This window comes from Eurosta solidaginis, chromosome 5, assembly GCF_040869045.1.
Source record: "Eurosta solidaginis isolate ZX-2024a chromosome 5, ASM4086904v1, whole genome shotgun sequence".
NCBI classification, from domain to species: domain Eukaryota; kingdom Metazoa; phylum Arthropoda; class Insecta; order Diptera; family Tephritidae; genus Eurosta; species Eurosta solidaginis.
This window is the reverse complement of record NC_090323.1, coordinates 148,862,692-149,104,664: the sequence shown is the minus strand read 5'-3', so window position 1 is coordinate 149,104,664 and position 241,973 is coordinate 148,862,692. Positions and strand designations below refer to the sequence as shown.

The following is a 241,973-nucleotide window of genomic DNA, read 5'->3' as shown; positions in this document are numbered from 1 at the left end:
TCCCAAAAATCATATTTACTATCGCACAATACTACGCCCAGGGCGTTCGGCTGTTTATCTCATCGATCTCATCGCTTCATAGCCTGTCAACACATTACGCGGAAAAGACGAATGAAAATTATTTTTCAAAATTTAGAGAAAAAATAAAGTTCGGGTGCGCCAACGTCGTGATTGTCGTTTTGAGACTGAAACCCATATTTTGGCTAGATGTGACTGTCTATTGTATGGTCAGTAGTCTCGAGCCAGATTTAGGTTATTATAAACAATTTGTTAATGTCTCTTGAAGTCAATAGGGAATCTAAAATGAGCAGTACCTTAAATTTTCTTAATAGCTAAGCATATAGTTTTCTCGATTAGGGTGATACATCTAGGATATCCTTTGTAATGTTTCCTTCAAACTGGTGGGACGGGGTCAACACTTTCTATGCTGACTCCTAACAACAGCTACAGTTGCTGATGTATGCGAATGAATTTGTGTTAAATTGATTAATGATTTCGTTGGAAACCTAATTGGCTAGGTTTAGTTGAACATCAACGACTGTGTGCAAGAAGCTCACTTAGACCACATGTACGTTCGTTGTAATACTAGACATTTTCGGTCAACCTTTTCAAATCGAATGTGTGGACGAACCGGTTTCGGCGTCAGTGCCATTTTTCGAAAGAAAAGAAAATAATGCCACAATGAAGAAACCGTGTCACTTCCAACCAAGTTGGAGAAGAGATGGCAGGAAATCGCCAAGATACACCAATTATCCACCTAGTCGGAAAGTCAACATATCAAAATGAGTCTTAAGTTATTTAGCGAATCGCTGCGAGCACGAATATTATTGACACTGGAGTAAACCGAAGCTGCAATACTTGTTCTATCAAAACCTCACAGAAACATGAAGGGAGTCGATTATTCTACCCCATCATCCTCCATGTATGTGGAGCATAATGTGTTTCCAGTATATTGATAAGTACAATAAGGGATCCCATTTAATAGTGAACATCAGAATAACAGTTACCAATTATAAATTAGACTTAGTGAACTCAATTATTTTGCGAAGCTGCCTACCATACTCTTCCAATCAGGAGGATCTCGCTATTCTAGAAGAGCAGGCGTTTCCTCTGCATTTGCTTAGCTAGCTTAAGACCCATTTGTACAAAAGTATACTCAGTGGAACTTTGAATACCATCCTTGATCACAGCTGAGGTTGTTGTTGTTGTTGTTGTAGCAATGCTCGCCCCACCTAATAGCCGCGACCGATCAACAGGGGTGGACCATAAGGAAAGGGGTGTTAGAGGCGTTGGTTCCACATTACAATTGAAGAGATGGTTGGTGTCATGTGGGGACACATTGCAAGCGGGGCGTACATTTTGTATGTCGGGGTTGATTCTGGATAGGTAAGAGTTTAACCTGTTACAGTATCCAGAACGAAGTTGAGCAAGAGTGACACGCGTTTCCCTGGGGAGTATGCATTCCTCTTACGCAAGTTTTGGATAATTTTCGTTAAGTACTGGATTCACCGGGCAATTCCCGGCATAAACGTCCGACGCCTGTTTATGGAGTTCACCAAGGACCTACTTGTGTTTTTTCACTTTATACGGCTGGGTTCTCAGGTGCATTAATCAGATGTCTGTTGGGATGCCCAGGTTTCTGGGTATTCAACAGGAACTGTTTGGTCAGCATCTCATTTCTCTCCCTGATGGGGAGTATTCTCGCCTCATTATGCAGATGGTGTTCTGGGGACATAAGAAGACAGCCCGTGGCGATTCTGAGAGCAGTATTTTGGCAGGCCTGTAGTTTCTTCCAGTGGGTGATTTTTAGGCTTGGCGACCATATGGGTGACGCGTAGCACGTAATCGGCTGGCTAATTGCTTTGTATGTAGTCATGAGCGTTTCTTTACCTTTTCCCCAAGTACTGCCAGCGAGGGATTTGAGGATTTTGTTACGGCTCTGAATTCTCGGAACAATTGCGGCTGTGTGCTCACCAAAATGTAGATCCTGATCAAACGTCACACCCAAGATTTTGGGGTGTCGGACAGTCGGTAGCGTAGTGCCATCGACGTGGATGTTCAAAATGGTCGACATTTGGGGCGTCCATGTTGTAAATAAGGTCGCGGAAGATTTAGTCGGTGATAATGCCAGGTTTCGCGAGGCGAAACAACTGGAGAGATCAGGGAGGTAGCCGTTTATTTTATTGCATAGCGCATCGATCTTTGGGCCTGGGCCTGTGACCATTATTGTGCAGGCATCGGCGTAGGAAACGATTGTGACTCCTTCCGGTGGTGAAGGTAGCTTAGATATGTAGAAATTAAACAAAAGTGGGGATAGTACACCACCCTGTGGCACCCCCTGTTTAATTCTCCTTGGTTTTGATGCTTGGTTTCTAAATTGCACCGATGCCTGCCGACCACCCAGATAATTTGCGGTCCACCTTTTAAGACATGGGGGAAGGGTAGACCCTTCCAGGTCCTGCAGTAACGAGCCATGGTTGACCGTATCGAAAGCTTTTGATAGGTCTAGCGCTACGAGTACTGTTCTATGGTGGGGGTATTGATTTAAACCGCAATTTATCTGGGTGCTAATGGCATTCAGCGCGGTGGTAGTGCTATGGAGTTTTCTGAAGCCATGCTGATGAGGGGCTCGCTGCAAATTTGCTTGGAAATAAGGGAGCAGAATGGCTTCAAGCGTCTTTGCCACTGGCGATAGGAGAGATATCGGACGATACGACTCACCTATGTTAGCTGGTTTCCCAGGCTTTAGTAGCGGGACCACCTTGGCATTTTCCATTTCTCAGGTATGACAAAGGTGGAAAGAGACAGATTGAAGACATGTGCTAAATATTTGAACCCCTCTTTCCCTAGGTTTTTAAGCATCGGCATGGCTATGCCGTCTGGGCCCACTGCTTTGGATGGTTTAGCACGACCAATGGCGTCCTCAACCTGTTTAGCGGTGATGGTGATTGGTGACGCGCTGAATTTGTGTTTATGTGCGCGTCTATTGGCTCTCCGTCTATCTTTGTCGACCGTAGGATGCATTATATATTGTCGGCAGAAAGCGCTCGCGCATTTTTTCGCGTCCGACAGCACTTTGTCGCCAAAGGCGATGGAAACTTTGTGTTTGTGCTTAGTCGGATTCGATAGGGACTTTACGGTGGACCAAAGTTTACCCACACCGGTAGAGAGGTTACAACCTCTTAGGTGCTCCTCCCATTTCGCCCGCTTGTGTTCATCTACAAGCAATCTGATGCGTTGTTTTATATCCCTTATTTGGGGGTTGCCTGGGTCAAGCTGTCTTATAAGGTCACGTTCTCTCGCTAAGTTTGCGGCCTCCGCCGAGAAGTGGGGCCGGATTTCGGGAATTCTCCCGGCGGGAATGAAATGTGCGGAGGCGGATTTAATGACCTTACGGAAGGCACGCTCCCCTTGGCGGGCATCAGTCGGGATAGGGAGGGCAGCTAGGCGGATGTCTGTAAAGGATTTATATTCTTCCCACTTTCCTTTTTTGAAGTTTATGAAAGTGCGTTTTTCAGTGACGATGAAGTTGGCGTTACGCTCAAGCGAAATAAGTATGGGCAGGTGGTCGGATGCCAATGTTACCATCGGCTGCCAGTTGACGCAGTTTACGAGTTCTGCGCTCACGATTGAGATATCTGGCGAGCTGTGACAGCTTCCTACCATACGTGTGGGGGCGTCTCCGTTTATTGTGCAGAACGTCGTTTCTTCTATTTGATCCGCCAACATCTCACCCCTACTGTCCGCCCGCAAGTTTGAATGCCATAGATCATGATGGGCATTGAAATCGCCTAAGATAATGCGATTGTTGCCAGTGAGTAAGGCCCTGATATTAGGGCGGTATCCACTGGGGCAACAGGTGGCAGGAGGGATGTAGATGTTGATGATTTCTAGGTTTGCATCGCCTGACCGGACAGATAGGCCTTGACGTTCTAAGACATTGTCCCTGCGGTCGATGCCAGGATCAAATATACAATATTGCACAGAGTGGTGTATGATAAACGCGAGACCGCCTCCATTTCCGCTCTCGCGGTCTTTCCTGTGGACGTTATACCCAGAGCAGGTCTGCACTGCAGATCTTGCTGTGAGTTTAGTCTCTTGAATCGCAGCAATGCGGATGTTGTGCCGCTTCATGAAATCGACTATCTCCGTAATCTTCCCAGTTAGTCCATTACAGTTTAACTTCAGAATTCTGAAGTGCATAAGGGTAGACGTCGCCACTCTGGGGGTAAGTGACGGGTGACTACGCCTGGGTCTGTGTACTTACTGTCTCTTGGATGCCATTGTAGATGTGAATTGCCCTATCGCACCGTAATCGTGGCGGCTTTCGCTCGAAAGACACTATAGTGATACGGCAGCTGCCTACACATGAAGTAACTGTAGGAACACAATAGTCTGCAGAGCCCAACGCCAGAGACCCCATTGCCCATATAAAGAAGCCAGGTGCTGCCCCTTACGCCAAATATACATACAAATGATGTATGTCCAGCATTACAATGAAGGCCAAAGTAGTTACTAAGCGCGTGTGGCTTGCTGTACGTACTCCAACAATTTGGTAGTGCAAGACATGTACAGTGAGCTCTACAAACCCCATAGAGGAGTATCGGCACGACTTTTGGCAGAAGGACGGCAGTAAAGGAAAATTGACTTAAACTAATAGCTTATCCATACCAAATTCCCCCATTGTCTTATGGTATATGCTATCACCGAACATTTTTTGACTTAGCACAGTCCTTAGTGATAGCACTTCAAACAGTTCTTCCTTCAGATTCACTCAGTTTCATATAACGATCTGGACTCATATGCCATGGACATGCCATTTTTTCCAAGTAAAAATACCTACCTTAATGTGCCATCATACATATGTTATCATACATTTATTTGTGGTCCAACATATTCTTATCCATACGTAGACACCGTGTAGGCGTAAGACACGTCTAATTAAATTATTTGTGCGACTAATTAAGTTTATGTGATAAAAAATGTTCAGTGTAGAGTATGTAGACCTATTAAATAATTGTAAAAGATTTCCTATTAAACAAATTTTAAAGTAATGTAACTGGAATTGTGGTGGTCTTAGACAGTGACCTATTTGAGGTCCATAACATCAGGAAGTCAAAGCTGTTAATTAGAAATATTAAGAGAAAATGAGAATTTGCGTCGATATTTTTTAAGGCCATGAATGAGTTTCAATAATATATGAATGTCTGTGCAACATTGAACCAAAGTATCCGTTGTATCCTCCAAGGTACAAAAAACTATTATTGCCAATATATAAAGCCTGCCACGAAGAAATATTGTGCCTTATAAGCAAATTGGAGTGAGTCGTCAAATTATTTAGCTAAACGGAAATAGGAAATTGTAACAGACGCAGCTTACATCGCCATATTGTGTTAAGCCTGGTATCAACAACTAAAGCAACCGCTCAGGGAAAAATGTTGTAGCCAAGGGCTTTTCGCCTATATCTCCCTACAAGACACAAATATCAGAGAACAGCTTTGGATTCAACACCTCTAAAGCAACTTCATTGTGCTCCACCCCTGTAGAGATTGCCACTTTTCTTGGATCTACGTTAAAGGACACGCTTATACGACGTTACGCTAACGTTAATACGCACTAAATAGGGTATTGTAGCATTATGCGTCATACCCACCTATGTACTACACTTGCGGCATTACGCATCATGAACTTCTATGCAAAATACATTTTAGTAATAATCATATTAGAATATTATACAACATAAATTAATGAACTAACCCAGCGGTTAGCTAACATCAATGGAATGCCGAATATGAAACCCTTGTCCGTTCACAGCTAATAAATTCTGCTTATTATTTACATACAACCAATAATGGGAATTAACCAAATACTCACATTGCTCTGCTGACTTTACAAGCATGCATACAAACCTACATGTATTAACCAAATTACTCGCATTGATCTGCTGACGTTGCAAGCAGGCATACATATCTACATGTATGCAAGCAGGCATACAAATCTACATGTATGCAAGCATGCATACAAATCTACATGTATACAAAGCATGTATGCATACCCCATTACCAATGAACATATTTTTAGTTTATTAATATTAAGATAATTATGAATGTATAGGTTAAGTAAATAACTATAAAAGGGAAAGAATTTATTTAATAAAGAGAATTAATGTTTTAATACCAAACCTTTCACATTTTTTATTCCAAATCAAACATTTCATGGCGATCCTGCCAGCCTGATCTTTGATTAGCTGAAAAATTTGCTATTAAGCAAAATTAGCTAGATCTTGCTGGAGGAAGAATCCTGCCAGTTCAGATCAAAAATTAGCACAACTGCTAAAAAGGATCTGACTGCCCAGGATTCTGACCATTTGTAAAACAAGTAAAAAGTTTTTATTTAAAGAAAGGAAAAATGAGAAAAAAGGATATTTAAACAAAGCGGCCTTTAATGTTATTATGGCAGCACCCAAAAATCTAATATTGGCACCGTTGCAGTACAATTAAACTCTTGGTTGTAAACAAAAGGTACTACTATATAGCATCAATTAAGATATTATCAAGGAAAGCCGTTTTTCGTCAAGGATTTGGCAAACTAAGTTGAAAAATATTTGGTGGTAACACAACGGGATCGAAGGACTCCTTTCAATTGGCACAGGTTAACAACAAAACGAAACCAGAAACATTTCATGGCGATCCTGACAGCTTGGTCAAGAATTAGCAAAACTGCTGAAGACCTTGCTGGAGGAAAATCCTGGATATAAACTAAGCAGGATTCGCCTTCAAACAAGGCACGGCAAGAAATTTCATAAGTAACGAGAATACAATAGCACAAATAAAACTAAGATTAAAAACTGCAATCAAAGGCGAATCAGTAGAAGTTTTGACAGCAAAACTCCTGAATATCCAACAGCATAGCAAAAATCAAATCAGCAAATCAATACACTGAAGAGATAGAAAAGATAACTAGGTCATTGGAGGGAGCCTATATCTCGGACGGATTAAACCCAGAGATGGCAACGAGATATGCTACCCAAGCAGCAGTCAAAGCTATGTGCAAGAACTGCTCCAATGATAAAGTGAAAATGATTATGCGAGCGGGAACGTTCACAACAATGAACGACGCAATTTCAAAATTCACAAACCGCTGCACGGAAGTCACAGGCAGCTCGAACACAATTCTAAATGTACGCAACAAAATCTATATCGAAGTAATTTCCGTGGAGGTTACCGAAGTAACAACTATGGGAATTACCGAGGCAGAAGATTTAGACCACAGCCGAGATACAATAATAATTCAAGAACAAATAATAATGCCCAAAAAGGAGCACAAACCCAAAATGACAACAGACAGTACAATCAGACCCGTAACGTTCGAAATTGTACCCAGCCGGAAAACCAAGAAACTCCACTTCAAAATCAGTAGATAGAAAAATATGTGTACTAAATCTACACTTAAATAGTTAGGTATCTACAAAAACATCATTAAACAACTCAATTTCAAATTTTTTAGTAGATACAGGAGCAGATATATCCATAATTAAAAAAAATCAAGTACTTAATCATACAAAAATAAATACAGAACAAATAACAGACCTAAAGGGCATTGGCCAGGGTATAACCAGTACATTGGGCACAATTAAAGCTGATTTAAAAGGCGATGACCTTCTAATTTATCATAAATTTCACGTCGTAGAAGACGACTTTCCAATACCGTGTGATGGAATAATAGGTTTGGACTTTATAAAGAAATATAATTGTATTCTAGATTATGGAAAAAAGGAAGATAAACTTATCCTAAGACCATATGATTTTCCCCAAACAATCACAATGTACCTAACAAATTATCTGTCTGCCAACACAATTACGATCCCTGCTAGATCTGAAGTCATTAGACAAGTAACAGTAAACACTGATAATAAAACCATCTTCATACCCCATCAACAATTATCTGAAGGAATTTTCATTGCGAACACAATTACAAATAAAGAACAAACTTTTGTCAGAATTATAAACAGCACACATAAAATCACAACTATTCAAAATTACAAAATACATACTGAAAATTTAGATGACTACAATTTAATTAAAACAAGCACACACAATAAACAGAGTAATGATACAGAAAAGTTAAAAAGATTAACTAAAAATTTCCCAAAATTTGTGAATTCAGAATTGACCTCATTATGCACAGAATTCATAGACATATTTGCACTAGAAACAGAACCAATTTCCTCTAATAATTTTTATAAGCAAAAATTACACATGAAAGATGACACTCCAGTATACATAAAAAATTATAGATTGCCCGAAACACAAAAAGGAGAAATAAGCAAACAGGTTAATAAATTGATCGAAGATGACATTATAGAACCTTCAATATCAGAGTACAACAGCCCAATTTTACTGGTGCCTAAAAAATCGCTACCAGGTAATACTGAAAAAAGATGGAGACTGGTAGTTGACTACAGACAAGTAAACAAAAAACTAGCAGCGGATAAATTCCCACTTCCAAGAATTGATGATATTTTAGACCACCTTGGAAGACCAAAATATTTTTCATGCCTTGACCTTATGTCAGGTTTCCACCAAATAGAATTACACAAATGTTCTAGAGATATAACCTCACTCACAGCAGAAAATGGTACATATAGATTTAAAAGACTACCCTATGGATTAAAAGTAGCACCAAACTCATTCCAAAGGATGATGACACTGGCATTTGCAGGCCTCAAACCATCACAAGCATTTCTATATATGGATGATTTAGTTGTACTAGGGTGTTCAGAAAAACACATGCTGAAAAACTTAAGAGATGTTTTCTCTACCTGTAGGAAATACAACTTAAAATTACATCCAGATAAATGCCTATTCTTCAGCGAAGAGGTAACTTATTTAGGACATAAATGGAAAAGCGAGGGAATACTACCCGACCCAAGCAAATTTGAAACAGTTCAAAATTACCCAAGACCAAAAACCGCAGATGAAGTTAAAAGATTCGTAGCATTCTGCAATTATTACAGAAGATTTGTACCGAATTTCGCAGAATACTCAAGAAAATTAACTAGGCTTTGCAAAAAGAATGTTTCCTTCGACTGGACAGAAGAATGTCAAAAAGCTTTTGTCTATTTAAAAGAAGCATTAATCAGTCGAAAACTTTTGCAATACCCCGACTTCAATAAAGAATTCTGCATAACAACAGCCGCTAGTGGGTATGCTTGCGGAGCAGTCCTCAGCCAAGAACATGACGGCAAACAGTTACCAATTGCTTACGCTTCTAGATCCTTCACAAAAGGCGAAACAAATAAAGCTACAATAAAAAAAGAACTACCAGCAATCCATTGGGCCATAAGCTTCTTCAAACCATACGTTTATGGCAGAAAATTCAAAATTAAAACCGACCATCGCCCTTTAACATACCTTTTTTCGATTAAGAGTCCTTCATCTAAGTTAACACGAGTAAGACTCGATTTAGAAGAGTACGATTTCGAAGTGGAGTACATAGCTGGAAAAGAAAATCACGTCGCGGACGCATTGTCTCGCATTAACATAACAAATTTAAAAGAAATGTCAGTGGAAGCATGCAAAATAATGAAAGTCACAACTAGATCAACAGCTAAAAATATAAAAAATAATGCTAAAATACAAGAAAGTCACACTGAGAACCCAAAAATATATGAAGCGCTAAATAAATTTGAAGTAAAAAGACATGTCAGGCTCGTTTTCAATCCCCCGAAATTATATTTCAAAAAGGGAAAGAAAATTTGTAGCACTATAAATACAAGCAACCTAATTGTAGATGATAAAATTGACTTAGGACAATTCTTTATCAGGCTCGAAAAAGAAGCCGCCAATTTAGGACTTGAAAAGATACAGTTGTCCTTAGGGGACAAATTGTTTAAAAGTAATTATACTCGGGTAGGCAAATTTATTGAATTGGGAAATAGGGTTCTCAAAAAATTAACAATTGCACTAACCCCGGAGATTGTGTATGTGACTAGTCCCCGGGAAAATTAGAGAAATTCTGCAGAAATATCATGACGATCCTATTAGTGGTGGCCACCCAGGAATAAATCGCAGGATAAAGAAAATCAAACAAAACTATTGCTGGAAAAATATGCGAGGTGACATTAAGAAATACGTAAATAACTGCATCCACTGCAAGAAGAATAAAACAAATAAGCATATAAAAGAGCCAATGACAATAACGGAGACATCTCCGAGAGCTTTCGATATAGTACAGATAGATACGGTCGGCCCATTGCCAAGGTCAATAAACGGAAACGAATACGCAGTTACCATTATATGCGATCTCACAAAATACTTGGTAACAATCCCAGTCCCGAGCAAACATGCGTTAACGGTTGCTGAAGCTATATTCGAGCATTTCATTTTGATTTATGGTCCCATGAAAACAATCCTAACAGATATGGGATCCGAATACAAAAATAAATTATTCGAAGAGCTGTGCAAATTGCTAAAAGTTGAGCACAAAAACTCAACACCATACCATCATCAAACTTTGGGCACTGTAGAGCGTAGTCATAGAACGTTAAATGAATATGTACGTTCATACATATCCAGTGACAAAGATGATTGGCATGAATACCTAAAATATTTCGCGTACTGTTACAACACGACCGCATCGACCGTACACAACTATTGCCCTTACGAGCTTATATTTGCGAAAAATCCCCCCATGTACGAATTCCTAAACGAGAATAAAATAAGCCCAGTATATAATCACGAGTCATATGATAAGGAAATTAAATATAGACTTCAAATAGCACAACAGAGAGCTAGAAAATTAGTGAAAGAAGCTAAGGAAAAACAAAAAGTCACTTACGACAAAAGTAGCACCAGTAAGGAAATAAAATTAGGAGATTTAGTATTAGTAAGAGAAGAAGCTAGCCTAAAGCTGGAGACATTGGTGCTTTATCGGTAACCGTATCGGTAATCTTTTAACAGCTGATTCGACCAACCTTATGAGAATCAATGCAATCGATTATTGGTGCCGCTAAAGTCGTAACCGTATCGTAGCCAACCAATTGGGTTTTGGTTTACCGTCGTAACGATAAACAGCTCATTACGGTAGGGATACGGATACAGCGATACGACATACGGCACCAATGAATCCAGCTATAAGCTAGATAATAAGTACAAAGGAAGCTATAAAGTAAAAAGTATAGACAAAAATAATAATTATACGTTAATACCTAATAGTATAGGAAATAGAGATAGTACAAACAAAATAAAAGAAACAATAGTCCATAAGAATAGACTTAAACCCATTTAAAATATTTTTTAAAACAAATAATCATTCCAATTTACCCGATTAATTAATAAAAGCAATTGAAAACAAATCTTTTTTTCTGCTTCATATTTCCATATAAATATTAGAAAATAATTTTAAAAAAAGCAGATTTTAGATGGGTCGACACATTTAAAATCCGGCTATAAAATATACACAATAAATACAATAAGTAAAATAAGTAAAATAATCATTAAACTTAAAATTTTGAAAAAAAGGGATATGCATAAAATGTAAACAATAAAAATATCAAGGTCAGCAAATCAGAAGCAAAGCAAACAATATCTTTCACGACAATATCAAGTTACAGTAAATTCAATATCTTATACAATTGTTCACAAAACAATTATATAACCCTCTTTTTCTAAGGCGGATGGTGTAGCATTATGCGTCATACCCACCTATGTAATACACTTGCGGCATTACGCATCATGAACTTCTATGCCAAATACATTTTAGTAATAATCATACTACAATATTATACAACATAAATTATTGAACTAACCCAGCGGTTAGCTAACATCAATGGAATGCCGAATATGAAACCCTTGTCCGTTCACAGCTAATAAATTCTGCTTATTATTTACATACAACCAATAATGGGAATTAACCGAATACTCATATTGATCTGCTGACTTTGCAAGCATGCATACAAACCTACATGTATGCATAGCATTAACCAAATTACTCGCATTGATCTGCTGACGTCGCAAGCAGGCATACAAATCTACATGTATGCAAGCAGGCATACAAATCTACATGTATGCAAGCATGCATACAAATCTACATGTATACAAAGCATGTATACAAACCTACATGTATGCATACCCCATTACCAATGTACATATTTTTAGTTTATTAGTATTAAGATAATTATGAATGTATAGGTTAAGTAAATAACTATAAAAGGGAAAGATTTTTTTTTATAAAGAGAATTAATGTTTGTCTACCAAACCTTTCACATCTTTTATTCCAAATCAAACATTTCAGTATTACGCTTTTATACTTCAACGCTTGATATGTTCAAATAAAAAATAAAACTCTTGAAACTTGAGCGCATTTGTGTAAACCGTACCAGCAGCGTTTAACAATTCTATAAGCCTTGTAGTTTCTGGAAACCAGAACCTGCATTTCTATGAGGCCTTGCACAATATATTCTTCGGCTCATCGTATTTATGAAGAGTCTTCCAAATTTTATATAAATTGCAAAATACAGAGGCGCATAGTCAAAACAAAATAGGTTTTTAATTTAGTTATAGCTTTTTGACATAATTTCCTGTGAGACACCCAATTAACATTGCGATGTCCTAAGACTGGACCATATACTCCATCTCCGCATTACATCAGAGTAATCCATGGAGTACCCACAGTCCAATAAACATCGTGTAGTGATTACAATCGTTAAAAACGAGCAATGATCGGCTTACAATATGTTCGTGTAGAAACATGAGTTGGTCCATTGCTGCATTACTGTGGAGTATAAATGTAAATACTCAAGTGGACCACATGATCCAACGATTTTTGCAGGGCATATTTTTTGTATGAATTGTGGTTAATTTTGGAGCACTCGCTTGGTCCATAGCGAGTACTCCATACATGCATGCATGGAGTACTCGCAATTTTTGCAGGGAAGCGATGCTGAATTGATTGGAAGAATGTGTACATCAATAATACATCTCGAAATGAAATCTTCATATATCTTTGGATATGTAAAACATATGTTGCAATTAGGAAGGATTTACAAGAACGTTACAGAATGCTTGCAACTTAACTCGTTTGTTTTTTAAACGGTTTTATTTCTGATTAAATTTTTTGCAGGCTCTGCAGCGCATAAATCAATGATGACATGATACGAAACATTCATTCTCTCTCAATTCGTTTCCAGGAATGGGTCTTAAAGTTCATTCAATTGTAAACATTGGTTCATTCGATTGTAAACAAACTTCATTCGTTTCCAAGAATGGGTCTTGAAGATCAGAGTTGCGTAAACCGCGCAAAAAAAATTCCAAGAAAATCGGTGCGTTTTCATTATTTTTCATTTCAAGTGTATTCAACTACATAAGCGGATCAAAAATTTGTAAAAAAGGTACAAGAAATAACAAAATTAAATGAGCTGTTATATTAACGCACGAAAAGAGATAAGTACATTTTATCTTAGCTATCAAAAAATTAAATTTCACGTGTTGTCACGGAAAAAATTTTAACGGGTAAAATAAGCTTTTTTTTGTATTTGTGATCCTGAAAAAATTCGAGTTTTTTGATATCCCATTTGACAATCTTGAGTAAGTTTTCGGTGAAAATCATAAATTAAACCTTTACCATGTAAAATACCCCAAAGTTATTCCGAAATGCCCAAATTTGATTTTGAGGATGATGGCATCTATGGTCAATGTTATAAAAAATGCACATTTTCACGCGCTCTCAGAGAGCGAGAAGTTTCATATCATGTCATCATTGGCAAAAAACGCGAAACAAATTAGAGAGCAAAGATGCACACTACTGTATATTCGTCGACTAGCTTTTTCCTTGCATGCATGCCGCCACCTTTTACCGAAGATTCAATACGACACCGCTGTTGAAATACTCGATGCCAAAAAGTAGCGACATAAAAGTATTGATTTTGAAGTATCGGTATCGAATGTCAAAAGTATCGATATGATAAAGTATCATATCGAAATTCATATCCCTAGATGCTAAATAATAAATAATAAAATTTATCGATATTTGATTAAAAAAAAAATATATGGACTTAGGAATGAATCGCCAAAAAATCGATCTTACTAGATCTATTCATGGCGTTCATGGAGCCATATATCCCAAGTGTACACCCACAGTTTTTATACTCAGTTGAGCAGAGCTCACAGAGTATATTAAGTTTGATTGGATAACGGTTGGTTGTACATATATAAAGGAATCGAGATAGATATAGACTTCCATATATCAAAATAATCAGGATCGAAAAAAAATTTGATTGAGCCATGTCCGTCCGTCCGTCCGTCCGTCCGTCCGTTAACACGATAACTTGAGTAAATTTTGAGGTATCTTGATGAAATTTGGTATGTAGGTTCCTGAGCACTCATCTCAGATCGCTATTTAAAATGAACGATATCGGACTATAACCACGCCCACTTTTTCGATATCGAAAATTTCGAAAAACCGAAAAAGTGCGATAATTCATTACAAAAGACCGATAAAGCGACGAAACTTGGTAGATGAGTTGAACTTATGACGCAGAATAGAAAATTAGTAAAATTTTGGATAATGGGCGTGGCACCGCCCACTTTTAAAAGAAGGTAATTTAAAACTTCTGCAAGGTGTAATTTGGCAGTCGTTGAAGATATCATGATGAAATTTGTCAGGAACGTTACTACTATTACTATATGTACGCTTAATAAAAATTAGCAAAATCGGGGAAGGACCACGCCCACTTTTAAAAAAATTTTTTTTTTAAAGTAAAATTTTTACAAAAAATTTAATATCTTTACAGTATATAAGTAAATTCTGTCAACATTCAACTCCAGTAATGATATGGTGCAACAAAATACAAAAATAAAAGAAAATTTCAAAATGGGCGTGGCTCCGCCCTTTTTCATTTAATTTGTCTAGGATACTTTTAACGCCATAAGTCGAACAAAAATTAACCGATCCTTTTGAAATTTGGTAGGGGAGTAGATTTTACGACGTTAACTGTTTTCTGTGAAAATAGGCGAAATCGGTTGATGCCACGCCCAGTTTTTATACACAGTCGTCCGTCCGTCCGTCCGTCTGCCCGTTAACACGATAACTTGAGTAAATTTTGAGGTATCTTCATGAAATTTGGTATATATGTTCCCGGGCACTCATCACAGATCGCTATTTAAAATGAACGATATCGGACAATAACCACGCCCAATTTTTCGATATCGAAAATTTCGAAAAATCAAAAAAGTGCGATAATTCATTACCAAATACGCATTGAGCGATGAAACTTGGTAGGTGAGTTGAGCTTATGACGCAAAATAGAAAACTAGTAAAATTTTGGCCATTGGGCGTGGCACCGCCCACTTTTAAATGAAGGTAATTTAGAAGTTTTGCAAGCTGTAATCTGGCAGTCGTTAAAGATATCATGATGGAATTTGGCAGGAACATTACCCTTATTACTTTATGTCTGCTTAATAAAAATTAGCAAAATCGGAGAACGACCACGCCCACTTTTTAAAAAAAAAATTTTTTAAATTAAAATTTTAAAAGAAGAGTTAATATCTTTACAGCATATAAGTAAATTATGCCAACATTCAACTCCAGTAATGATGTGGTGCAACAAATTACAAAAATAAAAGAAAATTTCAAAATGGGCGTGGCTCCGCCCTTTTTCATTTAATTTGTCTAGGATGCTTTTAATGCCATAAGTCGAACAAAAATTAACCAATCCTTGTGAAATTTGGTAGAGGCTTGGCTCCTAGGACGATAACTGTTTTCTGTGAAAAAGGGCGAAATCGGTTGAAGCCACGCCCAGTTTTTATACACAGTCCACCGTCTGTCCTTCCGCTCGGCCGTTAACACAATAACTTGAGCAAAAATCGATATATCTTTACTAAACTTAGCACACGTACTTATCTGAACTCACTTTATCTCGATATAAAAAATGGCCGAAATCCGACCATAACCACGCCCACTTTATCGATATCGAAAATTACGAAAAATAAAAAAATGCCATAATTCTATACCAAATACGAAAAAAGGGATGAAACATTGTAACTGGATTGGTTTATTGACGCAAAATATAACTTTGGAAAAAACTTTGTAAAATGGGTGTGACACCTACCATATTAAGTAGAAGAAAATGAAAAAGTTCTACAAGGCGAAATCAACAGCCCTTGGAATCTTGGCAGGAATACTGTTAGTGGTATTCCATATATAAATAAATTAGCAGTACCCGACAGATGATTTTCTGGATCACCTGGTCCACATTTTGGTCGATATTCCGAGAACGCCTTCACATATACATCTAAGGGCCACTCGCTTTTAAACCCCTCATTAATACCTTTAATTGGATATCCATATCGTACAAACACATTCTAGAGTCACCCCTGGCCCACCCTAATGGCGATATCTCGAATAGGCGTCCACCTATAGACCTAATGCCCACTCCCTATTAAAATGCTCAGTAACACCTTTCGTTTGATACCCATATCGTACAAACATTCTAGAGTCACCCCTGGCCCACCCTAATAGCGATATCTCGAAAAGGCGTCCACCTATAGACCTAATGCCCACTCCCTATTAAAATGCTCAGTAACACCTTTCGTTTAATACCCATATCGTACAAGCATTCTAGAGTCACCCCTGGCCCACCCTAATGGCGGTATCTCGAAAAGGCGTCCACCTATAGACCTAATGTCCACTCCCTCTTAAAATGCTCAGAAACACCTTTCGTTTGATACCCATATCGTACAAACATTCTAGAGTCACCCCTGGCCCACCCTAATGGCGATATCTCGAAAAGGCGTCCACCTATAGACCTAATGTCCACTCCCTCTTAAAATGCTCAGTAACACCTTTCGTTTCATACCCATATCGTACAAACATTCTAGAGTCACCCCTGGCCCACCCTAATGGCGATATCTCGAAAAGGCGTCCACCTATAGACCTAATGCCCACTCTCTCTTGAAATGCTCAGTAACACCTTTCGTTTGATACCCATATCGTACAAACACATTCTAGAGTCACCCCTAGTCCACCTTAATGGCGATATCTCGAAAAGGCGTCCACCGATAGACCTAAGGCCCACTCCCTCTTAAAATGCTCAGTAACTCCTTTCATTTGATACCCATATCGTACAAACAAATTCTAGAGTCAGCCCTGGTCCACCTTTATGGCGATATCCCTAAATGGCGTCCATCAATAGAACTATGGCCTACTCTCTCTTAAAATACTCTTTAATACCTTCCATTTGATACACATGTCATACAACCACATTCCAGGGTTACCCTAGGTCCATTTTCCTACATGGTGATTTCCCTTATTTTGTCTCCATAGCTCTCAACTGAGTATGTAATGTTCGGTTACACCCGAACTTAGCCTTCCTTACTTGTTGATATTTGTCTTTGGACTTCTTATTATATGCCAAAAAGCAAGAATTAATTTCAACGTGTTGCCAAATTACAGGAACTTCTTTTTATGACGCTTTCGATTCAAGGTTTCCACCTTGAGGTCAAAATTTGCCAGGAATGCGATAACCTGTCGAATTTTTCGTACCAATATACAGATAGAAATAAAAAATCGAGACGTAAAAAGAAAGAACCCGATTTATCGAACGTCTATTTAATCGATTTTAAAATGACATCTCAAAAACACACTCACACATGTGAACTTGACTTACTTTTTAAGATAAGTTGTTTGCTTTTTAAATATTCCACGGAAGTTTAGTTTTGCGATCAAAGTTCAAGTGCAAGATAAAATGGTTTTAAAGCACGAATATATGTAAATATGTGTGTGGCAGCTGTTATCAACGGGACCAAATGATGGAATTTTTCATTAGGATTACGTTTACTTACTTGCTTTACTTAATTGGCGCTTAACCGTTTAAACGGTTATGGCCGTCCCACAAGGCGCGCCAGTTGCTCCTTCTCTCTGCCAACCGGCGCCAATTGGTCACACCAAGGGAGTTTAAATCGTTTTCAACCTGGCCCTTCCAACGGAGTGGGGGCCGCCCTCTAACTCTGCTTCCATAGACGGGTTCCGATAGAAACACTTTCTTGGCCGGAGCGTCATCTTTCATTCGCATAACATGGCCTAGCCAGCGCAGCCGCTGCGTTTTAATTCGCTGGACTATGTTGATGTCTGCCTATAGATCGTACAGCTCCTTGTTAAATCTTCTTCGGTACTGGCCATCGCCAACGCGTAGAGGTCCATAAATCTTTCCAAGAACTTTTCTCTCGAACACTCCCAGAGCCGCTTCATCTGCTGTTGTCATGGTCCATGCTTCTGCAGCATATAGCAGGACGCGTACGATAAGTAACTTGTAAAGTATGATTTTCGTTTGCCGAGAGAGGAATTTACTTTTTTACAATTGCCTACCAAGAAATAAGTCAGCCGCACAGAAACCATAAACGGAAGTCCTGGTGCCCATTTAACAATATAGTCAGTGATAGGCTCCATAGAAGTAGGACGCCTATTCAATCTACAGACAGTCTTGACGACCGAGTCCGGTCTCTGGAGAAAAGTTTTCAGGTGGCCTTTAAAGTCGCCTGTCCAATTTCGAGGAGCAAAAGCACCTTCGCACCGTGGTGGGACAAAAGTCTCAGCGACCTGAGGTCAAAGCTGAGGAGGGTCTCCAACGACTGTCACTTCAGGAACGATTTCCAGGAGTACATGACGGCTCTGAGGGAGTATAAGAAAGTCATATGGACAGCAAAATCAAGCTCCTGGCGAGAACACTCCGAGTCGATTGAGTCCACGAAGGACTCAGCCAGGCTGGGAAAGATTCTTGCCAAAGTCATTCAAACAAGACATTTGTCAAGCGCGCCGATGAAACATGGGCAGGAGACTTTAAACATCCTTGTAGATGTTCACTTCCCGGATTGATCGGGGAGGGAGTACGCGATATAGAGACGGCACATAAGGAAGTACCTGTTGGCCTCATAGAGAACCTTTTAGCGGAGAAGAAAATTGCCTGGGCAATAGATAGCTTCTCTCCATATAAATCACCAGGCGTGGATGGTATTCTACCTATTATGCTGCAGAAGACTCAGAAACCTTTGGTTAAGGAACTAAAGGAGATCTTCGAGGCATGCATTTGTCTCAACCACATTCCGATCTCGTGGACGAAAACAATGGTGGTTTTCATCCCTAAGGCCGGCAGAAGGGGGCATGAAGTAGCCAAAGACTTTCGGCCAATAAGTCTCACGTCCTTTGTTCTGAAAACGTTCGAAAGGCTACTAGATATACATATACGAGAACTTCTAGGCGAGGCTCCACTTTTCACGGCACAGCACGCGTACCTGAGAGGGAAATCCACAGAAACCGCGCTACATAAGGTAGTTCGAACGGTGGAAAAGTGCCTTCATCACAAGCAGTTCAATCTGGCTGCGTTTGTTGATGCGGAAGGCGCGTTGAACAATGTAAGAGCCGAAGCGATTGAGGCTGCCCTCGGTAGGGCAGGGGTTGAAGAGCCACTACGGCTTTGGATTTCAACCCTGCTTCGCAACCGCGAAATAACAGCAGAGCTAGGCGGAGCTAGTGTTGGCAAGCAGGTATGCAGATGCACACCACAGTGGGGTGGTGCTTTCACCTCCGCTTTGGTTGATAACCATAATTGAAATCCTAGGAAAACCTAACGCAGGGGGATTAAGATCGTGGCGTATGCTGACGACGTGGCGATCTTGGTCTCTGGTCTTTTCCCCTCCGTAATGAGCGAAATCATGGAAAGGGCCTTGGCTAACCTCAGCAGGTGGGCACAGGAATGTGGCCTTAGGCTAAATCCCGACAAGACGGACCTGCTTCTCTTCACGAGGAAGTGCAAGCCACCTGCCTTCAGACTACCATTCTTAAATGGCCAGCAACTAACCCTGTTACTGAGTACCAAGTATCTGGGACTAACAATTGACTGCAAGTTGAATTGGAAAGTATGCATCGAAGAGCGGATACGGAAGGCCTGCATCGCATTTTATGCCTGCAAATCAATGTTTGGTAAGAAATGGGGACTCAAGCCAAGCATGGTACTTTGGATGTACAAGGCGGTGGTGCAACCGGTGCTTACCTATGGTTCCATAGTCTGGTGGGAAGCTCTTAGTAAGAGCTACAATCTCACCAGCTTGCAAAAAGTCCAGCGCACTGCGTGTGTTGGTGTCATATGGACCGGACGCACTAGCCCCACAGCTGCTTTAAACCCCATTTTGCACCTGCTTCCGATCGACTTGCATATACTTTGTACATCGTCACAAACCGCACTGAGACTCAGGGAGTCTGGGTGTTGGAAGGATACTCAGCAAGGGCATATTAGTATCTTAAAGAAACTTCCGGATGATACATGTAGTACCGAGACCTCGCAAACTGAAGTTTGAATACGGTTGTAATACCGCTATTCCAAGCAGGAACGAGTGGAAGAGAAACCCGGGCATAATGGTCGACGACATCCAAATCTACATTGACGGCTCCAAGATGGAATCGGGAGTGGGGGCCGGAGTCTACTCTGAGTCCCTAGATTTGTCGGCATTATTCAGACTCCCATCGCACTGTAGCGTTTTTCAAGCAAAAATCCTCGCGATTTGGCAAGCCTGCAAACCACTGGAGGGCTTGAATATAGCTGGTAAAGGTTGCATCCTGTCGTATGGCCAAGCAGCGATAAAAGCGCTTTCCTCGCCACACATTAACTCAAAATTTGTGTGGGCTTGTAAGCGACTCATATCCCAGTTATCCACCAATCTAGAACTATGCGTTATCTTGGTCCCAGGTCATAGGGAGATAGAGGGTAACGAGAAGGCCGACGAGCTGGCACGTAGGGGCTTATCGGAGATGAATGAGATAACCAGTGTCGAAGTAGGCATACCCTTAGCAGTAGCCAAGGGGAATATCCAAAGCTTCTACTTGAAGAAAGCACAAACAAAGTGGAATAACATCACCACCTATGCAATATCAAAATCCATTTGGCCAAAATATAATGGAAAGAGGGCGAGAAGTCTTTTGAACAGATCCAGGGCCAACACACGCAAACTGATAGCAGTGTGCACCGGTCATTGGGCAGTAGGTACGCATGCGGAAAATGGGTATTCCGTATAATGACTACTGTAGAAGCTGCAAAGATCGAAATGCCAGGGAGACAATAGAACAATTTATGTGTAAATGCCCGGCTCTAGCTAGAGCCCGACTAAGGTTCCTTGGAACCCCGTTTCTAGAAGACCTCAGAGGTTTATCTGTGATAGCAATCTCGAATATTCTTAACTTTATCAACAACTCTGGCTGGTTGTAATACATTGACCGTAACATTCCGTAGATTTTTAGACGAGTTACATGACATCCAAACGGCGTGAAATAGCTACTTGGGCGACCAGGGTCGCAGCCATTTCACCTAACTACCTACCTAGTCCAAAGTAGCAGTTATTGGCAAGAGTGATTCTTCGCTGAAATTCAGAGCTGATGTCGTTGATGGTGGTTCCCAAAAAACGAAGTCTTTCCCTATTTCGAAATTATGGCTGCCAATAGTAGCGTGGTTGCCAAGACGCATATGCGCTAACTCTTTGCTCGATGACAGCAGGTACTTCTTAGTTAAGTTCTGCAGCTAGTATAATTTTCTCCAGCATCAAGTTAAAGAAATCGCACGATAGGTGGTCACCCTGTCTGAAACCTCGTTTAGTTTCGAACGGCTCGGAGAGGCCCTTTCCCAATTCCGATTGAGCTGATGGTGTTGCTCAACGTCATTTTGCACAGCCGAATAAGTTTTGCGGGGAAAAAAATTCAGACATAGCGGCATATAGGGAGCTCCTTTTCGTGCTGTCGAAGGCGGCTTTAAAATCGACGAAGAGGTGATGTGTGTCGATTCTTTTTTCGCGGGTTTTTCCAAGATTTGGCGCATTGTGAATATCTGGTCGATGGTAGATTAACCAGATCTAAAGCCACACTGTAAGGTCCAATCAGTTGATTCGCGATGGGCTTCAATCTTTCGCAATACACTTGACATGACTTTATATGCGATATTAAGAAGGCTGATTCCGCGATAGTTGGCGCAGTTGGCAGTATCCCCTTGTTGTGTACTGGGCAAAGAACACTTAGATTCCAATCGTCGGGCATGCACTCGTCCGCCCATATTTTGCGAAGAAGCTGATGCATGCGCCTTACCAACTCCTCGCCGCCGTATTTGAATAGCTCCGCAGGCAATCCATTAGCGCCCGCGGCCTTGTTGTTTTCCAATCGGTTATTGCTATTCTGACTTCGTCATAATCAGGTGGAGGGACATTTATTCCATCATCATCGATTGCGGGATCGGGTTCGTCATCTCTGTGCGCTAAATCGTTGTCTACATTTAGGAAAGCAGAGAAGTGTTCCCTCCATAATCTAAGTACTCCCTGGACCTCAGTTACAAGGTCCGGGACGGTCGTGGCCGTCTTCGTTCTTACAGGAGTTTGCCCCGGTCTTAAAACCTTCCGTCTGTCGCCGAACTTTTTGTATAAAATTTTCGGGCGTTATTCCTGGTGGCTAGCAGCTCAAGCTCCTCGCACTCACGCCTTTCTGTCTCATAGGTCATCGGAGCGTGCGCACATCTAAAACACTAGAGGCATGCCGTCCGTCTATTACAACGTGATCGATCTGATGGCGAGTATTTCGATCAGGGGAAATCCATGTAGCTTGATCTATCTTTTTATGCATGAACCTTGCGCTAGGTATGACCATGTTTCGAGCACCTCATCGTCTTTCTCCTCTGTCGGCGCATGGGCGAAGATGAATGATATATTAAAAAATATTTCTTTTATTCGAATAGCGGCGAGACGTTTGCAGACGTTTTGCCCACTTGAAACCACATCTAATGGTGAACAGACGCTGCCGATGAGAGATCCCCGGGTAGCCCTTAAACCGATTATGTCAGAGTGGCCTAGCCAGGTTGTCGCCTTCTCACATTAGCTCACCACTAAACGTTTAGTGGCTACACAGAATATACTTGGCCGCAAGCAACGGGAAGTAGTGAGCTGCTTGAACCGCATGCAAAAAAATCGCTCTGGCCATTCCCAGGTGAATGCCGGTCAGAAGATTTCCCCACTTTCGTGGACTTCGACACACGGCTCCACCCGATTACGTTTACGAGAGGGATATACAAAAGCAGTTATTAGATGGAATCTAACACATGGGACAATGGTGTGCAGTTGACCTGAACTGCGTAAATATCAGGTAAGGGCATGTTAGATAATTAATTATTATATCATCACTAATCTACGAACGATTCCCAATCAGAATCGGAAATCGTGATAGGAAGTGGAAGTAGGATACAAGAGCCACATATATAGTACATTGAAAAGGATGCTAAATAAAATAATGTTAAACATTTCTTTTATCAGTGATTAAGGTTTGCAATACAAACATTAGCCTAGGAAATGAGTAGGCGGAACACACTTGTGCTAGCCTGATATGTTTCCCCTTAAGCCCCTTCTACTGACCGACTTTCGTGTTTCAGAGTTGTGTTGCGCTTCTTCATTACCAGAGGTATCGTGGGAACATTAATTCCACATACTAATAAAATCGTTACTTTTATTGTAATTACTAAGTTACATAAGAATATAAGTTCTCGATAATTTATGTGCTCAAAAAAATTATAAGTCTTGCCGCTTTTACTTCCCAGAATCGTCTGCCTTCGGCTACGGAAGAAATGCAAGATTTGAGTTGCAACGGCAGGGAAAATAAAAATAAATGTCAATGTGGAAAGGAATTGAAAAGTCCCATCTAGAATTCGTGCTGCCAGATGTGACAGCTGCATGCCAATTCCCCACAATACTCCCCCCTAAATGAGGGTTTGAGGGTTATTGAAAACGTTGAATTTAGATGATTTAGGTTGGCAGGCTCGTTGAAGTATACGGACCTTGCGCTGAGCCCGGTCTGCTGAGCGCTCTCCTTTGTGGGTTGCTTTCGAACACGTCGTCGCTGGCCAAGTGAGCTGGTTTCAGACGTTCCACGTTCACGTTCACCGCTTTCCCGTTAACTTCGATGGTGTATACATGTTCGTCAATTCTGGTGATGATTCTGTGTGGTCCTGAGTAGGGATGTGCTAGTGGTCGTTTGGCCGCATCGATTCGAAGAAAGACATGAGTACAAGTCGCTAAGTCTTTGTAGCAGAAGGTTTTCTGGCGGCAATGATGTGTGGTTGGAGCCGGTCTGATTTTTTGTATGTGTGTGCGGAATTCTTCCAAAAAATAGAGTGGGTCTGCTGGTGAGCTTTCATGCATGAAAAATTCGCCAGGGATTCGCAACGTTGTTCCGTAGAGGTATTCTGCGGGCGATGCTTTTAAGTCCTCTTTGTAGCAAGTTCTCAGTCCAAGTAAAACTGACGGTAGCACCTGCGTCCATTGGGGAATTTGATGGCACATGATTACTGCTTTTAAAGTGCGATGCCACCTTTCTACAAGTCCATTTGCTGCTGGGTGGTATGCCGTCGTTCGAATGCGTTTACCACCAACTAAACGTGAGAGTGATGTGAATAGAGCACTTTCAAACTGGGTTCCTTGGTCGGGTGTCAGTAACTTAGGGCAACCGAAGCGCGCGATCCAGTGAGAGTAAAAAGTATAGGCGACTGTGCTTGCTGTTATGTCTTTGATCGGTAATGCCTCCGGCCATTTGGTAAATCTATCTATCATAGTCATGCAGTATTTGAAACCTTCAGATTCCGGCAGGGGTCCAACCAGATCCAAGTGAATATGGTCGAATCTTCCATCTGGGAGCGGGAATCCAACGGGGGCTGCGTGAATGTGTCGTCAAGTTTTTGATCGTTGACATGCAATACAATCCCGTGCCCATCGGGTTATGTCCTTATTCATTGATGTCCATACATATCTTTGCGCTATCATTTTTACGGTGGCTCGACCGCTAGGGTGGGCGAGGTTGTGTATACTGTCGCATACTCTGCGACGTAATGCTAGTGGTATGAACGGTCGCAGGTTGTTGGTAGAAACGTCGCACGTAATTTGCTTGCCGTTAGGTCCATAGTTGAGCGCCTGAAGCTTAAGGGAAGTATCGTTGTTCGATATCAAGTTTCGGAGCTCTTCATCAGTCGCTTGGGCGTTTGACAGCTCGTCGTGGTCGATGCACATTGGCAGATGCATGGTGTAAATGCGAGAGAATGAATCGGCTACATTATTGTCTGATCCAGTAATGTACTGAATATCCGTGGTGAACTGGCTGATAAATCCTAGCTGTCTGATTTGCCGGGCGATGCTTTGTCTAATTGTTTTCGGAAAGCAAAAACCAACGGCTTGTGATCTGTGCGGATTGTGAATTCCCGACCCTCGACCCAGTGTCGAAAGTTTTTTATGGCTTCATACACTGCAGTTAATTCTCTGTCGTAGGTGATGTAGTTTTTTGTGCTGGTGATAGTTTTTTGGAGAAGAATCCCAGTGGTTGCCATATGTTGTTTTTCTAATACGGCTCCTAAAGCCGTACTTGATGCATCGCATGTGATACGAAGTTCGGAACCTGGTACAGGATGTGCGAGAAGCGTTGCGGAAGCAAGTTGTTCTTTGATAGTTTCAAACGCTCGTTTTGCCTCATCTGTCCATGGAACAGGTCTTTTATCATTTTTCTTCGAGTCTTTCAGAAAATCGTTAAGCGGTGCCTGTGTTGTAGCCGCGTGTTTGAGATGTCGTCTGTAGAAATTTACAGCCCCGATGAATCGCCTGAGTTCAACAATAGTCTGGGGCTCGGGGAAATCTCGCAGGGCCTGAACTCGGTCAGGCAGAGGTGCCGATCCTTGCGCTGTTATTCTATAACCCAAAAAGTCCACTGTTGTAACGCCTAAGCTACACTTGACTGCGTTGATGCACAACCCATATTCGCTAAGTCGTTGTAAAACCAAATTCAGATGTTGTTTGTGTTGCTCTTTGTTGCTTGAAGCTATGAGAAGGTCGTCGATGTATGCGTAGACGAAATCAAGGCCGGAGAGAACTTCGTTGATGAAACGTTGAAACGATTGTGCTGCATTGCGGAGTCCGAACGGCATGCTGATAAACTCATAAAGGCCGAACGGGGTTATGACAGCTGTTTTAGGGATGTCTTCCTCGGCTACAGGGATGTGGTGAAAAGCACGGCGAAGGTCAATTGTTGAAAAGATGTGTTTATCAGCTAACACTGTTGTGTAGTCCTGAAGGAGTGATATAGGGTAGCAATCTGGGGTGGTTTGCTCGTTGAGTCTTCGGTAGTCCCCGCATGGCCTCCAGTCTCCGTTTTTCTTCTTGGCCATGTGTAATGGACTGGCCCAAGGGCTTTTGGAGGGTCTGGCGTGTCCCAAATCGACCATTAGTTGAAACTCATCTCTCGCTATCCGTAGGCGCTCCGGGTCAAGTTGACGTACTCTTTGGACGCACGGTGATCCTGTAGTTGGAATATAGTGTTTCACTGAATGTTTGGCTGACGTACGATTTGAAGGATTACCCAATAATTCAGGGAACTGCTTAAGAATGAAGCTGAACTCGGTTGTTTCGCTGAGTGTGGTAACGGACGTGATGGGAGCTGAGGTGTATGTACATAAAGTGCTGCACCCGAGGTTCGGATCTGAAATGCATCCCTGTTTGAGATCCACCACGCGTCCATGTTGATGTAGTAGATCAGCGCCTATGATTGGATATGGTACGTTTGCCACGCAAAAGACCCAACTGATTTGCCGGCGAAGTCCAATATTTAAAGTTACAGATTTTTCGCCATACGTTTCTATTTTACCGCCGTTTGCGGCATGTAATAAAAATTGTGTTGGCGCTCGTTTCTTGTCACGAGATGGTGGTATGACTGAAATGTCCGCGCCGGTATCGACGAGGTATTTCGTTCCGGTGACACGGTCGTAGACGAACAGTCGGCGAGGGTTGAGCTTGCCACCAGTAGTCGCCGAGTCTACTGGTGTGTGCTGCGGTTTTCCTGGTTCGAAGCCCAGGAGCATGGCTGTGTACACTTGTTCGCTCGCGCACCAAACCTGCGGTGGTAGAAACAGATAGAGGGAGATGTAGGAACTGCATTGCTTGCGCAGCCCCAGTGGGTACTTAACGAATCGGACGCTCATTATTTGAAATTATTGTGCTTAGCTTGCCTGCCAAGTTATTTACTTGTTTTTCTAGTTCGTCGAGTTGTTTCTGCATTGTTGTTTTAGTGGTGTCCACCGGCATTACGCACCGGGGCTCGGGATCGCGTTGATTTTCCACCAACTTGTTGGCTAGTAGCGCGAGTTTGTCTATATCGAGTTCACCCGAGGCGATTAGTGCTATTTGGACATACTGCGGGAGTCGATCTAACCAGATGGTCCGAGTGAATGTTGAATCGAGTCGACCGCCCCCAATCGTTTGATTTCTGCCAACAGTTCGTACGGTCGTCGATCCCCTAATTCAACACCCGATAGAAGCTTCTTGAAGCGCCGTTCCTGGGAAATAGCAAAGTGGTTTACCAGAACCTCTTTAACTGTAGTATAATTATCGGTTTCGGGAGGGTTAAATATGACGTGCTCTATGATAATGAGGGTATCTTGGTCCAATCGGGCCACGACTGCTTGGTATTTGGTTAAGTCGGATGAAATTCGCCGTAACTGGAACTGCGCCTCAAATGCAGCAAACCATAACTGTACGAGGTTGGTCCAAAATGGTGGTAGCTCTAAACGTTCCACCCTGTCGACGTGCGCAGCTGCTGGCTGTGAATTTGTGAAAGAGTCGAAGAATTCCTCTTGAGGTGTGTTATTTGGCGTGCCGGAGCCTGCTTCGTTTGCTTCCACAGAATCTGCTTGGTTTTCTGGCATTGTGGCTTAGTGCACGGCAATCCGCTTCTTTTTACATGAAAAACGTTGTTCAATAGTTGTAGGGGTCACCAGTTTATGTGGGAACATTAATTCCACATACTAATAAAATCGTTACTTTTATTGTAATTACTAAGTTACATAAGAATATAAGTTCTCGATAATTTATGTGCTCAAAAAAATTATAAGTCTTGCCGCTTTTACTTCCCAGAATCGTCTGCCTTCGGCTAGGGAAGAAATCCAAGATTTGAGTTGCAACGGCAGGGAAAATAAAAAGAATGTCAATGAAAGGAATTGAAAAGTCCCATCTAGAATTCGTGCTGCCAGATGTGACAGCTGCATGCCAATTGCCCACAGTATTCTATCCTCTATTTTTGCATGCTTTAATATCATCATATGTGATATGTATATAAATTAGAGAGGATAAATATTGTTACGAATATTAGCAAAACTAAGCCGATGCTAAGCAGTGACGTGAATTCACATCAATAATTCAATCATTAGCCGTGTTTTTTAACACGCGTATATCCGTTTACGCTTAAACTTTATATTGACTGCTAAGCGACAAACTATAAATACACCTCTGAAATTGCTGCGCATAAATTTTGTCCTAAATTTCAATACGCATTATACCAAAGAGCATAAATACAATAAGAGCCGTCACTCGTTATTTTGGGGCGAGTATCTCGCTGGAAATTGAAAAAATTGATGCCGAATGTTTTCTGAGAGGGACATTTTTAATTGTCTCGCATTTATCCATGCCGTGTAGGCCCCTTGTGCAACTGTGATTTTTGGAAAGAGAATTAAAAAAATTAATTAAATACAGTCGAAAAATAAACACAAATACCCCACGAAAATGTATAGAAGACATTTATAAACATCTCGCCCAAAAAAAAAAGTAGCGACTACCTCTCAGTATACATCGAGTAAATGCCAAAAAAATAACGAGTGACGGCTCTTATTGTATTTATCCTCTTTGATTATAGTCAGATGTAACTGAAATATGTGTCTTTGTTTCACCCTCTACACTAATTCTATGTATTATATGTGTGTCCACAATTAATCGCAACTGATTCAGCTATATGTTATACCCTATGGCTATCAGAGCGTTGCGTCTCCGCTTTTTGGTACACCCTGTTGCTGTAGCTAGTTATTTAGCCACAGCCGCTAGATGGGTCTCCTAAGCATTATCTAAGCGAAGATAGGCATTTTTTTACACGCGCAAACGAAACGTATACGCGCGTGTTAAAAAACACGGCTATTATGTATCTACACATGGTTCAATTATGTACAGGTTGGCTCATCTCATCAGCTGATTTTACTTATGTCATTGCATGGTCGAAGGGATTGTCAAAAGGAGATGGCAAACTCAAAATGAAACTAACACATTGGCAACATTTTACTTACCCATACAAAAACTGCTAAGTTTTATGTTTCCATTCCATACCATTCGCACTAACACCAATACACAGATTTTGACAATTTGAACAGACATATTTTGTTTCTTTACAGATGAGCCAACCTGTATATAGTTGAACCATGGTATCTACATAAACGAAACAATAATTGGCGTCTACACATATGTACCATGTATGTATACGAGCAGCGGAGAGTCAATGCACAAACACATGCATATATCTTCTCTGAGTTGTCACAAGAGAGGGCAATAATTTGTGTAAGTATTACTCAAATGAGAGATTATACATCTGTAGTTGTAGCTGAGAAATGTATAACTAAGTAAAATTCTGGAAGCGCCTAGAAGATGCCACGAAGAAATCACAGAGTATAAAAGCATCAGCGGTAGAGGCGTTATGGCAAGTTTCGATTCAGGCGCTATCTAGCGAGCAATAGCAGTATTATTTTGATAGTAGAGTTTCATTTGAGCTATCAATTAGCTTGGTTATTAAGCAAGCTATTCGTTGCAAAGTATAAGTGTTATTGTGAAGTACTTTAATAAAGGCCATTTTTCCATTATTCAATATTGGAGTTATTTATTCAACAGTTTAGCGATACGAACGTTGGCAGAAGACTGCAAATAAGGGGATTTGCAAGTAAATTCAATTGGTGTCAGAAGAGGAATTGTTGAATAAATTCCGAAGGACAACAAGGACATGGCAAAGGTCAATGAATTGAAGATCCAGCAACTGAAGAAGGAGTTGGAGAGCCGTGGATTGAATACAAGCGGCGTTAAACTCGAACTTCAGGCATGGCTACGAGAGGCAATGGAAGCAGAAGGAATTGATGTGGACGAGTATGTCTTTTATCCTGATGGGGACGAGACAACAACAAAAATTGAAGAGAAAAAGGAAACATCGCAGACAGTTACGAGCACAGACTTGAACATGATATTGGCTGCAATAGCTGCTCAAACATCGACAGTAACATCAATGTCGTCGCAAATATCATCCCAACTAGAATCACAGGAGGTACGCATGTCAGAAATGTCGTCACAAACGTCATCACAACTGGAAGAGCAGGAGACATATATGGCATCACAACTAGAATCGCAGGAGAACCATATAACATCAAAGATTGAAGCACAAGAAACGCGTATTTCGGAAATGTCAGCACAAATTTCAGCACAGATATCATCTCAGATCTCCACACAACTAGAAGAGCAGGAAGTCCGTATATCATCTAAACTGGAAGCGCATATGGAAGAAAAACTAACCCAGTTTCATGAAGTCTTCAGTGGTCGACAGGATAAAATGGAGGCCGAGGTGGATGCTTTGAGAGGACGTATTGAGCAGTTACAACTAAATCGTCCAGCAGTTTCAGCGAGTAATCCAAAGGTAAAAACACCATCCTTTGACGGTTCTGTTTTAAGCTACAATTTGAGAAGAACTCAACAGTGAACAACTGGAATGCTGAAGATAAAGTTGCTGCACTCTTCGTAGCATTGAAAGGACCAGCTACCGAAATCTTACAGACGATTCCAGAGTACGAACGGAACAGTTATGAGGCATTGATGGCTGCTTTAGAACGACGTTATGGAAGCGAGCATAGAAAACAGATATTCCAAATTGAGTTGCAAAACCGCTACCAAAAAGCAAATGAGACATTGCAGGAGTTTGCTGCAGATATTGAAAGGTTGGCTCATCTCGCAAATGCGGACGCACCCGTGGAGAGGGTAAAAATCCAGAGTTTTATAAATGGCATACGGGACGTAGAAACAAAGCGAGCTACATACGCAAACCCAAAGCCAACATTCGCAGAAACGGTGTCACAAGCTCTGATTCAGGAAACAGCGTCGCTTCAGTGTAAGCCAGTTTTCAAAGCACGCCGTGTGGAAGTAGAAAGGCCAGAGTGGGTAGACGCAATATTGGAGGCGCTGAAAAGATCGCAAAAGCGGAGTGAAAAAGTTATCAAATGCTTTAAATGCGGGAAGTCCGGTCACATTGCACGTCATTGCGATCTTGGTCCTAATAGTTCCAACAATGTGGGTGGCCGTAAACGCAAAGCTGACGGAAATGAGCAAGAGCGTGTCGAATGTAAAGAACGAAAACTTGCCCTGGCCATTGAATGTCCTGTGATATCTGTGTCTCAAATTTGAAGGCAATCAAGCAGTCTTACCGTCAGAGGGAATGTGGATGGTAAAGAACGTGTACTGACTGTAGATACGGGCGCATCTCATTCCTTGATCCGATCTGACTTGGTCAACAGGAGAATAAAACCGTTACCTTTGAGCAAAGTTGCGTACGGTCACTGGCGAGTATAACCTAGTTCAGGGAGAAGTGGTATGTGAAGTCTTGATTGGAAAGGTCACGGTTCTACACAAATTCGTTGTGGCGGAGATTGTTGATGAAGTTATATTGGGAGTGGATTTCTTGGTTGACCATGACATCAAGATCGATATGCAGAGAAGGGTGATGCGTTAGGAGAACCAGGATATACCACTTAACTTCAGTTTGGGGAAAGGATTCAGTAGTAATCGAGTACTGGTGAAGAAGACTCGACAAAAACCACGGAAGTCAAAGGCAAAGGTTAATAGGTCGAATAGGCCAAATAAAGCAAAATCAAAAGTACCTGCGAAAGAAACACTGGCATTGACAAAACCTAAAAGACGCAGGAAAACGAAGCAACGAATTTCCGAGAAAGAATGCGAGGGTAGTTTCAAGCCGGAGCGCACTACTGTTGTGAAACGTGGGAACGATACTGATTATGCGAAGCCAATCCGTCAAGCGCAAGCTCTATGAAGTAGTTCATTGGCCAAGCAATAGAGTGCGAGCGACCGATCCTGGATAATGAGTAGTAATATGAAACACAGATACGACAAGGAAAGTAATTTGGAAGGTTTCCGGGAGGGAGATTTGGTACTGCTATACAACCCTCGCCGGCGGAAAGGTGTTCCATCCAAAAATCGGTGCAGTTGGGAAGGCCCGTACAGAGTTGTGAAGACGATCAGTGATGCCATCTACCGCATACAAGCAATTGGGAAATCACGAAATAGAAGAGTGGTACATTTGGCGATGCTAGCAGCGTTTAGATCGAGAGATTTGTCTGATCGGGACGATCAGACTTAGGTGGAGGGCAGTGTTACGAATATTAGCAAAACTAAGGGGTGCTGCTATCTCTAAGCCGATGCTAAGCAGTGACGTGAATTCGCATCAATAATTCAATCATTATGTATCTACATAAACGAAACAATAATTGCGTCTACACATATGTACCATGTATGTATACGAGCAGCGGAGAGTCAATGCACAAACCCATGCATATATCTTATCTGAGTTGTCACAAGAGAGGTCAATAATTTGTGCAAGTATTACTCAAATGAGAAATTATACATCTGTAGTTGTAGCTGAGAAATTTATAACCAAGTAAAATTCTGGAAGCGCCTAGAAGATGCCACGAAGAAATCACAGAGTATAAAAGCATCAGCGGTAGAGGCGCTATGGCAAATTTTGATTCAGACGCTATCTAGCGATCAATAGCAGTATTATTTTGATAGTAGAGTTTCATTTGAGCTATCAATCAGTTTGGTTATTAAGCAAGCTATTCGTTGCAAAGTATAAGTGTTATTGTGAAGTACTTTAATAAAGGCCATTTTTCCATTATTCAATATTGGAGTTATTTATTCAACAGTTTAGCGATACGAACGTTGGCAGAAGATTGCAAATAAAGGGATTTGCAAGTAAATTCGTTACAATATAATAACAGCCACCAGTCTGCTAGGAGTGGCGAGTAACTCGCTGGAAATCAAAACATTTATGCTGAGTGTTTTCTATAAGGGACATTTTTGAATTATCTCCCATTTATACACGCGGTGTAGGCACCTTATGAAAATGTAATTTTTGGAAAGAGAATTAATTAAACACAGTCGGAAAAATAAGCACAAATGCCCCACGAAAATGTATAGAAGACAGTTTATGCACATCTCGCCGAAAAAAAACAGCGACTACCTCATAGAAAACACCGCGCAAAAGGCTACAAGTAACGAGTGACGTCTCTTATTATATTTATCCTCTCTGTATGAATCAGCTGATAACAGCCATTCATATGCACTTAAGTACTTTGAATTAGATTAGACTAGACATGACTAGACGCTACAAAGGAAAAAAACATCCATTGAAGTCGGTAATGTCCAAGCAAACAATAATAACAAATACAAGTTCAAACACAGAAATAATATTAAAATATGCACATACATTCCCTTTAGGGAAATTAGGTAACCCATCAATATCATAATACATAATATGGCGCTTATCAGCCTAGATGATTTTGGCCGTGGCATAATAAGTCACGCCAGGTAATCTTGTTTCGCTAAAGCTGCTCCCAATAGGGAACCCCAAGTGAAATCCCTTGTCTTCCTCTTCTGTCACTCCAACTTCAAAGATGACCTCCTCCTTCCTCTGCCTAAAAATATTAGTGCCGATAAGAATACTTTTTGAACCGGACTCATAACACGACCTAGGCAGTAACTGCTGACCAAAATGTTTGCTTCAGATCTCACTGCAGAAGCGAGTTCATTCAGATTTTTCCAACAGGCCATGTATAACGACATTTATACATACTTACTGGTGTCTGTAAGAGCTGCAAGGTGTGCTCCCAATAGTGTAATCTAATTAATAATAGCATGATAAGTGCTTGACTCAAAGTTCCAGCCGTCCATTGATAAGCATGCAAAATGGGCATGTTAGTACAAAAACAAGTAAGGAAGGCTAAGTTCGGGTGTAACCGAACATTACATACTCAGTTGAGAGCTGTGGAGACAAAGTAAGGGATAATCACCATGTTGTAAAAAGAACCTAGGGTAACCCTGGAATGTGTTTGTATGACATGTGTATCAAATGGAAGGTATTAAAGAGTATTTTAAGGGGAAGTGGGCCATAGTTCTATAGATGGACGCCATTTAGGGATATCGCCATAAAGGTGGACCAGGCCTGACTCTAGAATTTGTTTGTAGGATATGGGTATCAAATGAAAGGTGTTAATGAGTATTTTAAAAGGGCGTGGGCCTTAGTTCTATAGGTGGACGCCTTTTCGAGATATCTCCATAAAGGTGGACCAGGGTGATCCAGAACATCATCTGTCGGGTACCGCTAATTTATTTATATATGTAATACCACGAACAGTATTCCTTCCAAGATTCCAAGTGCTTTTGATTTCGCCCTGCTAAACTTTTTCATTTTCTTCTACTTAATATGGTAGGTGTCACACCCATTTACCAAGTTTTTTTCTAAAGTTATATTTTGCGTCAATAGACCAATACAATTACCATGTTTCATCCCTTTTTTCGTATTTGGCATATAATTATGGCATTTTTTTCATTTTTCGTAATTTTCGATATCCAAAAAGTGAGCGTGGTCATAGTCGGATTTCGCCCATTTTTTACACCAATACAAAGTGAGTTCAAATAAGTACGTGAACTGAGTTTAGTAAAGATATATCGATTTTTGCTCAAGTTATCGTGTTAACGGCAGAGCGGAAGGACAGACGGTCGACTGTGTATAAAAACTGGGCGTGGCTTCAACCGATTTCGCCCTTTTTCACAGAAAACAGTTACCGTCCTAGATTCTAAGCCTCCACCAAATTTGACAAGGATTGGTAAATTTTTGTTCGACTTATGGCATTAAAAGTATCCTAGACAAATTAAATGAAAAAGGGCGGAGCCACGCCCATTTTGAAATTTTCTTTTATTTTTGTATTTTGTTGCACCATATCATTACTGGAGTTGAATGTTGACATAATTTACTTATATACTATAAAGATATTAACTTTTCTTTTAAAATTTGATTTAAAAAAAAAATTTTTTTTTAAAAGTGGACGTGGTCCTTTTCCGATTTTGCTAATTTTTATTAAGCGTACATATAGTAATAGGAGTAACGTTCCTGCCAAATTTCATCATGATATCTTCAACGACTGCCAAATTACAGCGTGTAAAAGTTTTAAATTACCTTCTTTTAAAAGTGGGCGGTGCCACGCCCATTGTCCAAAATTTTACTAGTTTTCTATTCTGTGTCATAAGTTCAACTCACCTACCGAGTTTCATCGCTTAATCCGTATTTGGTAATGAATTATCGCACTTTTTCGATTTTTCGAAATTTTCGATATCGAAAAAGTGGGCGTGGTTATTGTCCGATATCGTTCATTTTAAATAGCGATCTGAGATGAGTGCCCAGGAACCAACATACCAAATTTCATCAAGATACCTCAAAATTTACTCAAGTTATCGTGTTAACGGACAGACGGACGGACGGACGGAAATGGCTCAATCGAATTTTTTTTCGATACTGATGATTTTGATATATGGAAGTCTATATCTATCTCGATTCCTTTATACCTGTACAACCAACCGTTATCCAATCAAAGTTAATATACTCTGTGAGCTCTGCTCAACTGAGTATAACAACACCCTTGAACTTGATATTATTATTTGTTTACGTTAACTTACTTGAGCATATGCGCAACTTTTTTTTATATGATTCTTGCACGATATTTGTTATTGTTTTCCTTTTGTTTTCTTACAAAATTATGCCAACGAAAACAATAACATTACTATATAATATTGAACAATAAATTTAACTTCGTTTCTAATCTTTGAAGTAGGTTATAAACTACTTATTTATGTGTATATAACTATTTCCTAATGGTTATTAGTTAATTTGACAAAAAAAAAACTTAGTCATTAGATCTCTACGGAACAAGAGTAGGAAGGATCTAAATAATATTTTAAAGACATACTCTTGGAAATAATCCACTTGATATATGTGGCGATGTCCCTGTCGCTTCTTGCTCGTTGCACTATTCCCGAAAACTTACTACACCAAGGCTCTCTCTAGAGAACAAATTCTAAAACAGATACCCAAAGAGGCCCGAATGGGACGATATCTGTACTTTAGAGTTCAGTCCGTGGACGTCTTCACAGATGGCTTCAAGCTTAATGGAAATTTGTGAAGAGGTATCTACTCAGCGGATCTTTCTGTGTCCTGATAGTCCTTTGTTCCGGTAACAATCACCATTAAGCTACTATCCCGATCATCTCGGGAACGATTTGGTATGACCACATGAAATCTTCTAGGCCATCTTGCCCTCCCATCCCCTATTTCCATAAGGAATTTGTGATCGCCAGAGCCTCGGCTGTTAAAGAAACAGCTTGTATTGCGCTGGCAACCCTTTGAATTAAAATTATATTTTAGTCGCCTCACAGGCATACCTACCGCGGGTATATTCTAAGCCCCCTAACACACTGCAAATCTCTCTCTTCCTTTACTGCCAACTTTTGGAGTCGACACCGCTGGCTTTAGGAGAAATGAAATACCCTAAATCTTCCGGAGTACTAATCACTCGAATACTAGAATGGCCATCTCCTATTCTCTAGAAACATATTTTGAGAACCATATTTCGAGCCGAGGCAAAGTCAATTAACCTCAACGTGTTGTCGTCAAGAATAATTTTGATGTCATGGAGAAGTCAGTAATCGTATACCTTTTCCAATTTCTCATAGAAAGACCTCGCGGCGAAATCTCTTCCCAACTTGCGTTTCTCTATTACAGGTCACAATACTCTATTGCCTTCTTACCTTGCTATGTTGCAGTTGTTTTTGTAGCACACCCAAGGCATGGTGTTTGGTATGCCTGTCTCCTCTAAAGTAAAATCCCCTACCATTTCTCTGTAATCCCCCACCTTGTAGCTAAACAATTCCGCCAAAAGTTGAAAGCGTGATGTGTGCGTGTTCTTTGGTGGAACATTTTGTATTCTTATTATTTATTTCTTCGAACGCATTGATGACGCCTGCTTTAATTGACAAGACGAGCATTGACATTTGTATCTTTCCGTTCCGTATTAATTGAGACAATCAGGAGACTTCTGCAAAAAAAAAAAAAAAAACAGTTCACAGTTCACGTAAATTGGCTTGATAAGAATGACAGCTGAAATTTAAAGAAAATAAACCAAAATTTCTTTGTTATTCTGTCTGGTAATAGCGAGTTCAAAGAAAGAGCAATATATCGATATAAAAGTATTGATGTGGTAATTACTTTTAGCATCTCTTGTTGTTGTAGCGATAAGGACACTCCCTAAAGATTTTGGGGAGTATTATCGATGCCGATGGTCCTTAGTCGGATGCAGTTCCGGTACGTCCCGGTAACAAGCACTATTAAGGTACTAGCCGGACCATCACTTTCTAGCCCATACCGCCCTCCCACCCCTAAGATCCATGAGGAACTTGGGTTCGCCAGAGCCTCGGCTGCTTATGAAACGAGATTCGCCACGTGTAGGTGAGGTTGACAATTGGGTTGGAGAAGCTACAAATTGCGCTGGAAACCACTTGAAAGGGTTGCGCCACACAGCAGCTCAATCAATATTTTAGTCGCCTCTTACGACAGGCATACCTGAGGCTGGTATTTTCTAAGCCTCCTAACACGCCCTAGTTGAAAAAGTTGACCGCATCCCTTAATTGTGGCAACATAAGTTTGGAATTACAGAAGGGTTTGAGCGATTTTATAAAAAAATTACCAGCTCTTCGCCGCCGTATTTGAATAGCTCCGCCGGAAAACCATCAGCGTCCGCAGGCTTATGTTTTTAACACGCTTTTATTAGCTTGGCCTGTATGTAACGGAATCTTTGAGCTTAATTTTCACCGGTTTCTAGACGTCTGATTAATTTGAAACTTTGCATACGTATCAAGGACCGATGACAATGCATTAATGTGATGGTGTGCTGACATAAGGTCAACGGCTATAAGGTCAATTGGCCTTATTACCACTTTGAATGGCCATAAGTTTGATTGAGACTTTGCACACGTATCAAGGGTCGATGACAATGCATTAATGTGATGGTGTGGTGAAATAACGTCCGCCGTGAATTGCCATAAGTTTGATTGAAACTTTGCACACATATCAAGGCTCGATGACAATGCATTAATGTGATGGTGTGGTGACATAAGGTCAACGGCCATAAGGTCAATTGGCCTTATTACCACTTTGAGTGGCCATAAGTTTGATTGAAACTTTGCACACGTATCAAGGGTCGATGACAATGCACTAATGTCATGGTGTGGTGACATAAGGTCAACGGCCATAAGGTCAATTGGCCTTATTACCACTTTAAATGGCCATAAGTTTGATTGAAACTTTGCACACCTATCAAGGCTCGATGGCAATGCATTAATGTGATGGTGTGGTGACATAAGGTCAACGGCCATAAGGTCAATGGGCCTTATTATCACTTTGAGTGGCCACAAGTTTGATTGAAACTTTGCACACATATCAAGGGTCGATGACAATGCATTAATGTGATGGTGTGGTGACATAAGGTCGACGGCCATAAGGTCAATTGGCCTTATTACCACTTTGAATGGCAACAAGTTTGATTGAAACTTTGCACACGTATCAGGGATCGATGACAATGGATTATTGTGTTGGTGTGGTGACATAACGTCAGCGGCCATAAGGTCAATTGGCCTTATTACCACTTTGAATGGTCATAAGTTTGATTGAAACTTTGCACACGTATCAAGGTTCGATGACAATGCAATAATGTGATGGTGGGGTGACATAAGGTTAACGGACATAAGGTCAATTGAACTTATGACCACCCCAAATGGCCATAGATTTGAAACCTTGCACATAATGCTAAAAACGCATTCCTTTATTCATGATAGAAGTGAATGCATGGCACATCTACGAAAGAGCATACTGGAGCCCTTTTTTAACACGCTTTTATTAGCTTGGCCTGTATCTATGTAACGGAATCTTTGAGCTTAATTTTCACCGTCTTATAGAAGTCTGATTAATTTGTAGCTTTGCATACGTATCAAGGACCGATGGCAATGCATTAATGTGATGGTGTGGTGACATAAGGTCAACGGCCACAAGGTCAATTGGCCTTATTACCACTTTGAATGACCATAAGTTTGATTGAAACTTTGCACACATATCAAGGCTCGATGACAATGCATTAATATTATGGTGTGGTGACATAAGGTCCATAAGATCAATTGGCCTTATTACCACTTTGAATGCACCGTAGCGAGCGCGGCCTCGATCCACTTGCACTGTTGTTTCGGGATCCTGCCATCTTCGCTGCTCTCGTCTATAATGCCAATGATCTGCCGACCCTTGGCAATTTCGGCGGAATACCGCGTCCAGCCTCCCTGCTTCTTGGCCCTTTTCTGTGCCGTGGGGTTGGATTCATCCATGGACCGCTGGCGTTTCGAGGTTTCATCACTCTCGACTAAAACTTTTAAAATTACTTGAACTAAAAAATTAAAAATAAATAATAGTTTAAAAGAACTAAAAAACACGCTTTTATAGCAAACCGAACTAAAAAATAGAAAATAATTTTCAATTAAAAAGAGTTTATATAACAGTAGTAGAAGGTCAAACAATCGTTAATAGTTAATCACCTCAAAATAAAATTATAATAAAATTTAAGTTATTAACAGATTATTTTAATTCACAGTAATAAGCGTGGGGTGCTTGATATTGAATGTTGCAATCATTCTATTGGCAACTATCTGAGAAGAAAAATATGAAATGTAGTCAAATGCACCCCATGCTTTTTACTCTGAATTAAATTATTCTGTTAATAACTTCAAATTTATTATAATTTTATTTTGAGGTGATTAACTATAAACGATTGTTTGACCTTCTACTACTGTTATATAAACTCTTTTTAATTGAAAATTATTTTAATCTGGTTATCGCTATTCTTACTTCGTCCAAGTCGGGTGGAGGAACATTTATCCATTCATAATCGGTTTCGGGCTAGAGTTGATCATCTTCCCTACGCGTTTAATCGCTTTCATCATTTAGGAACTATTAACAACCTCTGATAGCAGGAAACTAAATAAACGCTAATGATTTTCCATGAAAACCTTTATTGTGTTCTTTATTGTGAGTTTCCTAATTTTAGAGGGTTGTCTTGAGGGCGTTTTTTTTTACTCTTATATAATCTCGAATTAATTGAAGTTTAACATCTTAAGCGCCGCGCTGCTAAAAAGATCATCAACATGTATTTTCTTACATACATATGTAATCCATTATCATTGTTTTTGTTTTATAGGTTTGCATTTAATTATTCTGCTAATTAAGTAAATGCGCTTCTACGGACCATGTGACGTAATTATTTGAGAGAAAATGGACTTTTAATGTGAGAATGAAATCACAATTTAATGCGTTGGTACTTAATCGATTACAGACTGTTTTTTTTTTGTTTAAATGTAGTTTTTTCTTAAAATTAATAATGCACTTTGTACTACAATTTTTGTATTACAATGTAATTTTTCTGTATATGGAGCATTCCATGGAAAATTACTACTTTTAGCCAATTTAATAGTTGTAGTTCTGACAAAGAAAGATTTACGGACCTCTACGCGTTGTTGCCGGCGAGTACCGAAGAAGATTTAATGATGACCTGCACGAATCATGGATACGAATTAAAACGCAGCGTCTACGTTGGCAATGTCATGTTATGCGAATAAAAGATAATGCACCGGATTAGAAAGTATTTTTATAGAAGCCCGTCCGTCTATGGAAGCAGAGGAAGAGGGCGGCATCTACTTCACTGGAAAGACCAGGTGGGAAAGCATCTTAATTCCCTTGGTGTGTCCAATTGACGCCAGTTAACTTAAAGAAGCAGCGACTAACGCGCCCTCTTGCACGGCCATAACCGTTTAAACGGTTGAGCGCCGATAAAGAAAGTAAGTAAGTTCTCACAAATTTTTAGCGGCAATATATCCAAAATATATAACACATCAATGTACGAGGAAGGAGCTTTCGCATTATAAGCAAACATTTTACAGAAGAGAAAAACTGGAAAAGAACATAAGCAGCCAACTTAGTTCCAACCTAAGTAGTTTTTTCTTCAAGAAAGACGTACGTACCTGGAAAACGACTAAGGGTAATTTTCATCATCTCCGGTTAATATTAAATGGCACTTATTTGTACGATCGGAGAACAATTTCTGTCAAATAACGTTACCGTAAACAGCAGATGGTAAAAACGTCTCTATCCAGAATATTTAAAATTCAAATTGTCAACTTCACCCCCAGTTTTTAAATTATTAACGCTTTTGCCCTTTGGAGCTGTTTACCTTTCTTGAACCGATTGATTTTCTGGAACTGGTTACTTTCTTAAACTGATGTACCAGGGAAGCTGAACCAGATCAATTAATGGTGATGGAATTAATGTCCCTCCACCCGATTATGATGAAGAATAGCAATAACCAGATTTAAAATAAAGCCGCGAGCGCTGATTGATTGCTTGCGGACCTATTCAAATACGGCGGATAAGAGTTGGTAAGACGCATGCACCAGGTTCTTTGCAAAGTATGGTCGGACAAGTGCATGCCTGACTATTGGATTCTAAGTGTTCAGTTCACAAGAAGGGGGAAGCTACAAACTGCTCCAACTATAGAATAATCGGCCTTTTTAATATCTCATATAAGGTTCTGTCAAGCGTATTGATTGGACCTTATCAGTGCAGCTTCAGACCTTGTAAATCTACCATCGACCAGATTTTAACAATCTGCCGAATCTTGGAAAAAAAACACGAAAAAAGAATTAACACACATCACCTCCTCCTCAATTTTACAGCCGGTTTCGCCAGCACGAAGGGAGCTGCTTTATATACCGCTACGCTTGAACTTGGTTTACCTTTAAAACTAATAAATAAATAAAATTAAATATAAGGCGCGATAAACTCCGAAGAGATTTGAGGCCGAGCTTCAATTCCAATTTGCGTCAATCTTCTTTTTATACTCAGCTGAGCAGATCTCACAAAGTATATTAATTATAAAATAAAAAAATAAATGTAAGGCGCAATAACCTCCGAAGAGATCTAAGGCCGAGCTTCTCTTCCAATTTGCGTCGTGCTCCTCTTGATTTTCCCTACAAATTGGCCGGACGGGACCTATATGTTTTATGCCGACTCCGAACGGCATCTGGAAGACAGATGAGTTTTCACTGAGAGCTTTTCATGGCAGAAATACACCCAGAGCGCTTGCCAAACACTGCCGAGGGGCGACCCCGCTTAGAAAAATTTTCTTATAATTGAAAAACATTATTTCTAAAATTTTGATGTTGCTTTGCCCGGGAGTTGAACCCAGGGCATACGGTGTGATAGGCGGAGCACGCTACCATCACACCACGGTGGCCGCGGGTATATTAATTATGTTCGCATAATGGTACCCCGTAACGGCATAAACTAATCGAGATAGATATAGACTTCTATATATCAAAATGATCTGGGCGGAAAAAGAAATTCATTGAGTCATGTCCGTCCGTCCGGCTGTCCGTTAACACGATAAGTTGAGTAAATTTTGAGGTATATTAATGAAATTTGGTATGTAAGTTCCTGGGCACCCATCTCAGATCGCTATTTAAAATGGACGTTATCGGAATATAACCAAGCCCTCTTTTTCGATATCGAAAATTAAAAAAAAAACCGAAAAAGTGCGATAATTCAAAGAGTAGAGAAGGTAATTTAAAAGTTTTGCAAGCAGTAATTTGGCAGCTGGGTATGTAATGTTCGGTTACACCCAAACTTAGCCTTCCTTACTTGGTTTTTTTTTTTATAAATTGGCTTGACGGGACCTACATATTTTATGCCGATTACAAACGTCATCTGCAAGGCAGATGAGTATTTACTGAGAAGATTTTCATGGCAGAAAAACAGCCGGAATGCTTGCCATATCACTGCCGAGGGTATCCTCGCTTAGAAAACTTTCTTCTAATTGAAAAAACTTGTTTCTAAAATTGTGATAATGATTTGCCCAGGGCTTGAACCCAGGATCTTCGGTGTGGTAGGCGGAGCACGTTGCCACCACACCATGGCGGCCGTAAAATGTATACGGCTGTAAAAAATTACGTTGTGCACCACCACCAGAACTTGGAAGGACCTCTACGAGCCGTTCCAAACTAAACGAGGTTTCAGACATGATCCACCCCTGTAGAACTATTTCTTCTATTTGATGCTGTAGAAAGTGTACTTGCTAGGCATAAGTAAGCAATTGAAAAGTTAAGTCCTCTCTCGGCAAACGAAGAGCATGTTATACAAGTCACTTGTCATATTTGCTTACTATATGGTGCAGAAACACGGACCATGGCAACATCAGATGAGACGGGCTTTGGGAGTGTTCGAGAGAAATATGTATCGAATGATTGACGGATATCTACGCGTTGGCGACGGCGAGTACCGAGGAAGATTTAATGATGAGCTGTATGAGCTTTACGCAGACATCAACGTGGTCCAGCAAATTATAACACAGCGGCTACGCTGGCTAGGCCCTGTTAAGAGAATGAAAGAGGATGCTCCGGACCAGGTGGAAAACGATTTAAATTTCCTTGGTGTAACCAATTGGCATCAGTTAGCTTAGCGGAGATGCGATTGGCGCGCCTTGTTGAACGGCCGAAACCGTTTAAACAGTTTAGCGTCCATTAAGTAAGAAAGTAATGTTGCTTGTACGTTAGCTACGTACGTAAAAAATTTTTAAATAGGAAAATTTGTTGACCAGGACATTTTAGGTGCAAAAAACAGAAATAACTTTATAGAATGACTAGCAGACCCGGCAGACGTTGTTCTGCCCTAAATTTGGCCTATCTGCATACATTTTAATAAGCTTTTTCCGTCTAACTCTGCCCTACCCCTCTACACTTTTTCCTAATCTTTTTATTCACTCCTCCCTCCGTCATCTCCATCTTCGTCTCATTCTATCTCTTTCTCAGTCTCCTTCTCTCTTTTCTCTTCTCTCAAATTTTTCTCCTTCTTCCTCATCTCTTATTGCCAGTCCCAGAGGGTGGTATGTATTTTGTTCCAGTACCATTCCGAGTCTCAGTCCCAGTCCCAGCCCGAGTCTCAGTCTCAGTTCCAGTCCTAGTCCTAATCCCAGTCCCAGTCCGTCCCTGGTATACTTCCCGGAAAAAAGCATCGTAAATACTAATATAGGCAAATTTATATACGAAATTTCAGGCAAATCGAATGGGACGTATGTAAATAGATATGTGGGTATTATTAATTCTTGTCTTTATTTCGGCTTCGCATGCATATTTATCAGTTTTGCCTGGCTGACGCGACTAAATCGAATATCACAATGAACTTTAGAGCTCTCAGCAACATCTTTCATTTGATATCCATAATACACACACATTCTAGGGGTATTTGATATCCATATTGTTTTGGCCTATATCTCGAGACCCTAGTCACTCAGCGGCGTAAAACTTACTCTGTACTAAAGCATACATCAACAGCTTCAATTTGATACCCATAATGTAAAAACACATTCTAGGTGTATCCGTGTCCACGTTTTGGGCTATATCTCGAGACCCAAGCCGCCCTCCCTCGCCCAGCGGCGTAAAACTTACTCTGTACTAAAGCATACATCAACAGCTTCAATTTGATATCCATATTGTATAAACACATTCTAGGGGCACCCGGGTCCACGTTTTGGGCTATATCTCGAGAGCTTAGCCTCCTAGTTGTATGAAAATTATCCTGTAATATAGCACTCATCAACAGCTTTCATTCGATAACCATATTGTATAAACACATTCTAGGGGTACCCTTTTCCACGTTTTGGGCTATATCTCGAGACCCTAGCCTCCCAGTTGTATGAAAATTATCCTTTACTATAGCACTAATCAACAGATTTCACTTGATATCCATATTGTATAAACACATTCTAGGGGTACCCGGGTCCACGTTTTGGGCTATATCTCGAGACCCTAGCCTCCCAGTTGTATGAAAATTATCCTGTACTATAGCACTAATCAACAGCTTTCACTTGATATCCATATTGTGTAAACACATTATAGGGGTACCCGGGTCCACGTTTTGGGCTATATCTCGAGACCCTAGCCTCCCAGTTGTATGAAAATTATCCTCTACTATAGCACTCATCAACAGTTTTCATTTGATATCCATATTGTATAAACACATTCTAGGGCACCCGGGTCCACGTTTTGGGCTATATCTCGAGAGCTTAGCCTCTCAGTTGTATGAAAATTATCCTGTACTATAGCACTCATCAACAGCTTTCATTCGATAACCATATTGTATAAACACATTCTAGGGGTACCCTTTTCCACGTTTTGGGCTATATCTCGAGACCCTAGCCTCCCAGTTGTATGAAAATTATCCTGTACTATAGCACTCATCAACAGTTTTCATTTGATATTCATATTGTATAAACACATTCTAGGGCACCCGGGTCCACGTTTTGGGCTATATCTCGAGAGCTTAGCCTCTCAGTTGTATGGAAATTATCCTGTACTATAGCACTCATCAACAGCTTTCATTTGATATCCATATTGTATAAACACATTCTAGGGGTACTCGGGTCCACGTTTTGGCCTATATCTCGAGACCCTAGCCTCCCGGTTGTATGGAAATTATCCTGTACTATAGCACTCATCAACAGCTTTCATTTGATATCCATATTGTATAAACACATTCTAGGGGTACCCTGGTCCACGTTTTGGCCTATATCTCGAGACCCTAGTCACCCAGGGGTATGGAAATTATCCTGTACTATAGCACTAATCAACAGCTTTCACTTGATATCCATATTGAATAAACACATTCTAGGGGTGCCCGGGTCCACGTTTTGGGCTATATCTCGAGACCCTAACCTCCCACTTGTATGAAAATTATCCTGTACTATAGCACTCATCAACAGCTTTCATTTGATATCCATATTGTATAAACACATTCTAGGGGTACACGGGTCCACGTTTTGGGCTATATCTCGAGACCCTAGCCTCCCAGTTGTATGGAAATTATCCTGTACTATAGCACTCATGAACAGCTTTCATTCGATATCCATATTGTATAAACAGATTCTAGGGGTACCCGGGTACACGTTTTGGGCTATATCTCGCGACCCTAGCTTCCCAGTTGTATGGAAATTATCCTGTACTGTAGCACTCATCAACAGCTTTCATTTGATATCCATATTGTATAAACACATTCTAGTGGTACCCGGGTCCACGTTTTGGCCTATATCTCGAAACCCTAGTCACCCAGGGGTATGGAAATTATCCTGTACTATAGCACTCATCAACAGATTTCATTTGATATCCATATTGAAATTGAAATTGAAATATTGTATAAACACATTCTAGGGGTACCCGGGTCCACGTTTTGGCCTATATCTCGAGACCCTAGTCACCCAGGGGTATGGAAATTATCCTGTACTATAGCACTCATCAACAGCTTTCATTTGATATCCGTATTGTATAAACACATTCTAGGGGTACCCAGGTCACGTTTTGGCCTATATCTCGAGACCCTAGCCTCCCAGTTGTATGGAAATTATCCTGTACAATAGCACTCATCAACAGCTTTCATTTGATATCCATATTGTATAAACACATTCTAGGGGTACCCGGGTCCACGTTTTGGCCTATATCTCGAGGCCCTAGTCGCCCAGGGGTATGGAAATTATCCTGTGCTATATCACTTATCAACAGCTTTCATTCGATATCCATATTGTATAAACACATTCTAGGGGCATCCGGGTCCACGTTTTGGCCTATATCTCGAGACCCTAGCCTCCCAGTTGTATGAAAATTATCCTGTACTATAGCACTAATCAACAGCTTTCACTTGATATCCATATTGTATAAACACATTCTAGGGGTGTCCGGGTCCACGTTTTGGGCTATATCTCGAGACCCTAGCCTCCCACTTGTATGAAAATTATCCTGTACTATAGCACTCATCAACAGCTTTCATTTGATATCCATATTGTATAAACACATTCTAGGGGTACACGGGTACACGTTTCGGGCTATATCTCGAGACCCTAGCCTCCCAGTTGTATGGAAATTATTCTGTACTATAGCACTCATCAACAGCTTTCATTCGATATCCATATTGTATAAACACATTCTAGGGGTACCCGGGTCCACGTTTTGGCCTATATCTCGAGACCCTAGCCTCCCAGTTGTATGGAAATTATCCTGTACTATATCACTCATCAACAGCTTTCATTTGATATCCATATTGTATAAGCACATTCTAGGGGTACCCGGGTCCACGTTTTGATCTCAAGACCCTAGGCACGTAGCGAAAAAAAAAGGTAGACGTTGGCCGATTCTCAGACCTACCCAATATGATCACAAAATTTCATGAGAAACGGTTCAGCCGTTTCGGAGGAGTTCAGCCTCTAAAATCGTGACAGAAGAATTTTATATATTAGATTTATTGAGCAAATTATTAAATAAACAAAATATTCAACCAATTAGTACAGTTTTAAAATAATGGCAAAAACAATACTTTTTTGCACACTTTGGAAATATATTACATATATAGCACAACATATGTGCATATATGTACATTTATATGTATAAGTATGTGCGTTTATATTTAAAATTGATAAGTACCAACCAACCAATCAGCTATATTCTAAGTTCCAATCACTAAACTTATCAGCGGTTAATGTGACGTTAGAGTATAAAGGCTTCATATATATGTATGTACATACGTAACTATGTAGACTACAGACTAGCATGGATCGAGTATATAAAGATCGTTGTTTCTTGCCAAGCAACACATTCAAGTGAACATTCAAAGAAGAACTAAGCTTTCGAATAATTATTTTATAATTTCGAATAATTAAAATATTTCGAAATTTGCTTTAATTAAACGATAAAAACAAATAAAATGTCAGGAAAAAATTTTCATCCACTGGTCGGTGCCACCACCCGCTACATTGCCGGAAGAAATGCCATGCAAACGGTCTATTGGCGCACATCAGACTCATCAAATGGCCGCATGGTGAAAACACACAAATACGTTGGCTTCACCAATTCTCAGGATTTGCCAACGAAAATACGTTTGCAGTATTATAATACAAATTATATGGCAAAAGTGAGGAGTGAGCAGTGATAGCAATGCAAATGTGATGAATAATTTTAGCGAATACGACTTAAGATGATTTATATTTTAGTTAATAATGTTCTAATTAATTTATGTGATTAGTGTGTAGTAGTAAATTATTAAATTTTAGTCAACTACTGAATTTCTTTGCTACATTGTTTTTTTTTGCAAGATATTCTTGTTTTGCAATGTGATACACATATTAGGGTGTGCCAACAAAACGACAAATTTTTGTTTCGCTCTTACCCGAAAATATCAGGGAATATGTACAAACATTACACGCAAGATTCTCGAATATCGAAATGCTCGTAAATATTGCGAGCTTCGCGACATTCAATTAAGTCGCTGGATTCGCTGTATTCCCTGTATTCTGGGTTTTTTTTATTTGTGTGGATTTGTGGAAATTTTCGCTCGTGCTCCAGAAGAAATCGTAAGCTCTATTTAAAACTGCCCGTGCAGCAATTAAATTGAATGCCAAGAAGCTCCCTAGCTTGACGAGTATTTCAAGATTCGAAAATCACGCGAGACGTCAAAACTCTTGCAAAGTATGAGGAAATTTTTTTATGATAAAATGAATACATGAATCATATTCAGCACTAAATTGTATATTGAGCCAAATTTTGATCCTCGACATTGAAGTTTCTACATACATTTTTTTTGTGCAGAATTTTTCATTATCAAGCAAAAAAATTCTCCAAACTTCGCAGGACAAAATAATGTCAAGGACCCGAATTCCAGTTTTTCTTTTGACATATGTATTTTCTGATATTTTCGTGTGGGATCGAAAAAAATATCGTAATTTATGGCGCACGCTAATGCACATATAAATGTATATATGTGTGTATTAGGGTGGGTCATTTTATATGGTGGCGTTTTCTTTTATTTATTCTTAGCGGATTCCTGCAGCGATAATAATGGCGACATAGTAACTACCGCACAGAGCGTGGCTAAGTTGTGAAGGGAACACTTCTCATTGCTAGCTAGCGAAGGAGAAGACGAACCCGGTACCATAACCGCCGATGACGGAAATCACGTTCTTGCACCACCCGACTTATGACGATGTGAAATTACAATATCCCGGCTAAACAAAAAAAAAAAAAAAACAAGGCGCCAGGTAATGATGGAATACCCGCCGAGCTGTTCAAATAAGGAAGCGAAGAGTTGGTAAGAGCATGCATAAACTGCTATGCAAAATACGGTCGGATGAGCACATACCTTCAGATTGAAATTCAGGTGTGCTCTGCCCAATCCACAAGAAAGGCGATGCCGCAAATCGCGCCAATTACCGTAATCAGAATGCTTAATATTGCAAATAAGGTTCTATCTAGCATACTCAGTGAAATATTGAAGCCCATAGTCAGCGAACTGATTGGAGCCTATCAGTGCGACTTCAAACCTTGTATATCTACTATCAACTAGATTTTCACGATGAGCCAGATCCTGAAGAAGACTCACGATAAGAGAAGATGCAAAGTTAATAAAGCTCCGCTACATGACGTTGAGCAACGGCCTTAGTTCTATAGGTGGACGCCTTTTCGGAATATCGTTATAAAAGTCGACCAGGGTTGACTCTAGAATGCGTTTGTACAATATGGGTATCAAATGAAAGGTGTTAATGAGTATTTTAAAAAGGAGTGGGCCTTAGTTCTATGTGTGGACGCCTTTTCGAGATATCGCCATAAACGTGGACCAGGGGTGACTCTAGAATTTGCTTGTACTATATGGGTATCAAATGAAAGGTGTTAATGAGTATTTTAAAAGGGCGTGGGCCTTAGTTCTTTAGGTGGACGCCCGCCATTTCGAAATATCGCCATAAAGGTGGACCAGGGGTGACTCTAGAATTTGTTTGTACGATATGGGTATCAAATGAAAGGTGTTAATGAGTATTTTAAAAGGGCGTGGGCCTTAGTTCTATAGGTGGACGCCTTTTCGGAATATCGTTATAAAAGTGGACCAGGGGTGACTCTAGAATGCGTTTGTACAATATGGGTATCAAATGAAAGGTGTTAATGAGTATTTTAAAAGTGCGTGGGCCTTAGTTCTATAGGTGGACGCCTTTTCGAAATATCGCCATAAAGGTGGACCAGGGGCGACTCTAGAATTTGTTTGTACGATATGGGTATCAAATGAAAGGTGTTAATGAGTATTTTAAAAGGGCGTGGGCCTTAGTTCTATAAGTGGACGCCTTTTCAGAATATCGTTATAAAAGTGGACCAGAGGTGACTCTAGAATGCGTTTGTACAATATGGGTATCAAATGAACGGTGTTAATGAGTATTTTAAAAGGGCGTGGGCCTTAGTTCTATAGGTGGACGCCTTTTCGAAATATCGCCATAAAGGTGGACCAGGGGCGACTCTAGAATTTGTTTGTACGATATGGGTATCAAATGAAAGGTGTTAATGAGTATTTTAAAAGGGAGTGGGCCTTAGTTTTATAGGTGGATGCCTTTTCGAGATATCGCCATAAACGTGGACCAGGGGTGACTCTAGAATTTGTTTGTACGATATGGGTATCAGATGAAAGGTGTTAATGAGTATTTTAAAAGGGCGTGGGCCTTAGTTCTATGTGTGGACGCCTTTTCGAGATATCGCCATAAACGTGGACCAGGGGTGACTCTAGAATTTGTTTGTACGATATGGGTATCAAATGAAAGGTGTTAATGAGTATTTTAAACGGGCGTGGGCCTTAGCTCTATAGGTGGACGCCTTTTCGAAATATCGCCATAAAGGTGGACCATGGGTGACTCTAGAATTTGTTTGTACGATATGGGTATCAAATGAAATGTGTTAATGAGTATTTTAAAAGGGAGTGGGCCTTAGTTCTATAGGTGGATGCCTTTTCGAGATATCGCCATAAACGTGGACCAGGGGTGACTCTAGAATTTGTTTGTACGATATGGGTATCAAATGAAAGGTGTTAATGAGTATTTTAAAAGGGAGTAGGCCTTAGTTCTATAGGTGGACGCCTTTTCAGAATATCGTTATAAAAGTGGACCAGCGGTGACTCTAGAATGCGTTTGTACAATATGGGTATCAAATGAAAGGTGTTAATGAGTATTTTAAAAGGGAGTGGGCCTTAGTTTTATAGGTGGATGCCTTTTCGAGATATCGCCATAAACGTGGACCAGGGGTGACTCTAGAATTTGTTTGTACGATATGGGTTTCAGATGAAAGGTGTTAATGAGTATTTTAAAAGGGCGTGGGCCTTAGTTTTATAGGTGGACGCCTTTTCGTAATATCGCCATAAAGGTGGACCAGGGGTGACTCTAGAATTTGTTTGTACGATATGGGTATCAAATGAAAGGTGTTAATGAGTATTTTAAAAGGGAGTGGGCCTTAGTTCTATAGGTGGACGCCTTTTCAGAATATCGTTATAAAAGTGGACCAGGGGTGACTCTAGAATGCGTTTGTACAATATGGGTATCAAATGAAAGGTGTTAATAAGTATTTTAAAAGGGCGTGGGCCTTAGTTCTATAGGTGGACGCCTTTTCGAAATATCGCCTTAAAGGTGGACCAGGGGCGACTCTAGAATTAGTTTGTACGATATGGGTATCAAATGAAAGGTGCTAATGTGTATTTTAAAAAGGAGTGGGCCTTAGTTCTATATGTGGACGCCTTTTCGAGATATCGCCATAAACGGGGTGGCTCTAGAATGTGTTTGTACGATATGGGTATCAAATTAAAGGTATTAATGAGGGTTTTAAAAGGGTGGCCCTTAGTTGTATATGTGAAGGCGTTTTCGAGATATCGACCAAAATGTAGACCAGGGTGATCCAGAACATCATCTGTCGGATACCGCTAATTTATTTATATATGTAATACCACGAACAGTATTCCTTCCAAGATTCCAAGGGCTTTTGATTTCGCCCTGCAAAACTTTTTCATTTTCTTCTACTTAATATGGTAGGTGTCACACCCATTTTACCAAGTTTTTTTCTAAAGTTATATTTTGCGTCAATAGACCAATACAATTACCATGTTTCATCCCTTTTTTCATATTTGGTATATAATTACGGCATTTTTTTCATTTTTCGTAATTTTCGATATCGAAAAAGTGGGCGTGGTCATAGTCGGATTTCGGCCATTTTTACACCAATACAAATTGAGTTCAGATAAGTACGCGAACTGAGTTTAGTAAAGATATATCGATTTTTGCTCAAGTTATCGTGTTAACGGCCGAGCGGAAGGACAGACGGTCGACTGTGTATAAAAACTGGGCGTGGCTTTAACCGATTTCGCCCTTTTTTACAGAAAATAGTTGTCGTCCTAGAATCTAAGCCTCTACCAAATTTCACAAGGATTGGTAAATTTTTTTTCGACTTATGGCATTAAAAGTGTCCTAGACAAATTAAATGAAAAAGGGCGGAGCCACGCCCATTTTGAAATTTTCTTTTATTTTTGTATTTAGTTGCACCATATCATTACTGGAGTTGAATGTTGACATAATTTACTCATGTACTGTAAAGATATTAACTTTTCTTTAAAAATTTGAATTTAAAAAAAATTTTGTTTAAAAAGTGGGCGTGGTCGTTCTCCGATTTTGCTAATTTTTATTAATCAGACATATAGTAATAAGAGTAACGTTCCTGCCAAATTTCATCATGAAAGCTTCAACGACTGCCAAATTACAGCTTGCAAAACTTCTAAATTACCTTCTTTTAAAAGTGGGCGATGCCACGCCCATTGTCCAAAATTTTACTAGTTTTCTATTCTGCGTCATAAGTTCAACTCACCTACCAAGTTTCATCGCTTAATCCATATTTGGTATTGAATTTTTCGAAATTTTCGATATCGAAAAAGTGGGCGTGGTTATTGTCCGATATCGCTCATTTTAAATAGCGATCTGAGATGAGGGCCCAGGAACCTACATACCAAATTTCATCAAGATACCTCAAAATTTACTCAAGTTATCGTGTTAACGGACAGACGGACGGACGGACGGACGGACATGGCTCAATCGAATTTCTTTTCGATACTGATGATTTTGATATATGGAAGTCTATATCTATCTCGATTCCTTTATACCTGTACAATCAACCGTTATCCAATCAAAGTTAATATACTCTGTGAGTTCTGCTCAACTGAGTATAAAAATAATCCGGATGATTTTGCTTTATTTGCGGACATTATATTTTCGGAAACTCAGCTCGGAAAATAACTAATTCTGTCAAAGATGCATGCTTTCATTATTTCGGTTTCCGTGTAAAAAATCTCGATACATCTTGGACACCTCATGTTATTTGCTCCTCCTGTAGATTAACTTTAATGAGATGGGTATCAGGTAAAGGTCATAACATGAAGTTTGGTGTTCCAATGATGTGGACTGAACCCTTTAACCACGACCAGTGCTATTTTCGCGTGATATACCTTAAAGGTAAAACGAGAAAAAAGAGGAAAATAATAAGTTATCCAAATGTGGCATCAGCTAAAAACCCAAAACTACATGACCATACCTTACCCATGCCTAGGCCGCCTATAAGTTTTGAAGCCTCAAGCGAAAGTGACTCCGAAGCAGATAATTCAAACAGTGAACAAGAAGGAGAGGTCCCACATCGAGTCTCACAAGCCGAACTTAATGACTTCGCCAGAGATTTGAAATTATAGAAATTTGATAGTGAAGTTCTAGGATCTCGTTTGCAGAAATGGGGCAGCCTGGGCCCTTCGACAAGTACTTCCAAATTTCGAAATAGACACAAGACTTTCTCTTCTTTTTTTTTCTTAAAAGTGAAAATGTTTGCTACTGCTGATGTTCAAGGTTTATTTGAAGCGCTAAAATTAGAAAATAAAGTGGATGATTGGCGCTTTTTTATAGACAGTTCAAAGCACAGTTTAAAAGCAGCATTACTCCATAAAGGAAAGTCGTTACCGTCAATACCAGTGGCACATTCTGAGAACACTAAAGAAACTTATTTAAGCATATCCAATTTACTTGAGTTCATTCAATATAAACAATTTAATTGGAAAATTTGTGCGGACTTAAAGGTAAGCAGTTTCGGTGGTACAATTTAAAATAAATAGTTTATGAAATACATCCCAGGTTGTAGCTATAATTCTCAGACTTCAAGGAGGTTTCACTAAATATTGCTGTTTTCTCTGTCTTTGGGACAGCCGTGCTAGAGAAACCCATTATATTCAGGAAAACTGGCCACCAAGAGCTGAGTACGAACCAGGTGCCTTCAATATCGCAAACACGCCTTTAGTAAATCCCGAACGAGTTATTTTTCCAGCACTTCACATCAAATTAGGATTAATGAAAAATTTTGTAAAGGCGCCATCCTTCCAGTACCTAACGAAATTTTTCCCTAAAATAACTCAAGCGAAATTAAAAGAAGGTATATTTGTTGGTCCGCAAATTAAAAAGTTGCAAAAGACTAAAATTTGGCGAATCATTTATCATCAGTAGAAGCAGCTGCTTGAGACAGCTTTAAGCAAGTCGTTAGAGGATTTCTTGGCAACAACAAAGATCCCAACTATAGAGAGATGGTCAAAGACTTGTTGAAAAACTACAGTGCTATGAAATGCAACATGCCCCTCAAAATACATTTTTTGCATTCACATTTGGATAATTTTCCCGCAAACCTAGGTGCTGAAAGTGATGAACAGGGTGAAAGGTTTCACCAAGACCTCATAACTTTTGAAAAGCGTTACCAAGGTTTTTGGAACGAAGAAATGATGGGAGATTATTGCTGGACAGTAATACGGGAGACAAACCCAGAAAATTATAAACGGGTTGTTAAAAGTACCCACGTCCCTCACTATTGACCACCACGGTAAAATCGCTCAATTTCACTTTTTTTAGATGTAGATATGTATGTATTTAATGTTGTTGTCGTTGTTGTTTTTTACTGAATTTGCTGATTTATACTCATATTACTCAATTGAATACAGTTTAACGTGCAAACATATGTATATAATAAAACGTTATAAAAAAATAAAAACTTAGTTTGAATAAAAATTGTATCTATAAAAAATTGTAGGCAAGACGCTTGCAAGTTAACGGGGCTGTAGTCTCAACGGCACGTCTGATTGTTGTACTGGTATGCTTAAAATTTTTGTAGTTAAATTACGTACAACATAGGAGGGCTAACTTTTTTTCGTCCATAGAATTTTTCCGATTTTAAAGTGGTTAAATCTGAAATTTTGTAAAAAATTTCTTTTTTTCCTCAAAATTTGTTCAACGTTTTTTGGCCATACTACTGAAGATACTGAAAGGAGGTGAAGGCAAAAAATGTTTACGGGAATTAGTATAATGTATAATTTAACAGCTTAAAACGAAAAAATGGAAACTACAAATTTTTGCCCTACCTATATGAAGTAGTGTTCTGCAAAAATTGAAATTTTCATATTTTTGCCGATATCTCGTAAACTAGATCTGCCACAGGAAAATGGAAGTCATGTTCGGAATCAGGAGAAAATTTTACTTTAGGAAAGGCCAATTTTATTTTTGGAGATTTTTTTTGTCGAGTAGTGTTATTATTGAATTGACAAATTAAACACTAACTTATTTTCAAAGCAAATCAATTCATAAGCTTTTTGTTATTTGAAACTCAATCAACAAAATTTGTTCAAAAGTGAACAAAATATCACTGAAGCGTTCTGCTGGAAATAAAACTGCTTTAGTGCGGAATCGAGGATGATTGTTAATATTTAAACTTCTTTTTTAGCTTCGATCACTTTTAAATAAGGCGTCCCACCTTAATATGTACACAAACATATTGATGTGTGTGTATTTTTTATGGTATGATTTTTATTGTAGGTCAATGAATGTCGCTATGACCAAAGTACATTTAATTACCTATAACTGTACATGATAAAGTAGTGTGTGAGCTCATTTTTAGGAAATAAAAAGTGGGTTTTCCCTATAAATATCTCATTCTGTGGTATTCCCTCTGGAAAGACAGATAAGTCGATTTCGTTAAACAGCTTTGAGAAATTTTTAACTAAGAAGCGATCTGAAAAATGTAGCAAAATTTTAGTATTCGAAACAATTTTGAATTTTGGAAAGCATATTTTACGGTTCTAGAATAATGCTTAGATTAGGTCGTACCGGTCTGGAGGGACATCGGACATACTCACATAATATCCATCCCGTGGCGGCCAGCGTTGTGTTGTTGTTGTTTTTCTAAGTGGTTTAGCCCCTCCGCAGTGATTTGGCAAATACTCCGAGTGTGCTTCTGCCATGTAAAGCCTCTCAGTGAAAACTCATCTGCCTTGCAGATGACGTTCGGAGTCGGCGTAAAATATGTAGGTCCCGTCCCGCCAATTTGTATGTAAAATTATTTGGAGTACAACACAAATTGGAATAGACCCGGCCTAAATCTCTTCGGAGATGTATCGCGCCTTATTTTTTTTATTTATATCCATCCCGTTATGTTGTACTAATTATTAAATAAAAATTCCATAATACATAAAAACAAATCTACACAACACACAAATTAATAGAACAGAATGGCTCAATTGTGTTGTTAGTGTAGAAATAAGAAAAACTGAAATAATCATGAAAATAAATACCAGCAGGATAGCCTAGTGGTTAAGGCAACTGCAGTTTCACCGTGTGATTCGCGGTTCGAATCTCGGTGAAACTTTTGATAACATTACGAAATTGCTTGATGATGATTACATTGGCGGATTTCGAAATGGTACCATTGCAATATGCCCGTAAATGTTTCATTCTTTATTTTCAGTTTCTCTTAGAAAAATATAATAATATAATTGAATATTCTTAAAACTTACCGGTGTATCGGCCGTTATTTTCGAATCGATCAACTGTCGAATAAATAACTCAAATATTCAGTATGGCAAAACGTTCGTTATTTACAACTCTAGTGTGGCAGTAGTACTTCACAATTACAATACTCGCGTACTTCGTGATAAAATCAAACTGACTCCCTATTCCTCAGTTTTCTCTGGTTTTATACTCTCTGGTGCCTCGTTCGCATATTTCTCCTAAGTCTTAGACTTTTTGCGAATAGCTGATTATTTATTTCTCTTGTATGTATCTGGTATTCACGGTTCGTCTTCTAGTTATATGTGCGTGTATGCGTGAGTAACAAATTCTGCTCCTAGCTGCTGTATGTATTTGAAATATTCTCCTTGGCTACTTGCTTTGATGTTTACATCAGGGATAACCAAAATTGAAACTGTGGCTGTATTAGTGAGAGCACGATGATCGTACGAATCCCTTGATGCACGATTCATTCGCCTATTAACAAGCAACGGGGAAACATCGTATGCAAGAATTTTGTTTATTTATGAGCAAGATTACGAAATGTCTCGCATAAATAGCATAGTCGTACGCAAACAAGCGACACCAACAATCGATGTTGCTACTGTGCTTGTTGAGCGACAACTAAAAATGAAAGAGAATAACAATGCGTGTGAAGTGGTGCCAATAATTATTCAACTAAATGGTTATCCCTGGTTTACATGCTGCTTGCTTCTTTCCAGTTGTGCATTTATTTAGTAGCAGCATAGTGATGAACCGAAATGCAAATATTCGCCACAATATGAAGACACATCTTGGCCGTCTTCAATCGGGACCAAAAGTTTCAAATGATTAAAAAAATTATAATTTTGAAGCGCCATGCTTTGAGTTGAAAAAAATCGTTCATATTATGCCTTTAAGAGCCGCCCTAATAATTACCCTTACAACTGAAGCTGAAACGCTATGTAAACAAGTATAACAAATCAATAAAAACAAAGTTTGATTCAGATGATTTTACGAATATTTCTTTATTTATTTATTCAGAGTTAGTTTATTATTTTTCTTAGTAGGTATTTATTACATTAATATAGATTTTCATAAATATTTATTTAGTATAATGTATATTTTATTTATTTATTGTTTAAGATAAAGATTACTTAGGTAATTTCATTGAGTGGGTGAAATGTTTGTTTCTTTTGTTCAATATTTGTTATGCTTTTAGTTCATATTTAGTATAATTCATTGTTTTTGTTTGTTTTTCTTGTTGTTGTTCACATAATCGTTTAGCGTTGTTTTTTATTAAATTGTTAGTTTACTTAAAATTACAGCCTTTATAATTACGCTAATTATATCTAGTATATATGTATGTTAATATATATTTATTTGTATATATATGTATATAATTCAATGTTGCAATTTATTTCGTTTAACGCTTCATTAGCACAATTCTACATACTCGTACATACCAACTCATATACAGTACACATTATATACTATGTACATATATTTGCATTTACTTAGATACCTTCTACAAACATTAATACATATTTGCTTTACGTTTTAATCAAAATCATCGAATTCCTTGCGTTGGAAATTTATTCGCATTTTGTTACATACGCCTTTGTACATACATATATATGTACATATTAATGTTGATCGTTTATATCCTTATTTTTGTAATTACTATATAAATACGTACATTTCGCTTTCTAAATGTTGTATATATATTTAAGTATATTTAGTTTACTAAATCAGTGTATTTTGTATGTATTGCGATTTTGGTTTTTTTTTTTTTATTACATTTTTAAATATTTTTATAATTTTTTTAAAGGTTTTTTATTCTTTTTAGTAATTTTTTTTTATATATGCCTTTTATATTTTTTAAAAATATTAATTTTTTTTTTTTTTATTTTCATTTTATAAAATTTTTTTATAATTTTTTTTTTTGCAATAAATTGCTAGAATGTATATTTTTATTAGTATTTTAACTCTTTCGGTGAATAATTTAGTTTATTTGATATATTTTTTATTTTCAATATCTGACACATTTACTTATTTGCCTATTTTCAAATATTTGCTTGTATATATTGTATACTTCAGCTAAATAAATAATACATGTATAGATTTACATATATCTTAGATTTTCTTTATTGGTTAGATCAATTGGAGAATAGACGACTTCAGTTTTCTGCTTTCAATTTATGTACTTTTATGTACTATATACTCATATTTTCTACGCATGTATGCGTAAGTGTGTGTATTGTGTTAGTGTGTGTTTGATTGTATAAATATCGGGTTCGTTGCAAATGAAGTTTGAACACGTTGTAGCACATTATTCACATGATATGAACAAGGTGCAAAATTTTAAATTTGTTCAAGCAATGGAATGATTTGGAAACAGAATAATTTATAAAAAACAAAAACCGGAATAAATTTATCATATACTAAAGAGCCGCCTTCTCATTTTAAGCAAACGTTGAGAAAGTGGATTATATACCGGGATAGCAAACAAGTCCGTACTTTATACCGATTGACACAAGGCTATATATAAGTTTAACCTCCTTGATATCGTTGATAAACAGCAGTTCGGCGTTTCAGATGTACCCGCAAACTGATTCGTGAACCGGCAATAGTTTTGCCTGAAGTAGTTTGAACCAATGAACCAAATTGCTTTAATTTTTGATGTGGTTGATATCCCTGTTAAATACTTGTTTTGCTACTGCCTGGCAAAACACTAAATTCGGGGCATACTACGTTCTGTGGGGGTTCAGCTGCATGCGACTTCTAAGATGAAGTAAAAGACAAGTTGAAAAAATTTAATTTCTACTTAAAAAAAACAAAAAAAAAAAAAAAAAAACAAAAAAACAAGTGAGTACCAAGTACTCAATGTGTAAACATACAGGTGAACATCTAGAAACCAAAGTTTTCAAGTTAAGTAGAGCTCACCGAGGGGTTGAAGTTAAACCAGAACATAGGCAATTTTGTCAGAAAGAAATAGTTTTCGGCTTTTTGGGAAGAACATCGTTTGTTTCTTATCGGTAACAACCGATACCGACAAATTATTGCTTTATTATTGCTTTATTATTGATATCCGATTATTACCGTCGACTATTCGATTTATTATCAGCTTGTCATAGTCTTCTTATTGGTTTCTTATGCGTTTGTAATAGAAGGGTTACACATGTGTTTTTTGATTTCATTTTTGTTTTATTTTATTTTGCTTTATTATATTTTTATTTCTTTAAACAAATAAAATTAATTTTATTTCACTTCAATTTATTTTGTTTTATTTTATTTTGTTTGATCTTTTTTAATTCAATTTAACTTAATTTAGTCTTATTTTATTTTATTTAGTTTTTTTTATTTAAATCTACTTTGTTTTATTTTATTTTATTTTATTAGTTTTTGTTTTATTTTATATTGTTTTATTTTATTTATTTTTTATTTTATTTTATCTTACTTTATTTTATTTTATTTTTCTTGTTTTGTTTTATTTTTTATTTTATTTCGTCTCGTTTCTTTCAATTTTATTTTATATTGTTATTTTTTAGTTTATTTTAATTTTTTTATTTTATTTTATATTATTCTTTTTGTTTAATTTTGTTTAATTTAATTATAAATTTTGTTGTTTTCTTGTACTTTTTTATTTCATATAAGTCTAAACAAAAAATGTTCAAAGATATTGCAACCAATAAAACCCTAAAAAGAAAAAATTGCATCATAAACCTGAATATGACATGAAGTCCTTTCATTTTGTAATTACTTCGTGTATCAGCAAATAAAAGTAGCGTATTTGCTCATGTTGCCATTATATATCTGGTTCTTTACTTCGTAGCAAGCAGCAATGTGTACATCTCTTCGTGCACTTGTATGCATAAAAATTGTGAACATGCTCAGAGAATTTAATTTATATGTGATTTCGCTCATATCAACTCCACCACTTACCTAGTCTTCGACTTTCTCTTTGGTTCCCTAGAACTTCATAAAGCATGCCATTATCACACACTAGAACTGCATTTGAATTCTAAATATATCCCCCATATAGCATACCGATTGCAAAGACTACACTTTCTCTTTACACCTTACGCTTACGATCAGTATTCCCCTATAACGTGAGCAAAGATCTATCTGTAAAAAACACATATCCTTTGAAAATGGAGACGGCGAAAAAGTAGTCGAAATGGTATTTTTTAAATTTTAAAATTTTTGTTTAAATCATTTTATTTCCTTACTAACCATTTTGATATTTAGTAGCTATGTAACTTTATCGTTAAATCCGTAAAATATATTTTTTTAACAATTTAGTGTTTTTCATGTGCTTTTTGAATATGCCCTTGAAGTATGTCATGAGATTTAAATGTTATGAAGACACATTTCTCTTACTGATATACATATAGATACATTTTCTCCTTTTTTTGTGTGATATCCCTCACATTTTAACAATCATACTTAATAATGGTATATTCGTGCGTATGTATGTATGTATATTACAATATTTGGTTCACTGCTTTTTTAATTATAGTATAATAATTCTCTGATACAATTTTCATATTCACCGTTTTAATTTTAAAACTATCTCATCTCAAAAGAGAAAATATATTTCTATAGATATTTATGGCTATTTATATTTATGTATGTGTATATATATAAATTGCATTTTTATTTTAATTATACATACGTGTTTTTGTTTTACATAAACATATTTTGTTTTATTCAATAATTTAAAATTTTCGTATTTTTCTTGTCTGTTATTTTCTTGATTCAATACGTTTTAATCTGTTTTTATCCTTAATTTGATAGAACACAGTAGAGATCAGTTATTACATATTTAGTTATAATATGTACATATATAATAAAAAAAAAATTATTGTTGTTTATTATTTAATTTATTTTTTCAACAAGGTGTAATGTAGTGAGAATATGAGAGGTAATAATTAAAAAAAATTGATTGAAATGTTTTGATCATTTGTGTTAATTGGAGATGGGATTCTCGGTAGTTGAGTTTTCATCGAATTTTTTTCATGCTCAACATAAATTTCGGGCCGTATCGTGCCTTACGATTCGTTTTTGAAAGCAATTTTTAAATCACATTAGTTCCGGAATGATCCGACCGGAGAAAGCTTGAAGAAAACATCGAGGAATAAGTCTATATAGTAATTTGTCGTAGAAACTGAACGCGGAGAAGAGAGTATAGAAGGCACCGACGGCACTTTATGAATGTAAAAGAATGCTGGGATGTACGAGGGATCTATAGCCCTCTCTCTCATTGGATATTTATAGTGATTGTAAAGTTGCTCATATACTATGTAGCCCTTGTTTGGTGGACGGCCACTGAAAAAATTCACTTCCTCAGAAAATTAGAGGTACCTCGAAGGGTTATCAATGCTTAGCATAATGGGAGCCCTGAAAACAGCCCCGCCGGCTGCACTGTATGTAATTCTCCACATTCAACTGATGGCGAAGAACAAAGCATTAACAACTGAAACGATATTCAATGCCTCGGGACAGCTTGAACGCAAATCATACGGCCATACTAATATAGCGTCATCAAATATTTGACGTACAGACTATGATACAGTGCCTTAACTGGGCTTAAATGGGTCTTCTAGATCCACAATAAAGGTGAAATGTTGGCGCAAGAGCGCTCAAATGGCAGATGAGACGATGCATATGTACACCGATGGTTCCAAAATTATAGAGGTATACTGCGCTGATCCGGAAATAAACAGTTTCTACAAGCTACCATATCAGTGTAGTGTATTTCAGAATGATATAGTAGCCGTGACAAACGCAGTAGAAAATTGTAGGAAAATAGCTTAAACTGTAGCCGCGTCAATTTTTACATTGACAGCCAAGCGGCAATTAGGGCAATAATGTCTTATAGCACAACATTCAAAAGTGTGTTAAAATAATCCCTGAAAAAATTCGGAAAGAAATTTATGTTTATATTTCATCTCTGGGAATGAAAAAGAGACTGGATCTTTCCGGACAAGTTCCGGCTGAAACTTTCCGGACAGCCTTCAGCTGCTCGGAAATCGATCCACCGTTATTAACCAATACAATGATACATCAGCGCTAGCTCGCGGGGCATAGATCTCACCAACTACCTGTTGCTTGAATATCGATCAAACGAATCGTCTTCTGCGCCTCGCCAATCTTATCCCGATTAGTCATCTACGACTAGCCGAGTATGGATTCCGCCAACCACCAGTTGCTTGGGAATCGATCCACCTATTTGTCATCGCCGGTCCACCAATCTTTTCCACGGATTTGTCATCTAGAACCCACCGAGTATCGATTTCACAAACCACTGGTTGCTTGGAAATCGATCCACGGCTTCATCGGGTGAGGCCATCACACCCCCAAGTCACCTATCGTCAGTCCTACCAATGTAAACTTCTCTGCTGGTTGATACGACATCAGTCCGTTGCAAACCTAGTCACCGTTCATCGATTACATCAGCAACCGTAATATGTCCGTCAACGTTGATCATACGCCTATCACCCCTTCCATCAATAAGTGGCTGGTTACAGTTCCCATGCACAGAAGGCATCTACTTCCTTTCTAAATGAATACACGGTACTTTGTTGGTGGCATTTGGTATGGTATGGTATAATGGTATTACCATTCTCCGCTAGGGTGTGTATGTCAACGTCTGAGACAAATGCCACCAACAAAGTACCGTGTATTCATTTAGAAAGGAAGTAGATGCCTTCTCAAATCTCCCTCCTTACATATATTGTAACTGCGATTCTAAATTAATCGGTATTCCGACCTTTCAGTATCGAAGTTTCGCGCCATCCCTAATACATACATATATATAGCTAAAATATTACTCATACGCCGCGTAGCACCGTCGTGCTGCTGAATGAGTTCAAGTTCAAACGACAGTTACACGCGCTGCTATAGAATGTAGATTTCACTCGCTAATTTGTATAAATTATGCTTTTGAAAACTTTGAAACTCATAGCGTTTTACTTTTCTGAAGTAAATTGTTGCCTAAGTAAATGGTAAAGCCTTAATAGAGTTACTCCTACCCCAGAAAATGTTCAACATTTATAGCAGAGCCGACCAAAAGTTGCACATTGTGCAATTTGAGTGCGTATTTTCACACAGACACTAACGATGTGCGATCACGATCGTTTGCTTTCGCTTGTCACTCACTAAAATCAACAGTGAATGCAAAAGGAAAAGTCCATGCTACTTTTTGGGCACATAATGAAAACAATATGCTGCAAGGTTAAAGTGACTTTTAATACGTTTTAGTTAGTATTATTAAGTTCCTGTGAACATACATATTAATATTGACAATTTAAATATTAATAATTAATAATAATTAATTAATTATTAATAAATATTGACAATTTAATATAAGTAACTTTTTATACGTTCTACTTAGTTTTATTAATTTTTATACATTTTTTTTTTATTGAATAACTTTACGTTTTGAAAATATATATTTCTATGTTTACATTTATTTTGTTTAATAGTTCTTTCTTAATGAAAAAGTAAATTTTTTAAGTAAATTTTGCATTGAAGAAACACCATACCTTCTTTTATAAAAAAGTTTTATCTGGCTAGCTCGACCTCCGCGTTCTTAGTTATGTGAATATAAGTAAATATTTTTAGGATTAGCTTGAAATCAAATAACCAGAGTCCTTTTTAATTTCGAACTTCACAGTCCACATTTTCTTTTAGCACACTGTGGGGAGTTGATACTCAATTTTTACACACACTTATGCAATTGTTTTAGTATTTGTGTGGCCGGCTCTGATTTATAGTGCATACAAAGAACATTTCAACTCGCCATATTCACTCATATTAACAGAGTATATGTGGAACTTAAAGCGTAGTAATTGGTGCCGTTTGTATTATCGCTGTAGTCGTATCCCTGACGTAATCAGCTGTTTATCGTTACGACGGTAAACCAAAAACCCATTGGTTGGCTACGATACGGTTACGACCTTAGCGGCACCAATAATCGATTGCATTGATTCTTATAAGGTTGGTCGAATCAGCTGTTATAAGGTTACCGATACGGTTACCGATAAAGCACCAATGTCTGCAGCTTAAAAGCGAATTGAGAGTTTCACAGAGTTGCACTGCCATACCGCCATTTTGTACAGGGTAAAAGTGTAACGCTTTTGCGTTGCGAGCAGGCAACAATTTTCACAAAAGAACGAAATACCCCGTAAAGGCGTTGCCTGTTTTTTAGAATAGAACAAAACCCTTGCGCGGCGTACAAAAGCGTAACCCTTTAGCCAGAAAAGAAAACGCTATTAAGTATTTCAAAGATGAATAAACCTATAACCAAAATTTATTATATATGTAACCCGGCCTATGAAAAGGTGGCTTATGACTCAAAAAAGAAATTGCGAGAAACAGCTGTTAAAGATAAACAATGCATTTCTTCAGCTTCTTGGTAGTTTTTCTTTTTTTGAGTCATAAGCTACCTTTTCATAGGCCGGGTCACATATGTATATTATTACTTAATATAACAACCAAGGTTGTGTATATTACCAATTCATATATAGTAAAATACGTATAACATATATATATGTCAATATATATATTTAAGTATATATGTTATAATAGTCGACTTTTTAATACACATACATATATAATCCAATGTATAGAACTATCAATCTATATCTATATAAATAAATAAATTCATGACAACATTTTCATAATGCACTCAGCTAAATATACTCAACAATAACAGCTGAAACCATTTCACTCTATAATTTAATTTTTGAATTTATAAAAATTTTTAATAAGTGTATGTTAAATTAAATAAATATCAGGTTTAATTTTGATTTATGCTTTTGAAGAAAACGTTTATTATTAATACAGATGCACTTATGCTTTGGTATTACTAAAATACATAAGCTTTATGAAAATCGGTGGCTATATATATGTATGGCTTTGTATGAATATTTGCATCTTACATTTTTTTATGATTTAGCTACCAAAAGAAAAATAATTTCACAAAATGGGAAAATGTTTGTACATACAAACAAGCGAGGTACAGGAGAAACGGGTTTGTCAACTCTTTTTGTCCCTGAATGTTTGAGAAGAGTTGGAGACAACCTTTAAGCCCGAGTCATTGGTGCCGTATGTCGTATCGCTGTAGTCGTATCCCTAACGTAATCAGCTGTTTATCGTTACGACGGTAAACCAAAAACCAATTGGTTGGCTACGATACGGTTACGACCTTAGCGGCACCAATAATCGATTGCATTGATTCTCATAAGGCTGGTCGAATCAGCTGTTAAAAGGTTACCGATACGGTTACCGATAAAGCACCAATGCATTGTAAACTTTACCAAGTAGCGCAACTAACAGCTGATCGCTCAAAATTTGCACACACACACAAACATCACTAATGGCCATATTACGGAAATCTTAGGGAAATTGAAGTTAAATTATTAAACAGACATAAAATGTTATAATTTTGGAATATATATCATCTAGGACACCTTAATTGCAGTAATTGAAAGAAAATGTTTGCTTATACTCAAGTATTTAATTATTTTTTCTAAATTTATCTTTAATATTGATGCAATGATTGATCCAATGCAACTCTGGTCTTCCTACTGTTCTTCATTCCACTCCATTCGAGTGCCTATTTTCACGGCCTGCGAGTGCCTTCCACTCTATTCGCAACATAACCTCGAATTAAGCTGCCAAACTATATAGTAAACAATGCACCAATGTCTCCAGCTTTAGGCGCGGTATCCACATCGCAAAAAATTAAAATTTTCAAAAGCTTAGTATCCACATCAAAGAAAAGCGAAAAGTTGATACAACGCTCAAGAAAAATTTAATTTGTTAAGCAATTCACTTCTCAAGAAAACTCATACCACAGCTGCTACCACTGCACTGATTTCGAAAATAAGTACATGTGTGTCTCATTACGAATAGCAGCGACCCTGCAAGAGCACAGTCGGTCAAATACCAAGGGCAACAGTGACTGTATTTATGGATTTTTTGAATGGAAATTGCAATTCTATTTGTGCTAAAGGGTTTTTTTTTCCTGTTTTGTGTTATCTCTTTAAATTAAGTGCATTTTCAATTGGAATATGTTAATTCTAAGATTTTTCTTCAGAGGCATTGCTGAATTGCTTATGTGGATACCGCGCCTTAGTCTTTTATAACAAAAATCCCAAAACATCAAATTGACAATTTTTCCTACGTTGGAAATTTCATTTATTTGATCGTTTAGATTTTACATATCTAAGAGCAAACTATAATAATAATATTAGCAGAAATGTCCATAGGTTATATGGTATAGTGGAAGAGGTTTCACCAAAACTGAAATTATATTGTTGGTACACAGAACTCGATGTTATATTTAATTAAAATTTGTATACTTACATAATTTATTATGTGTACATACAGGCTTATAATTAAACACAATGACATTATATACATACATATTCGTTGCATATATTTATTGTATTTAGGTATTTAATATTTTAGCCTTTTTTAACCGTAGCATTTATTTTATTACATTGTATAGAAGGAGCTTACACTGATAAATAATATGTTAATGACTAGAAGCAAGAATTATTTCAAATTTTCATTTCAGAAATTATAAATGTCAGAGTTGTTTTGAGAAAAAAGCCACCAACTAAAGGATGTAATGAGATTTGTAGTTTTCGAGACAAATTTGTTGATAAACCTAGCGATCGCTTATCGAAAACCGTTGATAGTCACCACGTTCATATCGGAATGACTAGCCCGACTAAGGAGTTACGAACAGAAAAATAGCAGTAGCCACTTTTATCAAACTTCATTAATTAAATCCTTTTTTTCATTTTCGCTGTTTTAATTAAAAACTTCTATGAATTTCATAACTGGCACTATGCAAACCAATCTCTAAAACCGCTCTGGGGAGAGAAGGCTTTGAAGAGATTAACAAGATATGATCGAAACGACTGTCGCCTTGTCCGTGCTGATGTCGCGTTGTGTAGCATTTTCGGGTCAAATGAAACTTTTTTCATTTAAAATGAAACTTTTTTTAAGTCAAATGAAACCATACTACTAAGGTACATAATTGTCAATATATTTATATCGTACTTTATAACGCTGTTTATCAAATTTTTCTTTAAGACGACAACTATTTCTAATTAACCACATTCAAGGCAAAATTTTTACCCAAATTTTCTTTGTGAATTTAAGCTGCAGTTAAAGTCAGCTTAGTTTAACCTTGCCTTTTGATCATTTCAATTTTTTAATAGATAAAGTAGCAGGGTTTAACGCTAGGAAACTTATATACTACAGTTTAACCACCGACTGAAAATAATATGTATGCTTACATTGTAACTTATGCAAAACAAGTTGAGGTATTCGGAGTGAACCCAAAACGGGAAATGTCTATATATTCGCCAACAAAAAGTTATTGTCAAGTTGTGGAGTTTTCAAAAGGAATTCTCTTCTACTTTTATTGTTTAATAACTTTTATGAAAGATGTGATGGGACTCTGTTTTTCTAAATAGCGGCACTACTGGACCTGATACAGCAATACGCAACGTGGCACAAAGTGGCGACAGTGATGCCAATAATAATACTTCAGTAAAGTCAGTGTCAGAGAGAACTTTAAGACAGGTGATCCAACCAACCTTATGGAAATCAATCCTCGAGTTCCAATAAACAGTGATCCAGATACCGGTAACAATTTAACATATAAATGCAACAACATATTGATCCGTATGTATCCCATTGTTGTTGCATTTGCATGTTAAATTTCAATCCGTATTTGTAACACGCTTCATTGGAACGCAACAAATGTAATTGGTCAATGGTGCCATACCATAACGCCCTAGCCACAACCATACCACACCAACCAATTGGCTTTTGCTTTTTCGCCATATCCATAACCTATAAATATTTCAGTTGTCATTCATTTTTTGGATATTTAATTTTTTGTTTTGGGGGTGCCTTTTGACTTACATATTTGTGGAATTTGTTCGTTATTTCTTCGGTTTCTTCTTTCTTGTGAAATTGTCACACATTTTAGATTAGTACACCAATAACCGATGCCAATTAATATGGACCAGTAAAAATATGGTTATGACTTTGGCGTTATGACTTGTGTCAACTTGGCTACGCCCTTACTTACGACTTTGAGCAACACTATGAATGCTTCGCCTTTAACACGTAACGAAAACGTAGGCAGCTTTCAACTTTTCATACCTTTGACATATTTTATTTTCTTTTTTTCGACTTCGTGTATTATTTTCTCGACTTGAAGGCGCGTTTGTGGTTAACAAATTCAACTAGTTTGATTATTTTTCAAACTTCGAATTCGTAGTCCCGAACTAATTCGTTTTCACGGAATAAAAATTATATCAGGACGCATTATAAGCAAACACAAACGTTCACTTGACATTAGCACCGACCATGACGCGGTCGATATGGCATCAGCGATAAAAGATCTAACAAATATCTCTACTCACATCTACCTCTGAACACACTGAATATTTTACTTAGGCCTCGCTCCTCAATGCTAGTTTAAACTACAGTTAAAGTTTACTAGAGTTTTACCCTGCCAATGTAGCCGCTTAAACTGAAATGAGCAGTATTATTTTATCTTATCGACCAAAGTGGCAAGATTAAACTGTAGTTAACTTTAACTTTAATGTTAGTACACCCGTACACACCATTTTCAACGGGTGATACAAAGAAAGGCGAGAGAATACTAACAGGCCAAGCTAATAAAACAATGTATATTGGAAAGATTTTCCACCGTCCTTTGTCAAAATTTGATTGGGGAGAAACCGGTTCGTTCTTCTGAGAACATCAGATCAAGGTTCTTATAGAAAAAAAATACTGATGATGGCACTACGCCGAAAAAGGTTTGTCTACAAGACAAATTTGACAAGGGATGACGCAAAAAAAACGCAACTTTCCGAAAGCACCCTTGAGTATTTTTCATCTACTCAACGGTTGAAAGTTTACGTTACTTTACTGAGCAGAAATTTATTTCGCTACATTTGCTCAACGTTTTTATTCGGCTGAATAAAATGTTTCCTCTTAATACATGGCGAAGTGTAAAAAATATTTTAAGTAATTTTCCTTAAAAAATTTAAGGATCTGTATTTCATTTGACAGTTGGCTCAAATGGCTATTCAGAGAACAAATTTTCTATCACTAAACTGAGGAAAACATGTTTGCAACGCATTAACAAAAACAGTGTTCTCTGAAAGCGCCTATTGCCGCAACGCATACTTATTCAATATACAAGTATGTATGTATATATATGCTAAATCAAAAAAAGTTTCGCAATAATTTCATGTGGGATATCAGGAAACATAAACTAATTTTTAACTGTCAGAATTTCTATTAGGTTGGCCCTTAAGGCAGTAACTTTAAAAATCAAGTGATCTCAGCTCTTCTGAATTTTGCGTTCTATATTTTAGATACCACACTTGTTTTATTACAAAACTAACGACTTTCGTACTATATTTTAAGGCATGCCGTTTCAGTGAATGACTACTAATTTTCAATATTTTTAGAGGATTAAGATTGTCACTTTACTAACATTTAATAAGCTACAAAACTGCATACTCAGAAAATTCTTAGTGAAAATTGTAGCTCATCTTTACTTTGAAAGTGAACAATACGAAATGCGCAAAACTTTAAACTCCAGAGATTAATATTTAGAAAGTTTTAAAAGCTAAGCTATAGTTATGTTTAAGTAATCATTAAATAAAATAATTCTTAGTTTCGGATAATACTTCATTATTCAGTTAATTATTACAAAATAGTTCAAGAGTGATTTTAATTATTTTTTTGTGTGTTAGAAAATGGCATATATTTATTAATTTCGTTTCATAAACTCGCTTTATACTACCTACCATTGAGACAATTAGTAATCTAACCAAAACTGTTCTTGTAGGGAATATCAGCTGTTCGAAATTGTGCCTTGTGGATTGCATTCCAAAAGCAATAGATATTTAGCATTGCATTCTGCAAAATTTTTGACAGATGCATTTTCATATATTATGTTGTTGTATTGCATGTTGTATGCATTGAAAATTTGCTATGAAACCATGCAAAACCATTTGCACCTGATCGTGAACCGTGAATAATAGGGCAATCGGCCTAGCATCATTGCATTTGCAAACTGGTGTAGTATTTTCATACAAAACGCCAAAAAATTATATACGGCTATGCCTTTGCTACGTCATGGCAAATACGCAACCTCAAAAACCGTAGTTTATTTTTGTTGATGCGTTGCAAACAGTTTATTCAATATACAAGTATGTATGTATATATATGCTAAATCAAAAAAAGTTTCGCAATAATTTCATGTGGGATATCAGGAAACACAAACTAATTTTGAACTGTCAGAAGGATGTTCGAAAAAAGGTTCGCCAATGTCGATTTGCATCGTTCTGGATAATCTTTGGTCATAGTGTACAAGTACAAGTGTGTTGACTTATCTGTCAAGCATTCTGACAGGCACTCGCTGGATTCGGAATGACAGCGAATTCAAAATGGATACCATTACCGAATGCTCCGAATGATTGAAAAATTGAAAAAGTCCATACGATTGGTAGTCAAAAATGTTGTCGTTGAGACCAAACATGCGACTCTAGACCTGAGATTTCCATCAGGTGAGCGAGGCTGTTTGTAGTTTTGACGTTTATCGCTTAGTGAACACACTTGGTATAGGTACACTATGTCTTTGGTTTTCAGGATCAAGAAGTACTTGCTGCAATCTTCGTATCAAAATTGTAAAATATTGGTTGTTTCCAATTTCTACGCAACATAACGAACTGAACTTTTCGATTGAACAATTGCTTGCTATTCTTCCCGAACTTTCATTTGGTGTAATGACAAAGCATTTGTTTTCAAATGTATTACTTTAGTTGTGTACTTCCAATTCAGTTTGAACAATATCTTATATACCACAGAGCTACGTATACTTATCTGTATATGTATATTTATGTATGTACTTACAGATTTATGTTTAGTTTAGCTTTTTTTGTGATTAATTTATAATTTTATTTAGGACATTTAGAGACCACATCGAGAATTGTTTGTATAGATTTTGCTTAATGTACTTATATCACTTATTTAGAAATATATAATATATACTATATATGTATGCAAGTATATATCTTTAATACTGTATTTTTGTTTGCCATTTATAAATACTATATTTATCTACATATATTTATCTATGTTTGTACATCTACGTGTGTACCGCGTATATATTCAGTTATTATTATTTTTTATATAATTTGACACAACCGTATATGTATGTACATATGTATACTTTTGTTTTTCTAATATATTAATATACATTTTTTTTTTGGTATATTTTTTCTATTATCATCTATTAATTAGTGTTTTGTATTAGTTTAGAGTTTATTTATGGAAGAAAACAATGTTTAACAATGGTAAATACCACTTGAGCAATAATGATGGAGTTATCGATAGTATTAAAATTTCCATACTCACTGATAGTTTTTTTTTATTTTACAAAATATCGGTAGTTAAGGTACGAACATAATTAATCTCAAGTAATTATTTTAGAAAAAATAAGTGTATAACATGGTCCCTACTTACAAAATCGCGAAATATAAAACACGCCCATATGCCGACAATTTATAACTCTGACACCACCAAAACCCGATAATTCATAATCCCAACAGGATCAAATTCCGACAACATGTAAATTGGGAAATCGCTCGTGATTTCATAAAAATACATATCTTCAGTATTGTTCTGTTATTTCAGACATAATTTAATAAAGATAGAAGCTAACCTGGCTCACGCCGGTTTGAACTCAGATCATGCAAGAATTTAAAAGTCGAACAGACATCATTTAAGCAACTACACCTAAAATTATATCTTAATCCAACATCGAGGTCGCAACCTTTTTTATCAATAAGAACTCTCTAAAAAAATTACGCTGTTATCTCTAAAGACATCTCTGTACAACAACCTTTAACCAATTCCATACCAGCTACGCAATCCACAGTATTTCTGCAGAGGACAACTTTCTGCGTAGGCGTAATGTGTAATAACGAAATTTTAAGACACTTGTCTGTAATGTGTGTTGTCGCGATATTATGTTGTCTATATATTACCTTGTTGGGTTTTCGTTATGTCGGGATTTTGTTGTCTGGACTGTGTCTCGTCGGGATTTCTGAAAATTGTCGGAATTATGTATTGCCGTGATTATGAAAGTCGGCATTATGAGGTCCATATTTTTTATGAGGTACATCCGATAAAATCATAAACATTTCATATTGTGCAAATTTTATCAAAAGTAAAGTGTCGGCGACATTGCCTGGACGACTCTGACATAATCAGTTTGAGTGTAAGGCCTGATCACTGTGAGCTGTGGCTGCATGCGGGCGTCCGTCTTGGATCAAGCGGCTCGCTAGACGAACGTATAACAAATTCTTTCGCAGAGCGCGTTGTTGGATAGGTTTTGGAACCGCCATGTAAAACCAAACTTCAATGAAAATAAACCAAGAACCTAAGATAATTAGACAACCCTTTTTTTGATGCCAGTCAGTAAAAGCTTTGAACGGCCCCCGATTTGAATGCATGGAATGATAATGCCGCAGCAGGGGCGGGTGAGGTCATTGTGAAGGCAACAGATGATGCGATGGAGGAAACATGAAAAAATTTACAATTAGATAAGCACAGTTTCGATGTTGGATTCTTTATAATAGAGATACTGCACCGATAGAGGATTAGAGCAATGTGGACCATTGAAAAACGATCATTAAAAACATCTAGTATGATGAATTACCCTTGTCAAAAAATGCTACCATGGACATAGGACATAACTTAGAAGTATAGTTCTCTTTTGGCAAACGGAAGTCAAGCTCTACAAGCCACTTATCGTACCTGCTCTGCTATATACATACTTAACACCACCATGTACACTAACTATATCAGTTGAAGCCCGAAAGCACGAAAGCTTTAATGGTGACCTGTAAGAGCTTTCAACAATTCAACACCTAGCGGGTACGTTGGAAAGACTTTCTTATCCGAATGGAGGAAGATGTTCCGGATATTCTAATCGAACATGTACTTAAAAACTAATCCCACTTCAATCTAGCGGTATCTTAGGTACAACATTGAGGGGGGGGGGGGGGGGTAATTGGGGTAGCTTTAAACAAGAATAAATAAATAATTGCTTTTTATAGATTTTACTTAAGTTTGAAGTATTTTCATACATGTTTATGTCTTAAAGCAAAAGCATTTGACGAGTGCCGTGATTCCATAGGAATTCCTCTTACCAACACGGCCCATAATGTCTAGCTGCGCCTAAAACCATACAACATTTGCTGAATATGCAGCCAACAATATGCCCTGTAGGGAATCTTTGACTTAGTGCAAACTATACCCACTTGTCAATAAAACCAATTTCTACTCTCAGATTCTCATAAGCTGTTTTTTGCTTATGCTTAACTTTCACAGCACTTGATTACCCTAACTTATCACCCAAGTGAAGTTCGTACAGCTACAAGAGGCCTGGATAGTAGAATCTAGTATATGGTTTTATCTTTCGGGGCTTTAGCTCCTATATGAGGTAACTTTCTATTTAGCTGGTCAAAGCTGATTACATTTGAGTTGGTGTTCTGCTATCCAGCTGTAAAAACTAATTAGTTCACCTTTTAGTCAATTTGCTGATAAGTGTTTTATGACGACCGACGTGGAAAATTTTCACTATTATTGAGGAGTTTCGAGGTCAGGTTCAGAGATAAAAAAAATATTTGGTGTGTGTATAAAACTGGACCTTTTCTTCATATTGGGGTGTCTTACGCAAAAAGGGAACATCGACCCCTGATCCCATTTTGAATAAAAAACACTGCAATATGAAGAAAATGTCAAGTTTTATACACACACCAAATATATTTTTTTGTATATCTGAACCTGACCTCGAAACTCGTGGCATCGCAAAGTGTAAAGCTCTGTGCAAGCTTTTTGCTTTGTTTAAAAAAAAATCAAGTTACTCATACTCCCATGCCGTGTGCTTCCCCATAAAAGATTTCCCGATTTGGCTGAAATTTACATTCACCCGTTTTTACAAAGTAGGACACACAGAACATCATTGACGTACCAGTAGCTTCCATGCTATATGCAAAAGATTGGAAAGATGCTATATATTGAGCAAATGTTTCAAAATTACAAAAAAACAAATGCTACATCACTTCATATGTTTAAAATACGAAGATCTGAAACCGTAATTCCAATGAAGATCCCTTTTTGCACGCAGCTTTTCAATATTTATCTTACCTGCATTGTAGTGTTGACAAACTATCGATAGCCAATGCCGAAGTGGGGTGAAAATTTAAAAACTGTCAGAACACCGCTCTAAAAAATGCCAGGGATGGTTCTTCGAGCTAACGAGGCTGCAGTCGCATATTTAAAGACATCATTTTTTTAAACCTTGCTATAACTCACAGGAATCACTAACTTCGTTGTAACTTTACGCACAGCTTATGCATGGTAAAAGGGCCATGAGAAAGTGCTTGTTAATTTTGGTTTCTTGCCACTTCTAGAACAACGGGGTATTTTCTCACTTGGTTTCCTGTAGTTTTTTCTATCGTTGAATTGGCCAGATACTTAGAATGCTGCCAACGAATGCTTCCTCAAAAAAAGTGTAAATGTAAGTTCAGTAGTGGGTCATAAGTTCAAAAAGAATATTTCTAAACTTTTCTAATATTTAAAAACTGTTTCTCATTCAATTTTAAAAACGGCGATTTATTTCTCAATTTGTTCTGAAGGATAGCTACACCATAACAAACGCCAACAACAATATTATAAAAAAAAACAATGGCATGAAGAAAAGTAACAATAAAATAAATCAATTCGAACCCGCGATCTAATAAAATAAATCTTTTAAAGTTCCAGATATTTAGCTTTTAAATAAATAAGAGCGTCTGGTGAAAACACTTTTAAAAGCTTTCAAAGATTTCCACCTTAGACTTTGTTACTTTGAACTTTTTATAAATTTGTGACTTGTAAACTTTTTATAAATCGTGCCTATTACAATATCCGACGAATGCTTTACGAAGGGAGTGCGAAATATGTGTCTACTTTTTCGAACGCATTCGATGTTATAACGTCATTGCAAGCTTTAATGCTTCAGAGCAGAAGAACGATATCTCCCTATTTTTTTTTAGTATCTGTGAACTTTTTCCCCACGTTTATCCAAAACTAACCCAAAATCATACTCACTTAAATAACGTTAAGCCGTTTAAAAGATAATGACCGTTCAACAAGGCGCGAATGTCACTTCTTCATTGGGATAACTAGCGCCATTTGGTCACACCAAGAGAATTTAAATCGTTTTCCACCTGGTCCGTCTAGCGGATTGGGGTTCCGATAAAAATACTTTTTTGGCCGGAGCATCATCTTTCATTCGCATAACATGACTTAGCCAGCGTAGCCGATGTGTTTTAATTTGCTGGACTATGTTAGTGTCAGCGTTAAGCTCGTACAGCTCATCATTAAATCTTCTTCGGTACTCGCCGTTGCCGACGCGTCCTTTAAATCACACCCCCACGGTAAAGTAGGAACAGCAAGCTTTCTATTATTTATTGCATTTATTCATCGCTGATAACAGTTATATGTATTTTTATTTTTGTTTAGTATTTTTTATGTTTTTAAATTATTATGTATACATTTTTCGATACAGAATTGAATGACAAGAATTCAAGTATTAAAACAAATTTCATTAAATCAATACTCCTTATGGAGATTACAAAACGTACTTGTACATAATACAATTTGTTTTAAATGCATATATGTATATATAGTATTTAATGTTAGTATTTCTACTTGACCAAATTGAATTTACATACAAATTATTGGAACTAAGGAAATATTAAAATAATCAATACAAATTCAAATTACAATTGAGAAATTTTTAAGATTTGTCTTTTCACAGTTAAAAAAAAAAGTTATAATACTTCAAATGGAAATTTAAATGCAATTTTCTTGATAACACTTGTATCAATTGCCAATGGCAAGTAATAAAATTTAATAAAAAATAATAATAATATAGGGCTATGATAATGTAGGAAAAATGTTGCACGCTACGTAAAATTAGTTGTTGGTTGCAGCCAATAAAGGACTATTTGTTAGCGGACTGGTGTCTTATAATTTTTCTATATTAAAGTTTAAAATTATTATTTTTTTTTAAATTAGGTGTAGCATTTTTGATTATAACGTGATATTTTTGTAAAAAAAAAAGTGTCACTCTCTTAAAGGCTATGAAAAAAGTTTTTGGTGGCAAGGAAAAATATGCATTAGGATAGAATAATAATATATTTAATACATTTAAGTATTTGCTACTTTTTAAGCGCTCTCATGAAATACTTCTTTTGAGCTATGCAAAATTAAAATAACTGAAACAAAATTAAAACAAACAGAAAATTCAAAAAATTTCAATATTTGCGCTCTTTCCTATGCCTTCTTCTATATACTATGTACATGTCGTTTTGCAAAAGCCAATAAGTTTCTGACAACACCTTTAAGAAAACAAAATATCATTGTCTGCTTTCGGTTTCTGTTCCTTTGCACGAACATTTAAGCTTTTATTTTTATTTTCACTATTTTGCTGTGTTCATCACGTTTTTAATTGGTCAATTACACTATCCTTATATCCTTAGGCTGCTCCGCATTTGATTCGATTTGTATAGCTTGCAAGCAACAGCTGATGATATTTTTTGAGCATTTGTTTGACTCTAAATATCTAAAGAGAAAGAAATAAAGATTTTGAGTCATAGTTTAAAAAGGTTTTAAGTTTTATGTGCATACCTTTTACTATTCAACTACTACAATCAGGCTTTGTGGTGTGCATTTGTGTAGTATAATACAAAAAACATTTTTAAATGGGGAAAAAATCATTTTTTTTCTTTGAACTTATGTTTGGGAAATTATAGTTGGAAACATGCACGACAGGGCTCGTAAAACTTTTCATAAGGTCTGGTACAGAAAGTTCTGCAAATTTAGAACTCCCTATAAGTTTTTTGTATACAAGAGCCCTAGTATTTAACCAGAATACATTAGATATATATAAAGCTCTCAGCAAAACCAGTATTCTTTAAAAAATTTGTTTCCTAGATGCCTTTAATCAAATGTACTAATCCAAACACGAGTTTTTGGAAAATCGTTTTGCAGTGGCACCTGATCTAACATTCATGCCTAAAAATATGCAATACTCACATGACAATTTAGGCTAATATCAAGTTGACAATTTTAAAAGAACTTTTAGGCGAGTACTTATTAACGATTTCGCAACCAAAAGCTTATCCATAAACTTAAAATCTAACAGGGGAGGCTTCGAAAAATACACCGAGTATTCCTTAGCTGCCTCCGCTGTAAAGTTAGCTCCGCGTATATAAGCGGAAATACGACAGATATCCTAGCCAAAGCATGGCCGTAACCCTCGGATAAATCACCCCAGCAGTACCCGGCTGTTGAAGCAACATAAGCGAACCAAAAGCTTAGAGCACTTTATCACCACCGCAATCTCTTCGCTGGTGCAGGTGTGCTAATGGTAAATGTAAAGTTCATGTATAATCTGAAAAATTATAATAACCAAATATAAGGAACAAGCCATACAAGAGGTTAAGGCGGACAAAGCTGCAGATGCCGATGAAATAGCTTGGCTGATGTACCAACACCTTGACAATGAGGGTTTCAGCTACCTAAAGCATGTTTTCAACCAGTCATTCTTTATCTATGTCATTATTGGGAAATTGTAATAGGCAAGCGCTACTTGAAATAAATGAGAATGCCAAACGAGTTACTCATATACTAGTTCCTCTTCCTCGTACTCTCGCCATTAAGTTTCGAACACAAAAGTAGCATGTAACCAAGGTCTTGCTGAAATTTCTGTTTAAACCCAAACAAACTTCAAAATGTAGTATAAATAGAAATATTTGTTATTCGCTTGAATGTCTCTCTCCATTCAGGTTTTTTTTTATTGTTTTCTTCCTTTATGTTTTTAATATTTTTGTAGTTTTTTTATGAATAATATGCATTAGCGTTATTATTTTTGTATGTAGATATTCACCCTTATCGCGAAGTTCACGCGGAAAAGTGTTCGCCTTCACTTCTTTTGTTCGGGTGAACTTTTTCCGCCTATCGGCAATTTCGGGCGAACAAAAGTTCACTTCAAAACAGCTGATGCTCTATTGTGAATTAGAAGTGAACAAAAAATTTACTTGCAATTGTGTAAATTTTGTAACCAAGCATTATTTCCTTAAAATAGAGATAAAAAATTTATAAAATTATGTTTAGTATTGCACTTAGGTTGGTATTGATTGAGCGCGAGGAGAATATAAATGTGAAAGCGATTCGGAAGCCATTAAGGAACAGTTCTAACCCTTTAGAGCTAAGTGATTCACTGTAAGCCAAAAATTACTATTTTCAGCACCTTTAAATAACAAGTCAATTTTTTTTTTTCAATTAGCTTTCGTCAATATTACATGCTAAACAAGCCGGCATTCTAATATTTGCTAGATATTCTTACCAACTCCTTGCCACCATTGAAGCAAAAATTTGGAGTTCCACCAATTGTAAAATTGAGTACATGTCTTCGTTTTTTCCGCATAGGGAAAAGGCGTTGGAAAGGACCATGAAGTGGGTCTTAGCCAATCTTGTTTCAGTGAGGTGCTCAACATTTTGGAACCGTTTCTTTGTCCACAATGGATAACTTGGCCGACTGTACGTTGTCATAAAAAATAGAATTTACATACCTACTTAGCAATACAGGAATTTCACTTTTTTCCACTCAGCTTCCGATTGTGCATTATTTATTGATTTATTTCTAATAATAAAAGTATCAAATTTCAAAACAAAAAATTACTTACATTTTGTTTTCCTCTCGTTCGCCTGTAAAATATAAGTGAACAAATTTGGGTTTCCCCGCTGTTCATTTCGCCCGAACAAAGAGCTGCCAATAAGGCGAAATGTTTTTCGAACACGAAAAATTGTTTCGCCACCTTCTGCGATAGGGTGAACAACAACTGTGAATATTTTCGGGTGAAAATAAAACTCGCGATAAGGGTGATTATTGATTTTTACTAATGTGCGGCGCCTTATGTGTTTTTAATTAATTTTTTTAACTTTCTTTTATTTTGTGTTAAGTCACTTAGAAGTCTTCATTCTTAGTCGCTTTATGGTTAATTCTATTATAAATAATATATGTATGTATATTTATGTATTTATGTACGTATGTATATTACTCTATGGTATTTTTTTTTTCATAAATAAATTATCAATTTATCAACTACATAGTACACAGTAGTCTAGGTAACAGTAGATAGATAATTGCAGATTAGAGGATTACACACAAATTTAAATTTTCAATATTGTTTGTATGCATGGTTCACATGTCGAGTAGGATAATTACTTTCTTAGTTTGTTCGGTTTTTTGGTATTTTGATTGTTTATTTATGTGTATGTTTATGTTTGTTTTTGTATTCATTTATGGCTTAAGTCAATAGGAAGGATAAGATATTTGCTTTTCTGCGAAGATTTTGTATTTTGTTAAATTAATTTCACATCATGTTTATTTTTACTGCACTTTTTTTAGTATATTTCAATACCATAGATATCGAGTTGTACGCATATGTATGTAGGTTTGTTATGTATTTATGTATTCATATGTGTATGTTAATTTACACAATATATGTAATATGTCTTGTGCTATTTTAATTCAGTTTTCTTTTTAATTTTTTTTTCTTTATCCTGTTTTGATTTCAACTACTAAAAATACAAACTCATAATTTTTTGTATACCAAAATTTCCAATGCAAAACTGAGTATGTACACAGAAAAAAGTAGTATGTGGTGCTATAGTTACTGTCAGTCAAAATTTCCAAATTGTTCTCGGATTTTTTCTTAATTTTTTATGCATTTTATGCAAAAATTTCCAAAATTAAAAATTATATAAAAAAAATCAAACTTTTAAATCAAAATTTTAAGGGTAAAAAAATTAATATAAAAAAGATAAACAATGAAAAAATTGGAAATTTCTAATATGAAAAAAAAAAATTTTTTTAAGTTTAAAGCTTTGCGAAAAGTTTACCAACTGCTTACTCCAAAAGAAAAAAATGTAAGCCTCCCAATATAATAAAAACTATAAAATTTCTCACTTTCAAACAACGGTTTAATTAAAACGTTCAAAAATCCTACGAACAGGAAATTATTTTTTTTCATCCCGAATAAATACCAGCAAAACAAAAAAAAATATTTACTTTTTATATATAAGTTGTAAAAATTTCAAATTTGAACATTGTGAATAATTTAAAAACACTTTTTATTTGCACTTTAAATGCAAAAGTTGTACGAAATAAAACTTAAAAGCAAAAATTTCTCAAAAACCACAGAACATAATTATTTATTTTCAAAAATTCAAAATTTTTTCAAACTCAAAATTCGAGTCTTTTAAAAAAAAAAATTTTTATCTGAGAGCAGGAATTTCAAAACTCTTCCAAAACTTAAAATTTTAAAGTTCTTTTTTTGCAAAAACTTTAAATTTGATAGTTCCACAGAATTTATGTATGTATATGTGTACTTATTTTCAAAAATTTCTAATCAAAAACAGAAAATTTGAGTCTCAGAAAAAAAAAATAATTTTATGACAAAAATGTTTAAATTTTTTCCAAACCGCAATAGAGATCAATTTTTATATTTTCAAATATTTTCAATTGTTTTTGTTTTATCGGCCTATTGATTATTGATATTGTTATTTTCTTAAAAACTTAAAAGCAAAAATTTTGAACTTTAAATTTGAAAGTTCTACAGATCAAATTTATTTATTGTCAACATTCATAATTTTTTTACAAACTTCAAATTTGAGAGTTCTAGTGTTTGAGAAGAATTTCAAGATGCTCAAGAAAATGTCGTTTTTTGTTTATTTTTGGATGAAAAATAATTTTCTTTGATTTCGTTGCAAAAATATGAGTACACGCAAAAATTAAAAATTTTTTTATAAAGTATTTCCGAAATTGTTCTTAAACACGTTTTACTATTTTCGGAGGTGTACAAAATAAAATTTTTTTCTACCTATGCGATGCCGCAAAATTAATCTCAAAAATACTGGAAAATTTAAAAAAAGCCGTACTATTTTGACTAACAATAACTGTTGCACACAAGAGTGGAACGATGTAAAGAAAAATATACAGAATTTTAAGCTTATAAAAATTTAAATTTTAAACAGCAGATCATGAAAATTATTCATAAATGTAGTTAGAAAAAAAAATCAAGTGAAAACAAAAAAAAAAACCACTCCACTTAAATTTGCACTGAAAAAAAATAAATACAACCAATTTAAATTTTTGCGCATTTTACTACATTGCTATTTTCTTTTTAAACTACATATGCTTCTGTATGTAGTACGTACTATATATTTTTTAATATTTATCGCACAATTTGTATATGTCAGCATTTGCCTACTAATTGGCATGATTTACAAATTATTTTATGTTCCATTTAAAAAGGAAATGGCTGCACCATATATGGACATACATACTTGTGTATATACATACATACGTATTTACTTAATATTTTTAAAAAGTTCGATACATTTTTGTTCTTTAAAGATCTTGCTTTTTCTGTAATTTTTTTTTTTTTGCTTAATGATAAAATTTTGTTATGGTATTACGCAAAATATCCGCAGTTGCGACAACAATATGATTTATTTTAAACTTTATTTGCAAATACACAATAAATAGATATCGGTAATTATTTATTTTTTCAACTAAATGATTTTTTCTTTGTTATGAAATTTAATAATATTTTGTAGCTTTTAAAAATATCACGTATTTTTCTATATAATGTTCGTTTTATTTTATGGTGTTTGTTTTTTATTTTTCTTCAACTTCAATACTTTGCAAATTGTATTAAATGGATTCTTCAACGCAATGCAGTTTTTTTCTAGCGATTTGTATTTTTCGAAATTATAACTTTTCGTTGACGTAGAACTCCTAAGTCATACATCACTAGCAATCTTGTTTGTTATTGTTATGATTCTTTTTTTCCAACAATATCAAGTTTAGAGCATACATTTTTATTTTTTGTAATTCACATGTGTGTTTAAATTTAGTAGGGCGGAGCGTATTTAACAAACAATTTATTTTGCATTATAGTTTGTGGTGGAATATTTAAAAACAAAATGTGTGTTTTATTTAACATTTAGCGCTTGTACAACACACTTTGACTTCTCAAACTAATCTCTAGTAAAAAAAAAACTATATAAACTAGTTCGAAAACGTTATCGAAAAATTCGAGGATCGGAAATTTTTTTTTGTTAAAAATTTCCCGAAAGTGTAAAAATTTATATGTAAAACTTCAGTAAACGTTTCGAACATATAAACCAATTTCAAAAACAATTTTGGAAATTCAAAAATTCGAATTTTTTTTTAATCTTCACGGAAGTTTCAAAATTTACATATATTTATGACTTGCGTAAACTTCGTAAGCAAACTTCGTAAGCATACATCTTTATCCCTCAAACCTTTCGTTTTGACACTTTTTTAATTTAAACCACAAAATTGTAGCTATTAATTAATACAGTTTAATTTTGAAAGTAGGGGCCTTATTAGGCAACTAGATGCGACTGAAATTTTTTTCGGATTTGAAAAAAATTTATGTGATTTACTGCTTTTGAATCGCAGTTCCATTCGAATCGGGTTACATAATAAGGCCCCAGGCCTTTACAATGTCGAAAAAAAACTTTCTTTTCCGCTCCACCCTAATGCTTATATACATATGTATGTATGTAGCATAAATCAATACTAAATTTAATATAATAATGTCAATTTCAAAAATTTTATGCGTTTTGCATTTGCGCTATGTCGATATTTGCTTTCGTTTGCACTTTTTAACTACAACCTTTTCTGTTAAAGTGTAAACTAAGCCTAAGATTTTTCATAGTTTATTGCTTTGATTTACTTTTCGTTTATAGTTCTTTTTTGTTTTTTTTTTTTGCTTATAAGTTATATTGTTATGCATTGTGTTATTTTTTTAATATAACAATGACGATATTTTAAAATGATCACGCACATTTTCTTAAACAAAAAATTTATTTTTTCGTGTTTGCGATTTTGAAAATTAATTTTCTTCACTCTTAATTAATATGTACTAAATGTTGCACAATTTAACAATCGATACTTTTTTCAACAACCAAATTTTAAATTAAGTTTCAGCGCAAATTAACGTACACTTGCGAGTAAAAAATTAGCACCAAAAATTTACAAATTTAAATTTATTTTCTTCTTTTTTATTAATAAAAAATCTTGTATGAATTGTAAACCAACTTCTAAATCATTTTTGAAAAAAATCAAAATTTTACTTCAGAACCTTATTAAAATTTTTGAGTGTGCAGCTTTTTGTAAATCAACTAATTTCAGGCTGGCATTACAAGTTTGTAGTCTAACCGAATTCCCAATGATTTTTGATAATTACTTTCGAAACTTTAGCTTACAATTGGGAAAAATGTTTCTATACGGAATAAAATGTTAAAAGGCGTACTCGCAAAGTTTACAGATATTCTAAGTGTTTATTTAAGACTTTCCAATTCCTTGCCAAAACATTTTCGAATTTGGTTTACATAGCTTTCGATAAACATTTCTTAAACGTGTTAAAGAAGAAAATAGCTTGCAATATGTGTTAATATCTTTTGCAGCTGTGATTTTACTCGCAGGTGTACATATGTACATTAGACCGTATCAAAAAAAAAAGCAAAAGCAGCAAATTTCGGGAAAAAATGTTTGTAAAAAATAGATTTGGAGCTGTTCGTTATGCAGCTCTGCGTGGTTTGCTGTAGGTATTTTGCTGTTATAACCACATATGCAGTGAAAATGTTGTTGACTCTTCCAAGCAATAACTTTAATGATGTCAATGTTTCAATGCGATTGCTTGAAGCATTAGTGTTTGAAGTAACGTATTCTATTTTAAAGCTGTGACTCATACACCTGCGAGCCGGAAAATAAAAGCAAAATTGTTTGCAAATTTGAACAGATATACTATACATTCTTCGTATTCGACCAAAAAAATAAAAAAAATAAAAAAAAGAATGAATTGTATAACGAAAACTATGTAAAGCAATTTCGAAAAAAAAAATCCAGAATTTTGAGAAAAGTGAAACTTTGTATTTTGTCAGAATACATGAATTGTACAGCTCGACTGCATAGTTACTCAAAAACTTATAAAAAATAATTGCGTTTCAAAAGATATTCCAGAAAAACCAAAAAATGACCCAGGACCTCTCCGAAACCGGGAATGGGATCCATAATTTTTTTTTTTTGGATTTTTCGTGAAGATTTCTAAGATTTTCTTTTTCGAAAAATTGACAAAATATGTTTGAAATTAACGAGAAAAAATACTAGAATTTGCAGTATTTCATTAAGATTTTTGACAACTTCTGGAACTTTCTAAAACGTCTTCAACATTAGTTTAAATCAGGCATGCTTAACGAACGAAACGATATCATTTCGTTACGATAATCAACGTTAATAAACGAAACGAAGTCATTTCGTTTCGTTTATTAACGTTAAGAACGTCAAATTAACGTTAATTTGACGATCTTAACGTTAATTAACGTTAAAAAACGAAATGAAGTGACTTCGTTTCGTTTATTAGCGTTGATTATCGTAACGAAATGATATTGTTTCGTTCGTTAAGCATGCCTGGTTTAAATAATGAACTGTATTATTTTTCATTAATTTAACGAAACCAAAACTTGAATCAAATTGATGGAATGGTACAACAAAACTGCATACTCAAAAACTTCAATTTTTGGGATTTCTCGTGGAAATTTCTATATACGTACTTCAAATGTTTTCGAATTTTTTTCGAAAACGTTTCCGAATTGACAATTGTTTTTAAAACTAACGAAAAAAGTACAAGGATTTGAAAATTTTCCTTAAGATTTTTAAAAGTTTCTAGAATTTTTAAAAACTTTTTCAAAATTCGGTTAAATAGTTTTATTATGAAATTCAGAATTTTTTTTAGTTAATTCAAATTAAAATTTATTTCGAAGTCGGTTTACATAGTTTTCATAATGTACATTTTATTGAATAAAATTTTGCTACTATTTTTTACTCACACTTGAACTTGTTTCACATAAAAAACATCTTTTTCTTAATACATTCTAATGTACATACATTATAACAATTGTTGGTACGAATTGCAATATAACATTGGAGTGTTTTACACGCAGGTCCGTTTATTTCAATATGAACGCTGATCTCTCTATGAAGCATGATTTTGGTTGATTGATATTTGTTTTTTTTTTTTCTCTTTTATAAATTTTTAATTTTATTTTTTCAAACGCATTTCATAAATATGTTTAAGGTACGCCACAGGTATTTTGAAACCTCTTGATTTATTAATCATTAAGATTTTTTTTGATATAATAATTAGCCGCGTGTTGATCTCATTTTATCAAAATTGCACTTTGAAATATTTACCAATAGTAAATGGTTTTTTATTGATAACGTTTTTATGTGTTTAAAAAACTGACGATTCGTCGATAGCTTTAACGATTGCGACGACAAAAGGTGTCACTATAACAATAATGCACAATTGTATGTATAAATGTATGTGGGTGTGTAAATGTGTATGTATTTTTAAGTATGTAATATGTAGTATGTGGTATATTGCACAAATGGCAAATGATAATGCCTATCACACCCCAATGTAAAGTAATAAAAAAATTATAATTAATTAAACTAACACTTATTAAAGAAAAAAAAAAAATAAATAAATGAATAAATAAGTTTAAGCCTAACTGCAATTTTAGTGTAACCAACAGAAAAATAGTCGCTTTATTTGAATTTTACTCAAATTTAGTGCTCCAAATTTGTGTTTAGATGGGCATTCTAACAACGTACTTTTGAAGTTACTACATTTTTGTTGTCATTTTGATTTAAAGTAAGAACATTAAAATCTTACATTTTGTTGGTTACACCAAATTCGTATTTACGGCTCGAAACTTTAAGGGAATAATGAAAAAAAAATCTATATGTAAACAAAAATTTCAATTTAAATATTTACTTAAATTTTTAATAAATAAGTTACTTAATAATTATTAAGAAATATGTGCGTTTTTTAAAACAAATTAAACCATACAATTAAAATATGTAAATGTGTGTTCGTACCAGCACTGCAGCGTAATCAGTAAAGTGAAACACAGTTTTAGGTTTTAAAAAATTATGATTATTCACTTGTTCAATCATTAAAATCAACTAAACGATTATTCACTGGGAGATAGGGTGATTACAAAAAAAAAACATTGATTTTCACATGTTCAATTAATCAAGTAATCGATTAACAAAATTTCTATTTTTTATTCATCAAGGTTTTAATGGGATTAACTGTTTATAGAAAATTGTGTTTATTTACACGTTAAATTAGTTAATTAAACAACTTACTGAGAGATTAATTGATTACAAAAAATATTGATTAATCATATGTTCAATTAATCGAGTAATCGATTAACCAATCTGTTGATTAATCAAGGGTCTAATGCGTTTAATTGTTTACAGAAAATTTTTCGCATATTCAATTAACCAACTAATCGATTATTCCCTGGGAGATTAATTGATATAAAAAATATTGATTTATGACATCAAATTATCAAGTAAAAGATTTCCTAAATTTTTTATTCATCAAAAGCGAAATTGAGTGAAAGGGTAGCCTTTTTAGTAAATCAAATATTTAAATAAAGTTATTAGTCGCCTTCAATCGTTTGAGCTTTACCAAGAGTCAGCAATTTTGAAACTACTCAACTAATGTTCGCTGTTTATAAAAACATTTTTTTAAATTAATTGATTAAATGGGGAACTAAATTCACCTTACTCAAATAATCGCACAGGCAGCCTAATAAAAATGTATAATTTAACTGGCATTAAGCAAAGTGATATCCTTAGTGGCGACTTAAAGATAATATGTGTTGTTGATTTTTCCGACAGGGTAAGAGTTAGAATTTCCTTTCGAGATTGAAATCGAGCACTGAAGATGGCACAACACCGAAACCGGTGTGTCAACAAACCAAAATTGTTCTAACTAAAATATCTCTCACTTTCAGATAAAATAATAATAGTTCATTTACTAGTAGCCTATTTTTAGTAAGTATTCGAAACCAAGTCTTATACGATTAAGACTAGACCACAGTTCTGATATTTAATGATAAAATCATATTACATATTTTTATGAAAGCATGTTTACATTAGTTATGAAGGCTGATTGAATAAAAAAAACTAATTCATATTTAAGTTTTAAAAAATAAGTACGTCTATGACTCACTGTACTTAGCCACTAGATATATATATATTCGTATGTTTATACTTTAAAACTGGAATAAATTAAAAATAAACTGGTATAATCAAAACTTTTTTATAAGTCCATCTGATGTTGTGTTTTGTATAAGCTCTTTTATAAGCTATGAAGGGAGAAAAGTTGTAACGATAGCGATATTTTTTCGTAATCGCGTTGCAAAAAAACCACTCGGTAGAGTATTGGAAAGCATGAAACAAACATCAAGCCGTTTTCAAGCAACTCGTTCCGCTCAAGTTAGAAGAAATCTTTCGATTCTCACATAAGTGTGCTGAACCTGAAAGTCAAATAAATTTCAGCAGAAATGACTTCGAAATTTTATTTTAGTTGGTTAAAAAATCTTTAATACCGAAATCTACATATATAAAGAAATTCTGAAATTTTAGAAAAAGTTCCAAGATTCATAAAATGAATCTTTTAATGAGAATTTCCGAAAAATTGTTTAGAAGTTCAAGAAGCCTTTACAGTATGAAACCCGTTTTCGAACATGTTCTCGAAAAGTTCAAAAATTACATAAAATTTTAGATATTTTCATAACAATTTCGAAGCATTTATTTAGAATTTCGGGAAAATTTTAGTGCGCAGTGTTTTACTCCAATTGTAATTTCAATTGTATTGAAGAAAATCTAAAGCACCCCTCGGTAAAAAAATTGTCAAAAAAGTTGTTAGACCGTTAGGGTCGAAATGAATTAGACAACACAAAACCATGGAAATAATAAGGTTTTTAATAGCTTAGATAAAAATTTGGAGAATTAATGTAGTTAGAAATTTTCAGAATTTTCGATTTTTTCGAAACCATTTTCAAAATAGGTTTACATACTTATAAATTTGCAAGTCACTTATACAGTCACATAAAAAGTGTTTGTTTGCGGTTATGTGCGTTTAATTTGGCAAATTCTGCCAAGACTAAAGTAATTTATAGATTTTTGAGTGTGCAAGACCTTTGAGCGACTTTAAGAGCATGAATTAGTGTTTATTATTTCCAACATGGAATTTTGAATTCCCAAGTTTACAACAAAATAAGTAAAAACTAATAATAATCTATGCTTAACAATTAGTAAATTGTGATTTAGCACCTTTTCTCATAGCTGTGACATAAACACCCCTTTAATTTGAGTCTTTTTAGTTAGTTTGGTGTACTTTTTTTTATTTATTGTTTATGGTATATTATATATAATATGTATGTAAATATTATGCATACACTGCATGCAAGGAAGAAATCAACAATAAAACAGAAAAATGTACATAACCACTTAGTGATTTGTATATTTTTAGTAAGTTTATATTCTCTGCTTTTCAATTCCTATAATTCAAATTAGAACTAACATGGAAACTTATACAAAAGCCCTGAATATAGCTTTATATAAATTTACACTAGATTAGTATACTTTTTTAACAGCGGTATCCTAAGCATGCTCAGCTGTGACAAAATTATTTCAAAACTTAACACTCAGTTGAAAAAAATGCTTCAAAAAAATTATTTAGTTCATATGTCAAAAATGTATGTACTTATGTGTCAATTATTTTTTATTTAAGATGTGTATGACTTTTTTTTATAAATGTTTGTTTTATAAGATCGTTTTTAAACAATCAACTTTCATAAGGTCTTAATGGTAGAACAATAATTGCGTGAGTACCTGAAAACATTAAAAAAAAAAATTGTTAAAAATTTTTATCTTTGATCCAAATATTCCAAAAAAAAGATATATCAGTAATAGAAACAAATTTATTATGGAGATTTTCAAGCACCTTCTGAGTACCAATGACGATCTTGGAGTTATCCATTACTCATTTCTCAGCATTACTTGATCTTTTTATGGTAACACTTGAGTCGTTTCTTTTTAGACTTTAAGATACCATATAACATAGGTATGAACTTTCAAAGTTCGAAATTGTACATTTTATTAATTTTTATTAAAGTATTACAACAAAGTTTACTTTTTTCGCATTTTAAACCTATAATTTTTTTACAAGTTTCGGTGTTCGAAAGAAACTAAAAGTCACGTAAATGTTTTTGCACTCTTTAGCCAATAAATAAACTAAACTTCAAAGGTTTTAATTTCGAGCTTCGAACGCCACACCTGGTTGCAGGCTAGCTTTGAAAAACAAAGAAATAAATATTTTCAATTATTAACGAATAAAAAAAGGTTCCAATTTCGAACTTTGAGGCTAACTTCAAAAGCGGAGAAAATACTTTTGTACAACAAATATATCTTAATATATAAAAATCACGTGTCACTATGTTTGTTCCCGATGGACTCCTAAACTACTGAACCGATTTTGAATTTGTTTTGCACCCCGTGTGTAGTTCGATCTAACTTGAAATATAGGATAGGTTATATCTCAGTTTATAGTCGCAATATTATTTTATTGCACATTTTTTTATTTGTTTATACGTAATAATAAAATGTTACGTATACGCACCGGCACTCACATTTTCAGGTGGAGCGGATATACTTCCGTGTAATTGGTTGGTGTTTAATTAAACAACGTTCTTATCAATAAAAAATATTATAGCGAATGATATCAAGTATAGCACATCACCATGTCCATCATATAGCCCCGGGCCCGGGGTTTCTGAGTGGGCCCGCGATTTAGAGGTACTTTGACATTTTTTTTAATTCAGGAGAGTCTTTAGTTGTTCCATGTGCAATTTTTAAGCCGAATTTCAAAAGCAACGAAAATCTGCATTTCGTTTTAATATTATAGTGAAGTGTGAAAAATAACAATTTATATATATAAAAAGAAAGGCTAAAATGTGTGTTAGTTGGTCGCCGATGGTTGAAGAGATGCGTCGGTCGATTTTGTTCAAACTTTCACACAAGTTGCGTAAACCTCGCGCGGTAGTTACTACATAGGTTTGGTTGCGATCGACGTACAGGGTCTCGAGATATAGGCCGAAACGTGGACCCGAGTACCCCTAGAATGTGTTTATAGAATATGGATAGCAAATGAAAGCTGTTGATGAGTGCTTTAGTAGAGGGCAATTTTCATACCCCTGGGTGATTAGGGTCTCGAGATATAGGCCAAAACGTGGGCCAGTGAATGCCTGGACAGTGTTTATACAATATGGATATCAAATGAAAGTTGTTGATGAGTGCTTTAGTACAGAGTAATATATTATCCAGAGACGGACTGGGACTGGGATTAGGACTGGGACTGAGACTTGGAGTGGGACTGGGACTGGGACTAGAATAAAATACATACCACCCTCTGGGACAGGCAATAAGGGATGCAGAAGAATGATAAGAAATTGAGAGGCGAGAAAAGAGAGAAGGAGATTGAGGGATAGAATGAGACGAAGATGGAGATAGATGAAGCGAAAAAGACGGAGGTAGGAGTGAACAAAAGGATTAGGAAAAAGTGAAGAGGGGGGAGGGCAGAGTCAGACGGAAAAGGTTATTAAAATGTATGCAGATTGGCCAAATTTAGGGCAGAACAACGTCTGCCGGGTCTTCTAGTATACATATATAACGAAGGTTCCAATTTCGAAATTCATCAGTCTATACCTATATTCTGGAGGCTAATTTGGAAAAGCGTAGAGACATTACTTTTGCAATAATAGAAAACATATATATATCGAATGCCCGTACCTGTGTTTTAGGCAAACTTCGAAAAGAAAAAACTCCTTTTTTACAAACAAACAAAATTTTTTACGTTGGTTTCGATTTAGAGATTCGAATGTCCATACCGATCTTTTAGAGGAAGGCTTCAAAACCCCCAAAAATTACTTACATATATATACAGATGTATAATTATATCTAAAATTCTAAAAAAGTGTGGGTTTTGAAGGCTTTCTCCGAAAAACCGAAAGGCTAACTTTGTAAAACCGAAAAATTATTTTTTTCCCTTATACCTCATACATAAAAAAAATCGGTATGTTCCCCCAATAAACACCACTTATGTAGTTTTCCAAAAAAAAAAAACAAGTTTTTCAGAGGTGTGGGACATTAAACCACAACGAATTTATGAAGGATAGAGTTTTATCGTACAATATTAAGGTGGTTTCTGTTGTTGTTAGGTTTTGAAGGCTAACTTCGAAAACCCGAAAGATTACTTTCTTTCTTATATCTCAACTTAAATTCAACTACAAAGACCTTATGAAGGTTTAGTGCTCTCTCTTTCTTTAGTGCTCATTTTTTCGTTCATTATGAGCATTGAATTTTTCGTGTTTGCTTATATTGTCTTTTCCTTTTTATTTACACATAAATTCCCTTTATGTATATGAAAATTTTATTTCACTCCTATATATAATAAATTATAAGTCATAGTATTGCATTGTATAATAAGTTATTATCGTATATTTATTTAAGTATTTGTGTAGGTATGTAGAATATAAATAGATTGAACTATTCATATACAATGTATACAGATGCAGTTTACTTCACAGTGTGTGTGGTATTTGATTAACTTTGATTTGGTTTTTATGCAGTTTAGTGTTTTTTTTTTTAATTTAGTTCTTATATTAAATACAATACTTAACGATAAAATCGGATGAATTCATTGCATTTTAATTTATTTTATGACTTCAAATTGAATATATATATATGTATAGATGCTTATATTGCTTATTTTTTTGTCGTGTTTCTAGCCACGCTTATTATTAATTTTTAATATTTTTAATATTTTTTTTTTCTCTTTTTCTTTTTATAATTTTTAATTTGCAAGTATTTTTTTTGTGTACAGTCTACCTTGATGGGTTATCAGTATTTTTAATATGCGTTGTCTGTTATTTATTAGTATTTTATTTAATTGTTTATCTAATATTTATGCGCGTTTTTATTTTATTTTGTATGTATGTATTTATCTAAAATATTTATTATTAAACATACACACGTATTATTTTTATAAATTTTGTTTAATATTTTCGTGGGCATGTGTACATATTTATAGTGCTACTCAGTTTTCAATTTTTTTTTTTTTTACATCCTTATAACTATGTATGTATGTGTATACGTATGTATAAATACGATTTACTTTTTTTCCAAGTCAATTTATGATTTTCAGAAGAGCTAATACATTTTTATATATTTTTAACTTAGTTACTTTATTTATTTGTTCATTTATAGTGGTTTTTTTGTAGTTTTTTTTTAATTTTTTTAAATACTATTTTATGATTTTCTAAGTTTTCATTTGTTTTTTTTTTCACAGTTTCGAACACTGCTTTTTTATAATATATATTTTTGTTCGTTTTGCTGCTTGTAGATCTGTGTTTTCTCTCTTATTACAATAAATGTTTTTAGTAGTATATACCAATATTTATTTATTTTTTTTTTTTAATTATTTTTTTTTTCTTATTGATTTTAGTTATTTTTTTTTTATGTTTAGCTTTTGGTTTTGCCGGAGCACAGGTCCAGCCGGTGTTTTTAATTCGTCTTATCTTAGTTTTAAATTCATTGTAATAATTTGTCTAAATATATATGTATATATACTATATAGATATATATTTTTATATAAGTATATAATAGTAATAATATATATATTTTTGTCATTATCAATATCAATATACATATATATGTATTTAGAGTTGTGTATAATATTTATTATATTTAGTTATATAATTGAAATCAATAAATAAAATACACCTGTGCGTAAAAAAATAGCAAAAATGATTTCCAAATATTTTTTTTTTCGTTTCTTCACATCTGATTTGAAAAGCAAAAAATATTGAATTGTTTAGCGCCTTACTATATAAACCCCTTTAGAAACCATTTCCGATAAAAAAAAACGAAATCCCAGGAGGCATGTGAGAGTCTTCATAAAAGTTCCCTAATGTTTTTATTCGGTTTTATTCTATCGATTCAATGTTATAGGACTCAAACAAATGCATATATCTCTTTTTTTTTCAAAAGTGGTTTTCCCAATATGTGAAAAGCACATATAACAACAAAACAAAGAAATCGATCAACAGCCCCTGAAGACAATCGAATATATTGAGAAATCCATTTTCAAAACAAAAAAATTTGTTTTTTTCTTTTAATCCTGACCTTGAGCCAGTAAAATAAAATAAAAACATTAGGGAACTTTTATGAAGACTCTCACACGCCGCATGCAAAAAGCTAGCAAAAGCTACATACATATGTATTGAGTTTTCTGATTTTTTTTTTCGAGTTTTACGAAACTTTTCGAGTTTTACAGTCTCATTCACTTTTTTCTAACAAAGTAGAAGTTTCAGGTCTCTTAAATTCTTATTAATTTTTGATATTTTTTTCGAACAATGTTGGAAGATAATCTCGTTGCAAAAGAACTAAGTTTTTCACACTTTGTATAGATGAAAATCTTAAGCCACCTTCAGAAAAAAATTATCAAAAAATAAGAATACCGTCAAATAAATTGAAAATTTTCAAGTTTTTCGAAAAACCCTTTCGTAATTGATTTAGTTTCCAAATTTCCTGAAAATTGAAAATTTCGAAGTTTTTTACACAAATTTATTAGTATATTAGAAAAATGAACTAACTGATAAAATTTGCAAATATAATTGCTATTTTTTTACTCACAAGGGTATATTTCTTCTTTTTTTATAATTTAATGTTTTTTGTTGTATCTTCGCTAATTTCTATTGCTATATTCATCATCAACATCATTATGCCTTCCTTCATACACATCTCAAAAGTACAAGCTACAAAACGTGTCCAACTTCAATTTGTCTTTCTCTGCTTTCTGCTGCTTTTCTAACAAACTACGTTATCGTTTTGGTATAAGTTTTTTGTTTTCTTAAATTTTTTTCGAAGTCGAAAATAACTACATATGCGTACATTGTTTTCGAAAGCCACATAGTATTGCGCTGTTACAAATACACATCTTGTGTTAACTATACAAATATACGATTTGTAGCACACGCTGCGTAAGACTACATAATACACTGGGATTGAAAATTTAGCTTTTCTTCATTCGTTTGCCATTTTTTTGTTAAATTTTTTGTTAGTTTAGATAATTTTTAATATTTATTAGTTTTTCAAATATGTTTCTAAATATCTTAGCTGTACGTTTTCAATTCAATATACACATACATATATAAGAAGAGTATGTGTGTGGTGTTACATACATATTTATGTTATGTCCTGCTATGTTATGTATGTTTTCGTGTGTATGTGCGCGATAGTTTTTACTTATATAAATAAACATAAAAAAACGGCGGCCCCTTTTCAGTTCCTCCATGACTGAGCAGTCAGATATTCAATTGTCCCAGACCTAATCGTCGCCCGGAATCCGACTGTTCTACTACGCTCATATGAACTCTGACCGCTGCTCTTACATTTTATATCCACGTTTTGCACCAAGTTATATAAAAAAAAAACCGCGTACAATTTTATACTTTGGCGCAAATAAATTATTGTTTTATGTCGCTTTTGCTTTTTTGTTTCATTTCATTTCATTCTTTCTTTATTCGAATCCGTAGATACTGTTGTTGTAATTGTAGTTGTTTGTAAAGGAAGCTATTGTTGTAAAGTTGTGTGTTTTGGTTGTTGTTGTAACAAACATTAAATACTCATCGAGTTACAAATATTTTTGTATTCACAAAATATGCACTAGCATCAATGTTGCTATTGTTGTTCTAGTTGTTTTTATTGTTGTCGTGTGATTATAGTTGCGATTTATGGATGCTGTCGTTAGTACCCTCAAAATTAACATGGATAAATACCTAAAAGTAGATATAATAGTTGAAGGCGGTTGTTGGATCACTCAAATGCAATTCAAAAATATTTTTATTTCATATGTTGACTGAGAAAATACGCAAATCGTTTGTTTTACAATAAAAGCACATTCCAAAGCAATAAATTTTACTACTAGCACTTGCATGCGCCTATACGGATAAAACATGGATAACTCCAATAACCCTTAAACATCTTATTTTAACTTAACAATTATGCCATCTAGAGCTAACTTGCACTCATACGACTTTTATTACAACTATACGTATGCACTAGTGGTGGGATTATTTTCGAATTATATCCGAATAAACGTTATTCGAATAAACGAATAAATTTATTCGTTTCAAATAATCCGGATAATATTTATTCGGATTTTTTATTCGTTTATCCGGATAGTACTATCCGGATAATTTTTATTCGGATAGTGCTATCCGGATACTTGGAATAGTAAAATAAAAGACATTGCGTTTATGTTACGCTCATCGCTTGTGCAGATGAGCATGCATATATATTTATACGTACATATATTTATGTGTGTATAGATGCATATATGCATATATTTTTGTTTGTTTGGGGTTGCTTTGTTAATATTCATTTATTTAGTTACATATATTTACGTAACCAAAGTTGTGCTTGAGGCTTAAGCTAGAAATAGTTATCGGGGTCGTTTACAACTGTACTGATCATAGAACTTTGTTTATTAGTAAACAGGTGTGGAAATGGTAATATGGTAGGGATTTTTGTTTCCCATATACATACATATATACATATGTATGTATGTAAGTTGTATGGAAAATGTTTGTTTTGATTTCGTTTGGTTTGTATAAACATCTAATTGGTCACCATTAAAAAAATAAGTTTACATGTCATTGTCAACATTTTTTGCGAAGTCTGATGGATCAAAAGTTATTTAAGGTCAATGTTAACTTAATGAAAACTTTTGAAAAAATTTCCTAAAATAAAGTTTGAAGCAATCAATTTTAAACGTAACAAAATTCTAGTGGAATTAGTGACTAGTTTCAAAAACGGCTGTCTGTCTGTTTTTGCCGCTCCTTAAAATTTTGATTGTCCTTGAACGCGTTAAACGCTGTAATATAAATACCCAAATGTGCATATAAGCATATTCTAACATATGTACATGTTGTATTCTTGCAGATTCCTTTGAAATTAGATTCATATACAAGTGCATGTGGGTATCTCTATGTGTATGTATATGTATTCAAGAAAATTCGCAAAGGGTGATATGAAATAAGAATCCCACCTACTTTTACGGTTAGTGTGGGTATTATGTTTATTTTTTTTATTTAATTTTGTTGATGCTTGGACTAGCTGAGTATTTTTGCTTGCGAATGAAATTCTTTTCTTTTAAATCTTTTGGTTGTTGCAATACTTTTATGTGGGCATACTCGTGTATTCGACCTGCTACTGACTGACCTAACTACTGCTACTGACTGAGCACAGTCCTACAACCATAAATACATACGTGTAGGTAATTCTAAAATAAATTTGCATATACATAGATGGAAATATTCAGGCAAACTTTTCCTTCGGTTTTTAGTTGTGGATTTTTAATCGATTATGTATATGTTCTTTGTCTTTCTTTAAATGTCGCGCTTGGAAATTTCGTTAACAATAAATATTAACCAGCATTGTCCTTTTATATCCTGCATCGCATTGTTTATATGTACATAAGTATGTACGTATTTCATCGAATAGAATAGAAAACTTTAACTGCTACTGACTGACCTAACTACGAACGTTACAGCAGATCGCTTAAAAAAAAGATGCGTAAAGTAAAAGAGTTTTACACCTCAAGCAAGAACGTTCTGTTGATCCAAGCATAAATCAAGACATTTAAAAAATTACAATGCCCAGAAGCAAAGTTTGGCAACATTTTACAATCGTGGAAAACACTGGTGAAGCCGCCTGCAATTATTGTAATGCTGTGCTAAAACACATGGGATCCACTACTTGTTTGTGGAACCATTATAACTTCAAGCACAAACTCAGTTATGGAGTTGATTATCAGCAAGCAACTTCAAGCAGCAATGCTACTGATGATTTTAGAGAAATTTTGCCACCAAACCGGAAAAGGCAGTCACGAGTTAGTACATCAATCAGCAATTCCTGCAATATCAGTCAAGACCGGCAGGAACTGATAACACAGGCGTTAACGAAAATGTTGACATTGGATATGCTGCCGACGTCGTTTGTTGAAAATGAAGGATTTAGGTCCTTAATGAGTACTTTGGAGCCAAGCTACAAAGTTCCTTGTCGGAAAACTATTCGGAAACGAATTGAAGCTCTGTACTTTGACGAATTAGCCAAAGCTAAAGATGTCATTGGCAAGGTTAATGCAGATATAGCCCTAACCACAGATGGTTGGACTTCAAGGGCGTTAGATTCCTACGTCACAATAACAGGTTATTGTCTACAATATATCTATTTATGGTTGGCTTGCGGCCAGTCTTATGTAAATAATTTTTTTCATACGTGGCATTTTTTCGAGCGTTGTAAGAGTTATGCCAAAAAATAATTTCTTAAAATAAAATTTATTATATTGTAATTGAAAAACTCTTGGAAAAATAAAAATTTATGTTATATATACATTTTTTTTATAAAAATATTTGTCTGTAGCGCATTATTTTGATTCTGATTGGATCCTACATTCAATGAATTTGAAAACAGATGAATTGGGTTCAAGTCACACATCGGAAAACTTGCACAACTTTCTTCTGGACTCCATAGAGGAATGGGGAATTTCCGGAAGAATATCAGCTGTAGTGCACGATAATGCAAAAAATGTGACAAACGCGGTTCGGAATTTGCAAAGCAAGGAAATAGGCAACGTGGCTTGTGCAGCACATACGCTGCAGTTAAGCATTAAAAAAGCCATGGAGATGGAAGACTGTAGCAACCTCTTAAAAAAGGCATCAAATTTAGTAAGTGCCTTCAACCATCCATCGAAAAGAACTGCAGCACTAGAGAAACACCTTGAGCAACTTGGAAAACCCGCACTGTCTCTAATACAAAGTTGCCCCACAAGATGGAATTCCAGTTTTTATATGGTCGAGCGGTTAATAAACCTGAGACCATCATTGGAAGCAGTGCTCGCAGATAGAGAATTTTTTGATGGTCGAACGGCCCAAAAAATGGAAGTTTTTGAGGGCGAATGGCTGAAGCTAAGTGACGTCTGTAATTTGTTGCAGCCTTTAGAGAAAGCAACAACTGTGTTGTGCTCTGAAGCTATTATAACAATATCCTTAGTTCAGCCAATTATAAATAGTTCAGTATACAAACACCTCAGACCGAACTGCAATGATTCCAGTTTTGTAATGGATATCAAAAACAAAATTTCGGATGACTTGGTTCAACGGTTTGGGCTTTATACAATGTTGGAAACACGATCCGTCGAACCATGTCACATCGCATCATTCTTAGATCCGCGATATAAGAATTTACTTTTTGAAAGTTCAGAGGAGTTCAGAGCGAAGATATGTGCAACGGCAAAAGAACTATATAAATCCGGCATAAACACGCCGTCAACTTCGGTCGCTCAGGATGCACCAACAGTGATGGATATACTTCTTTGTGGCGACAACATAAACGAAATGCAGGATGAGTACGACAGATATATTTCAGAGCCTCAGATAAACCACAATTTAGAGGCAAGAATTTGGTGGAAGGATCATGAAAAGCAATATCGCTTACTTTCTATGCTGGCAAAGAAATATCTTGCCATACCAGCTACTTCAGCAAGTTCCGAGCGAGTTTTCTCAAGTGCTGGTAATATTGTTAAGCGTTCAAGAAGTAAAATTAAACCATATCTTGTATCAGCTTTAATATTTTTACACCAAAATAAAAAAAGTTAAATATTTACACAAATTTTAGAACTAAGTCATCATCTACATATATATAAATAAGAAAATCAACTTTATCTGACACTGAAATGAATAATTAAGCAAAGATTGTTTTTATTGTAAGTATGTATATAAAAGAAATAAATAAATAAAATTTTATCATGAAATTAAAAAAAATTGTTCACTTTGAAGGGCAAAGGTTAAGGTTTTTTGCTTTTTGAATGTCTTATAACTCGAAATAAGCCTCAAAATACTACTGATTATTTGTGATAAGTGATTTGTCTTCTGTTCAATATGGAGTATAGGTACCCACACCATCAACAAAAAGAAGATGGTATCCTCATTTTATACTTTCCATTGTTTCGTTTTTTATTTATGAATAAGTTACGCGATGCAGGATATAAAAGGACAATGCTGGTTAATATTTATTGTTAACGAAATTTCCAAGCGCGGCATTTAAAGAAAGACAAAGAACATATACATAATCGATTAAAAATCCACAACTAAAAACCGAAGGAAAAGTTTGCCTGAATATTTCCATCTATGTATATGCAAATTTATTTTAGAATTACCTACACGTATGTATTTATGGTTGTAGGACTGTGCTCAGTCAGTAGCAGGTAGAATACACGAGTATGCCCACATAAAAGTATTGCAACAACCAAAAGATTTAAAAGAAAAGAATTTCATTCGCAAGCAAAAATACTCAGCTAGTCCAAGCATCAACAAAATTAAATAAAAAAAATAAACATAATACCCACACTAACCGTAAAAGTAGGTGGGATTCTTATTTCATATCACCCTTTGCGCATTTTCTTGAATACATACACATACACATAGAGATACCCACATGCACTTGTATATGAATCTAATTTCAAAGGAATCTGCAAGAATACAACATGTACATATGTTAGAATATGCTTATATGCACATTTGGGTATTTATATTACAGCGTTTAACGCGTTCAAGGACAATCAAAATTTTAAGGAGCGGCAAAAACAGACAGACAGCCGTTTTTGAAACTAGTCACTAATTCCACTAGAATTTTGTTACGTTTAAAATTGATTGCTTCAAACTTTATTTTAGGAAATTTTTTCAAAAGTTTTCATTAAGTTAACATTGACCTTAAATAACTGTTGATCCATCAGACTTCGCAAAAAATGTTGACAATGACATGTAAACTTATTTTTTTAATGGTGACCAATTAGATGTTTATACAAACCAAACGATATCAAAACAAACATTTTCCATACAACTTACATACATACATATGTATATATGTATGTATATGGGAAACAAAAATCCCTACCATATTACCATTTCCACACCTGTTTACTAATAAACAAAGTTCTATGATCAGTACAGTTGTAAACGACCCCGATAACTATTTCTAGCTTAAGCCTCAAGCACAACTTTGGTTACGTAAATATATGTAACTAAATAAATGAATATTAACAAAGCAACCCCAAACAAACAAAAATATATGCATATATGCATCTATACACACATAAATATATGTACGTATAAATATATATGCATGCTCATCTGCACAAGCGATGAGCGTAACATAAACGCAATGTCTTTTGTTTTACTGTTCCAAGTATCCGGATAGTGCGCACTATCCGGATAGTACTATCCGGATAGCACTATCCGAATAAAAATTATCCGGATAGTACTATCCGGATAAACGAATAAAAAATCCGAATAAATATTATTCGGATTACGAATACCTGGCGAATAAAAGAGTTTATTATTCGGATAATTTTTATTCGGATAGTCCCACCCCTAGTATGCACGGATAGAAAATGGATAATACAGATAACCGTTAAGTTTCTCTTTTTAACTCAAAAATATTTGACTTTTACTCGTAGCACTTTTATTGCTAACATCCGCATATACGGATAAGATTGGGATAACTCGGATAACCGTTAAGCAGCTTTTCCAATACACACAAGCATTCCAGAAAGCGTGAAAGTTTTGTTTGAAGTCAATAACGCAGTTTCATCACTTGACAATTTTATCTGAGCACATCCAAATATTGTGCATACATACACATTAAATTATAGATATAAACACTAATCAAATTATAATGAAGTTTTCCGACAAATCATTTTCAGTGAGACAAAGTTCTCAAAACTTGACGGAAAGCTTCGAAACTTATATTGAACGTTGAGACAAATTTCGTTGTACATTTATATGTAATACCTCTAGATTGCTACAAAAGGCTAGGTACATTCCCAAACATCAGTGTGTTTAAAGGTTTTTGTTTTTGTATTCAATAATCGAATGTACCTAAATTAATATTTTTTCTTGTCACACTTGTGCTGCTACAATCACAAAAATTTTATAGGCTGTCTTGTTTTCATTTCGAATTCAAAACACATTGCGAGTATTTTTTATTAGCAATATAGGAGTATTACATATATGGTTGTACAGCACGCTATTGGTTATTGAACTAAACCATTTTTTTTTTTTAATTGCGTCATATGCAAAATTCATTTTTGCCTTTTTTCGAAGTTAGCCTCCAAAGCAAAGATATGGCCTTTCGAATATCGAAATATTAATATTCGTACAAAAATGTTAACGCTTAAAAACCGAAAAAAATAACTGGCATTTACCAAAAAGTAAAAAACTATACCATTCAAATGACAAAAAAAAGGCGAATCATGCCAACATTTTTACTTTTTAGCTTTTTTAATATATCAATATAAAAAATAGAATTTAAAACCTTGAAAGCTCATATCTATGTTTTGAAAACTGACTTAATTTTGTTTTTTTACTTGTTTTTTTATTTTTATTTTTTTATTTAAGCCTCTCTTTATCTTTTAAAAAGATGACTTGGGCTAAAAAAGGAGAAATAAACAGCTTTTAAATTTATTCGAGGATCTGACTCTACCGTGTAACAACAACTGTTATATGAATTTAAAAATTATATCATTGCAATGAAAAAAAAACGCGCATAAAACATGGTTGCTTTTTTTTGTTTTTTAGTACGTTAACTAAAAAACTTTTCCCCCGTTTTCAATTTCGAACTTCGAATGTCAAGTCGGACATGTAGGTTAACTTAGAAAAAGAGAGATATTACTTTTTTAATTATGGCTCAATCATTCATAGCAATTGGTTTGGAAGTTCGTAAAAGCAATGCAGGCGTTTACCGGATTTCTCTTTCGAAAAATGTGATGAAATGCAGATCATTCGATCTCATATTCAGTTCCGATCGCGATTTTGTTTGTGCAATTTTCTCAGTCATCCTTTATATATGTAGGTGTGTATGTGTTTACTTTTCTTGAAAAAAGGCATATGCGAATCAAAAGCTAGTCAGTAAATTTTAAAGTAAAAAATGAAATCTTTCCATAAATCTTAACAAAATGCACTAAAAGTCAGTTTTTTTTAAGTAAATCATGCGACCTAAATACATGAAAAATAAAAAATACTTTCAACTATAACTTATATGTATGTATGTATATTCAAGCTTCATTTTTAGTGTTTTGGCAATTTTGTATTGTTGCATTTTCTCTTATGTCCTTTCAATTACCTTGATAATTCTGTGGCCAAATGGTGGGTACATTCTATCGGTTCGTTGATTTATAAGTCAAGCAGCAACACAAAATTTGTATTGCATGAAAAGTAGGTAATTAAAAACATTTTAATAAGTTTAAGCTCGATTTATGAAAAAAATTGATTTTCACTTACCGCCGCACTGACCATTGGCACGCTATAATATTGATAAAATGGTTGATATTGCATTGAAGGTGGGTAAATTGTTGGCACACCAGCTGCTGTAAAATCAGTAACTATTTGTTAAGAAATTATGCTTATTATAACTGATCTTTATTTTAAATTAATTTTATAGAAAAAAATATAATAAATTGCGATTTACCTTGTGGATAAACCGTAGCGGCAAATTGATCAATAGGCATATTACTTATTGGAGCTGGTGGTGTTGTTGTATAATAGACAGCACCGTTCGTTGCAACGATCGACTGAAAAAGTATGCGAAAAAAATATTAAAATATTTTTGGAATTTTAATAAATAAAATATAGGTATAATTAATTTATTTATATTTGTATACAGCAGCCAAAATTAATAAAGTTTAATTTATTTTCATTAAGCAATTTCAAAAACGTTGTTGAAAAAAATCGAAATTTCGAACTTGAAAACAACAGCACAAATTTTATCAATTATTTTCTTCTTTTCGTTATTTTTGATAATTCTAGGAAGCTTTAAATGCAAATGCATCTCAAAAACATTATCGGAAAAATTTGGGAAGTAGTTTTGTGAAAATATTGAAGTTTTTATTTGGAATTTTCAGAATTTTGCGTATCCCTCTGTGGAGGACACAGTTTGCCTTTCAGTCAGGAAAATCCACGGATACGACTATTCATAGCTTCATGAAAAACATTAAAAAGGTTTTAACGTACAAAAATATAGCCCTCTGCACTTTTAACAGACATATCAGGAGCTTTCGAGAAAACGATACATCAAGCTAACGAACAAGCTTTGATTGGAAATGATAGTAGCCCAACGATTATTCGCTGCGTGCTATCCATGCTAAAGAGAAGAAAAATCAGTCTTCAGCTAGGCGAGACAACTTAGTCAATTGTGGTCACTAGGCGATGCCTTCGAGAGCGGTTGTTTTTGTTGTTGTAGCGATAAAAAAAATACTCCCCGAAGGCTTTAGGAAGTATTATCGATGTTACACCACTAAGGTTAAAGTTATACAAACGTTTTACGTATACATACGTTATACACGTCGGTGGGTGTTTGAAGCATAATACTTCAAAATATCTCTGCGCTAAAGGGCGGAAACATAACTGGGCATTTGAAAGTAATAAGAAATTTCACAAGAAATCCCGTATTGCAGCTGCATGGTGCAATGGCCACTGCGCTCAGAAGCTTACGAGATTTTGAAGTCTCCAGTGTGAAGAGACCTCTTTGGGGAACAGGGAATCCATACACTGATCCTCACTCACGAGGTCTGGTTCACGGATAGATCAAAATTTGATGACGGAAAAGCGGGAGCTGGCATCTAATGGCCGAACTTCAAGAAATCGATACCAATGGGATGCTACCCTACGTCTTTCAGGCAGAAATCCGTGCCGTATGTCTACGAAGAAGCTTATCCTGGAGGAGTATTCTCTTTATGTCAGATAGCCAGGCAGACTTACGTGCCTTGTAGTTTTACACAATTACTTCTAAGGTAGTGGATTAATGCAGGATTAACACTTCACGAATTATCGATTTTTTTCGAAAACATTTTTGAAATCGTTTTGGATAGCTTCAGTTACACAACTCATTGAAATTATTTCTAAAATTAAAGAAAAGAAGGAAACAATTTTATAAAATTTGCTTAAAAATGTCTCTGCTATTTTCGGTTTACCGATTTTCTTGTAATTCAATACATGGGCAGCTCTTCGCCGAAGTTAATATTTAGGTGTTTATTTGAACGATTTTTCGTCATCCCTTGTCAAATTTGGTTTGGAGGCGGACCGGTTTCGGCGTTGTGCTATCTTCACTCCATTTTTCGCCCTCGAAGATGGCACAACGTGAATTACAAACCGATCTTACTTTAAAAACTGCCAGATCTATATTTTTTTACAAATTTTCAGGCAAACCAAATGATGTGCAGGACGTCTGCCGGGTCTACTAGTCCATAACAAAAATAATAATAAATATATCTAATATTTTTTATAATAAAAATATCTTAAATAAACAATTATATACGTCATATACTCACTTGTTTTTTGATAGCCGGTGCTATATTCAGTTTACGATCCCTTAGCACGACGCATTCACCCTGTAGATATTGAAAACGTTGTGTAAAGTAAGCACAAAATGAAACAAAAGAGATGAAAAAAGCGAAGAAGAAAATAATTAAAATAAATTGCAATTCTAAAAACGTGATAAACAATTTTCAAGGCAGCTCAATACAAAACGTTTTAGAAAAAATGCTTTAGCTTCTTCAACAAACAAACGCTTGGAACAGTTTCAATTCTTTTTTCTTAATTTCAATGACTTTAAAACAAAAAATTAAAAAAACAAATTGCTCACTAATTTATTAACTGTTAAAAGCTTTTTATTGAAAATATAACAACTAATATTTTAATTTAAAAAATATGTATACGACTTTTTTTTAAATATAAAGGCCCAATTTTTTCAAGTAACAAACAAAATAAAACTTCAGTTGTTTTGCTGTTTACAAACTTCCAATAAATACAATATTCAATATTTTTTGCGGTGTATATATACATAATTTTGAATTAGAATCAGTAATAAACGCACAAGCACAATGGCTGCAACTTGAAACCAAACGTAACAGTAACTCAAATTAAGATTAAAAAGAAATCGAACGCACTCTTAAGAAACTCGGCAAATGTACAACATAAATTAATTTCCAAAAAAAAAACCGACAACAGTAATTTTTAATGGTTAATGGAATTGAATACAAATTTACATGTGTAGCATATAATAATAACAAAAAAATCAGAGTTGTTAAATAATGTTTATTTATTCCATTGTTTGTTCTTTGTAATAATATTTTAGGAGTACGGAGTAAGAATAATTAATCGAATTTGCTAATTAATAAATTTTGACTCTTTTTATTTTATGATAAAATAATCAGTTTCGATTAATCAAAGTGATCAAATAATCGAATATGCTAATTAATAAAAATTTGACTCTTAATTTTATCATAAAATATTAAGTTTCATTTGATCATAGTAATTAATTTTCTATTAATCACGAGCTTGTCAATACGTTAATGTAAAATTGTCTCTTTGTATTTTTTCATAAAATAATCAGTTTCGTTTAATCATAGTAATTAACTTTCCAATTCGAGTTTGTCAATATGATTAATCAATTTATCGAACATGCCAATAATAAAAACTTGAAAATTTTTATTTAATCATAAAATAGTTTCGTTTAATCATTTTAATTCACTTTCCGATTAATCAGGAGTTGGCCAATACAGTTAATTGTTAATCATGATTAGAGTGCATTAAAGACATTAATTAGTAATAATCAATAATATATACAAGTACATGTTTTTATTATTTCTGATTATTCCATAAAAAAAAAAGAAAAATAATCATGGTTAATTATTATTTCAATAAAAATTTTTTGATTACTACTTACTAATAAAAACAGCCTAATTTGTTTGTATTTGAAATTTAACAACTCTGATTAAAATAAAATAAGAAACGTAAACAATTTATGAAAACATATTAAGAAATATATTAACAACAAAAACAGCGTAAGAAACTGTAAACTGTTCAAAGGCACACTACTAGGCGGCTGAAAAAACCACAACGCTGAAGGAGACGAGACACTGCAGAACTAAAAGACAGTTCCTGCTAATTAATACATACTAGATGTGATAACAAAAAAAAAAAAACTAAACAAAACAAACACAGACACAAAAACTAAATAAAACCAGACGCCTGGTGAGTCGAATAACACGCCATATCGGCTTCGGGTTCGAAAGCACCCTATCTATATAGTTCAGACACGACCGGGACTACGGTTGAACCTCTTCCCAAAAAATCTTATTTATTTAGCGATTCGCTTAACATTTTGTGCATAGATAGCTTTTGTCTAGGTTAAGGTAGGTTAAATTTGAGGATCAATTAAGACCTCACATTAGGCCGGGTCGATTTGTGGGGAGGCAAAAAAATCATATTCTAGGGATCAAAATAAGAAACTTTGCCGAAGGAACCATACCTCTAAAACGAATTCTGATGTCCCCCCCCCCCTTTGGGTCGTAGGGGCAAATTTTGAAAAATCCCACTTTGAAATGCCTATGTTTTTTCTTTTTGGAGTTTATTTTTCTCTTTAGAAATTTATTTAGTCAGAACATATGTAAATAAAAAAATGAATTTAACTTAGTAATAGAAAAGAAATTTAAAAAAAATCATTAGAAATTAGCGTTTTTACAACCCCCTTTTAAAACCAAGGCATCACTGTAATGCATTTGCATGTCGTAAACATAGTTGTGTGGGTTTTTTATTCAACCGTTTTAAAAAATGAAGGTATCACTGTGACACAATTGCAGATCGTAAAGTTGCTTGTGTTGTTTTTCTTTTTTAAGCCACCATAAGACACAGCAGGTAGAATTGAAATTGCCCCTACCCAAAAGTTCGACCCAAAGGGGGAGGGGGGGGGGGCATCAGAGTTCGTTTTAGAGGTATGGTTCCTTCGGCAAAGTTTCTTATTTTGATCCCTAGAATACGATTTTCACAGAGCAATGAGCGATTTTTAAATCGACCCGTCCTACCTCACATAGACTGAATGTGTCTCTAGTGTTACCAGAATTTGTTTGACGACCAAACTGAAAAAGATTCCAGGATCTATATTACAGAATAACTCCGTTCTCTTTGAAAATACTAGAAGTTTTCTAGGACCTAGCTTAAGTGCTGCCTCGAGGTCTCGCAACTCTGCTGCCGCTAGAAGCTGGAGCTTTGACCTCACGAGCATAGGACACGAACACAGAACGTGCTCAACCGTTTCTTCCTGCAGCTCACATTCCTACATCCGGTGCTACTGACGAGTATTTACTTATAAGCAGGTGAAGCAAGAAGGCAGTGTCCATTTAGCGTGCCCAACTTGAGCCTTAAGTCTTCTGTGCAACTTTCTATATCTAACATCGTAGGATTTGCACATGACCTTACTAATTTTGCAGCCCCGCGCTTCTGCTTGAACGATCATATGCAACTCCTGCTTCCTTTTGGTTTTTCTCAAACGGATTAGGACTTCTACCGTGGATTCGAGTGCTACATCCTCCTTTGCCAACTCATCGGCCTTTTCGTTACCTTCTATCCCTTTTTGACCGAGACCCCGTATAGATGTATCGTCCGGCCTGAGCGGTCTCTCCAAAGCTTATTTGCATTCCAGAACACTTCTTGATGAAGTATTGTGTTAGATAATTGCCCTGAGGCCTTAAGCCTTGTTGCAGTTGCTAGCGCTATACTTTTGGCCATTAGGTCTGCAGGTGTTATGTAAAGAATGGCATGCAATACTGGTGTCAGGGTAGTTTTCAGGGCTCCGTTATGCTAATCATTGATGATCTTTCACATGGAATAGTAGAATTCCTAGATATTTTGTGCTACACGCTTCTTGTAGGATTACCCCTCTAAGCTAAGGCTTAGCTCAATTAGGGACCTTATATTTTCTAGTAAATAATACCGAAGCACCTGATCCATCAGAAAACTGAAACGTCATCTGCATTAGCCATGAGTTTGACTGGTGTTCTGTTATACCGCCTAAGCAATTGGTTGATGACCAGTTTTCACAGCATTGGTGATAACACCCAGGCGTTCCTCTGTTTACAGATTTTGTGGCCACGCATAGAACTTGCTACGGATGTACTTCAATCGAGTTGAGACTGATTGCTCGCTTCGAGACATTGCCCCGGCAATGTCCAGAAAAACACCTAAGCATATTCCAGGTCTTTCTCTATATTCATGACCACCTTATGCAATGCAGTATCAATATCCTCTACATATTAAAAAAAAAAAAAAATCAAAGCATTCTGAAATCTACTTAAAATAAAAATGTTTACTATTTTTAGCACTATGGATTCATTCAGTCTATGTGAGGTAATCACTGATCGGCCAGTTCAATCTAACTAAAAGCTAAAGCTCTCCCTATTCGTGCATAAAACCCGGCACAAAAAGATAGATTTTTTTCACTATTGCTTCTTACGGAATTTTTAATTATTTCATGCTTTTCTCAGAACCATCCCTGCTGGTTATAAAAAATTTAGAATTATCTAATAGTCACCAACTCCTACAACAACCCGTAGAAAGTAATTAACACAGCTGCATCAGACTAAGCTGTTGAAGATTCGCGCTAAACTGTCTTTATATGCCTACGTATTTGTTAAAAGCATGTATTGTAAAATTTACATAAAGTGACAGTTGAAAAAACCGAAATTTAAAGTGGGATGAATTTCATTTGGTATTATTTTTTCACCCAACACTGTATGCACATATTTGCTCTCAATACCTTATATGGAAGCCACCCCTGCTTGTGTTATTTTATATAGAGTGCATATTATAAGTTCTAAAAGTGAAATATAAAATAAATTGAAAGAAGGCTAATAAAGACATGAGTGATTCTATGTCGAACCGGCCATCGATTTTATTTTGCATCTTTCGAATCAAATGACGTTTTTCGATTTTGCCGAACAAAATACTTCTCTTTGTTTTGAAAAAAAAATTTTTTTTTTCAGTAACTATCGCATGATGGAATAAAAGTTTCAACCATGTGTGACAGAGTGCACTTCTAATTGCAACGATTTGACTGCGAATTACCCATTCTATTAAAAGAAATGTTATCAAACACAAAACAAATTTATTTAATAAAAAATTACAAATCGTTATGCATAATGCACAAAAAAGAAAACCAAAAAAATTTTACGAAATAAATGATATGCACCAACAATTGTAGGATTAATATTTAGCTGGAACTGCTTTTGCTAGAAAAGTTATAAAACCACAAACAAATTATAAAACAACGAAGCACTATCTAAACTGTTTGACGACCATATAAACAAAGTACTTTGCAAAATTGTTGACTATAGAAAAATTGCTGCTAAGGATTTGCTAAAAATTTACGCATGTAAGTAAAATCGCTTTAGGTGTATACACCGAAAGAAATAAAGCTAGTAGAATCAACAAATCGGATTTCCGTTCGTGAGTTAACGAAAATTCGGTCAAATTGATTGCATCATGGTTTATAAACCCAAGATTTTTGCCAAGAAAAGCAGAAGAGAAACTACTCAAGTTAACAATATTCTGTAAAAATTACAGATTCTCAATAAATCTAACTGATTTTTCTGTCGAAAGAACTGATTTCATTGGTGATTTCAACAGCGAGCAACTGTCAATATTATGCAAACGTATAATAAGCGCTTACGGCGCTCACTATTTTCTTCTTAAGACCATCGTGCCGTGCCACTGAAATCTCTGTCATATCAACAGCCACTGTTATTCTAATGTTTACGTGAAATTATTATTTTAAGAGTTTTCACTTGTATGATATTAATATTTGTTAGTTTATAGAGCACAGCTAACCCAATAAGTAACCCGAAATAGCCAGGATCACGATTCCAGTTGATTTAGCCAAGTACTATTCACACAATTTTTTAAATATCTTGATCAGATCAGATCACCGGGTTGAACTGCTATAGCATATATCTCCCATACAAACGATTTTTTAGAAAGGTTTTTTTCTCAATTTATCAGAAAAGGCTTCAAATTTCACCAGACGTTTTGGTATATGGCAAATATTGTTGTCTGGAAAAATCTTAGGGATCGGTCGTACATATAGCATATATCCCATTCCACCGGTTGTTCAAATAAGAAGCTTTTCGCAAATCCTGCGCCATTTTATCAGCTAGAAGCTTGAAATTTCACAAAATGCTTGCATTCATGGCATACATTGTTTTATGGAAAACTCGTAGGGATCGGACGTATATAGAGTATATATCCTATTCAACTATATGTTCGTTACATTTGTCACATTTTCACAGCTAGAAGCTTCAAATTTCACCAATTCATTGTCACAGCTATGCTATGTTGGCAAGAAGAAACGTGAAAATTTGTGTGAGGATTACCGATCTTTTATTTATTTGATATTTATCGAAAATGTCGCTTAAGTATGTACATACATATGTTCACTTTATTTTGCAAATATTATACAGCCGATTATTCGGATATTACGAATGGGATACGATTATTGCACAGCTCCATTCATGAAAGGTATGAAGTCTTCGGCACAGCTCCGTCCTTACTTATTTTTTTGTTGATTTGACTGTTGATCAATTCCGAATCAAGATTAAATTTACCCGTAATTCGGTTGATTTTACCAGCTTTTTTCTTGCTGGATTACTATGGGTGCATGTAAATTGTTTTTATAATGTGAAAATGTTGAACAAAGTTCTTCAATTTTTTTTTTTATATATTTGCAAACTATAAAGGTATAAATTGTGTTTTAAAAAAATTTTACTTTGAAAAACTATTAGATATTAATTTTTTGTTTAGTTTAAAAATAGAGAACAAATTGCTGCAGCGTTGGTGATTAATCAAATCGGGTTTAAATTTTTAAATAGCTTAACTTGAAAAACAGTCATTGAATTCTTCAATTTAAAAAAAGGCAATTTCAAAACAAAACTCAACGAACAAAATTAGCTATTTGAAATATTGGAAATTTTTCTTTCCTGAGAGCACATGGAACACCAGAGAGTAGAAGCAGTAGATTAAATAACGTTTTTAAGTAGTACGTATTTAACAGCGGTGCAAGTAGCAGAATAGTTGTCATAAATAACAGTTATTTATGTTTATCTTTTTTACTGTTACTGATATAAAAATCACGTTGAAAACGATAAGCACAATATGTGAAACATGCCTTCAAAGGCGATGCACCGTTTCTTTACGATCGCCAAAGATCGCCGCAGCAGCAACAGATCAGTCCCTTTTTTTTTTGATTTTCATATATTGAGGATATTTTTTTTTTTTGCTCACGTTGAATCTCTCTCGTTTGGGAGCATTTCGTTTTTTTATTGTAACATTCTACATCAAGTCAACGAAATATTTTCTGCATACGAAGTTGGATGCCGCATTCAAATGCAATTTAATTTTATATAGAAGATTGTATTAATACGATTATTTCATTTGTATTTGTTTTTATTTTTTTGTTTTTTTTTTTTTACCTTGCACCTATATCTGTGCACAAAATAGACACAAATGCGCTTGCACACAATTTGGGCAAATTATGGTTACCACAATCAAAATGCAAAGTTGTACCGCCTTATAAAATGTATTTTCATCATGAATATGCCTATATAAGATGAAAGTATATAATTATAAAATAAGTAAATACGGAATTAATATGTTAAATGATTTTTTATATCAATTGTTCTAACGCAAGAAGACAATAATAAGCCCTACAAAACATCCTAAATCATTTATAGTGAGTGCTTCATTATGGAATTTAACAAAAATAAAATTCAAATAAAAAACTAAATTCTGGCCTGCGCGGACTTTTTATGAAGTCGGGTGTAAAATTTTGAGACTGTAAGGTTTTTGAGTTATGAAATTCTTTAGAGATCTTTAAAATTAAGTTCAAAAAAAACCGTCGGTCAAAAAATGTTGTCGACCGTGGTATGTATGCGCAAAAAATGGCCCCATATTACGTGTTTTCCACAAATATAAGATCATTTCAAATTCGCAGATGCAGGGCTCTTACTTCGTAGTTCGAATCAAAGAATTTCAAGTAGTTAGCTTTCAACCGTTGTCTGAAGTAGATCAAAGTAACAACAATATTATTTTTTAACATAAGTTTTGCGACCGAATCATTGGTTTGGGATTTTTATATGCACACAAAAAAATGAGTGCGGTGTTAGCACTTTTGGGAGTAATATCGAAACTAATTCTGGTGTACATTCAAATTTAGAACTATTATAGTGCAATGTGAAAAAGTTTGGTGTAACTGTGCAGTATTACACCTTTCGGAGTGATACCAAAACTAATTTTGGGATCAACGCTAATTCTCGTTGTATTGAGTATTGGCAGATGAAAACAGCAAGCCCTTGTGGTGTGGTGGTAGCGTGACTCGCCTTTCACACCGAGCGTCCTGTGTTCAAGACCCTGCCGAAACAACATTCATTTTTTGTATTATGATAATTTAAGTTCTATTTCGACTAGAATATCACCCTATCAACGCCTGCCGTTTCGTAAACATACTATCTCAAAAACGCCCAATTTCAGAATTTGTCTCAAAACGCACTATCTCAGAATTCGGTTGAAGAACGCCCGTCCTCAGATTTTGTTTCAAAAACGCTCTATACCAGTTTAAATTCAATACTTTTTGACAGTAGCTGAAATGTTTATGAAAAAAAATTCTGAGATAGGGCGTTCTGAGATGGGCGTTTTTGAAACAAATTCTGAAACAGAGCGTGTAAAAAAGCAGGAAAAGTGACTTCCAAATTTTCTTTTCATTGCCTTTAGTATAAAAATAAAATTAAATCAATTCTAAACGAAAACTATGGAAACGAAAGCCGAAAATATGCGAAAGAGCAAGAAGGTATTAAAAATCTTTTCTTTTTGACACAATTTAACAAAAACGTAGTTCAATGATTTTTTATTGACTATTTATCAATATTGACAATTTGTCAAGAAAACGGAATTAGGAGTTAGTCTGACAAAGTACAATTGAAAATATTTCAATACTTGCATTGACTTATGAATATTTTTTCGATTGTTGTATCAGATTTTCTTTCAAGCTAAGTGAGAAAAATTTAATGTTTTATGCTTCCTAAAAACCTTAGTAAAAATTTAAAAATTTCTAGGAAGACTTTTAGTGACTCCGAAATTTCCAATTTTTTTGAAAAATTTTCAAAATTCGTTTACATAGTTTTTGTTTATTCAAGTCTTTTTAATAAAAAAAAATAGAAAAGAAGAAAATAACTTACAAAATTTCAAATAGTTTTCGCTGCTATTTTTTAACTCTCAGATGTACATGCTTATATAGAAACAATTTTAAAAATTTCCAACGTATTAACTTCGTTGTAAATATCTACATTAATTCTCCCGACCTTCTACTTTTCCTCTTTCCCTATATATCGACCCTATTGCTTTTTCTCCTTCTTCATGTAGCAACTGCAAATCACTCTCAATTTTGCAGTATTTATATTTCACTTCCTATTTCCTCTCCCCTTGTCCATCTTTTTCCTCCATCTCTTTCTCATATAATTATTGCGTCTCTATCTTCGTCCCGTCATACATACATTTATATGTATATATATATATTCGCATACACACATCTTCGACTTTGTCTCTCTCTTTTACGTATTTATCTCTATCCACGCTTTTCTCTCCCTCTGCATACCCTTTTGCAAGTCTACATGTCAGACTCAAGAAGATATAGTTAGCAAAAGCTTTTCTCGTCCATTGTTAAATTGGCTGAAGAGAAACGTGATTTGGTGTTGTGCCATCCTCAGGGCCATTTAACTTAGAAAATAGTACTTATTTTCCTTTTTCGCTCAGACATGCTCAAAACCAATGATTCGATTTTTTTAGGCTTAAGTATACAAAAATAGGAAATTAGTCGGTTTAATCTGATTTTTTGGAACTTATTTTTGACCAGATCTTAAAACTCTGAAACGTATAAATATCTCAAAAACTGTTATTTGACACTACTTTCCCATATACTATTACGATGGATTCAACGAAAAAATTTTACACTGAGTAAGAATTTTGCCGGTCGATCATAGTGTTATTGGCAGGATTTTTAGATTACATTTTTGAAATTTACTTTGAGTTGGAATTGTGTTTCATTTCTTTTTATCGAAATGACTAAAACAAACTAAAAAATTTAAAAGCGTCAAAATGTGTCATAAATAAATACAAATTAATTCTTATAATTACATTTTTTTACCAATAACTAAGCAAAGCCATACAAGCAAAACAAGTACTTACATCCGTTTGCAGCCTTTGAGCCTCTTGTTCTGTTTCGAAAGTGACGAAACCATAACCCTTGCTAACGCCAGCACGATCAACGATTATTTTAGTTGATTTAACATTGCCGTAAGCTGAAAATACGCGACACAAATCCGACTCCGTTGTGTCACCGCTGATATTTGTTTTTATCATTGCATTTTCACAAAATTTTAGTTAAGAAGTTATTAGTAAGCCATACAAGAAGAATAATATTGGTTAATAAGTGTATTAATTTTATTTAACTAAATATTTATCCAGTCGGAACTTTTATGCTCGAATAAAAACAGCAAAATAATTATTTTAAATAAATGGTCAAATTTAATAGTTATTTTGGAAATTTCAATACAATTCAATATAAATTAGAAAATAAGTTTGTTTTTTTTTTTGAAAATTATATATGGACACTGTCCATTTTTATTTTATTTATTTATTTATTATTTAAAGTCGACGACAAACTACGGTCGACTGCATAAGATATATAAGATATATAAATATACAACTCAAAAGATAAAATTTAAGATATATCGAGATTTCAACAATGTTATATTACAAACAAAGAAATATTAATGAACATTACTCTTTAATTTCAGAATATAATAATAATAAGAAATATGAGCAGAAATAAGAACTTATGCCGAAATCTTATACAGGCGGAATGCATCAGATTCCGCTCAGCATGATTTCGGAGTGCAGTGGATTCCAATCTTCCTGTTGGAATGCTCCAAGATTCCAATCAGCATGTCATGGGAATCCGGCAGTGCTAAGAGTAGTGTAATGAGGATACGCCATCACAAGGCATAAAAAAGTAACATGACCTGTGTTGTTGGAATGCACCGGATTCCAATCAGCTCGATGCCTGACCCATAAGATTATACTGCCGGAATGCATACGATTCCGGTCAGTGACTCATGAAAAAGCATGTTTTTACGTTGTTGGAATGCACCAGATTCCAATCAACACAGTACTGTCTTGTTCCTTCTTAATGATACATGTTGATAAATGTTCCTCCATCCTTAAGCGAGATAGTTCCTGTCTTTTATGGAAGGAATAAAATGCCGGCAAATTAAATTATATTGTATCTCTTAAATTAGATAGGCAAGTATTGCATTACGTATAGTGGCAAAAGTACATTCAAGACTGATACAACTATACAAGTCATTGTAGTGCGCGCACCAGATAAGAAGAGGATTATTTTTAGCAAAGTTTCGTCGACAAAGGGGTAAATAGAAAGGAACGTAGTGTCTGGATACTCTAGGGGGAACCGCAAAAAACAAGCGGCTGAGGAGGTCCGCAGAATCAATTTCTCCAATAATGAGCTTATGGATGAACAATACCCCCAGTAATATTCTCCGATTTTCCAGAGTGGGTAAGTTAATAAGAAGAAGTCTACTTCTGTATGGAGGAAGGTGGAGACTTGAGTCCCAATTAAGGTCGCGCAATGCAAATATCAAAAACTGCTTTTGAACTGACTCAAGACGCTTTATATATACTTTTGAGAAACAGGGGACCAAACGCATGAGCTATACTCGAGTATTGGACGAACCAGCGATGTGTAAAGAACCTTAGTGAGGTACGGATCGTCGAACTCTTTAGCCCATCTTTTAACAAATCCAAGTAAACCCAACGCTTTGTTGGCAATAGATGAAATATGCATGTTAATATTCAATTTCGGATCAAAAAGGACACCTAGATCATTTGCAATAGATATACGTTCCAAAGGCGTACCATCTATTACATAAGATTTCAATGCTGACTTCACTCGGTGAAATGTCATATGCTTACATTTAGAGCAATTTAAAGCTAGTAAATTTGTTGTGCACCAACATTGGAACGAGTCCAAGTCGGCCTGAAGAAGATCCAAGGAATTCAAATCGGTAGGACAGTAAGTGTAGCGAAGTTTTACATCATCCGCATACATTATAGTATGGGAATATAATATTGTCTGTGGCAAGTCATTAATGAAAAGGGCAAAGAGCAAAGGGCCTAGATGACTTCCCTGGGGTACGCCGGAGGAAACTCCGAACGATTCCGACAGATTGCACTTGAACAGGACTTTTTGGGTCCGGTTAGAAAGATATCTTTTCAGCCACATTAATAGGTGAAACGGAAAGCCCAGTAAATCAAGCTTATGAATAAGCAACTCATGGTTGACGGTATCAAATGCTTTGCTGAAGTCCGTGTAGATGACATCCGTTTGCTTGTTCGCTAAAAATCCTTCCATAACTATAGAGGTGAATACAAGCAAATTTGTAGTGGTTGACCTTTGACGAATAAAACCGTGTTGACATGGAGATAAAATACTAGAACACTGATATTGGAGTTGACTAGTAACAATCTGTTCAAAGACTTTAGGAATGACTGAAAGTTTAGCAATACCCCTGTAGTTTTCAACTTTTGACCTACTACCTTTTTTATTCAGGGGTATAATAAAAGACTGTTTCCAAAGTGCCGGGAATGACGCAGATCCCAGAGATAGCTCAAATAATTTTAAAATAGGCTCATACATGTTTTCGGTGCAGTACCTAAGCACGCAACTAGGAACACCGTCCGGTCCCGGAGAAAAGGTGGGCTTCAAAGATTGAAGACTCTAAAGAACAATATTACCATCAATAGCAGGATTCCTAATGTAATTCGAGCTATCTAAGCGATAGGGATATTGACCGGAATGAAAACCACTGGATGAATACGTGGACTTAAAGAACTCAGAAAATAGTTCAGCAACGTCATCAGTGCAAGCTTTTTTACCTCCAAAGGTTAATGAGGAAGGATACCCAGAAGTTTTCCGCTTTGAATTTACGAAACTGTAAAACTTTTTTGGATTGCTAAAAAAATGGGTTTTACAACAACTCAAGTAATTTTTATAACAAAGCTGATTAAGACGATGAAATTTAGAACGAGCTATTAGATATTTAGAGAGGTCTGCAGATGCTCCAGATTTCTTGAATCTCTTATAAAGCCTAGATTTAATGTTATTAAGTCCGATAAGTTGCCTTGAAAACCAAGGGGGCTTATTCGAACATAGGGTATAGCGAGTAGGAATGCAGGTATCAAAGAAGCCATCAAGCGTACTGTAAAATATAGAGATAGCCGAATCGACATCAGTGCAAGCATAGAGATCCGATCAATCATGGGAAGCCAACAGATCATTGAGCATAATGAAATTCGCTTTGTAGAAGCGTCTAGATCGGGGACGAGACTGTACTTGAATCCTACGGGGTAGGCTGATATCAAGTGATATCTCTAGGGTAGGGTGAAGAGGGTCTTCTGGAAGGGATAAAGGTGGTATTTGCGTAAGGGCAGTACCCACCGAGCCATCCACAAATACTAAATCCAGCATTTTATTTCCACTATTTGGAACATTGTTAATCTGTAAAAGAGATGAGTCTAACAAGCAATTGAGAAACTTATGTTGAGCAGTGGGAGTTAAAAAGTTTGAATCACTTATATTAACCCAACTAACTATTGGCAAGTTAAAGTCACCAACAACAATTCGATCGTTATCTCCCAACTGCGAATGCAAATCGCAGATGGCCGAGCTATGACTAGCATAAACATCATTATCCGAACGAGGTGGTATATACGAACAGCAAACAATTACGCTATAGCTACCGAATGAAAGCCTAACTGCTATGAATTCCATATGAGAGATATTGTCCAGCGAAATCAACTCAGATGATAGGTTAGATTCAACAGCAATAAGGACACCTCCCGCTCTAGAGATGCGATCACGCCGATAAACAGCATATTTATTTGAAAAAACCTCAGAATTGTAATTATCAGGCTTTAGCCAGGTGTCCGTAAAAGCTACAACTTGAGCAGAAAAGTTGAAAGAATTAAGGAAGAATGGAACAAGTTTTGATCGTAAACCATGAACATTTTGGTAATTAATGAGAAGACGGGACAGATCAGCAATTACCTTTGTGTTGTTATTACTGTGTTCGTCATTGGACAGGCTAGATGATGTTTTGCGAATTGGATAAAGCCACTCTGGCCGAGAAAGTATTATCGGCACCCGCATTTGGAAACAGAGGGTGGAGGCGACCTACACAAAGGTAGAAGAGACATGGCGGGAAATTGATCTACTTAGTGCACCCAATTGGCATCAGTTATTTCGTTCAATATTACAAATCATTTGAAGAGCGCCCTAGTATAAAATATTTCTCAAAAACGGTCTTCAAAAACGAATTACCTTTAATGTGTTTCGAAAGGGCCCTATTTCCAGGCTCTGTTGAAGAAAGCCATATCTCAAAATGTGTTTCATAAATGCTCTACAATATATCAAATTAAACCAATTCTGATATATGGCGTTTAAGGTATAAGGACATGGGGAGTTTAAAGTATAATATAAGGTATAAACAATTATACATATATGTATCGACAGGAGCAGTGCAGGCCATTTTAAAGAAGTTTGATATAGCGCTAAAATATCAATTTAAAAACGACACCACTACAAAGCCAGCAGGTCCCATGCAAACGAACTGAGTATTTACTCAGACTTGAGCAAATGAACGAAGAGTGTGTGCATTGTTGGGAGAATCAATTGAATAGAATAAAACAAAACATAATGACACAAAATTAACTTAAAATAAATCAAGTAGAATAGATTAAAAAAAATTTCGTTTCCCCTTATTTATTTTTTTTTTATACTTTATACTCAGCTGAGCAGAGCTCACAGAGTATATTAATTTTGTTCACATAACGGTACCTCGTAACGGCATAAACTAATCGAGATAGATACAGATTCTATATATTAAAATTATCTGGGCGAAAAAAGAAATTCATTTAGCCATGTCCGTCCGTCCGTCTGTCCGTAAACACGATAACTTGAGTAAATTTTGAGGTATCTTAATGAAATTTGGTATGTACATAAGTTCCTCGGCACTCGTCTCAGATCGCTTTTAAAATGAACGAAATCGGACTATAACCACGCCCAATTTCTGGATATCGAAAATTTCGAAAACCCGAAAAAGTGCGATAATTCATTACTAAAGACTGATAAAGCGATGAAACTTGGTTGGTGATTTGAACTTATGACGCAGAATAGAAAATTAGTCAAATTTTGGACAACGGGCGTGGCACCGCCCACTTTTAAAAAAAGGTAATTTAAAAGTTTTGCAAGCTGTAATTTGGCAGTCGTTGAAGATATATATATGATATATATATGATAAAATTTGGCAGGAAAGTTACTCCTATTACTATATGTGAGCCAAATAAAAGTTACTAAAATCGGAAGACGAACACACCCACTTAAAAAAAAAAATATGTCAAATTTTAACAAAATATTGAATATCTTTACAGTATATAAGTAAATTATGTCAACATAATGTTCGGTTACACCTGAACTTAGCCTTCCTTACTTGTTTTCTCGTACTTTTTCCTAAAGCTTTTACATTTTTCTTCTAAATTGATTTAAAATTTTGTTTTAACTTTTAAATTTTTTTTTTATTTTTTCTTATTTTTTTCTCTTACTTTTTCCTAAAGCTTTTACATTTTTCTTCTAAATTGATTTAAAATTTTGATTTAACTTTTTAAAAATTTTTTTTCTTATTTTTAGACATGCTCAAAACCAATGATGCGATTGTTTTAGGTTTAAGTAAACAAGAATAGGAAATTATTCGGTTTAATCTGAGTTTTTCGAACTTACTTTTGACCAGATCTTAAAACTCTGAAAGGTATACATATCTAAAAAACTGTTGTTCAACATTACTCTCCCATATACTATTACGATGCAAGATTCAACGAAAAAATTTTACACTGAGTATGATTTCTTGCCGGTCGATCATAGTGTTATTGGCAGGATTTTTAGATTCAATTTTTGAAATTTACTTTGAGTTGGAAGTGTCTTTAATTTTTATCGAAATGACTAGAATAAACTAAAAAATTTTAAAACGTCAAAATGTGTCATTTCTTTCTATAGGATTAACCATTTTTAAAACTCGGACGTTTTATGAGAAGATAAGAGACTTAATTATCTAAATATCAAGTTGACTATGAAAAAAACGAATGGATTGCAAAAGTAGTAAATTTAAAAAAAAATGCATTAAGGTCAGTTTTTTCATGCGAACTTTAAGATATACATATGTATCTGCCCTATATAGTGAAATATTGTTCGCATAAAACATTTTTGGGTTGGTGTCGAAATTCTGATGTACAAAATTCTAAAAACAAAATTCTGCTTTTTAAAATTCTGCTTTTTTAAAATTCTGCTTTCTAAAATTCTGCTTTCAAAATTCTGTATTACAAAATTCTGTATTAAAATATAATGTTAACAATGTTAAAGAGGTTATGTAATTATGTTGAAAAAGTGCGCCATGCACAGTAATTCTGCGTAGAACACCTTTCTGCGTAGGCGGCCTTCGGCCGCACTTTAAAAAAATAACCCTTAGCCGATCCAACACCGGCTACGCCAAGCCATGATTCCGGAATTTTCACTTCCAGAATTAAACATGAAGAATTTTGAAAAAGCAGAATTTTAGAAAGCAGAATTTTAAAAAAGCAGAATTTTGTTGAAGCAGAATTTTTTTGCAATTTACAGAATTTTGTAATACAGAATAATGACACGCTCCCAATATTTTTACGTCAGCTAAATTTTTAAGTTCACATGGGAAACCGACTTTTAAGCATAGCCTAGTTACCGACTGGATATTGTTTTTTATCATCTATCACACAATATATATTCTTACCTTATCCCACCAACAAAAATTCTGTTCGGTATAAGCGTACCATATTTTGGCGCGGATAGCGGTCCTTCAATTGCGGCCGTCGGCGCTGCTCCCGTCGGTGCTGCCATCTTGTGCATGGGTTGTGGTTGTATTTTAAAATTTGCAAAGGGAAGAATTTTGACGGTTTTTATAGAAACTACCACTGGGTTAAAATATGTATAATCCTTTGGATTTGTAGGTTGGTTTTTTGTTTTTCTTCGCTTTTTGTTTTACGCTTTGTTTTTCTTATTCGTTTATATTACTCACTAAATATCAAGAGTGCGACAACCAGTATAATCACTCGTGGTTTATATAACTATATATATGTATATATATTTATTCTCTAAAAATTGCTTTAGTTATATTAAATAAGTCTGCTAATTATTCGTGTTTTGCTCCTTTTTTTAAGTACGTGGGCCGGCCAGGAATATGGCTGCTGCTGGAGCTCCTCTCTCTTGAAACTCTTTGTAATATTTGCTTGTTTCTTACAATTTTCGTTGTCTATGAGTGAGTTTGAAAATCCTCTGGTTGTTTAGTAAGCCAGCCTTTTTCCTTTTCAATTAATGCTCTCCTTTGGATCGATGATCTTTCTTTAATTAGAAATATGTATTCTGAAATACACAAATAAAAAAATTAGCAATTGTTGAATGATTGAAAAAAATATTTTTTTCGTATGTCAATAAAATTGTTTTTGTTTTTTTTTGTGGGATGAAGTGAAAAGCGGTACAATTGAAAAAGTCGACGTTTCGTTTTAGGGTTTCGAATCAGTAAAAAATATTTAGGAACGTAAAATTTTTTTTGGTTCAAATGTTGGTTTTATCAAACAATATTCACAAAAACACAGAAAATGGTGTCAGTCCGTTCCGAAATGGGGGTAGGGCACACAGTTTTTATGCGCAGCATAACCCTGGGTGGATTAAAGACTGGCTACGAGTTCCAAAGAATATACAACAATACACACAAATTCTCAACCTCTTTTAGAATTATCTCTTGATAGAATTACAATTTTAGTTGCAACCTTCGAATTATTGATGCCGAGCTCAAAATGCGTCTTTTAGCAACGATATTTTTGGAATTGTACCCAGTAAACATTTAGGCGTGAGTCACATAAGAGCTTAAATTGACAAGCATACTTTTAATTCTTCTTAAATTCTAATAATTCTAATAATTCTTAAATTCTTTCTCCACAGTGGCTAAGCTTGAGAATCATAGCGTTATCTACATTAAGGTGGTTTAAATGTTAAATTCGAGTACTGCAGTATTTTAATGAAAATGAATAAAAAACATGTACATATGTACGTATATATGCTTTTTTATTTATGGCGCCATGTATACATTGAATGTAATGTTTTTACATAAATTGCAGACTTGTTTCTCAATAATATAATTTGCTCAACTTTCATTTGTTGTTTTTCATACATATGAAATATGTGTTCTTTAGGATACATCTTAATAAAAACTTCATTATACATTAAAGTTATTCATTTTAGCATTTGAATTTACGAAGTGCTGGAACTTCAGCGTTTAGGAGAAATACTTAATTACTCGGAATTTCTCTGAGGTAAGCGAATAATTGAAAAGATGTAAGAGTTCAACCCGAGAACCATATATATGTTTCTCAAAATTTATCAAACGTTGGAAAACAAATGGAGAAAGATGCTGGATATCAACTTGAGAACTAGAAGATTGGAAAATATTTAACTAATAACGTTGGATATCAATCTGAGCACTCTGATTTCCCCTGCCGATTTCATTCAATCTGTCCCTACTTTTTCTTAGTAGCTTTACTCTTGCTCTTACTCTCATTCTTCCTCTAATTTTTCTTTTGTTCTTTCTCGTTTTCTTCTTCCTATTTCCTAGCCTTCTGCCAAGTGGTACCCCCACTCTTTCGATCTTTATTTCAAACTTCTTTTTTTCTCTCTCTATTTCCATTTTTCTATGTCTTCAGCTGGCTTCTTATTTTCCCTAACTTATCCACTTACCCTTTTTACTTTTAAAATTAAATTATGTTTTCTATTCATCTTGCTTTCGGCCTTTCTCTTCTACTCTCATGCCATTTTCTTTTCTTAAAATAATTTTTCCCTCTAGATTTTTGTACTCTCTCTTATGGCCCTTTCATAAAAAATATCCCATTGAACAAGAAAAGGAGTCTCTTTACCTACAAGTAGGGGCATTTTGCAAAGCGCTAGGTGACGTTGTTAAAAAGTTTAAGAATTTAAGAGCGTAACATAAGGGTAAAATTTTTTCCAGAAAAGAAAACGCCATTACTTTCCGGCATATTACCGCGGCTCCCTCACCTCATCGACTGCCTTTCCCTTTACCTCACTATCTACCGTTCCGATTCTTCTTTCACTCTTTAAACCTATTTCCGTTCGATACATTTTCTTTTTTCGTCCTCGTCCTGCTGTTCGTTTTCTCCTTTTTCTTTTTTTTCTCAGGACTCACTCATTTTCCGCCTCCCATCCCGCCGTCTTATTTGTTGTCATCCTAATCGTCATTCCTTTTCCTAACCTTTCGTTTCCACTACTCTTCCTTCCCTTGTCTACAACTACACTATCTATGAGATACATACAACACTAATAACAACATCAGCTCTGAAATCCAGCGAAGAATCACTCTTGCCAATAAATGCTACTTTGGACTAGGTAGGCAATTGAAAAGTAAAGTCCTCTATCGGCAAACGATTATCATACTCTACAAGTCACTTATCGTACCCGTCCTGCTATATGGTGCAGAAGCATGAACCACGATAACATCAGATAAAGCGACTCTGGGAGTGTTCGAGAGAAAAGTTCTTCGAAAGATTCATGGACCTCTACGTGTTGGCGATGGCGATTACCCAAGAAGACTCAACGATGAGCTGTACGAGCTCTACGCAGACATCAACACAGTCCAGCGAAGTACGCTCCGCCCAAGAAAGTGTTTCTATCGGAACCCGCCTATAGAAGCAGAGGTAAAGGGCGGCGCCCACTCCGCTGTAAGGACCAGGTGGAAAACGATTTAAACTTCCTTGGTATGACCAATTGGCGCCGGTTGGCAGAGAGAAGAAGCGACTGGCGCACTTTGGACGGGCATAACCGTTTAAACGGTTAAGCGCCAATTAAGTAAGGAAGTACATATACATAAAGTTGTATTTCTCATAAAAAGTTTTTGCGTTTTCGCAACTTTACGAAAACGTTTTCGAAATTCGTTTAGTTTTAGTTTTTGTTATACAATTCATTCAAGTTTTTTAATCAATTTTTATTTAAACTATGAACGCCTTAAATCACCTCAGCTACAAGTCCGAAAATGACCTACCACAGGAAACTTTTGAAAACGCTCTAATTTAGAATTTGTTTGCGGAACTTCGTTGTACTTAAGAATTGTATTCAAAAACGCATACATTTAATACATTTTGATGTGAAATAGGATTTTTATGAAACAAATTCTAAGATCGGGCGTTATTCAGCCGAATTTTGAGATAATGCGTTTTCCTTCTGGCAGCTGAGATGATATTCAACTCAGAAGTCGAAATTTAATTTGATAGTCCTTGCTTATCAATTACTATGGGTGTACTACTAATGTGATAATATGCCCCTGATGTACCACGCAGCAGTCGGTTTTACCTTCTAAGGTAAAAGTATCGAAGACACAAGTGTCCTGAGATGAATTATGGTTCTATTATATATTTCACCACTGTACCTATATACTACTACATTGTGTTTTTTATCTGTATTCATATGTAGTATTAATATTTGCTTTGTTATTTTTTAATTTTCTATTCTATACTACGTGCTTTCGAAAGCCATTTTTAGCCCAAAAATAAAAGAAGCAATAAACTTACGAACAGTTTTCATATACAACACAGGGACAAAATTACAGAAACTAGCAAATTTTTGCCGGCCGAGGCATTAATAAATTTTTACATGGCACATATTTACATCTAAACATATGAGTGTATGTTGTATTTCTATGTTCCAACTTGTCTGCGGACTTCTAAATAGAATTACAAATTTTGGCTCAACACATTATGTGTGAAAATTACACAAATATACCAATTAAAATCAAAAAAGAACCAGAAGAAAGATGGCGACATTCAACAATTTGCAGCACACACACATACACGTTGTACTAAGATTTAAGTTTACATATTTATTTCAGTCTAAAAAGTACACGCTTTCTTACAGACAAGTTATAGGAAAAAAAGGAAGAACACTATTATATTGATTTGCTAGATGTATAGTCTTGGGTATAGGCTCACGCTTAGCATTGTCGGTCTATGGGTTAATTCGACTAATAATCAATTATCCGAAGAGGAGGAATATACGGAATGAATAAATTGGATACGTCAGAACAGCTGATATTAGAGTTCATAACATCATATGCTAGCGTGAGTTTTTCATATCCAAATATGGCACTCAGGACCACAGCAAGTCCGATGCCTTAACATCCTATTCCTCGATTTTCCTCAGGTGATAACCCAGGGGTGGTCGTACGGAGCTGTCCGCCTCGCTTACGTCAACTTCGGAACCTTTTCTGGGCATATCATCTGCAAATCCATTTAGATGTCTTATGGACGCTAGCGAAGCTCGATAGCCCGCTTAATATCCGACTTTATCACGTTGAATTCTTTTAAGGTCGCGGCATGGCTTGCGACAAAGATAAAACCGTTGATGTCTGGGACCGCACTATCCTGGAGCAGTCTGGCAGCTCTCTCTATTGCACAGACCTCCGCCTGGAAAACACTGCATGAATCAAGAAGTCGGTACGATTGATTTTCAGATGCTTTGAGTACATTCCAGCTCCAGTTCCCTTTCCTATTTTCGAACCGTCTGTATATATTTTAAAAGCCTCTTAAGGCTCCGTCCCATTCCTCCCTTAAAGGATATCTTATGTTCTGCACCTGGAAGTCAAAAACTAACTTGATACGGTCGGTGTCGGATGTTAGGTCAGTGATTCCGTTTAATCGTCTCGTTCTCATGTCAAGTCATATCGTCGCGTGCCCGTAATCGGTTGATTTCCACATGATGGATTGTCTCAGTTGTAGAGCCCCTTTCGCGGACAATTCCTGCCTGTACTCTTGTAGAGGCTTCAATTGAAACAAATACGTTTGACCCTTCCTGAGGTGCGCTCGTCACTGCCGTGATATGATTCCGAAAGCCCTTTTGCAGGTGTAGTATGCCACAGCCTTCTTTGATCTCACTTCAGACGATACATTTCGATCGTTGTGCTTTTTTGCCTCGCTATGTTAAAGGCTTTAAAATACCAGGATGATTTGTCTAGCGACGATCAAGATATTGCTAACTTCTTCGCACAATTTTTCAAGTCCAACTATTCCACTGAATTTAATCCTTTTTCAAATGAATATCCATTTCAACTTAACTCACTTAACACAATTGATATTCCAGCAATATCTCCTGATCAAGTTTTTTCATATTTAAAGTCTTTGAAGGAATCTTACAAGTACGGTCTTGATTTAATTCCCACTTGTTTTCTTAAAAAATGCGCTGAACACATTTAGAGTTAGAGGCTGTAACTGATTTATTTAATCTGTCCCTAAAACATGGAATTTTTCCTTCTGCTTGTAAGGAATCTTTTCTCATACCCCTGCACAAAAGTGGTAGTATGTCGTGTTTTGAAAACTATCGAGGAATAGCAAAGTTGTCGGCCATCCCAAAGTTGTTTGAAGCTATCGTTACCAATGAGCTAACATTTTCCATTTTTAGTTTAATTGCAGAACCGCAACACGGATTCTGTAAAGGTAAATCTACATTTACAAATCTACTTGAATTCACAACTCATGTTTCTAATGGATTTAGAGAAAATCTTCACACCGATGTTATTTATACTGATTTCAGTAAAGCATTTCACAAAGTATCCTACTGCTTACTTATCTACAAGCTGGATCGGCTTGGCTTCCAACCTGGTCTCACCCAGTGGATCTCGTCGTATCTCTGCGGTCGAACGCAAAAAGTTATTTTTAAAAATACTCTTTCAAATGTCATCCATGTTCCCTAGGCGTCCCACAGGGCAGTCACCTTGGTCCAATTATGTTCTTGCTATTTATTAATGATATTTGTACCACTATAAAATATTCCAAAATCTTAATGTATGCTAATGATGTAAAACTTTTTAGGTCTTATGCGTCTATCGAAGAACGTCCCTTGCTTCAAGCGGATTTAAACTGCCTAGTTAATTGGTGTAACGTAAATTCAATGCCGCTGAACCTTAATAAATGCAAATTCATGTCCCTCTTGCGAACGATAGATGCTAAACTTAGTTTCAACCTTCATATTAATGCTACTGTCAATAAGGGCTAGAGGTGTTCTATCATTCGTGAAACGATGGTCTAAAGAATTTAGTGACTCTTATTTAACTAAAGCGCTTTTCATCACTTTATTTAGACCGATACTAGAATACGGATAAATAGTCTGGAATCCACAATATCAAGTTCATGCAGATAGACTTGAATCAATACAAAAGCAATTTCTGCTTTTCTCTTTAAGGAATTTTCAGTGGGACTCTGCGTATAATCTTCCGCCTTATACTAGTCGGTTGAAGCTTATCAATCTTCCAACTCTCGGAAGTCGTAGAGAAATGCTAGGCGTTATATTTATGACTAAGCTCCTGAATGAATTGATTTCTATCCAATTCTTTTAAACGAAGTAAACTTTAACATCCCATCACGAGTGTCAAGACATTACAAACCTCTTCTTTTGAGACAGCGTAGAACTAACTTCGAATTGAATGAACCTTTTCGGTGTATGTGTCATGATTTTAACACTCATTCTAATTCATTTGATATAACGGATTCACTTTTTACCAAAAAAAAACCGTCTTATCCTATCTTAACTCGTAACAAAAAAAAATAAAAAATAAAAAACATTCGAATAAACTAAAAATTTTCTGTAATTTAACAATGTAGTATGTATAAGTATAATTTCTAACTGTTATGTATAGTACTCAGCTGATGATTTTTATTCTGTAGCTGAGCAGCTTTAGATCTCGACGCTTAAAAAACCTCCGTCTATCAAAAACTCGGCAAAAACAAAAACAAATCCGTGCGTCATGCGGATGCGCCCCTCGCGCCGGTCGGGCGGGCTTTGGAGGGTATTAAGCCGTTGGGTATTATTATTATTTGTTTTTTTGTGAACAGGACAGGTTCTGTTTCTATTGCGTTTACCCCCAAACCCGTTTTGCCCTGCCCCTCGCGAAATGCCGCAAAGTGCCGTAGCCATGTGGTCGCAAATCATTGGAATGAGTTTATCTGTCATTAAAATCGTCGTCGGCGTATGCGACTATCCTCGTTCATTCTGCCCTAAAGGCGAGAGCGCTCCGCTCTGAGACAGCGTTTTTCAAACTGAGCCAGCTCCAAAAATTGCGTTGACGAACCTACTTCGGAGCATAGAAATGCAGGTGTTTTTCAAACATATTCTCCGACCGAACGTTTTCGAACTGGCAGCGGTAATTGGGTGATATTCAACGATGCCGTCGTCGATTTGATGGCTTTTTTGTTAGACCTGAATTCATTAAAGCCATTGATTTGTAGTCGCGTAAAATTTTACTACGAATTGACTTTTGAGTCCGAATATTTGTACGAATAGAAAAAATAAAGGCCGTGCCACGCCTACTTCTTATTAAATCTTTTAAAGTAATCTACAAGAGGTCTTCGTGAAAGAAAAATAAAAAATAAAAGAGTTAGAAGAGATGTATTTGGGCATACCAAATTTCGCTCTTCATTTGTTGTTCTTTGATAGGACAATCCGCTGTACATATGTATGTACAAATTTCAATGGGCTATTTTTATGGTGATGTGACATATGGGCGAAAGAAAATACGTCGCAGGAGATTGGCTGTATAAATAGATATAAAATAGTGTGTGTATAAATGTGAAAGAACAACAAATATTTTAAAGAGCTTTCTTTAGTGTTTCTTTCTTTTAACATTTAGACACCAAAATCATACGTACAATATACCGATACAGTAGTGGACATATAAATCGGAGCACAAATATTAGAAATATTCAAAAATAAGGACTGAACGGGCACGACAAAAGTTGTTCCATGAGAGCATTGGCGGATCAGGTTGTATCTTCTACCTCCTTTTCAAACGAAGTAAAGAGATGAAAGCTTTCATGGCATATCCTGCTCTTACTTTCCCTTACCGCCCATCGCTTCATGTCCATGTTGCATACTGAAATTTTAGAAAATCCTCGCTATGGTTTATCTTAATTATACACGGTTAAAAATGTGAGGCTAAACCATTCATCGGTCTAAGCAATACTTGAAACTTTATTGAACTAAATAGGAAATCTCTCAACTTACTACTATGTTTTTTTAATTTAAATATTAAAAATTTCATTTGTGAAGTCATAGATTCTTTAACATAACATTTTGTTATACATATGGAGTGTAATAATGTAAATTTTGTACAGATGTGATAGCTCAGTGGGCAGAGCAAACTACTGACATCCGGAGCACGTCGGCTGAATCCTAACCACCATCAACTAGATTTTTTTTTACCGAAAATTAAGACTTCTGTAGTTTAAAATTGAAACCCAGTTTTGCGCATTTATTTTAACGAATACTGATTTAATTTTATTTTAATTTCAAACCAAATTTGGTTGTAACATTCCGAACACATCAGAGTAGATTGCATTCGTTTGCATGGCAAGCGACAAACAGCCTTCAATCCCCATACAAACACATGCAATCAACTTATCTGTCAGCGTACGATTCTGCATCAAATATCTGATTTGTTCGGGCCTTAAATTTGAAAGTTTGGATGTCCGAATATCTTAATGTCGAACTTTTTGTAGCTCGAAAAACGTCACAACGACTGAACACATTATTTGAATGAAATTTGGTAAAACGATCTAATGACCAAATTTTATTGAAAAGGGGAGGTTAAAAACATGACATACAGATAGAGGAAAGTCTGGAAAGATCACCGACAATTTTTTTTAAAGGGGTAGGGCACCTAATAACACTGAGAGGATTTCCTTTTTTAGATATTTTTAATTGTTACAGGCTCTATAAATTGGATTCTATAGTGGCATCAGGCTAGTTAATCATAGTACATCATTTCAGGATAGAAACGATTCTGATTTTGAGATCATTAACTGACTGTTTTGGATAAATTTGGGATCCTTTTTTATTACCATTTCCGGATTGTTTTCGGGCTTCTTTTAAGACAATTAGGACCATTTCTAAATTGTATTCGGGATATTTTAGGTACTATTTTGGAATAATTTCGAAATGATTGTGATGTGATCGGAACTATTTCGGAATAAATTTGAGATATTTTCGGGACAGTTCCTGGACTCTTTCATGACTATCTACGGTTTATTTTAGGATTATTTCCGGGAGAGTTTCGGAATTATAGTTTGGATAAATTAACGACCATTCGCGACAATTTCGAAATAACTTGGATAGTTTCAAAGGGATTATTTCGAGGCTTATTCCGAATTGAATGCTTAGCGTACATAAAGTGGGAGCACTTTTCCACATTGCTAGTTAGCGAGGTAGAAAGAAGATCAACCTGATACCCTAATCGCTGATGGCGGAAACCACGTTCCGGCATCGGACTATGAAGTGGAAATGGTAATTTCGCGACTAAGTAATCACAAGGCGCGAGGTAATACGGACTGTCCGCCGAGCTGTTCAAACACATAGGCGAAGAGTTGGTAAAGAGCATGCATCAAATCCTATGCAAAATATGGTCGCACGTGTGCAAACTTCAAGATTGGAATTGAAGTGTGATTTGCCGAATCCACAAAAAAAGCGACCCCACAAACCGCGCCAATTACCGTGGGTGCAACCTGCTTGATATAGCGTTAAGGTTCTATATAGCGCATTGTGCGAATGATTGAAGCCTAAAGTCAACGGAATGATTTGACGTTATCAGTGCGGCTTCAGGCTTGGTAAATCTACCATCAACCAGATTTTCACAATGCGCCAGATTGTGGAGACGACTCACGACAAAAGAATCGCCACTCATCATATTTTTGTCGACTTGAAATCAGCCTTTGACAGCGCGAAAGGAAGTTACTTGTACGCTGCTATGTCTGAATTTAAGTTCCCTGCCAAGTTAATAATTGCAGGACTATTACGGGACCATTTGGAATTGTTTTCAAGATTTATGAGTCTGTTTCGAAACTATTTTTTATCTATTTTTATCTATCGTTTTTGTAATAGTTTTGCCACTGGTTCGGTATTATTTTGGGACAATTTCGAGATAGCATTCTGGTGCCACCTTTGATTTAATAGGAATATATTGACCTAAGCTCCAGCTGTATTGTAATACAATGTAGAAGTCGCGAAGTAGTATTGTGCTCAATGGTGTTCCTAACTATTTGACTAAATCGTCACATATTTTTGGCTGAAAGTTTATATGTACATATGTCTGCATTCTAAAAATTCACCTTTAGCGATCCTAGATAAAAACAGAAATCAAAACATGGTACCGAAACACATATGTAGATGTCTCTTTTACATATTATACATAACATGTATGTTCATATGTATTTTGCTGTGAATTCTTGGTTTTATTGTAGTTTTTTATACTCAGCTGAGCAGAGCTCACAGAGTATATTAACTTTGTTCGCATAACGGTAATCCGTAAGAAATTCATTTAGCCATGTCGGTCCGTCCGTAAACACGATAACTTGAGTAAATTTTGAGGTATCTTGTTGAAATTTGGTATGTAAGTTCCTGGGCGCTCATCTCAGATCGCTATTTAAATGAACGAAATCGGACCACAACCACGCCCACTTTTTCGGTATCGAAAATTTAGAAAAACCGAAAAAGTGCGATAATTCATTACCAAAGACGGATAAAGCGATGAAACTTGGAAGGTGCGTTGACCTTATGACGCAAAATAGAAAATTAGTAAAATTTTGGACAATGGGTGTGGCACCGCCCACTTTTAAAAGAAGGAAATTAAAAGTTTTGCAAGCTGTAATTTGGCATTCGTTGAAGATATCATGATGAAATGAGGCAGGCACGTTACTCCTATTACTATATGTGTGCCAAATAAAAATTTGCAAAATCGGATGACGAACACGCCCACTTTAAAAAAAAAATTTTTTTCAAAGTCAAATTTTAACAAAATATTTAATATATTTACAGCATATAAGTACATTATGTCAACATTCAACTCCAGTAATGATATGGTGCAACAAAATACAAATATAAAAGAAAATTTCAAAATGGGCGTGGCTCCGCCCTTTTTCATTTAATTCGTCTAGAATACTTTTAAGGCCATAAGTCGAACAAAAATTTACCAACTCTTGTGAAATTTGGTAGGTGCATAGATTCTATGACGATAACTGTTTTCTGTGAAAATGGGTGAAATCGGTTGAAGCCACGCCCAGTTTTTATACACAGTCGACCGTCTGTCCTTTCGCTCGGCCGTTAACACGATTACTTGAGCAAAAATCGATATATCTTTACTAAACTTAGTTCACGTACTTATCTGAACTCACTTTATCTTGGTATAAAAAATTGCCGAAATCCGACTATGACCACGCCCATTTTTTCGATATCGAAAATTACGCAAAATGAAAAAAATACCATAATTCTGTACCAAATATGAAAAAAGAGATGAAACATGGTAATTGGATTGGTTTATTGACGCAAAATAAAACTTTAGAAAAAACTTTGGAAAATGGGTGTGACACCTACCATATTAAGTAGAAGAAAATGAAAAAGTTCTGCAGGGCTAAATCAAAAGCCCTTGGAATCTTGGCAGGAATACTGTTCGTGGTATGACATATATAAATAAATTAGCGGTACTCGACAGATGATGTTCTGGGTCACCCTGGTCCACATTTTGGTCGATATCTCGAAAACGCCTTCACATATACAACTAAGGTCCACTCCCTTTTAAAACTCTCATTAATATCTTTAATTTGATACCCATATCGTACAACACACATTCTAGAGTCACCCCTGGTCCACCTTTATGGCGATATCCTGAAATTGCGTCCACCTATAGAACTATGGCGCACTCCCTTTTAAAATACTCTTTAATACCTTCCATTTGAAACCCATGTCATACAAACACATTCCAGGGTTACCCTAGGTTCATTTTGCTAAATGGTGATTTTCCCTTATTTTGTCTCCAAAGCTCTCAGCTGAGTATGTAATGTTTGGTTACACCCGAACTTAGCCTTCCCTACTTGTTTTGTTTTGTTTTCATTTTTGTATATTTTACGCGCTCCCTTCATGCGTGTCGCCGATTGGGTTTGTAATTTTCTATATGAAAGTGAAAATGGTGAAACTTCATCGAATATAATGATCTTATTGCACATACATGCATATATTTGTAAATATGTATATAATGGTCACCGTACTATACACTAGTATTAGAACTTTTATTTTCATTCTATGCAATTTCGTACGAAAATCAGATTAATGCGTTTAGGTATGTATGTATGTAAAATGTAATATCCGTAACTCCAATTAAAAAAAAAAAAACTAAAAACCATTGAACCATAACAAACATTGAGAAATAAGCGCGTATTCGACTCTTTTTTATACTCAGTTGAGCAGAGCTCACAGAGTATATTAACTTTGATTGGATAACGGTTGGTTGTACAGGTATAAAGGAATCGAGATAGATATAGACTTCCATATATCAAAATCATCAGTATCGAAAAAAAATTCGATTGAGCCATGTCCGTCCGTCCGTCCGTCTGTCCGTTAACACGATAACTTGAGTAAATTTTGAGGTATCTTGATGAAATTTGGTATGTTGGTTCCTGGGCACTCATCTCAGATCGCTATTTAAAATGAACAATATCGGACAGTAACCACGCCCACTTCTTCGATATCGAAAATTTCGAAAAATCGAAAAAGTGCGATAATTCATTACCAAATACGGATTAAGCGATGAAACTCGGTAGGTGAGTTGAACTTATGACGCAGAATAGAAAACTAGTAAAATTTTGGACAATGGGCGTGGCACCGCCCACTTTTAAAAGAAGGTAATTTAAAACTTTTGCAAGCTGTAATTTGGCAGTCGTTGAAGATATCATGATGAAATTTGGCAGGAACGTTACTCCTATTACTATATGTACGCTTAATAAAAATTAGCAAAATCGGAGAAGGACCACGCCCACTTTTTAAAAAAAAATTTTTTTAAATCAAATTTTAAAAGAAAATATCTTTATAGTATATAAGTAAATTATGTCAACATTCAACTCCAGTAATGATATGGTGCAACAAAATACAAAAATAAAAGAAAATTTCAAAATGGGCGTGGCTCCGCCCTTTTTCATTTAATTTGTCTAGGATACTTTTAATGCCATAAGTCGAACAAAAATTTACCAATCCTTGTGAAATTTGGTGGAGGCTTAGAATCTAGGACGATAACTGTTTTCTGTGAAAAAGGGCGAAATCGGTTGAAGCCACGCCCAGTTTTTATACACAGTCGACCGTCTGTCCTTCCGCTCTGCCGTTAACACGATAACTTGAGAAAAAATCGATATATCTTTACTAAACTCAGTTCACGTACTTATCTGAACTCACTTTGTATTGGTGTAAAAAATGGCCGAAATCCGACTATGACCACGCTCACTTTTTGGATATCGAAAATTACGAAAAATGAAAAAAATGCCATAATTATATGCCAAATACGAAAAAAGGGATGAAACATGGTAATTGTATTGGTCTATTGACGCAAAATATAACTTTAGAAAAAAACTTGGTAAAATGGGTGTGACACCTACCATATTAAGTAGAAGAAAATGAAAAAGTTTTGCAGGGCGAAATCAAAAGCCCTTGGAATCTTGGAAGGAATACTGTTCGTGGTATTACATATATAAATAAATTAGCGGTACCCGACAGATGATGTTCTGGATCACGCTGGTCCACATTTTGGTCGATATCTCGAAAACGCCTTCACATATACAACTAAGGGCAACTCCCTTTTAAAACCCTCATTAATACCTTTAATTTGATACCCATAACGTACAAACACATTCTAGAGGCACCCCTGGTCCACCTTTATGGCGATATCTCGAAAAGGCGTCCACCTATAGAACTAAGGCCCAATCCCTTTTAAAATACTCATTAACACCTTTCATTTGATACCCATATCGTACAAAAAAATTCTAAAGTCACCCCTGGTCCACCTTTATGGCGATATCTCGAAAAGGCGTCCACCTATAGAACTAAGGCCCACGCCCTTTTAAAATACTCATTAACACATTTCATTTGATACCCATATCCTACAAACAAATTTTAGAGTCAGGCCTGGTCCACCTTTATGGCGATATCCCTAAATGGCGTCCATCTATAGAACTATGGCCCACTTCCTCTTAAAATACTCTTTAATACCTTCCATTTGATACACATGTCATACAAACACATTCCAGGGTTACCCTAGGTTCTTTTTCCAACATGGTGATTTTCCCTTACTTTGTCTCCACAGCTCTCAACTGAGTATGTAATGTTCGGTTACACCCGAACTTAGCCTTCCTTACTTGTTTCTTTTTAATTCATACGGCATAGCCAAACAAAACCAAATAAGGTCAGTATATAAGGAAATTAAATACAATTACATTTATAAAAGTAACAATTAAAAAAGAAATCTATGTTCTGGTGGAACTGAATATATGTATATGCGGATCGGCACAAAACCGGGAGTAACCTTTTCGTGCTATGCACGGCACGAAGTGTCGACTGTTGAGTTGAATATCTCTCTATCTCGGCTGTCGTTTCGAAAACTCCCTTTTTCAGATTTTGTTTCAATAACGCGCAGCTGAGATATGGTTATATTCCACTGAGCAGTCGATATAATATTAATTTTAATTTAACATAATGAATGTATAGCGCTGCCAGATGCGTTCAATAGATATAATACTTAAATCCGAAGGTGCTTGTATAAGTAGTGGTTAAATGTCCCTTACATAAATAAATTGTAGTAGTAGCTTCTTACTGCTGCACTTTCCGAAACAAATACATATGTACACTTGAAACGTTTACACTCGTGTCAGTATTTATCGGACAAAGAGTGGTTTCACCGAAGGATATGTTCTGGACTACGCTATAATACTCGTTGCCGTCCCGATTTCTTTAGAAAATTTGTGGCTCCTTGCTGTACACGCACAATGCGACTTACGGTCGCGTTTATGAACACCTCCGCTATTTGAACTTTTATTAATAGTCGTAACTCTCGTGGCACAGTTTTAACGATTACCACCAATGCTAGCTAGTTTTTGTCACGCCATTCTACCGAGCTACGTAGCCTACGAGACACATATATAAACATCGGGGAATAACTATTCGGCTCGAGATCCAGCCTTCAATATCATAATCTGTCTGAGTAGATAGAATCCGCGTTTTCAAGTCCATACTAACAGGCTCGAATCAATACAAAAACAGTTTTTACTATTTGCCTTAAGGAATTTTCAATTCTTCAATTTTTTTTAAATATATGTAATAATAACGTAAAAAAGCAAGAAAAATTAAAAATTAGTAAAATCCGTTGTGTGATAAGAAACTAATATGTAGATTTGTATTATATACTTCATTACAGTCAATACAAAAAAAAGTTCCACCCCCCTGGAACCGCGCATGCCTTGTCGCCCTTACAGCCTGATTCTAATGTGGTAACAACTTTCTTCACCACGGCAACTTTCTGCATGTGGTAAATTTTGTACCCTTTTGGTATTCTGCCCACGAAAGTAGCCGGATAATTGTTTCCACACTAAAATAGGTGGTAACATCGATGTAACCACACAAAAGCTGTTGCTTAGAAAAAGGCAATACTGAAAAATAAAGAATTGTGAGCGCAAATAAGTAAACATAATAGTAAAAAAGTGTTGCCTCTTGCTATACATATTTGTTTCCATGTACTTTCACAGTATATATTACAATATAGCTATGTAAAAACGTATGTATGTATGCACATATGTATATGCACATCGTCCCGTTTATTCGTTAACATCGTATCTACGAGTGACACATCGTCGGTAAAGCCATGGCGGAACCATACACGGTAGCAACATGGTGACATACCTACAAAAATAAATAAAAATTCCATGTACTTCGTTTTTGTAAATTCGATGGACAAATGTCAAAATCGTACTGCGCCGGAAGTTGATGTATCAAATTAAATAAAAAAAGTTTTTATTCAGCTGTTCCATGCTGCCACCTTGTATCGTTCCGCCATGGGTAAAGCGAAGAAAACCAACTTTTAAATTTCACCACAGACGCTGGTGAGTTTTTCGGTGATGACAGCGTTACCACTTTGGCCAGAATCGCGAATAAAGCAACTGGTAACGATTTTCGGTTACATAATGTTCTGTGTACTATTTTACCGGTAACGCTAAGAATCGGGCCGTTAATCGTTAATTTATATACATATGTATATAAAAATGTTGTGAGTTTATTACAGGCTTCAAAACTCCAGAACTACTTACCCGAGTTAAATTTTTCCTTTTATATATTGTTCCCCGTAGTCCCAGGATCATATTTAGCGAAAAAAAAAATTTGAGTTGCCACCTTATTAAAAAATTTAGATTGGGTAAATTAATAAAATAAACGTATTATAGAATAACGTGTATTTATTCGAAGATACGTAGTAGCCCTAATTGCAAAACCTTTTTTAGGGTTGCCACCTGGTTGAAATTTTTAGATCAAGAAAATTTGTGAAAATCAATGATTGAAATATTTCAAGAGCATCCGGTAAGGGAAAGGTATTACAAAAATGTAAAATTATTATTTGGAATGAGTGAACAATGGCACATAAAAAATAGCTTGAGGCGCTTGATCGAACGTTGCGAGATTTGCGAAAAAATGTTCAGCCATTCGGTAATATATTGGTTATCTTGCTTTAAGTCAAACATTACCTGTAATTTCTCGATCAACACCTGCGGATGAAATAAATTGCTGCCTGAAATATTCAATATTGTGGCAACACGTACATACATTGCAGTTGACTACATATATGCGTGTCCAGCTCCAGAACGGTCGATCAGCTGAAGTATTCTCGCGACAGTTACTCGAAATTGGGAATGGAAAGATTGCACTCGACCAAGGAACTAAACGAATATCATTTCCGGATGATTTTTGTAACTTAGTAACAGCAAAAGAAGAACTAATTGAAAAAGTGTTTCCAAATCTACCAATAAATTTAAAAAATCACGAATGGCTCAGTGAACGAGCTATTTTTGCGGCTAAGAATAAAGATATGTATCAACTTAATAATTTTATTCAATCCAAAATTGATTGTGAGGAAATAACACACATGTCCATAAACACTGTTACAGAGGTAGATGAAGCAGTTCATTATCCAACGGAATTTTTAAACTCGCTTGATCTACCAGCAATGCCTCCACATATATTGAAGTTGAAAACTGGTGTTCTGCCAAAGCTTTGCAACGGAACGCGACTAGCAGTTAAGAAATTGAGTATGCAGGTAATGGAAGCAACAATTTTAACGGGGCCTTTCAAAGGTGAAGATGTTCTCATCCCTCGAATTCCAATCATTGCCACAGAAGCTATATGCAAATTTAAAAGATTGCAATTCCCAATTCGACTGGCGTTCGCAATGACGATAAAAAAAGCCCAGGGACAATCCTTGGAAAAGTGTCGCATAGATTTAGAAGGGGAGTGCTTCTCACATGGGCAGCTGTATGTTGCGTGTTCCGTGTTCACAGAAAATGGACAAACCAAATAATATTGTGTACACACAAGTATTGCAAAATTAAATTTATTTTAAAAGTAAACTTTGTGTCGTTTTTCATTTCGAAAGCATATAGTAGGGAGTGGGCCACAGCAAAGCGTGGCAGGGTACAGGTATATTTTTGTTTCTACATTCTATTAATTTAAGTTTTACCCTCAGCTGATGATATTTCTTCTGTAGCTGAGCAATTTTAGATCTCGACGCTTGACAAACCACTGCCCATCAATGAATCGGCCAAAAAAAATTTATAAAAATGTAATATAATTAATAAATAAAAAAATAATGAACAGGTTTAGCCTTGGTGTCATTGGGCCACTTGAAGGAAAGTGCGCTGCCACAACGTCCAATTGAAACATTGTTTACAATGACCATCTTTAAGTCAAAACGATATTTTTAATCAAGAGTATTCCAGTTTAAATTTAATGTGATTTGTTTGGCTGTGATTATAATGATGATTTCATTAGTGATGACCGCGTAGCTTCAGTTGCCAGGAATGTGTAACAAACTTGGTCTAAAATGCGATCGCAGGGGGACTGAAAAATCAATTACATTTTGATTATAATTTTTGTAAAAAATAATTATAAAAAAGTGCATCCCATCACTTTTAAATGTTTTAAAAATTTCGAAAACTAGTTCGCTGTGAGCCATAACCAAAGAAACAAATTCGACCTTCAACAAATGTTGAGCCACTTCACAAATGATTACTCAGTAGTCAATTGTAGTTATAAATTTGTGCGAAAATTTGAAAACTTTAAAAATAGGTATTTTCAAAGAAAAAAATGTATTAAAAAGTATTTAATAAAATGTAAACATTGAAATTGTCACCCATGGAAGAGAACACTAAAATATTCTAAGTACAACCTCTAAAATTTTTGCTTACAAAAATACTCGGCCAACGTACTTAATGATCGTCGCATATGTGTTAGTGCATTATATTCTTCATCTTCCTCTTATCTTAGATCTTCCTCTTATGTAGATGCAAATGTATGTTTGAGGTACTGCATATTGTAAATCTTAAAGATCTGTCCGTGGGGTGGGAATGTTATGTAGGTATATTGGGGCGGGTCAAATTGTATGGGGAAAAAAACTTGAGGTGCACATCCAGTTTCTGAATCTATGGGTCATACTGAGTAATATTGTCCATGGGACCATTGGTCTGAAATGAATTTCGAGCCTCCATAATTTTTTTAGAAAATTTTATATCCCAATCCGAATCCGAATTTGACATTTACATAATTTCATGTATTTTATTTGTGAGAGCCGCTATTCGGATTGGGATATAAAATTTTCTAACAAAATTAGGGAGGCACGAAATCCATTTCAGACCTATGGTCCTATGGACAATATTACTCAGTATGGCCCATAGATAGATAGAGATAGACCCATAGATTCAAAAACTGGATGTGCACCTGAAGTTTTTTTCCCCATACAATTTGACCCGCCCTAAGGTATATACATATACTCACATTCATACAAAGGTATTAACATAAGTACATATGATATATATGTACTATCTACTGTTTTATAAATAAATTGCCATTTTCGAGATTATTCATTTTTGTTTTATACATAGTTGTCACCGTTCACAAGTCTGTTTCTGTTGCTGAGTTAAGAGTGCGCTCACTGAGACTCGTGTCGCAGTTCGAATGCAACAGTTTCACATGCGTACAGCAGCGTTGATATTAATGGTAGCGCCTCAACTCAATGAAAGTTGTTTTTCAAAAACGATAGTATAATTTAACAAGTAAGGAAGACTAAGTTCGGGTGTAACCGAACATTACATACTCAGTTGAGAGCTATGGAGACCAAATAAGGAAAATGAACCTGGGGTAACCCTGGAATGTGGTTGTATGACATGTGTATCAAATGAAAGGTATTAAAGAGTATTTTAAGAGAGAGTAGGCCATAGTTCTATGGATGGACGCCATTTAGGGATATCGCCATAAAGGTGGACCAGGGCTGACTCTAGAATTTGTTTGTACGATATGGGTATCAAATGAAAGGTGTTACTGAGCATTTTAAGAGGGAGTGGGCCTTAGGTCTATCGGTGGACGCCTTTTCGAGATGTCCCCATTAAGGTGGACCAGGGGTGACTCTAGAATGTGTTTGTACGATATGGGTATCAAATGAAAGGTGGTAATGAGTATTTTAAAAGGGAATGGGCTTTAGTTCTATAGGTGAACGCCTTTTCGAGAAATCGCCATAAAGGTGGACCAGGGGTGACTCTAGAATATGTTTGTACGATATGGGTATCAAATGAAAGCTGTTAATGAGTATTTTGAAAAGGAGTGATCCTTAGTTCCATAGGTGCACGCCGTTTCGAAATATCGCCATAAAGGTGGACCAGGGGTGTCTCTAAAATGTGTTTGTACGATATGGGAATCAAATGAAAGGTGTTACTGAGCATTTTAAGAGGGAGTGGGCATTAGGTCTATAGGTGGACGTCTTTTCGAGATATCGCCATTAGGGTGGGCCAGGGGTGACTCTAAAATGCGTTTGTACAATATGGGTATCAAACGAAAAGTGTTACTGAGCATTTTAAGAGGGAGTGGGCATTAGGTCTATAGGTGGACGCCTTTTCGAAATGTCGCCATTAGGGTGGGCCAGGGGTGAATCTAGAATGTGTTTGTATGATATGGGTATCAAATGAAAGATGGTAATGAGTATTTTAAAAGGGAGTAATCCTTAGTTCTATAGGTGGACGCCTTTTCGAGATATCGCCATAAAGGTGGACCAAGGGTGACTCTAGAATGTTTGTACGATATGGGTATCAATCGAAAGGTGTTACTGAGCATTTTAAGAGGGAGTGGGCATGAGGTCTATAAGTGGACGCCTTTTCGAGATATCGTCATTAGGGTGGGCCAGGGGTGACTCTAGAATGTGTTTGTACGATATGGGCATCAAACGAAAGGTGTTACTGAGCATTTTAAGAGGGAGTGGGCACTAGGTCTATAGGAGGACGCCCTTTCGAGATATCGCCATTAGGGTGGGCCAGGGGTGACTCTAGAATGTTTGTACGATATGGGTATCAAACGAAAGGTGTTACTGAGCATTTTAAGAGAGAGTGGGCATTAAGTCTATAGGTGGACGCCTTTTCGAGATATCGCCATAAAGGTGGACCAAGGGTGACTCTAGAATGTTTGTACGATATGGGTATCAAACGAAAGGTGTTACTGAGCATTTTAAGAGGGAGTGGGAATTAGGAATATAGGTGGACGCCTTTTCGAGATATCGCCATTAGGGTGGGCCTGGGGTGACTCTAGAATGTTTGTACGATATGGGTATCAAACGAAGTGTTACTGAGCATTTTAAGAGGGAGTGGGCATTAGGTCTATAGGTGGACGCCTTTTCGAAATGTCGCCATTAGGGTGGGCCAGGGGTGACTCTAGAATGTGTTTGTATGATATGGGTATCAAATGAAAGATGGCAATAAGTATTTTAAAAGGGAGTAATCCTTAGTTCTATAGGTGGACGCCTTTTCGAGATATCGCCATAAAGGTGGACCAAGGGTGACTCTAGAATGTTTGTACGATATGGGTATCAAACGAAAGGTGTTACTGAGCATTTTAAGAGGGAGTGGGCATGAGGTCTATAGATGGACGCCGTTTCGAGATATCGTCATTAGGGTGGGCCAGGGGTGACTCTAGAATGTGTTTGTGCGATATGGGCATCAAACGAAAGGTATTACTGAGCATTTTAAGAGGGAGTGGGCACTAGGTCTATAGGTGGACGCCCTTTCGAGATATCGCCATTAGGGTGGGCCAGGGGTGACTCTAGAATGTTTGTACGATATGGGTATCAAACGAAAGGTGTTACTGAGCATTTTAAACGGGAGTGGGCATTAGGTCTATAGGTGGACGCCTTTTCGAGATATCGCCATTAGGGTGGCCCAAGGGTGACTCTAGAATGTGTTTGTACGATATGGGTATCAAATGAAAGGTGTTACTGAGCATTTTAAGAGGGAGTGGTCATTAGGTCTATAGGTGGACGCCCTTTCGAGATATCGCCATTAGGGTGGGCCAGGGGTGACTCTAGAATGTTTGTACGATATGGGTATCAAACGAAAGGTGTTACTGAGCATTTTAAGAGGGAGTGGGCATTAGGTCTATAGGTGGACGCCTTTTCCAGATATCGCCATTAGGGTGGGCCAGGGTGACTCTAGAATGTGTTTGTACGATATGGGTATCAAATGAAAGGTGGTAATGAGTGTTTTAAAAGGGAGATATCGCCATAAAGGTGGACCAAGGGTGACTCTATAATGTTTGTACGATATGGGTATCAAACGAAAGGTGTTACTCAGCATTTTAAGAGGGAGTGGGAATTAGGTCTATAGGTGGACGCCTTTTCGCGATATCGCCATTAGGGTGGGCCAGGTGTGACTCTAGAATGTTTGTACGATATGGGTATCAAACGAAAGGTGTTACTGAGCATTTTAAGAGGAAGTAGGCATTAGGTCTATAGGTGGACGCCTTTTCGAGATATCGCCATTAGGGTGGGCCCGGGATGACTCTAGAATGTTTGTACGATATAGGTATCAAACGAAAGGTGTTACTGAGCATTTTAAGAGGGAGTGGGCATTAGGTCTATAGGTGGACGCCTTTTCGAGATATCGCCATTAGGGTGGGACAGGGGTGACTTTAGTATGTGTTTGTACGATATGGATATCAAACTAAAGGTATTAATGAGGGTTTTAAAAGCGAGTGGCCCTTAGATGTATATGTGAAGGCGTTCTCGCGGTATCGACCAAAATGTGGACCAGGTGATCCAGAAAATCATCTGTCGGGTACTGCTAATTTATTTATATATGCAATACCACTAACAGTATCCTGCCAAGATTCCAAGGGCTGTTGATTTCGCCTTGTAGAACTTTTTCATTTTCTTCTACTTAATATGGTAGGTGTCACACCCATTTTACAAAGTTTTTTCCAAAGTTATATTTTGCGTCAATAAACCAATCCAGTTACCATGTTTCATCCCTTTTTTCGTATTTGGTATAGAATTATGGCATTTTTTTCATTTTTCGTAATTTTCGATATCGATAAAGTGGGCGTGGTTATGGTCGGATTTCGGCAATTTTTTATACCAAGATAAAGGGAGTTCATATAAGTAAGTGGGCTTAGTTTAGTAAAGATATATCGGATTTTTCTCAAGTTATTGTGTTAACGGCCGAGCGGAAGGACAGACGGTGGACTGTGTATAAAAACTGGGCGTGGCTTCCACCGATTTCGCCCATTTTCATAGAGAACAGTTACCGTCATAGAATCTATGCTCCTACCAAATTTGAGAAGGATTGGTAAATTTTTGTTCGAATTATGGCAATAAAAGTATTCTAGACAAACTAAATGAAAATGGGCGGAGCCACGCCCATTTTGAAATTTTCTTTTATTTTTGTATTTTGTTGCATCATATCATTACTGGAGTTGAATTTTGACTTAATTTACTTATATACAGTAAAGATATTAAATTTTTTGTTAAAATTTGAATTAAAAAAAAATTTTTTTTAAAAAGTGGGCGTGTTCTTAATCCAATTTTGCTAATTTTTATTTAGCACATATATAGTAATAGTAGTAACGTTCCTGCCAAATTCCATCATGATATCTTCAACGACTGCCAAATTACAGCTTGCAAAACTTTTAAATTACCTTCTTGTAAAAGTGGGCGGTGCCACGCCCATTGTCCAAAATCTTACTAGTTTTCTATTCTGCGTCATAACGTCAACCCATCTACAAAGTTTCGTCGCTTTATCTGTATTTTGTAATGAATTATCGCACTTTTTCGGTTTTTCGAAATTTTCGATATCGAAAAAGTGGGCGTGGTTATAGTCCGATATCGTTCATTTTAAATAGCGATCTGAGATGAGTGCTCAGGAACCTACATACCAAATTTCATCAAGATACCTCAAAATTTACTCAAGTTATCGTGTTAACGGACGGACGGACGGACGGACGGACGGACATGGCTCAATCAAATTTTTTTTCGATCCTGATTATTTTGATATATGGAAGTCTATATCTATCTCGATTCCTTTATATATGTACAACCAACCGTTATCCAATCAAACTTAATATACTCTGTGAGCTCTGCTCAACTGAGTATAATAAGGAATAAAAAGAAGACATCGACTTAGATTATCCCTATCTCGGCCGCCGTTCTGCAAACGTCCTATCCCAGAACTCGTTTAAGGAATGTCCTCCACTTTTTTTTTTGGAAAAACGGCCTATCTGAGCTTAAATTTAACAAAATGGACATTAGCTGGGGCGCCTATGAAAAATATTTCTAAGACAATTTTGAGCTACTGTCGTGAAGGACAAAGATAGGGATTTTTTTGATTTTGGAGTTATGTTGAATTACTTTGAAACAATTAACAACTAACAAATAAGATCTGTTATAATTTTAAGATGGTTTCACCATGAAACCATGATCAAAAGCTCAGTGTGAAACAGAGCTTTGCGCTTATTTAGGAGGCCCAATACATCACTTCCATGCTGAACCAAAATGCCCGGCTGAAATTTAGGCGTATAAAGTACAATGCTTCATTGCAGTTTTCTACTGTAGAGCTGCTCTTTCGTTCGCTTTTGGATAGTTATTCGAAAAAAGTTTACTACTAAATGAATGAATTTTACTACAAAACTGTGTTCACAGAGTTTCCTGAAATTATAAATTAAAATTTGGAAATTTTCATCAATATCCTTAAAAGCTTTTCGGAGTTCCAATTTTTTTCGAAACCTTTTTGGATCTTGCTTAACATAGGCATCGTTTACACAAGAATAATATTATATTTTTTTTTTTTTAAACGGGAAGAATAATACGAGTTATTTCGAAAAACTATGTGAACCAACTTCAAAAATATTTTAGGAAAAGTTCGAAAGATTTCGAGAAGTTTTAAATAAATATGTTCATGAAAATTTCGAAACTTTTATTTAGAGTGTAATTTTATGATCCGATAAATTTCATTCTAACAAAGTTTAAGGCGGATCCTTCAAACTTCAGTAATTTTTGAAATTTAGTTTCAAAATTTTTTTGTTTATTTTCTTCTATACAAATTTATGTGAAATAAAATTTTTAATACCCTTCGATAAATGATACTAAAGATGGCACAATGCTGTACATGATTTGTTTTCAGATAAAATTAACAACGGATGACGGAAAACCGTTCCAATATACTTCAGTTATGCACCCTGCCGAGAAGTCAACCAAACAAAATAGTTTTGCCATAAATAAACGACATTTTCGAGGCTTCAAACTTTTAATTTGTTAAATAAATTTTTTGTAAAAATTTTGCAACTTTTAATCGCTTTTACCATTATTTGATTTTTTTTTCGAAAGCAATTCTCGCTGTTTCGAAAACGTTTTTGAATTTGATTTGGTTTTTCTCGGTATACAATTCATTCAAGTTTTTCTAAAATTAAGGAAAATGGGTAAAAGGAAGTAAATAACTGATAAAAGTTGGTTACAATTCTTGCTGCTATTTTTGTATGCACAACTATAGTATATAAAAAATTATGGCTTGCAAGCTTGATAAAAAATCACAAATTATCTTTTTTAAAACTGAGTTTATATGTAAGTACCTTTGTTAAGATATATCCGTAAGATGATTGCTGTTGGCTTATTGTACACCAATTAACTGGATTTTTATCCACGCTGTCAAACGCTTAGCGGACGAAACCACTGAATCTCACTTGTGTTTCGATATATAAAAGCAGAGCGCTCTGTTTTATTATTTATTATTTAAAAGCAAAAGAAAGATATAATTTTTTTAATAGATGCATTTTTTAACTTCATAATAATAACAACAAAAGCAACACACTTGTTTAAGCAGTTAGAAGTAATAAAAATATTGCGCTGAATGTAGTCACGCTCACATTACTAACGCTACACATAGCTCCCATTACTAATGGCAGCTGAAGGAAAGATCAATTGGAGGATAAAAGAAGGAGGTCGTAAATATGCACACAAATTGCAAAGTTGTCTAGAAGACTGAGGGGGAAATTATGCTCCCTGCCAGAACATAAAAGCTGAGAGGAAGTGAGAGTGAGCATTGTATCGAAACCAAAACTGAGAAGGAATGGCGGAAAATCGATCCAAAATAATAACAAATTCTTACACTATCGCCAGTATAAATGTAGGATTATATTATTTTTCAGACAAACTCCCATGGAAAAGTGGGCAAGTGATTATAAGCTCTGGTTGTTTCTGGAATGACTTTGCATTTCCTAAGGGGCTTCTCTGAAAGCTTTGATGCATACGGAAATTGTTTAGAATTGTTCCTGAGACTTTTCAAGTTTCTTTTCTATTTACTTAGGTAAAATTATGTTGAGAGAACATGCATGAGAGCTTCGCACACTTCCACTCGGAGACATTGTGACCATTATTTGCTGGAGTTGTCTTAAAAGCACTTATCCGCATTAATAGACAGCTAGGAAGAAAATGAAACCGTTGACCCAACTCCTGATGACGGAATACATGTTCCGCCAACCGACTGTGACGAAGCGAGAATAGCAATAGGGAGGCTTAACAATATGAGTAACTTTCATGATACGAAAAATCATAGAGAAGGCTCACGATAAGAGATTTGAAAAGATGATGAGCCTTCTATCCGCCTTCGAGTCAGATGTTTAAAGGGTGAAAATGAGTTTTATTTTTTGAGGTTTAGTCCAAATTTGAGTACCCTACAAAGCTTGTGAGATTTTGCCAACTCCATACGGATTCAATACGGCAGCTCCGTAAGGATTGAGAAGGATGTCTAGACAAGCCGAATCGGCGCATGTCAGCGGCGTCATTGTTTAGGTATATAATTTGAATGTTTGAAGGAGGACGTTTACTTGGGAACCAGCATTAAAAGGAAAAAAAGTTGATCATCCATCAATCAATCTGGTAACAATTGCTACTTTGGACTGACTAGATGTAGCAGCAGAAGTTTTCCAGAGAATTTATACACCGCTAAGCGTGGACGACGGTGAGCACCGAAGAGGATTTATTCATGGGCAAACATCAACATAATAACTTGGCGCGATATACATACGAGAGGGATTCAAGGGCTTGTGTAGCGCAATATATAGCTTCTCCAAACCAATTGTCAACCCCACCTTTGAGCGGCGAATCCGGTTTCACTAACAGACGAGGCTCTGGCGACCCCAAGCTCCTTATGAAACTTGAGGGTGGGGTAGGGAGGGATGGCCTGAAGGTTTAATGAGGCCATACAAATCGTTCCCGAGATGGTGGGGCTAGTACCTTAATGGTGCTGTGTTACCCGATAGTGCTGTGTTACCGGATCCGTATCCGGCAAAAGACTACCACATCGGTAACACTCCCCCAAAGCCTTCGGGAGTAACCTTATCGCTACAACAACAACATATACATACAAGATTAATGCCAAGCTTCTCTTCAAATTTGAATCTTTCACGATTAGAGTGTTTCAGATTGTTTACCAACCCACTGCCAAGGGGCGACTTCGCCTAGAAAACTTTTTCTAAATTAGTTTATACCCAGGAAACCACGGCAACCGCCATCAAAATAGTCCAGCAAATTAAAATAGAGCGGCTACGCTGGGTAGGCCATGTTTGGCCCAGAAGGTATTGTCGTTGCCTCTATCCTTTTAAAACGGAGGAGGAGGAAGGCCCACAATTCATTGGAAAGACCGGGCAGAGAATGATTTAAGATCCCTTGCTGTTAGCAGCAACACAGAAGCGGCCTTCGGGCTTTGTTGGCAAGCTAAAACTATTAAGACGGTTAAGCGCCCATTTAGCAAGAAAATGGTTAAAATTGTATTCTCTAAGTTCAGGCAGGTGTCACGCCTAAATTTTCCAAAATTTAACTGAATTTACAACTTTCATAAGGCAAGTTCCATCAGTTTATCTATATTCATTTATGCATAGTACCAATTTTCGAAATGTCCGATGCCAAAAAGGTGAGCGATATCGCTGTTCTATTTTGCTCATCTCAATTTACACCATCTGGGTATAAAAATGGGATGCTTTCATTCGAGGTGCTAGGCAATAAAAAAGTTGCAGTTGCAATATGCAGATACATTGGTGTTGTTGGTATGTGTCTATTTGTGTGTGCTAAAGTCATCTATGGGAATTACCAAGAATTGACAATCAAATACGCCTTGGCGCAGACGCCCAAAACGAAATTGGTATATACTTGTGATTGGACGTATGTATGTATGTGTGTGTGTTTGTGTGTAGCACAACAACATAACAAAAACAAAAGTAACAATGTTTAATATTTGCATACGAAGCTGAGTTTTCTTTCTGCAATTGAATTTCATAACTTTTTAACGCGACTGCACAATTTTTCTTTTTTCATCTTGTGGTGAAAGTGGAGGAGCGGAGTGCTGGGATTCATTTTATGAATTTCCTGCTTAGTAGTACAACAGTAATATTATTAGTTTTATTTCATTAAAATCCCTCCCATTTTAGCACTCACTAAGCAGTGTTATCCTTCATCCGTTTGCACACACACTTCCGTCCTTGCATGTCCTCACTCTCAAAATTGCGGCACTCGTTCGCTCGTAACATACAAACACACATACACAGTCACTTTTGGTCCTCTTGATGTACACCACTAATCAGTATACATAAAATCCCATTAGGATGTTGCTGTCATATACATAACACTTAAAAAAAAAGAAAACTAAAAAAATTGTAAAATTTTGACACATTTTGCGCAAAAATTAACAAGTTTTTTTACAAGCATGCAATTGTTATTTAATTTGTTATTTTTTTGCTCGTGTTGCTGTTGTTATTACTATTATTATATTATCGACCACAATTGGAAGTTTGATTTGCAAAAAATTTAGTTTTGTGTATTTATATAATATATTTTTATTTATATTATATTTGGCACATTATGTAGTTTTTCGTACTTTGTATTTCACTTTTTATTTTGTATATATTTGCTTGTTTTTTTTTATGTTTTGTATATTATTACTTTTTTTTGGCTACTAAAGCTAAGGCAAAATAATAACTAACAACAAACTGGCACAGAAGTGTTGCAATCGACAGTAGAACAACGACTCATTTGGGCAAGAGCGCACATGCAGCCAACAACCAAAAATTAACCTACCTAGTAAGAGAGAGAATGTTGAGGTAACAGTTGCAGTTAAAGAGATTATAAAAAGAATCTATTTCTAGCTTTCACGTACTATGTATAAAATGGAAAATCTCACTCCCCACATGGCGTATACGTGTTGGGAGGGCACCTTAGCGCACCGTGGGACAAGTTGCACTGTGAAGTGGTTGAAATTTGATATCTTTGATTATTAAATTGAAATTTTAATTTAATATGGCGTATACATTTTTTTAATATTTAACTCAAGCGCCCAGTCGCTTCCTCGTTGGGTTAACTGGCGCCAATTTGTTTCACAAAGGGATCTTAAATCGATTTCCTCCTGGTCTTTCAAACGGAGTGGGGCCCCTCTTTCTTTGCTTCCAAAGGCGGGTTTCGTTAAGCAATACTTTTCAATACAACGTATCCGCTGTGTTTTAATTTGCTGAACTATGTTCATGTCTGCGTAAAACTCGTACAGCTCATCATTACATCTTCTTTGGTTCTCCACGTCACCAAAGCGTAGAGGTCCGTAAATCTTTCGAAGAACTTTTTTCTGGAACACTCCCAGAGCCGATTCATCTGATGTCAGGGTCCGTGCTTCTGCACCATATAGCAGGACGGGTACTATAAGTGACGTTTAGAGCATGATATTCGTTTGCCGAGAGGGGACTTTACTTTCCAAGTGCTTACTCAGCCCAAAGTAACATTTATTGGCAATAGTGATTCTTCGGTGGATTTCAAAGCTGATGTTCTGTTTGTGTTAATGCTGGTTCTCAAATAAACGAAGTCTTTTAATATTTTGAAATTTGTATAGCGTAGTTGCCAAGGCGTTGATACGCTGACTCTACCCCTGATGACAGCAAGTACATCGTTTTGTCCTCATTCACCATCAAGCCCATCTTTTCCGTTTCTTTCTTCAGTTTGGAGTAAGCAGGACTTCCGGTGCGGTCGTTCAGGCCGATGATATCAATGTCGTGCATACGCCAGTAATTGCACGCTTTTATAGAATATTGTTCCAGAGCAGTTAAGTTCTGCAGCTTGTATTATTTTCTACCGCATCATCCAATCGAAGAAATCGTACGACACCCATTTCAACCCGACCTGAAACCTCGTTTAATTTCGAACGGCTTGGGGAGGTCCTTCCGATTTCTGACTGAGCTGATGGTGTTGCTCAACGTAATTTTGCACAACAAAATAAGTTTTGCGAGGAAACCAAATTCAGACATAGCGGCATTTGGGCAGTTCCTTTTTGTGCTGTCAATGGCGCCTTTTAATTCGACTAAGAGGTGATGTAAGTCAATTATTTCTCTAGGGCTCGGGCCGCCGTGGTTTGGTGGTAGCGTGCTCCTCCTACCCCACCGGAGGTCCTGGGTTCACGCACAGTACAAAGCAACATCAAAATTTTAGGAACACGTTTTTTTCAATTGGAAAGTTTTTCTAAGGGGGGTCGCCCCTCGGCAGTGATTTTTCAAACATTTCGAGTGTATTTCTGCCATGAAAAGCTTCTAAGTGAAAACTCATCTGCCTTCCAGATATCGTTCGGAGTCGGCATGAAACATGTACATAGGTCCAGTCCTGCCAAATTGTAGGAAAAATTTATAAGGAGCACGCATAAATTGGAAGAGCAGCTCGGGCTAAAATCTCTTCGGAGGTTATCGCGCCTTACATTTATTTATTTTTTTCCAAGATTTGGTGTGTAGTGAAAATCTGGTCAAAGTAAAGGATTCAATCTTTCGCACAACCCCTTGAGAGAACCTTATATACGATACTAAGAAGGCTGATTCCGCGATAGTTGGCGCAGTTTGCAGGATTTATGGAAATGCACTATTCTGACCCACGAAAATATACCTGCACCGTTTCAAATAGCATTCACCTTATACTTTTCTATTTACTTCTCCTGGTGATTCCACCCTGGTCAGTTTTATTTCGAGTCACCGCTCCCAAAACGCAGGGAAATACACGCTTCGAGTCAAAATGTGTCCATGTAAAGCTATCTTTCGCGTGTAGATATTACCTATCATTCATTTGAAAATCTTATATATGTCGAATCTTCCATAATAATTATTTTCCTCTTCTGATATGTAGCGATGCGCCGCACGTTGGGGTATTTGATCAATGTAGCTGGCTAAAACTAAAACAGCAGTTATTTCTGTTAAAAAAGTGGTTGTCTCACTGCATTGTTATGAAAGGAAATATTTATTTGACAGTAAATACAGGGTATTTCGCGCAGAATTGCTATGGATCGAGCTTCCGGTTTCAGAGGGACCCGAGGTAATTTTTTGCCATTACATGATATATGTATGTCAATATGGGTATCAAACGAAAGGTATTTTACTCCGCATTTCTATTGACACTTTTAAGTAGGGTTTCCACTTAGGGTTGCCACCTCACCTTCTTTTTTATATTTCTTTGTATATCCATTACCATCTCGGAAACGGCTTAACCAATTTTAATCAAATTTGGTGCATCTACATATATAGTATTACATTTTAAGACTTCTCACCTAGGTGTTGCCACTGAGGATGTTTTCACAATGTTGCCACCTTTTGCCAATAGAGGTATCAGTCTCTTACAAAATTGATCACCACTCAAAAAATCGCGGGTATGCGCAGCCGTTTTTGTTATTAAACTTTGAAACAAAGACAAGCTTATGTATTGCCATAAAATTACTGACATGATATGCCATGAAAAAAAGATAAATCTTTTTGTTTGCAACGGTTTTAAAAAATTTAATACTGAAAAGTAGTAGTATTACAAGTAGAATAACTCAGTTAAACATGCGGTATAAAAAATCTAACATATGAATTAAAAACACATTTACCTGCCCTAAAAGAAAATGTAACTAGATTTGAATAAATCTAAACCAAACATTCAGGTTAGAAGCGTATATTGCTTTTTAATCCAAAAATACATCGAATTGCACACAATTTGTATACAACTTTAGATGTGCGCGGTTAGCTCCGTTGACGTTGCAGATCGGTTTTGGGGTATGTATACTATTCAGTGGACATCTAGGAACGCCAGGGAGTATATTTAAAAAAATTTGAATATTTTGAAAAATCGACTTTTGGCCAGCTAAATTGATCCGTACGCCGGTGGTTACACTTTTTATTATTCTCCGCGTGTACAACTTGTCTACGCTGTCCTAAAAAACATTTTGCTTTTCAAGGCTTCCTATTCACCTTTCCTAGCTCACTATAATTTTACTTTACAATATCGCGTAGTTACTTTTCTCCAACAGGTATTATTTGACAAGTGTTTTACCAAGCAATTGTTTTTCCCAACAAGTGTACCACCATTGTTCCGCTCTGGCAATACATTATTGCTAGATATATCATTAAGGATTCCGACATATATAAGTGGGCGTGACCCTTAATCCATTTCGTAGACACTCAACTTTAAAAAAACAATATAAAATGTTTAACCAGGAGTAGCCAGTTCAATTCACACATGCAATTTGGTTATTATGGAGGCATTAAAAGTTTACTGAACGATCGCGTTTTTAGCCAGGTGAGTGCCAAGAAGTCTTCATACTGAATATTGTAACGAATTTACATGCAAATCCTCTTATTTGCCCTTTTTGCTAAGTTCGTATCACTAAACTGTTGAATAAATAACTCCGATATTGAATAATGGAAAAATGGCCTTTATTAAAGTACTTCACAATAACACTTATACTTTGCAACTAGCTGGCTTAATAACTAAACTGATAGCTTAAATGAACTGACTTTCAAAATAATACTGCTTTGGCTCCCAAGATAGCGTCTTAATCGAAACTGCTTGATAGCTCAAATCAAACTGAATTCCAGCGCATCTACATTTGCCGCCTTTTATACTCTCTGATTTCAACGTTCACATCTTCTAGGCGCTTCCAGAATCTACTAGATGCCATCAGCTCTCAAACTTTTCAGCTGTAACTACAATTGCACGATTTTATAGCTTCTCTCATTGCATACTTTCAGGAGTATCACAGATATATGCATGTGTTTGTGCATTGATTCTCCGCTGCTCGTATACGTACATGGTACATATTCCTATTAGGAGTGCATAAACCGCCCTAACTCCTGGTCAGGGAGGCACTGCATCTCCTAACTTCGCCAAAAAGCCCGAGGGAAGCCCAGAAGCCAACCCTGAGGCCTATTTTGATTTTCAACTCAACGCAAAAAGGTCTGAAAAAATCGACGTTGAGTTGAGGATGACACTGGACGTCCACTCGCGCGAAAAGACAAGAACGGAATACATGGTACATATGTGTAGACGCAATTATTGTTTTGTTTATGTAGATACATAATGATTGATCTATGGATGTGCATGATATCACTGTTTAGCATCGGCTTAAAGATAGCAGCACCCCTTAGTTTTGCTAATATTCGTAACAATATCATTAAGATTTTTCAAAATTAACCAAACCCGTAAAGTGGGCACTTTCAGCCAACACATCTGTTGATCAATCGTTGAGTGATAACATCTATTTGCAATTGGCTCAGCTCGCCGTTCCTAGAACAAATTTTCAATCACTCAACTGGAAACATGTTGACAACGTATCAAAAAAATTGCGTTTACCGAAAGCCCTCATTTAAGAGCTATATTTTCGCCGCTTTAACTTACTTGCCGTTATTTGGCAGATTTGCAGGTAAATCAAATTCAAACATCATAAAACTATCTTTACGATTTTCGCAACGTAAAATGTTAAAATATTGCATTGTACAATCAAATACATATACATAGGAGAATAAAAAGCGTTTTGACAAATTCTCACCCAATATTTTGTTTTTATTCATATTTCTTAAAAAAAAAAGAACGCTGCTCTCCAATGAAACACTAACATGTGCGCTCCAATGCTCATTTTAACCACAATTTTCTGTCTCCCATGTGTTTTTGTTGTTTCCTATCACAAAGCTCTAACGTTACACTAACGTGCCGAGAACAATCATCTAGTAATAAACGAAAAGATGAGTGTATAGGCGGCATTGGTATACTACTTACATATATACATAATATATATGTATTGATCTGTAGTTTATGGGGGTCGTAAAAGCAGTATATACTACACTTGCATACATAGCTATACATGTACGCTTGTGGGTGTACGATTTTCCGTCCGCCTAAGGCTGGGACAAAATACCTTTCACAGTGTGGGAGGCACCAGCGAAATGCGAAAGTGGTTTTGTTTTCTTTTGTTTACTTTGTATGAAAACAATAATTGAAATTGTTGGGAGTGTAGTATGTACATATATAGTATCATATATATACTTGCGTCGTATATATAACCAAGTTTCAACTGGCCTTGTGAGCATGAGAATTTACATATTTGTGGCCAGCGCTGTAGGTTTCGTTTTTGACGTAGAATACGTTCAAGTCGAAGTGTGAAATGCCATGCTACAATTTTTTGTTGAAGAAACAATAGTGTTATCTAAAACGTAATGAATATTCGTCCCGTTTGGAGATTTTTTTGTTTGCCTAAGGCTTTTTCTGTAACTCCATTCGAATATCATATTAGATACTTTTTTCCAAACTCGAAAGAAATTTCGAATTACATAATAACGGCCCTGGGAACTTTATTGCTCCATAATTTTCAGCAAGAAAAATAAATATAAAAAAAACCTCAAAAATTAGGGAGTCTAAGTTCGGGTGTAACCAAATCTTAGTCAGATTCTCGAAAAAAGTTTGGCGCTAAGCTTGGTACGCAGGTTGATCTTGCTCTCAGGGAACCAGTAATCCAGCAGCGACTGATTATGTAATGAAGATTCACGCCACTGGGCATAAAACACCCAGACGAGAGTAGTAATTGAATGTGCTCCCAAAATCAAAGCGTATTTATGTATGTTTAATACCCAGCAAAAAATGTAATAAGCCATAAAAATACGACGATAGCGTTGCTTGCTCTGCTAATAGATAAAGTTAGACTCGGGTCGGGTCTGCTGTTTACTGTGTCGATCCAGAAACAAAAAATAAATCCTACATGCGGCAAGATCTTTCAGGCGGAAATTGTAGCCGTGAAGAAAGGAGCAGAATACTGGAGAAAACGTCATAGTCAGGCGGCGATCAAGGAAATAATTTCAAACAGTAGGTCATCTGGAATGCAAAGAAGCATTGGAGAGACTTCGGTCAGGCCGGGCCATTCATCTGTACTGAATTCCTGGTCATAAAGGGGCAAAAGGTAACGAGAAGGCCTACGAGTTGGCAAAGCCTATGACACTGTCCAAAGAACGGTTTTGAGCTTGGTGGAAGGTGGCTTAGTTAAGCACAAGCCAAAAAGTGGCCTCCCAAATGGGGTCAGCAGACGTTCAGTTGGAGAACAATTTTCTATCCCTAATTTAAAAAAACCGATCCAAATGAACAAGAGATGTTGCCAAAATAGCCAAAACCATACGAATCAAGCAAAGAAATGGTACTAAAACGTACGTACAAGAAACAAAAAAAAACAACAAAAAACAAGTAAGGAAGGCTAAGTTCGGGTGTAACCGAACATTACATACTCAGTTGAGAGCTATGGAGACAAAATAAGGGAAAATCACCATGTAGGAAAATGAACCTAGGGTAACCCTGGAATGTGTTGTTTGTACGATATGGGTATCAAATGAAAGGTGTTAATGAATATTTTAAAAGGGCGTGGGCCTTAGTTCTATAGGTGGACGCCTTTACGAGATATTGCCATAAAGGTGGACCAGGGGTGACTCTAGAAATTGTTTGTACGATATGGGTATCAAATGAAAGGTGTTAATGAGTATTTTAAAAGGGAGTGGGCCTTAGTTCTATGGGTGGACGCCTTTTCGAGATATCGCCATAAAGGTGGACCAGGGGTGACTCTAGAATTTGTTTGTACGATATGGGTATCAAATGAAAGGTGTTAATGAGTATTTTAAAAGGGAGTGGGCCTTAGTTTTATAGGTGGACGCCTTTTCGAGATATCGCCATAAAGGTGGACCAGGGATGACTCTAGAATGCGTTTATACAATATGGGTATCAAACGAAAGGTGTTAATGAGTATTTTAAAAGGGAGAGGGCCTTAGTTCTATGGGTGGACGCCTTTTCGAAATATCGATATAAAGGTGGACCAGGGGTGACTCTAGAATTTGTTTGTACGATATGGGTATCAAATGAAAGGTGTTAATGAGTATTTTAAAAGGGAGTGGGCCTTAGTTCTATAGGTCGACGCCTTTTCGAGATATCGCCATAAAGGTGGACCAGGGGTGACTTTAGAATTTCTTTACGATATGGGTATCAAATGAAAGGTGTTAATGAGTATTTTAAAAGGGAGTGGGTCTTAGTTCTATGGGTGGACGCCTTTTCGAAATATCGATATAAAGGTGGACCAGGGGTGACTCTAGAATTTGTTTGTACGATATGGGTATCAAATGAAAGGTGTTAATGAGTATTTTAAAAGGGAGTGGGCCTTAGTTCTATAGGTGGACGCCTTTTCGGGATATCGTTATAAAGGTGGACCAGGGTTGACTCTAGAACGCGTTTGTACATTATGCGTATCAAACGAAAGGTGATAATGAGTATTTTAAAAGGGAGTAGGCCTTAGTTCTATAGGTGGACGCCTTTTCGATATATCGCCATAAAGGTGGACCAGTGGTGACTCTATAATGTGTTTGTACAATATGGGTGTCAAATTAAAGGTATTAATAACAATTTTAAAAGGGAGTGGTGGTAGTTGTATATGTGAAAGCGTTTTCGATATTTCGACCAAAATGTGGACCAGGGTGGCCCACAACATCATCTGTCGGGTACCGCTAATTTATTTATATATGTAATACCACGAACAGTATTCCTGCCATGATTCAAAGGGCTTTCGATTTCGCCCAGCAGAACTTTTTCATTTTCTTCTACTTAATATGGTAGGTGTCACACCCATTTTACAAAGTTGTTTCTAAAGTTATATTTTGCGTCAAAAAATCAATCCAATCACCATGTTTCATCCCTGTTTTTCGTATTTGGTATAGAATTATGGCATTTTTTTCATTTTTCGTAATTTTCGATATCGAAAAATCGTTCCAATATACATTAGAAAGATCTTATTCGCAGAAATTCCATGGACAGTGTAGCTGGTTATCTTTCAAAATCAAGGGTGACTTTGGATACCAATAAACTCGGGCGGGTTATCCGCGAAAGTCCGTTCCATCGGGAGGCCGTAAAAACAGAAAGATGTTATTTTGTTTTGTTGATTTTTCGACAGGGTGGGTAAATGATGTATATTTGAACGATTTTTCGTCATCCCTTGTCAAATTTGATTTCGATACAAACCGGTTTCGGCGTTGTGCCATCAGTGTCGATTTTCGTTCTCTCGCAAAATCGAGAATCGAGACTGATGATCGCACAACGCCGAAACCGGGTTGTATCGAAACCAAATTTGACAAGGGATGACGAAAAATCGTTCCAATATACATTAGAAAGATCTTATTCGCAGAAATTCCATGGACAGTGTAGCTGGTTATCTTTCAAAATCAAGGGTGACTTTGGATACCAATAAACTCGGGCGGGTTATCGAACAGTAGTGAACAGAAACCTAATAGTGGTAATTTTTTTTTAATTTTGTCAATTAAAGTTTTTTTTCGATATTTAAAAATAAACTTCTATGAATTTTGTAACTAAAGCTACAAAAACCAATTTGAACTGTTTTGAGTAGGCCAGTCAATTTTAGTCTGACAAAGGATAAATTACAGGGCTCTTTTGAAATTTGCATTGTTTTTGGCATTTTTTTCCGAAGGGTATTTCAGATTTATTATCGGTCTATTGATAAGGAATCCCAGGTTCGAATTCGAGCTCAAGGACAGAACAATAATTTTAAGGATTATTATTGATTAAATTTTTTATTTTTTTTTTAATTTTTCAGACACCTAACAGCTGCACAGATAGTTTAGGCACGCTGCGCCTTTTTTCCACCCTAATAACCAGCTGTCATTTAAGCCCCATTCTTGAAAACGAATATTTGATACCAATTCTTGGAAGCGAATTGAGAGAAAATGAATGTTTCATATCATCCTTCATTTATTTTCTGAACCCAAAAAGAACAAAGCTTGTATGACAAATCTGACAGAAAAGAAATGAACAAAATGTATATTGGAACGATTTTAAAAAGAAAATCGTCCTAATACACATACATCAATTAACAACCCTGTCGAAAAATCAACATAACAAAACGAATCAATGAAATAAGTTTTATATAAGATTAAATTTTTTTTGGTGGGTAAGAAAGTTGTGTACATATGTATGTACATAGTGAGTCTAACATTCGTTGCGATGAAAATTAGCTTAATAATTTAAAAATCTTATTATATTTTTTGAAGCATGTGCAACGCAACAGTAGCTTAGACGGGATATATGTATGTATGTAGGTGTATACATACACATATGTACATATATGTGTGTATGTTTTAACAAAATAATGATAGAAATGCAATTTTTTATAAAATATCTCCAATCACTATCAAATCTATAATGATAACCCCCAAGTAAAAAAAGCGAAGCGTCCATTAAAATTTATGTAACGTTGTATAATTATATATGTATGTCCGTAAACATGTTTGAATGTAGTATGTATGAATGTATTTTTATATTCGTAGCTCCATTTAAAATAGGGCAAGTTCGGATATCAGTGTGAAATATTTATATTCAGGGCAACAAGCTTAAGTTAGCCGACCTACACACTCAATAACAAATCAGCTAACCATGAGCATAATAATAATAAAGCATAATGATCTAGAAGGTTGAACATGGGCATATTAAATTGTTGCCGAGATGATCGGTCAACTATCTTCATGGTGCTTGTTATCGGAAGGTACCAAATATATATCTGGCAAAGGACCATCAACATCGATAGTACTACTCAAAACTTTGAAGGAGTGTCTTTTTCACGATCAGAAGAAGATCAACTCTAAAAACTATACCTAACATGGCAAAAGTTTATTCCAAGCAGGGACTGAGCTGGTTACATAGCAACAACCTATGATGGTACAAAATCAGATATGAATAACGAGACGAGTTTCAAAATCATCCAAAAGACATACTAATCAGATTCCCTAGAAGTTGTGATATAATGGCGAAATTATCCGGGTATCCAAACAAAAACTCAATAAATTGTAATGTACTTATATTTAATCTGTCATGTCACCCATTTTATTATACCATGCATTTCTGACAGATGGTAAATGTCACCTGTTGGCGGAAATGCAGCCAACTTCGTTTTTGCTCTGGGGCCTTTTTCTTCCGGTGACAGCGAAAAGCAGAGGTTGTTCAAATAAAAAATAAAGCAAAAGAAATAAATCAAATCGTTTTAAATTAAAAGAAAAAAAATTGCATCCTCAGGTGTGGGGTGCTACCCTCTATTCGCATAAATAAATATTAGAAGGAAAACTCGAACCATAACGAAAAAAATTGAAAATGTCGCTCACATGTTTTAATACATCAAGCGCATCGACAGTGGAGCAGAAATCTACAGGTACACAAAGAAAACCTAAGGATTCTGAAAATAGCACCATCGTTGTACCTCCGCCTGCTCCTGGTGCTCCTGCTGCCTCTGCCATTTCATCGACCGCTGTAACTAGTACTTTTGGCAATACATTGTCTGCTGTCACTACCTCTGCCACTATGGCGCCTGTTGTCAACGCTGCCAAATTGCTGCCGCTGCCGCTCTTACTATAGCGCCTGTTCTCACCGCTGCTCAATTGCCTGTTGCTGCCGCTGCCACTACATTTCTTGCCGTTACCGCTGCCTCTGCCACTACATCACCTGCCTCCTCCGCCACTATATTGCCTGTTTTTAACGCTGTTGCTGCCACTACATTGCCCGCTGTTACTACTACTGCTGTACATCATAATTCACCCCCTGTTATGCTGTCCGATGCCTCTGGTGGGACCGTAGTAATGTCCAGTGAGAATACTAACAACGTTGCCTGGTATGGTTCCACTCAGCCTCATATGAATGAATCCGCTGCAAACTATGCCATAAGCCCAACTATTGCTTCTGACGTATCTGTTGGCCTTGAAGTCACACCATCAAGTGGAGAAATAAACCACCTTGAAGAGCAGTTAAGATTGTTGAAGCTACGTAAAGAAGTAATGGAGCTCCAATGTGTAGTCCAGCAATTGGAGTCTGGCCCGGTCGTGCGCATAGGAAAGTACATCCATTTCGACGAACTTGATGCAGCAGTCCCGAAGTTTAGTGGCGATAATCACTACGATATAAATCGGTGGTTTTTACAGTTTAAAGACTATGCTGATGCTAACAACTACAATGAAAAACATAAATGCCTAGCATTGAGCCGATGCATGACTGGGACAGCGAAAGAATTCGTTTTGAACCAAGGCATAACGGATTACTCCACGTTGAAGCTTTTATTATGCGCAATGTTCCGCCGTAATTGCTCTCGACAGGAGGTCTATCGCCAGCTACGGTTACGCAAACTAAAACGTCAGAATCGTGTGTCAGTTATGTGGTGGCAATGCAATCAATCGGAGATAATGGAGCAGCAGTTGGTAGACATTATAGTGGACGGAATCCTAGACAGCAGCAACAATATAAGCATCTTGTATGGCGCTAATACTATAAGCGAACTCATACGCTGAATGGAACGTTACGAGCAACGTCGTCACAGCGTTGGTGTACGCAAACCATTGAGCACAGAGGTATCAATACAAGGTAAAGGCAAACGCTACTGAAGATCTTTCCACTGTACGTTGTTTCAACTGCTCGCGATTCGAGCATTAACAAAGTGCCTGCCCAAAGCCGCAACGCCCAGCCAGGTCACGTTTTATTTGCCACCAAATAGGACATATGCATCGCAATTGCCCAAATAAGAAAACCCAAACATCTCAAGTTACAGCCGTATACATAGATGACTATGTTCCTTTAGAATCTCAGCAAGAGGTAAGTGTGGCCTTTTACGGTAAAAATCGAAACAGATGTACAGCTTTTACAAATATCATCTCTCTTTTCGATTTCGGTAGTTCTATTAGCCTTATGCAAAGATCAGTTGCTGAAAAATTTGTTAAGCTGTCATTTCGGGCAAAGCCTACACAATTCGTTGGCGTTGGTAAAAGAAGCATATATTCTTTTGGCACAGCATTGTGTGCAATTTATTTTCGTAAATTAATTGGAAGTATTAATGTAATAATAGTTCCAGATGAAACTTTAACTCTTCCATTAATTCTTGGTCGAGATTTTTTGCAAAAATTTAACATTCACTTAATACAATTAAATGAAATATCAAATGAATTTAATAAAAACATAAAACAAAAGGTACCTTCTAGAAATACTGAATTAAATAAAGAAGATCCGAAAAAACACATATCTGATTCGATTGTTAATAAATTTGTTGATGGTGACTTAAGTGTTAAATTAGATGGTAATAATCCTACATTAAGTGAAGTATATGACAGATGTGATCATAATAAGCAGGACTCAAAAGAAATGGGCAATTGCCCCTATGATATGACGGATCTGTTTGATTCAGCTGTGAAAGAGATAGGAGCAATAGATGAAAGTGTTTTTCAGTGGGAAATAGATATAGGGCCCAGTTTGGCTAAACGAGAAAGAGGGGGTAGTAATGGAAGTGTTGTCTAGTGAATATTTATCGCCTACATCAATTGAAAACAAGTAAGAACGGGACTGTCTTCGGCTGTGCCGAAGACTTCATACCTTTCATGAATGGGGCTGAACAATAATCTTATCCCGTTCGTAATCTCCGAATAATCGGATGTATAAGATAAGAAATATATAGTGAACAGATCTGCATACCTTAACGATTTTTAAGATAAATATAAAATACAAAACAGGTAGGTACTTTGTGTGAGGATGCAAAGTTTCTGGTTTTTTGTGGTCTGCGTGTAAAAACTATGACTTCTAATCACGTATTTCAACAATATATGACGTAAACGTAACTATTTCATGAAACTTGATGAATTTTGAAGCTTCTAGCCGTAAAAAGGGGGCAAAAATTAGAGTTTATATGAGGTATATAATATATATACCACCGATCTCTATGATTTTTTCAGACAACAATATATGCTATATACGTAAGCATATGGTGAAATTTGAAGCGTCTAGCTGTTAAAAAGGGGCAGAAATTGCGCAGTTTCTTAACTGAACAATCGGTTGTATGAGATATATACTATATATACCACCGATCTCAATGATTTTTTCAGACAACATTATATGCTATACACGTAAGCATTTGGTGAAATTTGAAGCTTCTAGCTGTTAAAATGGCGAAGAAATTGCGCAAAGTTTCTTATCTGAACAATCGGTTGTATGGGATATATACTATATATACCACCGGTATCTATGATTTTCTCAGACAAAAATATATGCCATACGCGTAAGCATTTAGTGAAATTTGAACATATCTAAACGATTTTTAAGATAAATATAAAATAAAAAATAGGTAGGTAATCTGTGTGAGGATGCAAAGCTTCACGTTTTTTGTGGTCTGTATGTAAAAACTATGACTATGAATCACGTATTTCAAAAATATATGACGTAAACGTAACTATTTGATGAAATTTGATGAATTTTGAAGCTTCTAGCCGTAAAAAAGGGGCAAAAATGACAGTTTATATGAAGTATATAATATATATACCACCGATCTCTATGATTTTTTCAGACAACAATATATGCTATGTATATACGTAAGCATTTTGTGAAATTTGAAGCTTCTAGCTGTTAAAACGGAGCAGAAATTGCGCAAAGTTTCTTATCTGAACAATCGGTTGTATGAGATATATACTATGTATACCACCGATCTCAATGATTTTTTCAGACATCAATATATGCTATACACCTAAGCATTTGGTGAAATTTGAAGCTTCTAGCTGTTAAAATGGGGCTGAAATCGTAAAAAAAATATATATACTATATATACCATCATATATGTATATATTATATATATCACCGATCTCTATGATTTTTTGACACAACAATACATACTATATACGTAAGCAATCGGTGAAATTTGAAGCTTATAGCTGTTAAAATGGGGTAGACATTGCGCAAAGTTTCTTGTCTGAACAATCGGTTGTATGAGATATATACTATATATACAACCGATCTCTATGATTTTTTCAGACAACAATATATGCTATATACGTAAGCATATGGTGAAATTTGAAGCGTCTAGCTGTTAAAAAGGGGCAGAAATTGCGCAAAGTTTCTTAACTGAACAATCGGTTGTATGAGATATATACTATATATACCATCGATCTCAATGATTTTTTCAGACAACAATATATGCTATACGCGTAAGCATTTGGTGAAAGTTGAAGTTTCTAGCTGTTAAAATGGGGAAGAAATTGTGCAAAGTTTCTTATCTGAACAATCGGTTGTATGGGATATATACTATATATACCACCGGTATCTATGATTTTCTCAGACAACAATATATGCTATACACGTAAGCATTTAGTGAAAGTTGAACATATCTAAACGATTTTTAAGATAAATATAAAATAAAAAATAGGTAGGTAATCTGTGTGAGGATGCAAAGCTTCACGTTTTTTGTGGTCTGCATGTAAAAACTATGACTACGAATCACGTATTTCAAAAATATATGACGTAAACGTAACTATTTGATGAAATTTGATGAATTTTGAAGCTTCTAGCCGTAAAAAAGGGGCAAAAATGGCAGTTTATATGAAGTATATAATATATATACCACCGATCTCTATGATTTTTTCAGACAACAATATATGCTATATACGTAAGCATTTTGTGAAATTTGAAGCTTCTAGCTGTTAAAATGGGGTAGAAATTGCGAAAAGTTTCTTATCTGAACAATCGGTTGTATGAGATATATACTATATATACAACCGATTTCTATGATTTTTTCAGACAACAATATATGCTATATACGTAAGCATTTGGTGAAATTTGAAGCTTCTAGCTGTTAAAATGGGGTAGAAATTGCGAAAAGTTTCTTATCTGAACAATCGGTTGTATGAGATATATACTATATATACAACCGATCTCTATGATTTTTTCAGACAACAATATATGCTATATACGTAAGCAATCGGTGAAATTTGAAGCTTATAGCTGTTAAAATGGGGTAGAAATTGCGAAAAGTTTCTTATCTGAACAATCGGTTGTATGAGATATATACTATATATACAACCGATCTCTATGATTTTTTCAGACAACAATATATGGTATATACGTAAGCAATCGGTGAAATTTGAAGCTTATAGCTGTTAAAATGGGGTAGAAATTGCGAAAAGTTTCTTATCTGAACAATCGGTTGTATGAGATATATACTATATATACAACCGATCTCTATGATTTTTTCAGACAACAATATATGCTATATACGTAAGTATACGGTGAAATTTGAAGCTTCTAGATGTTAAAATGGGGCTAAAATTTGCGAAAATATATATATATATATATACTATATATATATACTATATATACCACCATATATATACTATATATACCACCGATCTTTATGATTTTTTCAGACAACAATATATGCTATATACCTAAGCATTCGTTGAAATTTGAAGCCTCTAGCTCTTAAAATGGGGCAGTAATTACGAAAAGTTCCTTATCTGAACAATCGGTTTTGGGGGATATATACTATATATACGACCGATCTCATCAATTTTTTCAGGCAAGAATATGTGCAATATACGAAAGTATATGGTGAAGTTTGAAGCTTCAATCTGTTAAATTGGGTAAGATATTACAAAAATCCTCTTTTTCTGAAAAATCGGTTGTATGGAGGATATATGCTATAGTGGTCCCATCCGGTCGGTTCCGACAAATGTCTAATCGGACACCCAAATACACCCGCTCACCAAATTTTATCAAGATATCTCAAAAATTGAGGGACTAGTTTGCATACAAACAGACAGACGGACAGACGGACAGACGGACATGGCTAAATCAACTCAGCTCTTCAACCTGATTATTTCGGTATACTTAATGGTGGGTCTATCTATTTTCCTTTAAGGACTTACAATTTTCGGTTTCGTGACGAAATTAATATACCATTTCATTTTCATGAAAGGTATAAAAAACGTATGACTATAAAATGACAATCCGAACAACGGATGATATACCTTTCTATTCTTTGCCAAGACAATTATCGTTTAAGGATAGGGAAGAGGTACAAAAGATCACTGATGATTTAATGAAACGCGAAATTATACGACTTAGTAACTCCCCTTATGCTTCTGCGATTGTCCTGGTAAAAAAAAAGAGTGGCGAAACTCGTATGTGCATCGATTACAGAGCTTTGAATAAGAAAAGAGTACGCGACAATTTTCCATTGCCCCTAATAGACGATTGTATAGATTATATGTCGGGGAAAAAGTGGTTCACTCTCTTGGACTTGAAAGATGGGTTCAATCAGTTAGCAATGGATGAGGGATCTATTCCATTAACATCTTTTGTCACACCACATGGGCAATTCGAGTACCTTAGAATGCCATTTGGGTTAAAGAATGCACCGGCTAATTTTCAGAGATTTGTCTATAACATCTTCCGAGACCTAATTGATGCAAAAGAAATCATTATGTATATTGATGACATATTAATAGCGTCAAGTGATCTTGAAAGTCATATTAAGATCCTACGTAAAGTGCTTAGGAGGACTTATTAATTTGGAACTTAAGCTTAGGAAGTGCAAGTTTTGCTACAACGTCATTGAGTATTTGGGTTATCAAGTTACTCCTTCAGGAACACAGCCTTCGAGGATCCATATTAAGGCAATTGCGAATTACCCAGTCCGAAAGAATCATAAAGAGCTCCGCTCTTGTATTGGTTTGTTTTCTTATTTTCGAAAATGTGTCCCTTCTTTTTTTAAAATCGCTAAGCCACTCTTGGATTTACTACGCAAGGATGCTGAATTTAGGTTTTCAAGGGAATGTTTCAAGGCATTTGAGGAATTACGCAATATTTTAGTAAGTTCACCGCTGTTAGCAATATATGATCGCAAACGTGAAACACAACTTCATTGTGATGCAAGCAGTCAGGGCTTTGGTTCTGTGCTTCTACAAAAGCAGGACGATGGGAAATTTCATCCAATAGCGTACTTTTTCAAAACAACGACACCAGCCGAGTCTAGATATCATAGCTTTGAGCTAGAAACCCTATCGATCATATATGCTCTCCGCAGATCTAGAATATATTTAGGTGTGCCATTTAAAATCATAACAGATTGCAACTCACTCACTATGACCCCAAATAAGAAACAGATAAATCCAGGAATAGCTAGGTGGGCATTGGAGCTGGAAAATTTTGATTGTTTTATTCAGCATCGGGTTGGAGCTAATCTGGGCCATGTAGACGCGTTAAGCCGGAGTCCGTTGTTGGAAAGAGAATACGATTCCATAAATTTCATTTCAAAGTCCAATGAAAGCAGTATTAACAGTCGTCAGTATTCTCAACTTGTTGATTCGCAATCCTGGTCTGACGAAGTTGAAAGTGAGTTAGTGGCCGCTGTAGACTTGGATGATCTGGATGTTCAGATCCAAATTGCTCAGAACCGAGACGAGAAGCTCAGGATGCTCATGATCAAACTGGAGAAAGAGGAAGTCATAGGGTATGAACTAGTGGACGGTTTAGTGTGTAGGAGAATTGGCGAGAAGATTATGCTTTGTATACCTTCAGAGATGGAGGAAAATGTAATCCGCACAACTCACGAGAAATTTGGCCATTTAGGAACAGAGAAATGTTATAATCAAATACGCAAGACTTATTGGTTTGAAAGTATGAGGGATAAAGTTGACCGGTTCATTAAGAATTGTCTTAAGTGTATTGTGTACTCTGCCCAAGCTCGTTCCAATGAGCATAACATGTTTAGTATTCCTAAAAAAACAATACCATTTTACACCATTTACTTAGACCACTTCGGTCCCTTGCCAGCGATTAAATCAAAACGCAAACATATTTAGTCGTGATTGACGCATTCACAAAATTTTTAAAATTATATCCGGTTAATTCCACGAGTACAAAAGAAGTGTGCTGCTCACTAGATAAATATTTTTCTTACTATAGCCGCCCCAGACGTATCATAACTGACCGCGGAACTTGCTTTACGTCCCTCGAGTTTAGTGACTACTTATCGAAAAGAAATATAAGCCATGTGAAGGTTGCAGTAGCATCACCGCAAGCAAATGGACAGGTCGAGAGAGTAAATCGTGTCCTCAAGACGATGTTGAGTAAACTTACTGAGTCCGTGGAACACTCCGACTGGACCGCCAAGTTGCCTCAAATAGAATATGCTCTAAACAACAGTATTCATAGTACTACGAAAAACTCGCCTAGCGTTTTACTCTTTGGGGTAAATCAAAGAGGTAGTGTCGTGGATGAATTTACCGAATCTATGGAAGACAAACTAGTGGATGAAACCACTAGAGACCATGAGGAAAATAGGCAAAAGGCACTTAGAAATATAGAACGTTCTCAAGAGTATAATTACTAATATTTTTCGAAACACAGCGTTCCGGCAAAAACCTATTCAGTAGGAGATTTTGTAGTCATTAGGCACGTGGATACCACGGTAGGAACTAATAAGAGACTCGTTCAAAAATATAGGGGCCCCTATGTTATACACAAAGTACTACCGAATGATCGTTATGTCATAAGGGATATAGATAACTGCCAACTGACACATCTGCCATATGACGGCATTGTTGAAGCTATGAAAATTCGTAACTGGTGCCTGCCTAATAATGATGAACAAGACCCACTTCAGTCACCAACTGCAACAGGTCACACAACCTCAGCTGATTGAGGTCAATCATTAAGTCAGATTGGCCGAGTTGTAATGTTCTTATATTTAATCTGTCATGTCACCCATTTTATTATATCATGCATTTCTGACAGATGGTAAATGTCACCTGCTGGCGGAAATGCAGCCAACTTCGCTTTTGCTTTGGGGCAAAATAAATAAATCAAATCGTTTTAAATTAAAAGAAGCAAATTGCAAAATAAATACTTATCGTGCTCTTAAATTTTTCCTTAAAATTGTCGGAATGGGACCTAAAGGTTGTATGTCGACTCTTTCACAGTGCAGCTTTTCATAGCAGAAATACACTCGGTGTGTTTGGGAAACAACTGTCGAGGAGGGACCCCGTTTAAAAAATTTTGTCTGAAGTGCTTCCATGTTGCCTTTCCCGGGACCTCTACCAAGGACCTTCGATGTGGTGACGGAGCACCATACCCCCACACTACGGCGGCTACCTTGGTACCCAGTATCAGTTACTTTTTCGGCTTACTTCTTTCAACTTTCCGAAAAGAACTAGTTCCAGAAATGAACGAAGTTATTCGAAAAGATTCCGCACTAACCTCTAAATTTTCCGGGTCTTATTTCTAAAAGTTCCTAAACGCATCCCCAAAAAATCCTGATAACATTGCTGGGCTTATTTGAAAATTAGTCTGTAAAGTTGTAATTAACACGCTTTTATTAGCTTGGCCTGTATGTAACGGAATCTTTGAGCTTAATTTTCACCGGATTCTAGAAGTCTAATTAATTTGAAACTTTGCATACGTATCAAGGACCGATGACAATGCATTAATGTGATGGTGTGGTGACATAAGGTCAACGGCCATAAGGTCAATTGGCCTTATTACCACTTTGAATGGCCATAAGTTTGATTGAAACTTTGCACACGTATCAAGGATCGATGACAATGCATTAATGTGATGATGTGGTGGCATAAGGTCAACGGCCATAAGGTCAATTCGCCTTATTAACACTTTGAATGGCCATAAGCTTGATTGAAACTTTGCACACGTATCAAGGCTCGATGACAATGCAATAATGTGTTGGTGGGGTGACATAAGGCTAACGGACATAAGGTCAATTGAACTTGTGACCGCCCAAAATGGCCATAGATTTGAAACCTTGCACATAATGCGAAAAACGCATTCATTAATGATAGAAGTGGATGCATGGCACATCTACGAAAGAGCATACTGGAGCCCTTTTTAACGCGCTTTTATTAGCTTGGCCTGTATCTATCTATGTATCTATGTATCCATGTATGTATGTAACGGAATCTGAGGTGGAGCCGAGAGCCCCGGTAATGCAGAGCTCCGAACTCCGTTGCACCTTTTGAAGCATTTTAAGATAGGTACATTTAGCTAGTGCAGGCCACCAGACGAAGGCACCATCAAGAAGAAGCGGGCGCACAATGGTTGTGTAAATACAGTAGGTCACCTTAGGATTGCTGCCTTATTGGATTGTTCCACTATATGGTCACTCCATAATAGGTTCCTATCCAGAATGACTCCCAAATACTTGACTTGATCGCTAAACGCTAAGAACGTACTCGCAATTCTTGGCGGTATACGATTTGGTACTTTGTACCTCCTCGTGAAGAGAACAAGCTCGGTTTTATCCGGCTTGACTTCCAAACCTGTGGCGAGTTGTACTCCTGGAGCAGCTCTAGGATGTCAGCTAGGTCCGTTGGCGTCACTGGAACTCAGGCTTCAGCCCTTGATCGTGAGGGGATATCACGCGCCTCCACTACCTAGAGGCGCGCGCCCGGATTTACCAGCCCTATCAGCGTGACGGCGGCCCTATAGAGGTTGACCGACCTGGCGTCATCACAGGCAATTAGCTTGACATTGCCCTGGAACCACCCTGCATCGGTGTAAGATGGCGGTGGACCAGGGTTGCCTTTTTAGCCTTAACGGCCACCGTAGCGAGCGCGGCCTCGATCCACTTACACTGTTGTTTCGGGATCCTGTCATCTTCGCTGCTCTCGTCTATAATGCCAATGATCTGCCGACCCTTGGCAACTTCGGCGAAAGACCGCGTCCAGCCCCCCCAGCGGGTTAGGGGATCAGAATATATCCGCGGTAGGTATGCCTGTCGTAAGAGGCGACTAAAATACCAGATTCAAGGGGCTGTGTAGCGCAACCCTTCAGGTTGCCAGCGCAATATATAGCTTCTCCAAACCCAATTGTCAACCTCACCTATCCGCGGCGAATCCTGTTTCACTAACAGACGAGGCTCTGGCGACCCCAAGCTCCTCATGGAACTTGGGGGTAGGGAGGGAGGGAATGGCCTGAAGGTTTAATGTGGCCACATAAATCGTTCCCGAGATGGTCGGGCTAGTACCTTAATGGTGCTATGGTACCGGAGCGTACCGGATTTGTATCCGACAAAGGACCATCACATCGATGACACTCCCCAAAGCCTTCGGGGAGCAACTTTATCGCTACAACAACAACAACAACAACAACCGCGTCCAGCCTCCCTGCGTCTTGGCCCTTTTCGGTGCCGTGGGGTTGGATTCATCCATGGACCGCTGGCGTTTCGAGGTTTCATCACTCTCGACTAAAACTTTTAAAATTACTTGAACTAAAAAACTAAAAATAAATAATAGTTTAAAAAAAACTAAAAAAACACGCTTTGATAGCAAACCGAACTAGGAAATAGAAAATAATTTTCAATTAAAAAGAGTTTATATAACAGTAGTAGGTCAAACAATCGTTTATAGTTAATCACCTCAAAATAAAATTATAATAAAATTTAAGTTATTAACAGAATAATTTAATTCACAGTAAAAAGCGTGGGGTGCTTGATATTGAATGTTACAATCATTCTATTGGCAACTATCTGAGAGGAAAGATATGAAATGTAGTCAAATGCACCCCACGCTTTTTACTCTGAATTAAATTATTCTGCTAATAACTGAAATTTTATTATAATTTTATTTTGAGGTGATTAACTATAAACGATTGTTTGACTTTCTACTACTGTTATATAAACTCTTTTTAATTGAAAATTATTTTCTATTTCTTAGTTAGGTTTGCTATAAAAGCGTGTTTTTTAAGTTTTTTTAAACTATTATTTATTTTATTTTATGTCAGGAATACTCACACTAACAGAAGTAGATATAAATACAACCAAAAGTGGTCCTATGCTCAGTTTAAATCCTTCCCTTACCGTCTTAACAATGGCGGTTCCCAAACGTTTCCGAAAATCTCTCCGCACACAACAGTTCACATTTTCTCACACAGCAACGTTGCATGCGGTTTGAGAACAACCACGTTTCGTTTGATTTTGTGATCTTGTAAATTTTGAAGTCTAAAAGTTGCTTTTGTTTGCACACTGTTTCCGATTCAGGTCATATTATTTGTGAGACTTTCTATTACCATTGGAAAAGTTATCGAGATAATAAGCATTGTGTGTTTTAAAAAACACATATTTCAAACCTTGAATTTTTCGAAGTTGAAACCGTTGTACAAGTTATGAACATTTTTTCCGTTGGTTTAACTTCGACATACATATTTAAAATTTCGAAGTTATAGCCGCTGGAAAAGTTGTCGACATTAGCAATCGTGCGACTTTGAAAATGCTTATTTAAAAACTTCTAATTATTCCGAAACTATAACCATTAGAAAAGTTCTCCACATTTACTAATTCAAATTATGAATTTTTTAAAGTTGTATTTTTTGTGCCGAATGGAAAAACAGTACCATCGAAAAAAACGTTGATAACGATTGGAAGACCTTCATTATACTTCCTGCTAGCTACACTCATATACGAATATAAAAGGCAGGAAAACCCATAGCTTCTTGCCACATTTGTATTTGTATCATGGGATCACTTTCCCATTCTATAGAAAATTTTGAATACATAATCTATTTTGCACACATCTCGTGCTGCAAGGATAAATCAAGTTGTATAATTTTAGATTTTTCCTCTGCTTATCACTACAAAAAATCCGGCAAACGAAAAGGTATACATACATATGTGCACACTTATGTAAAAATCTAAGTGCATATCAAATTTCGTTCTCTTCCATTTTGGCTACTCAGTAAAAAGTATAAAAAGATGCACGTGAACCAATTTCGCTTTCGCTCATTTTTACATAAGTACACACATATAAGTATATATTCCGGAGCATATCTGCTAAAACCTTCTAAAGTTGTTCCTATCATCTTTAAAAAAGCTTAATACACATTTAACCGTGCTGAGGTAAGTATGTCCATACCCAGCATGTACATGCAATGAACATATATGTATGTGTCGATATGTATGTATGTATAGAAAATCGGTGGAATCAACAATCGAATTTTAGCCAGAGGATTGAAGAGCTCCGTTAAAAATATAAAAAAATGTCTCTTATAATTCTCTCTTTGTTTTTTTCTATAGAGTTATCTGAAAGTCTTCGCCGATTGCTTTTGGTTCTGACTCTCTGTTTCTCTCTATGTTACAAATTAGCACGGTAATCCAGTAAACTACCAACCCAATGAAACCAAAAACAGACAGGACAGTTTGCGTGTCTGCTTGACTGTCTGTCGTCGTTTGATTCGGAAGTTCGGTTCGATTCTCCACCGCCAACTTCATCTCTCGACAAACCAATATTCACTATATGCTTTATTACACCAACAAGCGTTGACTATGTTATGCATTTGTTTAATTGCAAAAATACACCGATGCATACATACATACTTAGAAAACTTAACTCATCGAGCAAGGAGTAATTCAGAAGTAGACAATAATAAATATATAAATATTTAAAAATTGCAAATAACTCAACTTCCACTTCTTGTAGAAGATACATTTTTCCGGAAGTTCCTTTTGTTTCAAGTTATGTATGCTTCGAAAATTATGTTTAGAATCAACCATACCCCTGCGATCTGATTTAGAAAAGTTGTTTTTTTAGTCGAAAATTCCATCAAAAATTTACCCAAGGTAGAACTAGGTCTTAGGGTTCTACACAACATTCTGATGACGAATAATGTATCCCTTTTTTAAACTTCTTAAAAAAGGTTTCGAAAACAAATTACAATTTATATAAAAAAGTAGGCGGCTCAAAAAAAGAGCCAGTTTCACACCAAAAACAACATCCAAAAAATTAACCGGCTCTAAAAGTGATAGCAAGTTCCAAAAACAAAACAAAAAACTGCTAACGAAAGTGACTCGAAAATAATTTACCGGTTTCAAAAATACGTAAAGGATCAAAAAGAAATTTTAGTCCAAAATAAGAGATAATCGATTTTTGAAAAGAGATTTAAAGTTGAACTTGTAGACAAAAAAGCACTAGGTATACGGACGGCTTAAGATAGGACTGCAGCAGAAATCTTCAGCCCCAGAGCAACAGGTGCATTACTGGCACAATTTCCAAGCTTTTTTCAGGCGGAGGTAGCTGCAGTATTTTTGCAGAAATATGTAAATCTGCACCGAGGGTGTTTCAAAGAACACATTTATACACTAAATGACAGTGGTGAGTGGAAAAATTTAACAATTAAGCATTAATGCACTACTTATTCTATACTGTGACAGACATGCCTTACCACGAGTATATTCTCCTAGATGGTTAAAGTTAAAATGTTTATATATAAGCGTGGTAAAAAAAATTATTTGACAGGGAACAAAAGGAACACTCGTTTGCGGATAGCTTAACAAAAAGTTTGGTTGAGAAAACCGCCAATCGAACTTTTTCTACAATAGCATATTTATCACAGCAAAAGGAAAATATTAGGTTTTTTTTTCGATGATTTTTTTTTAATAACTACTGTCCCTTAATCTCAAATAGAGTTCTGGAGCGTTTGTACCTTACATTGGGTTTATTAACTGGGATTCAAGGGGTTGATAAGCGCAATACAAGCTTTATAGCTTCAAAGCTTCCGCGACCCAATTGTCAACCCCTCCTACGCGAGGGGGATCCTGTTACAAATATGAACGAAGCATATTTAGCAGGCGAGGTTCTGGCGACCCCAATTTCCAAATGGAATTAGGGCGTGGGGAGGGCGGTATGGCCTAGAAGATTTAATGTGGTCACGTAAATCGTTACCGAAATGGTCAGGCTAGTACCTTAATATTGCTTTGTTACCGGAACGTTCAGGATCTATATCCGGCAAAGGACAATCAACATCGATAACACTCCCTTCGCGGATTATTGTTGTTGCTGTTGTAGCAGTGCTTCGCCCCATCCAATAGATGCGACCGATCACAAATTGTAATAAATATCCTCTAACGGGAGTCCAAGGAAACTTGCAGTTTCCACAGGGATGCACCATGATGAGAGGGGTGTTAGATGCGTTGGTTCCACAATACAGTTGAAGAGATGGTTGGTGTTATGTGGGGACATGTTACAAGCAGGTCATATGTTTTGTATGCCAGGGTTGATTCTGGATAGGTAAGAGTTTATCCAGATCGAAGCTGAGCTAGAGTGACTCGCGTTTCCCTAGGGAGTGTGCGTTCCTCTTCTGCAAGTTTGGGGTACTGTTCTTTGAGTACAGGATTCACCGGGCAATTCCTGGTATAGAGGTCCGACGCCTGTTTGTGGAGCTCACTGAGGACCTGCTTGTGTTTTTGGCTTCATACGGCTGTGTTCTCAGGTGCCGTATTTCCTCATAATACTTACGGAGATGACTCCTTAAGCCCCTGGGAGGTGTTGGCTCATCAATCAGATGTCTGTTGGGATGCTCAGGTTTCTGGGTATTCAACAGGAACTGTTTGGTTAGCATTTCATTTCCCTCCCTAATGGGAAGTATTCTCCCTCATTATGTAGATGGTGTTCTGGGGACATAAGAAGACAACCCGTGGCGGTTCTGAGGGCAGAATTTTGGCAGGCATGTAGCTTTTTCCAGTGATTAGTCTTTAGGCTTGGCGACCATATCGGGGACGCGTAGCATGCAATCGGCTGGCCAATTGCTTTGTAAGTGGTAATGAGCGTCTCTTTATCTTTTCCCCCAAGTACTGCCAGCAAGAGATTTGAGGAGTTTATTACTGCTCTGGAATTTCGGTACAATTGCGTCTGCATGCTCACCAAACTGTAGATCCTGATCAAACGTCACACCCGAGATTTTGGGGTGTAAGACAGTGGGTAGCGTAGTGCCATTGACGTGGATGTTCAAAATGGTAGACATTTGGGACGTTCATGTCGTAAATAAGATCGCCGATGATTTAGTCGGTGATAATGTCAGGTTTCGAGAGGTCATGAAACTGGAGAGATCAGGTCTGTGGGCCTGGACTTGTGGCCATTATTGTGCAGTCATCGGCGTAGGAAACGATTCGCGGATTGTCTTTATCGTTAATACAACAACAATAACGTTGGGTTTAACTATTGTACATACTGGACAACAGTACAAGCTTAATGGTAATGTTTAGAATTTATAAAGGGTAGGAGAGTATTTTGTATGGAATTTCAGTCAGTCGAGGTTTAAACTGCCTTTTTTCGGTGATTATGTTGGTAAATGTCTAGGTTTAAATCCATGCTAGTTTCGGGTCAATACATTTACTTCACACCTTCCCAAAATATCAAAAACCTGCATATCGTTCACAGGAGATGGCAAGATGAAATGACCTTGAATTTTAGATATGGTCAAGTGAAATCTTTCAGGGCTTCATTCTGTATTGCGAACGATAGCTCAGACAAACGATTCACCTTCAAACGATTCCGTCTAGCAATGGTATTATCTTATCATTTTCGTTCAGCCTTTACGTTTCTTACTTCTTCTTCTTACAGGAAGGTGGAAGCAATTGTCAAATGATACGTTACCATCGTTTAAAATAGTGTAAATACATTAGCGATGAGAACCGAAAGTACGTTTCGTAATAGAGAATGAGGCCCTCAATTTTGCGGGCTAATGTTTGGGTTTTCATTTATGTGTAAATCTAGCATTAACTTTTTGTCTAGTCTAAAATAAAGCTCTTCACATTAGAGATATACGCCGCCGCCGCCGCCGATTTTGGTCGTTTTTCGCAAGCCGCCGCCGAATGTCAAAAATGTCGGCGCGGCGGCGGCGTCCGGCGCGTTACTATATTTTCTACTCGTTTAAGACTGCTTAGGCCATTTATTGTTCATGTCGAAAATCGGTCGGATATGGTCGAAAGTGGTATCAACGGATGCGCATCACTGCCCAGTTATAAGAAACTAATTGCAAAATTTAAATCTTTCTAACTGTTCAAAAGTTATTTAAAAACACAGGCGTCTTCGATGTCAGCTTAACACGGACTTTGCATCACCCAATTCACCAAGTTATTAGAACGAAAACACTAAACGAATTTTTTTTCAAAAAATTAATAATGATAATTTTCTGAGAAAAATTCTAAAAATTCTTACTGAAAGCTAAAAATTTGCATGAAAATTTGCGGAATTTTCCCGAAATTTCTAAAAAGTCTTAAGTGTATATTTGGATTGCTGGTGTTATATAATAATACATATTTTTATAAAAATATAGAAAATAATGAAGGTCGAAGCAAAACTTAGTAAAAACCGGAAAAATCTGAGTGATATGGCTTTTGTATATGAGTGCAGATATGTATATGTGTTTGTATGAAAAATTTTAAGGTCACTTTATCTTACTTAAACAGTTGACTTAAATCGCGCCTCTCCCAAATCGTGCTGGATCCGCCCCTATACCACCAAAAATATCGGATACGTCCGAAAAGTTCTTAAATCGTTATAACGCCGATAGATCTAATGGGTTAAGCTAACATCACCAGGCCTTATATTTCTTTGTAAATAGTTTTCATTGAATATGAAATTTATAATTTTTTTAACTGTCCTAATATATGTATATTGTAAAATCTTCTAATTTCTGTATAAATGCAAGCATCATCTCCCGGAAGTATAAGTAGAATCCACGAAAATTTCTTTACACAAATGTTCCAACTCGCTCATCTAGCAATACTTTTATAGCAAGCAGAAGTTGGTAAGAGAATCGTAGCAAAGAAGAACATTAGCAAAAACAACAGCCGACTTACGCCAGTAGATTGACACAGTGACCCAATTCGGGATTCGATTCGATTACTGGTTTTCTCGGATAACATTTTCTTCGTGACAGCTAGCACTTTTATACCATGTAAAATTTTCATCCCCCATTGTAGTTTTACATCTTTTACACTTATTTTCATTCACATTTTTTATTTAAACAATTGTTTAGCGTCATATAATCAGTATAATAAATTAAATATAAAGCATGTGATTATGTGTATTATGCACTTACATACCTTCCAATTCTGTAGGTAGGGCTTTTATTTATTTCGCTTGTTGTCGCTAGAAAAACTATTAAATTGTGCGGTTGACAAGAAAAATTCTTCAATAAATCCTTAGATTTTCAAAATTTTCTTTAAAAAATCACAATTATTTATAATTGGAGCAGGTTTGATTGGTGATTGCTAGCTTTTTTCCTTTTTCTGCTTTTTCTTTTTTGCACTTTCTTTGTTGTATAGACATTTGATAACGCGCAATGATGCCATCAGCGGGAATTATTTGACGATAAATGGTTGTTACCAGAGTATGAAAAATTATGTGATGGCAAGATTGACAGTGGTGAAAATCCTTTTCTCTTTTGCTGCGCGGAGGATCACCCAATAAAGAGAGGTGTTCTATGAATAAATATTATGGATCACAACCCCGGTCTAGAAGTGGTCTGGAATCATTATGTTGTTTTTCATAAATATTATGTGATAGAAATAAACTTGTTTATTTCCGTCTAAGCGTTAAGGATAAGGAGGCCAAGACACACCGCTAGAAAAATCTTCCACTCTTTTGGACACAAATTTACATTTGAACTATCACCTAATATTTTGATTTTAAATTTGATTATTCGCTTTGTAAAATTTATTATCCACAATTGCACAAAATCACGACCAACTGAACAATTAGAAACCCACTTGTTTTCTTTCGGTAGCGTGCGATGAACAAAGCAATCAAGAAATGAAAATGACAAGCAAGCCTGGTGCGGACAGAATGACAAATGGCAGGGTGAACGGTGAACTCCAAATCTTTATTTTCTAGTAGAACACCAGCCTGTTTCTGCGCGATATCGCAACTCTACAGTGCGCCCTCCGTTCTATTTGGCAAGTCTTACGGCTGGATTATGTAATTCAGTCTCATCTCAAGTCTCTAAATTTGAGATTTTACGTTAGACAATTTGTGTGACTTGAAATGACTTCACTATTCAGTAAATGAAAGTCAATAAAAAATTTCACCACATCCACAAAATTCACCAAAAAAAAAACTATTTACTTATACATTACACAAATCATATAACACTGCATTTTGGCAACTCAACGTAATGTCTTGTTGTGGCTAAGCTTGATGAGGCGCCACTCCCATTTATCTATGGAAAATCTCAAAGTGTGTGGGTTCGAATCTCAGTGTCGGCACAACATTCAACTCGTTTTTTTGCGAATGGGCAATGCGAAATAAACTTCAATTGCTAAGTCTGTAGTTCCTTTATATTTACAATTGCAACATTTTGGTTGATTGTGGCGATGTTACTGGAATTCATAAGATTGCGTTGAACGAATCTATATTAAAACCTACATTTTGGCATTTTGGCTAAGCCTTTAGAATACAATTAATTGTTACACCCTGTTTGTCAGCTGATTTCATATAACATTTCCAATTTATTTGTAATAAATTTGTTTTTCTTTCATAAATGCAACGAAGATGCAATCAAATATAAAAATGTCTCGTGTTACAGCTAAAGGATTGCATTTATTGGGCAGAAAATATGAAAACAACATATTACTGCGTCGGAAGCAGACAATTGCGGGTAGTGTCAAACATATTTTAATTCAAAATTGAATGATAGTCAACACTCATTTTTGTTTTAGCGATTTCATCACTTGCAGTCGGCTATGATCCACAAGCGGTTGAAAGAGATAAAAACGTGAGTCGTAAATCGGAAAAGCCTTGCAGCGGTGGTAATCATGGGGCCTTTCGTATGATTTTGCCACCACCAAACGTTACGGGAAACCTGCATTTAGGTCATGCTTTAAATGCCACCATTCAAGATGTTATATGCCGGCATCAACGACAAATGGGCTATGAAATCGAATGGATACCAGGAACAGACCATGCGGGGATTGCAACGCAAGTAATTGTTGAAAAAAAACTGTTAAAAGAACGTGGACTTACACGACATCAACTTGGACGCTTGCCGTTTATGTTAGAAATATGGAAATGGAAGAGAATAAAAGGCGATAGCATTATTCAGGATTTGCATAAGCTGGGATGCATACTTGATTGGGACAAAGAGTATTTTACTATGGATGAGGTATGTATGCGTTAGAGCGCAATTATTTAGGGGCGAAGTCTTTAAAAAAATTCAAACCTGCTTTGGAAGCATTCCGAATTCAAAAATACTGCTACGCTGCTAAATTATTTGCTTTTACTTTACAGACACAATCGCGGTCGGTCAACACCGCCTTTATACGCTTATTCGAAGAAGATCTAATAAAGCGAAGAAAATCACTGGTAAATTGGTCATGCGCGCTAGAATCGGCTATTTCGGATATTGAAGTAGATACACTAGAGCTAAAAGGACCAACCACATTGTCTGTGCCCGGTTATAAGAGAGGGGTAGAATTTGGAAAAATTTACGATATCAAATATCGTTTATACGGTTCAGATGAAGAGATAATAGTATCAACAACCCGTCCGGAAACGTTGCTTGGCGATGTAGCTGTGGCTGTGCATCCACTGGATCCCCGCTATATTAAGTATCGTAATCAAGAGCGAGTATTCCTGAGTCATCCCTTTCGTAATGACTTAATACCCTTAATTTACGATGTAGCTGTAGACCAAAACTTTGGCAGTGGTGCAGTTAAAATAACGCCAGCTCATGATAATGCTGATTTTGAAATTGCCGAACAACATTTATTAGAACCAATACAAGTTTTTACTGAGCAAGGCACAATTGTTGAACAATTTGAGGAATTTAAGGGTTTACCCAGGTTCGAAGCCCGTGAACGTATGTTGGATGCACTCTCAAATTTACAATTGCTCGATTTAGTGAAAGACCATTCAATGGCGCTGCCCATTTGTTCACGTACCAAAGATATTGTTGAATATATGTTACGGCCACAATGGTTCTTACATTGCAAACCTTTGGCCGAAGCTGCTATTTCTGAGGTGCGCAGTGGACGTTTACAAATACATCCGGAGAATTTCGAATGTGATTGGTATCGGTGGCTTGAGGAATGTAGAGATTGGTGTATTTCACGTCAGTTATGGTGGGGACATCAGATACCTGCATATTTAGCTACTGATGTTCATGGTAATGAGTGCTGGATAGCGGCGCTATCCGAAAATGAAGCTACAAAAAAGGCAAAAACGAAATTTCAAGCAGATGTGCGTAGTGTTGTACAAGATCCAGATGTATTGGATACATGGTTCTCATCGGCGCTGCTGCCATTATCCGTATTCAATTGGCCCTCAAGTGGATATCGGAGTCGCTACCCATTAGATTTAATGGCAACTGGACATGATATACTCTTCTTTTGGGTGGCACGCATGGTAATGATGGGCTTGAAACTAGTGGGCGAGGTGCCATTTAAGAAGGTACTACTAAATGGTATTATTTGTGATGCGCATGGACGTAAAATGTCCAAAAGTCTGGGCAATGTTGTAACGCCCCAGCAGGTGGTAAAAGGCGCAACTTTAGCGGTAATTGATCAATATCCTTTACTACCCAATTTAAATATAAACAAAATTTTATTCATAGTCCTTAGAAACTGATCTTCAGCACTCGTTCGATGCCGGCGTGCTTGACAAAAATGAGCTGAAAAAATCATTGAAAGGCTTGAAAAAAATGTTTCCCAATGGTATACAAAAATGCGGCACAGATGCGCTGCGGTTCACTCTCTGTAGTCATAATGTGAAAACTCATTTTGTAAATTTCGATATAGCTGAATGCTATACCAACAAATTGTTCCTAAACAAAATTTGGCAAGCCACACGTTATACTTGTAGTGCCGCTGAAAAGTTAAATTTAAATTTGTCAGAAATTGAGACATTGGAAAATTGTCCACTGGGCAAGTGGGATCGTTGGATACTCAGTCGTTTGGCAGACTCTCTAACAACAGTGGCACAAAGCATTGACCAGCATGAGTTTCATATGGCCACGGCAATCTTTAAACAGTTTTTCTATAACAATTTGTGCGATGTTTATTTGGTAGGTAATAAAAATATTATTTTATCATCTTAATTCAAATTTTAAAATAAAATTAGGCAAACTACGAAATCGCCGCAAAACTCTAACGCCCAAAGGTATGCAATATTTAGTATTGCTACATAGCAATCATCTTTTCAGAATCTGTGGATTTATTCTGGCAATGGTGGTCTAACAACGAAGTGGGAGCGTGAAGGGATGCTATAATATAAAATATAACATTCTTAAATTTTTTAAAAGTTGAAATAGTATCAATTAAGCTTGATGTGTGTGTATTCTAAGAACGCCTGCCATTTGATCTTAATCCAGATTTTTTAATAAATTTTGCATACTTTTAAGCGCACCAGATTTCTCAACCTTCTCTGGTGACAGTTTTCGATAGTGCCAACTAATCTTGGAGTCCAAGTGGTGTTCACTGAAACACCGGTTTCATCATTTCTTACTTTTTACACAGGAAACAACTAAACCAGCCATCAACGGGGGCACTGCCAGTGGTTATATCAACTGTGCAACGTTAGCTACGTGCTTAAGTTGGGGCATTCAAGCTATGTCTATATTTACGCCCTATATTGCTGAGGAGCTACTGCAATATTTGCCACACAATATTCACTTGCAGCTGAATAAGCATTTTGATGTCCATATCGAAGCGGAGATTGATGTGATACTATCCATATGCCAGGCTGTGAGACAAGTAAAAAGCCAAAATAAGATATCGAAAAAACATGAACCATTGGTTTATTTGTTTGTGCAAGATTGTAAAGCTTTTGGTGAACTAGAAACGCATTTGAAGGAAATGCGTGCACTAACCTTAACTAAAAATGTGTTTGTGGAGCTGCTAACGCCAGTTGAATTGAAAGAGCGCAGGCAGCACTTTCAATACTTTTCAACAGCGGGCCATTATTGTTCTTTTGGTAATTGATTTTTATAGTTATATTTTAATAATTTATTTATTCTCCATTTATAATAGGCTTGCAAGTGAATGAAATTTATGAGAAAAAGGGACAGGAACTTCCTGCAGTGTCTGATGTCAACCAAAAGAAATTGGAACGTTTGCAAGCTGAGGTGGAACGTTATCGCACGCGTTTAAATGATGAGGGATTTCGGCGGTCGGCTAGTGAACAGGTGCAGCAACGACATAATCAGAAGGTATGGATGCATTTCGTAAATTTGCTTTAAAGATGTCGATATCCTTTAATATGAGAAGTGGAATAATATACCTATTGCTGGAGTAATCTATTTCGAACATTCAAAAACGAGTTTTCAGAATCCATGGCCTATTTTAATGAGAGCCATCTTCCAAATATTTAATTTAGTTTTTATTATTATCTTAGTTAAAATTAATGATCTACAGTTCCACTCAAAGTTTTTTAAATTTGACATCCCAATTAGGGATCAAGAAGATGAGATCACAAAAACAGGGCATAAAACATATCACTAAAGAGTACGATATTAATAAGGATATGAAGCATACCATTGTAGACACATAAATGACTACAGCTCTTCTCCGTTAAGATGAACACGAGCACAAGAGCTCATATGCAGGGGTTGATAAGCGCAATTGACAGCTTCCACAACCCAATTGTCAACCTGTGAGGGTATTCCTGTTATAAATATGAATGTATCATACACATATTTACCAGACGAGCCCCTGGCGACCCCAAGTTCTTCGTGTGTCGGGATAATCTAGCAGGTTGAACGTGGTCATATTAAAACGTTTCCGATATGGTCGTGATAGAATCTTAATGGTTTTTGTTATCGGAACGTACCGGATCTATATCCGACAAAGGATTATCATCGATAACATGATTTCGGCTGTACCTAGAAGTATACAAAAATATGAATACATTTTCAGAGCCCCTCTAAACATGAGTTTCAAATTTACTTGCGGTCATTTGCAACTATTTTTTCACTAGTTTTAATTGCAAATTTTTTTCCTTTGCAGATTCAACAACTAGAACTGGAAATTGCTAATATCAAAAATTTTAATACCAGTTGAATTATGAAATAAAAAATTTTTACAACAACGAAAATACAAATAAAACAAATAAAAAAAATATATATATATATAAGCGATTAACGGTTTCTTAAGCTAAATTCTGTTTTTGTTGCCTCGGCAACTCTGGCTACTTGATTCAAAAGTTTTTTGCTTACGAACTTTAATAAATAATTTCATTGTTTTAAAGTGGATTACACTTAGTAGAAGTGTTCAATATACATTTTTAAAGAAAGACTTTTGTATAAAATCGTGCAGTTTCATCAATTCGCACTCTCCTTTTGGATTTGCTGCAAATATAGAAAGGTGCTAAATTATATTTTTTGCAATAACAACATTTAGCGCGAAAAAGTTTGCAAATATGTTGACCAATGTATCAGGGCGCCACCTGTGTGTGAACCATCTTTCTGCAGCTGATTTAAATTACGGTGACCAGGTGTACTTAATATCTCACAAAGTACTCGCAAGTATAAATAGAATAAATTTCTGAGTACGCTATAATCCATAATCCAGAATGGCGTCTACTGCTCCTCCCTCCGTAAAGCGCCGGATAAGAAAGCAGGGCTCTCCTACTCCGAAAGCGGCTAAGTTTGAAGAAGGTGTTACTCTTGCTGCTGTATTCGGCAAATTGAAGGAGTTGGAAGAGAAAGTTCAACAGCACACTGAGCAGTTGTGGCCACTAATTAAAAGTGTTTCGGACCAGCTTGCTAAGGTGGAGAGTAAGCTTACCAAACGTATTGAGGCGGATATAACTTCGCTTGCTGCTACGGTCGCTGACTCGTCTGCCCGGATTGCTGTATTGGAAGCTAATGCGCAGAAAACAGAGGAGGATCTTGCGTTAATGAAAGGTCATTTGGAGGATGTATTAGAGAGGAGTGCTGCGCCTGATATTGCGGCGGATGCCGTTGTTTTCGGAATTCCGTTCGGTGAGGGTGAAAACTTAAAAAGTATTTTCAACCAGGTCTGCCTCTCAATTGAGTTTATGGCTCCGCAGATCAGGGATATTTTCCGCACTAAGGCGTCAAGTACTACACTGAACAGTGCAGTCATAATAAAATTTCACTCTCCTCTTGACCGCAATCGTACCCTGCGAGCCTTTAGAGAACATCGCAAGAAAATCAAATCTGTGACTCCTTTGCGTCCAATCGGCATTGAGGAGTTCTTTCATATATACGAGAGCCTCACTAGGGAGAATAGACTTTTACTGCAAGAGGCCATTAAGCTGCGACGTAAAGGAAGCCTAGTATCGGTATTTACTATGAGAGGTATGGTACATGTAAGAGCGGACAGGTCAACAAACAGCCCACCACTAAAAATAAGGAGTGTTGATGATTTGCAGCAGTTTCGCTAGAGTTGTATTTAATATAGTAATGGTATGTTGTCGTTTCTGTTTTGTATATATATATATTGTAAGTGTAGTTAAACTCAGTCACTGTGTGGTATCTTTACTTCGGTTTATTTGTAATTATCTTGGGGTTACTTTTAACTTACGCTATATAAATGATTCTAAACAGTGGAATGAAAAGCATTGGTGAAAATAGTCTTGCACTTTTAAATATCATGTGCAGTAGACAAAAAGGATTTAATGTTGTACATTTTAATGCACGAAGTCTTAACTATGAGAAAATGGATCTGGTTAGGAGAACCTTTGAGCGCTCGTCTGTGAATGTTATTTGCGTATCTGAGACCTGGTTTAGACATGACTTAAGAAACGCACACTTTGAAATAGAGGGCTATAAATTATATCGAAATGATAGACTTAATAGAAAGTGTTGAGGAGTGGCGGTGTACTGCAAATCTCATCTGAAGACTCGCATAGTTTCCCATTCTGTTGAGAGTACAACTGAGTTTGTACTTATTGAAGTGTATAGTTCTGCGTCAAAAATCCTTGTGTCATGCGTGTATAATCCTAATAGGTGTTCTAGTGTAAGTGATTTTTGTAGCATGCTATCTGCTTTCACAGTTGACTTTGATAATATCGTTGTGTGTCGTGACTTTAATGTTAATATGTTATGTCGTGACATGTATAGTTCCCGTCTGTTGGACAATGTGTCTGGTGTTGGTCTTTCTTTAGTTAACTCATCAGTACCAACAAGGTTCGCGAATAACTGTTGTCCTAGTCTGCTTGATTATTTCTTTGTCACCGATCCGTCCTCCGTTTTAAAATTTGACCAAATTTAATTTTTTGATTTAATTTTTTGTTCGTTTGATTTTGACTTTGGCCAGCATAATTCATTTCCTGTTACATATGGCTTCCCTGACTATCGCTCGCTTAACCTTAACAGCTTGACTGCTGACATATCTCGTGTTTACTGGGCCGATTGCTGGAGTTTATCTAATGTGAACGATAAACTCAAATTTTTAAATGAAACGGTACTCACTCTTTACTATGCCCATGTACCAATGCGTTGTTTTCAAAGAAAATCGTCCTCGTGCCCATGGTTCAACACAATTGTTCGTACTATGATTAAAAAACGCAACAAGGCCTATGCAGTGTGGAAAAAGAATCGGATAGATTTGAACTGGCATACCTATAAGAATGTTCGAAATATTTTGGTAAAATGTTAAATTCCGAGCTGCCAAATAATGTCCTCTGGCGTAATTTAAGAAACCTTCGTGTGCATGCTAAAGATAATTCAAATTGTTCCCTTAACCCTGATGAGCTCAATTATGTATTTGTAAATCGTACTTCCTCACCCAGCGCCAACATTTCCCAGCACATACCCTATCCACTTGCATCGGTTCAGCAATTTGAATTTTGTGCCGTCTCGGAGATTGATGTTGCAAGATGTGTTTGTAAGATCCGCTCAAACGCGATTGGTGCTGATGGAATCCCGCTAAAATTTCTAAAAATAATTCTTCCTCATATTTTTGCCAACCCTAACACATATCATCAACCATTGTATTACAATTTCGTGCTTCCCTGATGCATGGAACTTGCAATCATTCTTCCGGTAGCTAAAAATAGAAGTGCTAGAAGTCCGTCTGATTTTCGTCCCATAAGCATCCTTCCCGCTCTATCGAAGACCCTTGAGTCCCTGTTATCTGAACAAATCCACTCGCATATAACTGTATACAAATTGCTTTCACCGATGCAGTTGGGGTTTAGATCTAAGCACAGCTGCGCCACAGCTATTATAAAAATTCTGGATGACATATCCCTACAAGACGCGTGAGCAGAACGCTGATGTGTTCACCAACACATTCACACAAAAGTATTGCGATTACTAATACATACAAACTTGGTGTTGTTAATTTTTTTCATGTTTGCCCGAAACTGTGCGTACCTGTCCATAAATAACTCAATTTGTGTTCCCTTGCATTATTTTCGGTCAGTTTTGGGAACACGAGGACGATATTTGGAGAATATCAGAACAAAGCTATTATTTTCTAAAACGCAAAAGACTTAAAAATTTCAGAGCGCGACGGGATTTTTAAATTAATTAATAAATAAAATAAAGGTTAATATAATAAAAAAAAAAATATGAAAAGAAGGCATTTTGCTAATTGCTTATCGAAAGAGAAAAAGCTCTTTGACGATAACGTTAAAATGTTTAAAGAACTTGAGAAGTCCTCTCAAGATAAAATGCAAAGTGTTGCTAATTCTTTGGAAAGTGTTGCAAATCCTTTGGAAAGTGAGGCTAATCCTTTGAGTAGTGAGATTTTGCAAAGTCAGTGTTTGCCAGTTGATAGTGTTCGAAGTGATAGTGATGAAAGCGTAGAAGAGTGTTTAGGTGCCCAAAGTTATTATGTAGAAGAGGGTGCAGGTACGGATCTGAACGACTTGCTAAGAAGTTGGGCCATAGATTTTAAAGTTCCTCATAATATTATAGACGGACTTCTTCAGGCACTCCAGAAGGGTGGGATAAAGGATGTGCCGTTGTGTGCCAAAACTCTTTTAGACACCTTTCGAGAAAGTCAGTGTAGAATCTATGCCAAATGGTGAATTTTTGTACTTTGGTATACAAGACCAACTAGTTTCTAAACAATTTTCATTTTTGGAAGCACAAGAAGAGGTTTTAATTGATGTGGGAGTAGATGGCCTCAAACTTTTTAACAGTTCAAGTCGAGTTTTATGACCTATTCTTGGAGCACTAGTACATTTTCCTAGTGTTGATCCTTTTGTTATAGCTAGCTTCTCAGGTTTTAAAAAGCCTGAAAATATTAATGATTTTATGGCTAAGTTCGCTTCAGAGGCAAAATCCCTGCGAGAATACGGTATTGCTGTCGGTCCCAATAAAGTGTTGTTAAGATTTGATGTGCGTGTGTTCATTTGCGACTCCCCAGCTAGGGCGTTTGTTAGTGGTGTTATGTCATTTAATGCCAAACATGGATGCCCCAGGTGTCATATAGGGGGTGACTGGGATGGGAAAGTATATTTACCCACAACGTCTGGTATACCCAGGACGGATATAAGTTTTGAGAAAAGAGATCATGTGCCTCACCACAGTCCTCAATTCAGGCAACAGAAAACCGTTTTAGAAGATGCCGGCTTTAAAATGGTTTCTCAGTTTCCACTAGACTGTATGCATTTGGTAGATTTAGGTGTCGTAAAAAGGTTTTTAAAAAATTTGAATAGCGATGCAAATATCCGAAAGATAAATAAAAATATTGAATTTATTTCGAATTACTTTCCGTATGAATTCTGTCGTACTGCGAGAAGTTTAGATGAAGTTAGTCGGTGGAAAGCAACGGAATTCAGACAGTTCCTGCTATACACAGGCATTTTTGTTTTAAAAGACTGCATTAGTAGTGAGTTGTACTTCCTTTTCCTACTACTACATACCGGCATTCGACTTCTTTCAAGTGAAGGGTCGTTTAGGTCTGAGGCTGATGTTGCCCAAGATACACTAGAGCATTTCGTCACGCAGTTCAGTGTAATGTTTGGGAAGGAAAGCGTTACTTTCAACATTCATGGTTTATTACACTTGTCAGAATATGTCAAAGATCTTGGTCCTTTAGATTCCTTTTCTGCTTACAGGTTTGAAAATTTTATGCAATTTTTAAAAAAGATAGTAAAAAAACCAAATCAAATATTGCAACAGCTGTTTTTTAAGGTTGAAAGAAAGGCAGGATGTAAGTTCATCGATTCACAAACCTTCCAAGCTAGGCTCTTCCGATATTGATTTAAAGAAAGATAAAGACTGTTTTTGTTATAGCAAAAAAGTCGGCCCTATAAAGGTAGTAGAACTTATAGGGTCAGGAGAATTGGAAATAGTGCAATGTACTGTTTTTCGGAAAACGCAAAATTTTTTCGATGTACCTGTTAGCTCCTCCGATAGTTTAGGTATTGTTGTTGCAAGTAAGCCAAGCTTAAATTTGGTTGATTTAAAGAGAGAAGATCTTGATTACAAGTACTTCTGTATCCCTCAAGAAAGCAAATTTTTGCTTATACCCCTTCTTCACCACCTATTCCATGAGTTTTCCAATTAAGCCACTTTTTCCTAACCCTTGTTTCATAAACTTTCAATAAAGTAACACTTTCCACACTTTCGAATAAATAAATCTTAAAAATATAATTAAAACGTATCCTTAAGCTTTTGATTCTAAAATTTTTGAAGAGTCCAGTTACAAGAAGAAGTGCAGTTATGGAATCTACAAATAATGGTAAGAAAATCTCTTGTACATGATTTGTACATAAGTTAACTTTCAATTATTTTCAGCGAATTCTTTCAATAAAGTGTTTGCAACGAATAGACGTTTTAATGAGGCTACATCTGAAGCCGAAGGTGCTGCCATTTCCTCAGCAGGAATGGTAGTCGATCAGGCTGAAGGACTGCTACAAGGAGATCAGGCTGAAGATGTTGGAACCAACCAAATTGAAGTCAACCTGGCAGGACCTAATGGAGGTAAATTTTTTAAATTTTCATTTGGTTGTTTTAAACCCCCCTTCTAGAGTACTACCTTTCGTTTATACACAAATCATTTGCCCACATATAGTTAAAAATCAAATATCCCCATGTTATTTGCAGGTGAAAACAAAAATCGTGATAAACACTACTTAACTTTAAAACTAAAAGCTTAAATGTTGATAGACCATCTCTTTGAATATCCTTAACCATATTTTCACTATACCAAAAGAGAAAGCTTTATATTTATTCAGTCCGCCCTAATACATTTGCACATCGATTGCTGCCCTATCGCAGAATGGGATTGCACACCGACCTATTTCAGACTTATTTTTTAGAAAACAGATAATCCAGATGTAATGTTTCTATATTTTTCCATTGTCCAAGCAAAGAAATGATTGCCAAGATGAAAGCTCCATGTAATATCATGCCAGAAGTTACATTTACAAGTATAGATGCACCCTTTAATACAAAGACGGGTATAATATCCAGGTGTAACATGATAATTAAATTTAATAGCGCAGGATTGAATAAAGGGCCCTCTGGTTTAGCAAAAGAATTCCCACATTGCAACAAGTTATAACTGGAAACATTCCCCGACATAACGTCGCTGCACTTTCCACCACTATTAAAGCAGAACCAGATATAGTAATCACAAAGAAATTTGCTATGTAGAGCACCCCATTGCGGTAATTATTTACTTTAGCTCACAACTGCTACAACTCGACCGCGTTTTGATCCCAGGACCATGAATCCGAAAGCGGAAATTCAAAATTTTATTTCTGTCAAAAGATATTTCCAAAAAACCAAAAAATGGCCCCGAAGCACTGCGAAACCGGGGGTGGGATCCATATTTTGGTAGTAGTGCAGTTTACGGTACCCACCCTAAAGTTGGGCTAAGATTTTCGAGTGAGGTATTAATCTCGAGAACAATAATCCGAAGGCGGAAAAGAAAAATTTTATCTCTGTCCGGAGATATTTGCAGTTGAAGTTGGCGATTTTAATGTGGTTGTTGTTGTGTTCATACCCACAAAAAAAATTGTGCATCACCGTGGCGGTAGCCACGGTTATACCACACACCCGGACTTGGCATGGCGTAGCCCAGGGTTATTTATTATAAGCGCGGCCGAAGGCCGCCAACGCAGAAATGTGTTCTGCGCAAAAATACTATGGATCCCACCCCCGGTTTCGGAGGGGCCGGGGTCTTTTTTTGGTTTTTCGTTAATATCTTTTGAATGGATAAAAAAAGTTAACTTCCGCTTTCGGATTCTTGATCTAGACGTGAATACGCGTCTTTTGATACCTCACTCGAAAATTTTGGCCCAAATTTCGGTGGGTACCATCCTTTTCCCGGGGAGATTTCTCCCGTTCTTCATACAAAAATTTGCCATTCTCAACCATTTTTGTATGGAGAACGGGCAAAATCTCTCCGGAAAAACATTGAGAATTGGGCTGATAACGAAAAAAGGTACCGACCATATCTCAACCAAACTACTTTGTTGCTAAAGCTCACATCTGAGCATATAATATTTTGTAACACCGATTTTCAACTCGTTTCTTGTTAATATATATACTTCAACAATAAACCTTCATTTTAAACAGGCGGTACCGAAGAGTGAAGTTTTGGCGCAACAGCACTTAATGCGAGAGTGCAAGGTGACGCTGAAGAAGGTGGAAAGCTCTGTGTGCAAAATTACTGGGGAAGTCAGAGACAAGTACATGGATGAAGTTGCCAGCGCATTGCCTCTCCAGAATGTATTAGAGGTTCTAAGGGTAGAAGAAAGATTGAAGGTAGAGGAGTATGCTGTAGCAATGGTAATTTGACCCAAAAAGTTATCTTTTACCATAATTTAATTTCGCTTTCATACTTTAGAAGGCTCATATATTCAAAATTAAGGGCATTTCAGAGGACATACCCCGAGTAGTTAAAGAAATTTTTAGTGACACGTTGATGGAAGAGTACAACTGGGCGGGAGCAGCTGGAAAGAAAAGTCTCCAAAAGCTTTCCTTGTTCGAGACATTTCTTCGCGGTAAGATGTTATAAAGAGAGATGTATTATAGATTGTATTCCTATATTGATTTTTGGTACGTTTTTAGATGTATTCATACACCAAGGACATGCATCGTATGAAAAAGGAATGAGAAAGGCGGTTGAACTCAGCCACCACAGGATGGCACAAAGGAAATTCGGCAAAAAGCTTTTGAATTTTCGGTTTTTTATATGTTTTTGAATTTTTTTAGTTTGCGGAATATATTTAATTGATATTAGAGAAAAATTGTAAGTTTACAAACGGCGATGGTTACTAGGACATGTTTCTGAATTTCACTTCTTCATCAGCTAGCTTTTTCGGGAGCTGAGCGTTGAACTCGAGTCTCCAACATTCATATCAGTGCAAGCCTTTTTTAGCTGCTACGCCATATGAATGTTCCGTTGTTCGCTGTACAATTGGTCTCTAATATCAATTACAAAACCATTGTATAAAGCAATATGAGCAAAGCTCGCTAATTAAATACATATGATCATATTGATATAATAGTAACAGCGGAAGTATTAAAAAAACAAATACTGTAAAAATCCGAACAAATGTTACTAAGCTTTCAAAAGCACGCCTAAAAATCATATCCACACCATTAGGAATAAACTACATACAGAGTGTATGTGCCTACATGGTGATCAAAAGGAATATAAACAAAAAAGGCAACTCTTAGAGACCAATTGTACAGCGAACAACGGAACATTCATATGGCGTAGCAGCTAAAAAAGGCTTGCACTGATATGAATGTTGGAGACTCGAGTTCAACGCTCAGCTCCCGAAAAAGCTAGCTGATGAAGAAGTGAAATTCAGAAACATGTCCTAGTAACCATCGCCGTTTGTAAACTTACAATTTTTCTCTAATATCAATTACAAAAACCATTGTATAAAGCAATATGAGCAAAGCTCGCTAATTAAATACATATGGGAATATATTGAAGTTAATTATTTACTGTTTTTAAGTTAGGCTAATGTAATATACAAACGAAGTTTTTAAGTTTTCGTAATATTTTTAAGTTAGTCAGTTACTTTTTTTAAGTTAGAATAATGTGATATTTAAATGAAGTTTTTTAAGTTTTCGAAATATTTTTTAATTTAGTCCCAATATTTAATTGAATTTTTTATATAGCTTTTATCATAACTACCTGAGACAAAAAGGACAATTGACTAATAAATAAAAGCCTTTTTGACAAAACATGTTGTGAACAAAATTTAAAAGAAATGAAATTTTAATTAATAATGAACACATAAAGAAAAGCAATCTGATATAAAAATGCAATTTATGTTTTTTTTTAAAGAAATTACATTTTTATGAATACTGAATCCTTAAAAAAAGTAATGATCTACACATTTAAATAAGTAAAAGTTATAATAAATAATGCAATATATATATTTTTTATAGTTTTTTATCATAAGTACCTGAGAATGAAAAGACAAACAATTATTAGCTTTTTAAAGAAATGAAATTTTAATGAATACATAAAGAAAAGCAATGTGATATATACGTAAATAGGTAAAAATAAAAAAATAATGTAAATATACTTTATTTCAAGAAACGAAAAAAAAAAGTAATCAGATATATAAGTAAATAAGTAAAACTAAGTGAGAATAAATAATGTGATATATATATTTAATTGGACGTTTTGAGATATTTTTATAGTCTTTTATCATAAGTACTATATAAAAGTGCACATATATTGAATAATAAACGAATTTTTATATACATCTATCTGTATATGTTTTATTTATTATGATGCATCCTCTGTGATTGATTTGCACATCCGGTTTGATGGATCCGCCCTGACTAATGTTTACATCATGTTTGATGGTTCCGCCCTGACTAATGTTTACATCAGGCATGATGCCTCCGCCCTGACAATTGTTTACATCCGGCATGATGCCTCCGCTCTGACAATTGTTTACATCCGGCATGATGCCTCCGCTCTGACGAATGTTTACATCCGGCATGATGCCTCCGCCATGACAAATGTTTACATCATGTCTGAAGTCACACGTATACAGCCAAACCTATCAGGTTTATCATACTGCTAGAGCAAACCTGATGGGATATTCGTACTGCGCCCTGATGTGACTTTCCTACAGCACTTCCTGACAGATGATCAATCATCTGATTGTCAGCTGTCTAGTAGGGATTATTGTGTATGCTCGATTTTTCAAAGGCATTTGAATCAGTTAACCATAGTTTGCTATGTATGAAGCTGAAAGCCTACTTCGGATTTAGTGACTCTGCGGTAAAATTAATGATGAGCTACTTGGGGGGTAGAGCGCAGCGTGTTAAGGTTGGATCGGAAATATCTGACATTAGGCCATTGCTCGCTGGTGTACCCCAAGGTTCTATATTGGGACCGCTATTATTTTGTCTATTTATAAATGACATCTTCAGCTCCTGCCAGCATGCGCAGATACATGCCTACGCAGATGATATCCAGATCTATATGTCAGCGATGCAGGGGCAAGCCTCTGAACTTTGTGCCAAGTTTAACAGTGACCTGTCATCCTTATCCCATTGGGCATCTACGAATCTCCTTGCTTTTAACAGTGCTAAATCGTATGTACTTCCCATTTCAAAAAAGCATATTAACTTTCAGGATCTACCAAATCTTTACATTAATGTTAACTGTCTGAAATATGTTTCTAAGGCGACGAATCTGGGCTTCGTCATAAATTCTAATCTGTCCTGTGTTGATCACGTTAATTCTGTCATCAGTAAAGTTTACTATACCCTACGAAACTTAAGAGTATCGGCGGCCTTTACCCCGCTAGAAATAAGAAGAAAGCTGGCTATATAATTAATATTGTTATGCGGAATGTGTATACAGCAAACTAGATTCCAAGTCTGCACACAAAATTGATGTAGCCTTCAATCATGTAACGCGATATGTTTTTGTCTTAGCAAGATTTGACCATGTATCTGAATGGAGGACTCGTTGGTTGGGTTGTGAGGTCTCTACCTTAGAGCGAGGAACTGCATTTTCCTTTGTCGTATTATGGCAGATAAAGTGCCCAGTTACTTATATAACAAGTTGACTCTTTCGCAGTCTGCTCGCATATGTGACATAATTTTACCAAACTACAACTACCTGAACTCTGCAAGGCTATTCTTTGTCAATGCTATCCGCATATGGAACTCCATCCCGAACTCAATTCGCAATAGCTTAAGTAAAAGCAACTTTAAGAATGTTATATATTCGTTCTTTCGTCAATGAATGTCTTGATTTGAAACTGAGTTTACCTACATATCTTCTAGCCAATTATTATTATTATTATCTTAAGTATTCTGGTACCCAACTAGCAATTCTGTTTTCGAAAATGGCTTACTGTATATTTAGATATAACCGATTTTAATACTAAGTTCGTTTTTATTTTCATAATTGTTTTTCGTAAGCGTTCGTAAGCGTTGGGAGCGAATATTTGCTAACGTTAAACTTTTCTTTTTTTTTCCTCTATGAATTGTAGTGAGCATATTCTGTTATGAATCTGTTTTGGTTTCCATCATATATTATTTTATATACCTTAAATATGTTAGGTTAATGTGTTAAATTTAAAACTTGAATGTTTTATTATTATCCTGTCATTTAATGTCTGTTGTACTATAAAAGATCATACATGATATTATTGTACTAATATATATTTCTTTTAATAAATGAAATGAAATTAAATGAATATGTATAGGTGCACAGTCATAGTCAATATAAAATAGGTTTTATATTTAGTTACAGCTTTTTTGACAGATAGCTTATAGAAAATTATACCAAAAATCTGCAACTAAATTTAAAACCTATTTTATACTGTGCGCCATAGAGTTCAAAGGAATTTTTCTTAAACAATTATACTATATTATGCTTAAAAATTTATATATAATAAATATATATATTTATAAATATATATATTTACTTAACTCTACTTAATTATTGAAAATGCAATTCTCTTGTGACACTATTAACTTAAAGAAATCTGAATCTAAATTACAGGACATGCATTCTGTTCATATGATAAATGAAAACCCCTATTCGACATATCCAAATCCTCATTTGCATCTGTTACAGTGTAAATTACAAATGGTTTTGTTGCACTCGTTGTGCTCACCAATCCTAAACCACAAAAACGATCACTAGCCAATGTTAAACCATTTTGTATTGGATTCGGTATAATTATAAAATCTGTTGTACAATCTTGAATCTGTACTGTAGCTGTACCCAATAGCGCTGGATCTATAACGCCCACATCACCAGTTAATGTAAACGAATACGCATCAGAACCTACTTGGGACCATGTAATTGAGCACATCCCGGCACCCATACGCACACAAATACCATATTGTTGATTGGCAATTTGTCGTGTACCTGTAACACCAATTGAATTTTGCATCGAATTGGCTGCAGAATCATAATTAAAACTCGATACTGTGCCACTTCCACCCATATAGTATTGTAGACATCCAAAAGGTGCTTGTGTTGCAGAAGCGCAAGCAATTTGTGCTATTTGTAATTGCCATTGTCTATTAAATGTGTACGAATCGGATGTGGCTACTGAAATTGTGATTGGTGATTCGCCATTGAAATCGACGTAAACATGTTGTCCATTATTTTCACCACAAATTGTGGGTACACGCGAAGCACCACCCGTTACAGTTAGTGTATCGGTTTGACAAAAACCATCACCACTTGGTGGTGCTATAGATAGTGTTCGGAAATCAATGCGTAACTGACAAATATTTGCATCGCATGGTGATATAACAATTGAGCAGCTGGAAGTTGGTTAGATAGAGAGAAGGGATCACATCGTTATAGTATATGATTTCGATGATTGAGTTTTCTATACTTGCTGTATAAATTACTTACCGTCCACCACCATTGTATGCACCAGGATAGCCTGAATTGTAGAAATATGTATTATTGTAACTCGTACTGGAGCCGCAGCCCATTTGATCTGTTTTGTATATATGGGAAAAAGTTGAAGTACTCTCTCCGCATCTCTTTACATAATTACTTACATATACAACAAACAGCTTGAGTGGTAATCGTACTACATGTACCAGCTGCCACGCCCCCATTCTCACTACATTCGCCACGCACCACGCATGTGCCTGATAATAAATTCGCACCAGTGCAGACATCATTGGGAAACCGTCCAATTGTGTAAAATGGAAACCCTAAGTATTAAAAAAATAACAATTATTCGAAATAGTCATGCAAAAATTATTTCTGCTTTGGATTTCGGTAAGGGAATTTTACCAATCTCCTGTTAACACAACAACAAGAACCAAACTCCAAATGAAATGTTAACCAAACAGTTCCTGTTGAATACCCAGAAACCTGAGCAACCCAACAGACATCTGATTGATGAGCCAACACCGCCTAGGGGCTTAAGGAGTCATCTCCGTAAGCTTTATGAGGAAATACGGCACCTGAACTCAGCCGTATGCACCAAAAAAAAAAAAACACAAGCAACTCCTCAGTGAACTCCACAAACAGGCGTCGGACCTTTATGCCAGGAATTGTCCGGTGATCCCAGTACTCAAAGAACAGTACCCAAAACTTGCGGAATAGGAACGCATACTCCCCAGGGAAACGCGAGTCACTCTAGCTCAACTTCGTTCTGGATACTGTAACAGGTTAAACTCTTACCTATCCAGAATCAACCCCGACATACAAAATGTATGCCCCGCTTGCAATGTGTTCCTACATGACACCAACCATCTCTTTAATTGTAATATGGAACCAACGCCTCTAGCACCCCTCTCATTATGGTCCACCCCTGTTGAAACAGCAAGTTTCCTCGGACTCCCGTTAGAGGATATTGATGATAATTTGTGATCGGCCGCACCCCTTAGGTGGGGCGAAGCACTGCTATAACAACAACAACAACCAAACTCCTATATATAGTTTCGATAAAAATCTAACGTGATTACGCTAACTCATATCTCATTTTTCTATGTGAGTCCAAGTCTTTCGGTTCCCGTCTCCTATTTTCCTTTTCCAGGTTTCCTCTTTTCAATTTCTTTTCTTCCTCTTTTTTCCCCTTATTTATTTTAATTTGGTGTATGTCCACTCACTAAGGCTAATTACTTGCCGTGTGTAAAAGTCTACGCAAGTGGGAAAAGCTTCTGATCGCCATTCACCAAGCAATGACGGCGATTCTTTTCAATTAGCGTACCACTTTCGGAGGCTTATGTCCAAGCAACATCTTGATAGTCACAGGATAACCGTTTAGTGGTGAGCGAAAGTGAGAAGGCGACAACTTGATAAGATCATAATCGGTTTAAAAACTAGCTAAGGGATTCCATTTGTAGTGTCTGACGGTCATCTATCTTGGATCAAGCAACTCGCTATAGAAACGTGTAACGTTACTCTATTCCCTGCAGAGCGGATTGTGGGCTGTGCTTGTGACCCGCCGTAACACCAGCAGCTATAAACTCTAATAATAGATTAGCAATTTAGTTCTGCTCCTAAAATTATACTCTCCAGCATTGGTTTCTGTAAATCCCACAAATGGAAGTTTACTTGTCTGAAGTTTCGTTTGGTTCTGGTTTGGTCTTTACCAACCCTTACGGAACTGATGGTATTGCCCAACGTCATTTGGCAAAACCTCATAAGCTACGCTCAATAAACGGCGCTAGTACGTAGCGTGTCCCGCTAGGCTGCTTCCTTTTTTTTTTGAGGTAGAGAAACACTCCTTTTCCTAGCAGTTGTTTTTTCGGGCTCGCTGGAAACCTATGGTATCAGCAGCGGCGGTACGTGATGGAAGAGAAACATGCAGTGAGCAGAGGTGAGCGGGCGCCCATCGGCAGTAGTTAGGTAAACACTCCGAAGGAGGAGGCATAAATGTCATCGGAGGTTAATCGCGCTAAGTATTTATTATTTGTTTAAGAGGTGAGATCCGAGTAAAGTCATCATCAGCTGTGTTTTGTGAGCAGCTTTTCAATGGCAAACTTTTCTTAAGTCACTGCGCGAATTTTCTTGGCTGCGCAAAGTGGACCTCGCAAAGTGCGTAAATCCAGGACACTGGAAATATGCCTACCGCAGATCTTGACGTAATCTGTTTGATTTCGTGTCCTCCGATTGTACTGCAAATAACCATATATACCATAACCATTTTCAACCCGATGGGAATTGTTACATCGTGGAAGCTAAATTTTCCGACTGTAGGACCAAATACCACTTCCTTTCCTACCCTGGCGTTAAAGTCGATTTTAGAATGATATTGAGACGTTATTTTGAAAAATTTCGTCTTGATGCGGGTCACAGACGTGAACAGTACTTGGCGGCGAAGTTTCTTTCACACCACAAAACCCACACCTTGGATCAGAGTTGGGCTTTTATTCATACTATGACCACTCTTGTAGACGTCGCAAAACCCGATTGCCATTCTGCCTATCCCCTTCCATAGTGCTTCCTGTATGGCAACATCAACGCGTTTGCCTTAACGAGGACATCAGAAACAGTCGGGCATTGGAACATTCTTCTCCTTGTGTACTTCACAGCCTTTGCTAGCTTAAATGTCTCCCTAGTCTGTGCTCTAAGAAATTTTAGCTCCTTACTCAACCATGGTGTCTTTGTCGTGCTCCTGAATCTTAGCGTATTGATACATCGGGAGCGGCAACCTTCTTCAGCTGCCCAAGTTTTCCATTTAAAAATTAATGGATTTCGGTCCAGTCTGTTCTTCTAGAGTTTATAATATAGTGGACGTGACCTTTTCTGCCTTGTTTTTGGGGATATGCCGAGGCTGATATGCATAAGCCCATCAAACACCCTCAAACATGTATCTGCGTAAGGGCCGTATAAAAAGATAGGTTGTTGTTGTTGTTTTAACGATAAGGACCCTCCCCGAAGGCCTTGGGGAGTGTTATCGATGTTGATGGTCCTTCGCCGGATACAGACCAGGTACGTTCCGGTACCAAGCCCGACCATCGCGGGAACGATTTGTTATGACCACATGCGACCTTCCAGGCCATCCTGCCCTCCCACCCCCTAGAACCATGAGGAGTGCGGGGTCGCCAGAGCCTCGGATAGGTGAGGTTGACAATTGGGTTGGAGATGCTATATATTGTGCTGAAAACCCGTTGGAAGGGTTGCGCTACACTACCCCATGAATCTATTTGGTATTTTAGTCGCCTTTTATGACAGGCATACCTACCTCGGGTATAGATCTTAGGCGATTATGGTGAGCACAGAGTATATTACTTTATGTAGGAGCAATACCGCTGTTAGCTGTTATTAGACTACTTTAGTATCCGAAGTCTACGAACAGTGTGGAGCGCATACGCATCCGTGACTATGATGCCTCGCGTTTTGCGCATTTATTCGTTTAACAGCTCCTTGAACTTTTCCACAGCAAAGGAATTGATTACTTTCCTCAAGTAGATGTAATGGGGAATTGACGGTAGCTGAATACCTAAAATAATCATTACTACCCAGCTCTGCTCTCAACGACTGGGGGGAAAGTTATTCTCCTGACATCCTGCTATATGGCTTCTATGGCTATGGATTCTCTACCAGAAAAGTTCAAGGAGCTGTTAAACGAATAAATGCGCAAAACGCGAGACATCATAGTCACGGATGCGTATGCGCTCCACACTGTTCGTAGACTTCGGATACTATACCTAAAAGTAGTCTAATAACAGCTAACAGCGGTATTGCTCCTACATAATGCTCCTACATACATATTGCTCCTACATTTCAATTCCCCAAAAAAAACACCAAATGTCTTTCGTTTTTTGGAGGCTCGAGTACAAACAATTTTGTTTGTAATTGAAATCAAATACTTAGCGCAAAAGTAATTTCTGCCCCAGAACTTTGGAAATGAATTGCAAATATAATTGAAAATTTTCCAATTAAATTACAAGGAATGCCAAAAGTAATTAATAATTTCCCATTCCTCAAAGGAATTGCAAAAGGAATTGAAAAATTCTTAGTGCAAAAAATATTTTTGCGATTTAAAGTTGAGATTTTATGAGGCCATAGTAACTCCTTGGACCATAAGAAAATGTTTATAAAACAGAAGCACTGTCTTATATGACTGGCAATCAATTTTTCCTCGCCATATATGAGGAAGGGTATGGTACGATTGTATCACCGTAGTTTGGACTTGCTGTTGAGTGGCCGGCCAATTGCTTTGTACGTGGCTAGCAACGTTTCTTCAACTGTTCTCCAAGTGCTACTGGCAAGCGACTTGAGGATTTTGTTGCGGATTTGTACTTTAGATACAGATTCGATGGCATACGCCTGGAAGGTGAGAGTGTGACCGAATGTTATCCCTAAGATCTTTAGAGACAATCGGTAGTGCAACACCATCGACGTGAACGTCCCATATTCCACGTCGCAAAACAGAGTGGCCGTGGATTTGGTCGACTAGGTTAAGATAATTTGCAGTCCACCTTTTCATACAAAGGGGAAAGGGTGAACCTTCTGCATCTTGGAGTAGAGTGCCCTGGTTGATGTGTCAAAATCGTTTGACAGCGCCGGTAGTGCTATGCATTTTGCAGAAACCATGCTGATGAGTGGCTAGGCGAAGATTCGCAGTAAACTGACGGAGCAGGAAGGTTTCCAATGTCTTCGCTACTGGCGAACGGACTGATAGCCGGTTTCTCAGGCTTGAAAACGTGGGTCAGGAAGCTTACTCCCTTAGCGCCAAGGTATTTTAGCATTGGCATGGCCAAGGTATAAGGACAAACCTCGAACTGTGAGGAGGTGGGAATGCAAATATCCCGAATTTAAAAGAATGAGGACAGAAGAACATCAAACAACTAAACAAGCAGGCGAAACGATGCATAATTTTCATGCAAACTTAAATATGAAGCTTTCAAACGCTTCGGAGGTTTTATACGGATGACTCTTTGTCATTGTCAGCTCTAATATTATTTATTACAATCTGGTTCAGAGGGGCAACTATGGATAGATCAAAAGATCAAGAATACGAGAAAACAGTTTTCCGGAACATTAATGGGTGTTTACGTTATGCCCGCTGAATGTATCAAAGAAAATTAGAAAAGTTTGTTGCTTTGCTACATCCACCACCCTTTGATAGCGGAGGAAGGAAAGGAAATGCCCTTACTTAGCTAGGAACTTTAAGAGAATAATGATTTGATATTCAATGGTGTTTTCAAATGCCTTCAGTTACCACTCACAAGAAAAATCTGATGTCCTTATTGAGCAAGGGCTCCTGACTGCCAGACCTTCGTCATTTTATAAAAGTCGAAATTTCGTCAGTTCATACATACTTCCAACTGAGTCATAGTGGCTTTAGCAGATATCGTGCAAAAATTTTGCAGAAAAATAGACATTTCTTTCGTCATTTTATAAAGACTGATTTTCATATATGGTCTCCGTCATGATATAAGAAGCCACTAGCCTCATTGCCAGACACTTTCCATAGTGGCTTTGACAGACACTTTTAATCCTTCTAAACTTCAAAGAACATCGAAGCAATTTTATACTGAAATTCGAATACAAAATCTTTAAAAAAAACCTTTGAAATTTTGTTTGCCGTAAAATAACTTTCAGCTTACGAAAAAGTGCAGTTTTACATTATAAAAAGTGTCTGGTTGGACAAAGCCACTATGGAAAGTGTCTGGCAATGAGGCTAGGTGCTTCTTAGGGTAGATGTACCAGTACCAGTCGGCGGCCACCGTGGTGTGATGGTAGCGTGCTCCGCCTATCACGCCGTATGCCCTGGGTTCAACTCCCGGGCAAAGCAACATCAAAATTTTAGAAATAAGGTTTTTCAATTAGAAGAAAAATTTTCTAAGCGGGGTCGCCCCTCGGCAGTGTTTGGCAAGCGCTCCGGGTGTATTTCTGCCATGAAAAGCTCTCAGTGAAAACTCATCTGCCTTGCAGATGCCGTTCGGAGTCGGCATAAAACATGTAGGTCCCGTCCGGCCAATTTGTAGGGAAAATCAAGAGGAGCACGACGCAAATTGGAAGAGAAGCTCGGCCTTAAATCTCTTCGGAGGTTATCGCGCCTTACATTTATTTATTTATTTACCAGTAACCGGACATTTTTCACTTTAATCGTTTTAAATAAGCAAACCGTTGACTTATTTTAAAATTCGAAAAATTCATTGGAAGAAGCTACTCATTTATAACGGTTTCGCAATTTGCCTTTTGCTTTATTTTCAAAAGAAGCTTTGTTGTTTCACTTTTAGTTTACGTGTGTGAAGTGAAGTGTTAAGACGTGCTACTTTTCAATTTTTTTGCTAGTCTACTTCACTTCTATCAGGTGAGTTTTTACTAATAATTAGGTGACAAAAGTGTTTCAAATGATTGTCATTCTATAAATAATTGACAAAAATACGTGATAACAGTTTAAAATTAGTGAAAATATGTATATATTTTTGTAAATGCACCTGTACGGAAATTGGAATAAAAATAATAGTGTTTTCCACAATCCGGACAAAGTGTCCGGTTACTAGAAATAGTTAACAACCGCACAATTCTAGTATCCGGACATGCTGTTTCTTTATCCCTTTTTAATAATCTTTGTTTATATTAAAATTAATTATAGTATGTGGGATAATCCCAGTTAGACTGGGCGAGATTAAGCGAAGGTGAGAGGTGCACATGCCCGACCAAGCAGGAAAGGCGTGGGTTCAATCGCGAGGCTGTAAAGTGTCGAAGATTATGTGTAAGTCTTACTACCTTAGACTAACAAAGTTGATTCTATCATTAAAAAGAGAAGACTGTAGACCCATGACGGGTATTCTGACTAGACACTACCTTCTGGCGTCATATGCCTTTAAATTAGGCTGGCCAGTGAAATCAGATGTAGGAAGTGCGGGTTGGAGGAGAAAACGATCTAGCACGTTCTGTGCTCGTGCCCTGCGCTTGCCAGGCTAAGGCTCCAGCTATTAGGAGTGATACAGCTGTCAGATCTAGAAGCAGCAAGTGGCTTAAGTCCTGGAAAGCTTATAGTATTTGCCAAGAGAACGGAGTTATTTTTTAACATAGGCCCTGGTTTTTGATAGAATTTTTGAGTTTGGTCGTTAGAACAAACGTATGGTAACACTACGGACTCATTCAGTCTATGTGAGGCCCTCATGGACCGGCCAGTTCAACCTAACCTATGTGTGATAATCCATAATGCAGGGTGTTATGCGGACCGTGCCTACTGGACGATTTGCAACCAGGGGATAGTTTCGGCTGTATTTGAACGGAGCCTTCCCGATACCGGGCCGCCTCGGGAAGTAATGATTTCCTTACCACAACAAGGGCGCTGTTGTGGGCGACGGTTTTTATCCCCATTTTTAACATTAGACCACTGAGTCCGCCTTGTGGGCAGGTGGTCGTACGACCAAGATGAACTCAAACACTTTAAGAAACAGTAAGGATGCGAAGGAAAAGACGATGGCGTCGCAGTTCGGGAAAGAGGAAATCGCTATCAGCTATGACTCGGACGCGGATAGCGATAATAGTGTGCAGTCAGTGCGCTCGGAAAAGGAGCGGCATACTAGCCCGGACAAAGAATTAAGAACGGAAACAACGAGATAGAGAGCTTAAGAGAACCCTCTCAAAATATTGGGATGCATTAAGAATTATGCAGCTCTTGGGCCCAGTGGTTCACCCAACCAACGATGAGGGCGATCGCTTGGCATGAGCCCGTGAGACAGTGGAAGCTTTGCTGTGAACAACCCTCAATTTTGCAACCGCATCGAAGGGGAAGAAGCCCCTAGAAGCAAGAGGCAGCGATCGGCTGAACCTGACAAGCATGCTTTTAAGAGGCATAAGGGGAGGGTAAACGCTCCAGTCCAAGAACCAGGAGCCGAATTAGCCGTAATGACAGGAACCAAACTTCAAAATCTGCAAAGCTGATCGAAGAGGGAAATAAAGCCATGTACCTCAAAAGCTGTAATACAGGAAGAGGGAGACAATAATGGCTTGAGAAGCAAAGGCACAAGTGTTAATAAGCTAAAGGGAGATAACAACCAGACTCCAGCTTAATCGATGATACTAAAGGGATCTAACGCGGAGACTCCGGTTTTCAACGAGAAGAAGATGAGCAAAGTTGGGAAGCAGTCTGTGTGGCATTTATATAATGTTTAATTACTGCGTAGGTATGTTTTCAGCTAAAATGTATTGAAATTAATGAAATATTTATATTTAAATTTTTTATTTATTGGAATTTTGTGTGTTTCTTTTTTATCCAAGTATATTTTAACTGAAAATGAAAGAATGTTTTTGTTTGTTATACTCAGTTGAGCAGAGCTCACAGAGTATATTAACTTTGATTGGATAACGGTTGGTTGTACATATATAAAGGAATCGAGATAGATATAGACTTCCATATATCAAAATAATCAGGATCGAAAAAAAATTTGATTGAGCCATGTCCGTCCGTCCGTCCGTCCGTTAACACGATAACTTGAGTAAATTTTGAGGTATCTTGATGAAATTTGGTATGTAGGTTCCTGAGCACTCATCTCAGATCGCTATTTAAAATGAACGATATCGGAATATAACCACGCCCACTTTTTCGATATCGAAAATTTCGAAAAACCGAGAAAGTGCGATAATTCATTACAAAAGACAGATAAAGCGACGAAACTTGGTAGATGAGTTGAACTTATGACGCAGAATAGAAAACTAGTAAAATTTTGGACAATGGGCGTGGCACTGCCAACTTTTAAAGGAAGGTAATTTAAAATTTTGCGAGCTGTAATTTGGCAGTCGTTGAAGATATCATGATGAAATTTGGCAGGAACATTACTCCTATTACTGTATGTACGCTTAATAAAAATTAGCAAAATCGGAGACGGACCACGCCCACTTTTAAAAAAAAATTTTTTTAAAGTAAAATTTTAACAAAAAATTTAATATCTTTACAGTATATAAGTAAATTATGTCAACATTCAACTCCAGTAATGATGTGGTGCAACAAAATACAAAAATAAAAGAAAATTTGAAAATGGGCGTGACTCCGCCCTTTTTCATTTAATTTGTCTAGGATACTTTTAACGCTATAAGTCGAACAAAAATTAACCAATCCTTTTAAAATTTGGTAGGGGCATAGCCTTTATGACGGTAACTGTTTTCTGTGAAAATGGGCGGAATCGGTTGATGCCACGCCCAGTTTTTATACACAGTCGTCCGTCTGTCCTTCCGCATGGCCGTTAACACGATAACTTGAGCATAAATCGACATATCTTTAATGAACTTAGTTCACGTGCTTACTTGAACTTACTTTATCTTGGTATAAAAATGAACGAAATCCGACTATGACCACGCCCACTTTTTCGATATCGAAAATTACGAAAAATAAAAAATATACCATAATTCTATACCAAATACGAAAAAAGGGATGAAACATGCTAAGGTAATTGGATTGTTTTATTGACGCGAAATATAACTTTAGAAAAAACTTTATAAAATGGTTGTGACACCTACCATATTAAGTAGAAGAAAGTGAAAAAGTTCTGCAGGGCGAAATAAAAAACCCTTAAAATCTTGGCAGGTATTACATATATAAAGAAATTAGCGGTATCCAACAGATAATGTTCTGGGTCACCCTGGTCCATATTTTGGTAGATATCTGGAAAACGCCTTCACATATACAACTACCACCACTCCCTTTTAAAACTCTCATTAATACCTTTAATTTGATACCCATATCGTACAAACTCATTCTAGAGTCACCCCTGGTCCACCTTTATGGCGATATCTCGAAAAGCCGTCCACCTATAGAACTAAGCCCCACGCCCTTTTAAAATACTCATTAACACCTTTCTTTTGATACCCATATTGTACAAACAAATTATAGGGTCACTCCTGGCCCGCCTTTATGGCGATATCTCGAAACGGCGGGCACCTATGGATCTAAGGATTACTCCCTTTTAAAATACTCATTAACACCTTTCATTTGATACCCATATCGTACAAACGCATTCTAGAGTCACCCCTGGTCCACCTTTATGGCGATATCTCGAAAAGGCGACCACCTATAAAACAACCACCACTCCCTTTTAAAACCCTCATTAATACCTTTAATTTGATACCCATATCGTACAAACACATTCTAGAGTCACCCCTGGTCCACTTTTATGGCGATATTTCGGACGGCGTCCACCTATAGAACTAAGGCCCTCTCCCTTTTAAAATACTCATTAACACCTTTCGTTTGATGCCCATATTGTACAAACAAATTCTAGGGTTACCCCTGGTCCACCTTTATGGCGATATCTCGAAACGGCGGGCACCTATGGAACTAAGGATTACTCCCTTTTAAAATACTCATTAACACCTTTCATTTAATACCCACACCGTACAAACGCATTCTAGAGTCACCCCTGGTCCACCTTTATGGCGATATCTCGAAAATGCGACCACCAATACAACAACCAGCACTCCCTTTTAAAACCCCCATTAATACCTTTAATTTGATACCCATATCGTACAAACACATTCTAGAGTCACCCCTGGTCCACCTTTGTGGCGATATTTCGGACGGCGTCCACCTATAGAACTAAGGCCCTCTCCCTTTTAAAATACTCATTAACACCTTTCTTTTGATACCCATATTGTACAAACAAATTATAGGGTCACTCCTGGCCCGCCTTTATGGCGATATCTCGAAACGGCGGGCACCTATGGATCTAAGGATTACTCCCTTTTAAAATACTCATTAGCACCTTTCATTTGATACCCATATCGTACAAACGCATTCTAGAGTCACCCCTGGTCCACTTTTATGGCGATATTTCGAAACGGCATCCACCTATAGAACTAAGACCCACTCCCTTTTAAAATACTCATTAACACCATTCGTTTGATGCCCATATTGTACAAACAAATTCTAGGGTCACCCCTGGTCCACCTTTATGGCGATATATCGAAACGGCGTCCACCTATGGAACTAAGGATTACTCCCTTTTAAAATACTCATTAACACCTTTCATTTAATACCCACACCGTACAAACGCATTCTAGAGTCACCCCTGGTCCACCTTTATGGCGATATCTCGAAAATGCGACCACCAATACAACAACCAGCACTCCCTTTTAAAACCCCCATTAATACCTTTAATTTGATACCCATATCGTACAAACACATTCTAGAGTCACCCCTGGTCCACCTTTGTGGCGATATTTCGGACGGCGTCCACCTATAGAACTAAGGCCCTCTCCCTTTTAAAATACCCATTAACACCTTTCTTTTGATACCCATATTGTACAAACAAATTATAGGGTCACCCCTGGTCCGCCTTTATGGCGATATCTCGAAACGGCGGGCACCTATGGATCTAAGGATTACTCCCTTTTAAAATACTCATTAACACCTTTCATTTGATACCCATATCGTACAAACGCATTCTAGAGTCACCCCTGGTCCACTTTTATGGCGATATTTCGAAACGGCATCCACCTATAGAACTAAGACCCACTCCCTTTTAAAATACTCATTAACACCATTCGTTTGATGCCCATATTGTACAAACAAATTCTAGGGTCACCCCTGGTCCACCTTTATGGCGATATATCGAAACGGCGTCCACCTATGGAACTAAGGATTACTCCCTTTTAAAATACTCATTAACACCTTTCTTTTGATACCCATATTGTACAAACAAATTCTAGGGTCACCTCTGGTCCACCTTTATGGCGATACCTCGAAACGGCGTCCACCTATGGAACTAAAGATTACTCCCTTTTAAAATACTCATTAACACCTTTTATTTGATACCCATATCGTACAAACGCATTCTAGAGTCAACCCTGATCCACCTTTATGGCTATATCCCTAAATGGCGTCCACCTATAGAACTATGGCCCACTCCCTCATAAAATACTCTTTAATGCCTTTCATTTGATACGCATGTCATACAAACACATTCCAGGGTTTCCCTCGGTTCATTTTCCTACATGGTTATTTTCACTTATGTTGTCACCATAGCTCTCAACTGAGTATATAATGTTCGGTTACACCCGAACTTAACCTTCCTTACTTGTTTTTCTTAACGTTTAAATAATAAGTACCTATGCAAGATCATTGAAATTAATGAAGAATGTGCAAAAGTTTATTTTTTGTTGTTGTATTTATTTATTTGGTTTAAATATTAAATAAAAATAAAAAGAACGTTATAAAACGTTACAAAACGTTAAAAAACAATTATTTTTATTTTAGATCATAAGCGTCCGATAACTGGAATTTTACTGTCCGGTTTCTGAAAAAACTGTCCGGTTACTGGCAAATTCTGACTTATATCAATACGATATATTTTACAAAAAAATAGAGAGTTTTCTATCGAATCGGTTGATTACATTAGATTTAGAATTAGGCAATAGTCATTTGAAAATTCAAAGTTTTTAATATCACTTATAAAATGTAACAAAGAAGAGTTCAAAAGCAAAAAAAAGTTAAGTGTCCGGTTACTGGTACATCCACCCTATATCGTGACGAAGACCATATATGAAAATCAGTCTATAAAATGACGAAGGAAAGGTCTATTTTTCTGCAAAATTTTTGCACGATATCTGTTAAAGCCACTATGGCTAAAGTTTTATAATAGACCAAAGATCCTGCTTCAGTTGGAAGTATGCACTGGCGAAATTTCAACTTTTGTAAAATGATGAAGGTCTGGCAGTCACGGGCTCTTAGACTTTTATACACAGACTAACTTGTAGTTTTTCAATTACTTTCGCACTTCCCTTGAGGAATAGAATGGGAAATTCGAAAGTACTTTTTCCATTCCTTGTATTATAATTGAAAAAAATTTCGATTACATTTCCCATTCCTTTCGAAAGTACTGGGAAAGAAATTATAATTGCGCAAACGATTTTTTTTTTTCAATTACTTAAAAACAATTTTTTGTACTTGAGCCTCCAAAAAACGAAATTACATTTAGTATTTTTTTTTTTTGGAATTGAAATGTAATCAATTCCTTTGCTGTGCAGGAAAGGAATTGATTACTTTTTCCAATTACTGAGGAATGTAATGGAATTGAAGTTACCCAGCTCTGGTTGAGAGCGTACTTTACAATACAATCACGAATGAGTAAGATAGCCATCTAAATCCAAAAATGTTTCGCATTTTTCTCAACGGCTATTATACAATCAATCGAATTAGGACACACTGGTTTATTTTAGTACACACTCCAATTTTCATTAGCATATCGTTGACATACACTCATTATGCACGATTAACATACACTCATTACTCACACATTTCCAACTCTCATAATTCCCACTAAGGAAATTTCATGTTTGTTTGACCGAACGTCGTTTCCATAGAGGGATACTGTGATTAGAAAGATTTAGTTCGATCACGACACATACTGCACACAAAACCAAAACAAAATGTAATAGTGAACACAAAAGGTAAAAGATGAATGACTTTTTTTTTCAATTAATTAAGTAGGTAGTTTGTTAGTTATTAATAGTAAAAGAAATATGTGGCGGAGTGGTCAGCCTTTGAGTTACGCCATTGAAGTGAAATGTTATATTAACAGGATATGTTAACGTGGTGTTAAGTTATTTTACCACATGCACTGGATTCATTCATTTTGTTGGTATTTGTTATTTAGCTCATTTGCTGCAACGTCGTCATAACTCAAAAAACATGACTTTTGAGTTAATAACATATAAACGTACCCAATATCATGATCTATGTTGTATAAAAAAATCTTCGTGATCCGTTAAAAATTGAGCACGTATTATAAAAATGAAAATATGCCTTTATATGCGCAACATATGGCAGTTAAAATCTTTGAATGTCTCTCCTGGAAAATTGTGTTTTTTGAGTTATGACGACGTTGCAGCAAATGAGCGATATTGTGACGAATATTAACATCACTAAGCTGCTACTAAATAAATGCACAGCAACAATAAAGCAGCCACTCTTATGTAGAAGGCGACGAAAGATATCTCACACACACAAATATGTAGTCATCCGCCGCAGTAGTTACTCACACATACACACGCATATGGCTATAAACTACAAATATACATCTACATATATAGCTGGTAACCAAGCATAAGCTACAACTGTTCGCGAAATTACTAGGCCTTAGGAGAAATGGGTGAACGAGAAAACCGAAAGTATAAAATCAGCGCAAGCTGAGTAATAACTAATCAGTTTTGATTTAAACCCGCTATTCGTTGTGAAGTATAATTGTGTAGTACTATTCCCAAAGTATTCTAAATAAAGACCAGTTTGCCATACTGAATATTGAAGTGATTAATCAACAGTTTCGCGATTCGAACGTTAGCAGAAGGTGCATAGATAATCAGGATTTCCCTAAATTCGCATATGTTAACGTCAGAGCTGGGTAGTAAGGATTACTTTAGGTAATCAATACCCGAAAAGTAATTTCGTTTTTTGAGGCTCAAGTACAAAAAATTTTTTGTTTGTAATTGAAAAAAAAATACTTTGTTCAAATGTAATTTCTGCCCAAGTACATTCGAAAGGAATTGCAAATGTAATTGAAAATTTTCCAATTACATTACAAGGAATGGAAAAAGTACTTTCGAATTTCCCATTCCTCAAAGGAATTGCAAAAGTAATTGAAAAATTCTTAGTGTAAAAAATATTTTTGCGATTCAAGCGGTGATTTTGTGAGGCCATAGTAACTTTTTGGACCATAAGAAAATGTTTTTAAAACACAAGCACTGCCTTGAATTACTTGCAATTCATTTCTTCGCGCCATATATGAGGAAGGTTATGGTAAGATTGTATCATCGTAATTTAGATTTGCTGTTGAGTGGCCGGCCAATTGCTTTGTACGTGGCTAGCAACGTTTCTTCATCTTTTCCCCAAGTGCTAGTGGCAAGCGACTTGAGGATTTTGTTGCGGATTTGTACTTTAGATACAACTTCGATGGCATACTTCTTGAAGGTGAGAGTGTGACCGAATGTTACTCCTAGGATGTTTTAATGGCTGATAATCGGTAGCGCAACACCATCGTCGTGAACGGCCAATATTCCACGTCGCAAAACAGTGACCGTGGATTTGGCCGGCTAGGTTCGGATAATTTGCAGTTTGTGTTTTTATACAAAGGGGAAAGGGTGAATCTTCTATAACTTGGAGTATAGGACTGTATCAAAAGCTTTTTACAGTGCTGGTAGTGCTATGTATTTTGCGGATGCCATGCTGATGAGTGGCTAGGCGAAGATTCGCACTAAACTGACGGAGCAGGAAGGCTTCAAATACCTTCACTACTGGCGAACGGAGTAATACCGGTCGTTATAACTCACCTTCGTTAGCCGGTTTCCCAGGCTTCAAAACGTGCGTCAGATAGCTTTCTTCCTCAGCGCCAAGATGTTTTGGCATTGGCATGACTACTCCATTTGGACCTATTGATTTAGAAGGTTTGGCTCTTTTCATGGCTTCTTCAACCTCTGTGCGGTGATGGTAACGGGTCACATGTCGTGTTTGTGTCTATGTTCCCCTCATCCGGGGAATTAAAACTTCCGGGCATTAAAAAATACCGACAAAAACTGCTCACGCATCTCTTCGAGTCACAAGAGTTGTATCGCCAAAGGCGATGGATAAATTACACAGGCCGACAAAATTTAATAAAATTCAGACCCAGATACCGGACTGTATATTTTCGAAGGTTTATGATGCTCTGAATCCGAATCCTCAGAATTGCTCTATCAGCTCTGGTTTTCGAGATATCCTAACCCAAAAATGCAAAAAACACAGTTTTTGCCCATATTTGAGGTATGTAGTCTTGCAAATGTTTTCTTTCACCAATATTAAAGGATGTCATCTTTAAACAAAAGTCTTCTTCTTTCAAATGGCGTTGAGTTTGCTTAAATATTTTTTCCCTGAGATATCACATTTTAAAATTTTGTGGTGTGGTAGGGGTGGTTTCTAGGGGTTAGGCACTTTTTGGTTAGGATATCTCGAAAACCAGAGCTGGTAGAGAAATTTTGAGGCCACATTTCGATTCATAGCATCAAAATCCTTCGAAAATATATAGTCAGGTTTCTGGGTCTGAGATGCTGTCGGCCTGTGTTATCATTGTGTTTTTTTTGGTTAGATAAGGACTTTACAGAATCTTTTAATTAATTTTTAAACATATATCAGGTGAACTCGAATCATAGCGCTGACCCTGGTGATATTGCAGCACAATGGAAATCAATGTATAGATCACAATGCCCAATCCTGTGTCGGTATATTCGTATTCTGATTCTGCAGAAGTCGCAGTGTATCCTTCGACTTCATCACGCATGGTATCCATACTTTAATTTTTGGTACCGTGGGGATTTGCGCTTTATCCACCACCTCGAACTTCGCGTTCGTGCCTTGGCTTTGGAGGTTTGGAACCACTTCCTCCAGCCACAGCATGCTCGCGATGCGGACGCTATCATCTTCACACCAGGGGCTTACGTGGTTGTTCCCGTATCATCTTAATCATTAAGCAAATAAGCTCCCTTTCTACAGATCTCCACCTTTAAGGTTATGTCCTTCCTATGACTTGCAGCTTTCGAGGTAGTTGCTATCTTACTATTGGGTCCATCTGTCTTACATCTTTAGGCCTACTTATCTTGTCTATGCGGCTGCCCTGCCTCGCGGCTCTGGGACTGAGTCCGCTCAGACTCTTGAAAGCAGACTTTTCGCCTTCCTCCGAACGTTGCCTCTTCATTCTGCCATTCGACGCTTCTTCCACCTCGTACCGGTTGCAGTGCCGAGAGTTTCTCGCAGCCAACCTTTTGAACTGCCTTCGACCTACTTCTACCGCCTCATTAGCCCATTCATCGATGTCCGCTTCTGTTGGGTCGACCACTGCTCCCAGGCGTTGAGCAATTCTTAGTGCTGCTCGGTACTGCGACAGGGCTCTCTTACTTCCTCTGCCCAGTACCCTTCTCCACTCTTCTAATCCGTTTTCATTTGTATGCTTTTCCAACATGAAGTTCATTGAATCAGCACTACTCTCGCTCCCCGAGTCCGACGCATCGCTTAATGCGTTTTTGTCGTCTTTGGCTTGTGACTCAGCCCTCCCATTATCGTCGTCCTTATTTCAATTAGATAATGAGTCGTTCATCTTGGTCGCACGACCACCTACCCGACAGGGCGGGCTGAGCTGTTCAGTATTATGTACGGGGAAAGAACCCTAGCAACGCCCTTTACTGTGGTAAGGCCATCAATACTTCCGGCGTGGTCCGGTATTGGAAGGCTTCGTTCGAATTTATCCTCTGGTTGCAAATCCTCCAATAGGCATGGTCCGAATAACACTCTAGATTAGGTGGTTGGCAGTTCTCGGTCACCGACATTCCGCCGTCCTCCTATGGGGTGAAACGGCGTAGATGCCAGTCCTAAACCTCTGCACCTCATAGTCGGGCGCTATGGTGTTCGGCTAAGCCCTCACACAAACGACACCTTAGTGTGGGATATTAGAAGCATACTTCCAAACCCTTTCCCATATAAAGCCAGGTAATTCATGCGAAAAATTTGCAATTTCAACAACACAAATTGTTTTTTATTGGAACGCATTTTACATCTGTGCCGGAAACCTGTTTTTTATATTTTATTTGTGAAATATTGTGACGGTTATGAGTGACACTAAGTGATACTCACATCCCTAGTCTGATGCTAAGTAAATAAAGTCACAACAACAATAAAGCAGACAGTCACTTGTATCTTTATAAACGAATCAATCATTATGTCTACACTGTGAGGACCAAATATAATCCATTAATTTGGCCCACACAAAACCACCACCCCATAACACAGGAGCAGTACTACAGACAACACGAGACACAAACAAGTCTCTGAAACATCATAAAAACACGATTAGAAACATTGCCAACACAACACGGGACACAAACAAGTGTCAGAAACATCACTAGCGCAACAAGTTGCCGCAACACGCCACAGCAACACCGTAACCATGGCAACGCAACGAACTATGCTAGCAACATCAAGAGCATTGGCTATAAAAAGGGCAACACGAGAAGACAAGAGGCAGTCAGCACGCGGTTGTGGTTGCGACCGGAGCTACTATTGGAGCGCTCTGGAAGGCTTATCGGTTTTGACCTTTGCAAGCCAGTGCGTTTCATAGGAGAAAGTCGTGGTTTGAAGATTGTGGGTAAGCAGGTTTTGACCGCTCTACAACGCTTTAGATCACGCTTGCTCCCTCGTAAGCAAACGTCCTCCACAGCATCGTGATCCCGCGCTCAGCCAAACGTCATCCGCGGCAGAAGTACGTCGGCAACCGCAGTAGGAGTGAGTCGAGGTGAAACGCAACAACGTGACTGTACCGAGGCTAACGGATCTCACCTAACGGGGCGCAAAGTTGCGACTGTCACCTGAGCAGCAATTGAAGGGCATCTGAAAGGCGTATCGGTTTTGACCATCGCAAGACAGTTCCCGTCATAGGAGAGAGCCGTGGGTTGAGGAGTGTGGGTAAGCTGGTTTTGACCGCTCTACAACGCCTTAAACTACGCTCGCTCCCCGCTAAGCGAAGGCCCACGGCGTCACGAGCCCGCGCGCTATCGCCATAAGCCTCGGCGGCAGAGTCACGCATACACACGACGCCAGCAGAGTTACGCATACACACAACGTTGGCCACAGCAGAGTCACGCTTACATACGACGTTGGCCGCAGCAGAGCTACGCGTACATACGACGTTGGCCGCAGCAGAGATACGCGGGCATACGACGCTGGCCGCAGCAGAGCTACGCAAATATACGACGTTGGCCACAGCAGAGTCACGCATACACACGACATTGGCAGCAGAGCCACCCATAAATACGACGCTGGCAGAGCCACGAATACGCACGACGTTGCCAGCAGCAGAACTACGCGTAAATACGACGTTGGCCGCAGCAGAGATACGCGGGCATACGACGCTGGCCGCAGCAGGCTTAGCACTGCCACTAACCATAATAGGAACACGCCGGCGCAAGGCGTCACCGAGACACATTCACACATACCTAGACGGCGACCAGTACGGCGCCCTAACAGAACGCTCCTAACGGGACACGAGGGACCGCTAGCCCATCACGAATTATAAAGCAAGCAATGAAATTAAGTGAATTATAGATACACATTTTATACATTTTATATTATAGTTTAGGGAATTTACCAATAAAGTGAATTTATATGAAAACGATTTGCAAGGTGCCCCGAAATACAAATTCATTGTAAGCGAACCTTGGACACGGCGAGTATACCTCAGCAGTTACTGAAGAAGCACCGGGGCAAGGAAAAGCTTCGTTACAATTGGCGCCCGAACAGGGACCCTGCAAATCGTACAACGTCAGAAGGAACATTCCTGACTAGAAACCTAACAGAAAAATGGCCGACCAGATTGACACCACGTGGCTAGACAATATTTCAAAGGAGCAGCTGATATCCATTACACAGGAGCTGGGCATTGAGCAGACAGGCACCACCCGAGAAATCAGAAAGCGCATAGCAGCCATGGCTTCAAAAGCAAATGTTGACTCGGAAATACACACAAAATTTTTATCCTTAGAAGCCGCGTATCTAAGGATAAAAATTTTGTGTGTATTTCCGAGTCAACATTTGCTTTTGAAGCCATGGCTGCTATGCGCTTCCTGATTTCTCGGGTGGTGCCTGTCTGCTCAATGCCCAGCTAGGAAGGAAAATACAGCAAACACGAGTGAGGAAAATGAGCCTAAGACACCGATCCCGCCGAACGGAGGCGGAGCCATGAATATCGCCGATAGACCAGCTGAGCACAACCAGTTTGCGTTCCCTCCCAGGAATTTTCCGCAATAGCCACCCCGATTATTTACTCTACATTCGCCGAAGAGATTTCAACACCCTAGGAGAACTCATCTCTCTCGCCGAGGAATATGAAGGTATCCACGAAGGTTACCGACGGACATCAGATGGATCACGTCGCGAAATAGCGAGACACGTCGTTGGTGACAAAACTACAGCTTCATCACCGCATTCGGAACGATTACCCCACCAGCAGCCACCAAGGGTACAGCGCCACTCACCACCAGAAACTCGGGTTTTCGATCCGAGCAGGGTATGTAGAAGGTGTGGCCAAGAAGGACACTATGCAAGGAGATGTCGTAACCCACGGAAAATCTTTTGTTGGGAGTGCGGTCGAAACGATATACGCACGATTGAAGTCATGTACCAGGAACACGGTCGCCTATATGCCCCAGCTCAGATTGGAGCAGTATCGTCGGAGGCAGTTATCGATACAGGGGCCTCTAGGAGCTTCGTTTCAGCCACCCTCGCGAATCACGTGGTGAGTTCTGGAAGCGGATAGAGGGTAAGAGTGGCCATCGAAATAACAATGGCCAACGGAGTTAGCACTACGATTTTCGATGCCGTAAGGACAGAGGTACGCCTCGGAGATTCGTCATTGCACACAGTCCTACATGTGATGCCCGGGGCAATCGACGACATTATACTTGGCCTAGATACGTTGGGGAGCCTAGGAGCAGCCATATCATGTGGAGGAGGACACCTCGTGCTAACCAGACCCCTTACTCAGCACACACCGCCTTCTGGAGCCACGGCGGAGACCATTCAGAGTATAACACCACCGAGTACGAGGAACGGCAAGTACGACGTCAGGGACGGAATTAACAGCGACACATCCAGCAATGAACATAGTGGTATAGAAGGCGAGGCGGATCGCATACGAGAATTTCTGGCAGTAGAACTCAAAAGGTTCGAGGCCATGAGCGGAGTGACGACGGTAGCCGAACACAAGATCATCCTGACTGACGACCGTCCCATCAAGCAACGGTATTTCCCGCGCAACCCAGCGATGCAGAGCATAATTAAAAACGAGATCGACGAGCTCCTCGCGAAGGGATGCATCGAGCCATCCTGCAGCCCACATAGCGCCCCGATCGTGTTAGCTAGGAAAAAGAACGGTAAGTGGAGGCTTTGCGTGGACTACCGGCAGCTCAATGCCAAGTCAGTTCCCGACGCATACCTGCTGCCAAGGATACGGCACATCTTGGACAAACTACGACAAGCGAAATATATAAGTAGCCTCGACCTGAAGAACGGCTAATGGCAAACACCGCTGGAATTAAACAGTCGCCCCTACACGGCTTTCACGGTACCCGGACGCGGCCTGTTCCAGTGGCGTGTCATGCCCTTTGGTTTGCACTCGGCACCCGCAACGTTCCAGAGGGCGCTCGACCAGGTCATTGGGCCAGAAATGGAGCCCTATGCTTTTGCGTACCTGGAGGATATTATTGTCATAGGCACAACTTTAGAGGAACACATCCGAAATTTAAGAGAGGTGATGTTACGACTACAGCGCGCCAACCTCAGGATCAATCCAGAGAAGTGTGATTTCTTTAGGAAAGAACTCAAGTACCTGGGCCACGTGGTTAGCGATAAAGGGATCCACACGGACCCAGAAAAAGTTGCCGCTATTCAGGAACTGAAGACACCGACCAGCGCGAAAGAAGTACGCCAATACCTAGGAATAGCCTCGTGGTACCGCCGTTTCGTGCCCGATTTCGCCACTATAAGCCAGCCGCTCACCGCCCTGTTAAAGAAAGGCAAGCATTGGTGATGGGGAACCGAGCAGCAAGAAGCCTTCGAAATCATCAAACGGAAACTCACTGAAGCACCCATACTTGCATGCCCGGATTTCACGAAAACGTTCACCCTGCAGACGAACGCGAGTAACTACGGCCTGGGGGCAGTGCTGACACAGGAGTTAGAAGAGGGCGAGCGAGTGATCGCTTACGCCAGCCGGAAGCTCAACCAGGCAGAGGCCAACTATTCACCCACCGAAAAGGAGTGTCTGGCCATCGTTTGGGGAATCCTTAAGATGAGGCCATACTTGGAAGGCTACATGTCACTAAGGTGGCTAAATTCCATTGAGAGCCCTTCTGACCGCATAGCGCGATGGGCCTTAGAACTACAGCCGCTGGAAACATTACGATTTACCACGACGACGGAACCACAATGCAAGTGGTGGCACAAGCGGGTCAGCGAGGTACGCACCAACCCGGAGAAATACGCCGACTATACGATACAGGATGGACACTTATACCGCCATATTCCCTGCCGGTCACACGACGAAGAGGCGGTACCATGGAAATTGTGTGTGCCCACACCACTCAGACAGCGAGTGTTACAGGAAAATCATGACATACCAAGCGCGGGACACATGGGTATCCGCCGGACAGTAGCACGAGTCGCCAACCGATATTATTGGCCCGGTGACATCAGCCGGTATGTACGTCAATGCGAATCCTTCCAGAAATACAAGGAAACACAACAAAAGCCAGTCGGAAAGATGCTCTCACAGGTAGCCCAGGAACCATTTGCCACGGTCTGCGTCGACTTCAATGGACCCCTACCACGGTCTACACACGGAAACACCATGTTACTGGTATTTTTCGACCGATTCAGCAAGTGGGTGGAATTGATCCCCATGAGGCGTGCTACCGCAGACGGCCTTCGCCGAGCTTTCAGGGAACGGATACTCGCAAGGTTTGGCGTCCCCAAAGTACTCATATCGGACAACGGCGCACAGTTCTGTAGCACGCTCTGGCAGCGCTACCTTAAGGAAGTTGGCGTACGACAACAATACACCGCACCCTATACTCCCCAAGAAAACCCAACAGAACGAGGAAACAGGACCATCAAACGGATCATAGCGCAGCTCACCAACTCAAAACATAAGCGATGGGACGACCTCCTCCCGGAAATTTGGCTAGCGATAAATAGTAGCGTCAACGCTTCTACAGGCTACAGCCCAACTTTCCTCGTGCAAGGACGAGGGCCACGACTGCCAGGAGCCCTATTCGATGAAGTCAACGTTGGGACGGGTGCAGCTCTCGCTACGGCCGAGGAGAAGTCCAACAGAATGCAGGAGGCCTTCAGAATTGTGAGGCAGAATATGGAGCGGGCAGCAGTAGATCAAGCACGTCATTACAACCTACGGCGGAGAAAATGGACCCCCGTAGTCGGCGAATTGGTCCTTGCCAAAGGGCACCACTTGTCAAAGGCTGCGGAGGGATTTGCAGCGAAATTGGCACCCAAGTATGATGGCCGTTACCAAATCCTGGGGTATGTCTCCCCAGTAATTGTCAAACTAAGGAAAATCGATAGCGGGAAGGAGAAGACGGCAAGCATCGCCGAACTAAAGGCATACCATTCATCGGAGACCGGAGAGACCACGAAACCAGGAAATAATAAACACAATCGAAATTAAAATAAATTCAGGGGAAAACAAACATATATTAATTAATGTCAAGGATGGGAGGATAAGCAAGCACCGGTCATTCTATCGCAAACCACCGAGGTGACAACACGTTCTTTTGCTACGAATTTCTTGACAAACCAACAATCTACAATGGAGAGTTATAACGCCAAATTATCCAACAGCGCCAAGCGTATGCGCCAGCGCTACGAGGAGGAGGAAGCAAAACGCCCTAGGGTCGTGCTGCTGGAAGGAGCTACTGGCGCCGATGTCAGCAACGCGCGTGGACCTACACACGCAAACTCGTACGCTGACGTCGCACGCAACATCGCACCACTGAAAACTACGGGCGGCGACGTCAACAACATGCGTGCAACTACTCGCGCAAATACGTACGTTGACGTCGCACGCACCATTACACCACCAAATGCTGCGAACACCGACGCCAACGGCACGCGTTCTACGGAACAAGACCGAGCAGCAATCGCTGCCTACGCCAGCGCCGCCGGTATGCAGGCACACGCAGACGCCCCGAACGCCACCGCCGACGATATGGGCCCCGCAACACGCGCAACCGCTCAGGACGCCGACAGTGATCCCAAGGCAGCCGTATACGCCGTTCGTATAGCTGCGGCAAACGCAGCCACCATCGTAGCGAACGCCCGACGCATTTCCGTCTCGTACGCGCAGACAGCACGCATAGTCACGGGCTATCGCCGGATCCATAGCCAGACGCGCAATTGCTTGTTTGCGAACGCCACACTCGCAGCAGTACGGGAGGTTGCCTCGGTCGAGGTCGACATGCCAACAACCGGACCACCGACAACAACCAACATCCTGGGAAGGGTACGGGTAGACCAGGCCGCCACAATTGGCAAGGGCAATGCCAACCGGCCACATAGTCCAATAAAACAGGCCGACACGATCGAGCTATCATCGGACGATGAGCAATTAGCGCAGGAGAAGGAAGGGCCGGAGATAAGTTTCCCACCGGGACCACGAGGTATCGCACTCTACGCGACCGATCTCCGTTCCCTCGAGGGAAGCCGCTGGCTCACCGACACGGTCATCGACGCGTGGGCGAAGGAACTGGAGATCATGTACGGGCAACAGGGTACAACATTAAGCCCATTCGTAATTTGGCAACTCACCCAGAAGGATAACGAGGATGAAAACCATCGGCGCATACACCGATGGCTGAGGAATACGGACCTGTTTGGTAAGCGCATCATACTGGCACACCACAATGTATCAAACCATTGGTACTTACTGGCGCTAGCGAATCGAGAAATGACCCACCACGTGGCTGATGTGGAGTGCTGGCAAGAGCGCTACATATGTATAGCCGATTCCAGGGTCAGGGGCAAGGTCACATACGCGACTGGGGCGTGGCTGAAGTTCCTATGGTGGGAGTACCAGCAGAGATACGAGAGTTCGGACTTCATGGCCCAGGAGTTACAGTTAACCGTGCCGCATCAGAGCAATGACAACGACTGTGGCATATACGTGCTGGAAAGCATCGACAGAGTCCTACGCTATACAGGACGGCGAGAATGGGGACCTGGGCTCATACAGCAGCCGTTTACGGAGGAGATGGCAGCCCGGAAACGCGCAGAAATCTTAGCCACGATCCGCCGCAGCCATGCACCGAACAGAAAACGACCACATGCCACCACCACCATCGACCAGCCATATCCTGTAGCACAAACACACGCCAAAACAGTGCGCGCCCAGCCCAGCCATAACCCGCCGCAGGCAGAACCTGGTTCAAACCCAGCGGAGGGACCGGAATACGGCCGAACAATAATACTCGCCGAGGATGCAGAGGGCCCAGCGCTAGAACAATTCCCGGAGGTGGCAAACAAAGTACGAGAGTTGTTCACCGACATCGCCGAAGGGAGGTGCAACCCCCGGGTGAAATTCCGAACCGATAGGTACAAAATCACGATGAACAGAAGGAAGGTAACGATCCAAGTAGCAGACATGGGGGTTTAAATCGCCAAAGTGGGGGGGGGGGAGTGTGAGGACCAAATATAATCCATTAATTTGGCCCACACAAAACCACCACCCCATAACACAGGAGCAGTACTACAGACAACACAGGACACAAACAAGTCTCTGAAACATCATAAAAACACGATTAGCAACATTGCCAACACAACACGGGACACAAACAAGTGTCAGAAACATCACTAGCGCAACAAGTTGCCGCAACACGCCACAGCAACCCCGTAACCATGGCAACGCAACGAACTATGCTAGCAACATCAAGAGCATTGGCTATAAAAAGGGCAACACGAGAAGACAAGAGGCAGTCAGAACGCGGTTGTGGTTGCGACCGGAGCTACTATTGGAGCGCTCTGGAAGGCATATCGGTTTTGACCATTGCAAGCCAGTGCGTTTCATAGGAGAAAGTCGTGGACTGAAGATTGTGGGTAAGCAGGTTTTGACCGCTCTACAACGCTTTAGATCACGCTTGCTCCCTTGTAAGCAAACGTCCTCCACAGCATCGTGATCCCGCGCTCAGCCAAACGTCATCCGCGGCAGAAGTACGTCGGCAACCGCAGTAGGAGTGAGTCGAGGTGAAACGCAACAACGTGACTGTACCGAGGCTAACGGATCTCACCTAACGGGGCGCAAAGTTGCGACTGTCACCTGAGCAGCAATTGAAGGGCATCTGAAAGGCGTATCGGTTTTGACCATCGCAAGACAGATACACACGACGTTGGCCACAGCAGAGTCACGCTTACATACGACGTTGGCCGCAGCAGAGATACGCGGGCATACGACGCTGGCCGCAGCAGAGCTACGCAAATATACGACGTTGGCCACAGCAGAGTCACGCATACACACGACGTTGGCAGCATAGCCACCCATAAATACGACGCTGGCAGAGCCACGAATACGCACGACATTTGCAGCAGCAGAACTACGCGTACATACGACGTTGGCCGCAGCAGAGATACGCGGGCATACGACGCTGGCCGCAGCAGGCTTAGCACTGCCACTAACCATAATAGGAACACGCCGGCGCAAGGCGTCACCGAGACACATTCACACATACCTAGACGGCGACCAGTACGGCGCCCTAACAGAACGCTCCTAACAGGACACGAGGGACCGCTAGCCCATCACGAATTATAAAGCAAGCAATGAAATTAAGTGAATTATAGATACACATTTTATACATATTATATTATAGTTTAGGGAATTTACCAATAAAGTGAATTTATATGAAAACGATTTGCAAGGTGCCCCGAAATACAAATTCATTGTAAGCGAACCTTGGACACGGCGAGTATACCCCAGCAGTTACTGAAGAAGCACCGGGGCAAGGAAAAGCTTCGTTACAACACATATGTAGGTACATGCAGCTGAGAAGCAAGGCACAACTACATGCATATATATGAGATACTCCTGAAAGTATGCAATGAGAGAAGCTACAAAATCGTGCAATTATAGTTACAGCTGAGAAATTTGAGAGCTGATGGCCAACTAGTAAATTCTGGAAATGAAAGCGCCTAGAAGATGCGAACGTTGAAATCAGAGAGTATAAAAGGCAGCAAATGATAGGCGCTGGAATTCAGTTTCATTGGAGCTATCAATCAGTTTGGTTATTAAGCAAGCTATTCGTTGCAAAGTATAAGTGTATTGTGAAGTACTTTAATAAAGGCCATTTTTCCATTATTCAATATTGGAGTTATTTATTCAACAGTTTAGCGATACGAACGTTGGCAGAAAATTGCAAATTTGGGAAATTGCAGTAAATTCGTTACAATTGGTGTCAGAAGAGGAATTGGTGAATAAATTCCAGAGGACAACAAGGACATGGCAAAGTTCAGTGAATTGAAGATCCAGCAACTGAAGGAGTTGGAGAACCGTGGATTGAATACAACCGGCATTAAACTCGAACTTCAGGCACGACTACGAGAGGCAATGGAAGCAGAAGGAATTGATGTGGACGAGTATGTCTTTTATCCTGATGGGGACGAGACAACAACAAAAATTGAAGAGAAAAACGAAACATCGCAGACAGTTACGAGCACAGACTTGAACATGATTTTGGCTGCAATATCTGCTCAAACATTGACAGTATCATCTCAACTGGAAGAACAGAAAACGTGTATGTAATCACAAGTGGAATCTCAAGAGACACGAATATCGTCGAAGATTGAAGCACAAGAAACGCTTATGTCAGAAATGTCGACACAGATTACATCCAAGATTGAAACACAAGAAACGCGTATGTCAGAAATGTCGACACAGATTACATCCAAGATTGAAGCACAAGAAACGCGTATGTCAGAAATGTCGACACAGATTACATACAAGATGGAAACTCAACTGGAAGAGCAAAAGACATATATGACATCTCAGTTGGCTGAGCAGTTGAAAGCACAGGAGGCCCGCATATCCTCGCAGCTGGAGGCACAGGGATAAGGGTAACATCAAAGCTGGAAGCACAGGATACAAAAATTGTGCAGCTCGAGGACAAAATTGATGCCGAGATAGAAGATCGAAGATCGTATACAGGAGTTGCAAATGAATCGCCCAGCTGTTTCAGCGAGTAATCAAAAGGAAAAACAACCATCCTTTTACGGCTCTGTTCCTTTCCAGGTTTTTAGGATTCAGTTTGAGAAGACCGCAGCAGTGAACAACTGGAGTGCTGAAGATAAAAAAAAAAAAAAAAAAATGTAAGGCGCGATAACCTCCGAAGAGATCTAAGGCCGAGTTTCTCTTCCAATTTGCGTCGTGCTCCTCTTGATTTTCCATACAAATTGGCCGGTTGGGACCTACATGTTTTATGCCGACTCCGAACGGCATCTGCAAGGCAGATGAGTTTTCACTGAGAGCTTTTCATGGCAGAAATATACCCGGAGCGCTTGCCAAACACTGCCGAGGGGCGACCCCGCTTAGAAAAATTTTCTTATAATTTAAAAACTTTATTTCTAAAAATTTGATGTTGCTTTGCCCGTGGTGCGAACCCAGGGCATACGGTGTGGTAGGCGGAGCACGCTACCATCACACCACGGTGGCCGCCATGCTGAAGATAAAGTTGCTGCACTATTCGTGTCATTGAAAGGATCTGCTGCTGAAATCCTACAGACTATTCCCGATGGAGAGCGAAACTACGAAACATTGATGAGCGCTCTAGAGAGGCGATACGGAAGCGAACACAGGAAGCAGATACACCAAATAGAGTTGCAAAACCGCTACCAAAAAGCTAATGAGACTTTGCAGAGTTTGCGTCAGATGTCGAAAGGCTTGCACATTTGGCGAATGCCGACGCACCCGTGGAATACACCGAAAGGGTAAAAATTCAGAGCTTTAAAAATGGCATAGGGGACGTCGAAACGAAGCGAGCCACATACGCGAATCCAAAACTAACATTTGCTGAAACGGTATCGCATGCACTGATTCAGGAAACAGCGTCGCTTCTGTGTAAGCCAGTTTTCAAAGCACGCCGTGTGGAAGTAGAAATGCCAGAGTGGGTAGACGCAATACTGAAGGCGCTGAAAGGATCGCAAAAGCGGAGTGAAAAAGTTATGAAATGCTTCAAATGCGGGAAGCCCGGTCACATTGCACGTCATTGCGATCTTGGTCCTAATAGTTCCAACAATGTGGATGGCCGTAAACGCAAAGCTGGAGGAGATGAGCAAGAGCGAGTAAGAGGTAGAGATCGAGAACTAGATCCAGCTACTGAATGCCCTGTGATATCTGTGTTGCAAATTGGTAGAAAATCGAGCAGTCTTACCGTCAGAGGGAATGTGGATGGTAAAGAACATGTACTGACTGTAGATACGGGCGCATCTCATTCCTTGATTCGATCTGATTTAGTCAACAGGAGAGTAAAACCGTTACCTGAAGCAAGGTTGCGTACGGTCACAGGCGAGTATAACCAAGTCCAGGGAGAAGTGATATGTGAAATCCTAATTGGGAAGGTCATGGTTCTACACAAATTCGTTGTGGCGGAGATCGTTGATGAAGTCATATTGGGAGTGGACTTCTTAGTTGACCATGATATGAGGATCGATATGCCAAGAAAGATTATGCGCTATGAGAACCAGGATGTACCACTTAACTTCAGTTTGCAGAAAGAGTTCAGTAGTAATCGAGTACTGGTGGAAAAGACTCGACAAAGACCACGAAAGTCAAAGGCAAAGGTTGGTAGATCGAATGGGACAAATAAAGGAAAATCAAAAGTACCTGCGAGAGAAACACTGGCATTGACAAAACCTAATGGACGCACAAAACCGAAGCAACGAATTTCCCAGAAAGAATGCGAGGGTAGTTTCAAGCCAGAGCGCACTACTGTTGTGAAACGTGGGAACGATACTGATTATGCGAAGCCAATCCTTCAAGCGCAAGCTCTACGAAGTAGTTGATTGGCCAAACAACAGAGTGTGAGGGAATGGCCCAGGGTAATGAGTAGTAATATCAGACACTGGCATGACAAGAACTTTAATGTGGAAGGTTTCTTGGAGGGAGATTTGGTACTGCTATACAACCCTCACCGCCGGAAAGATGTTCCATCCAAATATCGGTGCAGTTGGGAAGGCCCCTACAGAGTTGTGAGGATGATCAGTGATGTCATCTACCACATACAAGCAATTGGGAAACCAAGAAATAGAAGAGTGGTACATTTGGCGATGCTAGCAGCGTTTAGATCGAGAGATTTGTCTGATCGGGACGATCAGACTTAGGTGGAGAGCAGTGTGACGATTATGAGTGACACTAAGTGATACTCACATCCCTAGTCTGATGCTAAGTAAATAAAGTCACAACAACAATAAAGCAGACAGTCACTTGTATCTACATAAACGAATAAATCATTATGTCTACACATATGTAGGTACACGCAGCTGAGAAGCAAGGCACAACTACATGCATATATATGAGATACTCCTGAATGCAATGAGAGAAGCTATAAAATCGTGCAATTGTAGTTACAGCTGAGAAATTTGAGAGCTGATGGCCAACTAGTAGATTCTGGAAATGGAAGCGCCTAGAAGATGCGAACGTTGAAATCAGAGAGTATAAAAGGCAGCAAATGTAGAGGCGCTGCAAATCCGGTTTCATTTGAGCTATCAATCAGTTTGGTTATTAAGCAAGCTATTCGTTGCAAAGTATAAGTGTTATTGTGAAGTATTTTAATAAAGGCCATTTTTCCATTATTCAATATTGGAGTTATTTATTCAACAGTTTAGCGATACGAACGTAGGCAGAAAATTGCAAATAAGGGGAATTGCAGTAAATTCGTTACAATATGTAACAACAAAGGAAAACGTATTTTAAATTAAAAAAAAAAAAAAAAAAACAACGAGGAATAAAATAACAAATTAACAGATGTAAAGTAGGAATTTTATAAATTATTTCAGGAAATGCGAATTGGCCTTAATAACAGTCAGCATTTCAAAGTGCTCGTCGGAAAGAGCGTGGCGTCGGGGTGCGTTAACAATTCCTGCAAATAAAAAAAGCCTCTCGACAGGTGCCGAAGATGTCAATGGCGTATTTGCTTTTCTGAAAGCACTTTCCAATAGCGGCAATTCTTTCAATTTCTTCAAATTGTTAAAAAAAAGGGTCTGAAAGATACATGTTGACCTCGCGTTCAATACTCAAACACCTGTATTCGGTTCTAAAATTACAAATATGAATAATTTTATGGACATCAAATTATGATATTAATTGGTTTCCTACCAAAAGTATTCTGTTCTGTACCAAAGTCGTAAAATGTGTTGATTTTTGATTGGGCCACGTCATCAAATTCATTAAGTTCGTTAATATCAGCTGAGCGGATTTCAGTAATGTAATTAATGACTATTTGTTTAACTTCCTCAATGGTCTTCTTTGCTAAATCCCTTATTGGAAAATACCAATGAAGTTTTACCTCCGGATGTAGTATGGCGGCCACAATTGCGCCGTTTATTTCAGAAATATTTCTCAAACATCAAAATCAATCTCTCTCTTAGGGTTATAAGTTGTTGCTTTAAGAAATTTCCTTCACCGCTAATAATAAGGCGATTAAGTTTTGTTTTTATTGTCCCAAATGTTGGAATAAGGCTCCCATAGAAAACTCCTCTTTCTCCCTGAAGAAAGTCTAAAGCATCAGCAAAAGGCTTCATAGCAGCAGCATATTTCTTTAAGTAAATTATATCTTCTGCTGTAAATGAAGGAATATCCAATTTCTCACATATCCAGCTTTTCCTCCTTTGAAATAATTTATTGCATTGCGTCGTGTGTGGAGTTCCACCTAGTGACAATTGGATAGCTCAGCAATACATCCAGCTCTTCTTTAATTATTTCTGAGGATTTTGGTCTACCTTATTTCATCCACGGATTATTGCATTTAGAGAGAATCTGTTATTAGCAAGAAAAATAACAAGTTCTAAAACGTGAAAGTAGGTGAATAATGTCAATTAAAGTATGACCGAACATAATATGTGTAACCTAGGATTGTTGTAATAAATAAAATATACAATGATATTGTACAATGGATAAAGTTCAGATTACCCTATGGATATAGTAAAATCTGAACTTTAGCAACTGAGTCGAAATCAAAGTATTTTTTGTTGAAGATACTCAATATTTAACAAGCATCATCTTACTTGGCTATGTTTCTGGTACAAGGTGGTGTCAAGCTTCAAACTTTTTATGAAATCCGTACTCATAATAAGGTTTATGGTGTGCCTAGCACATCTTATATGATGCGGTAGTTTCCGAAACCGCTGAGCTCCTTCGTCCAACACCTCGAAGGTAATGTCTTCATCCAAATCGCTCATATCTACGCCAAACTCACGAAAAGCTTTACAAAAATCTGAGCCGTTGTCGGTGACTGTGGCAATAAGCTTATACTCTATCTCAAAAATCGAATTTATACTGTACATAAAATCAGCAATTTGTTCGTATGTGTATGCGCCACTAAATCTTTTGCAGGACAGCGCCGCAGACTGCCTCTGCTGCTCATCGTCAAGCCAGTGACACGTATATCCGAAAAAGCTGCGCGTTTTGCTCGACCAGACGTCTGCGGTTGTACAAACATGGTACCTTTTGCAGTGTTCTTATCAAGGTACTCTGCTTGTCGTGGAATTTGTTCTCTAGTAACCCTGTTACCGTTTTCCGCGTTGGCACTCTCACTGGCATGTTTTCAAAAAGTTTGTTAAAAAAACTGAGTTCCCACTACTGCTAGTGATAGCGCTGCGTCGATTATAAAATTTAATATGTTATTTATAAATTGGTCTGTTTTACTTTGCGGCTTATCCTCCAAATGAGACTTTTTTGCTGCGCAGTATTTCTCGTGTTCGTCTGGGTGCAAGCGTTTCAAACGCTTCAGAAAATTTGATTAAACACCCCATGTGTTCCTTTGATGTAGATGGCTGCACAATAAGCATTGCGCAACAACTTGACCGCCACTTTGTGATGATGATGGCTGTCAATTAAATTTTGATTAAAATATAGAAAAGGACAGACAAATGCACGCTAACAGTTGAGTCGAAATCAAAGTATTTCCCGTCGAAGATACTTTGATATTTGTATCCAGCATCATTTTGTTTTTTGGGAATCTTACCCGCCGATGCTTCTACAGTTTTGGCTGATTTTTCATCTCTGGTAGACATATTTTTGATTCAGTTGATACTCGTATGCGAATAAAATCCGTCTTCGTTGAACATTTGTTTATTTATCGGCACAACCGGATTGAATATGATTGAAAAATAATTGATTACTAAAAAAAAAAGTTCATGCGATAGAAAGTTTTCAAATGAACAAGTGCTTTTCAAATTACTTTCATGTAAAGAAGGGCCATTCCCCCATGAAATAAGGTACCCTTGTAATGGGATGTCTTTTAGCTGGGGTATGAATTATTAGGATATCCATTTCCATTGATTACAATAGATAAAAATATTTGGAAAATTCTGACTCGTGTGCGGAAATGGAACATGTAGAGTACAGCCTCGGTATGAGGATTCTTTGGAAATAATGCAAAATCTATTCAAATATATGTTTTTCCTTTTTGTACCTTTCATGAGAATTAAATGGTATATTAGGTTCGTTCTGGTTCTCGGAAATTGTAAGTCCTAAAAGGAGAAGAGAAAAACAATCAAATAAGCATACCGAAATTATCGGGATGACGAGCTGTTGCTATCCGTCTGTCTGTTTGAACGCAAACTAGTGCCTCCATTTTTGAGATATCTTGAAATTAAGAGAGCGAGTATATTTTGGTGCACCATACAATCGATTTTTCAGAAAAAGAATTTTCGCCAATTGTTTCTCGTTTTAACAATGTGGCAAGCATTGTTGTCTGAAAAAATCGTAAAAAACGCCGGAAAGAAATTACAAGAAAATCGCTCCATAAATTGATTTTGTTTAAAATATGTCGGCCCTGGTTAATTTCCCGGGAAAATAAGAAAGAAACGGACCAAGCTGTGAATCTAAAGCATCCACAATTCTCCTTGAACATATAAGCAAATATTCATTAAAATGGGTCCAGTTTTGTAGAAGGAGTTCAGTCACAAACACACGTGCATATGATATACATATATATTTTAACGAAGATATGATAGGAATAATGGGGATACCATTACTTAAAAACTGACAAATTTTGCGTAACGCCTTATTGCCAAAAGCGAGGACAACATCGTACTGTGAGGAGGTGGAAATGCAAATATCCCGACTTAAAATCAATGAGGCACACAAGAACATCTGACCACTAAACTTTTCAAACAAGAAGGCGAAACGATGCATCATTTCTACGCAAACATTTAAATATTAAGAAGCATTTGGCATTGAGAAATTTAGTAGCACCTGGTGCCGCTATACTTTAGCTACACTACACTTCAAAGGCTTCTGAGGATTTATACGCTTATACGGAGGATTAATATTATTTATTACAATATGGTTTAGAAGAGGCAACTATTAATGGATCAAAATATCAAGAATACGAGAAAAAAAGTTTTCCGGAACATTATTGGTATTTACGTTATTCCAGCTGACTGTATCAGAGAGAATTAAAAAGTATGCTGCTTACCTATAGCCACCACCCTTTGATAGCGGAGAAAGGAGAGGAGATCCCTTACCAGTTACCACTCAAAAGAAAAATCTGATGAAATAATGAAAAGTGTGACCCGAAAAGTCACCCACATCAACCCGAGTAAGTTCCTATACACTTGTAGTTTTTCGATTACTTTCGTAATTCCTTTGAGGAATGGAATGGGAAATTCGAAAGAACTTTTTCAATTCCTTGTAATGTAATTGGAAACTTTTCTATTACATTTGCAATTCCTTTCGAAAGTACTGGGGCAGAAATTACATTTGAGCGAAGTATTTTTTTTTTTTTTTTCAATTACAAACAAAAATTTTTTGTACTTGAGCTTCAAAACACTAAATTACTTTTGGTATTTTTTTTTTTTTTTTTTTTTGAGGAATTGAAATGTAATCAATTCCTTTGCTGTAGAAGAAAGGAACTGATTACTTTTTCCAATTACTGAGGAATGTAATGGATTTAAATTTACCCAGCTCTGGTTAACGTGGTGTTAAGTTATTTTACCACATGCACTGGCTTCATTAATTTTGATGGTATTTGTTATCTAGCACATTCGTTTACATATTAACAAAGAAACCTTTGATATTAATTTACTCACATCTAGGAGATCTTGAATGTGAATGATTTTGAAGAATGTCTGTAGTGGACATCATTGATTCTATTGGTGTTTCTAATGAATTCTGAAATGATAATAAGCTTGGATATTCATTTATATTATCCTTACACATCACATAACCGACAATGCTGAGCGTTAGCAGAGCAGCGACAACGGAAAAGGCAGTCATGATGTCATAAACTTTGAAGACACTTTATTGGTTTTTACACGTGAATTAAGAAATTTTGCAGATATTTTCACTAAACACAACTTAAATTACGAATTTGCGCGGGGTTATCAATTTCAAATTGTTATCATTATGCGATTTATTAAGCTCATACACTTATTTCTGTTAAACTTAAATATAAAAAATCTCAAGTCGACCGCTCATTAATAACGGCGCACTTCATAAGAACTCCCGCCAACAAATGCCGATTTCAAGCGCTTAGTAAGTTGATATGCAACTTGAAATTAGCATAAAAATATACATAAAACAGAGAACGGACTTTTTGATATTTTTGTTGTAGTTGGACGAAGGTGCTAATTACATTCGGTCATGCTTTGGCACGAATTGCCAAAGTGTATGCGTAACAATTTTTTTTTGTGGGAAGCTGTGTGACTTCTGTGGACTGTGATAGCTCCAGACCCGTCGAGAGGGGGGATTCCCCCGGGCCCGGGGTATCTAAGGGGGCCCGCAATTTAGAGGTACTAAGACATTTTTTTAAGTCAGGAGGGTTGTTCCATGTGCAAATTTTAAGCCGAATTTCAAAAGCAACGAATATTGATGATGATTTTTTGCCTGAGCCTTCGAACAGTGAAGAGACAATAAAAACATCAAACAAAAATGTATGTTTACATGAATCCGAAATCGTAAAGTTTTCGTGGTGACACTGATGAAGGTTCTTGTTCAAACAGTCTTCCAAGAATACCACCAACTCTGCATCAAAGTCCTGATTATTTAAACGACTTCGACATCGGTACCGTGAATAATGAGTTTTTGCGATCTGAAGAAGTCAATGAAATAATTCGTCGAGGTCAGCAAAAGTGTCCTGTTATTTTTCCACGTGGTCGTCATGACCAGGCATTTCCTACCTCGTTGTTAAACAGAATCTTGCCAAATGGAGAGAAAGTGGAGCGTGTCTGGTTGGTGTGGAATGCCAATAGCAATGCTTTTTATTGCCTACCATGTCGTCTTTCAAGCACCAATACTTTAAATCGACCTAAAATTTGTTGTCCTGGCGGATATTCGAAATTACAGGTGGGAAGAAGCTATACGATAAACTGCCATCACACGAAAATACTCAAGATCACATTAAATGTTATATTCATTGGCGATCTTTATAAAATCTAATTCAAAAGGAGGCTAAAATTGATACACTTTTCAATGAACAGCTAATTACTGAAACTCCAAAGTGGAAAGAATGTTATATAGAATTTTGGACACTATTTTATTTTTGGGTGAAAGAGGCCTAGCTTTCAAAGGCGAAAGTATATATCTTAGTGAACAAAACAATGGAAATTTTTTGGGCATCTAAGATCTCATAAGCCATTATGACCCGATACTTAGAAATCATTTGGAAAAAGTTAGGATTTCACAACAGCAGTTCACTATCTTCCCCAGACATTCAGAACGAGTTTATAGAAATTTGTACAAAGCACGTGAGGGAAACTATATTAGATCAAGGCAAGAAAGCCAAGTATTTTGCTATTATCGTTGATGCTATGCCTGATGCTAGTCACGTTGACTACGTTCATTTTGCGCTAACAACATTTCAAGTCGAAAGCAACAAATTTTACTATTCAAGAACGGTTTTTGGCTTCGTGAATTGTAACCAAAAAACTGGTCAGAAAATCGCTGATCTAATTTGCCATACTCTAGGTAAACATGAAATCCCATTAAAAGATTGTCCCTCACAAGGATACGATAACGGCGCCAATATGAAAGGAGCTTACAACGGATCACTACGTCGTATTCTCGGCAAAAACTCGAATGCTGATTACTCGCCTTGTGCAACCCACAGTCTCAATTTATGTGGTGTTGATACTGCAGAATGTTGTACGGCTGCAATTACTTTCTTCGAAGTTGTACAAAAAATGTTTTACTATTTTCAGCAGCACTCCACAACGATGGGACATCCTCAAAAAAAAAAAAAAAAAAATGGACCGAACTCTCTTCATAGTCTTTCAGACAAAAGCACCTGCGCAAGCATACGGAGATGTTACCGGCATTCTCAATTACATCAACAAGTTCGAATGTATCTTGCTGTCCTGAATTTGGTTCAAAATACTGACTATCGTTAATGAAAGCAATGTGGTCCTCCAAGCTAGAGACGCCAGAATAGATGTTGAGGTCCGACATCTAGATGCCTTATTAGCTAATTTGAAGTTGATCGGGAACCATTGGGAAACAATTTTAAACGAATGCAAAACCGTCGCTATTCAATTGAATATTTCGCCAAAGTTTCCGGACATTCGAAAGAGAAAACCCAAAAGACGTTCTGAAGATAATTTAAATGAGATGATTGTGGATGATTGAGAGTCTGATTTTAAAAACAATACATTCCTGGTGATCGTTGATTCGGTAATCACTGGCATTGCTGAACGATTTGCAGCTATGAGAAATTTGAACGAGACATTTTCCCTTTTGTGGCATTTTGAAGACATGGATGAAACTACGATTCGGGCGAACGCAGCAAAATTGGTCGAAAAATACAAGTCGGATGGTTCTCAAAGCTTAGAATGCGAAACAATTCACTTGAAACATATTTACGAATGAAATTTTGATAAAGGTCTGTCACCATTGGAATTGCTAAATTCCATTTATTTTCATAATCTGTATACAATTATCTTTTGCACTATACCTGTCACTGTAGCTAGCGCAGAACGTTCCTTCAGCGTCCTTTCAAGAATCAAAAACTTTCATAGATCGTGTTCATCTCAAAAGCGAGTTTTAGGACTTGCCACGCTTTGTGTTGAATCCATTTTGGCAAGACAGTCAAATTTTGATATTATTATAAAAAATTTTACAGCGAAAGAAGCAAGAAAAGCCACTCTTTTATATCCGAACTTTCTATATTGAATAATAAAAATTTATAATCATAATTAAATTTATCAGAAATGTAATAAAATGTTACCAAATAACTAGAAAAGATTATTTGAAACAATATGTGGCTGTTAAAAGATTGGTTTATTTCTACGTTGCAATGAAATAGTATAAATAGTAAATATTCTGTGTTAATTTTATTTTCAGCTCTTAGTCCAAAAATCATTCAGTTGATGTTGCAAAAATTTTGTTTGATGTAATCCATCAATAATGATTCATGAATGAGACGTCATTAATTCAAGTTAATCAAATGTATTAGTGGATTTCTTATAGGGGGCCCGTAAATTGTTTAGTCCCGGGTCCGGATTTTCTCTCTACGGCCCTGGATATACATACATATATGGAGAAATATGGCTCAACACGATTTTTTGTTGATATTTCTGTTTTTACAGTGATCGTGCCGACATTTTCTTCACGAAAGAATGAGCGTCAAGTCAATAGATATTGCGACGAATATTAGTGACACTAAGTGATACTCACATCACTAGTTTGATGCTAAGTAAATGAAGCCACAACAAAAATAAAGCAGGCAGTCACTTGTATCTACAGTGTCATCTCAACTGGCAGAACAGAAGACATATATGGCAACACAATTGGAAATACAGGAGGCGCGCATTTCAGAAATGTCGTCACAAATATCAACCGATATGACATCCCAACTGGAATCGCAGGAAACCCGTATAACATTACAATTGGAAGAGCAGAAGACATATTTGGCATCTCAACTGGAAGCGCAAGAGGCACGTATATCTGAAATGTCGGCACAAATTTCGGAACAGGTATCATCGCAGCTCTTTGTGAAACTGAAAGAGCAGGATGCAAAAATTTTACAACTCGAGGACAAAATTGATGCCGAGATAGAAGCGTTAAAAGGTCGTATGGAGCAGTTACAAATAAACCGCCCACTGTGCCAGAGAGCAATCCAAAGGTAAAAACACCATCCTTTGACGGTTCTTTTCCTTTCCAGGTCTTTAAGCTTCAGTTTGAGAAGACCGCAGCAATGAACAACTGAAATGCGGATGATAAAGTTGATGCACTGTTCATGGCATTGAAAGGGCCTGCAGCTGAGATTTTACAAACCATTCCAGAAGGCGAACGGAACTGTTATGAAGCATTGATGGGCGCTCTAGAGAGACGATACGGAACTGAGCATAGGAGACAGATATACCAAATGGAGTTACTGAACCGCTTCAAGAAGCCTGGTGAAACATTTCCAGAGTTTGCGTCGGATGTTGAAAGGCTGGAACATTTAGCGTATGCGGACGCACCCTTGGAATACACTGAAAGGGTAAAGATTTAGAGCTTTATAAATGGCATACGGGACGTCGAAAAAAAGCGAGCTACATACACAAACCCAAAGCCAACATTCGCAGAAACGGTATCACATGCTCTGATTCAGGAAACAGCGTCGCTTCTGTGTAAGCCAGTTTTCAAAGCACGCCGTATGGAAGTAGAAAGGCCAGAGTGGGTAGACGCAATTTTAGAAGCTTTAAAAGGAACGCAACAGAAGAATAATGGTGCAATCAAATGTTTCAAGTGCGGTAACCCAGGTCACATTGCTCGTCCTTGCAGCACCGGTCCTGGTAGTTCCAACTTGGGTGGCCGTAAACGCAAAGCTGGAGGAGATAAGCAAGAGCGAGTCAGATATAAAGATCGAAAACTTGCCCCAGCTATTGAATGTCCTGTGATATCTGTGTCGCAAATTGGAAGGAAATCAAGCAGTCTTACCGTCAGAGGAATGTGGATGGCAAAGAACGCGTACTGACTGTAGATACGGGTGCATCTCACTCCTTAATCCGATCTGATTTAGTCAACAGGAGAGTAAAGCCATTACCTAGATCAAGGTTGCGTACGGTCACTGGCGAGTATAACCAAGTCCGGGGGAAGTGATCTGTGAAGTCTTAATTGGGAAGGTCATGGTTCGTTGTGGCGGAGATTGTTGATGAAGTAATCGCGTGCTGGTGAAAGAGATTCGACAAAAACCACAAAAGTCAAAGCCAGCAGATCGGGAAAGGGTTGATGGAACGAATGGGCCAAACAAATCAAAACCGAAGGTACCTGCGAGAAAAAGACTGGCATTGACAAACCCTAATGGACGCACTAAAACGACTGAAAGAATTTTCCAGAAAGAATGCAAGGGTAGTTTCAAGCCAGCGCGCACTACTGTTGTGAAACGCCAAGACGATACTGATGATTCAAAGCCAATCCGTCAAGGGCAAGCTCTACGAAGTAGTTCATTGGTCAAAGAACAGAGTGTGAGGGAACGGCTCAGGGTAATGAGTAGTAAGATGAAACACAGGTACGACAAGAAAAATAATTCGGAAGGTTTCCGGGAGGGAGATTTGGTACTGCTATACAACCCTCACCGCAGAGTTCTGAATAGGATCAGTGATGTCATCTATCGCATAAAAATAATTGGGAATCCACGAAATAGAAGGGTAGTTCATTTGGAGAGGCTAGCAGCGGTTAGTTCGAGAGATTTGTCTGATCGGAACGATCGTGTGGAGGGCAGTGTGCCGAATATTAGTGAGAGTAATTGATACTCACATCACTAGTCTGATGTTAAGTAAATGAAGCACAACAACAATAAAGCAGGCAGTCACTTGTATCTACATAAACGAATCAGTCATTATGTCTACACGTATGTACATACACGCAGCGGAGAAGAGACGCACAAACACATGCATATGTATATCTTATCTGAGATGCTCCCAAAAGTAGGCAATTATCTGTGGAAGTGTTACTCACATATACACGCGCATATGAGAAGCTATACACGTGCATTTGTAGTTATAATTTTATAGCAGTAACTAAGTAAAGTCTGGAAACGCCCAGGAGTATGGAACGAATAAATCGAAGAGTATAAAAGAGCGCAATCTGAGCAATCAGAAGTCAGTTTGACTTAAGCACGCTATCTGTCGAGCAATAGAAGTGTTATTTTGAAAGTAGTCTAATAAAGACCATTTTGCATTATCGAATATTGGAGTTTTCTATTCAACAGTTTAGTGATTCGAACGTTAGCAGAAGGTTGCAAATAAGCGGAATTGCAGTAAATCTGTTACATTATTAAACTTATTTACATAGAGTAAAGTTTGAAAATATCTTTGCCTATCTAAGTAGTAGTACATGTATGTATGAGGTATGTACATATTTATTAAACATATATTTAATTCATATTATTATCCATTTGTCAAATGAAAAAAAAAAACAAATCAGATACTGCTATGTCCTTAACGGGTTTAAATTCACTTGTTATAGCAGAAATTGTGATATGATTTGGGGATGTGACAAAAGTCACCTTACCGCACCCGCAATCGGAACTTACAAATTTTTTATCAGAATCGGGACTGAGCTCGGAAGTGGAAGCAGAGTACAAGGGTATTATATGATTAACTGCAAATAAGGACGAATAAAATATTACTAGAAGTTTCTTCAATGAGTGGCTAAGACTGCCTTATACCCACTTCAAATGATCATAATGTCAATTGACTTTATCAGTTTTATTAGTTTGACTTTATGGCCAATTGGGAAATTTCCATTTACCTCATGACCATTTCGGAAAAAAGACCGTAACAAAATACAACTTAGGATCAGCACAAAAGCAAACACTTACGCAGGATTTTAGTTGAATGTGTTCTTTTCATTTCAAAGGAGTCCTCACCGGCTGAGCTCTAATACAAAATTTTTTAGGCGAAATAGCTCCGCAGTCAAACATGTAGTTGAGTAAGTTCTTATCCCGGAAAATACCTCACTGGGGCAGTTTTTTATCCGCTTTTTAGCTAGAGTGGGACCAAAATATGGAAAAAGGAGCGTTGTATCCGAAAATTTTAAATTAAAAAAATGTCCCTTTCCATTCGACTGAACAAAAATACCTTATGGCCACTTGAGAAAAATGAGTTGACTTTATGTCCACTTTAGAAAAACAGGACCTCGCCAGTACGGCGACATTGTAACCATTTCATGTTTGCGTTGTGGATATTTCATATGGTCATAACTTCAATTAACTTTTTGGCCATTTGGAGTGATCATAAGGTTGTGGTTGTTGTTGTTGTAGCAGTCTTCGCCCCATCCAATAGGTGCGACCAACTGAAACTTGCTGTTTCAACAGGGGCGGTCCATAATGAGAGGGGTGTTAGAGGCGTTGGTTACACAATATAAGTGAAGAGATGGTTGGTGTTATGTGGGGAGACATTGCAAGCAATTTTTCTTTAAGTACTGGAATCGCTGGCAATTCCCGACACAGAGATCCTACGTCTGCCTGTGAATATCTCTGAGGACCTGCTTGTGCTTTTTTGCGTCATACGGCTGTGTGCTCAGGTGCCGTATTTGCTCATGGTGCTCACGGAGATGATCCTTAAGCCCCTGGACGATGTAGTCTCATCGTCAGATGTCTGTTAGGATGCCCAGGTTTCTGGGTATTCAACAGAAACTTTCTGGTTAGCATTTCATTTTCAATTCAATTCAATTTTATTTCTAAAATATTAGTACAGTAAGATTTACATCTCTTTTTGCACAACAGAAAAATAACACTCAGATCCAGAAATATGTTAAAAATAGTTTACGATAAATTAACCATAAATTAAATTAAGTCAATCAATAAGTATATTAAAACACGTAACAAAGAAATAAGTACACAGTACATTATGTAAATGGTTCAATTTGTGAAAAAGTATTTATATAGGACATCCGTAAAGTTACTTCCGTTCAATTTGCTTTTTATGCCAGCAGGTATTGAATTCCAAATTCTAACAGCATTGATGAAAAACATTCTAGTAGAGTTCTTAAGGTTAAAATATGGCAACATGAGGTTAAGGCAGCGCTCTGATTGTGGAAAAATAAGTTTTTCATAAAGATAATTTGGAGTCTTCGTATACATTAAACGAAATAGAAATATACAGTTTCTGGCTTTTAAATAAGCAGCGATGTCACATCCCAGTAGCGATGTTCTCCATGCAGATATGTGGTCAAACCTACGTATTCCATATACATAACGCGTAATTTCATTAAATGCAATATCAACTTTATGCGCCGACTGAGAGTCAAGCTTGCTATATACTAGTTCAGAGTAGGTTAGGGTAGACAAAATAATTTGACGGGCAAGCCTCTTTCGAATATGAATTGGAGTAAATGGTGCTGACTGCCTCAGGTTACGTAGAGTACCATACACTTTGCCTACAGCTGAACTTATGTGGTTTACACAAGTTAAATTTGTGTTAATAATGAAGCCAAAATTGGTGATTTTTTCAACTATTTCAAGAGAGTTGTTGTTTAAATTAATATTAGGAATACTAGTAAGATTTATTTTATTTTTGAAAACTGGTAAGACATACGACTTACTTGAGTTAAGTTGAAGGCCATTTCGTGTAGACCATCGTGATATAGCTAGTAAATCCTCATTCAGCTTTACCGCTATTGCATTAATAGTATCATAACGACCAGATAGGTACAGCTGAACGTCATCAGCATATGCATGCATACTTACATGCCGACAGGCTAAAAATATATCATTTATAAATACACTAAAAAGTAGTGGACCTAGACTGGACCCTTGAGGAACGCCACAAGTTATGGTTTTGATCGCTGATGACACTTCGCCAATCTTAACTCTTTGACACCTATCCGTTAAGTAACTCCTCATTAGACAAATAGCATCCCTACCAAATCCATAATAATACGTAAGCTTAGAGCAAAGTAATATATGATCAACAGAGTCGAACGCTTTAGAGAAGTCAAGTAAACAAAGGAGGGATATTTCACCTTTGTCATAAGCCATACGCAAGTCGTCCATAATTTTAACCATAACTGTTGAACAACCATGACCCGCCCTAAACCCAGATTGATAAGGGGAAAGTAGACTTTTTGCTGTAATGTGAGACGTAATTTGTTAAGCCATTATTGACTCAAAAACTTTCGACAAGACGGGAAGAACACTAATTGGACGAAAGTCACCCGGAGAACAGGCGCGCCTATTTTTTGCAATGGGACGTACGTAGGCAATTTTCCACGAATTAGGGAAGCAAGATGTCGTAATACAATGATTAATAATGTGCGTCAGCGTGCTAACGATATAGGGCATAATCAGCTTCAAAAATCTAATAGGTAAGCCATCTTCGCCAACAGCGTTAGATTTTATATTATTGAGGCATTTAGCGACATGGATCTCCGATACAGTTGAGAATTCGAAAGGTACGTCAGAGTATTTGCTAGAAGGATATGGAACAAACTGCGGTGTGGAGCTATTATTCGAAGCACTAGATAGAAACACCTCATTCAAACTATCAGCATTTAACGTATATTCTTTTGTATCCTTACATCTTATTCGAAGACTTTTAATATTGCGCCACAGCAAGCCTGAAGGAAGGGAGGGATCAAGTTTACACTCAAAATAACGTTGTTTTTCTTTCCTAACTATTAGAGTGGATTGGTTTCTCGCTGCACGAAATAAGTCCCAATTATGTTAAGTACGGTACCTCTTCCAAGTTTTATACGCTTTTGTACGAGCCTTCATGGCTTCCTTGACTCTGGAGTTAAACCATGGACATGGGTTTAACTTCTTGCAGCGGGTTGGAACGTGCTTGTCATAAGCTGATAAAAGTGTGCCATTCAAAAATGCCTAATGGGGTGTATTCTCGCCTCATTATGTAGATGGTGTTCTGGGGACATAAGAAGACAGCCCGTAGCGGTTCTGAGGGCAGTATTTTGGCAGGCCTGTATTTGCTTCCAGTGAGTAACCTTTAGGTTTGGCGACCATATCGGGGCGCGTGGCATGCAAACGGCCGGCCAATTGCTTTGTAAGCGGTAATGAGCGTTTCTTTATCTTTACC

General features: G+C 37.2%; 4 protein-coding genes and 1 long non-coding RNA gene across 24 annotated transcripts; 2 read left to right on the top strand and 3 right to left on the bottom strand.

Moving 5' to 3' along the window:
• Positions 1 to 54,812: 54,812 nt before the first annotated feature.
• Positions 54,813 to 71,185, bottom strand: LOC137253816 (uncharacterized). Its single transcript, XR_010953894.1, has 3 exons — positions 56,803 to 71,185; positions 56,146 to 56,447; positions 54,813 to 55,274 (listed from the first exon to the last, which is right to left on the bottom strand). It is a non-coding gene; the product is annotated as an uncharacterized lncRNA (long non-coding RNA).
• A 5,155-nt stretch (positions 71,186 to 76,340) lies between these two features.
• On the bottom strand, positions 76,341 to 178,670 carry bol (boule homolog, RNA binding protein). Of its 17 annotated transcripts, none has more exons than XM_067791320.1 (9): positions 150,359 to 150,503; positions 147,060 to 147,200; positions 121,801 to 122,429; positions 115,097 to 115,250; positions 105,358 to 105,417; positions 103,500 to 103,602; positions 103,313 to 103,413; positions 103,155 to 103,188; positions 76,341 to 77,510 (listed from the first exon to the last, which is right to left on the bottom strand). In XM_067791320.1, the coding sequence occupies exons 3-9, from the start codon at positions 121,914 to 121,916 to the stop codon at positions 77,503 to 77,505; spliced, it is 576 nt and encodes a 191-aa protein (XP_067647421.1). In that variant the 5' UTR covers positions 121,917 to 122,429; positions 147,060 to 147,200; positions 150,359 to 150,503; the 3' UTR covers positions 76,341 to 77,502. The 17 variants fall into 17 exon arrangements, 16 of the variants coding, with proteins under 16 accessions (XP_067647421.1, XP_067647425.1, XP_067647419.1 ...); XM_067791324.1 differs by having other exon boundaries at positions 103,313 to 103,398; XM_067791318.1 differs by lacking the exon at positions 76,341 to 77,510 and adding an exon at positions 85,906 to 95,749.
• Positions 178,671 to 179,885: 1,215 nt separating this feature from the next.
• ValRS-m (Valyl-tRNA synthetase, mitochondrial) lies at positions 179,886 to 184,525 on the top strand. The gene is made up of 7 exons (XM_067787535.1): positions 179,886 to 180,018; positions 180,080 to 180,522; positions 180,648 to 181,913; positions 181,972 to 182,421; positions 182,873 to 183,329; positions 183,386 to 183,564; positions 184,361 to 184,525. Exons 1-7 carry the CDS (start codon positions 179,913 to 179,915, stop codon positions 184,412 to 184,414), a joined length of 2,955 nt encoding a protein of 984 aa, XP_067643636.1. The 5' UTR covers positions 179,886 to 179,912; the 3' UTR covers positions 184,415 to 184,525.
• A 5,367-nt stretch (positions 184,526 to 189,892) lies between these two features.
• Positions 189,893 to 192,550, top strand: LOC137252179 (uncharacterized). The gene is made up of 4 exons (XM_067787533.1): positions 189,893 to 190,260; positions 191,863 to 192,075; positions 192,134 to 192,290; positions 192,358 to 192,550. Exons 1-4 carry the CDS (start codon positions 190,213 to 190,215, stop codon positions 192,489 to 192,491), a joined length of 552 nt encoding a protein of 183 aa, XP_067643634.1. The 5' UTR covers positions 189,893 to 190,212; the 3' UTR covers positions 192,492 to 192,550.
• Positions 192,551 to 195,994: 3,444 nt separating this feature from the next.
• On the bottom strand, positions 195,995 to 232,489 carry LOC137253808 (uncharacterized). Of its 4 annotated transcripts, none has more exons than XM_067791304.1 (5): positions 232,388 to 232,489; positions 232,050 to 232,131; positions 197,308 to 197,466; positions 197,156 to 197,243; positions 195,995 to 197,061 (listed from the first exon to the last, which is right to left on the bottom strand). In XM_067791304.1, the coding sequence occupies exons 2-5, from the start codon at positions 232,102 to 232,104 to the stop codon at positions 196,275 to 196,277; spliced, it is 1,089 nt and encodes a 362-aa protein (XP_067647405.1). In that variant the 5' UTR covers positions 232,105 to 232,131; positions 232,388 to 232,489; the 3' UTR covers positions 195,995 to 196,274. The 4 variants fall into 4 exon arrangements, with proteins under 4 accessions (XP_067647405.1, XP_067647403.1, XP_067647402.1 ...); XM_067791302.1 differs by having other exon boundaries at positions 232,192 to 232,460; XM_067791301.1 differs by having other exon boundaries at positions 232,050 to 232,460.
• Positions 232,490 to 241,973: the final 9,484 nt, after the last annotated feature.

Bases quoted from the DNA above. Each gene is read 5' to 3' on its own strand.
- LOC137253808 (XM_067791301.1), bottom strand. From the start codon at position 232,236: ATGACTGCCTTTTCCGTTGTCGCTGCTCTGCTAACGCTCAGCATTGTC. The intron at 197,244-197,307 runs GTAAGTAATTAT...TATACAAAACAG, and splicing joins TCAAGCTGTTTGTTGTATAT to ATCAAATGGGCTGCGGCTCC. The intron at 197,062-197,155 runs GTAAGTAATTTA...ACCAACTTCCAG, and splicing joins GCATACAATGGTGGTGGACG to CTGCTCAATTGTTATATCAC.
- ValRS-m (XM_067787535.1), top strand. From the start codon at position 179,913: ATGCAATCAAATATAAAAATGTCTCGTGTTACAGCTAAAGGATTGCAT. The intron at 180,019-180,079 runs GTAGTGTCAAAC...TTTTTGTTTTAG, and splicing joins TCGGAAGCAGACAATTGCGG to CGATTTCATCACTTGCAGTC. The intron at 183,330-183,385 runs GTAATTGATTTT...CATTTATAATAG, and splicing joins GGGCCATTATTGTTCTTTTG to GCTTGCAAGTGAATGAAATT.
- bol (XM_067791315.1), bottom strand. From the start codon at position 121,916: ATGCACAAGATGGCAGCACCGACGGGAGCAGCGCCGACGGCCGCAATT. The intron at 115,251-121,800 runs GTAAGAATATAT...AACAAATATCAG, and splicing joins ATTTTTGTTGGTGGGATAAG to CGGTGACACAACGGAGTCGG. The intron at 105,418-115,096 runs GTAAGTACTTGT...CAATATCTACAG, and splicing joins CTCAAAGGCTGCAAACGGAT to GGTGAATGCGTCGTGCTAAG.
- LOC137252179 (XM_067787533.1), top strand. From the start codon at position 190,213: ATGTTGGAACCAACCAAATTGAAGTCAACCTGGCAGGACCTAATGGAG. The intron at 192,076-192,133 runs GTAATTTGACCC...TTCATACTTTAG, and splicing joins AGGAGTATGCTGTAGCAATG to AAGGCTCATATATTCAAAAT. The intron at 192,291-192,357 runs GTAAGATGTTAT...GTACGTTTTTAG, and splicing joins GTTCGAGACATTTCTTCGCG to ATGTATTCATACACCAAGGA.